Raw genomic sequence first — 288358 nt, 5'->3', positions numbered from 1 at the left:
CTCTTGCTAACCTTATAAGCCACATGAAGCAGTGGTTTTCAAACATTAGAGGATATCGGAATCACGTGGAGCATTGTTAAAATTCAGTTTATTGGGAACACCATCCCAGAATTTTGGATTCACTAGGCCTAGAACGGGGCTAAAGAATTTGATCTCTAACAAGTTCCAAGTGATGTTGATATTGCTAGTTGAGAGACCACACTTTGAGAATCATATTCAGTGTGTGCGACATGAGTCTCAAAACCAAGCATTAACCATTTTGATTTGCATATGGTTTTTATGACTTTGAATGTTCTCTTGGAGCTAATTTTATTATTTAATATTTTATAGTTAGTTGTGTGTGTGTGTTTGTGTGTATACACATATATTTAAATTTCATAACTCCCTTTTTTCAAAGATGATTGCCCTAAATATCCTTCTCTTCTGGGTACTTAGACCCTAAGTACCCAGAAATTTTAAATTTTAAAAATGTAAAATTTTGTGAAGGGATATATTCATGTATATAAATCTTCTTTCCTATATTACCAACCAATTTTAGGTGGCAGTTTTGCATAAATGAAAGGATTTTTTAGATCAAGAAAATGGTAATATGCTTCAAGTTGATCTTTCTAAATGGACAATATTACAAAGAATTATTGTCTGCAGCTTTCCAGAGTATATACAGACCATATAAAGTAAACGAGGCCTTGTGTTAGATAGGTTCCATTATTTTCTCTTTAACAGAGAAAATCACTTCTTTTAACAGGCTTAGAATAGTATATATAAAGTTTTGCATAGCACAATTCCTATCAGGTTTGGAGAACAAATTTTTGGTACTACTTAGACATGCCTTCCCTTTTCAATAAGTTTACTCTACAAACCTAATTTTGAAATTAAAAATTGACTAATATTATAAAAGGAAAACACATTAAAAGTTGGTCAGAAATGTAAGTAACTTATTAAATTCTAGTTTCCAGTCACTCACATTTGTGGCCTAATATGGAATTCAATTTACAGATTGTTGACATGTTTTTAATGGAACAAATGCAATATTCCCTTTATCTGATACTCTACACACAACTATGTTATTAAGATGTGGTATTTAAAGAAATGCTTACAAACTTAAAAAAAAAAGCTAACATCTGTTTGCAAAGTAATCTTGCAGTCACTAAGAGTAAAACTATATTACTATCAGGAGACACAAAAGAAGACCAGAGGAGTTGTATTTTCTCCGCTTGTTTGTATTGTGAAGCACAGTTAAACAAATAGTGTCTCCCTTTCATGGCTCAGAACCCCAGCCAATAATACAGCTGAAGGCTGAAACTATTTGAAAGGGCGATGTGGCTTTTGTTGGGATCTGGCTGGATGACATTGCTTAGTGGAAGGCAAAAGCGCTGTTTCTCTACCACAAATACTTTACAAGGCAAGGAACTTTAGAGAGGGACGACAGCAGAAACTATTAGAAGATTAATGAGGATCCCCACAGCCTGTTCTTTTATGGATTGCCAGGAACTCTTTCATCAACTATATTTACTGAGCAAGTGAATCTACTGGAAAAAATATATATACATAAATATATTTATATATAAAAGGGGTTCCTATGAGCTTGCTTTAAGGTAAGAGACCCTAAACAAAAGAGTTAACAACATTTTATTAACAATGCAAGACTCGAGGTAAAAAAAAAAAAATACAGAAAAGAAAAAAAAAGAGGGGGAAGCTAAGAAAACTTTCATTGTGCATGACAATTAGACATTTTGCTCTTCAATGCCAACGAGCTGCTTTTGGGTTTTCTCACAAATGTAAAGAAGGTAATGTAGGATGAAAGTAAAATATATCACACTAACAGGTATTAATGTACATGATTAATCATTTTAAAACTGCTTTACCAATAGCATTTGGTATCTCAACAATAAAATAAATATTTATGAGTTCATTACATAAAATTAACAAGAAAAATGACTATTTTTTATTTTTATTTTATTTTATTTTTTTTTTTTTTAACGTTTATTTTATTTTTGAGACAGAGAGAGACAGAGCATGAACGGGGGAGGGGCAGAGAGAGAGGGAGACACAGAATCGGAAACAGGCTCCAGGCTCTGAGCCATCAGCCCAGAGCCCGACGCGGGGCTCGAACTCAAGGACCGCGAGATCGTGACCTGAGCCGAAGTCGGACGCCCAACCGACTGAGCCACCCAGGCGCCCCGAAAAATGACTATTTTTTAAATTGCAACAGGTTTGATATCAAGTTTATATACCACCTATATAAAACATATATTTTTTATTTTTATTTTTTTCATGTTTTTGTTTAAATTCCAGCTGGCTGACATAGTGTATTTTTTTTTAAATACAGAGTGAACACGTTTTAATCTATTAATGGTTCAGACGAGCAGAAGAAGTTTAAACTTCAGATTCCAAGTAAAATGTCAAAATAATTCGTGCAATTCTGTATTAGTTTTAAAATAAATGCATCTCCAGTGAAGAGAGCTCCCTTGTTTTATAGCTTACCCTTTCCCTTCTTTACCTCCTCCCAACAGGGTAAGCACATATAGTTCCAGCAGAAAATATGCAAGTTAATCGAAAAAGCACATATGATAACTCTGCTAAGAAATGGTGCTCTATTCCAGTGACAGGGACAATTGCAACAAAGTTAATTAAGCTTTTTTTATATAACTGTTTTTGGTAACCAGATTTTATAAAATTTAACATAGGTATTATGTGGTCTCCATACAATTTTGGATCACTTTATAACATTCCCAAACAAAACAGTATCCTAAACATAGATGTACATTGATCCAAGTTATAGTTCATTTAAGAAAAGAAACCAGATTAGTGTAATGGAGTCAGAGCACCATCAAAACTCATGATGTCACCCCAGCTACATATCCATAGTAAACAACACCATAGTAAGAAGGATGTACATAAGTAGAAGACAATTACAAATGTCAACTATTAGGGGATTTAGAACAAAATTAAACACTTATATTTAAATATGATCTCAAAATATTATATTTCAGAAATACTATTGCCTCCCCTGTCTTATTATATCCATTTGCTTCTTGTTTGACCAAACCCTAAGGCCTTCTTCCCATTAGGCGAATGAATCTGCCATCATTTACCAGATTAATGAAAAGTATAAACTAGCAGATCGGTCCTCTCCCTTTCTGAACCAATCCTTCTTTAAAACATAGTGATAAATAAAATGCTTAGACTTCAAAGACGTTCCCTGTCAGGCAGCAGGCAAACCACAAAAGTAATTACATTTACAAAGAAGAATTGAAAGTAAGGCATAGTTCTAAAAAATAAGAATAAAGATAAATTCATTTATTGAATTAGAGCTACTTTAAGGACACTATTTCTACTACTGTTTGGCATTCTATGTGTTTTGGAAAAAAAGATTTAACCCCAAAGAGTATATATTAAATTGTATTGTGCTGAATTCATGACAAGATATTTCAACAATATGAAAAAGTATAAAAAAAAAAGCCCAGGAACCTACCACCTAGATTTAAGTTATCAGTTTGCTGTACTATTTGCCTCAGATAGTTTTCCTTCCTTCTTCCCTCTATTCTCTTCTTAATTAGACATTATAATTTAATCTCAAGGCTATTTACCACATTGGCTAATCTCATTTCCTTCTCTCCTTCCCAGTAGTAGCCTCTATCCAGAACTCAGTGTGTATTAATTAGCCTTATTCATGTTTTAATTATTTTATTACACATGTATGTATTCACAAACAAGATGCAGCATTATTCTATATTGTTCCATGTATTTGTACACTTGACATAAATGACATCATACATTTGGTATTATTCTTCAACTTGAACATTTTTGCCAGATGTTATATTTTTGAAATTTAGTCACTTTGGTACATATCTATTGAACTCATTTGTTTTAGCTCTGAATAATGTTTTATTATATATATGTAATATCATTTATTTCCTCATTTCTCCCATTGATTAGAGTTTGGGTTGCTTTCACTTTCTTTTTCAATTTCTACCCTATGAATAATAGTAAAATTTGTGTTTATTTTCTGATGTAGTTTATGACACTGGCTCAAATTTCAGACTTCTTTCTCCTCCTATAACTTTTTCCCTCACCTCTTCTCCTCTTTCTCTCCTTTTCTCTTCTTCTCCCTGTCCCCTTTTATCTTTCTTCACCTCTTTCTCCTCCTCCTCTTCATTCTTCCTCTTCTTTCTTTCTCTATTTTAACTTTATTTATATTCTGATAATAGATAAACCTTCTATATTCAGAATAGTCAAATTTATCCTTCCATGAGAAGATAACCATTTTTGAAGAAGAATTTGGAACATATGCCATATGAAGAAGAGGTAAAAGTTTCAAAGATAAATAGATAGATTATTTATTTTGAGAGAAAGAAAGAGAGAGAGAGAGAGTGAGCCAGGGAGGAGTAGAGAGAGAGGGAAAGAGAATCCCAAGCAAGAGAATCCCTGATGCGGGGCTTGAACCCACGAACCATGAGATCGTGATCTGAGCTAAACCCAACAGTTGGACACTTAACCAACTGAGCCACTCAGGTGCTCCCAAAGAGATTTATATTTGAGAGGAGACTATAAGGAGACATAAAAACACATTTTTATAGTGTTTTCCTGTTTCTATGCTTTATTTCACTGACACTTAGAAATATCATAGGTTAAGTGTTGTTACCCCTTTCCTAGAAATGAGGAAATTGATGTTCCTTGGTCTGTATCACTTGATCAAGATCACAGAACCAATAAAAAAATGAAGCCAGGTTTAGAACTTAAATCCTTCCAACCTTGAACTGCTGCTTGGTCACTCTACTGTAAAATTTTCTGAGACTGCCATAACAAATAACACCAGATGGGTGGATTAAACGCAGAAATTTATTCACTCACAGTTCAGAAGGCCAGGAGTCAAAAATCAAAGCGTCACACTCCCATAGAAGGCTCTCAGGCAGAATCAATTCTTCCTTCCAGCTTCTGGAAGAAGCTCCAAACATTTGTGGCTCCAAACATTCTTCAGCCTATGGCTGCATCTTATCTCTGTCTCTGTCTTCACATAACCTTCTCTTCTTTCCTTATGTCTGCTCCTGTGTGTGTTTTTAAATTTTGTATTTATTTTTGGGGGGGGGGCAAAGAGGGAGGGAGACACAGAATCCAAAGCAGGCTCCAGGCTCTGAGCTGTCAGCACAGAGTCTGATGCAGGGCTCGAACTCACAAACCATGAGATCATGACATGAGCCGAAGTCAGACGCGCAACCAATTAAGCCACCCAGGCACCCCTCCTTTTCGTTTGTTATAAGGACACTTGTCATGGGATTTATGCCTACTTGGATAATCCAGATGACTTTTATCTTGATCCTTAGCTTAATTACATCTACAAACACTATTTTTCCAAATCAGTTCACACTCAAAGGTTCCTAGGATTAGGAAATGGACAGGTCTTTGGGAGGCCCACAACAGTCCCTTGTACAAGGCATTAATTATTTAAAGGATAAAGTATGGAAGATGGGTCATTAAGTAAAGGGCAGACAGAATCAATTTAATTATTTTTATTATTTTATTACTTTATTAACTTAGCAAGTACTTATTGATAATCTACAAAATGCCAAGAACTCTGCTAGCGTAAGAAAGACTGTCATAAGAAACACAAACTCACCCCCAAAACAAAACAATGTCCTGGTGTTCATACATGAAGTTTCTAGATTAATAATAAAGATATGTATTAAATATATCATTAATCAATTAAAATTTTAATTTTGGCCATGATGAAGCCCATTCTAAAAAAAATTTTCTACCTAATGATTAGGCAAATAACATTAAAGATTAAAAAATCTTACAAATATGTAGTCCAACGTCCTAATTTTTAGCTGTTTCCCTTTACTTATTAAAAATACCACAGAATAAACTCCTTTTTTAGTTAAAATGTATTTGATATATAGAATTGTGAAAATCTAAGTTGAACAACACGTTAAGTAGATACATTTATATATTGTAATATGATGCTATTGCAGTGACAGTTAACATCTCTATCACATCACACAATGATCCTTTCTTTTCAGTGGCTGGAATCATTAGTTCTAGTATCTCAGCAAGTTTAATAATTATAATACAATATTGTTGCCTACATTCATTTTATGGTGCACTAGATCTCCAGGGCTTATATACTACTCATGCAAGTTTGTACTCTTAAACAACATCCATCCTATCCCTTTAACCCCATCCCCTGGTAAGTACCATTTTACTTTCTATTATTATGAGTTTGGCTTTTGTTTAGGTTCCACATACAGTGATATCATACAGTCCTTTCTCTGACTCATCTCATTTAGCATATGTTCAAGGTCCATCCGTATTGTCACACATGGCAGAATGTCCTTGTATCTCATGTCTGAATAATGCCACAGAACAAATTCTAAAACACGTGAAGGGAAAAACAAATGCTGTCTTCTTTTTTTAAGTTTATTTATTTATTTTGAGAGAGACAGAGACAGCGTGAGTGGGGGAGGGGCAGAGAGAGAGGGAGACAGAGAATCCCAAGCAAGTTCCATGCTGTCATTGTGAAGCCCAACGCAGGACTCGAACTCATGAACCATGAGATCATGACCTGAGCCAAAACTAAGAGTCAGACACTTAACTGAGTGAGACACCAAGGCACCCCAAAACAAATACCTTCTAAGATTCCTTTCAACATTATATTCTATACTTCAAACTTAAACTTAAGCGTTCATAAGTTAGCTATATTTTTCATGAAACAAGCCATACTAGTTACCATGTGACATAATTGATGTTGAAACACAAAACTAGAGAACATGTAAGGAAACTTAAAAATATTCTATTAATTGATTTGTGGAAAGGGTAGCAGGAGTAGATTTATCATGGTATAGTAGATCCACCATGCAAAAAACCCAACTGGTTTTATTTAATATTTTCAATTTTTGTTAAATAGATGGTAAGAATATAAATGACAATAATACTAATACCTGGAAGTCAGTGGGTTTACCGGAAAGAGCAAGAAATTGAAATTCTGATATACCAGAATTTAAATCTTTATGCTTTATCACTACGTAAGTTAGCTAAGAGACAGTCTTCTCTCACTTTAAATTTTTGAGAAATAATGAGCACTTGACAGTATTGTTGTGAAGATTTTCTGAGTTATTATACCTAAGATCTTAGTCTATAACAGTTGCTCAGAAATGTTAAATCTCTTCCTAATGATTAACTGGTTAAACTTAATGGTCTCTTCCATTAAGATGAATAATCCATATTCTAGAAAGATATACCTAAGTGGCTACTCAGTATTTCTATTTGGGTACCCAATGGGCATCTCAAAATTAGCAAGTGCAAAACAAAACTCTTGACTCCACTTTAGCCCCAAGTACCCTACCCCAAATCTGCTTCTCCTTTTAGATCTCTTCATTCATAGTCAATGGTACCTAGATGATTGCACTGCAAATACAAAAGGTAAAATTGATTCCTTTCTTTCATCACCTTCCATGTACAAACCACCAGAGAGATCCAGTTACTATACTTCTTACATATATCCCAAATCCGACCATTTCCATTGAACATTGACCACTTTGTTCGTTACCATCTTCTCTAACCTGGAAAAAAAATGTAACAGCATCCTAACCTGTTTCCCAGTTTCCATCACTGGCTTTCACATGGCTCATTTTCCACTTGTTAATCAGGGCAAACTTTTAAAACTGTAAATCAAATCACTCCTCTGATGAAATCTCTCCAGTGGCTTCTCATTGAAATTAGAATAAAATCTAACCCCATTGTCTTCACCTACAATATACTGTTTGATTTAGTCTCTGCCTACCTTTTTAACCAACCACCACTCTGAACAAACAGACATGCTTTCAAAAGCTGATTCTCTCATCAGGGCCTTTTCATATTCTACTCAAAACGTCCTTGCCTTTAAAACATTGGCCCATTCAGGTCTCAGCTCAAATGTTACCTCCTGAAAGAGATCTTCCTTGGTCATCCCATTTAAAGTAGCCCTCTCTTCCTTATCTACCTCAGCCACCCCTGATCCCATATTCTAGTTTTATTATTTTAGCACTTACTACCATGTAAAAGTGTCTTGTTTAACTATTTGGGGATATGTTTATATCTGCTCTATTGAAAGGTAATCCCCAAAAGAGAAATCATCTCTTTTGACTTCCCACAGTACCTGGCATCAACTATCAGATAAGTACTCAATAAATGCCATTAAATACTTCAGAAAAGCAGATGGCAGCAATAAAACAATAACAATTTGTAAAGATTGTGGGAAAATGCTCAAATGATCACAAATATACTTAAGTGTTCTGACAGAAATAGAGAAAACAAAGTGAAATAATTACTTTAAAATTCTAAAACAGTGGAAGAAATGTTAACGTTCTGAAGTATTGATTTAATATCCTTATCTTCTTAAAATCCTCTTTGCTGCACATTGAAAAATAGTGTGGAATCTAATTACTAATAATAAAGATATAATATTAAGCAATAATAATGCAATTATTATGATTTGGTTTATAAAAGAAGAAATATAAGGAAAATAACATCTCCTAATAAAATTTTAACTCACATAAACATTTAAAAAATCCAAACAACCATGCAGTAGGCTGATTCATGTGAACAGTATACAGTAATTCTAGCATTAATAAATTAATAATAGTCATTGCCTTTAATGAAGGTCAATTTCCTTCAAGTTAATATAATAATTTTGAGGTTTTGTAACTCAAGGAAAAACTATATGGAGGCTTGAAAACTATTCAAGTAAGCCATGAATAGCAAAGGTACTCTTTACTCTTGGAAATTTTATTAGTGTAAAATGAACATGATTATGATTTGATTTGTGCAGTCTTGTATCTGTGATTACTCTAAATGTTGCCTATTAATTCTTAGAATTATATTAAATACACTGAAGGAAGATTGGTTAATATCCCTTGAGATTTCCATGAGAAATACATGTCTTTTTCATTTGGCTAGTCAGGTGGGAAATATGAACACAAAGTCAATACTAATTTACATAACATACTGTTACTGTGTCTAAAGGCTTAAGAATATGCATTTTCCAGATAATAATAATCCCTTCCACTTTACAGTTTACAAGTCACATCAAATACATTAATTCATCTGAGCTGTATCATCAATCATGTAAGGTAAGTATAACAGTGTATTATTTCATCTTTACAAATAAGATAAAAGAAAGATGAGGATCAGAAATTTAAGTAATTTTTCCAAATTGCATGGCTAGAAAATGGACAACTTAAACCAAATATAGCCCAAGGTTGAAATTTCTATCCCAGCACGCTTTTCATCATACCATCCACCTCTGCTAATTTCCTGACAGATAGGACATGAAGTAATTAAAGAATGGTGCCTTGAGCTATTGCTACCCAAGGAAGTGTCATGACATCCATGTTTCCTTGCAACAGCAGATCTAGTTCTGATTCCAAGCAAGAAGTGAGCCTTAAAAACAAGGAACTAAAAACCCCTCTTGCATCACCAAAGTAAAGAAAAGAATACTAATTCTACAAAGAGAAAACAGCTGCCAGTAGACACAGTGCTCTCAAAATAGAAGGGCAGAGAGCAGCTGGAAACTACTCCCAGACAGTAGTTTCCAGAACATACTGAAGTGAAGCACAGCTTTCTGCAGAAATCAACTGGTAAAGATCCAATGATAAAGATTATACTTTGATGAAGAAAAATAGAAAAAGACACAATCTTGTATTAAGGATGCAGGAGCTAGGTCAGACAGATTTGGGCAAGAGAAAGTTGAGAGACAGAGATCAGAACCGAGATTGGATCATATCATGTTGTTAAATGAGCATTACAAGTCTTGTGTGAGGGTACTTTGGAAATACCAGAGATTACATTATGCCCATTATAAATCTTACCTGATTATACTGTCAATTGTGTAAAGCCTTCCTTTGGTTTATCGACTCAGTTACTCTAGATGAATAAAGTTACTATCTTCATTAAGTTCCAGTATGAAGAGACTTCTCTGAGTATCTGTTTATATGAAGAAACCTAAACAAAACTGTTCTTATTAGAGTTGAAATTCTGGAACCAAGATTTGATTAGATTAGTCAGTTAACCAAGTTTATACCTTTCTGAATGAAGTTTATTTCTGTCTTAGGCTGACTGTATCCCTCCACCAAGGGTCATTGCTTCTCACAAGGACATGATTGTACATGACTGTGTCCCTCCAGTCCCCCAAAACTTCTTCCTCCACTATTCCCCCTGGATCTAAGTGTGGTAATACTTTGCTGATATGATCCAGATTATTGTAATATACTTTGTGGTGACTACACACCTACTGATTCATAATTAGTATCTCTAGAAACAAATTATTCTAGAATTAACCTAGTGCAAGTGTGACATCTGTTTCCTATTGGTACCTTAACTGATATAGACCCAAATGGCCCAAGACTGTTACCTAGTTTTTATCACAAACATTACAGTTGAATTTTAGTATTTCCTATTGACACAAATGCAACTTGGGCTTGTAGAGTTTAAACAAGTTACCTAACATCACACAGATACTGAGGGAGCACCAAAATTTTGATATAGACTAATCTAAGCCAAAGCCTCTGATATTTCAACTATACTGCATTGACTCTTGAGTTTTTTTTTATTATATAGATTTCCACATTTGTATGCCTTATTTCTAACAGAGATTGTTGTAAAGTGACAGAATGTGTGAATGAAAAAGACAGTAGAGATAATCTATCTTAAACCCGTTATGAATAAATGAGGTAACAAAACTGGGGGAAATGAACTAATTTGCTCAAATTCACAAAGGTATTGATTGCCAGCTAAGAATCCCACATGCACTTTAAATAAAGAGATATGTGATATTCAAAGACCCACTGATGCAGAGAGGTAAAGTGAGTTACCAAACATGAAATGCTTAAATATTGAGATTTTCTTTTCATTCTCTAATATATGTTCTAAGAATTGTAAAGCAGAGTAGGTCTCAAAATCCTGCCTACTAGAGAGGAAATTGAAAAATTTGTGTTAACTGAATATATCCATCTATTGATTTTTCTGATCATATTATAGTCTTGATTAGAAATAAAAAATTATTTTCTGAAGGTAATGGTAATATGGCAAACAGATTTGATATTTTGAAATGCTGTAATTCTTATTCTTATCCTCACAGTATTTAGAAAATCACTATCTGATCAAATGAATAATTCTGATATTTGAGGCAATTTTGAGTAAACCTTATTACTGCCTTTAAAATATAAAATAAAGGAGTAATCTGGTTGGTTAAGTTGGTTAAGCATCCAACTCTTGATTTTGGCTCAGGTCATGATCTCATGGTTCATGGGATTGAGCCCTGTGTTGGGCTCAAGCACGGAGCCTGCTTGGGATTCTCTGTCCCCCCTTTTCTCTTCCCCTCCACTGCTTGCATACTCTCTCTCTCTCTCTCTCTCTCTCAAAATAAATAAAAAAACTTTAAAAAATATATAAAATAAAAAAGGTAGCTAAAGCAAGCATAGCTAACTTCATACTAAATATAAAACGCTAATAAACAATAACGATAAGCTCGAATAAAACTGCTATAATGTTTAATGCCTTTGGAAGTTCTAACCAATACAACTAACCAAAAATAGTAGTTAAAATTCAGTCAGAAAAAGACAAATACCATTTGATTTCATTCACATGTGGAGTTTAATAAACAAAACAAACAAGCAAAGGGAAAAAGAGAGAGAGAGACATACCAAGAAACAGACTCAACTATAGAGAACACACTAGTGGTTAACAGAGGGGAGGTATGAGTGGGGATGAGTGTAACAGGTGATGGGGATTAAGAAGTACACTGCTGTGATGAGCACTGGGTGATATGTGGAATTTTTGAATCACTATATCATGCACCTGAAATTAATATAACACCGCATGTTAACTAACTGGAATTAAAATTAAAACTTAAATTTTTTTTAAATAGTAAAGAATAAAAGTGAAAAAACAGGGAAAGAAACAAAATTATTATTTTTATGGATAATATGATTTACCAGGAAATTAAAAAGAATGAAGAGAAACACTATAAAATTAACAAGAAAATTCAATAAAGTAGCTGGAAACAATACAAACAAAATGACATAGCTTTTCTGTGTATCTGTATTAAATAATTGAAAGTATAATTACAAAAACATATATTAGCACTAAATATCAGGTACTCAGTAAGAAAACAAAAGAGATATATGAGATTTATATGAAATAAACTAAAAATTTCCTGAAAGCCATAAAGTAATATTTGAATAAATTAAAAACCATGAGTTATCTGTGGATATGAATGCAAAATATATAAATCTCTAATTGTTTCCAAACTACTTTAAACATGTAAGACTATTTTTTAAAATTGTTTTAATGTTTATTTATTTTGAGAGAGAAAGCATGCATGTGTGCACAGAAGGGGGAGGGGCAGAGAGAGAGAGAGAGAGAGAGAGAGAAAATGCCTAGCAGGCTCCACACTGACCCTAGATCATGACCTGAGCTAAAATCAAGAATCGGATGCTTAATCAGCCACCCAGGTGCCCCTAAAATTGTAATCCTATTTTAATCAAAACTCTAGAGATCTTACCTTAATTTAAAAAAATTCAACATCCATGAACAGAGAAGCAGAAATCAAACAATTTTTGTTTGGAAATTTACATGAAGAATTCGTTTGCATAAAGGAATACATGATAAAGAAAATATGGAAAACAATTAGGGAGGAATAGATTGATCAACCAATTGTCTTGAACAAATGGTCAGGTAATAGAAAAATATCAATTAAAATCTTTTACACAACATGTGAAAATATATTATAGATTAATTAAAGATTTTAAATATAAGATATCAACACATATAAAACAAAAAAACATGATTAAAACTTGTTTAGTCATTGGAAGAAACCAAGGAGGATACAATTAATATATTGGCAACATGAAAATATAAAACTGAAGGGGGCACTTGGGTGGCTCAGTAGGTTGAGCATCCAATTCTCGATTTTGGCTCAGGCCATGATCTCACTGTCAGTGAACTGGAGCCCCACGTTGGGCTCTGCACTGACAGCGCTAAGTCTGCTGGGGATTGTCCCTCTCCCTGTTTCTCTGCCCCTCCCCTATGCGCTCTTTCTCTCTCTCAAAATAAATGAATAAACTTAAAAAATAAACAAATAAAAGAAACTATAAAATTGAATGATGAGAGTATCATAAACATTATTAAAATATAAACCAAAGTTTGAGGCAATATTGAGAAAATAGATAAATGAAGAAAGAATAAAAGAGACAATCAATTGAAAAGGAATTTCATGTAAATGTATAAAATGTATAACTGTATAAAAGACATTGAACATCAAGAGTAATGAAAGACATTTTAATTAAGAAAAAAATAGATTCAAGGGGCACCTGGGTGGCTCAATTGGTTAAGCAACTGGCTCTCGATTTTAGCTCAAGTCATGATCTCATGATTCTCAAGTTAGAGCCCCATGTGGGGCTCTGCACTGACAACATGGAACCTACTTGGGATTCTCTCTCTCCCTCTCTCTCAGCCCATCCCCCCCACTCTCTCTCTCTCAAAATAAATAAATAAATTTTAAAAAGATAAGAATCAATTCTTTAATAAATAGCTTTTCAAAGATTTTTTAACAGTTAATAATTTCACAAATTTGTGAAGAGAAGAAAAATCTCATCCATTGATAGAAGTTGCATCTATAGTACAATGTTTATGAGAAATAATATGAAAATATGTATTGATATACCCAATAATTTCATTCTTGGTCATCCAAAGCCTAACAAGGGCATAATGTAAAACATAATAGTTATGCACTAATTTCTTCTACACTGCATTAGAGTAAACACAGGATTACATTGCATAGTAATATGATAAAAACTATGTTCAACCAGATAGGAAAATAGTAGTAAGTTTTGTAAATTGTAGTTCATGTTAATTGATTCTTATATGAATCAAAATACCCATAATAATTTGCAATTCCCTAATGACAAATGATGTTGAGCATATCATTTCATGTGCTTATTTGCCATCAGTATCTCTTCTTTAGTGAAGGGTCTATTCAAACTCTTTCCACATTTTTATTGGGTTGTCTTTTTATTAGCAAAGTTTGAATGTTTTATATATATATATATAATATTTTTATGATATATTTTATTTATATTTATATATAATTATATATAATATATATTATATACCTATATTTATCTATATTATATAATATATAATTTATATATAATTTATAATGTAGATAAATATATAATTTATAAATATTATATTTATATATTTATAATATATTTTATTTATATTTTAATATATTTTATTATATATTATATATATATTTTTTAAATAATAGTTACACAGTGTGGTACTACTCTTTGTCTATTAGAAGAACTAACTATACCAAGTATTGGAAGGTTATGAAGAAACTGGAGCTCTCATACGCTGCTGCTGGTAAAATGGTACAACCATTTTGGAAAACCAGTTTGGGAATTTCTGAAAATACTTACCATATGATCCAGCCATACCACTCCTAGTATTTACCCAAAATAAGCAAAAGAATATGTCTGAACAAAGACTTGAATACAAATGTTCATAGAAGCTTTACTTATAAAAGCCCAAAACTGGAGAGAAAAAAACAAAAATGTCTTCAATAGATCAATAGATAAACAAATAGTGATACTTTTATATAACAGAATACTACTCTTCAACAGGCAGGAATGAAGTACTTACTGATACATGCAACAATATGAATAAATTAAAAATAGTATGCTGGGTGAAAAAAAAAGACAAAAAGCTTGTATATTCTATGATTCCATTTGAACAGAATTACAGAAAATGCAAGATAATCCAGAGAAAACAGATTAGTGGACTAGGGACTGGGAGGGAGAGAGTGTGAGGTGTGTGGGGAAGGTGGAAAACAGGAATTATAAAGGGTTTTGAGATTAGTTTAGGGAATGAAAGATGCATTCATATCTTATTCCTATTGGTGGATTCACAGGTGTAGAATACTTATCAAAATGTACACCAAACTTATCAAAATGTACACCAAAACTTATCAAAATATACATTTTATATATGTAAAATTTAGTGCATGTCATTTATACCACAATAAAGCTATTAAAAACTCACAATGACCATGCCCTTTTATATTTAAATTGTTTTCTTTATTCTGTGATTACATCATTTTGTGGCCAGATTCTTGACCGTGTGCCACTAACATAGTGGGTGAAGAATATCCCTCAAGTGAAAGGTTTATGGAGGGAAGTCACATGGGACTTTTAGGTAGGGAATATTACCCAGAAGCCTCTCCATAGAATCTTCACGTAGGAGGGAAGACAGAGAAACAATAGGAATGAAAGACCAGAGAAATAAGAAAGGTGAACATGGGTTAGGGAGAGGAAATAGGTTTAGAAGGGTCCAGGAGCACATGAAGGCCAAGGTCAGTAGTTGAAGATATGAGACATTTGCCCAGGCTACTCACCTAACGGGTATAGTCTAAAGTGTCTAATTTAGACTTGGAGAGTCTAGCATATTTCATTCGATGAGATATAGTTATTCTAAGGTAGGTAATGAGTTTACTGATTAAATAAAGAAGAGATCTCTCAGTGATGCCCCTTCAAAGGAAGAGAAGTCCCCATACTTGAGTAGGAGAAGCATTATGAACATTATGTAAAAAAACTCTATTGATGAAGTTGAGTTGTAGCTGGAAAGAAAGGTATGTGAACACTTTCTTTTCCTGCTGTGTATATAAAATAATTGCTCTTTGAAAAAGTAAAATCTCAATTTAGTGATAATGCTTAGGGATTAAGATGTTCTTGTTAATTGAATTTTTTATTTATACAATCATCGATGACAATCATAGAATTTCACAGCTGGAAAGAACCTTAGGGATCATTTAGTCCAACCTCATTTTATAGATTAGGCAACAGAGGACCAAGAGGTTAAGTAAATGGCCCAAGGTGGCAGTCAATTAGTGACAGAACTGGGATTATAACAGAGATTTAACTAGAACACGCTTTTTGTTTCAGTCTTTGTGATTGAAAAATTTTCTACTCCAGAATGTGTTCATGTACTTGTTTTAATATGAAATTACAGTAACTCTGAACCAACAGAGAGGTTGTGCCCACAATGTCTTCCTTTATTAATTTATTTAAATAATGTTTATTGAATGCCTACTATGTTCTGGGTACTGACTAAGTTCTGGGAATTAAAAAAAACAATGTGCGAAGGGCTTATAGTCTAAGGACTGACAGAAAATAAATGTGATAAATGCTATGACAGATGAAAGCACAGAGCTCTGAAACCACAGCAGAGGGGTATCTGCTGGATGGACAGAGTGGTGATGAATATTCCATTAATACACAAAATGTATTAATCAGGGATATACACACACCCATAAAACCATAAAGAAAGATAAATACTTGGTTATCACAAAATTTAAGAAAGCAATTACCTCTAAGATGGAATGAAAGTAGGCAATGACCAGAAGCCTATTCAATTGTATTAGTAATGATCTATTCCCTTTTTTAAAAAAGTTTATTTATTTATTTTAAGAGAGAGAGAGACAGAGCAAGCAAGGGAGGGGCAGAGAGAGAGGGAGAGAGAGAATCCCAAGCAGGCTTAGTGCTGTCAGCATGGAGCCAGACATGGGGCTCCAACTCAGGAACTGTGAAATTATGACCTAAACCGAAACCAAGAGTTGGTTGCTTAACCGACTGAGCCACCCAGGCGCCCCAGTAATGATCTATTTCTTAACTGGATGGGTACATGTGTACTCACTGTATTATCTTTTAAATAATTATATATACCTGTTTGTGAATAAAAAGTAAAATATTTTAAGCAACTGAGAGGTACACAGAATGAGAATGAGTGAAAATTACAATCCCTCTCACAGTAAAACAAAGAAAGGAGATTCCACAAAAGTTCAAGAAGTACGAGGGGCGAAGAAAGGAAGGAATACTTTGGTTTTCCTGGTGTCCAAGATGAAATAGATTGAACATGAAAAGGAGAGGACTATGTTAATAAATGGAATTGTGGAATTGTGGAGAATGTTAAAGAAGCTGTGTTAAAGAATGGTGACAGGCACATCCTTTTGTCAGACAACAGAAAAGTGGAAAAGAGTTAATGGTGAGAAATATTAGAAGCAAATGAAGACATTGTTGGGAGCATCCCTAGAGTGTCCATGGTTCTCTTCACAGAGATAAGAGGGTTGTTCTTTATTTTCTCAGAGTAAGTGTAAGAGGTGGTAAGGGAGGGGTGGGGTAGGGAAGGGATGGAGATGGGAGAAGTGTTCTTAGAAGCTGGAAGGGAATGATTGCATGGAAAACAGCTTCTAATGGATACAGAAATTACCATTAAAGTTTATCTGAGGAGTAACAATGAATCTGTAGTTGATTATATTGGCAGTCTTAGGGCTTTTTTCTCTTTTTAAACAATGATAAACAAGCTGGCTGAAGAAGTAGAGAGCTCAGAAAGCTCAGAATAACATAGAATGTGCTGTGGAATTTATTGAGGGAACGAGGAAGCATAGGGTGTTGGGACACGTCATACACTGCTCTGGGGTATGAGATGTGGAGCTCCAATCAGGCAAACGAGAGTGGAAAGGCTGAAGCCATTTGGACCTTAATCTAAATCCACTGGGACAGAACAGGTGTGGAGATTATGTTTAGGATTCAATAGTTAGATTTATTGTGAGACTAACTACAAAGTGCAGTTGAAAGGGGAAGGGGTGTAGGAGGTAGTATGAGCCACGAACAATGTACAAAGAATGTAATAAACTCAATTTGGATTCAGACAAAAGTCAAAAAGAGGTTTGCAAGAGCAGGTGTTAGATCCCAGCAGGAAGGCAGAGCACAGCTATAATCTGGTTGATGGCCCACAAATTTAGTGAGGAAAAAAAAAAAAAGGTCACTATTCAGAAACAGGTCTGTAGGTGGAAAATAAGGGCCCAATTAGTAGGTGGGTGTTTATAAGCAACACTTTTGTACATCTAGAAGGGAGCAGAAAAGGAGACTGGCTAAAAGGAACTGAATTATCAATTAGTCCTTTTCTGGGAACTGGATCCCCTAGGGCGAAGAGTGAGAGTGACTCTGAAGTCTACATTCCAGAGCCTTTGGCGAAAAGAGTCACTAAGTCACTAAATATCTTCAGATTGGTGTGTTATGCTGTTCACCAGTTCAATAGTTCTTTCCTAAGTCAGATGGTCTAGGAACTGGAGAATACAAAGGTGTACTAGACGTACAGAAGTGGGTTCAGTCCAGGGTGCCTGGGTGGCTCAGTCAGTTAAGCGTCAGACTTCGGCTCAGGTCATGATCTCATGGTTAGTGACTTCGAGCTCTACATAGGGCTCTGTGCTGACAGCTCAGAGCCTGGAGGCTGCTTTGGGTTCTGTGTCTCCCTCTCTCTCTGCCCCTCCCCTGCTCATGCTCTGTCTCTCTCTCTCTCTCTCTGTCAAAAATAAATAGCCATTAAAAAAATGGTTCTTTTTAAGAAGTGGATTTTTAAGAAGTGGATTCGGTCCTATTTGTGGAGTCAAGAGAGTCCACTGGAACAATAGAGTCAAGAGAACAGAGGTGGGCACTGTCAACGAGAGCATGGTAAAAAGTGGTTTAGGTAAAAAAAAAAAAAAAAAATAACATCAAGTCTAGGAGACTGGCAGAATTTGGGGCCAGCAGCCAAAGAGATTCTCTAGTTGTGACTAACTCAATATGTTGGTTGTCTTCAGGTTTTCTACTTGTTCATATCCCTTCCCAGACTGTACCAAATGATTTATAGTCACCTGTGTTTCCCCTTATAGATGAACTTCAAGATCACATTCATCAGGATGTCAGATCATGGGTTAGTGTTTCTTCAATGACTTGTGTTATTCTTAGGAAGTCTGAAGTATTGCCCAAAACAGATGAGCATCAGGACTGTCAGAACTTCTGTAGTATATGAAAGTGCCACACACACACATACAAGAGCAAAAACAAAACAAAACAGTGCACACCTGACTTCATGAACAGTTCAATCAATTTCACCTATAGGCCATACTTTGAAAAATGAGAAGCCAGGGTCGCCAACCTTGATTATGGAATGTGGTCTCTCATTTGGGAAAGTTAAAAAAAGAGGGGAAGGGGGAGGACAATTTGTGGAAAAAAAAAAAAAAAAAAAGACATGACGTGAAAAATAATAGGAATAAGGCTATAGAAACATAGGAACAAATATTCTTACAAAATAGAGAGGTTAAAGGTGTATTTTGAAGTTAGAAAATTTTTCTTATTGAAATGTATTTTAAAGGTGTCTTTAAATATGAAGGATTGACTCTTAAATAGCCCTATGTGCAGGCTATGTTGTAGAAGCAATGTTCTTCACTATACGACACATTGTAAAAGAAACAAGTCTATTTGGGCATCATCTGGAGGAGAGGTATTTATTAAAATACCAGGAGGATCTTTAAATGATTTCACTAAAGGCAGTCTCACAACAGGAACTGTGAGTACAGTGTTTTAGCAAAGTTTTGTATATGTTTGTATTTTAACACTTTGGAATAAGAACTACAATTTGCTTAGAAATTAAAACATAGTGTACCAAGAATCTATGACAAGAATGCTAAAAACTTCCCTATTTCATATCTTAAAAATTAATTTACTAAAACCTTATAATTATGTCACTTTTGGTGATATCTTTAATTTTCACCTTTAAAAATATATGTAAAATGTTAGAAAAATATTTAAGTTATTAATGTCTTCTTTATTGTTTGTTGATTTTAATTATTATCCACAGAAAGTATTAAATTGGGTTTTATTTGTTCTGAGCACAAAACTTTCATGAAAGCTTTTCTTAACCTTATTTACCCTGAGAAATACTCTAAAGTATTTTAATTTGATTTATGCTCTTAAATAAATAATTACACTTAATGGGAAAGTTTCTTAAAATGCACATGCTATTCAGCTTCAATCTACATAATTTTGAATTATTGTTCTGTAATAAAGATACATTTTGCTAAAACATGCCACTGTTCATTTTTAAGTTAGTCTTGCACACACACAGCTGCCTAAGGGTGAACAAAATTTATGGCTGTATAAAGTAGTAAAAAAATAAAACAAAGAAACACAAAACAGAAAAAGCCATCCTCATTGACTCTGAATTTTGTCTATGGAATAAGCAATTATGGAAATAGAAGAGAATTCTATCAGTCAGGTTCCCAACAAGAAACAAATGTCACACTCAAATCAGGATGACTTAACAAACCATCTAAATATGGGGCTATTTGCAGAGATGGGGGTGCGGGCCAGCCAAAAGTACAGGGGCAGCAACGCGGGCTTAGCAGTAACAGTAGCTGCTGAAGCTTGACCCAAGGATCAAGAGAGGAAGTGGGTACTGAACCACTGCAGAAAGAGAGCCATGAGAATAATTTCTGAATTCATTCTCTGCCCTCCTTCAGGTCTTTCACAGGCTTCCCAAAGGCTGAACCCAACTAGAAGCTTCTTAGCACAAGATACCTATGACTGTAGTCCAAATTGTTCAGTTTCTTCAGACAGAGAACAGGGTGGAGAAAAGAGAACAGAGAATCTGGAGGAGCAAACCAACAATATTAAAGCCCAAAATACATAGCCTTAGCAAAAATTTTTCTCCTAAACTAACATGTAAGGTGTTTAAATTATAATAATCATTGAACAATATTAGTAATTACAACCAAGGTTGAATTCCTTCTGAATTCTATTACTGTTATTGATAGAGTTCCAAATCTGCCTCACACAAATCTCATTACTAAATGAAAGAGGAAATACTTTCTGGGATTTTGTTCACACACACACACACACACACACACACACACACACGCACACTCTTAATATTTTCAATAGCTACATTCATCATCCATTCTTTCAATATTATCATACACTCTGCTAGGCACTGGGGCTTAAAAAGAGATCTTTGCTTTCCAGAAATTTACAGTTCAGTGAGACAAATTTAGTAATAATTAGAAGACAATAAGTGGAAAGTGGTTAAAGACCTCAGAACAGGGAAACCTTCATAAAAAGCTAACTTTTGACCTGGAACATGAAGAAAGCATTACTCTAGACAGAGAGTTTAGGGTTTAGGGAGTCTTAAACTTGTGCAAAAGCATGAAGTGAGAGGGTCTGGTATGTTTGGGAAACCACAAAATTTCAGAATGATGTGGACAAAGTGTGAGTGAGGGTGAAAGATACAGATGAGATGAATTCGAAAAGATGAATCAAATTATTAAGGGCTCATATGCCATGAAAAATCTTAAATTTTGTCCTTAAGATATGCTTTTCAAACTTTTTGCCATAATAATAATACAGAGAGAAGACAGTGAACTTATACACCCACAGGTCTGTTGGCAACATCTGCAACAGTATTCTGCTGCAGGCAAAAATAAATTTAAGTCTCATACTTTATTGGGAAAAGAATGAGAATTTTGCATTTTACTCCTTTGTTTGCAATAACATGAAAGTGATATTCTGACCTGCTTACAAATGAATAAAATGGATACTACAGTAGGCATAACCATGGTTAGTTGAGGCTTCTAAAACTCCCATTAATAATCTAAGAAAGTATCTTCTCCAGGAATTTAAAAAGCAGATTTGAAAAATCCATGAGGTAGTGGAGAGGCAATAGAGGTTTATATATATATATATATATATATATATATATATATATATATATATATGTGTGTGTGTGTGTGTGTGTGTGTGTGTGTGTGTGTGTATGCATATAAATTTATACATAATTTTTATATTTACATACCTGTATATTTATATAAAATATATAAATTTTATAGGCATATATAATAATAAGTCACCAGAAGAGGAAATACTTTGGTGTTAGGATGGATCTGTAAATGATGTTGAAAAAGTACAGAGTCATAACACAGTGATAATGGAGAAAAGAGAATTGATTCAAGAAATGCAGGATCTCATGTCTGGGAAAATTGAGAGACAAAGAATGAGGCAAAGTTTCTATCTTGGGTAGTTGCTCTTAACCGTGATGATATTTTTAAAAAATCACAAATAAAGTGAGGAACGTTTGTGAATAAACATAGTTGACCACAGCTTAGGAACATATTGAGGGAATTTCAAGAAGAAGCCACACAGTTAAGTAAAGCTTTCCAGAGGAATGACATGAAATCAGGTCTAGAGTTCTAAAAATAAAGGCTGGGACTAAACATCAAAAATTGGTCACTCTGAAATCAAATCTAGTCTATAACAGGAGTTTGTCTGAATTACACAATGTTGAAATATGTTTCTGAACTAACATGTAAACATTTGGAGGCTAATTTCAACTGTTCTTGAAATAATACAAGTTCAGGGAGTCCTAGGCTACATTACCACATGACCCACTTACTAAAGGCTCCCCCCTTAGAAGAGGTATGTAATTTCCTTTACTCCACTATGCATGAAGGAAGCACATGCACTTACCTCCATCTGCTTCACTCATTTGTATTACTTGTGAGACCCTGATGAGGTTTACATTTGCAGTCTCTGGTCTAGGTCAAAGCTAAAGCTTTACCATTAGTGAAATCACTCATAGGAGAAAGGAGGAGAGTAAAAATAGATGATAAGAGAGAGGCAATGAAAGGAGAGGAGAAGGGGAAGGAAGAAAGGAGAAGAATGTTTTCCTTGAGAAAAGTTGAAATTTTGGAGAAAGTCATGCCCAAAAGACAACTATAAGAATGGTCCAGCAAATAAGAATACTGACAGTGTGCTGTCATGAAAGCCAAGGGAGGAATGATTTCCAATAAAGAAATGAGAAATGCCATGCAGTCAAGAGGTTCAATGAATTTTTATTTTTGGAGATCATTATTGCTTCAATAGGGGTCAGATTGCAGTATATTTTAGGGGAATAGAAAGTGAGAGAAGAGATACAAATAGTCTAAAACAGTCTGTTAGTAAGTGATTTTTGTGTGTGTGTTCTATGAAAAGTTTCATATATATGATAGAGCATGGATGCATTCTAAAACAATTTTTGAATTATTTTATATTTAAAAGTTTGTGAGACAGATTAAAAATGATAAATCCTTTCTTAAACTGGAATTTAAATAAATTTATCTTCAGGATATACATATCACAAATGGGATTGGTAAAGAACAACTACTCCCACCCTGTTCTAGAACATTGCTGGATTATAAGGATAGATGAGGACTTGAAGTAATTCGACTTCAAGACAAGGCTGTGGTGAATTTTTTGAATTGAAGTTGATACCGATTCATCTTTATTTTAGAGGAATGAAAGAAATATTAGCAAAAGTATGATTATGCCCAAGATTTATACAGATTATCCTCTCACCACAATACTAACAAATACATTTTCAAAACAGAGTAAGTCCACTCACAGCCAATGACCTGTCCCATAAGCCACCTTTATCAACCGGGTTATGACAGGAAACAAGACATACTCAAAAGGAGTGCGTTATTAAAGAGAATTCACAGAAGGGACTATTTTATAAAGGCTTAAACACAATGAAAGACAAACAATAAAGAATGGTATAGCATCTTTAGATGTTCATGAAAGTGAGAAGAAGGCTCAGCCCTAGGCCTGAATAAGAAGATAATATTTACTAGAAACCAGGTAAACAGGAAACTGCAGGAAGAGGACAGGAGTTGTGGCCTTCAACAGAGCAATAGCACAGCTAACCTGAATGCAGCCTCGGGAAATGAATATCTCAAACTCATTGTCCTCCTGATTTCCAATGTTCAGCTTTGTCTCCCATTCTAAACCCAATCAAAAGATAAGGGAGACCAGTTGACGTGGTCATAAAAGTCAGCCTTTCCTAGCACAAAGCAGAATATAGAGAGAAGTGGGAAAAAAAAAAATCTCTAGCACATCCTCCAGAAAGAAAATAAATGAGTTTTTCTTCAGCAAGTTGCCAAGACCCTGTATTATATCATTTTTTTTCAAGCAAAAATGAAGTGGAACCCCCATTTTAACAGTAGTGATGTTTCATTTTACTTTCACTGGAAGACTCTCGCATAAGGCAGGTACTGTAATGTGCTTTTTTTTTTCTTTGTTTGTTTGCTTGGAACAACATCCAATCCCCTTTCTTATTTTGAAGGAATTTGCCACTGTTTCTTGCCTCTGTGGGCAAGTGGAGAAAAGAGCTTCTGCCTTAGACTATGAAAGCTAGAGACAGACCTTTCCTCTTGCTGCTCTCTGCTCACTAAGGCTAGTCTCTGGAGCTAACACCATTGAATGAGATGCATCCTCCCAAGATTCTAAATTTGGAGGAAGTGAAAAATATTACCTAAGGAATTAGGATTTATCCCAGGCAGCGGAAGCTCTGCTCATTTCCTTAGTAGCACCAGTAGCAGCCTAGCCAGGTCATTCTTCCTGAAAACACTTGTAATACCTTCTGTACTTTTACTACTGGGAAGCACTTAGTTCAATTATATCATCTTCTCTGCAATTATATCATCTCCAAAAATTTTCCCAATAAATGCTCTTGTCGGCTTCTGTTATGAGTACTCAAGAGCATCTTAACGTGTATGATTCCTGTTTGCGGGGTTGAATTAATTGCCAGTTGGATTGACAACAGGTTTCCCCATGGGAATGAGTCTTTCCTTTGCATCTGTAACCTGCACCTATCCTTATTTGTCCTGTCCTCCTTCTCCAGCCACTCAGTCCTCTTCTTAGTGTCTTACCTAGTCCTCTCTTTGTGCTGACTCTGTCCTCATCTGGGGGCTTTCTCTTCCATTCTTTACCCATCTTTTTAAATTTGCCCTGTTTTTAATCTCAATATAATCTTTGGGCATGTTGTAAGCCCAATATTTGAATTCACTTAGGTGTGTATAACTGACAGAAGTTTGATAAGATAAACAACATATTTTCAGATGTGAGAGGCCAGCTGTTAGTTGAGATATTTGGAAAACAGGAGGATCATCCTGGGAGTATCAAAAAATGTTGGCAGTTAGAATGTGATTATTCTGCTTAAAAATACATTGGATGCAAGGAAAAGAGGGAAAATAACATTTTGTACCTGTCTCTTGTAAGTCAACCCCACTGTACTATTTAAAAATATTACCTTCTTTCATTCTTACCGTAAGAAAGGTAATTTCCCAAGTCACTGCTATTTAGTGGCACACCTAGGCTTGGGACCTGTGACTCCCACCCTCAGCTCTGGTTCCCATACTAGTGCCCTGCCTAAAGATGGCAGTTACCTCTTTCAAGATTCTGATACTGAAATATGAGTGTGAGAAAATCAGTGGCAGCAGTCAGTTTAGTGACACAGGTACAAGAAACTCTATAGCATCTCAAATTTTGAGATGAAATTTTGACAGCACAAGAGGCATTTCATTAAAAAGTCATGAATTTGATTGGGTTATTCTTAAAACATCGACTAGAAAACCATTTCTTAAATTGCCATTTTATTTTTCAGGGTATTGACAGAAAGGAAATTATATAATTTGCTCATGTGTCAGAGATAGTCTGCTTGTTTACTGTTAATGATAATCAAAATATCTGATATGTAATAATATTCTGGTAACACTTAAATCAACCTGATTATCCTGGCACCTAATAAACAGTAACTACAGAGGGCTTTAATATGCTTCTGGCTGTTGAAGTACTGCCAATCTGTAAAATATTTGATTTCCAAACTGCAAATGGATGTGTATTAGATAGCATAATCAAAATAGAGGAAGTAAAAGCACGGTTTTGATTGACTAGCCTTTTAACGTTAAATTAAAAAAATTGAAAATCATAAAAAATGGACTTCAATTTTGAATGTTAATTTTAGGAAATTAATATTATTTTGTGGCCAAGATGAATTCCTCAGTGTGATTGAATTCTCTTTGGTAATCAGGTTTCAAAGGTGTGACCGGAAGCAGCTGCAAGAGCAAATCAAGTTGGCTCAGAAAGAATATTAATGGCACTCTGAAATTCTCTATTCCCAAGAGGAGATTAAAACTTTAAGCTAAATACTTGAAAGAATACACATTTTACATGTTTCTTTTATTGGTGATGAGAGTTGCTTATTAATCAATGTTTAACAATGTAATTACAGCTGTTTTAGTCTCACCAGATAACACAGATTAATAAATGACCTGCAACTAGTGAAGTGTGCAGAAAGGGTAATGAATTCCTTCCATCAGCACACTAATTTATTAGTAATAAACAAAGACCATGATGAATTAGGAGAATTGTAGAGTTTCTGAATATTGAAATCAAATTTCCAGATGAAAGCATTTAATCATTCAGTTTTCCTTCATTTATTTCTCTTCATGTCTGATAATGGTTTGGGATTTGCCTTTCTGGACTGCATTAAATAGTTCATCTAAAGCTCATCTCTTATACTGTTTGCAAGTTTACATTGATCTGACTCTTATTATATGTTAGTTTTACCTAACTCCAAAAGTAGTATAACTTTGATTTCAACTAATTGGATTATTATGTTTAGAGGAGCAACCTGTTCCAGATCAACAAAGCACAATTGGATTAGCCCTCCTTTTCCAAAACCAGCTTTCACTATGTAGAATTCTATCTGAAACTTTCAGGTAACTCAAAGGAGAAAGCTACAAACGCACGTACATTATGCTAAATATCACCAAAACCTGACAGTGAAGGAAAGATCAGTCACAAGCACACCCAAAAGTAACACTGAACAATGTTTAACTCAGACTCATTTTATAAATATTTTTTGTTTTAACTCTACCCTTCTTTGGAACTTCTATGGCATATACAGTTTTTCAAATACGAACTTTACCTAGTGGCACATGTTATACAGTAAGTGCTCCTTCAATTACCACTGATGGGGAGAGAGTGGGGGGAGGGCAGTCTAAATATGCATTAGAAATGCAATGCTGCTCTCAAGAAAAAGGATAAGAAGAATGAGATGTTTAACATTTTCTTAAATTATATGAGAAAATTAAGAAATTATTGTGCTTAAAATCTCTATATATTCTCAGATGGTAGCTACACTTGTCGTGAGCATAGCATAGCATACAGACTTGTCAGATCACTATGTTGTTCACCTGAAACTAATGTAACATTGTGTGTTAACTATATCTCAATTTAAAACTACACACACACACACACACACACACACACACACACACATTCTATTGAACTGTTTTTTAAGATGTGAATTCTGCAAGATATAAATCCCTTTAAGAAATAGGATGAAAGTGAGCTAGAAGTGGGAAGAGTCAAAGAACAAGGATTTGAAGCAAAATAAATTTTTGCAGTAACTTCTTGACCAGAATGAAAATAAGTCTAGCAAGAAAATTACTCTTCTGATGAGAAAGGGTAAATCTTAGAATTTTTCAAAGGCCCTGAGGGGTGGCATTGCCTTCTGTCTGTATCCACATATGGATGGAGGTATCCTCTCTTCTTCTAGTCAAGTCTAGCCTAGTGGAGCAGAAAGCTTTTCCCTTCAGGTGAAAGAGGCAAGTAAGCAGAGGGAGAATTACACATGCAGAAGTGGGAGGTAACTTAGTGCTTTTTCTCCATGTTAATTTATAAGGAGGGTGTTAAAACCTTCAACTTTAAGATTAAGAGAGTGTAGCTTAGAATGTCTGGAGCAACTGGAACCATCATACATCGTTAGTGGGAATGTAAAATGGTTCAGTTGCTATGGAAAACAGTTTAATAATTCCTCAAAAAATTAAATATATAATACCATAGAAGCCAGCAAATTCACTCAGTATACACCCAAAAGAAATGAAAGCAGGTACTCAAAGGAATCCATATTTACACATGTTTATAGCAACACAGTTCACAATTGCTAAAAGGTGAGAACAGCCCATTCAAGGATGAACTCATAGACATATTGCATTGTGTATGCAATGGGATATTACTTAGCTGTAAAAGGAATGAAGTGTTGATATATGCTACAACTTGGATGAACCTTGAAAACATCATGCTAAGTGAAAGAAGGCAGCCAAGAACACCGCATATTATATGGTTCCATTTAACTAAAGCATACAGAATAAGTGACATCCATACAGACAGAGATCAGCTTGGTGGTTGTCAGGTTATGGCAGGAGGAGAGAATGACAGCGGGAAGTAACTGTGTGATGGGGTGGTTTCCTTTTGGGTGCTAAGAATGTTTTAGAACTAAATACAGATGATAGTTGCACAATATTGTAAAAGTATGAAATACCACTGAACTGACTTTAAAATGGTCAATTTTGCATAATATGAATTTTACTTCCATAAAATTAAAAACAAAGAAACGGAAAAAAACATAAGTGACGGCTGAATGGGGTTCATTCAAGAAAGAATGATCAAATCAGAATATCTATGTAAGTAAAAAATTCATAGGATTACATGAAGCCCAATAAAGTTTCACAGCCAATACTAATTAAAACTCTAAACATAACAGAAACAGAAGGAAACAATTTAACTTTGACAAACATCAGTAACAGATGTTTACCAAAAACTGATCATTATACTGAATGCTGACTTGTTTTAATCATAACACAAAAGTCAAGAACAAGACAAGAATGTTTGTGCCAACTACTGTGATTGAAAATTATTTTGGAGGTTTAGTTAATGCAGTTGGAACTAACAGTAGAAAACAATTTTAAATATTGGAGGAATAAAAACATATCTATTCACATAATATATGATATATAGCTGGAAAAATCCAAGAAATTCTAAACACTAGAATTAAAAATAGAATTTAGTAAGTTGGATGGATACCTGAAAAATACACAAAATTCCATAGATAATTTCCAATGACAAGTTCAAAAAAAGACTAAAAAATAGACGTCCCAGCAACCAAAAACATTACAAAATATGAGTAAATTATTTTTAAAAAGTATTAAAGAAACAAGGCAAGACGTGAACAATTGCAGAAATAGATTATTTCTTCGGATAAGAATGCCTTATATTACTTTTATTAATTTAGTGCAAACCCAATCAGAATTCCAACAGTTTTAGTGTGACAAACTTTTAACACTCACATGAGATAATACATAGCCAAGGAAGACACAACAAAATTAAGAAAAAGAATAATGAGTATAAAACTAATTATTTTAAAACACTAGCTTTTCCCAAATACCAAAAATGCTTGCTATAAAACATTTATCATAAAAATGAGATTTTGGTATAGGAAGAAAAAAATAAATCAGTGAACAGACAAGAATTTAAAACTACATCAAGTATAAATGATGACTCACAACACTAGGGGGTTCTTTAGGCAGTTAGACACTCAAGAAAAATAAAGATGGAGCCCAATGTCTCATCATATGTCAACTTGATTTTGAAATGGATATAGTGTTTAAATGGAAAAATAAAATATTATAAGAGATTTTTAGAAGAGTAATTCTTATTTATGGAAATGAAGAGATTCCCTTAATGTATTAAGTGCAAAAAACAAGTTGAAGATTCAGATGTTGTGATTTTTGTTAAAACAATTTTGTAAACCTCAGGAAAGGTGACCATATGATGGTAAAAGGATGGATGAAGCCACGCTGAATACACACCAAAATATTAACATGTTTATATGGGATCACTTTGGAGGGCCAGATACAATGGAGAGAGGGTAATGGGAAATGATCAACTTTTTAAAATAGATCCTGACATTATTTAGCTGGCTGTAAGGAGCTCATGTCATTTTTATCATATTTAGAAAGACATTTACAATAAAATAATACAAGGCAAAACATTCTGAAATAGAAGGTGGCTTAAGAAGTAGGACAGTAGAAGATGGAGACTGAAGAAAAGTCACTAGAAATGTGTACTGGCAAGAAGGAGGGAAGCACTCTTTAAGCCCAGGCCAGGAGGTGGAATGCAAAATATGTTTACCACTCTGGGCACTAACAACATTTAGATAACGTTGTAGTACCAGGTTGCCAGGAATTTGGGACAGAGTGGCACAGATCAACACAGTGTCCATTCTGAAGAAGAATTCAGGGATTGGCCCTCCTCAAACCTACCCCAGATACATGAGGGCCTCAGCATGGCCGAGGTCTATAACTTGTTCCAAGTAAGAGACAGAGAAGACTGGAGAGGATAAAACCCTCAGTAGGAGTGTTGGGATGGAGTCAGAAACTGGGGAAAGGAACCAGGGACCATTTGGCAAATGTTCTCCATTATCAATCAGGCTGCTAAGTAGTCCACAATAAGTGATATACATATAATTTTTCAAAAACTAATGACTTAGTCTTTTTGCTAAAAGAGAACTTTTGTAAAATTTGACTGCATAGTCCTGTGTTAAGTCAGTTATATTCATAAGTTTGAGTTGTTACAATTACTCTGGGAGATATATATTTTCATCTCTATTAGACAGATGAGAAAACTGATACTCAACAGCTAGAGACACTTGCCCTAAATCACAAAGAAAATAAGAATAGGGACTGGGATTTGACCCTAAATGTGCATGTGTGTATCATTATGTATCATTTAACAATGTACCCCAGAGTAAGACTGTAATAACCTTTTTGATAGTGCTCCCTGAATAGTATTTATTTCCAAGATATATGTCTGGAACTAAGAGCTGGACTTATTACAAAAATCACATTCAATTAGTGAATAGGCACCATCAATTCTTTTCCTTTCATACAATTTTTCTAGCAGTGCGGTCTTAGAACTTAGTCAGGTCTGAGTTATTGAAGCTATAGTTACTGAAAACCTTTGAGAAAAATGGATGAAAGCAAATGGTGAGATGGAATAGAGAATTCATTATCAACTTTTGTATGATGGAAACACAGGGAAAAGAGCAGGAGCTCAGAAAATTTAATGAGCAGTATCCGAGCTTATGTGATGCTAGAACTTCTACCTGAAGAAGAGACAAAAAGAGAGCTGTTATATGGAAACCTTCCTTGAATTGAGAAAACCATCACATATTGTACCACGAAATTTACACTGATAACATACTTGTTTCCCCAGTCGGTCCATACATAGCACACATGGTAGATCATGAGTTGCTTTAACAATTTGTTTTCTCTCAAGTATTTTGTCTTTGAAAGACAATGATATATGGATAGCATTTTGCAACTATATTCACTTGCCCTCCTGAGTTCAGACAAGGTTATTATAAATGACTCATAAATGATGGGATCTGCAACATGTAGAGAGAATTTGTTTATGGATAGCCCTCTGGGTATAAAGAACAAGTTAACCTGTTACAGCCATGTGGAATGTGTTTCTCTGTCCAATGCAGATATACATACATACATACTTGTATACATACATACATATATATGACTTCTGTCAAAGCGTTAAGTCTCTGTAGTAAGCTAAAAGGATCTTACTCCATCCAGCTCTGACAGAGAAGTCTGTTGGGAACCTCAGCCTCATATTCTTCCTTTTAAGATGTTTTCCTTACAAGGAGCTTCCTCCTTGTCACAGCAGTTGCAAAGGGAGTGTGTCAGTGACATTTGATCATTTTACTTCTCAAGAAGGGCTTAATTAGGACCTAGAAGTTGGGCTTAAGGCAAGTTAAAGCAAAAATATGTTTTCCCTTTTTAATCTACTTTTCTTTTAGTGGGTTATTTTTTGGCCTCTTTTGTTTTTTAATTTGTTCTACTACTATATGGAAAATAGTGATCAAGTACATGCCATACATAATACAGTCTATTATGGGGAATAGTTTGAGCATTAAAGAGTAAAGATAGATTTATATAACAAAGATACGCACTTTCTTTAAACAGGTCCTGGATTACGGCCTTGAATATGTTCCCGTGATTGCTTTATATTAGAAAAAAATCATTGCCCAGTCCTTTTCAGAGGTTCAGGAACCTACAAGAACAACACTACACTACTACTTGCTTTTCAGAAACACTGTATTTCAATTAAAATCAAACACCCCAAAATGAAAATCCTATTATAAGACATTCATTTGTGTGTGCATGTATATATACACACATGTGCATGCACACACACATGCATATATATACATACATACACATACATATTAATATGTCGCACATAATATGTGAACACACGTATAAACATTTTTAGGTACATGATAAAGATATAGTCAACTCCTCAATAGACTTTTCCCTAGATGGAAGGGGGAACCAGTTGAAAATATGTGTTTGTTGAATTAAGCACAACTCACATGACCCTGGTTATTGTCTTCATCTACTCCTACAGAGCCCCTGCCTCCCTACAAGGTCTTCCCCCTACCTATGTTCTAGACCCTCCAGAGAATGTACCACTCTCAGAAACAAGTTCAGCTAACAAAGCCAGTGTGGAGGCAGGGTTGGAATTAAAGACATAAGCAGAAAGAGAGCCTGGGAAATTATTGATTCCCTGGCTTCGGTTAGTCCTAGAAGCAGTCCGAACTCTTCAACTCCTTATATGAGTCAATAAGTTTTCAGCTAGTTTAAGTAATTTTACTATCACTTTTCAATCTTGTATGTGTCACAATATGGCAAAACTTTTCATGAATTCAACTTCTCAAATTTTGCTTCTCTCATTCCTTCAGCCTATACAACCAGAGAAACAAAATTCTACCATCATATTTCCATCATGATAAAGGGCATGTGCATAAAGTCCATGACTGCTTCTCTATCTTACTCAAATCCTCATTATGCTTGACCTCTTGTCAGCATTTGGCAGAGCTGACCACTCTTTGGAAGACATTTCCATGTTGTGTTCTAGGTTACACACTTTCCTTTACCTTCCCTGAGGAGGGATAGAAACAGAAAAAAGTCCACCTTTAGCTCAGAAGGCTGACCTACAGTCTGCATAGTTTCAATAAGGATCAAACAAATGCTGGTTGCTACGTTCTTAAAGGGTCTCAGGACTGCCTGTAAATGTCACCAATTGTTAACATCGAACTAAATGATAAGCACCAGAGAAATCTTGTGAAAGCAGTTTTACGAGTACAAATTGGAAGAAAACATTTATGATCTAATACTCACTGCATGTCTCCTCCCCCTTGAGCACTAACCACATAGCTACCAGCTTCATACAGCAAAAACATAGGTCTTTCTGCCCATGGGTCCTGCCCCCATGCTACTTAAATAAACCTACTAAGTTGCATGGTAAAACATCTCAAGGGGGCCCCTAAGTGGCTCAGTCAATTAAGCATCCTACTCTTGGTTTTGGCATAGGTCATGATCTCACAGTTTGTGTTTGAACCCCGTTTTGGGCTCTGTGCTAACAGCGTAGAGCCTGCTTGCAATTCTCTCTCTCCTTCTCTATCTGCCCCTCCCCTGATTGCTTTCTCTTTCTCAAAATAAATAAACATTGAAAAAAGAAAGGAATTCTTTCTTGACCATCGTGCTCAACAATCCCTTAACATTCCTCACTTTCTCTTCTACTCCTTGACAACTTCTTCATGTTGGGATGCTTGTATGTCCTCTTCTCTATCTACATTCTCATTCTATGTGATTTCATCAAGATCTGAGGCTTTAATTACCATATGACAAATGTGTGTGTTTGTATCTGACCTTTCACTTGATCTTCAGATTCGAATCTCCATTTGACTACCTAACATCTCAACTTGGATATACTGCAAGCATCTCAAAGTTAACCAAGTACAAAACAGACACTGGATACTTAACGTCTCCCAAATTGATTTTCCCCTAGTTTTACCCATCTCAGTAAATTATAACATTATTAATAAAATGTCTCACATCACTGTATTTATCTTTGATTCTTCCCTTATGCTTACGCCATATATCTACTACATGTACAAATCCTGTTGGCCCGAGAGTCCTCTAACTAGTTGACCTGTTGTTTTTTGTTTTGTTTTTTTTCCCCACATATGACTTTTGCCACATATTAGTCAAATGACCACTTTAAAATGTGGATCACATTATTCCCCTGTTTAGAACCTACCAACATTGTCCCATAGAATGACAGTAAAATAAAAACTTCTCACCTGAGTCTATAAGAATGCATATAATCTGGCCTCTGCCAAAACAGACTCAAACTATCCTCTTCAGCTTGAGCCACAGTGACCTTCTGTGTCTTCTTCAAAAAGGACTGATCTCAGTGACAATTTAAAGCCTTTGTTCCAGCAATTCCTTCAACATGAAACACCTTTCCCCCAGATTTTAGTCCACCTGTATCCTTCCATCTCATTAATTCAGGATTCAGCTTAAATATCACTTCCCGAAAAAAAGATTTTGCTTCTATCTTTATCAACAGTAGCCTTTTCTTCTAATAAACTTCATTATATTACTAATATTTGCTAGTCTCTAAACATTTACTACTCTCTGAACTGGTATTACATTTAGTGGTTCACATTATGTCTCCCTCATGTGGAGTATAAGTTCCATGAAAACAAGTATGATTTTTTCATTGCTACATCCCCAGAACCTGCAACCTAATCTTGCTCTGAGAATGAGCATGAAGAGGAGATATGGAAGGGGAGTAAGAGGAAGGTGAGGAGGAAGAGAAGAATATAAGAGGGAAGGAAGGGAGGTGGAGAAGAAAGTGAAGAAATGTATTTATAAATCTGAACCTCAACTTAGCATACTTGAATTAGCCAAACTCCAGATGTATTAGTAAGTTTGGAATCCAAGGCACTTGAAACATACTTCTAAATAACTTCTAGAATGTACCAAAAGGGTGGGTAAATACAAGGGTATTAATCCGCCAGTTTGCAATGGTTTTCAAACTTTGCTGGGGAAATGATCTCAACTATTGGCACTGGAACAATGAGAGCATAGGCCCCCCAAATGAAGCTTTGCCTAAATCTTATACCTTAGAATCAAGTCGAAAGAATCACAGTTTAAAATGTAATATGTAAAGCTATCAAACTTATAGTAAAAAACACATAGGAGAAAGTCTTAAGTCACTAGAGCAAGAAAAGACATTTGTAGACTTGGCAACAAATACACAATTCGTAAATGAAAAAAATAGATAAATTGTACCTCACCAAAATTAAAGTATTTTTCCTCTTAAAGGGGATAAAAAAACAAGCTACCGACAGAGAGGTAGTATTTATAAACCACTCCATAAAAGGTCCTGCATCTAGAATATAAAAGAAAAAAAAAAACTCTCAAAATCTCAATAGTTCAAAAACAAACAACAACAAAAACAATATAATTGTAAAACAGGCAAAAGATATAAAGATTCATTTCACCAAAGAGGATAAAAAGGATATACAGATGGCAAAAAAAGCACATGGGAAAATGTTCAGTGCCATTAGCCATTAGTGAAATGTAAATTAAACCTTAATGAGCTATCACTACATATCTGAGTAAGTGACTAATTTTTTTTCCAAAAAGTAATAACACCAAATGCTGGCAATGATGCAGAAAAAGTGATCTCTTGTACATGCTGATTGGAATGTAAAATGAGACAGCTACTAAGAAAAAGATTATAGCAGTTTCAGTTTCTTATGAAACTTGTGCTTACCATATGATCCAGGAGTTGTACTTTTGGACATTTATTTAGAGAAATGGAAACTTATGATCTCATACAAAAACCTATACATGAACATTCATGGCCTGAAAGAATACATTAATGATGCCTGAATACGTTCCATGTATTGTACCAGTGTCAACTTCACGGTTTTAATATTGTACAATAGTTGTACAAGACGTTAGTATTAAAGGAAACTGGGTGGATGGTATATAGTTCCGCTCTGGGTCCTTTTTGTAGTATCTGCGAAGCTATAGTTCTTTAAAAATGAAAAGTTTAAAAAAAATCACCTGAGAATCTTTTTAAAACCCAAGCCCAGACCTCATCTCAGATTAATTAGGTCAGAATCGCTAAGTGTGGAATCTAGGTAGTAGTATGATAAAAAACTTCCAAAGGGATTCCAATAAACAGCCAACATTAAAAACCAGTGGCTTTCATGGTGTGATCCCAAAATCAGGAACAAAGTATCACTTGAAAACAAAATTCTCAGATTCCAGACTACACCTACTGGTTCAGAAACCCTGATCAAGCTATTTTAATAAAACTTCTAGCTCATTCTGAGTTATACTATATCCAGTAGGATAGTCACTAGCCACATGTAGCTATTAAGCACTTGAAATGTGGCTAGTGACACATGTTGAAATGATAATATTTTTGATATATTAAATAAAATGTATTAGTAAAATGAATTTTACCACTTATTTAAAATTTTTTTCAGATATATTGAGATATATCTGACATATAACATTGTGTAAGTTTAAAATGTACAGTATGATAAGATACACACAAATATTTATTATAAAATGATTATCATAATATGTTTAATTAACATACCCATCACTTCACAAAATTACAATTCTTTCATTTTGTATTGAGATCACTTAAGGTCTACTCTCTTGATAACTTCCAAGTGCACAATACAGTATTCTTAACATTAGATCCACAGAACATACTCATCTTATAAATGGAAGTTTGTTACCCTTTGGATAACATCTTCCCTGACCCATTTCTTTTTAATATTTTTAATGTGGCTACTACAAAATTTTAAATTACATATTCTATTCAACAGTGCTGCTCTAGAACAGTTACTTCAGCTCTGAGTATACAATAGAACCACCAATCCAAGCAGCTTTAAAAACAAACAAACAAACAAAAACCCCAAAAAATAAAAATTAGTGCCTATACCTTACACCAGATTAAATCAAATTGCTTATAATGGCCCTGGTGTTGATAATTTTAAGAAATCTTCCCGGATGATTTTAATGTGTTGCCAGGTGTGAAAATCACTGATCTAAAGGTGGCTTCGGATTTTTTTCAGCTTGGATTCCTCCAACAATTAGATCTGAGAAACTATCTCTGCCCCTCCCTGCCCCAAGAAAATGCACATTCACACATGATTTGCTTCCATTTCCAAGGTATTTCTAATCATTATATAAAGAACTCCTGCTCTTTGGTTTTATATATTTACTTTTTTTTTTTTTTTTAATTTTTTTTTTTTCAACGTTTATTTATTTTTGGGACAGAGAGAGACAGAGCATGAACGGGGGAGGGGCAGAGAGAGAGGGAGACACAGAATCTGAAACAGGCTCCAGGCTCTGAGCCATCAGCCCAGAGCCTGATGCGGGGCTCGAACTCACGGACCGTGAGATCGTGACCTGGCTGAAGTCGGACGCTTAACCGACTGCGCCACCCAGGCGCCCCTATATATTTACTTTTAAGAAATTTGTGTTTTAGAGAATAATACTTCTTCATGTCCTTTGTTATCACATTTCATTTCTAAGTAGGTAAACTGGAGTTAGGGTGAGCTCTCTGTCTAGATCTTTCTGAACTATCAGAGGTGATTTTTTGTTTTTAATTTTTTTTTCTAACGTTTATTTTTGAGACGGAGAGAGACAGAGCATGAACGGGGGAGGGTCAGAGAGAGGGAGACACAGAATCTGAAAAAGGCTCCAGGCTCCTAGCTGTCAGCACAGAGCCCGACGCGGGGCTTGAACTCACGGACCGTGAGATCATGACCTGAGCCGAAGTCGGCCGCCCAACCGACTGAGCCACCCAGGCGCCCCTCAGAGGTGATTTTTTTATATACTGGACATGTATAAAGAGAACTTATCTTGCTTAATTCTGCATTATTTCCCTAATAATTATTTGCTATTTTTAAATTTTTATTTTAGAGGGAGAGAGAGAGAGAGTGCGTGCACGAGTGGGGGAGAGGGGTAGAGGGAAAGAGAGAACCTCAAGCAGGCTCCAAGCTTAGCATGGAGTCAGACATGGGGCTTCATCTCATGACCCTGGGATCATGACCTGAGCTGAAATCAAGGGTCAGACGCTCAACTAACTGAGCCACCCAGATGTTCCTATATGCTATATTTTAATAGTTACAGCTTTCTTTAAAAATATATATATAATCTCTGGTATGTTGCTCCCTCTCTTGAATTTATTTATTTGCTACTCTAATTTTCTTCAAATATTTGAATTGTTATTATTAATGGCATTGCCAAAAATCTTGCCTCCAAAAATCTTGACTAAACTGCGAGAAATGTCTTCATAAAATATTGCTCTAGAAATAGATTTATAAAACTAACTATAAAACTCATGGTCAAACTAATTGAAAATCATTCATTTATTTAGCAATTAAGTATCTACTACATGTGTGTGGGCCTTGTTCTAGGCATCAGAGAAAGAGAATTTAAAAATTCCTTGTCCTCATGAGTCCCACATTCTAGTTTGGCAAGAAGGGCAATGTACAAGATATGTAGAAATATGATATAGTGTGATGTGATAAAAGCTGTGGAAAAAAAACAGAGAGGATAGAGAAGCCCAAGGGAAACTTTTATGAGAAGAAACAATTGAGTAAAACTGTAGGAGGTGAAGGAATGATTTATGTAAATGTCTAGAGGAATCATATTCCAGGCAGAGGACAGAGGGAATTTTTTAAAAAAATTTTTAATGTGTATTCATTTTTGAGAGACAGAGTGTAAGCAGGGGAGGGGCAGAGAGAGAGGGAGACAGAATCTGAAGCAGGCTCCAGGCTCTGAGCTGTCAGCACAGAGCCTGATGTGGGGCTCAAACTCACGAACCGTGAGATCATGACCTGAGCTGAAGTCAGACACTTAACTGAGCCACCCAGGCACCCCTTGGACACAGGGAATTTGAATGCCCAGATGTTGAAGCTTTCCTGGACTATTAGAAAAGCAAGAAGTCAGTGTGATGGGAAAAGTGAGAAGCGGGGAAAGGGACAAGAGAGGGGGTTGCATAGGTCACAGTTTGGTGGAATTGTTTAGACGATTAATGAGCTTGACTTTCACCACTAAGTGAGATGGGAGCCAGTGGCAAGTTTCCAGTGGAGGACTGGTGTGTTCTAATAAGTGTTCTTAAAAGGATCGCACAGTTTGGGGACAGTGGATGGATTACTTACCCAGCAGAAACAGCTCTGGTCCCACCTCCTTGAGTTTTTCTTGACCTCTCTCTGCCCTCCTAAAATCTGCCTGAAAGGGTGAAATCCCAAGGAGAGTGGCAGGGTTTGGGGGACTGTGCTAGCTCTACCTGTCCCCCCAAATATAAACAGGAGCTTTTCATTCATATCATCAAAGAGATGTGACCCTGCATGAATGAATGAATACATACATACATACATACATACATACATAAATACATACATAAATAGGATCCCTCTGGCAGGCAGTCCTTCAGTGAATGGACTGAGGGTATGAACAATGCCAGAAGCACAGAGCCCAGTTAACAGAATAATGCAAAATTATAGGAGATAGGTCATGTATTTTAAACTTAAATTCTATATTTTATACCTAAATTTCAGAGTTGCTTTAATCACTTCATTTATAATCACCTTCAGCCTGTGCTGTGTTCCAAGTTGGATAAAGCAGGAAGGGGAAGAAGAGGAAGCAGCAGGAATGCATGGCTTCTGGATCCTTTTCTCTTTCTTTTGGAGAGAGTTTAGGGACATGCCTTTAAAAGCCTTTCTCTCCTTGCCATGATTCATGATATCATTCATGGCAGTGCTTGCTACTTCCTATCCAGTGAAACAGAAACAAGAGTTTGGGCAGATGAAACACTTGTGGGCGTGTCTAAAGTAAGCAGTGTATTTTCCAAGGATCAGGGTAAAAAAATGGATAGTGACTAGACATTGTCTCAAAACACAGAGTAAGATTTTCAAAGCCTTATTAACAAAATTGGGATCTTTGTAAAGCTATGTGATGGCATAGGATTTTAAATAGCACTTTCCCATGTTATATAAAAGCAGATAAATATGTCAGATTTCTAATTAGCATGGTTTGTTTGACAATAGAATTCCCTTAAAAACTTAGTAGGATCTTCTATACTTACAGTCACCCACTGGATTTATGACCAAGGATCTATTGCAATGCAGTGCAGAAAAGTGGGTCTTTCCCAAAACAATGCTGGGTTCAGTGGATACTCTATGGTGAAAAATGCATCTTGACCCCTACCTTCTCCCATAAACAAAATCAATTCCAGATGGATTGAAGATCCAAATATAAAAGGTAAAACAATACTTATTTTATTTTATTTTTTTATTTTCTATTTTTTTATAAAAAAATTTTTTTTTTAACGTTTATTCATTTTTGAGACAGAGAGAGACAGAGCATGAATGGGGGAAGGTCAGAGAGCGAGGGAGACACAGAATCTGAAACAGGCTCCAGGCTCTGAGCTGTCAGCACAGAGCCCGACGCGGGGCTCGAACTCACGGACCGCGAGATCATGACCTGAGCCGAAGTCGGACGCCCAACCGACTGAGCCACCCAGGCGCCCCAAAACAATACTTATTTTAAAGGAAAACATAAAGAAATAGCTTTGTGGCCTTGGATTAGGTAAAGATTTCTTGAACAGAATGCTAAAATTACTAATCATAGTAGAAAATAATGATTAACTGGACCATATTAAAATGAAGAACTTTTTGGGGTACCTGGCTGGCTCAGTCAGTAGAGTATGTGACTCTTGTTTTGGGGTCATGAGTTCAAGCCCGCTGTTGGGTATAAAGTTAACATAAAATAAAGTAAAATAAAATAAAATAAAATAAAATAAAATAAAATAATAACAACTTTTTATCAAAAGATGTCATGAACAGTTTGGAAGGCAAACCACAAAGTATGGCAAGACATATATATCTGACAAAGGATGGATATCTATATATATTAAAAACTCCTAAAATCTCTAACAAAAAGACAACTCAGAATAAAAGGACAATTTTAACAGACCCTTCACAAATGATGGTATTCTGATGTCCAGTAAACACATAAATGTATATTCAACTTCACTTGTCATTAGATACATGAATATTAAAACCACAGTACGATACCACCACATAGAGTGGCTAAAATAAAAATATGGGAAATATTAAATGTTGGTTAGTATAAGGAGCAACTGAACCCTCATACCTAGGTGATCTGATAAATACACTGAAGAAAGAAAAACTACCCCAGGCATTTTAAGTTGAAGAGATTTAATTTGGAAATTAGGTGCCCACAACAACTGGTGAAAGTTTTTATGTTAGTTTTATATAATTGGATGCCAAATTAGCCCAAAACTCATCTTCTTAACAAAACCAGGATTTATTATTCCAGTTCCTGTGGGTCAGGAGTCCAGTGTCATTTATTTGGGTCCTCTGGCTCAGGGCCTCCCACGGGCCGCAGTCAAGGTTTCAGTTGGGACTATGGTCATTCAAGGCTCAACTCAGAGAGAATATGCTTCCTAACTCACACATAAGACTGTTTTTAAGCCTCATAAGATCTACTTTCAAGATCATTTAAATTTCTTCAGCTTGAAATGTCTAGGGTAGTTTCTGTTTCCTCAGTAAACTGTAACTTAATACACTCCCTGGTCTTCACATATTATCTCTTCTGTGTGAAATTTCCTTTCCCCTTTCACCTTCGTTTATACGCCCAGGTCTTCTGTGCAACCCCCAAATCAATCTAAATTGCCAACCCTTCTAGAATGCTCTCCCCAGTCTGATTTACTGCTCTGAATATATCTAACAGAGCACTTCTGTCATTTAAAAGGCATTGTGTGTTAATTGTGTATATTTCTGTCATATACCATGAGGAAGACCATTATTTATTTTTGCATACCAGTACCTAGCCTAAGGCTAAATGATAGACTGTGCTTTGTAAAGTGTGATGAATGAAGAGAAGGAAGAAATGAAAGAGGGAGTAAAGGAAGGAGTAAGAAACAACGACAAAAGGAAGAGGTAACTCTAAAACCAGGTCTTACTCTACTAAGTATAGTGATTACAACATGGGGTTTTATAATCTGAGGGATAGCACATTCTATGGTATCTCCTGATGTGGCAAAGACAGTGCAGGCTAAACATAGAAGAAAATAATAGTAGAAGGGGTCAGGGCTGGAATAAAGGTTTGCTAAGGTTTGCTAAGGGAAATACCTAGATCCACAGGGGATGAAAGGGTCTAAGAAGGCAAGTGGTATTTATTGGACAATCAATAAATATTTGATAGGAAAAATGGTACTACATATAAATACTTGGGATCAGACAGATTCAGAAAAGTGTAGTAGGTGACAGGCAAAAAACGGCACTCAAGTGCAGTCAGTAGAGAGGCAGATGGCAGGCAATCCACATCAAGATGCTGTATCAGTAAGTTGAAAAGCCTAAGAGGTTAAGGCAAAGGGCTAGGCTCTAAGACAGGAATCCCATTAAAGGGATGAGGTAGTGGGAAGTTTACTTAAGGGACTCATACTTATGGGCCAAGATAGGGATTTGAATACCAGATTTAGCAAACCAGATATAGACCGTGACTCAAGAATGAAACACTGGTTCTCTGAGTATATAACTCATTCTCCTTGAATTCTGCCTTCCTACGGCTAGTCTTAGTTTGGATAGAGACTAAGGTAAAAGCCGACTTGTTTTTACTGGGTGAAGAGAAATATACAAAGTCTCTGAGTCAAGTAGATCTTAGAAATGATACATTATATGTGGGTCTGAATAGGTGAATATTTCCGGATCTGTGTTTACTATTCCAATCAGATATCTTTAAATAAATAAACGTGGCAAGTAAATGTGACATTTACTTTTAACATTGGTATATATGCCTTACAGTAAGAGGCTTTGAAAACATTTTAATTTTGAATAACATATTGCTGGAGAATATATTTCGTGCTAAACTATAAAATATGAGAAAATCAATTATTTTTCACAATTGTACAAAAATATACACTACCATATTCAAATTTCATATACAACTTTAAAGATCTTTATACACATATCTCTAACACTAAAATTTATATGAATTTGGGGCTCCTGGGAGGCTCAGTTGGTTAAGTGTCAGACTCTTGGTCAGAGTTGAAACTCTGGTCATGACCTAATGGTTCTTGAGTTTGAGCCCTGCATTGGCTCTGTGCTGCCAGTGGGGTGCCTGCTTGAGAGTCTCTCTCTCTCCCACTGTCTCTCTCCCTCCCGCTCACAAACTCTCTCTCTCTCAAAAAAAAATAAAATAAAATAAACTTTAAAATTTATATAAAATTTATACTTTTATTAATGAGTCAAAAATGGATCTTTGTTTTTTAGCCTTAAACTTTATAAAAGACATTTAAATGGGTGAATACAGAGTATATTTTTAAAAATATTCATTATATTTTGAGATATTGGAATACATAGAACTCTAACATCAATCCTAAGCTTGTAACTGCATTTTTTTTTTTTTTTCTTTTTCATTCAGTATCTTTACCATCATGTTGTATAGCCTTGGGAACAAGTACAACCAGTTGAGTCACAGCTGTTATTCTGTAAAATGGATACAATCACTTTTTATTCGAAGTGTGATGGGGCACCTGGGTGGCTCAGTCACTTAAGAGGCTTAAGCATCTGACTCATTTTATTTATTTATTTATTTATTTATTTATTTATTTATTTTCTTATTTACTTATTAATTTACTTAGAGAATGCAGGTGAGCAGGGAAGGGGAAGAGACAGAGAGTGAGAGAATATCTCAAGCAGGCTCTACACTGAGTTAGTGCGATCCCCGATGCAGGGCTCAAACCCACAAATCGTGAGATCATAACTTAAGCTGAAATCAAGAGTTGGAATTTCAACTGACTGAGCTACCCAGGTATCACAAGCATCTGGCTCTTGATCTCGGGTCAGGTCATGATTGCAGGGTTCATGAGATCAAGCCCTGCGTGGGGCTCTGCACTGACAGTGTGGAGCCTGCTTGGGATATTCTCTCTCCCTCTCTTTCTGCCCCTTCCCCACCCATGCTAGTTCTCTCTCTCTCTGTCCCTCTCTCTCAAAATAAATAAATAAAATTTAAAAAAAATTGATAGTCTACTGGGCAGTTTCCCAAAAGTACCTGAGGACATGCCCATTATTATAGTGTCTTTATTCAAATGTAGAAGGTAATTGTTTCCTCAAAAGTTTAGCTCAAAGGTATATGTAGACATAAATTGTTAAAATGAATACAGAGACGTGATAGTATAGAAATACTAGATCCAAGCTGAGATCTCACAAAGGGTACTGTCCTTCTTTACTGGAATGCAGGATACTTTATTCAGTCCCTGTGCTTGTGAGGTAGATAAAGTAGGTCTTTTATGGTTATCATCTATCCTTAAATGAGTCAACCTTCTGCCATGTTTCTTACATATTTAGTTTTACAGACTTTGCTACCAGAGCTTGCTTGTTAAAAGACTTGCAAGAGAGTGACTATCAGATATTAAAATACTTAATTAAACTGAGATTGACCTCAGTCATTTCATCAATCTAAAATCAACTAAAGAGTGTGTCAGGTGAATGCTACAGCTTTAGCTAAAGCAATGCATCTATAAAACCAAACGATGATAATAATAGTCCCATAGAATCTGAGATGGAGTATAAATTGTCATGAAAACTTTCTATCTGATCTAAGTGCAGAGGGGGGAAAATGAAACAACTTCGGATACGTTAGATGTTAAAATCATCATGCACACTGAATCATCTTGCAGTGTATGGTCAATAGTGTGATTATGAAGACGTCATCACTGTTGACATGGTTGAAATCAACACTGAGAATAACTAGCTAGTTACCTATATCTCTAAACATATGATCTCCTTATGTGTAAAAGGAAACTTGAGTCATAAAGGAATCCTGTTGATGATGTTAGGTCTCTTGAGTATTGGGTTATGTTTTATTCACCTGTATATGCCCTCCCTGTGCATTTCTAAATATTTAATATGTACATGAAAATCCTGTTTTTTAAAGTAAGCTGTAGGCCCAATGTGGGGTTAAACTCATAACCCCAAGATCAAGAGTCGCATGCTGTACCGAGGGAGCCAACCAGGCACCCTGAATATCCTATTTTTTAATTGAGGTATCTGTCAGCATTCCCTCTCTGAAATATTATGCTATTTAGATTCTGAATCTGTAATCAATTCAATCCACATAATTAAGGAGTAATATACTCACTTATCTCTTTTAAGTTGGCTTTTCCAACTTGAGAGGAAATCTAGCATCTCCTTCTTGAGGCTTTCTCTTCTCCATAAATAAGAATTCCTAGAAATTCAGTCCAAAGGGATGAGATTTTTTCCAAATGGGTAGTATGTTCAGTCTAATTTATTTTCATTATTGCTATACTATATAACTTTTAAAATCTGGCTTTACAGAGAATAGGTAATGATGCCTTACTTTACAGAACCTTCTCAGTTATGTTATTCCACATTTGAGTTACAATGGTACGATCTTTTTGTCCATACTTACATAATTAGTACAAACACCACATCTGGGATGCTGGGTTCAGAGGGCTTTTGAGAGTCAGGCATGTGTCTTCACCTAGCATATATGAAGACTAGAATTTTCTTTTCCTCACAATGAGCACTTCTTTGGGGTACTCCAGATCATTTCCCCCTTAGTTAGAACCATCCTAACATTAGAGAGCTTCTAATTTTGTTGAAACTCAAATGGGATTGGATTGGAGACTTATGATATCTCTCCTCTCAGGAGGATAGTTGTTTCATACAAATTTGCCCTCTTTCCACACAGAGAACAACACTGCACATCAAGGGGTTAGTATAAGGTGCCCTCTTCATCAGTATACACAATTTCACCCTTAGTCAGTGCAGAGAATACCCACAGTTTTATAATTTTATAGGTTGGGGATACTGTTCATGTATTTTTTTTTCTCTCAACATAGAAACTCTATTTCTAAATTACTTCGATACATAGAAACTTCTACTGTTCAGACCTTTTCTTAGACCTCCTTGAGAGTAGCCAGGCAAATTTTGAGGGAATTTCATTTGTAGTATCAACCATGGCAGAAGGCTAGGGTGAGAAGTGGTCTCTAAAATGCTCCTCGAACTAAAGAGTTCTAAGAACTTCACGGGACCCTTAAAACTCAGAACTATCAAGTCCAAGAAAACACTCAATCCCAGTCTGGCCCTATTTCCCAAGAAAAAGACTTTTTGGGAGCTAAGTGGGTGGAGAATAAGAAAGAGAATAGTGGAGGTCTATCTGGAGACTCAGAATTCCTCAGATGTTAAGTTTTAAAAAACTGGAGCTAGATTTTGTGCAATACAATTCACCTTCTATGGTACTTTTGGAGCCCCTTCCGTTAACTTGGTCTCTATAGACTGAAAGAGGTCACAGAACATCTCACAAATTTTTATGAAGGCTTTCAGTCTGCTGGCATAGGTACAAACAGAATAAGAAACTCAAAAATGCCAATGGGGCAAATATATATTAATTATATCTATATAAAACTATATAGATATAAATACATATAATTATATATTTAATTTCATAATTACCTTGTCCTTATTCAGTGTGGACTTGATTGGCCAGAACACCCAGAGATCCTGGTGCCCCCTGGTGGTCACTGAATTGTGACAGATTTCCTTGACACCTAAAATACACGGGTTTTAAAGAGCTAATAAATTGCAAGATGAGAAACTACGAAAGCATGTAGAAGTAATTTGCATAATTTACGCTAGTTCTATCTATCAGTGCATTTGACTTATGGCAAAATAAAATATAACTAAAAGAAAGGAAGAACCTCTTCAGGCAAAATCAAATTAAAAAAAATAAATTCATCTGAAGAGTAATGGACATGTGTTAAGTGATTGTGAGTATAATGTGACACATTCCTCTGATATATTCACAAGTTCCTTTAATATTGGTCAAATAATAGAAGTTATTTGATTCAACACTTTGAATATTATAAATGGTTAGGAAATTTCCGAGTGACACCTTAGCAGTATTCAACCGGACTCTTATAATTTTGATATAATTTTTTTAATTTGTTAATCTGTCTTAAATTAACTCAGTCTTCGCAGTTAAAGAATTATATTTGTTGTTTTCCATGACAGTATCAATGTATCTGACCTTGCAAAAATGAATGAACTTTTTATAAAGGCTCAAAATGTAGGCTTGACTTGTAATTTGATTCCTGACCTCTGACTTCCTATACTGTTGGCTAAATCTGAGGCTTACAAGAATAGGTGAAACCATGAGTATGTGTTTTATGAGCCTAGTTTATGTACATTTTTTACATTGGACTGCAAGTAAATATTTTATATTCACTACATAAATCATGCTAATGTAAATATGTAAATGATTTTCCTGCACAGTGGAAAGATTGTTTACATTTTGACTGAAATCACAAATAGAGAACCCAATTTTCTGTAATATCTATTAACTGAGACATAATGTTTCTTTTCTGTTTATAATCAGTTTCTTCTGCACAGTACCTTTTCTAATTCAGTTTAAATTACCCCTTTTTCTGTGATGAACTTGCATTTTCACATTTACCAGCTGTGAATGCATTTAGACAGTAAGTGCAAAAGTAGTAGGTTCAGAAACAGCCCTTTGATTTCATTGTTGTTGTTAACTATTTAGTTTGGCAGCCTTGGATTTGTAACATACTGAAGTCTCAGATTATACTTTATCCTCTAAAGGCATGTTTACCAGACGCATGTGAGCATGTGCACGCACACACGCACAAAACGGCTTTTTATTTGAAAATTCATGGAACTTATTCCCTGAAGTCATTATAATTTACTCTTAAGTTACTACTTCTCTCTTAACATCATAGAATACCTCCCAGAGATAAAAAGTGACATGAATATTAGTATTGAAGCATGTTAAAAAAGAGATAAGAGCTGTACCCTCATTTGGAATGTGTATCTTGAATTTGTACATTTATTTTCATATATGTACATTTATGTGTGATTATTAGTAGTTGGATAAAAATATGGTGCATAAAAATTGGGTGTATCTTCTTTGCATCTGAAAAGAGGTATTTTTCACCTTTCTACTATACATTTATAATAGCTGTTTCAAAAGAGGAGATATAAATGGAAATTATTTCCTTTTTTTACCTTTTATTTCAAATTAGCTAAATACATGTAGGCTACTCTATCAACTACATTATACAATGAATACATAAAAATAAAAAAAATAGTTTTCAGAATTTCTGCTTTGGCTCACATGTATTGATTGCATACATCATTTGGTATTGCCCAGAAAAATGATTTGTTTTCTAATTCATTTTACATACACACATCCATATACTTTCCTAAAAAATGCTGTAGAAATAATATGAAAAATCACAGATATGAAGCTAAAATAAACCATTTTTAAAGTGATAGAACGAAATTCACTATTTCGTGTTATTTTAAAATAGGAAAGTTTTGCGAACTGATTATTTTTTATTTCAATGGTTTCATGTACAAATAGGTTTATGTGCTTTGCTGTTAGCCAAATAGAGTCTATTAACAGCTTAAATACTAAAATAAATGCTGTATAATACTGCATAATGAACATTCTTTTGTTGACTAAGTTATTTACTTTTATTTAAATGTTATGACTTCTTTACCAATATACCTAACTACAAAAGAAAGAAGGCTGGTAAACCTAAAAATGAGTATCACTGTGCAATTCTGCGGGGAAAACTGTCAGCAGCCTGGCACATGTGCATTTAATGTGAAGCCTCTTGTCTCTAAAAATAAAAGCAAGGCTGCACATACCCCTATGTCTGACAGACAGAAGGGACACAACAAGGGGACTCCCTCTACCACCTACACTCATCAGAGTGAAGGATGTTACTTCTTTAGTTTCCTGGTTTAATGGAAAGTTATTTGTATTCACATCACTGAGTATTAGTCATTCAATAGATGAAAGGAATATTTTAAACTTTAAAGTCTACCTTGGTGTCACTGTAAGAAGTGGGGATGAGACTTGAGAAAGTGCTGAGATCTTGTAAAATTATTTTAATTATTAGAAGTGGATTAATATTTGTGGCTTTGTGGTTCTGAGATTAATAGTTTTATAGTGTATGTGTACAGATTTATGTTTTTAATTGTTTTACCTTACAATTTTTACTCTAAAGCATATGTTTGTGTAAATACCATTTGATCTTCTCTGTAACAAGTGCACTCTACATTTTTTTTTTTTTTTTATTTTGGTCTCTTTTCAAGGTTAATATATTAAGCAGTTTACATTTTCTATGCATCCTTTAAAGGGCACTTAAGATGCTTTTAGATATAATTTCTAAAATATGTAATAGGCATAATGGCTAGGAACAAGTAACATTTAAGAAATAAACTACAGAAAGAAAGGGAAGTTAGAGAAGGAAATTTCATTTCTTTCTTCTTTGTAATTGCATTAGGCAAGTTAAAAACTACAGGAGACAATTTACCAAAAAATAAAACTTAAAAATCTGGGGATGTGTCATCTCTGAGAAGTCTTTGCTGTAATACCAGAAACAACTCAATTTACTTTATATTTCTGTATAGAAAGAATAGGAAAAGTTTGGAGTCTCAGGCGAGATCAAACTTTGTGCCTATCATAAATAAAGGCAAATCATGAATGACAGATTTTTAAAAAAGGATTAAAAGGACAAGAAGAACACTGAACTCATCTTAAACATGTGATCAGGTTACTCTGTCGTGACATTTGAAATTGATGATTTGGCAATTAAGTTTTTAAAGTTCTTCCTCTTATATCACCCACCCCTTGAATTGCGAAGTGTCTGAGAAACTGCCTAACGGTGAACGGATTTCTCTACGATGTCGTCCTTGCTATTTTAGTTGGATGAATTCAACTGGGGATGTTGGTTGTACTTTTTATTCTCACTTTCCCTTGAAAGCAGTTTCCCTTGAAAGATTGAATAATAATAACCATAAAATTGAATAATTATTGGAAAGTACCAATTTGCGAAAGAGGTCTTGCTTTATTAATTTAATACGTGGTAACATTCTTCAAATTTAAGTGTAATTTATGCAGCGAAATGGGAAACGATCAAAATGGGGCAATCCAAGGAAAACCTCAGAAAATGATAAAACATATAAGAAAAGTGATACGGAACCTTCTAAAGGTTCTTAGTGTCCTACTTCACCAAACAAACTATTGTGAGATGAATGGGCGGGGGTGAGGAGGGCACCTAAAACAAAAGACTTCCTTTCTCCACTCCCTTTTCCTCTGTTTCTTTTGCCAGAGCTTGTTGCAAACTCTTGGAAACATTGTTTGAACATAATACATTTGGATACTTTTATTCTTCCAGGGACTGTGCCGGGTGGTGCCTAGCGCTGACTGCTGTTGAGTAACAGAAAAAGAGACGTATAAACCCTTCAAGAAATGAAAAGAACAAAGTTACCCGACCCGAGGAGGTTTTGAGTAACAAAAAAGTAAAAGGCACTTTACTTAAAGGCACAGCTTATTTCACTTTCCTGGCTCCGTGCTTGGTAGCTGAGAGATGGCTTGCATTGCCTCCGGTTTCTAAAAGACCACAAGGAGTACCGCTATACGTTACAGGGCTCTAAGTTGGGAGCGTTATTCTCGGATTGATTCTGCTCCACGAAAGCAGTGATTGCTAAAAGCCGAGTGCCCACAGCAGCACGCACCTCGGCTGCCTTTCGCGTCCTCCCTTTCAGAGCATCCAGAGAAAGCTGGGAGCTCAGAACCTGGAGGGAATCCTGGACCGGCAACCTGACTCCGCTCGCTGCCGATTGGCCCGCGCCCCGAAGCCCGCCCCCGCGGCCGGGGCGGCCTTTGCACCAGGACCCGCCCCTCGGCCCTGGGAATCGCCGCCTGGCAGGCCGGCTGTGCCTGCCAGTCAGCCCGAGTGGCGGAGGCTCTCTGCTCGGAGCTCCGCCCCCTCCCCCCTAATTGATATTATTGGAGTGTGGAGCAAGCGGCCGGTCTGCAGTCGGAGACTTGCAGGCAGCAAACACGGTGCGAACGAACAGGAGGGCGAAAAAATAAAAAAAAGCTAAACGTGGAGCAGCCGGCCGGAGATCGAGCAGGAGAATCGATGCGAAAAGCGCAATAAAAAATAACCCACTTCGGAGCAAACAGCATTTAAAAAGCTACGACTCAACTGAAACCTAAAATAAAACCTGCTCATGCACCATGGTTTTTCAAACTCGGCACCCTTCATGGATTATTTTATGCTACATCTGGCTGCTCCGCTTTGCACACACCGGGGAAGCGCAGGCTGCAAAGGAAGGTAAGGTGATGGGAAAGCAAAGTTTGTTCTGACTTATTTATTTAGCTGTCTACCTGCATGAGCCGGCTCGTCCGCGGGGCTGCCGGCCGCGCCTCCGGCGCGGGGCGACCCTCCCCCGCCAGCTCCCCGCCCCCTCACCGCTCCCGCTGCTCCCGGCCGGCGAGCGGCAAGCGGGGCCACTCCGAACCGCCTTCAGCCCCTCGCCCGGGGCCGTCCGCCCGACGGGAGTGGGATTTCTGGCGCAGGCAGTCCGGAGGGCGTGAGCAGCAACGCAGAGCGACGGGGTGGAGTGGGGTGGTGGGGGGATGACCAGCGAGCTCATCCTCTAGGATCCCAGGCGGGTCAGATCTCTTCCTCTAGAGCTCTGCTCTTCCTCCTCTCGGTGCTCGCCTCCGGTGGGGTAAGCTGCGGCCGGAGTTAGTCGGGGACTGGGGAGTGCAGCTTCTAGTGTCCTGGACAGCCCGGCGGCGAGCGGCTGGTGTCCCGAGCCTTCCCAGAGGGGCCGTGACTTGTGTGTGCTCCGAACGCTCGGGTTACTAATGAAGTGCTCACTGCGTCGGAGGAGGAGGCGCGGGCCTGCGGTTGGCGCTCGGCCGCCGGCGCGGAACAATAACGCCGCGGAGGTGAAGCGAGAGAGCGGTGCGCGCCCCGCGGCGGGGACGTCTCCATTCAGCGCGCGCGGCGCGCGGATCCTGGCGGCCGCGCGGACAGCCGGAGCCCATCTGGCTCGGCCGGGCCGGGGAGGCAGGGGACGGGCTGGGGCTGTTCAACTAACAAGATGCCGCCTGGGCGACTAGAAGTCCCCAGCATCTGCCCGGCAGTTGAGTCGGAGCGGTCAGACCTTGCGAAGGACCTGGACCCTGAAGGCTAGTTCTGGATGAAGAGACCAGGTTTCATTTGGGCGGCCAGATACGCCTGTATATGGTTATTTATTTATTTATTTATTTATTTTTCTTCTCCTTTGAACCACTGACAAGGTAAAATACCTTTCGGTGCCTGTAGTTGGAGCTGGGGAAAAATAAATCCTCTCAATGGAAATGTCTTGCTTCTTGAGCAATGTCACAATCTCCCTCCCCCGCCCGCCTTCCCTGGTCTTCCAGACTGTAAATCTAAGGTTGATTTCCCGATATTTAAAAGCAGAATACTAATAATTACTTGTCCCCGAAGTATGGAGAATGGAGGAATCCGTTATCAGATTTAGGTCATCGTGGCGATGCGGGGAGGGGGGGGGAGGGGTTTGTGTTAGATACTGGTTCTTGCTTCGTCTATCCCTGAAAACTTAGTGATTTAGTGCTGCCTTTTTTTTCCTTCTTTTCGCTCACCCCTCTTCTTTCACTTAAACCACACCCCCCACCCCAACGCCTTGTCCTACTTCTTGAGACAGCCTGACCTTCTGACCCCAGTTTCCACATCTGCAACCAGTGTTGACGCTGAACCCATTCACAGAAATTTTCAGAAAAAAACCATGACTCTGGCTGTCGGTTACGCGTTAGCCTAGCAAGCGACGTCGGCCAGAAACACCCACCCATACACACACCAAAACGCACGTTTTTATTTGCACGACATTAGCGGTTAGGAACATTCAGTCCTGGAACCTTGTACTGATTGCTCCGGAATAGCGGGACCTGAGGAAAAGTTTGCACCGCCGCGGCGAAGCCGGGCGCGCAAGCTCACGCAGACCCCGCAGGAGTTTGAGCTATAAATAACTGCATCACTAGGGGGAGAGATTCCTGCAGCCAGAATGTCTCGCTCGCTTGCTTTTCTCTTCTGTGTGCAAGATACGTGAAGAGGATTCTGATTCTAGGAGGCTGAATTCTTTAAATGCAGAAGCGAGAGGTTTAAAAGGTGGGCGGGAGGGCGAGTGCGCCCCGCTTCTCAGTGGTGACGCTCCCAGCACGCAGCGGCGATCGAGAGCTGCGGTTGTGGGAGCGAGCAAGCCCCGAGGGGCGCCGCGGCACCCAGGGGCGAGCGCTAGGAGCTGCGTCGCGCAGGTGCCAGGCCTCCCCAGGGGTGCCTGAGGGTGGCTGGAGGAAGATGAGGGACCTCCTTCCTCCACTTTCCTCAAACATACTCTCTGGGGAGGTCGGTTCCCGCTACTGGGAGCGCATGTATAAATCAGAGTCTGACGCTTGGAGGCGAAGTGCAGCTGCTGTTTTTCCTCTTCGTAAATGCCGCCGCCGCCGTCTCTCTCTCAGAGGAGACGCTTCCCGAAAGCCTCTCTCCTCCTCCCGGCTCCTTCTGGAGCTAGGGCGCCACCGGCTCCCTAGAGTGTCCAGGTCTGGCGGAGACGTAATGGATGCTCCGCGCGGCGGGCGCGCCGGTCTGGCAGCCCCTGCCCCGCCCCACTCCGCCGGGGGCCCCGCCCCGGCCGCCGCCGCTGCCCGCGCGGCCGGTGGCTGGCTTGGCCCGGGCGCGCCCTGCGTCTTGCCCCTTGCTTTTACCCCCCGCGCGGCAGGGCGCGGAGTCCCCGAGCCTGGGCCTGGGCGCCCCACGTCCGGGTCAGCAGCCCGGCTACGCCTCCGTGGGCGTGAGGGGAGGATGGCTCTCTGTGCTCTGAGCTGGAAGGCAAAAGCGCGCACTTGCGAGTTTGTCCAGAGAGCGGACGACACCGAGACACACTGATCACTTTAGAGCTGCTTCTGATTAGGCGCTCAGGGGCTGGATTCGGTTTTGTTTTTATTTGTTAGTTTGTTTCCCTCTTAACTTGTTTGCGGCCACCACCCCTCCGTGGTCCCCGGTCCCCACCGCAGGCTGTGCTGAGGGGTAACAGAACCGCAGTAAACAATCATCACATTGCTTGTTTCACTCTCCAGAATGACTCTCGAAGGTCACCTGGGTTTAAAATCCACTTGTCTCTTGTTAGTGCAGAAGACAAAAATAATAGTGATAATAAATCATCTCAAAAGGAACCCGGAGCCCATGTTTGGTTGTGCTTCGTCTCTGTTGCTGAGGATAAAAACAAAATAAACTTTAAAAAATACTTTATATAAATTTACTAGTCCAACGATTTATTGATGTTCCAAGTGCGAAATACAACTGGGTATTTTGAAAGTGTGTTTCTTTCCCCCCCTTATCTAAAAGAGAGTCAAGTGTTTGTGACCGACGTTTGTGCTTTCATGGTCTTCCCAAGAGTCTTAAGTGTAAAACATTTTTGCAAAAAAGTATCTCTGTATCTTTCGGTTTTCAGTTGCAGAGAATAACCTTGACTAGAGTGAAGGAGTTGAGCACATAGTCAATGTGTTCCTTTGTTTTCTTAGCGCAGCAAATTTCCATTACCTTTGAAATATACTTTTTTCCCCCTCTAGTGATTATTTAAAAGTTCATATAAGCATGTATTTTATTTAATTCTAAGTTTTAACATTTTGCTGAGGTTGATGTTAAGCACATTTACAAACCTGGAAATATATTCAGTATTATTTCTGAACAAATTGATACATTTGTTAAAATGCTGTAGTCAGGAATATTTTTAAACAGTAAAAACTCATAACTCTGAATCAGTTTGAGCAAAGAGTGAATGCGTTAGGAGGGTAATTGTCTTAAAAAGCAATAAACCATATTGAATTGGAAGTATGATATATATATATTAATATATAACATTTTAATACATTACTTTATGTTGATACTACCAGGAGCATTTGTTTCACATATATATACATCTAAATGAATTGTTTATGCTTTTTGATAATATGAAAGTGGAATACAACTGTTTTTAAAAGTGAAGTCAGGAATAAAGTCAAGTCAGAGTTTAAATATACCATTTTGAGAATTAGCTAATGCTTTGAAATATTTGGAAATTAAAAAAAAAAATAGAAATATTGAAAACAGATGTTTGACTAACCCAGAAATATATCTTGTGAATAATGGGCGATTTATTTTCCTCATGATGACATTGCTTGATACAGTTTCCTGTTATATTAATTTTGGCTTAAGAGAAGACACTGTGTGTGGAAAAGTTTTTGAAAAACAAACTCCAATTCTCCAAGGCACGAGGAAAAACTTTGGGCAAATATCACAAATTAGTGACTGACTGAGGGCTAATAAGGAATTACATTTTATTATGTCCATGTCAATATACTTGACAAAATATGGAGTGCTCAGTGGTTTATAAAATTCTTTATAATATGTAATTACTATGAAATCAATATACCTCATATCATTTTTTTATCCTTACTTTCATGCTGCTTTTCAGTTTTTAGATTTGTTTTAATATTTTAATTGAAAAACCCCAAACGTAAAATGGTGTTGTAACATCTTTTCTCCCTAAGAAAGGGGGATATACTGGTATCAGGTGGGTATTCAGGTCATCATTCATTCACATAGATAACATTATAAATAATGTTATTTAGATAACATTATAGATAGATAACATTATAAATAGATAACATTATAAATCTTAGATCATAAGTGATAATTATATAAACATTAGATTCACTTTAATAACTTTTACAAATTTGTTTAAATTTTTCATGTAACATTTGGAAATGAAACTTTCTTTTTCAGTACTACTGCTGGATTCTAAAGCACAACAAACAGAGTTGGAATGGATTTCTTCTCCACCCAATGGGGTAAGTGCATCTCCTTATAGAATACATATCACCATTTATTTTATCAAGAAACACAACCTTCCCCTTCTCCCCCTGAATGGAATTATTCATGTTCTTCATATTTACACTGTTTTAATTCCAAGTATCTTGTTCAAAATTTTGTGGTGTTACAATGAGACATTGAGTTCTTTCAGTAGGGAAGGTCTACTTAGTACTTGGGGAAATGGATTAAAAAAAATCTTATACCCATAATCTTTTGAGTTCTTATTGTGAGAGGAATTATATCTCAGTTTCCATGCTATAAATGCTAACTAATTACAGGGAACGTTTCTTTCACAAACTCACTTAAATCTCTTTAGTTGCTTTATACTTCTTAGTATAATCACTAGGTAGGTTGTATGTAGTCCTTTAAAACAGTATGTGATCTGTTTCTTCTTTTAAAAAGTTTTAGCATCTTTCAAAATATACCTTAAAAGATAACTAAAACTGTTATGTGCTCAATATTTTATGTTGGAATTTGGTGTAAAAATCCAAATTTTTATCATGTGCTCTCTGCTGTTATTAATCTGAAGTGATGGCAAAGCGTGTACATATTGTAGTAAAAATCTGCTATAACAAATATGAGGAAAAGGTGTACAATAAAAATCTATGAAAATATTAGTAAACCCTAAAAATATTCTGACCGTTGCATTTCACATATCTGGAAAGGTATATTACTTACTTAAATTTAGCTCAATGTCTTTGTCTTTAGGTCTTATTTTAATTGTGAGAGAGAACACATACTTCATCCCTTATTGAAGGAAGAGGCTCTGAGAAATGAGAGTATGTAGCTCGTTGTTACTTAAGTTGGTCTTTGGTACAGTAAGAAATCTGGAGTCAAAGAGCATGAAGTATAAGTGAGGATATAAAAAGTGTAACAAATTTTGCAAAGAGAAGAATGAAAGTCTAAAAGGGATTTTTGAGTATAAGAAGAACATAAAATCAACATGTCATGAACTGGAAGTCAGTTTAAGAATGCAAAATGTGAACAATGCCATTCTTAAATTATTCAGATTTTTCAGCAATTAATATTTGAGAGATTGTTTAAGATCATATTGCAGTTATCTGTATTGGTCAGATTAAAGAATGAAAAGTGACACATATTTTACAGATTAAATATAAAAAGTGCACTGACTTTAAGGTAGGAATGTCATACTTTTCTTGTAACTGGAATAGTTTCCATGAGTAAAATAATACACATTATAGGAAGACATTCACAATAAAAAAGAAACACCTTTCTTACCAATGACAGATGTAGCACATTTTCTACCATCCATCAATTAAAACAAATAGAGATAGAAGATGGTTTTTATCTCTAAGGAGAAGTAAACTGATGTAGGATTGTAGTGATTATAGTATTTCATCAATGTAATATACAAAATGAAAAATTATGACTGTGTTCTCTTTGACTCAAATGGGCATTTTATCTGTCCAAAGTATCTTAACAGTTAACCCTACATATCTGTAGGAATCAATAGATAATATTAGGGAATGATGATTGACGATATGTTTTATGTATGAAATGGATTGGCTTGCATATGATTAAATATCTAACAGGAAATAAAGTGTTATTAAAGTATGTTTCTAGAAAATACTTTCATGAGTATACCATACAATCACAGTATCTGAATTAAGACTTCTTTCCCAGTGGTGTCATTTGTAGAAATGATTGTAGTCTCTTAGAAAAGTGAAAGAATAAAACAGGAGTTGTGTTAAATGCATTTGTGTAGTCTCACTATTTGCTATATATATACAATAGTTGTCCTGAAATTTTCCCCTCTGGAATACATTTTTAAATAAAAATAAAAATTAACTTGGTTTCATAAGTCGTGAAATTGATTTTTCGTACATACAACAAAGTAATATGATTGTTCTTGAAGTTAGAAACAAGAAACGTTGAGACATATACTTTTATAGTAATTAGCCTTGGTTTCTTCAAGCCGGGGAATTGTTAAAAAGAGCACATTTATCTTTGGAGCTTTTGATTTCTTGGTAGATATCATTATTAGCGTGACTTCTTTTAATAATTTCGATCTAACCAAGAGACTAAAATCTACCCACCCAAATGGATGAATTTAGGTATATTTGGCTAAGTGCCATTTAGACAGATTATAAGCAGCTAACTGAAACAAAGGGAAACATGCAATCATTAATAGTCAGAAACTCAAGTTGTGTTGAGTAAAACCTGCACGTGATAGTGGGTTCTTTGCTGCATTTGAGGAGCTTTGATATGTATAATAAGAATGTAGCAAATATATAATGTCATATAAGAAATTTCTGAATTACAGTATTTTGTTGTCAGTCATAGTTTTCTGAAAAACAGTTTCAAAAGTAGATATTAATATTTTAGAGTATTTTAATAAATTGATTCTCTGATCAAGTTTTACAAATAAAATTCATTGCCGCATGCTTATTAGTTTGTTTTCCTATCTGCTTTACTTGAAACGATGGGTTAAAAAGTGTATTGCTGTGTGACTTTGGATTTGAATACTAACATATTTTCATATTTAGCATTTTATAGTGGGGAAATGATAACAGGTAGATGATGATTTCACTCTTATGGTAGCCTAAATATAAAGTGGTAAGTTTTGTAATAATGGTAAGAAAGGACATAGTAAAACGGTCATTTTAGACTATTAAGACTGTTTTAAGTGCAATGAATTTATTTGCTAACCAGCAAATAGGTAGTATCATACATGGCTTACTAATCTTTAAATTGTTGCAAACTCTTCTAAACTCATTATTTTCCCTTTTCATGAAAATATATATTTTCTGTAGTATATATTACATCAGCAGATGAATGGACATTTTTAAATGTGCTATTTTTCCTGTCATAAAGCCTATTACTGAAGTATGATCCAGCATGCTGATTTGCCATGTACATTTGATTGTCTATTGAAAGCAATTTATTTATAAAGATGAATCATGCTTTTTTAACTACTTATTTATAGTTGGGTGGCATATGTACAATATTATATATAACGCTGCAATAAATAAATAGCTATGTAAATGTTACTGCCTTATATCTCATTTTGAAAAGATTGTAGAAGATTTCACATTATGAATATCAACATGTTGTGGAATGCTTTTACATTTCAGAGCACTCTTGGCATTTTCTTCCCTGTGTTTTTAGGTACTCTAAGTTTAACATCAACACTTAAAATGTCAACTGAGTTCTCAAAAATTCTGCCATGTATCCATATGCATATGCATTAAATGGTAATTTAAGTAATTGTGTTGTGCGCTTAGTCTATAAAAATTATAATCTCAATGGAGACTATAGACATAAGCAAACACGTGAAAAAGAAACACTAATGCACCAGCAAGCAGATATTAAACAAAATGAAATATTTATTGTATGTGCAAACAACGCAAGCACCCTGAACGATGTTCAGCCACCGGATGAAGCTGAGCGGAGAGTCCTGTATTCTCAGGTTACAGTGTTTGCCAGGGCCAGAATCTACCTAACTCTTTCAAAGACCACCATTTGTGTTGTGCTAAAGGTTCCTGGTTTACTGTCAAAATAAAAATGCTATTTTTATTATTATTATTATTTGCTGAATGACTGATCACCTTTTAAATGCATTTTACAGTGGGAGGAAATCAGCGGTTTGGACGAGAACTATACCCCGATCCGAACGTACCAGGTGTGCCAGGTCATGGAGCCCAACCAAAACAACTGGCTGCGGACTAACTGGATTTCGAAAGGCAATGCACAAAGGATTTTTGTAGAATTGAAATTTACCCTGAGGGATTGTAACAGTCTTCCTGGAGTACTGGGAACTTGCAAGGAAACCTTTAATTTGTACTATTATGAAACAGACTACGACACTGGCAGGAATATAAGAGAAAACCTCTATGTAAAAATAGACACCATTGCTGCAGATGAAAGTTTTACCCAGGGTGACCTTGGTGAAAGAAAGATGAAGCTTAACACTGAGGTGAGAGAGATTGGACCTTTGTCCAAAAAGGGATTCTATCTTGCCTTTCAGGATGTAGGGGCTTGCATAGCTTTGGTTTCTGTCAAAGTATACTACAAGAAGTGCTGGTCCATTATTGAGAATTTAGCTATCTTTCCAGATACAGTGACTGGTTCAGAATTTTCCTCTTTAGTCGAGGTTCGAGGGACATGTGTCAGCAGTGCAGAGGAAGAGGCGGAAAACTCCCCCAGGATGCACTGCAGTGCAGAAGGAGAATGGTTAGTGCCCATTGGAAAGTGTATCTGCAAAGCAGGCTACCAGCAGAAAGGGGACACTTGTGAACGTAAGTAATATGTGTTATTAAAATTCCACTTTGCCTTTTGTTCTATTTCAATATCAGAGCTTGTGAGTGATAATAGTTATTTAAACAAGTGAGTTTGCGCCACACCAGCCTTCCGATTCAGCAGATCTTAAGCAAAGTCACTACTGAACTATCAGTGATTCCCCACAGTGATAGTTGCACTAATGGTATGCAATAAATATTGGCAATAATAGCATTTGTTGCTAAGATTTAATTTGCCCTATGCTTGACCTAGAAGTCAACAGTTGCACGTTGCTATATGAGATTTAAGAGAGGAGACTGAGCAGAATGAGGTGTGATATTAATCAGGATTCAGTGATAGGGTATTGCTCCTGTTCTGAAATCTGTATTGTCCGAACTTGTGAGTAGCAGAAGAAAGGACGTTAAGGGGGCTGCTAACAAGACCTCTACTGGCAGGGCACCTACAAATACATTTCTAAACTTTCAGAATATTTTTTTTATAAATACTAAAATTTTGATACAAAAATCCTCAAATTTCACTTGATAAATCTCTGAGGTTACTTCTGCCAAAGCCGTGTTTCTTTTTTGGACTAAATATTAAAGCGAGTACTTTCCTGATAAGTCATGTTATAGTGGACCACATTTTTGTGGAAGTGGGCCAAAGTAAAGCTGTAGTTATTGTAATACCTCAGTTGGACGTTTTCTATGTTTTGAAACGATAACAGCATACAAATTAGTGAACCTTTTCCTTTGTTTTGTAAAACTGGATTTTCTCTTCTTTAGTATTTTGTAGTCATCATAATTGGCCAGTATTTTTCTACTTAAAACTATGTCACATGGACCTTCAAAATTGACAGATACTTTTCCGTTTGTGGATATCCTAAGTATATTCTATAGTTATGTTATATTATTTATGTATCTTTTAATTTATAAATTAGAAAACATAGTGCATACCCAGAAATAACTTTCTATATATTCTTTGTACTTCAAAGCCAACAACATAATTTTAATAATTGAAAATCCTAGTTTATTTAGAGGGGACTGGATCTAACAGTAGTAACTTGCTATGTGCAGGCACTCTTCCATGTGCTTTGTATACACTAGTTCATTTAATGAGGTAGATTTCATTATCATGTCTGTTTTACAGAAAAACAAAATGGCACTATCAAGGGTAAATTGCTTGTTTGTTAGATACTTTAGGAGGTTCTATCTGTCTTAGCTTAGAATCAAATTCAAGGCATTCTGATTCCAGAGCCTAAGCTTTTAGCAACAATATTGACCTGGCTTCTAACACAATCCAAGGAGAATCCTCGCAAATATTCTGTTTCATTGCTGAACTCAGATGTCTTGCTCTTAATAATTTGGTATATAAATTATATTATTTCCCCATAAAATTCTCATGCTAATAGAATATTTAAAGCAATATAGTTTAAAAAATATTTAGATCTGTGTTGTCCAGTACAGCCACACATGACTTTCAGGGTCTAAAAAATGGCTATTCTAAATTGAAATGTGCTATAAGTGTAAAGTGCACCCTGGCTTTCACAGGCTTAGTATAAAAAAAATAAAAAGAATGTAACATATCATTAGTAATTTTTTATGTTGCTTACATATTGAAAGAATCATACTTTAGATATACTGGGTTAAATAAAGTGCAATATTAAAATTAATTTTAATTGTTTCTCTTTTACTTTTTTTAATGTGACTGCTAGAAATTAAAAAATTTCACACATGCGAGCTACAATGTAGCTCGCATTATATTTCCTTTGGACACAATATTTAGATGGAGTAACTGAGCAAATATATTTTTCTATCCTGATTGAAGAGTTAAATACTTAATCGCTAGCATGTAAAACACCAAGGTCCCAAGCACTCAATTATCATCCATGATCTAGCTGATATTGTGAGGTGAACTCAAGGCAAAACAAACAGATGCTATAGGTTCAGGTCCTATAGACCAGTTTAGTAACTTCCTTTGATACCCTCCTGAAGGAGTCAAAAGTGTCTTATGATCTGTCCTCTTTCCCTATCCCTTACACTGGTAGAATTTCTTATTGAGGAGATCATTCTACAGGTTCCATGCATGTGGAAATCAAAAACTGATGAGGATTCGTCAGTACTAGTAGGTGGAATGCTAACCACTGGGAAATTATAGAAATATTCCTAGTAAACTGATCAATTCAGTGAAAGGCAGTGTTCTTATCGACTGGAAGTTAACAACAATTACTTAAAAATAACTTCAATAAGAAAATTTAAGATTATTGTAGTTTAGCTGTAAAAGCAGCCACTTTGAGTAGTTCTACAGATTATGATGGATGTGAAAGTGGAATATAAACTTTTGTGCAATTAAAAATGGGAAACATAATAGAACAGGAATATACATATATAAATGCCCAATTAAATTTGTCTAGGAAAAATCTAGGAAACAACATTATAGTTCTGCTCTTTTAAGGCTTAAAGATTTTTGGAGAAAATTATTGTATTTTTTGAATCATTTTGTGTAATTTAACTCAAATGATTTCTGCATGCATTTATTTGTGAAAAACAAACAGGAACTCTTTGATTTCTATACTTAAGAATATAGGATTTAGTAAGAAAAGAAGTCTTTAATTCCAATAAAGACATTTACCATGACGAAAACACTTCCAATTTCTTCCAAATCGGCAAAATAATATCATTAAATGTGGTACTATTAAAATTATTCATATTTATTTATTTTGGTTTCAAGAATTGGAGCCACATTTGAGTAACAAAATCATTGTCACCTGCAAACCACACGAAGGTGATTGAAATAAAGTAAAATTACTTCACTGTCATCTACATTAATCGTGCATTGGAATAGGTGGAATTAGGTATTAAAATGAAGAGTTCATTAAAAAAAATGTGATTAGTTAAGATGCCTCCTTATGGTTCAGTTGAAAGTGTATGTGCGCACCGTTGTGAGTCAAGTAAATTGTTTATCACATAGCTTTCTTAATTTTTAACCTTGGTGATGTTGACAAAGGAATTAAAGACCTTATACTTAACTATGCCACTATGTTCATTTGCAAAAACACTTCCCTTCTTGGCATAATTCCAGTGCATTGCTGTGAGAGTACTTGCCGCTGGACTCAATCCAGGCCTGCCTTTATAGTATTTCTCCTGTTTCCTTTCAGTGATCCTGTTAAGAGTTTGGAAACAAATTCCAGTTCCATATTGAGAAAAACTGAAGTGTTTGGGAGAGGATGCTAGTGGGTCCCTAGCCAAATGAGGGTAGTTAGCCACTTAAAGGCAAGTTTATCAAGGCACTTGGTAGAGTGGAAGTCCATGGTGATATTTGTTAGAGTAAAATTTGCAGTACGAACAACTGTGAAAACTGATCACAGTTTGGATCTGTTGATGTAGAGCTTTTTTTTCTTCTTCATGATTTTGAAAAAAAGAACTCTATTTTGGGAACCACTTGTTTCTCAATATACTAATATATGGAAAACTTCTAATTCTTCGTGATAATGTTATTATGAAGGCATCTCTTCAGTTGGTCAGCAAGCTTTTATTGTCAAAAAATCATTTAAAAGAAATTTACCATGACTTGTCACAACCTCTATGCAAACTAGAGGATTATATTATATTTTACATATACAAATATATTCAGAAGACTAATAAATTATATTCTGAAACATATTTTGAAATTTTTGGAACTTTTGTATAATTTGATTTCATTTAAAAAGTAGAACAGTATTTGTCAAAGTGTGGAGTGTAGTATTATAACTTGGATTTGTATGCGTGATGGGCAGTTTACAATGAACAATCATGTTCATTTTACTGTTTAGGTCTTATCACGTTACTGAGTGCTGGAAAGTATTATTTTTTCTCTCTTTTAACATATGAAGGAACTGAAATTCAGGGATATTACTATGTGAGAAAATTGGGTAACAATCCAGTACCTGTTTATCAGTTCAAGGCTTTTTTTTTTCCACTATACCATGCTGCATACTAAAAATTTGTCCTGGGATTCAGCCAGTGGATTTTAGTTACTAAAGAAATGGTAGAACTATTCTAAGTAAGGTGACCATATGTCTAGTTTGCCCGGGATGATTGTTCTATTAACACCGCTTCTCTTTTGCTTTCAAAAATGTGATGAAATGATAAACTATGATCAACTACACGGTCACCCTAATTGTAAAAAATCAATGGATGTAATGCAGTTTACAGGCACCTATATCAGATCATAGAGATGTAATCTACTTGCATTATTTTTATATTGCTTAATTTTGATTTTCTAAATTAACCCAAAAATTTAAGCACTGCCTTTAATGATTCTAATGGAAAGGGGAATTCAAATAATTGTAGATTTCTAATTTTTTATTATAAGGAATTTCCCTCATAGTTACTTCTTGGTATTTTATATTAATACATTGACAGGTGTGTCATTATTTTATGAATGTATAATTTATGGGCATATAACATATATCATTGAATAAATTAAAACATTTATTCAATTTGAAAGCATTGGTAATATTAAAATCTGTGTGTGTTGATTATATTTTTGAAATCCATGTGTTTTTTCCACAGAAAAGTAGCATGTAATTTGTGCCATCCCTTTTCATGATAACAAATGAGACTTTATAATATATCGTGTTTATCATCAAATATATACAGAAAAGTGAGATACACTACAGGGTTAATAGCTCAGATGTAGAGTCACAGAGTTTTCAAATTCTGGCTCTACAACATACCAGGTGTGTAAACTAGGACAACCTCTGTAAGCCTTAATTTCCTTAAGTATAAAATGGGGCTAATAAAAATAGTTCCTCCTGCATAGAGTTCTTGTTAGAATTGAATGAAATAATGCACGTAAAAACCCTAAGAATAGTATCTGGGACACAGCAAATAATCAATGAATGCTTGCTATTATCTTGTTATTAATAATGCAGCAAGGTGTTTGCTAAGTAAAGAAATCTCATGGCAATGAGTGAATGAGAATAGATCTCACAGGCCACAAGTAGTTAAATATCCTTTAAGCCAGTAATCTCATGCCTGGTAATTTACTGAAGGAGATATTTCAGTGAAAGAAAAGAATCTTTTACATAACCTCTTCTTCCTCCAGCCATGTATGTGATTTGAAATTAGAAATAACCTAAATGTCCAAAGTTAAGTGCATCACCTTGATTGAACTTAGTTCTTAAAATATCAGCAATGTGATGTAGGAATTTTAAATTACTCTCTATTAATAATTTTCAATGAAAAATAAAGAGTAAAATTTTGTAGACACTGACATTTAGAATATGCAAGATATGCATAGGGTAAAAAATAGATACAAGCATAAATAGCATAATCAATGTGTCAGATTGGTGGGTTCCTGGGTGATCTTTTGTTTTCTGCATTTTTAAATTATTTGGCACATTAACTTTTTTTTTTAGCAGTTTTAAGTTATGTGTAACCTGGTATTTCATACAACAATACTTTGAATTGTGTCTTGAATATATGGGTTTTTTTTTTTTTAACGTTTATTTATTTTTGAGACAGAGAGAGACAGAGCATGAACAGGGGAGGGGCAGAGAGAGAGGGAGACACAGAATTGGAAGCAGGCTCCAGGCTCTGAGCCATCAGCCCAGAGCCCGACGTGGGGCTCGAACTCACGGACCGTGAGATCGTGACCTGAGCTGAAGTCAGACACTTAACCGACTGAGCCACCCAGGCGCCCCGAATATATGGGTTTTTAAATTAAATTAGCATCTGTGTAAAATACAGGGCTCAGGTGATAGAGCAGTAGTAAATAGAAGACATAGTTTAAATAATTTAAAGGGTATATTCAAGGCATTCAACAAAAACAGGTAATAGATTTTGTTTGCTTTCTAGTTAATAGATGGCAAGAGCTTGTTTCAAGTGTTTCACATGTATTAATCCATTTAGTTTCAGAGAAAGATTTACTAACTTATTTAGTCCAGTAGGTAGGCACTGTTATCACCCTGTTTAAAGGACAAAAAATACTCCTACTGAAGTATTACATTATATACCTACGCTAAATTATATATATAAGATGCACATATATGCAAGATACATATATGTATGGTTACATATACATGTGATATATACATGCAAACACACACACACATTTTTATGTAAGGAAACCAAAGCACAGTGAGAAGTGGTTTAAGTATCCATAACCTCGGAGTGGTAGCCTGCTGTTGACCAAGGTGGTCTGGTTCTGGAATCCTTGCCTCTCACCAATATAGTCCCTACCTCTTTACAGATGGGCAGTTAAACTATCACAAAGTCTTTTTATAAAAATAAACATTCTTCCAGGATATTGAAAGGTGCTACAAATCTGAACATTTTCTTTTGTTTATAATTTCAAAATATTTAATATCTCTGTCTTTCCCAGTACACTAAATATATCATCTGCTTTGCCAATATCTTTTGTATCCCGGTTCTTTTTTTTTTTTTTTTTTATGTGGCAGACAGGATGCACGTTTGTCAAGCACAACATAGACAGTATTACTTTATTAATCAGAAAATTTCAGGCTTCTTATTACCAATAAAAAATTCCCTGTTTCCTATCCTGGCATTTAAGTCCTCCAACTTGACCCTAATATTCTTTTTTAACATTTGCTCTCATATTTATTGTACTTAAAGCCCCTGTTCCCCTGCCTGGAACTGGTCTGTCATTCTACAGATATTTTTATGATGCCCTATTATTTTAACATTTGGCCCCAAATAAACAGGAAAAAACGTAAACTATCATGGCCTCTCACAATTACCTATTGTATCTCAATCCTGCACATTCCCAACTTCTTCAATGACCTCTGTCTCCCAAATTCTGATGGAGTTACTGGTAGTGACACTCTCCTGGGACTTACCTTGACTTCCTTCTTCTACCTGCAGTGCCACCTTCTTGTCTCAGCTCCTTGAAATTTTGCCTTTCCTTACAATTGCAAATTAAATGACTTATTCCCTGTTTGATCATCTCTTCTTGTGGATACTTATAAGTACTTTGCCCTTTCCCTATGGGAATCATCATATGCAATCTGATTTTAATCCTTATTTGAAATTCCTTTTACAGCTTCTGAGCTTCATAACAACCAAAACTTACTTAGCGTTTTCTACTACTGACCATAGTACCCAACTAGCTCAGTTCTTGTATCACCTTAGTCTTCCAATAAATGTCTGTCACCTTTCTTAAAGACTTAATCATACACTGCCCACTGCCAAGGCGTGTAGTTGTTGTTGTTGTTGTTTATTTCATATTCATGTCACTATTTAATTTCTTGTTGTATATGGCTAGCCCCTATGATTAGCCTTAAATCATATGAGTATGGAGGACTCTTTGTTATATTTTGTTCTCATAGCATATAGCAAGATGATATGCTAATAATTAGAAAACCTGGACAGAAGTCTGCTCCAGATATAGAATTTATTTCTCTGAAAATAATATATAACTATTTACATTTATTCATTGTCATATTCCCATTCTCTCTTTGTCACTTTGTGTGTCTTTCTTTCAGTTTCTCTGTTTCCCTCCTCTAATGAAATGAAAGCCATTTCACCCTTGTTACTAATATCTATGTCTTGAGAAAGAGAGAATTCTATGAGCCTGGTAACATTTTCTAAAGTAAGAAGGTCTTGTGGTGCCTGGCTGGCTCAGTGGAAGAGTGTGCAACTCATGATCTTGGAGTTGTGAGTTCAAGCCCCACATTTGCTGTAGAGATTACCAAAAAATAAATAAATAGTTTTTAAAAAAATAAAATAAGAAGGTCTTTTTTTTTTTTTAATGTTTTTACTTATTTTTGAAGGAGAGAGAGACAGAGTATGAATGGGGGAGAGGCAGAGAGAGAGGGAGACACAGAATGGGAAGCAGGCTCCGGGCTCTGACTGTCAGCACAGAGCCGGACGCGGGGCTCAAACCCATGGACTGAGATCATGACCTGAGCCGAAGTTGGATGCTCAACCGACTGAGCCACCCAGGTACCCCTAAAATTAGAAGGTCTTGAAGTATATTTATGTTTATCTTATATGGGAAAGTGACTTTTGTTATAAGATTATTTTTCTTCCAAATTATATATTTAAATATTATCTTACATTACAAAACCAAACCAAATAATAAAAACCTGAGACATCCATCCTTAAGCTAGTATTATACTGTATTCTATAAATCAGAAATTACATAAATTCAGTGTCATATCCAAATATATTTCTATTTGAGTTATAACTACATTACAATTTTTTTATACTGTTCAATTATTCACTGTCAGAAGCTTGTACTGCTTGTTTAAGGCATTTTTTGAATAGGTTAACGTGCATAGATCTGGAATGAATGCCATCTCTTTGCTCCTCTCCCACAGGGCCTTTTTATAGAGTAGCTACTGTTACTAGTTTCTTCCGTCCTTTACAGAGATATTTGCTCATAATTCTTTAAAGATATGGAAAAATATCATTATCGTAGTTAAATTAGAGTCATATTGCAATTTCTTGCTAGGACTTTGTAGACTTCACTTAAAATTATACCGCTTTTTACTCGTCTTCAGTCATCTTTGTATGTGCCCACTGTGCATTGAACATGATAAGTATTCAATAAATAAAGGACAGGCAGAAGGAAGATGTGAAGTGAGGAAAAAATAAGGAAGGAAGGAAATCTGAAATTAATGTACAGGATTTATCTTGTTATGATTGATATGACTTCAGAACATTTCTAATTGTCCTAACTTTGGCAAGTATATGGTTAATCTTTTATATTTCCAGTGGAAGCTTAAATAATTGGCATTAATTTCTGGCAGGCAGTATCATAATACAAATCAATGATACCTGAAAGTTTTGAATTTGATTTTATTTATGTATCCAATTTCTAGCCATTTCCTCTAAGATTATTGTCACTATAATTATAATCTACGAGCTGTCTTATTTATGATGATATTGTGCATATTCACAATATTATTTTGTGCAACTAACAATATTATTTTCATGGGAGAAATTTGACCAAGCTGTATATTTGATGTTTTCCTCTATGTGTATAAAAATCTGATGCATGGATCAGAGAGGAAAATCTTAGAAAGCCTCTTTATTCTAATTTTCCTCACATTCAAGAGAATTTAAACTATCCCATCCTCTGCAAAACATGCTACAAATTTAGTTTATGGAAGCATGTCTTTATTAGGGTATTCATGCAATGTTATGTGAAAATAGAAGGTTACATGCATATATAATTTGAGGTTTTAAAAAATTTGGTAGCAAAAGCAAAGCTTTTAGTTTAGGTCAAGTTAATTAATTATGCACATTACTTTTTGCTTTCTATCTGTGATGTCAACTTTGTTAAAAGCTATAGAATCTGTGCTATAGAATATATACGTCATGGTATTTTTTCCATATAACAACATTTCATGAGAACACAGAATAATGCATACCTCAGTTGAAATAAATGTGTATTATTTCTCTCAAATTCTGTGGTCTTACAGAAGGTTTATTATTTAGTTTACTTTGTTTAGTCTGGGGTCAATGAATAACATAGAAAACCAGAGAAAATGCATTCTGGAATATAGGAGGTTAGAATTTTTTTTCATGGTTACATTTTTTTTTGTGCTGTGGGTTTTGAGCATTTACATTTCAAATGAAAAAATTACTTTTGATGATGATATTATCTCCTGCTTCTAATAGAAAATCAGGAGGCTTTGAAAGGACACATACTGTGTTTTATATTTTGTTTCATGTTTTTCCCAACTAATACCTAGTTTAGCTTCTCACCTGTGGTGATATTAGCCTCTGACCTTCACTGAGGCCATTAACACTAAATTACAGCCTTTTATAGAAAACCGAGATTTGGAGAAGGGAGCTCCATGATACTTTTATTAATAAAATAGAATATCAATCAGATATAATAATTACCTACATATCTTGCATTTATCATTTATCAAAATTGTTTAACAATCTGTTGTTAGTGTTACCCACTCTACTTTTTAAGAATATTCTTTCTGCAAAAAAGGGATTAAGGGTGGGGATGCCTTAGGTGTGGAGGGGTAGGATATATCTAAATCACCAGATATAATAAAAGTTTATTCTGAGAAAAATAAACTGAATATTAGTGACTTTACTATACTACTCTGTATTTTCCAGTGGATTTATATGTTCTATGTGTATTTAGTAGTTTGTTTTTATTAGCTAAACTAGTTCCCATGTAGACAATGACATCTAATGGCATTAACTTACCTAATGACGTTAATTAATGACATTAATTTAAATGAGTGGATGGCTTAAATAAATAAACTTGATTGATTTTAAAAGAATTTATTCATATCTACAACTTTTAACAGACAAAATAGCTTACACTACGTAGTGTTTCTATTTCAGTTGACCTTTTCCTGTGAAGTGGTTTTATACTTGAAAAGAGGTGTGAGATAGGACAGGTACCTTACTGAGTCAAATATATACATTTCTTATAACACAATTGTTCTGTCGACATTCTTAAACTCCTTGAGGGTATAATCCCTTCCAAGACAATTAGAATCATAAATTCTTGGAGTTTGAGTGTACCTTAAAGATTATAAAAAATAAATGAGAGGTTTTTTTTTTTTTTTAGCTTGCTCTCTTTTTTTAAAAAAATGGGACAACTAAAGACCCAATTTATAGTTGTAACAGTTCATTCATGACATATCCCAAAGTTAAATCAGAACTTACTCTTTCCGTTTTTTTTTTTTCCATTTTGACATTACACACACACAATACATACATATGCACATATGTGTTTATACATATATATCCACATGCATATATATGCATGCATGCATGCACAATTACCTGACCCCCATACATACATTCACTGCCCACTCCTACCTGCCCCAGGGGTAAAAAAAACATAGTCAACATAATGGAACAAAAAATTAAGTTTATTTTTTCCTTGACCCATTTTTAGATTTCTAAATTGCTCTGCACTAATATTTTAATTTGTAAGTGCTGAATAATTAAGATTTCTCTCTCTGTGGAAATCTCAATTGACTTTTACAAGGAGGTGGAAAACTCTTACAGGATATTCTTGGATGATTGCATATTTAAAAAGGAAAAAAAAAAAAACAAATAAAGCTACCTTAGCAATGTCATTAAATTTTCCTTCACAAAGAAAAACATTATAAACTAACTTTTACTCCTTTATTTTCAAGTAGATTGTTTAGTTTTCCTATGCCATATGACAAAGTCAAAATTTTTTTTCTTTTTTTAAGTAGAATTTCAATTCTTGTAGTATTTTAGCAGATCGTAGGATGGTGAATTTTAGCAATTGCATGTTATGAGTATTGTTGACAATTGTATATAAATGTGCTTTAAAATGAGAATAGGTGAAAGGTGAACACCTCCTACATTATCAGAAATCTAGAATTCGGGAGAGGGCAGAAACTCTGACATATAACCTTGTGGTTTCTAACTGGATCTCCTCTGAGAAACCTTCAGACCTTAGCCCCTCGGTCCTTGCAAGGGCAGAGGGACAGTCAGGCTTCTGCAAAGTCTATTTCTCAGACTGACCTTTAAACACATGCTAAGCTTAGACATTCGGGTTGTGAGCTGGAGCTGGGAAAACATGTGGTTCCAAGTTTAATACGTTGAGACAGTATTTTAGTTTGCAAAGGAAACCTGATAGGAACTGCTAAAAGTTTGCTATTTCAGCCATGCTTCTTGCTGTTTCTGATGTTTATTCTGCACAAACATGATGTACGAGAGTACTGTTTTTCAAAGTTGAAACTAATGGTTTGATGATTTTACCACTTTTTAACTTTTTCCAATGTAACAACATTGCTACTCACTTCAAATTTCAAATGGCTCTCTCGCTGATTTTCAGGATTATTTTCCAGCCCATCACTCTATGTGTAATCACCCTTCTTTCTAACATCCTTTATCCTTCAATGTGGGAAAGTGGATGTTCTTTCCATCCCTGCTCCCTCTGATTTCTCCTTTATCCTCCTGCATCTCTTTCTATAGTGTCATAGACTTTGGCAATAGGTTTTCATTTGCTTTTCAGAAAATTTCATGCTGTTCCCTGATTTGAAACTTATCAGAACATACCTTCCCGTCTACTAACTGGATTCAAATATTGAAAGTACATCTTCCTTACCCACTCTGGGTTTTTATTTATTGAAATCTAGGCATATAGTTGGCAACATTTTGTCTTTCGCCTTCCTTACCTGACAGTAATTTTATGTATTATAATTCAGTGCTGTGCATATCAATTAAAAAAGATTGAACCTTATTAATAGCTATTGCTCATTATTATTGCAAAATTTTGATCTAATGATGGCGTATCTTTCTGTTTTGAACTACTCTCCATCCTTAGCAGAAGTTTTAATTAGGTATAACAACAAAACAATTTTTACCTCTTCAGATCATTGATCATGTTCATTACTTATACACATTTATAAAACTAAACTTCTAATATTAAATTTAGAAGAAAGTTTCATAATGGGAAGGTAAATTTATAAATAAAAATCACAACTCATAATATGTAGCAAGACTTTCATAATTTGAATTCTAACTTGTTTTTATTGAGCTAAGAAAATAAGCCATACTTGGATCCATGCTGACAGTTAACAGTTCCAATTGTAATGTCTGGACTGTGACTATACAATTCTAGAATTACCACTGTCCGTCAGTATCATAAAGGAACTTAGTCAAGATGCATATATGAATACCTAATTAGTTAAAGTTCTTAATGCTTGTTTTTTGAAAAAGCTGTAATAGTTTTGTTTGGTATGTTTAAATCTGAGAAAGAGAGATGGGACTTAACAACAAAGGGGAGTATAGTTATAATTTAAATAGGTTTGGGTCTTTTTTTTTCCACCAGGAAGGAAGACTTAGGGAAAATACAAAAAGGAACAAGGTTAGGAAACTGCCACAACTTCTTCTGATCTTTAGTTTTTTAAGGATTTTCTGTCATTATGTACTCTATTGAGGAGACAACAAACTACGTGTTAGGTCTGTAAAAGACAGCATAAATATTCAGGGGCCTGTGAATACAGCTCATTTAAGCTTATATGATACAAGCTGAGACAAGGTTGACTTGTTGAAAAGCAGAACACTAATGTATACTAGAGTTCGCATTAAGCACATCTTTCATTGCAGCCACTTGGTTTTGTTTTTGCTTTTGTATTTTTTTTTTTTAACCATTTCCTAACGTATGAGATGAAAAACAAACAAACAAAACCTCCCCTGAAACAAATCTGCTTTTGCATATAGGCTAATCTATACTGACAATAATATACGTTGTAGTATTATAAACCTAAAGGGCATGCTTATTTATTATTCATTAATGTCAATGGATAACTGACTGTCACTTGCAGTCAGAGTGGAATCTGACAGAATGCTGACATTGATTGACGGACATGCTCCTGAGAATCTGCATATGCGGACTGCTTAGGTCAGTTGAACACATAAAACCATCCCAGACCCAGATTGCGCATGAGGGATCTTATTGGTATTTTTATTTAAAAAAAAAATGCATAGACATAAGAACTCATTTAATCTTAAGATTAATTTTAGATCTTTAGTGCCATAATTATTAAATAAAAGTAGTAACTGACTTGATTTAAAACAAAAAATTAGGTTCCTGATGTTTCTGGCTCACTTCCTAGAGACAATTTTGATTTTGTTCACTCTGTCTTCTAGAAAGAGAAATAAATAAAAAAGTAAAGGTTGAGAGTTGCTTTGTATACAGATACCTGAAATTATTGGCATTGTATTGAAGGAAATACTATTTAATTTAGAGCCTAAAAGTTAAAGGCATTGATACACAGTCTATATGATATTAAAAGAAAAGTGAACTTGTTCTTGAATTTTTTCCTTGAATTGTCTCACTGTATTTTTAAATGGATTCCTTAGCCCTAATAATTGTACATATTTTAATGAGAGTTGTTACTACTGTATCTAGAACAAAATGTTTGGCTACAGAGATTTTAATTAATAGTTATTTTCAACTATAATTTGCTAGTTTTCTCAACATGGATGAAAACATTAACACTAAAAAGTAATATACAGAATTTCAGAACCTTTTAATAGAGGCAATTGTACAGGAAATTTATCACATTATATTTTGTCTGCAATTTAACAAAAGGGTTAACCTGAGTTAGAAATGGCATATCCTTATATCTTCAGTTTTATGAAATTTATTTTTATTTTTAGTTCTTTTAGTGCTGAGATAACTATATTTTACATACATATATATTTATTAACTAACTCTGCCATTCCAGATATGCCAGTATGTTAAATTATATTTTGCATGGAATAATGTTGACAGTTACATATTATAATATTTTAGAGCTTCTGAGTTAGAATCCATACATACTCAAAATAGTAATTTTTCATAAAATGTGTTACATGTAAATCTGTAAGAACTTTTCATCATTTTAGTGTATGCGTTTTTGAACATTTGAATTTGAGGTTATGTAATTTCTTTCGGATTTTTCAAATATCAATAACAAATCTCCAACATATTAAAATAGCTCGCAGCCAGGATCGTAAAGCAACATGTAATTTATTACATTGTTACAACATCTTTGTTATTAAATATTTTTATGTGTGTTTTTTTTTACATAGAAAGCACCATATTTCAGTGCCAGCCACTAGTAGAAAGCAAAATGGAGTTCTGAAAATTATATAGAATATTTTCATGTATATTTGTTTTAAAACATGATTATTGGTAACTGCTTATATAAAATGACCGAGAAGTTCTTTCTTCTGCATGACATATTTTACGTATGTTAGCCATCAAATAGATAGGAGGTTTTGATTTTCCGTTTAGAAGAATACTTTGAGATTATCTAAGGGTTAATTTTTACAGACAAATGACATATCACTTTCAATGAAATGACATTGGGAAACTGAGATAAATAGTTCAACATTTTCTATACTGACATGATGTTTGCCTGTCTGACTGCATCCTTTCCAATAGACAGCAGAGATGCAATTACAAAAAAAGACATCTGTGCCAAGGTTTAGCTAGCCAAAAAGGGCAAGCTCTTGTGTTTAAAAGGTAGAGAATCCAATCGATGAAAATGTCTGGACCTGTTAGCACCAATAAAGCTGAAGGCCACTGGGAGGCTCAGAGAGGGTCTTTTGTTGTGGAGATAGAAAGAGACCCAAACTATGACACTTTAGGGGAGCAGGGTCAGCAAAGAAGATCATCTGTCTTCTTCAGTGGCAGCTTTCTGTCAGATTCTAACCCTGCTCAGTCGAGGAACTAAGCCTCTACTGTTGACACCAACTGATTCTCAGCCAAGTGTAAATGAAGCTAATATTCACTGACCTTATGCATAGCAAATGAAGCCCTGTGTGTCATTTGAGAAATAATGTTTTCTGACACTTCAAAAAGTGAATGATGGACAGAATGTGTGTGTGTGTGTGTGTGTGTGTGTGTGTGTGTGTGTGTGAAGTAAGCAAATATACATCCTTTAGCCACTCCATGTTTTTGGTTGATTTTCACAATAGCCACGGACCTACCATTTAGACACCAATTTAACTTCATATTATTTTCATTTACATGGCATGGCATTTTACATGCAGAGCCTGACTGTGCTGTAAAACAAGCTCTTATTTGGCTTCTGTTAATCTTTATAACAGTGCCTCGTCACAGGAAGGGGAGATTAAATTTTCACTAATAAAAGATGTAAATTTCAAGAAAATTCTGAGTTACTAGTTTACATTCAAAACATAATGAAACAATATATTTCTTTATGATTATAAAAAGTGGAATGGTCTCATTAAACACAAAGTTAGAAAGGCTACATTTTACTTGCCATTTTTACAGCATTGCCTAAAAAGCACCTTTTCTTTCCAGTTAGTAATGTATGTTACAACTTGATAACCTTTCCTCATCTGTAAATCAAGATTTTCATATATTTTGCTTACTGAGGATTACATTTTAAATTGTATTACAGTCTGCATTTTTCACTCTAAAGGATTTTTCATACTACTTAAAATTCTCGCAAAACTGAGGGTTAACATGTACATGTGATCGTAAATGGCCATGACATCAACAATATTAAGTAGCCTCTGTACTGTGTAATGTGTAAGTAAAACATTACCACTGGAAAAAAATTGGAAAAGCAGCTTGCTAAAAATACAAAACAATAATTTTAAAGAATGTGTGGAATTTAAAGATTTAGGGAAAAGATAAGTTAAAGCACAGCACTGAATTTTCAAAGAGTTCCATTGAAGGTGATTGTCTGACATGGTGGGTTCATGAGAATCACCAGGACAGATCTGCATCTAATTGACATCAATCATGTTTGAACTGAAAATAAACAGTTGTAAAATTTTTGGAATCTGTGTATTGATTTTTGTTCACCTCATCAGTCTTGTTTATTTGTACTTATTAAAGGAATGAGCATGTTTTTTGTTCCACCAAACTTAGAAAGACAGCGTCTGATGAGTAAGATATTTTCTTCTTCTTCTTTTTTTTTTTTTTTTTTTTTTTTTTTTGACAAGAAACTAAGATCAGATGAGATCATACACAAAGTTTTCTCCTGGCAGTGTTCCTGAACCTAATCATACAAAGACACTAAACATGTGTTTTGTCAATTCTTATTTGGCCTCACATTTATCTGAAGCTAAGCACCCTTCTAAGTAATGTGAAGCTCAAAGACCAAAGAGAAGTTATTGTGTTGATAGTGTCTTCACTGAGTTCTGACTGCTCTCTCTCCTTAGTTATCTTTTGCAAGATGTAATAATGAACTACATATAAAATGCAAGCATTAAGTTTGTAGCTTTGTTTATGAATTATATGCTATATCTGCACACATAGATGTTAAATTCAGTGACCCAATTATTTCCCAAGCAGTACTCTGACAAAGAGTAACTTCCTAAGTTATGTAATTGTGGTTGTTGGTGGCAGTGAGGGTGGTGGGCTAAACTGAGCTGATTTTCACATATTTTGAATTACATGAGTTTGTATGAATGGTCTTTGAGATAAACCCAGTGACACAAGAACATACAAACACCCTCCAGAAATGACAGGAGCCTCTTATTCTGGATATAAGTTTGTTCCTAACGACCTATGTAATCTGTTCTCAACTCTTCCATAAAAATTTGTGAAAACTCTCTGAAGTACCGATATAATTGTGATTAATTTTTTATGTTTGTTGTATATTTTCTTGATTTTTTCAGATATGTCATTCAATGAGTTTCCAAAATAGACACAAATAAGGAAGAACTGGTTAAAAGGCAGTAGATTTTGCTTCATGGAATCCCTGCCTAATGGATTTAGCCAGGTGTTTGAATCTAAATTGAAAAGGCCAATTGTACTTTATGATCTGCAGAAGTCAGTTTAGATTAGTAACACTGAAGCCTGGAAACCAGTGTCATTTTGTGCTGCTGTTAAGTATCAGCCCCTTTGCCCTGAGAGCTTACAGAGTGCAGCCCAGTTCAGGTCTGCTAGCTCAGCAGAGAGTGTTTTATATGTGAATCTGTGTATTAGGGTGTCATAAAGGTTTCTGGTAACTTTCCAAAATCATTCCTTTTTGAATGATTTGAACCAGGGGTGTCATGTCACAGGACTTCTTGGCTTTTTCTTAGAGGCATTGTTTGGATTAGAAATTTTCAGACTAGGAAGGTACTGAACATTTTTCATGGATTAATTTAATAATCACTCATTAAGCTACCTCACTCAACATTTTACCAGGTACTATATTCACATACAAGATTGATTTATGTTTCAGATTTTTAGGTGCCAACCAATGCCAGAAATAATTGGGGTTCCTAGATTTTGGTCAGGAAGACATAATAGCTGAGGGCTATGGTTTGAGAAAAGATACCAGTAGATGGCTATTAGCGATGCCTAAACAAATCGTGGCACTTCCGAATGAATTGCGATTTGCTATAACAGGTCATAGAGTGAGTTTCTGAGATGTGTACATTCAATCAGTCTGTAGGATCAAAGCATCCTTTTTCAGAGTTTATTGTAATTATTGCTATATATTATTGTTAAATGAAATGAGATGTTTTGTCCTAACTAGTGATATTCTCTAAAGTAAGAAATTGCTACAATTTATTTAATAAGTTCACATAAATGTTAAACACTTATTCCCAACAAAAATTTGTTTCTATTTATTTAAAACAATCAAAACATTTCAGGTAAAATTCTTTTTTTTTTTTTAATGTTTATTTATTTTTGAGAGAGAGAGAGCGTGTGCACGAGAGCAGGGGAAGGGCAGAGAGAGAGGGGGACATAGGATCCGAAGCAGGCTCTGCACTGACAGCAGCGATCCCAAAGTGGGGCTGGAACCCATGAACAGAACCCCGAGATCATGACTTGAGCCGAAGTTGAACACTCAACCAACTGAGCCACCCAGATGCCCCTGAAGTCAAATTCCTAATTTTGTATTTTATGCTTCATTTTTAAGATCTTGCCTGGGAAATAAATGATATCGAAATAAGCATTATGCTTATTGCTTTTAAGATAATAAATGGTATTTTATTGTGTATAGGATAGGTTCACATGCTTATATATATATTATATATATATATATATATATATACATATATATATAATATATATATAATTTTAAAGCTTATTTATTTATTTTGAGAGAGACAGTACGAGCGGGAGAGGGGTAGAGAAAAAGGGAGAATCCTAAGCAGACTCCGCACTGACAGTGGGACTTGAACTCACAAAACTGTGGGATCATGACCTGAGTCGAAATCAATACCCGAACACTTTGAGCCACCCATGTGCCCCTCTTGCTTACATTTTTAAATATGAAGGAAATTATTATGCATCTACGCCCCTCCCTTAAAAGTCAGACTTTTCCTTGGTAATAACTTTACATACTGAGTTAAAATACACTAAATGTTATTTTTATATCTTCAAGGAGCAATTTATGGAAGAATCAGGTAAATGGAGAATCATATTTAGTTTTAAATGCTCTTTTTTTTTGCTTTTCCTGTTTGAAAGTGTAAAGAAAAAAACAGGACAGGTTATTTGCAATCTAATCAGTGGAGGAGAATCATCAGGTGAATAGTGACATCTCTGAGAGCCATGAAAGTTGTTTATTCCTCTGTGTCAGTCTGGAAGGAAAAATAAACTGGCCGTTCCAATACCTGGTCTGACATTTGCCATCTTTTCCTATTGAGGCAGCCAGGCAAAGGTACACACGGCTGCTGAAAAGGTAACCATCCCTCTGAGGGCATGGTGGATTTCACTTCTGATTCTTACTGTGCTATAGGGGTCAAGGATTTCTAGAGAAACATGACCTATGTTTGCTGTCAGGAAAGTGGGTGATTTTCACTTTCTATACCTGCAGGTCTCTGAAGTTATGTGCAGATTGGAGTTTACTCCACATTGCTTTGTCAGCATAGCTGTGGCTTTTTTTTTTTTTTTTGACAGTTGTAAAAGAATTTGAAGATGGAAGGAATCGAACATAAAAATTACTTTCTTCTGTAAAGCAGGAGACTACTATATATATAAGTTTTCAAATTTTAGATTTTACCATGTATTTTTTAAATTGTTGGTTGTGCCATTTCATATTTAAGGAAATGATGCCTAGTGCTGACTGATAGACTACTCCAAAGGATACACATTATGAGATGACATCCAACTATAATTCAGGTATTAAGTTTTCAGTTTTAGATTTTCTTTCTCCTACACAGTGAAAACATTAACTTTTATTCTAATTTTAAATAGCTAGAAGTTAAATGAAGAAGTAATAGGTTAGAAAGTGAATTATTTTGTTCTGTTCCCTTTATCTGTTAGCTAGTTAACTGAATAGCCAGCATCCCCTTCCTCCATTTCTGCCTCCCATCCGTCCTCCTTTCCTTCTGTTATTATTTATATTCATAAATATAATATAGATAGTTCAGAACAATATATAGATAGAAAACTTATAAGTTTTCTGAGGTCTACAGGCTTTTGCAGCAATATCCTTTCTTGTCTGCATCTTTTCCTTTGTGATGAGGAAATCGTTCCTTGAGTTTTGCCCTATTCATGTAACTTCCCTTAGGCCCTTCTGTGTCCTGTTTCACCAGGGCATACACATCGACCTTAGGAGGTCAAGGCACTCTATTTTGTTCTTGGTAAAACCATATAATTATGCTTCATCATTTGTATACTATGAAGTGTTTTCTAGTTTTCTTTTCCTCTATTGCCAGTTGTCTGTCTCTGTTTTTCTTGAATAGTGGTATCAGTAGTTTTACCAGTGAACGTGACACTAAAGTTTCCATTTACACTTTTAGACCGGTAATGACCTTTTTTGCCCTCGAGGCAGAGATGTGTGTTTTGGAATCTGTATGAACCTCTGGAGGGTTCGTATCTGGTATAAAATTCTGGAGGGATTTCTCTCATTAGAGTACACTTATGGCAAGGCTACATATTAAGCTAGATTTAAATATTTGTTGACAATTTTAATTATTGCCAAAATTTAATGCATTTTACTGAGAGAAAATTATGAAACTGACAGGAATATAATATACAGGGGGATTAAGGATTCTTCAGTGCTGCGTGGAGAGCAAAAGATCAAACAAGACAAAAATATTGGAGTTAACAAGAATTCAGTACTAAAAAGACTTACGGAAAAAGATGTTTGGGATATAAAACCAATTTAGTTCAACAAACATTTCTTGAGTGCTTTTTGTTTATAGATAACTATGATAAATTTGTCAGGGAGAGATAAAATTATATGAGTTTGTAGATTGTCAAAAACACTTAAATTGATAACGTTAACAATCCAATCCAGTGATGAGTTTTTAAATCCATTTGAGAAATTTTTACCTAGTATTTTTTTTTTCCTTTTAAAATGTTTAACCAACAGAAAAGTACAAAAAAAATAGCACAATAAACACCCTAGTGGTCTTCAGACTCTCTGATTTTTTAAATATTGCCACATTTGTGTTTGTTTACCTGTCCCCACCCTTTTACCTTTGTGTGTGTGTGTGTGTGTGTGTGTGTGTGTGTGTGTGTGTGTCTGTGTGTGTGTGTTTGTATAATTTTTTTTTTTTTTTTCCTGGCTGAGCCATTTGGAAATAAATTGCTGACATCATTACACTTAACTCCTACTAAATTACTCTAGAATATTTCCCCCAAACAAAGACATTTTGCTACATGCACATAATACCCAAGAAATTTAATGTTCATTAATAAGCTTATCTAATAAGTAATACATATGTCAGTTTTTCAGTTGTCTCTAACTGTTCTTTATGGTTGATATTTTTTAAACATTTTTTAATGTTTATTTATTTTTAAGACAGAGAGAGACAGAACATGAACGGGGGAGGGTCAGAGCGAAAGGGAGACATAGAATCCGAAACAGGCTCCAGGCTCTGAGCTGTCAGCACAGAGCCCGACACGGGACTTGAACTCACAAACCGCGAGATCATGACCTGAGCCAAAGTCAGATGCTTAACCGACTGATCCATCCAGGCTCCCTTATCATTGATATTTTTAAATTCATGATCTAATTAGGATCATATATTTGTTTGGTTGTCATATTTCTTCTTTTTTAATCTAGAACTTCCTTTTAACTATTAGTTTTGTTTTACTGTTTTCTTTTTTTAAGGAATCTAGACCAGACCTCTTAGAATAATGCCACATTTTGTATTTGCCTGGCTATTTCCTTATTATTGGATTCAAGTTAAATTTTTGGCGGTGATACAACATAGTTAATGTGATTTACTTTCTATTGCATCCTATCATGTCACTTTGATGCCAGGTTTGATGACTTGGTTAAGGTTATGTATACCAGATTCTTCTATTGTAAATTTACAATATTGTAAATCCTTGTAATTAATTAGTATATTTGTCATGATACTTGGAGACACTGTAATTTTCCAATTCCCTGACAGTCTTTCCCCCAGTGTTTTATCATCCATTGATGATGTCAAGTGGAATCATTTATCACCTTTGGTAGTTGCAAAGTGTTGATTTTTAAATTTCTTACTCCTACATTTATTAGTTTTATTCTGTAAGAAAGAGTTTTCTTTCACTAGTCCCAAGTTTTTTGAATAGTGCTATAAGCTAAGATTCTAATAAAACAGTATTTAAAAAAAAAAAAAAAAAACAACCTCATATCTACTGAATTTTTACTTAAAGAGTAATTTCTGCTTAAAAAAGAATGAAATTGAATATTAATTATATTTACTTTGATGTCAGGTTATAATTTTTAGGAATGAGATTCTAGCCCACATCTTCTAGCCTTTGTTTTACTATTTTTTGCTTTTTTAAAAATCTGTGAAGAGAAGTTTAATACATCTTAGTTGTTACGTATCCTTTGTAATGAGTGAATAAGTATTTTATTTTCAGGAGACTTTTTGAGACATATTTCAGGTTGGAAGCATCACCATGTTAAAGCAATTAAATAATGATTAAAAATATCTCTTCTGACGAGATATACATACCATCAATTAGCTGTGTGCACAGACAAGCTACTTAATCTTTCTAGGCCGTGGTCTCTTACATTCAAAGTGGGAGATATTAACAGTATCTAATTCCAGAGGTTGTGTATGGACCAAATGATCTAATATACAGAAAGCACTTGCACATGGAGTGGATAGTATGCATAAAAATGAGATGGTGCTTGTAAAGCATTTAGCATATCGTCTAACACATGGTAAGTAATCAATAAATGTTAGCTACAATTGTTATTCTAAGAATTGCTCTCTGTGTTTCTATTTTGGTAAATGTGGCTGGAAAAGATCCAAAAATCTTATTGATTGTACTTCCATCAAATCTCTCCAACATATCTGATTCATTTTCCCCATTCTACTGACACTATCTTGGTTTAAGTCATTGTCCTATCTGTCTTAGAGAACATCAGCAGCCTTCCAATTTATTTTTTATTTTATTTTTGTTTTTTAGGGGTGAGGTGGCAGAGGGAGAGAGAATCTTATGCAAGCTCCATGCTCAGCACAGAGCCCAACATGGGGCTCGATCCCACAATTGTGAGATCATGACATGAGCTGAAACCAAGAGTTGGCTGCTCAACAGACAGACCTCTCAATTTTTTTTTTTTTTTTCATTTGGTATTATTCCCTTTCAGTATTTTTTTTTTTATCACCCTCTAGAGTCATTTTTTAAAATGTAAATTTGGTTATGCTATGACTTTCTTTAAAATATATCATTTCTTGGGGCATCTGGGTGGCTCAGTCGGTTGAGCGTCCAACTTCGTCTCAGGTCATGATCTCGCGGTCTGTGAGTTCGAGCCCTGCGTCGGGCTCTGTGCTGATGGCTCAGAGCCTGGAGCCTGCTTCGGATTCTGTGTCTCCCTCTCTCTCTGACCCTCCCCCGCTCATGCTCTGTCTCTCTCTCTCTGTCAAAAATAAATAAAACATTAAAAAATTTATATATCATTTCTTCATCTAGCTTCCAAGGTAATTTTTTAACATCTTATTTAAAATCCTTTCTAACTTGCCTCTCCTTATCTTTTGCCCGTTACTCAACCATACTGAATAATTTGAAGTATCCTCACTGCTTAATTTCCCCTTATGATTTTCATATATTATAATTTTCTGTCTAAATTTCCATCTCTTTTTGGAAGACTTTTCTAATCTCATCATTCTCCCCTCCCATGCCCTCCCTGCCCCTTTTCCCACAAGGCCACAGCCATGCTGGTCAGGCAGATTTCCAATGTGCATCAGCTTTATTATAATAAGCTCCATTAGATTATAGGTTACTACAGAGTAATGGCATTTCTTTATATCCTTCTCAACTAGCACCCTACATACCTTACCCTCCCTATTCAATAAACAGAAGAATGATTAATCATGTAGATGAAATTATTTTGTTAACTCCTATAAAGCAGGACACAAAGATTATAAATTGCCAATGTTCAGTTAAGTGCCAACAAATCATTCTGATGATGATAATTATGATGATAATTGGGATTCTCTTCTAGAGCAAGCAAAAAGACCTTTGACTCTTGAAAGGGGGGTAGCACCCTCGATGTCCAAGAAAAGGAGATTAAGACTATTGTGAATATCCATGAGATGTCATATAGACTTTCAAATCATGCCATTAAATTATATATGTTTACATGGAAAAATGTTCATAATATTAGGCCAAATGAGAAAGCAGTTCACAAAGTAGTGTCATATAATTTTTAGAAGAGTGGAAAAACATATGAAACTGTTGTTGTGAGTCATCTGTGGTCAGTGGCATACAGATTTATATTTAGTTTTCTTTGGGTTATTCCCGAATCTTTATGTTTTCTGCATTGATCATGTATTACTCTATGTGTGTATATGCATTCATACACACACACACACACACACACACACACACGTCTGTCTATCATCTATCTATCTATCTATCATCTATCTATCTCATCTATCCCTAATTTTATGAAGAAAAAAAGGAACATAGAAATAGAACATGACAATATTAACCCACCCCTGCCTTGTTTTTCATTTTCATTAACATGCGGGGTGCAAGTACTTTTTTTGGTTATTTAAAAATATTGGCTACCATTCTAGTTAACTGATAAACTTATTTTCAGGAATATTTTATCATTGATTTAAAATACAATCTCGACCAATTTAATGACTGCATCATTATAAACATGGCAAGAAAACACGGACTTTGTAGAGTTTAAAAAGTTATGAAGTGTTTTGATTTTTATGATTCCTTTCTGATTGCTGGATGACACAGACTAGATTATTTAAACACATTGTAATATATAAAATATATCAAAATGTCTCTGTCATGACATGTGTACATACACACATACTTTAAAACTCTTATAGATTGCTATTCCTCGAGCTCTTGTTCTTACTAATAAGCCATTATACATATGCAGTCAATTGCATTGTTTTGTGGCAATGAATATCACTTATAGTATAAGCTGCAAATGGGTAGTGTAAGTTCTAATGGCTTTTATATATTAATTCCCCAAAGGTAAATGTGTCTTTTTTGTAGGGAAGAAATTGGTATATAATTGCATATTAACTCTAAAAATGAAACCAAATTAATACAAACTACTAAAAGGAAGTGAATGTATTGTAACAATTTTCTTTGACACATATTGAGTCTTGCTATATTCTATATGTTACATATACATTTGTATTTTTAGCACAAGTAATTTTTTTTTGTCTGATATAGCATATCCAAATTCTTTGGGCTTCTTGGTTCTATCAAAAATATAGTTTTTAACTTTCATGCCATTCAGTAGGTTTCTTTTAAAGAATTAACACCCACTTTCATATTAGACTACAGAAAATATTTTAGGGAGCTACATTATCTGTGAATCATGTGATAGAGTATACATTAATAAGATTTTTTAAAAGATATATAGACTTATGGCCTCTAGCCCTGCTTCGTCTTATATAATTTTTGGTAGATCAGCTTTCTCTACTCAGTTGTTCAGAAGATAGATAACAATTTAGTATCTCAATCACAGAAGTTTCTTCATCACCAGGGAACTTGTGATTAGTAAAGTGGATGGAAAGGCTGCCCACGCTCATGTTTTCCCTGTGCAACAGCTGTTGCCCAGTTTAAAACAAGCATCAGGAAAACTTGGTCCTGCTGCTACTTTCTTCCTGAGTTTATCTTCCCATCCATTAGTTGAAAAACAAACAAACTAGAAGAATGAAACACAACTGTATTGTGCATCTATTCTGTGTACCTTAAGTAGACTTTGTATTTTCATCAAAGAGTAAATGTTTAAATAACTAGTTACAACATAAGCCAGAGAATGGTAAATTGCATATGAGTTCTGATTAAGTGAGGAAATAAATTTCAACTGCAGAGAAATAAAGGCTTGCAGGAGATGGCACACACATTGAGTTTTAATAGACAGATGTGAGATTATACAAAGGTACTTCTGGGCCCAGTGAATATTATGAGCAAAGATGAGGGATGTATGAAATTGTAGGTCACATTTGGTGATCAGATAGCTGGGGTTCATGTGAAGAGGATTATAGTGGTAAAGCTAGAAAAATAGAAGATAAATTGGATTTAATCCTGGGGGTAGGTGGCTGTCTATGTTGTATTATGGAATTTGTAGTACCTTTTGTAGTTATGAGGAAATCATCAAGAACTCTTAACAAGGGCATATGATCAAAGTTGTGCTGTGGGGATAACTGAAAAGGAAGTTGGAGACTGGATTAGAGGTGGGAGAAGCTGAAAGCAGCAACTCCTTTTGAAGGGACTCTAGGCAAAGACCATGAACTAAGACCCTATTATGGAGAATGGGAAGGGAGGGATGTGTTAAGCACACATTATGAAGGTAGAACTAATGCTTAGCAAAACAAGATATAAAGGGTGACACGTGACATGAGAATTTTGAGCTTCTCTTTTACTACTGTCCTTTTTCAGCCTATTTCACTTCAGTCAGACTAATTTGGTTTGCCAGTATTTCTAAATGTAGCCCTAACTTTTTGGTTTGAGTATTTTCTATTGTGCTTGTTTCACTTTCCTGACATGGCTTTTCTTCCATATTCTCATGAAATATTTGTATATTGTGTGTTCTTCAAAAGCTCCCTCTGATAAGGTCAAAATTGATCTTTCTTGTAGAAGTCCAAGGATATTGGATTTGTATATTTCTTATGAAAAATAAGTTATTTCCTAAGATACTACGTTTTCATTGTGAAGAACAATAACTTTGGAGTCAAATTTGTATTCTGTTTACTGTGACCTTAGGCAAATTACCTAATCTAATATAATCTCAGATTCTGCATTTTAAACTGAGTATCATGATAGAATCTATGTAGTGATATCTGATACTATTATTAACATTAAATTATATAATGCATATGTATTACTAAGTGACATCCCAAGAACAAGATAAGTGCTTGGTAAATATTAGTTTAACTCTTTAGGTAGTGTGTGAGAGAATGTATGTTACCTAGAAGATTTAAGGCAATGGGGAATGAGACCCTCCTATCAAATGATGATGGGTCAGTCAAACTGAACTCTTAATGCCCGACTCTTAAAATACAATAAAGACTTTGATTAGGTACATTGGACCGAGAAGGGAAGAGTAGTTTCAAATACCCGCATTTGTTAGTCTCACCTTCTGTTGGAAAACCCGGCAGGGTTAGCTTCTCCCTTTAAAACCAATGTGGTGTGGGGTGCCTGGGTAGCTCAGTTGGATAAGCCTCTGACTTCTGCGTAGGTCATGATTTTGCCATTTCTGATTTCGAGCCCTGCATTGGGCTCTGTGCTGACAGCTCAGAGCCTGGAGCCTGTTTCAGATTCTGTGTCTACCTCTCTCACTCCACCCCTCCCCTACTTGTGCCCTGTCTCTCTCAAAAACAAACATTTAAAAAATTTAAAAATGAATGTGGCTGTAGATGGTGGTTGTGTATAGATGGTGGCTTGTCAGAGATACCTGTGAAAATAGTAGTAGTAAAAATACTGGGGAAAGCTGGGAAGACAAGTTAGATTAAATCTTGGTGGGAGAGTTTTTCAGGGAGAACTATATGGGCTCAAGTAGGGTCTTATTCCATCATGTGAGGACAGTGGTGAGGGCAGAAACCAAATTCACCTGAACCAAGAGTGAATAGTAAAGTGAGAAAATGGCTGGGATGAAAATAAATAGTTGTTATGAAGAAAGGAGGGCAATAGCAGTAAACTTGTTAGCAGAGTGGTTAAGAGCTTAATTCTTTGAATGGTCCACATACAATGGGATCTGTTCCCTTTTGGAGAGTTCATAATATGAGAAGAAAGCATTCAAAGACTGTATTAAAGACTTTTTCTGTCCAGAGTTTGCTGAACTTATTTGAGTGATAGAATGTGCATAGTCGACTTTAAGATAAATCCTTTTTATGTAATTCTTAGTAATATTTGGAGCAGTGTTTGCGAACATAATTGGTCTAGGGTCCTTGAAGGAGAAGGGCAGAGAAAGTATTACAGTGGAAAAGGAACAAGATTCAAGAATGAGATCAAAGTGAGGAATTTCAGTTTGTGACTGGAAAATGAAAAAAAATTCTGATTGATGATGATGGCTTAAGTATGGCTGGGCTTGTTGACAGATGGAGATGTTATCAATTTATCTCTGCAAAAGATGAAGCTAAAGAATTGGGATGAGAGGATCACAGGGTATAAGAAAAAGGGGGCTGGGGGAAGAGAGGACTCTCCTAGAATTCCAGACTATAATGATCTTTTCTCCTAACTTATTAGCTCATTGGTTCCAACAACCTTTGATACAGCTTTTAAGCTTTTCAATTTGTGAAATAATTTGTGATTAATTTAACTTAATTTGTGATTAATTTGCTAATGTTTATTAATTATCCAGTTGTTAGAATTGCTAACTACATGTGTTAGTAATCACAGTATCAAAAGAAGCAGCTTCTTTGCCCTACAGAATAAATCAGACAGAAAGCTTCTGTTTTTTAAGGACATGTTTTGAAATAAAAAGGATTTCTGTGTTAAATAGAAATCTTTACTTTGTTTCAGGGAAGGTAGTAAAACACAGTATGATCTTTTAAAGGCATATCACATTAGACCTTAACTTGTGTTCCCCACCATTTCTCTTCAGTTCTCAATTTATGAAAATGAGATATGTATCACTTACCTAGCCAATAACTTAAAATAATGACTTGCTTTTATTGCTTATTTTCCTTTTAACTTAAAATTTATCACCTTTGGATTTTCTCTGTTTGTAATTGTGTTTTCAAGGACATATGTGCAGGGAGCACTGAAAGTAGATGAATTTGTAAATAGCAAATGCGATCCTTTGAAATGAACATACCGGATTCTAGAACAGTAAAAATTTTCAGAAGAGTCTGCTCTGTATTTTTTTCTAAAGACTTCATTATTTTTAAAGAAGATGCTCTTTGAAAATGTGCAGGAGGCACTTTTTTTAATGGTTAAGTGAAGCAAATGAAAAGCGAATGGAAGCAAGGCAGTCACCTTCTACAGAGCTTTTAATAGTTACAGTGAAAAATTAAGGACCACCTGCCATGTTGAGTTTTATAAGTATGAATGATGTAGAGGAACTTGCCAATACACTCATGAATATGTGAAAAAGAGGGGTTTTATATAGTAACACAAACCTTCAAATGGAGTTAATAAAAGACAAGGCTTTTCTTTACTGGGTGGAAAGTTATCTGCTATATAGAAAGGCCTACTGAATGAAACATTTGTCCTCAAATTCCTTTTAATCTGCTGTGAGGTTCTGCCTGTTACCTCACTTGGAATAATGTGCCAATTTTGTAAGGATAAAGAGAATTTTATCCTTTTTTCATTCCTTTTGCTACTTGATGCAGCATTTCCTTGAATTTCACAGTACCTGCCTGTTTTTAGCAGCTCTCATTTCAGACTATTACTTTCCCGGAGTCACGTGTAAAAACTGATATTCTCATCTCCTTGATGGAGAATATTCAAGAAATGCAATCCCAGTGAGAATGCCACTTACTAATGGATGTTTCTTTCTCCAGGCATCTTAAAAAGTTCCGTTTCTGTTTCAACTCTTCAGTTCCTCCTATTCTTACATTACAAAAATGGATTAAAATGTCTGGGCTCTGTGGACGAATGCTTTCTGTGGCAGCATATTGCTTTCGTGTTACATATTGTCAGTGGTTATTGTCATAGCTCACACTGTAATAGTTTTGAGTTAAAAGTATTTTTCCTGGCCCCTTAGAAAAATATTGACTTTGTCCTGTGACAGTTTAGAACTGATATGCAAGAATTATGAGAGCAATAATAGGATTTGATTTGTTTGGTGCTTATGCTTTACTTTTCAAAGATAATTGGATATTGTTCTTATGGATCTAATAGAGTTACATGGAAATAATTACAGAATTTTAAAATGCTATTGGAGGTTGACATTTGGTTTGTAACTGCGGCAAGGAATGCAGGTTCTAGGACTAAGCAGTGTACTTTAGTGTCGAGGAAGGTTAAAAGCAAACAACAACAAAAGCTTCCCACAGTGTTAAACTCAGTTTTAATCTAGCTGTTATTGTGAAGTGTATTGATTTTAACTCACTTCTAAAAACATTGGTAGAGGAGCTGGTAGGCAAAATTTCCAAAATCTTCAAATTTCAAAATTTTTGTGTATGTCCAGGTTATTTAGTTATTTAAGTTGTGTACCAAAGTGAGTTTTATTTAGGGGGCTCATCATCGGCATTTCAGGAGCTCTTAGAAGAAGCTATTTCCCTTTGTTGTGATCTCGTTCTAGTGATTAAGGTGACACTCATTCTGTTGTTATTAATGGCCCTCCTCTCACTCTTGAAAGGGTCCAGCCTGGGATGATGAATTATATAGTTACCTTCCATGTAAAGCATTTGGTCTCCTCTTACCACACATTTTATACATTTCCAAAGTAATCAGTTTTTAAATTGTACTCTAGTGTGTTTTAGCTTTTTTAAATATAAAGTTGTTAACATTATCCGAAATAAAATTTATGTATGTGTAACTGGTAGTTGTATATACTAACAAAAGTAATTATTATACCCTAAAGTTAAGTTATTAAACTGTGACTCAGCTATTCATATTTCATGATGGCAAACTAATTATAGGGTTTTGTTTTTTTTTTTTTTTGGAGTCAAATTTAGAGCTGAAAGGTAAAGCACCTTATAGGATTATGTGTCAAATGAAATTAGATGGAAAGAAAAATTATGTTTTGGAAGAAGAGGCAATTCAACGTTTTTGCTTCTCTGGAATTAATGTGCATTTAGAGTGAACTTGCATGAAGGCAAATTTGATTTTCATAATTCATTAAATATTTATATTCTGATCATATTGCCAACTAATCCGTGTGAAAAAGAATTTTAGCCTGGACAATGCTAATAGATCTTTTCTTCCTGTATTACTTATATTAATATAAATGTCTATTTAGGATTTTATTCATTCAGTTATATTCAGTATAATCAGAGTTTATGTTTTTTTTTTTTCATTTCTTTGTGGAATGGTTACTGAATGTATATACACATTCATGAAATGATTAGAAAATTATACATCACAGTATTCAGGTACAAGAGTATATAGTATACACCAAACGGCACAGGACTGTGGCAGAGGTCTGGATCCAGAAGAAACACACCACTGGAAACTGGACTGGAGTCAGAAACTGATGGCTGGGTTCTAAGCCCATTTTCACTACCCTGTAACATTAACATTAAAATTAGTGTCACTAATGTCTCTGAGCCTCCACTCTGATTATCTATTGAATGAGGGTATATGCTTGCCTGCCTAACTCATATGCTGCTGAAAGGACACTCTTAAAAATCAACCTGCATTTTAATTTTTAATATTTTGAAACCAAAACTTCTGGCACGATCTGGATAATTGGAAAATGTAAGAGTAGAGTCTAGGAAATATCTAACGACGACAAAAATCTCTTAACTCTACCCCCCAGAGATGTCCTGAATGTCCAGTTCTCTACAAACAACCACGTGTGTCCTGTTCCAGTCCACCATCATCTTCCACCTGTATCACTGCCCCACTTTTTCTCTGTTTTCCTTTTCTGCCTTGTGCTTATCCAATGCATCTACAGTGATTTTTTTTTAAGTTTACTTATTTATTTTTGAGAGAGAGAGAGTGAGCAGGGGAGGGACAGAGAGAGAGACAGAGATAGAGAGAGAGACAATTCCAGGCAGGCTCTGGACTGTCAGCATAGAGGCATAGAACCCAACATGGGGCTCGATCTCACGAACACTGAGATCATGACCTAAGCCAAAATCAAGTGGTGGATGCTCAACCAACTGAGCCACAGCAGCACCCCTACAGTGATGCTTCTAAATGTGAGTCATATCTTACCATTGTCTTCTAAAAATCCTTCACTGGCTTACTATTCCTCTTAGAAGGAAATAAAAACTTAACTCTTGCCTCTGCCTTGTTCTAGAGTCATCACTTGCTCCTCTGTCATTTGTATCCTACATTCCATCACAGTAACATCCTGCATTGCCTCAAATTGCCATGATCTTTTTCCTCTCTGCTCTTTCTTTGTCTGTGAATAATCTTCTTTCCACTCTCTTTTGAGTACTTCTTACTTATTCTGCAGGTTTCACGTATACCAGAAGAGATGCCACTGAATCCGTGTTCCTGCACTGATTCCCATTCATGACATATCATGCTTTTTAGAATTGCTTGTTTAATTATCGGCCTTCTACTAGACAGAGCTCTGTGAGGACAAGGACTGTGTCTGTCTTTCTTCCCACAACGTCTATAGGTCTTTGCATAGTGAGTACATAAGACGCATTCATAATATTTGTTGGATGATAAATAAGTGAATAACTGTACAGGAAGACCGCACAGTACATAAGATGAGCTGTGATAAACATTTGTCAGAAGGTTACTGTATTGTGAGTGTCCAAAGAATAATGGACAAGAATTAACTTGATATGAGAGGTAGAGGGAAGTAGAAATTTCAAGTTTCCTACTAGTGAAGGAATAACAACTTTAGTTTTTGTTTTTTTGTTTTTTAATTCTAGGTTAAGACTTCTCTTATAAGTGGAGACATACCTTTTATGTAGATAGAAGTTTGAAATAGTGACTCTGATCTGAGAGAAGAGAGGGTGGTAATAAGAACAGTCCTATCGACTTCAACGTATATAGCACTTTTTCCATTTTTCAAACCTTTTTTTTTAACAAAAATTTCAAGTGAGGTTAATTTCTTTTTTCAATGTTTATTTATTTATTTTGAGGAAGAGATGAAGTGAGTAGGGGAAAGTGCAGAGAGAGAGAGAGAGAGAGAATCCCAAGTGGGCTCTCCACTGTCAGCACAGAGCCCGACACAGGGCTCAATCCCACAAACCTGAGAGATCATGACCCGATCTGAAATCCAGAGTGGAGTCGAATGCTTAACCCACTGAGCCACTTAGGCACCCCAAAGAGGTTAATTTCTAAGCAAACATCTAGAACTTTAGCTGGAGAAACTTGAAGAAAAAGTAAGTTTATGGAAGCTAAAACTAAACTTGGTAACAAAGTTATGTTCTGTTTTGTATGACTATGAAAAAAAAAAAAAAACTAGCCGTAATCTTTCTTTTTTTTTTTCCCCCCCCTGCTAGTTAGGACAGGGCTTCATTAAAGGAGATACCTAGGACTCAGAAGTAAAATTGACAGCCTGTTTGTAGTATAGCAGGGTTTCTCAACACTAGCCCTACTGACATTCATGCCATGTAATTTCTGTTGTGGTGAGTCCTGTAGGTTGTGCAGCAGCATCTCTGATGTTCACCTACCAGATGCCAGTAACATCACCCCAGTTCAAATAACCAAAAATGTCCGCAGGTATGGCAAGATGTTCCCTGCGGGCAAAGTCGCCCCCACTTGAGAAATATTGCACTGGAAAATTAAAAGTTATATCCTCATGCTGTATGGATAGGAAAACTTTATAATATTTTGGAGACTTTGTAATTCCCATGTAAATTGTTTCTAGCCCTGTATTTGGTGATTATTAGCAAAATGTGACCAGTTTCAGATTTTGTGTGTAATGTGAAAGTGATGAGGACTCTGGACTACTTGTCACAAAAGCAAAGACATCAAAGGAATAGAATGGGTGGTAGAAATATAAGATAAGAAAGGAGAGTTAATTTGTGTCTTGAGGATCTGCCTCAAAGGTGTAAAAAGAGAATACATGAGTCTGCTTGAACCTTTGACTTGCTTGGGACCCAGGGTTGAAGAATTGAAGAAGCCTTACATTTCCCCCAAAGATGGGCTTCAGTTATGGGGTATGCACTTCTGTATATAGTCTTTATTTTTGTTCAAATGCACTTGAATGGAAGACAGTGAGTGTTTCTTATAACGGGTGGCTACAATTTTCCAGAAAATGAGCTGCATATATTCCTGTAGGTAGGAGACATGTCTTTGGCCTTCTGTTCTCATACGTTACAGTCAGCTGTTATCATGTCAGTTGTTTGGCTGTGGACTACCAGTGTTGTATTAGTAGGTGAAAATGAAACCACAGTTTGTCACTTGGTCACTGCTGGTGACAGTATGGCATACTTTCTGGAGTGTGATCCCTCTCCTTCTTGTTTATGATCCTCAGAGTTATTAATTATGAGAAGGCCCCACCTTCTTCTGCCTAACTTCTCCTATATCTATAGACCATAAATCTCTTATAATGGAGGTTTTGTGGGCATACTTGCTAAGAGAAATAATGACAGAAGTCCTAAAATACTGTGATTTTTCTCCTTTAGTTGTCATGAAGAAAGAATGGTAGCGTTCACTTTTCTTAGTTGTCTTTAAAAAAAAAATGTCATACTTTGCAGATATGGATAGAAAGCAGATTGATATAAAATTGTGTATGGATGCTTACATCACTGTTAAGGGCAGCAAAGGAAGAGCATGAACTGACTTGAAAATAAGTTGTATTATTGTAGAATTCTGTTCTTTTTTCATTACTTTTCCTTTTTTCGCTCTTTCTCGCTCTCCCTCTTTTCAGTGAACGTTTTATCTGTAATAGCTGCCTGCAGTGTACTGGAGCTTTTCTTGACTCTTTCAAATCCTTGAGTTTTTATCAGTCTGTCTTATGTTGTTTTATTTTGGTATTACATGGCAAGTTACACAGTTTGAAACGTGTGTTTGGCATATTTTCTTTCATTGGAGATTATAGGGCAAAGTTGTACCTTTATCTAAATACCCTACTAAACAAAGTAAATTTGTACAGACCAAAGCGACAGAAGGAAAACTAGGTTAAATTTCAAATGGATTTTTAAATGACGTTATTTTAAAGAATCCTTTATACATGATTTCTTCAGCTGTCGAAACTATTAAATGAATTCCTAAATTGAAACTTATAGACATTTAGCTACATAATTTATATAATTATGCAGTTAAAAAGACTGCTTACAAAAATGTTGGAGAACACTCCAGAAGCTGTTTTTACATTTTGGTGAAGCAAAATTTTCTTAATTAAAAAAAAAACAAAAAACAAAAAACAAAAACAAACCTGTTCTTTACAATATAACATAATAAAGAATTATAATATTAATTGACATGTATAAAGTACTTAGTATGTGCTAGGGATTGTTATAAGTTATTTTGTCCACATAACAGTCCTATTAAGAAAAAAAAATTACTTTTCCTAGGCCGTTTCCTATCCAGTGGTCTAGTAGCAGGTCAAGCATTTAAACCTAGGGTTTGAATTCAAAGTGTTTGGCTCTGTAGCTTGCATTTTTACAGACTGTCCTCTACTGATCTATAAACTTTTTCTTACCCATCAATATGTATCCAATATGCAAGTTTCTTCTATTTTGACAAATAAAATTTCAGTCTATGTAACTATATATAAAACATTAACATCTTGGGCAGTATTAAAGGCTTGATTAGTGAGGCATTAACAATAGAATGAAGACTTCAAAGGACCAAACTCTTGTGAAATATAAAGGAAATATGACTAACATCTTTACATTTAATTGGAGGAATATGAGAACTGTCTTGCAAGACTGTAGTGAGAGTATAATGACCCTGCATGAGATGATAGATAGATAGATAGATAGATAGATAGATAGATAGATAGATGATAGATAGGTGATAGATAGCTGGAAATAGAAATGTAAATCTGAGCTAAAGTGAGTAATTTTAGGAACGGGAAGAGAGAGGAGGGACTCAGTTGGCTTTACCAGAGGTCAGATATGGCTTTACAAGGAGATGCGATTTAGAATTGTAGCAGATGCATTTGTAATGAATCTTCTTCCAAAAGTTTAGTGCCACATAGTTTACTTCTTGATATAAATAGCTCTAAATTCGAACCTGACTCTAAAAAAAAGAAAATGCTCTGGTTATATACCTTTTGTGAGACTCTATGTCATTTTAGTGCTTTCTGTTGGTTGGAAAGTCAATATTCTACTACCTTCTTATTATTTCTTCTGACATTTGATAAAATCTTCTTTATCTAATGTTATGCCATTTCTCTCTGAAAGTTAATAATAGGAATATTTATGAAACACTGAGGTGTAGTATGAAAGGATTTATTCCTTCATATGTTAATCAAATATGTAAAATGGGATTTGGAGTACATTTTTTGTTTGTTTGTTTTGCAAGAAAGCATGCAATATATTTATCCATTAGTAAATGGCATGCTCATGTTATGCTCGTGATTATTCAGAAGGAATTGCATTCAAGGAAATGTAGAGTAACAAAGATAGCATAAACCTTTGCCATTCTAGAGATATAACTGTGGAGATGTTGATGAATCCTGAATGTGAAAAATACCTCTAATTTTGATACTATCCTCAAACTCACTAATTAAATTATCTGCATAACACTGTTGATAATCCTATGTGGTAAGCAGCTGGCAAGTCAGTGATGTATCAAATTCCAGAGAATCAAGAATATATACTGATAGCAAGATTGAAAAACTGTTCCATAGTATTTCCAGAAATCATAGTGAACAAAGGAAATATGATTCTAAAGTACTTTTCTGGGTTTCCTGCACAAAGTATTGGTTGAAAAAATTTAACTATAGCATTCTCTATTTCTAAAAAGTCAGGGCTTATGCTTTATACTTGATACAAATCTGTTTTTCACTTGACCAAATTCTTTTTTTAATGTTTATTTGTTTTTGAGAGTGGAGGTGGAGAGGCAGAGGGAGAGGGAGACACAGAATTGGAAACAGGCTCCAGGTTCTGAGTTGTCAGCATAGAGCCTGACGCTGGGCTTGAACTCATGAACCATGAGATCATGACCTGAGCTGAAGTCAGATGCTTAACTGACTGAGCTACCCAGGTGCCCCTCAATTGACCAAATTCTTTAATAACTAGTTATATGGTACATCTGGATTTTAAGAAAAGATGAGAATTTTTGCTCGTATAGTTTTCTGTTAATTTTATTTTTGACTTTGATATTAAAGCAACAAAGTAGAATTATAGGGTATGTTGATAAAATTTAATGTAATATAAACTGCAGAGAAAATGTGGTATCTATTGGTTCATTCCAAATATAAATTATTGTAAGCTTTGATTAGGTCAAAATACACACATATATTTATTGTATTATTATGTATCACAAATATTTGAATAGAAAAATATATAAACAGCCATTGTGACAATTCTTTTAAGAAATATACACTCTAAATCATAAGTCTGTATATAAAAACTTGGCAGAGAGTAGTTTATTTTGAGAATTCTCTATTCCCTTGCAATGTAACCTTTTTTAAAGAGTAATAGAAGAATTAATTTAATAAAAAAATTAATGAATTTGTGAAATAGACATTAAGGCAATAACAATATATAAACCTACTCAACTATCATATTTTCCATGTGAAAAGTAGAATGTTTAACTAACCATATTAAATGGCACTTAGGTTGTTAGAGCTACACACATTGCACTTTGCAATGAGGTATTCAAACATTTCATGAGCAGAAAATTAACTATTTAAAGGTTTGGACAAACTGCATACCATTTGGTGATGCAACATAGATGGAAAATATAATAAAGCAAAGTTATAATGAGGATAACAGGTAAAGAGCAGTGCACCTTATCTTGATAAAAGATGGTTTCCTCCAAATTCTAATTTTGCAAAATATTTTATAGCATTCAACGTTTGTCTATTTGTATGATAAAAGAAGGATTTCATTTTGGGAAAATCTAAGAACTGCAAAATCTTTACTGACACTGACTAGTCATACTCTTTTAACATCTGTAGCTTGCAAAGATTCACCTTTTAGCCTTTACTGATTATTTAATTATTATATGTATTTATTTTTAATTTTTTAAATGTTTATTTTTGAGAGACAAGAGTATGAGCGGGGGAGGGGCAGAGAGAGAGAGAGGACAGAATTCGAAGCAGGCTGCAGGCTCCGAGCTGTTCCAAGCTGTCAGCACAGAGCCCACTGTGGGGCCTGAACTCACGAACTGAGAGATCATGACCTGAGCCCAAGTCATATGCTTAACCAACTGAGCCACCCAGGCACCCCAGGGACTGCTGATTTAAACTACAAAATAATGTTACTGAAAAATGGCAGATGGAAAGGAATGGCAAAAGTCATATTCTTGCAAGGTTGGGACTCTTTCCTCTTATCGTTGTTGACATTTGGTAAGGATCACCATTGGTCTTGTCATGCCTTAGGTACAGTTTACTGTTTCATTATGGTGAAATAAAATAAAAGCATTTGAAAATTTTCAAGCATCAGATGCAGATGCCTCAGTTTTTCATTGGTATATATCCAGTCACAAAGGTGTTACACAAATTCTTATACAATGCTTGATTATTCCTTGATTGATCACACCTTGGCTTTTAGACATTATGTTTATTTAGGCATATAGACAGCTAGTATTCTTATCTGTCTTTTGTTGAACACTTACAAAAAAGTAATTCAACTTAAATGTTGAAAATAATTACTCTAAAAGTATTGTCTGACCCGTTCCACCTGGTTTCCATCTGTGACAATATGTCTTCACAATCTGTCCTCTGCTTTTCTTCTGTATGTTCTTTACCATTAGTTTTGGGTGCAATCTTTGAACTGCTTTTTTTCCTTCTTTATTATCTGTATTCTGGTTAGTATAAATTAAAATTTCCAAACCTTTATGTAGGCTTTGAGACGACTTGATTCTAATTAACTAGGAATATTTAATTCCCTATCAGCTCTCTGTACATAATACCGTACTGTATGGCACCATTAGTGTAGAAATAGAATGGATCATTATATTCTAGTTTAGCCTTTTCTTTGTAAGAAATTTCAACACATTTTTCATTTGGAAATGTACACATTTACATTATTATCCTTTACCATAAGAAAACAGTATTTCACTTGTACAGTTTTCATTTATTTCAGATTTAAATATACTTTGTAGTACTTACATTACTTTTTCTGAGCTAATTCTTTATGATAAAGTACTCTATGTTCTTATCCAGTTTTCCTGTCTTAAGGTTTCAGTTTTAACTTGAAAAAAGTAAAATATTACATGTACATATAAATAGGCTTTAACCCTTGGTTTTGTCATGCCCCTGCATAGGCCATATGCAAAATGAATTAATTTATTTTAGAGACATATGAAATTGAATGCAAAACACAAAGGTACAGAAGGGTATGTGGATATATATGTGTTTATCCTTATAATAAGAGAAAAGATGTAATGGCCCATTGTATTTAAATTACTTTTTTTTGTTTACAATAATTGTTTTTAAAATTTAAAAGAAAGCCAGTAAGAAATAAATTGAAATCATTTTTCATAATGTAAGGCATCAGTGATATTTCTGTGTTTTCCAATAGAAATGTTAATTACAAGAATTTATTTTAATAGTGGCCTGTCTAGTTCCAAATTACTAACAGAAATGAAAGTATATGTGTACTTTCTAGAATATGGCAATTCTGGATTATCTACAACTAGAATATTCTTGTTTTTGAGTTTGGATAAGTCATATATTTAAAGAAGAATGGTCTGTTTTAAGAATGAGGGACTATCACTCTTTATCTTTTTGTCTTAGAAAAGAGCCCTACACTGACAGTTTTATTATGATTTATAGTTCACAACTAGTAGTTTCCCTCTCTTGGAACTTTTCTTTCCCTTGTTCAAAGAAAAATGCTCTAATTATATGGTTATAAAATATTTCACATCTCATTCATATACTTATTCATATTACTGTGTTAAAGATGCTCATAGAATTGTGTTGCAAATTATCTAAAGCACTAATCTAAACATGGCTATGCAGTTTTCTCCCTGGACAGCTTAAAGGGAACTCCTTAAGAGTGAGAGCCCATGAATTGTCTTTCCTTAACTGATATAGTCAGGACTCTACTGCATTCTACTTAGGTATATGCTATGCTCTTCCCATTGATCTGATTACAATAAAAAGTTTACTTAGTTGTGTTGGTGAATTAGTCTTTGGTAAGTGGGATAGTTATTGCCTGGTGCTTAATATTGCAGGATGAATTCAATAAATGCATTCAGTAAATGCGGGTTAACTTCCTGCTATATGCTAGGCATTGTGCTAGGCTCTGGAATCCACAGATACATAATTTCTGCCCTTGAGGGTCTCACAGTGAGCTAGAAGAGACACACCTGGGGAAATAATTACGACAGTGTTAATGCTATAATTGTGGTATGTCATACAGATCAGTTTGGATTGTCTTCAGTAGTTTTAGGAGAAGGGAAATTTTTAACTGATTCGTGAAGGATGAATTAGTTATTCCTTAAAAGCAGGAGCTAAACTAGATGTTTTTTTTTTTTTTAAATATCGAACATAGCTACTCTTTTTAAAAAGTTTTTATTACAAACTATTAAACAATATTCTAGTAGTACCTACAGTATCTTTCTGCAAAATGCTGTGAATGCGAAGTGGATAGGATACTGATAGAGTTCTGTTGGATTATTTACTTCGTGTGGAGATAAAAATTAAAAATTAACTTGTTTTCTATTTTTAAGGAGTAGAAAGTATGGGGATGCAGTTACAAAATCTTACTGTTTAATTTCTAGAAATTCAGTTTGTCTTACCACTATATATACACATATGTGTATATGTATGTATAAATGTGTGTGTGTGTGTGCGCGTGTGTGTGTGTGTGTGGTGAGCTCCCTTTTTTGAAAAAAGGAATGAGCTCAACAATATCATTTGCTGCGAGGATTTATTCTGCCTGTTACTTTCTTTTATTTCTAAGAATTAAGGATTGAGTGAATATCCTCATTGTCCTGATGCATCTTTTTAAAATGTCATGCTTCAGGGCAAACTGATTTCTTTATGATCTTCAAAAAATTTTCCACTGACATAACAGAAATGATTATTTATCTTCCCACATGTTCAAACTGCCTTAAACTGCTCTAGGGTTATTTGCTTCACAAGACTTAGTATTGATCCACATTTTATAACTGACTAAATAAGGAAAAAAGTAGTCTTCACAAAATAGCTAGAAAGATTGTTTTAACTGATGATTGTGTTTTAATCATTTTTGAAAGTTTTGCTGAAAACATGGTCAAAAGCCCACACTTCAGACTGCTTGAAATGGAAGGACTGCCCTTTGCTTTAAGAAATTAAGATGGGGGGCGCCTGGGTGGCTCAGTCGGTTAAGCGGCCAACTTTGGCTCAGGTCATGATTTCACGGTCTGTGAGTTCGAGCCCCGCGTCGGGCTCTATGCTGACAGCTTAGAGCCTGGAGCCTGTTTCAGATTCTGTGTCTCCTTCTCTCTGACCCTCCCCTGTTCATGCTCTGTCTCTATCTGTCTCAAAAATAAAGAAACATTACAAAAAAAAAAGAAAAAAAAAAGAAATTAAGATGGAATTATTTCTTTTCATTATGGTTATGGATGTCGCAAACTTTTTCTACAGATAGGTAGATTTAAGTGTTTTGTAGGAGAAAAAACAAATATTGATGAATCACTCATAAAATAGTTTAATTGTAATTCTTTGAATTGTACTAAAAATGTTCACTTTATTAAATATGATTACATTTCAAATATGTGTATTGATATACATATTTCTTGCCCCACTAAAGTTTTTTGAACTTGAAGTAACCTGATTTTATGAACCATTTTGATGTTGCCAGATCCACACTCTTAGCATCGCTGAAAGACAAACCAATAACTGCCACAAATAACTCTCCAGTTTAAATATAATTGGTCAATAATAAGTCTCTACCCACATTTCCTGCATGTCTACCTGTGCTGAGTAGTTTTCTCTCTTCACGTTGATGAAGTGCTACAGCTCTGGCAGGAAAGGTGACTTTAGAGTCTGTATTCACCACTGAAATAGGAGATAATTAAGCACATTGTAAAAGATACAGATTAAGGCACAATATTTATAGCTTATAGAACATTTTATTATGAAATATCAGAATTTTAATTGGCTTAAGCACATAAGCAACTGATTATTCACACCATTGGATACCAGGACAAAAGTAATATGTATTTAGAGATCATCATATTTGTTTTTTTAGTGGACAGAACTTTGGTCCGTTGCCTAGGATAATGCAAAGAGTAGACAAACAATAATTATTTAGTCGGGGAAATAATGAGTAATTTGACTGTATTTGCCTAATAATTAATTTGTTTTTCTTGTTTGTTTACACATCTGATAATGGAGAAGTGGCTCATTGTTTATTAGAGGTAGAAACTAGAGTGAAATAAAAACTCAGCATGGAAACTGACATCGTGAAATAATCATATAGTTATTTATTGAGTGCTTATTCTCCACCAGGCACTGTGCTAGACTTTTCACAGGAATTATACACTTTAATTCACAATAGTCTGATGATATAGTCTTATTATTAGGCCTCGCTGTTTTAGATATGGACAAACTGGGCTCAGAGAACTTAAGCAGATTTGCAAAGGTTACACAGCTAGTACACGCTAGAGGGGAAGCCAGTGTCGTCATTTATATAAAGGCCAAGTTGTATTGCTTTTACAGGCTTGTTGAAGTGAGACTTTTGTGTGGTGAAATTAACAATGTCATTCGGAACATGAATTTCGTCTTTTAAGAAGTGTTGTTTTAAAAATGATTAGTTTGGGGCGCCTGGGTGGCTCAGTTGGTTGAATGGCCGGCTTCGGCTCAGGTCATGATCTCGCGGTCTGTGGGTTCGAGCCCTGCGTCGGGCTCTGCTGACAGCTCGGAGCCTGGAGCCTGTTTCGGATTCTGTGTCTCCCTCTCTCTCTGCCCCTCCCATAATCACGCTCTGTCTCTCTGTCTCTCAGAAATAAATAAATGTTAAAAAAAAATTAAAAATGATTATGTTCAAGCTAGAGTTTTGGTCTTTCAAAAGAGGAACCCTCATTCATACATTTTACTTTTTTTGTATGTAAAACCTACATTGTCTAAATTTTCTTGGTATGTTTTCAAAACTATGAGGAATAGTTTAGTATAATGAGAATGAATAATAACATTGAAATTATAAAACCTATGGTATTATAATAAATATAAGAGAAATATTTAAAAATGGACTTGACATACAAGAATTTAAATAAAAACTTGAAATTAAAAAGTAAAAGAAAAAAAGAAACTTGACAGTGGCCTAGATGCTATGGTAAATTGTGTCCCTGCCTGAAATCTTTCTAACACCAATTGCTATTTAAGAGCTCTCCCCATTACAGCCTCTTGTTGATAATGACAATGCCCTCAAGGAGATCTGTTAGTAAAATAAAATAATACTGTATCATAAGCAAGGCATTTTTTAAAGTCACTACAGGTAAGTAATGTTTGAGTTTGGTTAGCTAGCTTCCCCTAGCAGAAGTGTTTTTAGACCATGGGAACCCAATAATTATACCATTTTGCTATAGGCTTGTATTAGGGTTAAAATTATTCTGTGTTAGTGCTTTTCCCATGGGGTTATTGCTAGAACATAGGTAACATACTGGAACATACTGAATTGCGTAAGTAATTCAGTTTTTTTATCTGTAGGTTGATCCCTCAGAATGGACCTATGAGGACAATCTTGAGTGAGATCCAGAAGGGTCTGATTTCATTTTTCATCCTTTCTTTTATGACAGTTGATGTTTAAGTTATTTACCTAATTTAAAAATTCCACTGCTGGATTCTTATCTGCATGAACCAAAACGAATGTGCCCGTCTCTGGCAACACAGATAGGGTTTGACAACAATGGCACAGTGAGAGCTAGAGGTGAACTGTTAGGCAGATGCATCGCTGACACTGTGCCCGCCACTGCCTATCAAGGATGGCGTGCAGAGGCAGGACAGTCCTTTAGAGCTGGTCTTTCACACTCTGGCTGAGGCACCACTGACAGACTAAGTGGGTGTGAGTTTGTATGTGGGGTTTTGGAGGTATGGTGACGGTGGTTGACATACACATTTTTTAAAGGTAGCTGTTCGATGAAAACAATTGTATGGGAGTTTAACAGTTAGAGAACTGATTAACTGATTGCTGTATTATTGTTAAGACAAGTTTTTGTAAATGCAAATACACACACACGCACACACACACACACACACACACACAAACATGCATGTGTCTATAGCACTTAATAATTGATAACAAGGAAAACAAAGACATTGAAGCCCAGGAATGTGAAGTGGCTTTGTCCAAATTACATGCCAGTAAATCATGGAGTAGATTTGAACAGATTTTTTTAGTTAAAATCCAGTTCTTGTTTGCCGTATCACATTACTTCTTTAGCATGGCCTAATTTTTATAAAGTAGAATAAGAAGACAAAAAAGATATGAATGTTCTAACTTGACATTTTTCCTCTTTTTTTTTTTTTTTAACCATTTTGGTAATGACATCAGAATTACAGTGATATTTTGGTAAAATGAAGAGTACCTTAATGCCAGACCCCAGAAAAATTCCTGGCATATTCCAAACCTATAATTTAATAAAGGACAAAAAAACTGTGTTTATATAATGCTTTGTTTTCTTTTACAGTCTTTTTTTTTTTTTTTTTTTTAATTTTTTTTTTTCAACGTTTTTTATTTATTTTTGGGACAGAGAGAGACAGAGCATGAACGGGGGAGGGTCAGAGAGAGAGGGAGACACAGAATCGGAAACAGGCTCCAGGCTCCGAGCCATCAGCCCAGAGCCTGACGCGGGGCTCGAACTCACGGACCGCGAGATCGTGACCTGGCTGAAGTCGGACGCTTAACCGACTGCGCCACCCAGGCGCCCCTCTTTTACAGTCTTTTAAAAAGTTTTAAAATAAAACTTTAAAAAGGTTCTCATTTTACATGTTTCTTTTTCACTATATGGTATTAGTAAACATTAAGTACTCAATTAAATAACACAACTAAATCATATATATACTTATAATGCCCTGAAATTAATTTTTCTTTTTTTCTTTTTAAAAACCCCCAAATATTTTCAGCACGTGATACCTGTTATCACATGCTTTATATTCTGCACCACTTCTTTTCTAAACTCTTACAAGTTAGTTCTAGGGTGATGTGGATGGTGCCTCACAAACTGTAAGATGCTCGTTACATCATGTTGTTTTTATCCTCTCTGCCCGCTGTTCATTCTCAATGTGAAAAATCATAGCATATCAGTGACAGGAGGTCTGGCGTTCAGGCGGACTTTTGTAATTATTCCCACTGAGGCACTGTCAATAGGATTAAAAAACAGATTCTGGATCTGTCCACCCCAGATGAGGTCAGCACTTTGAGCAGTGGGAGTACTATTTCTACAAGCTGTGCTTTCCCCTTTGCATTGTAGAGCATAGACATTAATATGACACAAATATTTGAGAGCTCCTATGGAAACGGACTGGCTTTGCTCTGAATTAGGCTCTGAATTAAGCAAAATGTCCATCTGCAATAAATAAAATAACATTCATTAGGATCCCTAACTATGTATTTATGTAGATTCTACAATAATATTAAAGCCCAGAAAGTTTCAATTACAGAACAATCCACTTATAGTTCATAATTAATAAACTCTTTGCAGCTGCATAACTGTGGCCGGAAACATCTGCAAAACCTCATATTTTACACACAGACACATACACATAATTCCTTCAGAAAAAGTTCAATTGTGCTTAAAATCACAGGTCTGGAAACAGAGTAAGACCTGAGGAAGCTTAATCTAGCTGTATTCAGTTCGCTTATGGTAGGAGAAGGAGGGGACTGGGGCTTCCCTTGTTTGGGAAAGAGATATGGTTAAAATAAAATAATGTTTAAGGTCTATTCAGATATTCACCCAAAACTAACTTTGTATCATTAAAAACCTCCCCTGACTATAAGCTGGTTTTGATAAGAATCTATTTCTTTTGTTATAAAATTATTCAGATAAAATTGCTACTCCTGAGATTAAAGATAAATTATTATTTATGAAACTCTAAAATTAACAAATGGGTAAAAGGAATATATTGATGATGGGTTATAATCTAGATCATAGATTTAAAAATTTCCAATTCTTTAAATAATTCATAGCTAATTTTTATACCTAAATACAGCTTTATAACAATAGATGAATATAGAGTATATGTATTAGAAAGGCAAACTAATATATTATTGAAAGCTTAATTTGACATTTTTCTTAATATTTGCTTACTTCTATGTTCAATTTGAAGTTGTATTATTAATGGGTTTCATTATATATACCAGCTTTACTGAAATATAATTCACATACCATACAATTCACCCATTAAAGTGAACAATTCAATGGTTTTTCAGTATAGTCATACGAGTTGTACAACAACCATCACTATAAATCAAATTTATAACAGTTTAATCACCCCAAAAAGAAACCCTGCACCCAATAATAGTCACTCACCATTTCTTCTCCCCGCTCCAGCCCTTAGCAACCAGTAATTTATTTTTGTGTCTAATGGTGTCAGTATTCTGGACATTTTGCATAATGGAAATATATTTTTGTGACTGGATCTTTTCATATAGCCTGATATTTTCAGAGTTCATCCATATTTGATTGCTGAATAATATTCCTTTGTGTTTATTTGTTTGCTAGTTGATGGACATTTGGGTTGTCTCTACCTTTATGGCTATTATGAATAATTTAGTTGTGAACATTTATGTGCAAGTTTTGTATCAATAGACATTTTTATTTCTCTCGGGTATACACCTAGGAGTGGAGTTGTGAGGTGTTGTGAGGTAATCTGGTAATTATGTTTAACTTTTTGAGAAATTGCTAGTCTTTTTTTTCAAAGTGGCTACACCATTTTACATTCCTAACACAGCAAGGCATGAGACTTCTAATTTCACCATATTCTTACCAACACTTGTTTTATCTGTCTTTTTTTCTTATACCTATCCTACTGGGGATAAGTAGTATCTCATTGTGGTTTTGATGTGCACTTCTCTGATGGCTAATGGTGTTGATCATTTTTATATGTGTTCATTGGCCGTTTGTGTGTCCTCCATATAGAAATATCTGTTCAGATTCTCTGCCTATTTTTGATTAGCTTATTAGTGAATTTTCATTTTTTAATTTTCATTAGTTTTAAGAACTAATTTTTCATTTCCATTTTTCATTTCATTAGTTTTAAGAAAACTAAAAGTTTTCTTAAATTTCTAATTTATTAGATTTCTTAATAATATCTCATTTTACCTGCTTCATTGATTTTATGGTGGATATATCTTGTGATGTATTCTTTAGAAACTTTGATAGTCTGAGACAAGACCCAGAACCTGCAGGATGATGGTTCTAAACAACTGGAAAACCTTTAGAATATAGAAATGTCCAGACCGTAATGATGATTCAGTGGTTTTGATAAGGTCAAGTCATTAGTGTTTTTTCAAAGTGTCCCTAATGTGCAGTCATAGTGGACAGCTGACTAAGATATAGATTATCAGTGCTTTAAGGTCCAGGGTGGTGTCAAGTGTGTCTGATATTAAAAGTGGAGCTTAAGATTTCCAGAAAATGAGTCCATGAAGGACCAGGAAATCTTTCCCGTCTGTAGAAGAACTCTAGAAGTATGTGGGTTTTCTGGGATAACCAGTTTGCGGGAAAGGGTCAATCGAAATAGAGTCAGGTAGGATATCCCCCAACCTTACCCTTATAGGTCATAAACCTAAAGAACCAGAGCAAGTCTGAGTATCTGCATCCTCATTCAGAAGGAAGAGATATTCCATTTCAACTAATTTTCCAGGCTACACAGAAATTTGTCTGTGGCTTTTAGGATGACCTTTAAGATTGTTCACTGTTGGGACACCTGGGTGGCTCTGTCTGTTAAGCGTCTGACTTCGGCTCAGTTCATGATCTCATGGTCCATGATTTAGAGCCCCGTGTTGGGCTCTGTGCTGACAGCTCGGAGCTTGGAGCCTGCTTCGGATTCTGTGTCTGCCCCCCCACCCCCCAATCACTGTCTGTCTTGCTATGTCTCTCAAAAAAATAAATAAATAAATATGAAAAAAAAATTAAGATTGTTCACTGAGAACACGGATTTGTTATACCAGTACCCTGATTGTTCCATAAACTGCAACATGTGAATAGATATTCAAAGCCCTGGCACCCTGTCGACATCCATTGAAGACAACTATGGAATCTGATTGTTAGAGTTTAACAGAAATCAGAATACAAGGCTTTAGTATCCACTCTCATATATTTAAATGTCTTCATGTTCAGGATTTGTTGTAGTATTAGTACTTTTAAGTAAGTCATTTATAAATAGGAAACCCTGTTGCCTTTTTTGTTCTTTTTTAAAAGAATTAAAATCTCAAATATTATTTAAGCCACTTTAGTTTCATAGGGACACTATTCTTGTTTAAAGATAGTTGAAGTTAAACATAATAAATTTCATTTATTTCATCACAGTAGATATTATAACAGATCTTGTAATATACTATATTGTACCATGGTTTAGTGGATGTATTATAGTATATTGTTACTGCCTGGGAAACAGAAGTTTCATGTGCTTCCTAGATTCCGTTTTTCTTTGACGGTTTTTCATTGAAGAACGGACTAAGTGAAAACATGTTGGTGTATGAAATCTGACAAGATTATGGTTCTCGGCGCTAGGATAATGAACTTATGTTATTTTATTCATTAGGGCCCCAAAGGACTTGATAAAACAGCCGAAAGAATCAATCCCAGGCCTTTGTGATAACACTGAAAAAATAAACTATTGCTAAAATAATAGGATAGATTATTTTTACAAAATTAATTAAATATTGAAAACAAATTTTGTACATATTCCCAATCTTCATCAATATAGTGAATATTACCTTCAAATAATGTTCAATTAAAAAAGCAAAAACATCAAAAGGTAGGAAATTAAAATTGTATGTTTCTTTTTGTAACTAACTTTACCATAGTGCACATACTATATTTTTAAAAAAAAAATTTTAATGTTAATTTTGAGAGAGAGAGAGAGAGAGAGAGAAAGAGCGTGATGGGGTGAGGGGCAGAGAGAGAGGGAAACACAGAATCCGAAGCAGGCTCCAGACTCTGAGCCGTCAGCACAGAGCCCGACACGGGGCTCGAACTCATGAACTTTGAGATCATGACCTGAGCCGAAGTCAGACACTTAACCACCTGAGCCACCCAGACACCCTACACATACTATATTAATTAAAGTTTGCTTTGAGTTCAAATACCATTGAACAAATTGAGAACTAAAGCAAAGAAAGAAAAGTTTTAAAGCTGCGTTTGCACAATTCCTAGAAAGTTATTCCTAGATACTTTACAATTACGTATAAAGGGAATTTATCTTTGAGGTTTCAGAAGGCATTTACCTCTAAAAACTTTCTTACTGGTACCTTTTAGAAAACCAGTTGCATTCCTGTAGGGGAGAAATGGCCTTGTTTCCAGATAGCCTTTTTGGGGGCAATTGGAGAGCTCATGTAGATCTTATGTGGCTCTCAGATATGCTACTTCGCCCCAGTTTCTTTCCCTGAGTATTTTACTCAGGTTATTTCTTATAGATATCTCATCTAAATTTTTAATTTTACGAGCATCTGCTACTTCCTACCCAAACTTTTTACCACCCAGTTGCTCACTATTATCCTGAGAGATACAGCTTATGTCTCTGCATGTTCTTGGCTTTACTCTTAACACCATAGCTCCAAAGATTTTGTACTTATTTTTAATAACTCTAAATTAATAGTCTTCCTAGAGATTAAGTGCAAACTGTCTTGTTACCACTTATTATTTTCAATATTAACTGAACTGAAACAGAATATTACTTCAAAGAAAAAATGTTAAGACTTTGATGACCACATTTTTCCGGCATTGCCTCTATCATTATCTATTTAATGATAGCCATACATGTACTCCTCAATTTTGCTGGCATCTTTGGTGCCAAAATTCACAGTGAAATTGAGAATACCTATTTAGTATCTCTTCTGGAAGGTGTGCTAGGCTATTATTTCATAGTTTTCTGAATTAAAATAATAGCTTTAAATTAGTGAAAAGATATCTTAAGAGACAACAGGGACCCAGAGAAAATTAATTTTTAGGGTTGCTTTAGCAACCCTAAAATTAGCCCTGGGGACCCATTGAATGAGTGCCAGACTTTGGCTCATTGAGCAGTCAAGGCTGGTGGAATAGCATATGGTTGAGTATCAGTAGTCCTGTGTTCTAAATCCAGTTTTAACCTAGACAAACAGAATTATTTGAAGAACTCAGGTTACTTTTGCTTCAAATCTGCTTTCCCATCTGTTAAAGTGGTAACAGAATTTAATGTAATTTGAAAGTTGAGTGATAAGGGTTTTGCATTTCTCTACATTAGGTACCATATATATTCTACAAACTATGTGAGTTGAGCAAGAAATGTCCTTCCTTATTCGTAAGAAAAATAGGAATAAGCCTTTATTACAAGCTTTTATTTGCAATGGGAGCATGAGGATTCTCCTGGATTCCACCAGGCAGTGTGCTGGTGGAATCTTCTAATTCTGGAAGCCTTTCCTAGTGGATGGTAAATTATGTTGCCATTGTGTTTCCCATCTCCGGGCTCCCTAACCTCTCCTCCTTGTAATAACTAATACACACATGTCCTTAAAGACTGTCAGCACATACCTCTTCTTTCTCCTTCTTTTTCTGTTTTTAATTCTCTGGACCTTGATGTTATCAAGCTGCAGGTTGTAAGTAAAGCATTGTCTTCTCTATTTTATGGATGTCATATGTGATCATTGAATTATAGATGGAACATAAAGCAAGATAGGGTGAATACTTAAAGAGAGGAATTTCTATCCTGAGAAACGCAGGCCAAATCCTTCATCCTACCAGTTAACCATTTTTTGTGTGGCAGGATCATGTTTTCAGAAACATTTCAAGGTGTTATATTTTAGTTGTATTGTTTTATAGTCAATCTCATTGCTCTCTCTGTGCCTTAGACTTGTATAATTGCTACTGAGAACATGTGAAGAAGTGTCTTTGCCTAAGATGTTTGTGAATGCTTTCCTTTTGTATGAATTAAGGAAGCCAACCAAAAGCAGATTGGCTTCTGAGGGCAGTAGTGCATCATCTATTTGTAAGGAGATGCTTGTAGTTCTGTGTATATATCTATCACTTATCGATTGCTATATAACACATATTTAAATGAAGTTTCTAAGTTATCTGGAGTACCTATCTTGCTTGTGTAATATAGCCTTATCTTCTTGAAGCTCAAAAGATGATTTTGAGCTCTCCATTGTTTCAGAATTATGCATTAAGTATTGAGCATGTGAGCAAAAGTAGAGAATGACTCAGTACACCATCTTGATAAGATAGGATTGTTTAACTTACCTAAGAGTGAAAATGTAGATTATGTTCCTGAGGGATGCTCAAGTTGAGGACATTAAATAAATGTGAATATAATAAGTTAAAAGCTATACTTAAATTTATGTTAAATATTCACTAATCTTTCTTTATAGATATGATTAATTTTTATTCAATTTGAAGGTCACTAAAACTTAAACATATATTCATTTGATAAATATGAAGGGTAAATTAAACTTACTTAATATAGTCAATGTATCATGCCATCAATTAATAAAAAAAATTTGAAATAATGAAAATTTAATTTGCTAAATTTTACAGACAAATATATAAAATAATCAGTGATAGAAAACGGTTCAAGGTTTCCTGACTTAATAGCAAATAGGGTCTAAGTGAGTAAGAGCAACTTTACTGAGAGGTGCTAGGGACCTTCTTTGTACTTGTCTATTCATTGCTGAGAGCAGTTGCTGTGTTAGTGTGACGGTATTGTTAACTTCTCTCAGGAGAGGATAAACAGTCATCATCTGTTTACAGTTGAAGGCTTTCTCCTTATTTGTGGTGGAATAGGTTTCTCCTATTTATAGGCTTTTGTTATTTTTAGTAACAAGAAAGTTCACTTAGTGCAAGGTACCCTGCCTTATAACTTAAATTGGTTGAAATTGTATCTTGAAGTTTTCTGAAAACTTGAGGGAATACATTTCTATCATTTTCAGATGAAATTTTTTATGTCATTATTCTTCCTCATCAGATAATTAAAATTATTTTAGTATTTTTCAGTATCAACCAAATTAACACATAAAAAGTTAATTTACAGCTATTTTATATTAAGAAAACATAGCTTTGAAGTATTTTCGTATGTTTCAACAAGTAAGTTAATTATATTGTAAGTGAAGTTACCCTGAATTAAATATCCTAAGATTTTGTCATATTAAATTATGCTTTTGTTCAGTTTTGGGCTCTAGGTTTCAGACCAATGCCACCTATTGGTGCAAGTTTACTGTATTATTTGGTTTTTATTGTTTTACTTTAAAATGTAGTATTCTACATTATACATTCTACAAGTTGATTTACACTGAATACACTTTATTTTATCAGAAAGAGCTTGTTTTTCACAAATTAAATTTCATATTTTATTCTTTGCTATTACTAAAATTAAAAAAAAAAATCTATCTGCTCTCATGTTTCTATTTTCACTTTCTTTTGCATCCCCAGCCTGTGGCCGTGGGTTCTACAAATCTTCCTCTCAAGATCTCCAGTGCTCTCGTTGTCCCACTCACAGTTTTTCCGATAAAGAAGGCTCCTCCAGATGTGAATGTGAGGATGGGTATTACAGGGCTCCATCTGATCCACCGTATGTGGCCTGCACAAGTAAGTTCAGAATCGTAACATAGGAAAGGACTTTCAGATTCCTTACACTGGTTGTACTATTGTGACATCATTGAGATGGGCTTTGGATTTGTGAATGAATTCTTAATTGTTATTAAATATTGAAATTTTTTTTCATGAACTGATAAGGCCATTTTTTTTATTTTTAAAAGAGAGAGAGACAGAGAGAGAGAAAGAGAGAGACAGAGTGTGAATGTGAATGGGGCAGAGAGGGAGAGAGACACAGAATCCGAAGCAGGCTCCAGGCTCTGAACTGTCAGCACAGAGCCCGACACGGGGCTCGGGCTCATACGCCGTGAGATCATGACCTGAGCGGAATTTGGACGCTTAAACATCTGAGCTACCCAGACGCCCCAATTTTTCATGAACTGATAAGATGCATTTTAAGAATATTTTTCTCATGTATCTAATAAAAATCATAAATAAAATGCAAAAGTTATTTGAGTCTTATGTGGTTATGAAATGTGATTAAAAAGTAATGGTTTCTGACTTAAAATTCCATCACTAAATAGAGCAAATCTCACATCTTGGTGCTTCAATTAATGAATGTTCGAGAGACCCAAATCCAAAGCCAATCCCAGACTTACTGTAAATCATTCTTGAGCACATTAGGAATGAATAGATGTATTCTCTGTTATATGGTTAAAAGGAAAACTATTTTTAAACAACTGCACAACTGTTTTTTTTAGGTGCATTAACTGTTCTTTGTAATTGCTTAGAAGAAAAATAGCTAAAGACTGTGGCAAAAGCACAAAGACAGTTGTTATCCTGTTTTCATTTTGACATATTAAATGGAAAATAAATAGAGCCTCTTGCCAAGTGAATTCAAGGAGGCTTTTATACAGCTTCTTTAGGAAAGGTAATGAAATGTTTATGTAAAAGAAAGCATTTCGACTAGTTTTCTGTATGGTAATTGAGCCACTAGCTTCGTGGCCCACACAGATCCTTTCCTTCATTTTTTGTTTTTTGGGGTTGTTTTTTTTTTCTTTTTTTGTTTATTTGTTTATTCATTTTTGGTTTCCAAAGGGCCTCCATCTGCACCACAGAACCTCATTTTCAACATCAACCAAACCACAGTAAGTTTGGAATGGAGTCCTCCAGCCGACAATGGGGGAAGAAATGATGTGACCTACAGAGTATTGTGTAAGCGGTGCAGTTGGGAGCAGGGCGAGTGCGTTCCCTGTGGGAGTAACATTGGCTACATGCCCCAGCAGACCGGATTAGAGGATAACTATGTCACTGTCATGGACCTGCTAGCCCACGCTAATTATACTTTTGAAGTTGAAGCTGTAAATGGAGTTTCTGACTTAAGCAGATCCCAGAGGCTCTTTGCGGCTGTCAGTATCACCACTGGTCAAGCAGGTATGTTTTTCTGTTTGTCTTCACTGAGTGAATAATGCGACTACATAAGTGAGGTCTCTCGCGCGTGAATATTTAGTTAACTTGGCTACACAGAACTAGATTATTCCAGCTCGTTGATGATTCACACCTCTAACTTTTCTTTGTTATTCCTCCTGTTGACTATTAACCATTGCTAGACTCATTAGCATCTCCTCCAGAGATTCTGGCAGGAGAACTAAAAAGGGATAAATTGTCAACCAGTTAAGACTGTTCTAAGACAAGAAGCTCCACTGAAAGATCTAGAAGAGAGTGAAAACATTGGACAAAATGAGATGGTGGATAGTTCTTACAGTTGTACTCTTTTGTGTGGTATATGCGCATGATCAAAGACTGCATGATAATCAGGGTGATGAAAGAGTGGAGTGCACTGTCTCACAAAGTGTTAGCCAGTGTTTTACCACATACGATGTGACATTTGTCATATATGGCAAGTCTGCGTTAAAATGGGCATGAGGGAATTTTAAGTTCATCAGTAGGTTTGTGATCATATTACCATTTGTCATATTAAAGCAAGTACTTGGGAGATCTCGTGAGAATTTCAAAAGAAGTGAATTAGGAAGTAATGACCATGAAGACCGTGAACTTGTAGCTTAGCCTAGGAGCAATTTTCACTTTTCTTCATGGCATTTGAGGTGCCCTACTCAGTCATGCTTTGTTGTGGTATGTTTTGGAAAATATAAGTTAGAAAGGAAGTTTCAGAAATTGGAGACTTTCTAAACCTTCAGGAAAATCTTATTACTGAAAGAAGTTTCAGAAATTGAGGGCTTTCTCAACCTTTTAAAAATTCTTGCGGTGAAAGAAGATCTTGTGTGGTAGATGTAGCCAAGTACTATGTCATTGTTATTAATAAAATGGGACCTGCACTGGAGTACTGAGTTGTGAGAGCATCATAATAAGCTTATAACGGAGTCTTCCTGATCTTTGGCTGGCTGTCAAAACCAGTATTATCCCAAATTCCTGGACATAGATTAATCTATTCTTCACTTCTATGCCAATTTTAACAAAATGTTACCTATTTAAATTATATCTGCAGAATGAAAACTAGGCATCTGGTTTTATGCTTACCATTTTGAACAGATTAATGAGTTCTTATTCTAAAAGTTTCATTTTGATGTTTATTTAAAAGGCTATTGCAAATCTGATCTCCTGTGTAAAAGCAGCAATCTGGAGGAAAAACGACCTAGAAAATTTGAAATTTCCAAAAACTAGACAAAAGAAATAACTAATTTAACTGATTTTGTTTGATTCATTTTTATTTACCCTGACTCTATTTGCTATTCTTTCAAAATCCTTTTGTCAGATATTTTTGCTTGTGTTGCTTTATATTGAAATTTGTCATCATAGCTTTACAGTGAGTGGGTTTGAAACATTTTAGGTTCATGATTGTGACACTAGAGCTATCTTTGGAACCACTAAGAGCAACTCTTGGGCCTGCTGAACTAGAATAGTTCTTTTATTCCTGCTGATATCAAGTATAGAAGGGACATTTTTATTTATTTTTGAATATTACCCAAAGTTGTTGAGCTTATCCCACAAATAGAGTTCGCCAAATAGTCTGTTTTTGGGGTCTGTATTTTTGCTCTTTAAATACCTGCTGTTTAATTTTTCAGGTTAATACTGCATGGGCTAAATCGGTCATAGATTTTCCCATAAATTCTTGAATCAAATATCTCACAGTTGTTAGGTAAAATGACTTTGGGTGTTGATTCTCTTCTGGCTAAGGGCAAACTAGGTTTGTTTGTTTGATGGGGGAAGGTAATTTAGATTAGACTAGATTGCAAAATTTAGATTGTGATGATTGCAGAGCTCTGTACAAATGCTAAAAAAATACTGAATTGTACACTTAAAATGAGTAAACCTTCTGGTACGTAAATTATATCTCAATAAAGCTATTCAATTTTTTTTAAAGAAATAAATATAAAAAGTTAAAAAGCAAACTATGGTCATACTTTTATATTAACATATTCATTCATAATTGCCTAGTCTCTCCTACATCTGAAATGCTAAAACCTCATGAATTTAAAGTTAGCTTTTTTTTAAAAAAGCTATGCTATTTTTTTTTATTAAAAAGTTATTCTTTTTCAAAAAGAAATGCATCTAAACAAGATGATCTGTGGTAATTGTAGAAGGTTTCCTGTATTTTTTAACAGAGGAAATTTAGAATATATTAGTGACTATTGCTCTACTGAATTTGCACACCCACTTCCTGCTGTTCCCCATCGCTAATATTTTTGTTCTTTCTAAGGGGAGAATGATTTGAAATTTTTCCCCTGTTCATTACTACACATGGAAACCTGCAGTGATCCTTGAAATTCTCATTCTCTATTAACTAAACAGCACCACCTCCCACCTGGTTTATGCTGCAGTCATTTCAATAATGAATTTAAATCTAGATCTCTGGTCAGTCATCCCCGTCATCAGCAACCACTGCTACCAAGTATAAAAAGATGTAGTAGGAGAATCTGCTTGTGTCTGGGAAAGAATAGAGTGAAAATGGAAAATTATTAGCCAGTGTGTGAAAGGTAGTGTATATACTTTGTAGTTTCTTTTCTGTTAAGTTTGGAGTCTGGAGCATAAGTTTCCCCCACACCCCCTATCAGTGTTTGTGGAAATGAGAGTACATTGAAGTCCCCTTATGCTTTGTTCAGGGTGGGAGTTGGAGGTTTGGTGTTAAAAGATCTGTGCTCCAGCCCCTCCCCTGCCACTTAGGAGTTACATGTTCTTGGGTAGATCACTAAAGTTCCACATGACTGAAATGGGGATAAAAGAATACCTACCCCCCTGTCTTATCCTGTTAGATAATATTAGAGAAAACTTAAAAACTCTTCAGTGTCATAAAAATATTACTTTAGCGCATTGTAGTAGGGGTTTTTTTTTGTAGTACTTTTTATTGTAGCATAGTGTATTGTAGCAAAATGGATGCTGAATTAACCCTCTTTTTATACAAATCTTTGTGAACCTGTCAAGGCAAAGCACAGTAAACTCTGTATCTATTGCAGTATGGGGGGAATTATTGGAGGCTCAGAATTGGCATTTATGTTTTATAACATTGGAGGAGGAAGAGATTAATTTTGTTTTGTCTGTGTAAAATGTGACTATTATCTAGTCATAAGTTATCTTAAGACTGAGATTCTACTTTAAACCGATAATTAGCTTTAAGATGAGAAATGCATAGAGAATAATATATGATATTTATATAGAGATAATTTTTGTATTTATCAGGAACATATGACCTCCAGAAACTGGCTGATATATATATAATTTTCTGTTTTTGTTTTACATTTATTTTAAGAGAGAAAGAGGGAGAGAATGAGAGAAAGAGAGAGAGAGCAAGAGCATGGGTGAGCAGGGGAGGAGCAGAGACAGAGGGAGAGAGAGAATCCCAAGCAAGCTCTGTGCTGTCAGTCTGGAGCCCAATGGCGGGCTCCAACTCATGAATCTTGAGATGATGACCTGAGCCAAAATCAAGAATAGGACACTTAACCGATTGAGCCACCCTCCAGGAGCCTTTCATTGTTGTTTTATTTTGTAGGAATGGTATTACTTATTAAGGGTGAAGTCTCACATGTCAGGCTTATGTATGTCAGAGATATGTTAAAAGTCTCTAAGTGAGGGGGAAAGCACATGCATTTCATCTATGGTCTTATGATCCTTATTCTTCCTTACATTGGAAGGTTCTCTTAAACAAAAATGGTCTTAATAATTACATCAGTGTTCTTAAGAGCTGACTATTTAAATGCTACTTTTTAAATATTAACTCAGCCAACTCTACTAAGTAGTGTGTATCAAACAGTAGGTAAAGATTGGTCCTGTCCTTATGAGGAGCCCATATTGTAGCGGATATATTTAGTTACATACCTAATATGACAGAACACTTGAATATAATGTGATGCCTGCTGTAGAATATTAGGAACAAAACACTGAAACCTCAATGAAGGAATGATCCATTCTATCTGCAGAGAGGGGGAGTCCTCACAGAAAATAAGTTAGTCAGTCTAGAACTTTGGGGCGGATATGATTTTACCAGGAGGACAAGTGAATCATTTTCTAAGCCCTCAAGAGGGCCTCCCCGATTAAAACATAATCAGTGCCACTACATTTCTTCTACAGACCAAGTACATTAATACAAAAATGGTCTGCAAAAGTATGAAAGTTCATAAAAATAGGTCACCCTAAAATTATTTTCTCTTTTTATAATACCTCAGTTCACTGTGGGAGCACTTAAACAATTAGACCATTTTCAAAGCAATACAAAATTATAATATATGTGATCTTACCCCCCAAAGAGATTTAAGGAACTCTGCAATTATTCTTCAAGCAAGTGATTATGCTGTGTTCATCTGTACCTTTACCATGTAACACAATTCTTTCTGTATGCCAGCTGTACAACGGATGTTGTGCACTTAATTCTGATGAGGAAACCAGTCGTACATAAGAAAAGTTAAATGATTTTACAAGAATGAAAGCATCGAGACATGAATGGAAAAGGAATAGGATTTGATATTCAATGACATAATTACTGAATTTTAGATGAGTTACTTCAGCTCTTTGAAATTGAATTTTCTCCTGAAACAGTATCATGCTATTTGACTCCTCATGCGATAAAAATTGAGCCTTTAGTTTATTATCAGTTATATTTTTAAAATAAAAACGTGTGTTATGGTACTATAACGATTATAATCATAGAACTAATATTAAGAGTGACTCATTACTGAACACTTATTATGTTTATGGCACTTTTCACATATAAAATGCACATGAAAAGAGTGTTAAAACTGAATCACTTCTTTGAACTCATGGAATTGTACTAAGTAAAGAGAGGTTTGGGACATAAGGCCTCTAACAGCCCATCTTATGCCCATCACTAAATGGACTGTCTAAATTCAATACATACTATACATTGTGCAGTACGTTGTTGATTGAAATTATGGAGTAATTCATAGCTGAGTATTACGTATAAAGGTACTGTAATTTTAACGGGATTGATAATTGTTAGAATGCTGTCGAAAACACTGGGTAGGAATTAAAGATGCAAACTGTCACCTCTTGAAAGAGGATATAATTTCCCATGTTGGGCTCACCAGGAAGCATACACTTAGACAGGGACTACTGTGCAGGAATTGTATGTATGAGGGCATGCAATTGGGATCACTGCCTTAGGAAGAGACAGGAAGGGAGCAAGACTGGAGCAAAGGGGAAGCTGAGCTTTGATGCAGTCTCAGTGGAACTCCTCAGCCAACTCCATGGGGAGCTCTCCACCCGTAAGGGACCTTCATATATTGTCCAGAGCTGAAGAAAGAGTGGCAGGCCTTTATACCTCGTTGTCGTCCAAACATGACTATGGGAAGGAGCCTACAAAGGAGCAAGGTGTCGTTTTTCAGACAAGGCAATTGTAAAGTAGAGCAGGGAACTGAGGTCTGCTTTTTAGCAGCCATCTCAGCATCTGAGCAAATAAATTCTTCAGTCCTTCACTGAGGAGAATGTAGGCAGCCCATCAGAGCATCCCAGATTATTGCAGTCAAATACACTGCTTACCGAGAATTATTAAGTGTTATGTAATCTTATCATGGACTACTACAATCCTTTACATGGGAATTTGCATATTATTTTAATGGTGTGGTGATAAATTACTCTTCAATGAAAAAGGAACCTACTAGGAAGTGTTATTTCCTGAGGATATTATTAACAAATATAGTCTCTTAGTAACAAATACAACATTGGTTACTGTAACACTTGCCTTCTGGCTATGATTTTATTTCCCTTCTTTAAGAAACTTAAAAAATATCCCTGCATATCTTAATGTGACTAATTTCTCTTATGTTTTCAAATGCCCAGATCTTTTATCTCTGTCAAAATTAACATTGGCTTTGGTATTCTCTTTATTTAGATTTGTAATGTTTATATAATGTCCAAAATGAAATATAACCATAGAGTTATATGATATAACATTATAATAAGCAAAATTATACAAAAAAGAGACAGTATCAAAAGTCATTTCCTGTATTTGTCAGAAATATCTTCACTTACATTTATTAATGTGACTCAACTATGACTATTTTCCTCATACATTAACTCAGATCATCTATTCTCAATGATTTAAAATGGTAAGCCATCAAGTTATGTGTCCTTTAAGCAAAAATAAATTTCTCCTATTAAGTTTATACACTCTGATATTTCTTTGGAATTCATAAGCTAAGTTTGTATTTTAAGGGAAAAAGATGTTAAGAGAATATATTTCCTTGTTTGAGAGAATATACTGATTATAATATTGAGTAATATGAAATGCAGCAGTCTCCATCCAGTGAGATGAGATAAAACACAGACAAAGAAACACTGCCACTACCCACAAAACATTTTGTCGAAATAGTGTTAATTTTGTTAAAACATACATACACATGCTTATGTACACTGTAGGAGAAAAATCAACTGAATAAGATTTAATAGTAAATCACTCAAAATACACATTTCTGTAATGTTTCCAGTTATTTAAAAAATTTTTTTAAGTTTTTTTTTTTTAATTTATTTCTGAGAGAGAGAGAGAGAGAGAGAGAGAGAGAGAGAGAGAGAGAGAGATTTGGGGAGGGGCAGACACAGAGGGACACAGAATCAGAAGCAAACTCTGAGCAGTCAGCACACAGATCAATATGGGGCTTGAACTCACAAACCATGAAATCATGACCTGAGCCAAACTGAGCCACCCAGGGATCCTTGACTTAACCAACTGAGCCACCCAGGGACCCTTGTTTCTAGTTATTTTATAAACTCGATGTGTCCAAAAACCAGAAAACAATTCAGTCATGCTAATTCATACCTTAGGCCATGATATTTTAGAATCATGCAGGTAGGAATCTTAGACTATATTGAAATTTAATTCTTTAAAGTTTAAATATTTTTGACACCATTAACTTAAAAATATACATGTAGATACATTTACAGTCTTTCTTAGTGGCTATCAATAATTAAAACATATAAATAAAGAAATATTTTTTTGGATACTATTTTAATAAAATTGGCAACCATATTGGCATTGATACTGAACTAGGACTTCTTGAGTACTTAGTATATGGTGACCACTTTACATGTAAAGACTCATATGCCTACCCAGGATCTTCACATCCCAAACTTACAATGAAAATTTAGGTGAGAATTACATCTTTCTGTGATATGGTCTTACAGTGACTATTTCATGCATTTTTTTCATCATATTTTTCACATATTATCCATGAAATGTTTGTCTTTCCCGTTAGACTTCACAGTGTAAGAAAATAGTAACATCTTTGGTCTTATTCTCTAGCTCCTGTAACCAGTTGTGCCCAGGATACATGCTTAGTAAATATGTTGAATTAAATACTTAAATTCTTTGCATATCATAATGTGAAAAGATACTTTCTAAGATTATCAAGATTAATATCTAAAGAGTTAGTTAAATTGAAATTCAATGTAATTTTATTTAAATTATCCACTGAATATATAAGGTCATGATTTCAAATACAAAATTTTTGTGATTTGGTCTTAAAACTCTAGATTTATTTAAAATCTTAAAATAAGGGTGGCTTAGCTGGCTAAACGTCTGACTTCAGCTTGGGTCATGATCTTGCAGTTCATGGGTTCAAGCCCTGAGTCAGGCTCTGTGCTGACAGCTCAGAGCCTGGAGACTGCTTCAGATTCTATGTCTCCCTCTCTCTCTGCCCCTTTCCCACTCTCACTCCATCTTTCTCTCTCTCTCAAAAATAAATAAACATTGGGGCACCTAGGTGGCTCAGTCAGTTAAGCGTCCGACTTAAGGTCAGGTCATGATATCACAGTCCATGAGTTCGAGCCCCACATCAGGCTCTGTGCTGACATCCTAGAGCCTGAAGCCTGCTTCAGATTTTGTGTCTCCCTCTCTCTCTGACCCTCCCCCGTTCATGCTCTGTCTTATTCTGTCTCAAAAATAACTAGACATTAAAAAATTTTTTTAAATAAATAAACATTAAGCATTTTTTAAAATAAAATAAAATCTTAAAATGACTTCACAGCCACAAACTTGATATTTAAGTAGAGATTTAGAACAAAAGCTTAAAGTAGTCTTATTTTAAAATATTAAGCTATAATTAACCTTTATATTTGAAAACTTTTGTAATTCTTCATGTTTAGAAAATCTCCTGAAAATATAATTATTTTTTTTTTCTTTCAACATAACCTCGAAGCACAGGCAGAGACCAAGATTTGAGATCTTTTTTGTTAGTGCTTAGGACTGCTTAGTATACAACACAAGCTTTTCAGAACTTATTTTAATATCTTCTCCTTTTTGTAGTTTTGTGACATTTTGAGACTATGTGACATAGCTATTCTATGAATTTTCTCAGTTAAAATATATGTAAGGAAATGTCCCTAAACAACCTGTATTCTCAATCCCACATCTTTACCTTCTCACCACCCCCATGCTTTCTGTCCCAGTGTCTGTAGGAGTTATCGAATCCACCCTTTTCTGATTTTATAAATATTTGTAATGAACTATTTTGCTTACGTTGATGTTAGGTTGAGGTTAACAAGTTTGATCTGCAGGCTCTTGAATGGAAGGATTCTTTGTAAACATATGAAAGAAACCTAATACAAAGTTTAAGTAGCCTTTCATATTTTCAGTTTAATATAGCTTAATCATTTCTTAAATTCTTTGATCTCAGTTTTGCTGTTGTGGATAATGATATTTAAGCATCTGAGAAGAATGAGTTAATTTGTGTGATAACTCGGTTATAACACTGTCATGGATTGAATTGTGTCCACCTCTAAATGCATGTGTGGAAGCTCTGACCCCTAGTATAACTGTATTTGAAGACAGGGACTATAGGAAGTGAATTAAGGGTACATGAAGTCCTATGGTTGGGGCCCTGATCCTGATAGGGTTAGTGTCCTTATAAGAAGAGACACCAGTGAGCTTGCTCTCTCCCCATTGACATTCACTGAGGAAAGACCACGTGAGGACCTAGTGAGAAGGTGGCCATCTGCAAGTGAGGAGGAGAGGTCTCATCAGAATCTGAATCTTGCTGGACTTTGATCTGGGGCTCCCCACCTCCAGAATTATGAGATAATAAATTTATTTTTGTTATGTTTGTTTTATAAATTTCTGTTTTTGTTTTGTTTTGTTTTCTTTTAAGACACCCAGTCTTTGGTGTTACAGCAGTCTGAACAGGCTAACACAAATATCCATCCCTGACATAATTTAGTTCTATCCTATTATGTTGAAGGAAAGTATTTATTTTCCATGTGCATGAGGACGGGCATGCATACTTTTGTGGTTGGGGAAAGGAATGGGAGTTGTAGGAATTTTATTCATTTCTGTGATTCCCCGTCCCCCTCAAATAGGCACTAAAACTTATTTAGTGCAGTGCATTGGTAAGTGCCAGAAAGACCAATAGTAATATTTTGCTCCTGACATCTTGGACGGTTTGTTTTTTTTTTTTTTAAACAGAGCCAATTCATTATCTTACAAATTATAGAAGGTGCTACTTTCATGGTAGCAGAACATTCTATATAAAGTAAGTCATGTGGTTTGTCCCTGGATTTTCAAGCTTGAACAAGTTTGCCAAATTCTTGGCAATTTTAAACTAGCAATTTCTACATGATTAAGAAGTGAGTGCTGTTTCAAGATTTTCTAGTGAAAAGGTTTTTATCACCATATTTTGGAGATTAAAATTTGTAACTTGTTAAATTTAAGCTTCTCTAAATAGACTCTTCAACAAAATATATGACTGCCCATTAGGATCATTGTCCTGGAATAGTAGATAATGATGGAATTATGTAAAGTAATTCTTATTATATGTCTTGCCCTTAAAAGGAGGTCCTTTATTTTGCTACTGTTAGTTTATTGAGTGGAGATTGTAGAGAATTGAAAATGCATTCACTAGACTATATTTATAAAGAAATAGTACTTTACTTTTAAAGTTAAGAAGTTTGTTCAAGTGAGATATAGAAAATCTGTTTTGACTGAAATGTGACTAACCAGACCACCTACTCTTTAATTTTAACAGGAAAAAAATACAAAAAAATAAGTTAACACCAGAGACTGAAGTAAAACATGCAAAATTTTTTACAAAGTACAACCCCAGGTCAATATATATTGAATTCAATCTCTTTTTCTGGAAGTATTATACAATTATAAATAATAAAACAGCAAAACATATGTATATAGGAGGATTACTATGCTAAGAACACAAATCAACACATTTGTAAAGGATTTTTTACATGTATTGAATCAGGAAGTGATTTTTAATTAATTCTCAGAACTGGTTACCTTATTTACCTGGTATTGTTCCACCGTACAAAAAGGTTTTGATCTGTGAGTTGTTTGCTTAGTTCTTATGGAGCATACTATCTCAATCATTTCCCCGAAGTGTTATTAAAGGAATAGCACTGTGAAGACAGTTTCAAAAAAAAAAAAAAAAAAATATATATATATATATGTACACACATGAGCAAGAAATCAATAAGCTGCATTTCAGAGAATGAAAAGCCAGTGGCTGGTAATTTTATACATTATTCATATATAGGTGAATACACATAATGTGCATTGGTGATGATGAGGAAGAGGATTATGATGATGATGATACAAATTTGGTGATCAAACTAATATAATGTTGTATGTCAATTGACCTCAATTAAAAAAATAAACCTGGGCTCATTAATTTGAAGTACAGGTTTTGGTTCCCTGCACTTCCATTTCCTACACTCTGCCACCCCCAACCATATATACCATTTTATGCCCTGGATAAGCTAAGGGACATAGCTTTGTAAAAGGTAAGAGATAGTCTTTAAATTGACAAGCGTTTAGTTGTTCTATTTTTGGTACCAGTGTTAAGAGAAAGTAAATGTTGATTATTTTATTCCTTGCTTCATTGGTGATGAATTGAAGCAAATTTGATTCAGACAAGCAATCTGGTGGAATGATGCAGAGCCATCCACAAAAACATCTGTACTAATCATCCGATGCAGTAAATTAGAGCTACAAGCAAAAGACATTGATCCAAGAGGATCATTAACGGTTTTAACCAAGTGATCTAAGTAATAGGGTAAAAGAAAGAACACCACCAAGGTCTTGTTTTCAGATGTGTTGATTACCACTGCAGAAGCCCAATTGGTACTTTTTTTCGTTCCAACTGCTTTATGACTTCAGTTCCCTTTATACATTGTAAGCAAGAAACAAGGATCAATCAAGGGGTAAAAACCAGGAAAAAATTATCCAAATTTCTTACATTTCATTTACAAAGAGGTCTGTCACACAGGAGAGATAATTGCTACAACCCCACGAAATTAATCAGGGAGAAGGCAGAGTAGATGATGTCTGTCCTATGACAAAGTACGGGCAGGAGATGTACTTGCAGTCCTGTAGCTGCTTGGCTTGTTTAAAACACAGGGGCTAGAAAAGAGCCGTGAAAAACAATTATCATAGCTTAAATGCACACAGTTCTTAATTATCCATAGCATGTTGACATCAGATAATTAGTGTACCAATTTTAAATAATATTTGATCATTAACTTCAGCATATAGAAAGATGTGGAACATTGTCTGAGCATAGCATTCATGATGGCAATCATATATAGTAATAAAATTCAGAGATACTGGTTAAACCATATCACTAATGATGAGTTTATTCAAATGTTACTAATACACTTAAACCTAACACCTTTAGCTCCTGTTACATCAAGCTGTATCATGTAATGTGACGTATTTATGGGTATAGACATGTATATAGACGGTTTTAACTGTATGCACTTTTTAACTTTGTACACTTTATGAACACATATATATTCCTAAGAGTGTTGAAATGGTAGGGGAGCCTAAATGTTACAAATTTGGCAATCATAAACCTATAGAGGGCAAGTTAATGAATGGCCTATTTCGGGGCAGAGGAGGTAGAGCTATAATATATAAAGTTTGAGAGAGAAGTTTTGAGAATATCAACAGGAGCTGGCAGAATATCAAAACAATGGGATGAAGACCAAAAACCTTTTTACCCAGGCCAGTTGGATAGGAGGGCTGTCACAGTAACCAAAGGAAGGGATATTTTCCAAGTCAGTTAATCATAGAATCAAATGTCACAGGAGGTCAATGCAATGAAGACAGAAGAAAGTCCATTGGATTTGACAATTTTGAGCCATGAGAAACAATTTTGATAGACAACTTGGAGTAGAAAATGTCATAATCATATTTGTCATGGTTGAAAACAAAGCGTAACATTATGGCATATGTGCTGTAAGTGCTCAATGTTGGCTGAATTGAATTGTAATAGATACTTTTTATGCTGATTTCATACAACATTTATCAGACTGGTAAAGAGTCTAAGATAGATCATGAGTCTGAATTTTGTTTGGAAAAAAATTACCGCCTTTGTTCTGTTCTAATACATTATCATAACCTTGTTTTCTCCTTGTTCTGACATCTCATCCTATTTTCGCACATCTCTGACATCACTAAGAACCCAAATTTAGCCTCACATAAATGTCATTGTTGAGAACCTGATAATCTCAGTAGAGGTCATAAAAGGAAAGATGTTAATTCTGTAAACTATGTGTTTATAACACTGCCTCTTGTAATATCTTTATTGTCATTCTTAATATGAAATATTGTTATAAAGTCAAATGACTACACACATCTCATAAAGACTGTGTCTCTTACTGTGTATATGTATATAGTATATGTAGTTTTATATATGTGTATATATATATGTGTGTGTGTGTATATATATATATATATATATATATATAGTTATATTTTATGTTATGCTTTTGTTTTCACATTTCTTTCTCTTCCTAGTTTCCTCCTCCCAGACATTTTAAATTATGCCCCCTATCATGAACTCAGCTATAGAAAAGTAGAAGATCCACCTAAAAGTTTGGAAACATTACTCTTGCTATCTTCAGTATATTAATACTAAGACTTTACCTTTTATTTTTAATCATATATCCTTTATATTTAAGAATGACGTAAACAAAGAACAGGAAGCCATAATGCTATTTCAGCCAACCTTGGATATTATTATGATTTGCAAGTTACTTCTAGCACACCTGGTGCATTAAATCCTGGTGTTATGTTTGAAAAGATACTAACTGACCTTCTTTAGATTGCTGTCTGATGACTTTGATGTTTTGTTATTTTCTTCAATTCCAGGATGAAATGGATGAATGGATCTTAATTATAGTGTCCTGGTGACTCTTTTTTCAGGCTATTTTTCTGGACAAGCATCAGATAATCTGACAAATCATGAACAGTTTACTTTATAGTTGGGTTGGGATTAAGTTACTTACTGGCATCTGCAGGGAATGTAAAAAGCAGTGTCTTCTGATAAAATGTTTGGGTATTTGCCATGCCTATTTTCAATTTTAATCAGTAACCTTTAGGAATGGAGGACTACAAACAGATAATTCTTTGACAGATGTATTTTTTTATACATTAACCTATGGCACTTCAAACACAAGCAGGTCCTGTGTATCAAATTTACATATCTAAAATTTTATTGTGTGTTTGCCCATGAATTTTCCTACTTCTGAATTTTAGACATGTGGAGAGACCTGCTATATAAAATTTATTTTTATTGAAAACAAGTTTAGAAATAAATACTTTATTATAATTAGGTTAGAGTATTTGTGATGAGCCTCTTAATTGCCTATAGGTAATAGTGCACAATAGTTTTTCATTATTTTTGGTTGTCTTTTAATTTGAAGGATATTTATGTGCTATTGAGATGGATAGATTATTGAGGGGAATTTCAACTCAAATTTTGTCTTTTTTCAAGTTAAAAAAATATATACAGTGGGAATTTTTGGAAAAGTTACATAGTTATTTGAAGGTGTGTAGTAATAGATCAATATCTACATTGTTATTAAAGATTTCCATAGGCAAAGGTTGTTCAAGTTTTTTGATTGTATTTTTTTTCTGACATTGATTGTCTTTTTTTTGTGAATTTCATAAGCCATCTACTAGACGACATAGTATTCCTGTTCAGCATTAAGTTTATTCTTGCATGCAAGAACACTTTTGTGCATTTTCTTTAAACAGGTCAATAAAAGCAAGGTATGTTCATTAGTTTCAGCAAGCAAATGAGTAACATATAAAGCCATATTTTCCAATAACTAACATTTAATTGGACATTTTGTTTCACCTATCTTCTCTTAGGTGTATAATAAACACATCTAAAAGAACTCAACAGAGAAATTAGATTTAGTATCCCTCTGGGTAACTGAAATTACCCTGCCGTTGTTATAAAACACTGTTTTTTATTGTTCTTAGACTGTAAATAAATGTATTGACAGTAAAGAATTAACAACACATCCAGGAAGACTTTATTTAATAATGATGATGTAAAATACTTCTTATGCCATTCGATTTATCTAATTTATAACTCTGTTTGATTACCCCAGCATGCCTTTCATCTGTAAGAATTGCGCCCTGGGGACTAGTCAACTTATTAATTCATCACTTGTTCTTTTATGGTTGCAATCCCCATTATAGTATGAACATAGAGTGATACTCTCTTCTGAAATCTGCCAGCCAACTGGTTCCAGTCTAGCTGACCTTTTGTTTGTAACTGCGATCCTAATGGTTTTTCTATTGGCTTCTGTTTCTAATAGGTTGCATTACAATATGCTTTTTTGTCTTATGGTATCATGGTGAGGATAAGACAGCAAGAGTGAATTCCACACCTGCAATTGCAGAGTTTCATAAAGAGGAAAGACCTGCTTCAAGTTAACCTGTAGTCTTTTTTAAAATGCCTTTTGATTTATCTGTCACCTGATCCATCAGCAATGAATAATTTTCATGGAAGGTGCACTTTAATTACATTCCCATTTGACTTGCATTATCAAGCCCTATCTAGGTAATTAATCTCACCAAGTATCCAATTTCGGCCTTTATTGCTGGCAGGCAGGCCTCCTGAATTATGTGTGCTTGAATGGGTCTTGGGTCTTTTTAACCAGGCAGACCCTGAAGAAGGTCTGGGGCCTTCCAAATCCTAGAACCGTGTCTCAGAAGCTTTTTTCTTAGATACTGTGATTAAATTATATTTGGCATCACAAGTACACTTCCATAGTCAATGAAGCCTATAGATTGTTGTAATCATGAAAGCCTTCCCTTCAAGGTATAGCCAATCTGCCTGTCATTTTGTTTGTGGGATGTATATATTAAATTGTTAACTGTAGCTAACATCTGTATCAATCTGCTAATATCAATTTGCCACAGTTATCACCTAAACTTAAGCAAAAAATAAATAAATAAATAAATAAATAAATAAATAAATAAAAATAAAAAATAAAGGATTTGAAGGATTTGTATCAATTTAGGTGAATATTTGGGTTAAAAGATGGTTACAAAATTAGAATCAAAATTATCCTGCTTTATATTCAATCATATACTCTATTTTCTACAATTTTATTTATTCTGAGTTAATAGACAGCTTGCCTTTTATGTTTTACCTGTGTTTTGATTTTGATGATTCTCATTCCTTCCATTATACCGATTAATGCCAAAGTTCAATGATCTTACCAACTTAGTTTATACACATACACAGCCAATTATTCTGACATACATAATTTGTCCTTTTGTTACAGTCTTGTTTAATAATCTAGTGCAAAAACACATTAAGTGTTTTATGATTTTCTAATTTGGAAAATATGTTAATTATATATACTATACATACAATTAACTATATATAATTATAGCTATATATTTATAATGTATTATAATATAACTATGTATTTATAACTAATTATAAAACTACTACTATATATGTATGTATATGTAGTTTTATTTCTCTACTCTGAAGGCATTTTAAAAAAACTCTGGCAGCTCCTTGAAAATCAAGTTGAAATACAGTGTAAATCGATTAGCTGTCTGTTTGAAAGTGATCTAAATATCTGACAATATTTTAAACCAGAGATTGCCTGAGTAACAGAACAGAAGGTGTCCAATCTTTAGTAGTCTGAATAGGTTAAAACATTTACAAGGTAAGATATTTTGGAAAATTTGGACTGATGATACTGAGGATACTTCTCCAGCTTCTGCTATCACCTCTATACAGTTAACTCCATAAGTCTCTGCTAGCCCTGACCTCACTCCCAAATTCCTGACCTGTATTTTTACAAGATTGTAGGCTATGATTGATTTTATAAGTATTTAATTATCAACTAAACTCTACACAAATAAAATCTAGCTTTACTTTAGCAAAATTTCTCAACATGTAACTTTAATTTGACTCTTTGTTTTAAGGCAAATAATTGAACACATATTAATGTAATATGTATAAAAAATGGATCCCTAATACGTTTGACATCACTTTGTAAAAATTGCCTTGTATTTATTTATCTGAGTATTGGTTTCTCTTTTCATATTTATTTTTCCACAGTAGTTTCATTGCAAGATATACAGAAATGTTTTACCATCCAAGGATGTTTGGGTGGCTCAATCAGTTAAGGGTCTGACTCTTCATCTCAGCTCAGGTCTTGATCTCAGGGTCATGAGTTCAAGCCCCAGAATGGGCTCCACACTGGGATGAAGCCTACTTAAAAAATAATTTACCATCCATAATATTTCTCAAATGAAGATGCAATAATTTAATCTAATACTTTTTGATTAAATATGTTCATAATAATTGCTTATAAGCTATCATATAGCTTCACTCACAATTTAAATTGGCCAGAAATATTCATTACTAAATGGTTTACTGTTGTGAATTCCTCAGTAAATTGTTCATGCTAACACATATGTATGGGTGCATGCACACCCAGATATGTATATATTATGTTGTATGAATAAATTCAAATCAGACATTTTTAAAGGAGTTATTTGATTTGTGACTATATTATTAACATATACTGTCTGTAATAATTAGGTATATTTATTTCTTACATAGATATATTTCCTCTTAAATATTAATAAACAAACAGTTTATGGCTTTTTAATATCTGTTTCTACATTTAGTTTCTTTTTGGCATTTCTGAATCATGAGAGTTTATATTTTTCAGTAATTGTTATTGTTTCCTGTAACATCATTTTGAATTATGAGTGTAAGAAATATAATTAATTTAATGTTTACAGATCAAGAAATTGAAACTTAAACAAAAGAAACTGTTTAGCATCATGTAGTGAACCAATAGAGGCAACTGGTTTGCTAACCAGAAACATTCCATTTGAGTTATTTTGCTTTTCTCTGATATATTCTTAGATGTAGATTTTATTCAGTGTATTGACTTGCCAAAAATATGTATTGCTTAAGCTCTTTGCATAATCAATAAACATACTGAGCTGAGCAGATTATTTACCTATATCAAAATGAAATCAGTGTCTATATAATAATGCATGTGTAGAAAGATAGACTTAAATATATCAGACAAGTTGGACCTAGAACACTGGATTTATAATAAGAATGTTTGAGTCCAAGTTGAAACAACTTGCTTTTTGACCTTGGGCAATTAATACAGTCTTTATATCTTACTAGTTAATCTTAGTATCACATGAAGCAATACACAAAAAAGCGTTTTATAAAATAAAAACACTTTGTGGTTGACTGTTGGTGGTGTTGATATACTGGAATGCAATTTTGAACAGCTGTGCTATAAATTTAGCTGTGGCAAAGCACAGTCTTGGCAAAATTAACAAAATCCTGCTGATGATAATACAAATTAATGTTGACTTCATTTTCACAATATGTAGCCCTCTCAATAGACAAGACTACAAAAGTGAAGACATTTCTAAAAACATTTCTGGGAAAAACATCACAATTCAGAGAATTCCAGGAAGTCATAAGAGGTGTATTAGGTATAATCAATTTTTTAAAATGAACCTTGAATTCTTAAGAAAGTCACACGAAATTTAGAAACTATTTCTATTGCCAGCCTTCATATTGTTATACTTTTAGAAAATGATGCTAAGTATTAATGTTATATTTTATCCCTATTTTTTAAATTTAGGGTTGTCAGATATTTGGCACCTTGTGGTACTATGTGTGCAAGTATATGTATTATATAAAGACTAATATTTACTTAATTTTAATTTAACATAAATTCTCTAGGCATATAGATAGGTCTCATAACTATATATATTTTTCTTTACTGATCTATCAGAATACAGAACCTCTTCTATTGGACTTGATTTATATTGTATTTTGAAGGGTAAATTAGTATAAAGTTGGAAGAGAATGATTTTATAGCAACAAATTGAAAAAATTCTGAAGATCAATAATTTTCAGTTAAATTTTTAAAAGATAATTTGCTATCTGTCTCTGTTACCTCATAAGAAAAACTTTTAAATGACTTTCTTTTGATTATTATTTAATATTCAGATGTATAACTTTGATTAAATCTTAAATGTTTGGGAACATCTATATTTGAAACATAAGCCTACTTTTGGCAAACTGAGAGCAGGAGAAATGTGATTTATTGAAATACCAATGGAGAGAGAAAGTTGAGTTTTTATGTTTCAGATGTGGTATAGGGTCACTCTTTTGTAACTCTGTAAGGGCTTACCGATACCTGACAAGTGTTCTCTCGTTTAATATGTTTGATTGCTTTCTACTTTTCCGTTGGTTCTTTCTCTGTTGGCTAGAAAATGAGCCCTTGAATACACATTCTTGCACACATATCCCATATAGATTACTTCAAACTATTGGTGGGGTAGGGAGGAGGGGGGCGCCCAAGAATTAAGAAGCCAAAAGATGTGAAGGAGACCTTAAAAATAAGAGCAAGAGGGGAGAACATGATTTTGCACATTCATTCTAATTTTGGATGGAATAATATTGGCAACAGTTCCATACCGACCTTTACCTCGGAGAGTTGTTTTCTTCTCCTCTACATTTCTATCCCCAGGGACTGTCGATGGGCATTTTTGGAAACATGACAATATTGGATTTCCTTTTCTAGACCTTTATACTGTTTGATATGTCATCTCTAGCTCTTTCTTTTTCTCTTTCTTCTTTCTTTCTTCTTCCCCCCAGTCCTGCTCCTTTCTTTCCTTCCTTCCTTCCTTCCTTCCTTCCATTTTTTTCTTTTTTTTTTTTTTTAGATTTATCCCCTGCTCCCCTCACTCCTTCATCTCTGTTTTTCTCTTCTTCCTGCCTTACTTTCTCTCCTATGTGTTTTGGTGGTGAGCACCTAGGTACAGGAAAAAGCATGCAACGATATGAAACCACTGTTCCAATGTCACAGGAGTCATATAAGTGGCGAACAAAGAACAAGTTGTTCCCTAAGAATTCATTTCTTTGCCGCCAGGATGCTGCTGCTTTTTACATCCTGTGATATTTACTTCTCTTTCTGAGGTACGTTGAACTTGAGAGCTGCAGGTTTGAGATCAGTAGTGAGAGTAACAACAGACTTGTCTGTGACATTGTACTGTTTGATATGGAAAAATATTGGAATATTTTCTTTTTCTGCTAGCTTTCTATGAGATAAATCTCTCAATTTCTACTGAATGCATTTATACAAATCGGAATGAGTTTTTTTTTTTTTTACAGTAGTTGTTTGAGGCCCTTTGAAACAGATTTTCTTTCCCTCAGATACTTAAAAACTCCACTGAATAAAAAGCAGCATTATGACCAAACTGATTTTATAATTGTAAGAGTAGCTTTTTCTAAAGGGTAGAATTTGTCAAAGAACTTCCCACAGAAAAGTAGGTCTCACTTCTAATCTGTATTCCAAAGAATAAAAATGGAATTTTTACAAAGAATAAAAATGGAATTGTTACAGTCTTACTCGACCAGTGTGTAAATACATTCACTTACTACAAGATCTTGTGATTCTGACCTTTTGGAAGTGTTGTGCGGTCACTGGAACCTTGCTTTTGATCACTGGTAATCTTTGACATTATTGAGCAACCTTATCCATAAGGATCTCTCTCTAGTGTTCTGGGTCAGTCTCCCATGGGAGAAAAGTGAGCTTTTGAATTGTGGATATGAAAACAAAGCAGCAATACACTCTTCTGTTGTTTAACGTTCTTTCTGTAAAGATTCTCACTGTAGTGAATGTGCCTTTGCCAAATACCCTAAAACACCATCAATCACTTTTAATTACCCATTTATACTTCACTTTGCCTTTTTTTCCTAACGACTCCCAACCCCCATTCCTATAGATGCCAAACAAAGGAACAAGTTGGCCGCTATAAGCCTCTTTGTGTTTTCTTTCTCTCTCTTCTATAGTGCTTTATGAAGGGTATCCAATTTATATCACTCCAAACATTCTTCCAATGTATGGCATAATTGTTAAATTGGAAGGAAGATGCCATTGGAAGCAAAGAGGTTACTCTTGGCTGCTTGAGTACTAGCTGCAATTGGAGTTGGTGTTGGGGAAGAACAGTTTCTGTTCTTGTAAGTTGCATAAAAGGCTATGTACAGTGGCACGTGTGACTGCCCACTAGCCTTTCAAAGTGATGGGCACACTGTATCAAAGTAGTCTGTAACATATCACAACATATGAATAGAATCTGAAATTCACTTTCATGTATGCCATGCATTTGCATAGTTTTATGATGGTAAACTCACTTAAGAGAGTACAAAAATATCCCTCTGGGTAATCTTAAAAATCAACAGCAATGTTATAGATAAAGTTATGCAATGCTTGTATATTATTTTTCTCTTTTGTATCAAAAAGCCATAGTAGTTGAAAGGCTCGAAAGTCTTTAGTACTCAATATACTACATGAACTATTCAGCTTTTTCCCTTTTATGATACCACTTTACGTGCGCTTTTTAAAATTTATAAATTATAGTTAAACATTACCCAATTTGTATTGGATAACAAGGATAATAATATCTGTGCCTCTTTTCTAGGTTATAGAGAGAAAGTTGCATTATCCATCTCTCATATCCTGGATAGGTCTTCAGATCTCTATCCCATTGTTTCTGTTGAGTATCAAGAGAAGAGTTTCCCCATGAGTGATTTGAATCTTGTTTTTAAATGTTTATTTATTTATTTTGGGAGAGAGAGAGAGAGGGAGAGGGAGAATGTGAGTGGGGGAGGGGTGGGGCGGACAGAGAGGGAGAGAGAAAATCCCAAGCAGGCTCCACACTGTCAGTGCAAAGTCCAACATGGGGCTCGATTTCATGAACCATGAGATTATGACCCGAGCTGATATCCAGAGTTTGCCAACTGAGCCACCCAGGCACACCATGATTTGAATCTTAATAATCCTTTTTTCATTATTATATTGCTAAATTGTTCCTATCTCTCTGTTTAAGTTTTCACCAAATGCAAAGGAAAATGATGCAATTTACAGTTATTCATAAGAGAATTCAGAAACTATACCTAGATTCCAGGTCTCCATTTTAATCGGTATAGATAGAGTGGGATTTAAAAACTAAAAACAAAACTATAGATTATTATTGCAGTGTTACCAAATTACAGGTTAACTTAGGGGTCCGATTGGTTTTTCCCTCTTGTCTCTTTCGTTTTTTTTTTTTTTTACACTCTACATCTTTTTTGGTGGTCTTACTCACAAAATGCAGGTGCTTTTTTAAAATATAATTATTTCACTGCTTTTTTTTTTAAGTAATTCCTTATGTCTGTAATGACACCCAGAACTTTAACTAATCCTTTGGAATTATAATGTAAATACCAATGAAGTTGTAAAATTTCAAATAGAATTCATGTCCCAGGTTTCATCAGGGCAAAAAGCTTATATTACAACCCTAGACAGATAATATAACACATATGTAGATGATTATGCCTTACATTGGATGAAAAGTCTCATTTCATTCTAATACTAAAAACAGAAGTCTGGAGAATTTTCATAATATTTCTTGAGCTTCCCCCCTCCCCCGCCATACTATTTGGAAGCAGAAAAAGTAAGACTGAAGTTACATAAAAGATGTTTAGGGATTCAGTCCTGTCTGTTAACACTTTATTGCCTCCCTAGGTATCAAATTCTCAACCATTTTATGAAGAATGTGTTATTATTCAGAATGCAGGAAGAAGTTCACAAATTGCCCAAGGTGATAAGGCTGTAAAGTGGCTGAGTGAAATGACCAGTGACGTCAGACAGGCCCTGTGGCCAATGGTCTTATTCCCTAGGTTATATTATCTCTTTCTGCTCTTGAGTTTTTAGTTGTGTTGTCCTATTTCTGGAGAAAATGTCAATTCTAATAAACATGTGATGCATACTCATACTCATACTGGAAAATTTCTAAATACAGTTTACACATCACAACCTATACTACTTTTGGATTAAGTGTAAAAGTGAAATATGCAAATATATTCACGGTTATCAGGGAATTAAATGGACTTGCATCACACATTTAACCTTGATATTTGTGGATTTGATTCAGAATACATCCTAGTTATAAATGCATGGAAAAACCCATAAGGACATAGATTTCCAGAGTAGCAGCCATGGTAACATCTAACATGCTTCTTCGGACATTTTTTTTTAACAATATAGGTTAAATTTTCTCTCTAGTAATTGGAAAGTATTTCAAATTGCAGGCATTGTATATGCAGGTTAAAAAGCTATCTCTAGAAATATAAAATTAGTTTCTATTATTTTGATGATTTTGAACCAGGATTTTTCACATTTAAATTAACACTTTGCACAGTTTAATTGCTTTAAATCTTGCCAGATCACATTGTTGATCATATTAGTTTATTTGAAAATTTTAAGTTCAGGGGCGCCTGGGTGGCGCAGTCGGTTGAGCATCCGACTTCAGCCAGGTCACTATCTCGTGGTCTGTGAGTTCGAGCCCCGCATCAGGCTCTGGGCTGATGGCTCGGAGCCTGGAGCCTGTTTCCGATTCTGTGTCTCCCTCTCTCTGCCCCTCCCCCGTTCATGCTCTGTCTCTCTCTGTCCCAAAAATAAATAAAAAAAAAAGAAAAAAGAAAAAAGAAAATTTTAAGTTCAAAAATATTCTAAATATTTTTTGCTTAATTTTGTAGAAAATTTAAGGCATTTTTCTAACACATCTCTTACTTTTGCCTTCAGAATTTAAGGTGTACCAATAAGCTGTGCCCAAAATCAATACTAATGTTCACACAAACTTACTTTTGCCATGGACAAATATATTACAGTGTAGCACAAAAATTAAACTTTATTAAATTATGATTGAGTTCCTATGTAGCAACTGCACGTAAAAATATTACAAGTCACTTAGCAGAGAGAAATGGAATTTGTAATTTTTGTAAAAGTTTGCATCAGATCAAAGATGCCAAATATACAAAGCCCACATTCTGTAAGTAACTATTTCTTGTTTATCGTGTATTCTCTTTAGAGTCATAGATAGCAGAAGTGTAACTTGCCAAAATGAGGGTAAGAGGAATTATAACTTCCGTTCGTGTATTGATTTTATTTTATTAATATTATTATTCATTTATTAATTTTCCAAGAAGACTATTTATTTATTTTAATTTTTTGCTTGATTCAGTCCCACTTCTCAACTCCCACTAGGTTTGCTGAGCTCTACTGTAAACATACTTTGAATCCAATTCTCTGAGAATATTCTTAAATAAGTGCTTTTATTAAACAGGTTTTCTAAAGCAAAACACCTAAAAATGTCAGGTACATAGCAGGTGCATAATACATATTTTTGAGAAAATAGGTTAATACATTATTTCCACTGAAATGAATATGTGATTAAATGTGACTTATAGATGTCTGTCTGTGTTCCCCTTAGGGCAGAGTTGATACAATGAAAGCCTATGCATTAAAAATTGACTTGTGGATACTATAGAACAGATAAAATGACATAATGGTTTACACTAGCAGCTGAAAAGTGAAAAATACATACCTTTAAAGAAATCATTGCTAAATCAAACAACATATAATGTAGTTGTTGCTGTTTGCCATACACACAGATTGCACTGGAGACTCATTGGGTGAGAAAGCATCATTATGTCAATTGCTTGCGTATTTCAAGTGAAAAAAAATTTTGTCCTCAGTTATGCAGATTATTTCTTCAACTCTCCATGATAATGTCTTTGAAAAATTTTATGTGTTTTCACAAATAAATCTAGTATACATCCTAGAAGGAATCTCTTTTTCTGGGTTGTAAAAGAAAAAAAAATAACTATGTCTATGTTTGATTTGAGGGAGCTCCAGAACATGCTTTTTATATTTGTTTTCTGCTAAAGATGTAATCTGCATATTTCAGGAAGGCATGTGTGTATTAAAGAATTAGAGGTTTGGAAAGGGGTTATGGGTGAAGAAAATGAGAGAATACATTTGGAATTAGCTAGAAGAATATCAATGGAGACTTTGGAAAATGGTTTCATTATAGTAATGTGGCCATATTATGTGCAATATAATAAAACTAGAGAAAAACTAGTAGCCATATCTTCTTTACTCCTTTTCCTAAAGTACAATGATACACCTTATTTGTAGTATTCTGACATATATTCTTTGCCAAAAGTTATACCTAAACTCATAGTTTTACTGCATTTCTGTGTTGCTCATTTATATTCCAACATTTGCAATACTTTTCCTTCAAATAGCCATTGCTTTATTAAAATGTTTGATCTATATGCCCACTCTCAAATGTGAACTTGATCAGCAGATCTTCTGATGTAAAGCCACTTAAGAAATGTTAAGATTCAAGATTGTTGTTAACCGTGTGTGTTCTTTAGGAAACAAAGTCCTAAGCTCAGTTCCAGAGTAAGGATTCAGACAAATGCTTAGCACTTTTTGAGATGTCTTCTTGGCTAGCAATGAAGAGAGAGAACAACACGTTTTTTGTTCTCAGAGAAAATGCTGTCGATTTCCTCAGAGCCACCTTCAGCCTATGGCTACCACTTTGTGCAATGTTTGAAAAAGAATTTAGTTACTATGTTTAACATTGTATAATACGGATTATTCCAATTTCCTGTAGCCATGTTCTCCCCTCACCCCACCGACTATGATTGTTTTCTTCATTCCCCCCAAAATGTAGTTTATCTTAACCAGTGTAAAATAATAGATCTGGTTATACTTTAGGTGAGAGTTTACATTGCTAACAATTTCATTGTCAATATCCTTGTTCAGTATCTTCTGTTCAAGCCTGGGTCTTTCTTTGTTTCTCGTTTCACTTTAACTGTTTAGTATAGTGGAAAGACGATGGGCCCTTGAGCAAGAAAGATGTGGTTTTACTTCCTACTTCTGGTGCATTATTATTGTTTGAAGTAGACTATGCATAGAAAAACATTATTTTGTACATAACATTATCAAAAATATTCTAGAATATGGAAAGAATATTTGAGAAGATTCAGGATGTCCTAAATTTATTGATCTCAACCATACTTTCTAATGGATGTCCCCTTATTTTCAAAAGTATACAAAGAACAGCTGTGTTGGAAACGTACTTAAAAAATCAAATATATCAGGATTAATAGTTCATGGTAATGCACTTACATTTTTATTAATGTGGGGCAAAATTCTTAGAAGAGCTCTTGGACCACATACTGTTGCTATGTTGTATGTCTAAAATTTACAATTTTATTTCCATATTTGTAGTAATATTGCTTAGATATTGGTCTGGCTTAGATATTAATTGACCAAAGCTTTCAAACTTTTATGTTTACCATAAGAACTGCAGATGATTAGCAATTAAAATTTTAGTTATTTCTGCTTAAAAGATAGATAAATGTTTGGTGGCCAGTATCTCATTCAGAGCTTGAGGGCCATGCTCTGAAGTCATTTATGTTAGGCATATTTACTTACATCATTACAATACAGATCTGAAGAAAAAAGATTCATTCAGTTTAACTGATGCTAAAATATAAAATTTCTAAAGGAGACAATAGTTAAAAGTTAATGGTAATAAAAAAAAACTGCATTACTTCATTAATGGCAGTTCCACGAAGAGTTAGTTAATTGTGTGTGTTAAAATGATGAGACTTTCACAATTATAGTGTCATCATCGCAAGTTGGTTTTGATCATGAAAGACGGCCACGGATTTTTATAATACAGTTTTGGTTAATTTATTCTACAAATTGTGCCCTTTCTTTTCTTTCTTTCTTAAGTTTGTTATCTTGAAATTAGGAACTCAGTACTTTGCCTATTTTGTTTATTTTATTCTTCAGTCAAAGTATTATTTTGACCATGGTTGTATGGAGTTTGCTTAAGGAAACTGTGCCATTCTTCCCCTATGTTTTCCCCATTAAATCTTTCTCCTATTATTTAAGTTGTGTTCTTTGAAGGGTCATGTTGATAATGTAGAGCTTCCATGGGAATTCTTTAATGAGAATGTATAATTTCCCAGAGTGAATAGTAATCATATTATTCTTCAAAATTGCTGTAATCAGGAACCAATGTCCTAAGAGAAACCTTGGTATCCAAGGATAATAAAGTGGTATAAGACCAGCTTACCTCTATTTTGAGTGGGAAAGAAAATTCAATAGTGTGACATATGGTGCACTTCCTGGTTCCATCACACCAAAACCCTTCCTAGCAGGCTGATACTTGAAAATTCACTAGTGAAATGTTTTTCCTTAAAACTACCATTCATTCTTTTATCATTCAAAAATCTTTATTCAGTGCATGGTAACTTTCACACATTGTTCTAGATACTGGGAAAAAACAGTAGACACCCACAAACAAATCTACCCTTAAGAACCTTCTAGTAGGAGTGAGGTGTGGGGTGCAACAGATGAAAGTATATTAAATGTGGGAGATATTTAAACATTAGATGATGTCCATGTAAATAGAATAGAAAGGCATGAACAGAGTTGCAGAAGGGTTGGGGATTTTAAAAGGCTGTTAGGAAAGACTTCATAGAGAAGAGGACATTTGAATAAGAGCCTGAGTAAGGTAGGAAAGCAAAACCAAAAGAAAGAAAAATGTTCCAGTCCGAGAGAACAGTCTGTGCACAGTCCTGAGCAAAAGCATGCTTGGCATGTTCAACATGGATGTGGGTGTAGCTGGTGTGGAAAGATAGAGGAGAGCAGGAGTGAATGTCAGAACATTAATGGGGTTGGAGGATATTGTGTTGGTCCTTGCAGGTCATAAACAGTTCCCCCACCCCCCTTATCCATGGTTTCAGTTCAGCTGTGGTCTGAAAGTAGGTGATTTTCCTTTGACATATCAACAGAAGGTCAATAGTAGCCTAATGCTCCATCACAGTGCCTATGTCATTCATCTCACATCCTCTCATCACACAGGCATTGTATCATCTCATATCATCATAAGAAGAATGGGTGAATACAGTACATCAAGATATTTTGAGAGAGAGATCACATTCATGTAACTCTTATTACAGTATATTATATTTTTCTATTTTATTATTATTCTTGTTAACCTCTTACTATATTTAATTTATAAATTAACCTTTATTATAGGTATGAATATAAAAAATATAGTATATATAGATTTTGGTACTGTTTGAAGTTTCAGACATCCACTGGGAGTCTTACAGTGTTACCCCCACAGATAAGAGGGACTGCTGTGTAACCACCGGCTTTAGATGGAAATAGAAAACCATTGAGGGGTTTGAACAGAAGAGAGACATCAACTTACGCCCATCTTAACAATTTTATTTGGCTGCTCTGTTAAAAATAGACAAGAGGGGCTCAAGGGTAGAAGCAGGAGATTAGTTTGGGAGGCTGTTGCAATAATCTAGAAGAAAAATGAAGTTGGCTTGGCCTAGACATTTAGCAATGGAATGGTAAAGAGTGGTAGTCAGTCTGGATACATTTTGAACATAGAGTCAACAAGATTAACTGGCCATTAGAATGTGGGGTATGAGAGAGTGAAAGAGAACAAGGGTGACTGCATATTTTAGAGTAACTGATTAGATGATGCTGTCAGTATCTCAGATGCAGGAGATTATGAAAGGGACAGCTTTGAAGTTTTGGACATGCCAAATTTAAGATACCTATAGTTGACTTCTAGTTGGATATACAAATCTGGAGTTTATGTATGGGGTTTTGGTGTGTGATATAAATCTGGAGTTAATCAGCATAGATACAGAATTTAAAGTGGTGAAACTAAACATGATAATCTAGACAGTGCATATCAATCACATTTTAAAAAAGACAGCTCAGATCTGCATGCCAGGGCAGTGGATGATGAAGAACAACTGGAAAAAAAGTGACAGAGAATGAATGGCCCATGAGATAGGAGGAAAATGCAGAGTTTAATGCCCTGAAGTGCAAAGAACGTATTTCAAGGAGGAGGCAGTGATCTGTGTCAAATGTTAATAGCCCTGCAAAGTAAGGAGTAAAAAGTGAACTTTGGATGAAACAACTCCATATGAGTCTAATGGCCATCAGAACATCTTACATATCTTAGATTGCACTAATCTACAGACTAAGGGTGGCTGACATTCCGCTCTCCTGTACACTTGTCACCTCCAACTGGGAGTATTGTGTCCAATTATGAAGTGACTCACAATCATGTAATATAAGTCACAGTTGAAAGAATGGTTTTGGCTAACTTGGGGAAAACTGGGGAAGATATGACAGTAATCTTCAAAAAACTATGAAGCTTTATGTCTTAGAAAGTTCTTTGTTACCTTTATTTACGATTTGTCTAAGTTGTTTCTGCCCATTCACTCATTTATTCAATAAATATTAAATGTCTAGGATTTGTCAAACACTCTGCTAGCCACTGGAGATCAAGTAGTATGCAAGGAAGACAAGATTTCTGTTTACGGAGTACATTGTCTGAAGAATTTTAGTCCAAAACCGTGATATGCCATGATGAGATCCCAGGTATCTGGATATTCCCACATTAGCAGGAAACTCACTCACTATAAGTGATGAAGAGGAAAGCAGGAGTATAATTTTACCTTAAAGATTCGAGGGACAAATAATTTCTGTTTTAAAAATTGCTTTCTATGCTTGTTTCTGCTTCTAATTTTCAGTGAATTATTGGAAATCATCACATAGAAAGGATTTTAAATTATAGGCGTGCCAGCCTTTCTTCTAAGTAAGTTCTAGTTATACTATTCAGTAGATATTTAACACTCATAATTTTGCTGAGGGCTGAGGGATTCAGTGGTGAAATGGTCATAGTGCCTCATGGAACCTAGATTATTGGGGAACATCAGTGTCAATCTCTTTTCTTTTTGCTTCCACTATCACTATGGTCTTAATTCTTGAGCATTCTTATGAGATTTTCATGAAAGAACATTAGCTTATGGATGAAATCATCTGTTATATGGCTAATGTTTGTTGAAGACATCAGACAGTGTATAAATACATAATTATTGTTCTTGAATCTTTGATGGATCTCATTGATGGCAAAGACAGGATGTTATGTCATTTTTTTTTTCAGTAAGCATAGGCATCAGCACTACATCTATCTTGAGCCAGCAAAGAAAACAGATAATTATTTAATCTCGTGTTTGATGATAACCATTTTTTCTTGGCAAATGCTTGAATTAAGCAAGTTTTCTTCATTGATATTTCTATGATTCAAAGTCCTTTTTTTTCAGCCAATTAAATATATTCAGTTTCTGCATAGCGTGTCTGAGTAAATATAAAATATTAAGCATACCACTGTGTTCAGAACAATTTTTTTTACTGCAATCACTGTTGGTTAAGTGTACACCTGTTTTCAATATTAAGAAAAGTGGTAGTTATTTTGTTGGAATAGTTTTTAAATCCTCTTTCTTATTTTATTTCTTATTTTTTACCTAGGTGCCCAAGGTAGATATATTTTGGCAAGATCAGGAGTAGGTGTGGAGGGTGGGAAGCAGTATAGTATAGTAAGATGTTATATCCTAACTTTTACCATTTTAAACAAAGACTGCAATTATGGGAAATTTTAGACAATTGATCCTAGCAGACGTTTGTTTTGAGTCAGTTACCCATCTCTGTTTTGACCTGTGTTCTGATGCAGCTAAAAAGGCCTGACATTGGTTTTGATAAAGGGCCATTTATCTTTTTCAGAAGGGTAAGGTGAAAAGTGTTTTTCAAGAGTTTTGATTATTAAAAGAATATAGAAGTGAGGTAATGTTGAGATTTCCATGAAATGAAAACCGTTTAGAACTAAATCTAAATTCCATTGGTCTCTTGCTTTGAATTTAGCACTAGAATTGAGCTATATTTTTGCAAGTATTTCTCTATGTACATATGTTATTATTGGCATTTATAATTTTTTCTGCTGGTAGACTCTTAAAAGAAATTTTGGTCTCCACCATAGGTGTTTTTGTGCATTGTGATTTGGATCTTTTCTTTGTCCCCCTAGGGTAAGTACAGAATTGGAGTCTAAAAGTTTTTTTCTTGTAAGATATTTACATGAACAAAACCTCTCTCTACATGTATTCACTTCCTCTCAAACCACTCTTCTCCCATCCACACCCATTTTTATCCTATATAACCTTCATCCTGGAAAAGGTATTTTTACCTGAAATAATGCTTTTTTTCTGGATTGTTATTAAAAAGTAGAGAATAGGGGTGCCTGGATGGCTCAGTTGGTTAAGCGTCCACCTTCAGCTTGGATCATTGATCTTGTGGTTCCTGAGGTTGAGCCCACATCCGGCTCTGTGCTGACAACTCAGGGCCTGGAGTCTGCTTGGGATTCTGTCTCTCCTTCTCTTTCTTTGATCCTCCCCCACTTGTGCTCTATGTCTCTTCCAAAAATAAATAAATAGACTTTAAAAAAAAGTAGAGAATAGTATAGTGAATGGAAAACCTGTGGATAAGGGACATGCACACACCCTTTCTCCCTCTGAGAGCTTGCACACACCCCTTCTCCCTCTTAGAAAACGAACCTTTCCTTCTGCTCTTGCTATGAACACACAAACATTTTCCTCCGCTTCCTGGACAAGGACTTGATTTGTAATGAATTGCAAAGTTCCGAATGCTTCATGTTTCCTTGCCAAGGTGCTAAGAAATGCAGATTTGTGTTTCTCTATATAAATCTTGAAATCATCATTAATACTTTGTTTTCTTGACTATGTTCTTTTAATCTGAAACAATGGACTTCTCTTAGTTGTCCCAACATACTTGCATATTTTTTAAAGCATGACCATCATTATCTAAAGACAATGTACACAGTTCTGAGAGTATATAGTTTCCTGTTTCCAAACTTTTCCTATTATTCAGTAATATGTTGTATGAGTTCTGTGACCCCATTTTTGCCTCAATGGCAATATTGCTGTATTTTTGTACTTTATGCTTTTCATCTGCTCTTGGGGTTCCTGAAATCTAATAATGCTTTATAGATGATTCCTCCCCAACCTAGAAAATCGAATTGCTACTGGGATTTATGGAGTATTGTTTAGAACCATCTTGATCTAGTTTGGTGATTTTCAGGTAGAAACTTTAAAAATTACCTGAGATTTTATTGGCCACTTTGTATAATTGCGATTTTATTGGCCACTGGGTATAATTAAAAAGGCACTGAGAACCATTATAAGGAATTAATTATAAACATATTTATTGGTAACAAATTCATATGTAGGCCAAGAAAGTTATCTTAAGGCAAACTTAATGCATATTTCTATAAAATCATCCTGTTCATTGACATTAATTTAGCAGGTTTTTTTTTTTCTAAGCAAACACATCAAAAGATGCTAGCAAATACTTTTTGAAAAAAATCTCAAAAAAATTTCTTTTGCTCAAAAAAAGTCTGTCTGCCCCTTCGTGGATAGGTTAAGACAACTTTTGACAACAGAGAGCAAGCACACCACCGATAATACTTGAAAGTAGTTTGTATTCGTGCTTAAATGCATGTGAAATATGTAAGTGGAAGGACTCCTGGAGTTAAGATTTTAATATTTCAGTTGTAGATAACTGTCTTTGAAAACATAGCTTTTTATACAGATTTGGTGTGAAAATGTTTAGTTGAGCAGAAGGAGATCCAGCTGGTAGAGTGTATGTTTGTCGGGGTATCTGGCATTTAGCTACATCCAAAAATGATATCAAGCTGAAAGACGTTAAGGAGCAGCACGGTGTGAAAGCCAGTAGGATCAGTTAGGGGTAGCGTTCTTGCATTTCTGATTTTCTAACCTTGTAGGAATATGTTTTAATCCAGACGGAATTTTCAATTTCAAAAATAAAATCTTAGAAAATGTAAATAAAATTGTCAAACAGCTGCCTTTCCAAAATCTTGATTACAGTAGGCCAGGAAACAACTGCTACTTTGTGTATTGAATCTAGTACCTGATGAATAGTATATATCTGTAAGGCCACAAAATCATGCACATTTCCCAGAACTTTATACTCTGTATACTTTAAATCATTAGTTTGGTTTCATGAGCTGAAGTGTAAGAAATGGCAGGGGATAATGAGTGGAGTTGTGAGAGAAAGGAGTGCTTTTTGGGGAAGAATGACAGGAGTCCCAAATATATGTGAAGACATTTTAGCTTATTGGATGCTAGTATTTAAAGCCCACACCGTGGTGGGTAAAAGGCCCACTTAGGAAGAAAGAATAATATGTTTAGCTCCACGTTTTAAAGTACATAAATTTGACTGATTAATATAGTCTGCTCACTCACTCATTTCTTTACTAAAGAGATGGATATTCAGAAATAAACTGTTAAAATACTAAATACATATATTCAAAAAGTTCTGTATTACACATTTATTTGAATTGTTTGGATTGACAGCAATGAGCAAAAGCTATGATTGCAGTTCATAAAATTTTTCACATTATAGTTTTTTGTTTGGCTTCCCCTTTAGATACTGTGTTCGTAAAGCCTGAATTCAAACTTATAAATTAATTTCACTGAAAATAACCAATTTTACCGATGTTTTATATGAACCCCAAAGAGAATTAGTTGATATATTTATTCATGTAGCTGTTAAAACGCTCCCCCCTCACTCTCCCTCCCTCTCTCTCTCTCTCTCTCTCTCTCTCTCTCTCTCTCCACACACACACACACACACACAGTGGAGGATGGAATATTCTCCAAGTATTTGCAATTGTTTATTATAGTGAGAAAAAGTATCTTTAGGTGACTTTAGGAATACTTGTCTTAGAGATTTATGTGAATCACTGAAACCAAAGATAATTTTTTTATTCTGATTTGAGCCAATGACCTCATGAATTTGGGACCTAATGTTTACAGGTATAAAGTTAGGATAAGATAGTCACTAATATGCCTCCCTGATTTAGCCATTGGTATAATCAGAACTAACTGCACTGATTTATCCCTTTACCAAAAATTTGGGCTGGAAAAAGCATGTTTCTTAGTGAGCATGAACTAGTGAGTTCAAATTTAGAAACTGTGTAAGGAAGAGGGTCTATCTACAAAACTCCATTTGTCGGAAAAGCACACCTCTATGAAATAAAAATCATTTTCCTTCTCCATAGAGCTTCATGTTTTATAAAACAATGCAAAAAATAATTGTTATGAAAAGACTATAAATAATACTTGCTTTTGGTATCCATGTAATTTTTTATTAAAATGTTTTTCCTCAATTTTAAAAACAATGCTAATAAATATTTTCTTTCTTCAAATATCCATCTAAATTTACTTATTTCACCTCCCTATAGTATAAAATTATATCCAGTGTATCATAGATATATAAATTACATGATGTGTAAATTATATACATATATGTGTGTATATATGTCATATATATATATATAAATGTGTGAGTATATTCATCTGTGTGGTGTGAAAAACTGCTTAATTTACTTTATACTGAGTTCTGTATCAGGTTCTTTGCATTCATTATTTTAGTGAATCCTCACAATACTCTCTAATGTAAGTGATGTTAATTTCCCCATTTTACAGATGAAATAACGGTGTAGAGAGTTTGAGTAACCCAAGGCTGTTCAGAGGCAGAAATCAAACCCAAAATCATGCTCTTAATCACTATGCCTAATGACTTTTCCTAATTCTCTAGTGCTTTTAAAAGCTAAGCTTAAGTCTTAAAGGGTGCAGTTTAGATATGTACCTGAGTAACTGACCAATTCATTTAAATAAATTCCTAAGCAGTTGACCTATTGATGTTGGAGTCAAGGTGGAGTTGTGTGGACTAAGGGGACATGGAGTGTGAATGACTCTTGCCAAGGGAACAGTGGCCTGGTTTTTGCTGAGGATGCATGCATGCATATACAGTGGGGCCAGACATGTCAGTTCCAGAAGGCAAGCCAGAAATCTAGATTTTTCAGTAAAATCTTCAGATTGTCCAATTTTTGTCTAATAATTCAATTTTAAAGCAAACAATACCCTCATTGCGTCAAACAAAACAGATATATAGAAAGGAACTAGAAGAGCCTTAATTTGTAAGCTCAGCTATAACCAGACTGTGTGTTGAATTCCAAGGTTAAACGGACCCTGGGACAGATGTATACAGGAAGTTTATGAGAGACTGCTCACAGGTGCAAAAGGAGCAGGATTGAGCAGAGGAAATCATGGAGCTAAGATGCATCCACAACAATGGCCTGAGTCAATCCCATCGAGTGCTTTGGAGCTGGAAGGGCACTCTACAGTTGTCCTGATTGGGGTAAGGAGCCAGGACTTTATGCCATCCCAACTTCTGCCATTAAGTAGTCCTTGGCTGTGCCACTACCTGAGGATGTGAACTTGGGCCAGGTTGTTCTTATCAGCCTAGAACAGTTGTCAAAGGAATATTCAACCATAAGCTGTCAACCTCCAAAAAACTTAATACCAAAGAGGTGCTAGGAGATTTGGGTGGTACATTGGCCTGCTATCCACACTTTAGCCTAAATCGCTTTTACCACCTAAGTCATACTGCCTACTAACTGTTTTCTAAAACTTCTTTAATAATCCAGTCCCCTCATCAGAAACGCCTTCTTCCTACCTCCGTGCATTCAAATTCTGTCCATCCTTAAATATCTGCTTCGGTATCCCTTTTTCTACTGATCCTTATATACTGTACTCTTAGCCACTGTGATTGATATATACGCCACCAATTAATAATGTATTACTGTTGCCTATTCTTTGATTCTCAAAATTTTATGCCCCCAGAATACATGTTAGATGCATGTTACAAATGAAGATACAAATGCAGGACCCACATTCAGGAAGTCCTGAGTCTGTATGTAACTGGGGTGGAGTCTAGTCCTGTGCATTGCTTATATATATGCAGGTGATTCTTATGATTTTAAAATTCCAGGTGTTTATGGATCAGTTTGAAATATACCGTTTTAAAAGAGATACATAAAAATACAATTTCATATCTTCTTCAGCTTATGGATTGTGTATTGCAGTTTTTTTTAAGCCTTCCTCATAGTACTTATAATAAGTAAAACCTACTGCTATTTTTTTTAGCTGTTGTATATGAGAACAAAATATATAAAAGTACACAAAATCTTGAGTAAACCATGGGACATCTTATATAAGTGAAATTATATTTTTTTTATTTTTTTTTAAATTTTTTTTAACTTTTATTTATTTTTGAGACTGAGAGACAGAGCATGAACAGGGGAGGGGCAGAGAGAGAGGGAGACACAGAATCTGAAACGGACTCCAGGCTCCGAGCTGTCAGCACAGAGCCCGACGTGGGGCTCGAACTCACGGACCGTGAGATCATGACCTGAGCCGAAGTCAGACGCTTAACCGGCTGAGCCACCCAGGCGCCCCGTGAAATTATATTTTAACTAATCAAAATGATTATAGAAAACTTCTGACTTAAGAAGCTCCTACAATCTCATATTTCAGCATTTTAATGCTGCCTCAGGATTTGGCTAATTGTGTTGGGCCATCTTGTCTCTAAAGCATTAAATACTTGTAAAGCTGTGTAAGCTTTAAATATAATTTTCCAAATTATATTTTCTGACTAATGAGTATGAAATTTCATACATTGTCAAAACTCCAGTACATTTCTCTATTATAAACTATATCTATTTTCCTCAGTTTTAATTGTACGTCTGACCTGTGTCTAATGGCATCTTTTTAAAATGGAAGAGAGATGTAAGCATTATACTTCTACAGAACCTGTTTTTTCTAGCTACATTCTTTTTCTTGTTTTTAGAGTTACATTCTTAAATATATTTACTAAATATGAAAGGGAATTGTTTTCCTCTCAAGTGAAGTAAAATTGCACTGCAAATCATTTTGTGCTAATGATTGTATTCTTTTAAAATAGCCAAGCATATTCAGTGTCTAATCACTCTGCCTATCACTGGAATATAATGTTAATTTTAAAGAATTCTCTTTTGGCATGAAAGAACTAATATACTGAATCTTTATTTGAATTTTACTTATATATCAAAATGCTTTGCTAAGCTTTTGTTAAACCTGCAGAATATTCCAACATGCTGAAGCTTCTTAGTATTAAAATACGGCATTTATTAAAGCACTTCTGAGTAAAATAAAACCAGGCATGAAAATATAGTATTGGGTAAAATGTCTACAGTTTCCGAAGGAGGTTAATTAATCAATGAAATGGATCAGTGATTTCTTTCCTTAAAGGAGTAACCCATTAATACTAGTACACAATAATTGCTACACATTCTGCCACTGAGTCACAGCCTTCATTATCTACCATACTTTCTTATAGCAACATTTTACCCAACCTAATATACAGCCTATATATCTAGTAAATATATCCTAGTAAGAGGGATCTTCAGCATAGAAAATTTATTTTACAGCTTTCCACAGAAATGAAAAAAAATCACTTATAAAATTAACTTTGTCATTGATTGACAGATATTATTTTCCATGTGAGTTTATAATTATCAGTTGTTGGTTACTAAATAAAGATTACTATAATACTTGATTGTTAATATACGCAGTCTCTCAGGAAATTCCGTTGACTCCACCTTCAACATATTTATATATTTATAAAATATATATGGAGAGAATCTGACTCCACTTCCATGGCTGTCTGACTGTTCCAGGCTACCAGCATTTTTTTACCTTGAAGACTGTGAAACTTTTGTGTAGGTCTCAGTTGTCCTACACTTGGGCCGTTATAGTCTGTTCTCATCACAGCAATTAGATCCTTTTTAAAGTATAGGCCATTTTATTCCTTTACTCAGAAAGCTGCAATGGCTCCCCCTTGTCATTCAGAGCAGAGGAAAAGTCCACTAGGCCTTAAGTGCTCTGTTTCTTGCCTCACCTTCTTAACCCCTCTGGCCTCCTCTCCTGCCGTTGCCCCCTGCACTCATTTATTCTAACCACATCAGTCTCTTCCTTGGTCCTGAAACACACTGGAATTGTGCCTATCTTTGGGCTTTTGCTCTGGCTAATGTTGCTACCTTAGAATTGTCTTCATCTAGATATCTCTTTGGCTAACTTGTCTCCTTCAAATCATCATTCAGAACCACTGTTCTCAATTAGGTCTCTTCCTGACAGCCTACTTAGTATGGCAGCTTGTAACTTAACATTTTGACACCCTGACCCTGCTCTACTGTTTCTTTTTTTTCCAGAGCACTTTTTACTTTTCGTACCTACAGTTTTCTTAGTTGTTAGGTTTATTGTCTATCTTCCTTCCAGAGAATGTAAGCTTCATTAAAATAGAGAGCTTTCTATTCCTTGATTTTATTCTAGCACTTTGCAAGAGAAATGTGAACATAATAAACCCTTAAGAAATACTTGTAAAATTGAGTTGAATGGTGACATTAGGAAAATGAACTATTATATACATACTACGTATAATTAAGAATTTAAATTAAATTTAAATAACAACAAAGATTGGAAAGTTGAAACACCTGAAAAATTGGTTATATTTATCAGAAAAGACCACCATTTATTTCCACAGCAATAGTTTTCTGGTTCTAGAATATTAGGCAATTTTAAATTAAAATTCAAAAAAAGAAAGAAAGCCTAAAAAATGAGGAAAACTACATGAAGTTTTAACAACTAATCCCATTATGATATCCCCAAAAGGGTATTAATGTTGCCAGCAAAGCAAAAAATCAAAAATACCCCAAAATTATGGCAAACTTTTATCTCCGCTGTTTCATAAGAGCAATTGTTTGAAACCTGTATGAGCAGAAAATAAAATTGCATGATTAAGGATATCTACCAAATTAAATACATTTTCTTTTATTAAATATGCACTAAGTTATAGCATTATCTTTTTCTCTTCTCTAGTGAAAACTGCAGTAAGGAATTGCACCAATCCACAAACCTGAACTTAGATACCATGAATTAGTGAACTCATTGGCTTCAAAATGCCGGATTCCAAGTAGTTTCTTTCCATGCATTTCTTTTACTTTCTCACCAAGCAGATGGCAGCATCGTGGCAAGCTATGGAGGCATGCAGGCCAATTTATTCTGCCATGCACTGAAAACTGTGCTAGAATTTGTAGGCAAAATAAAAGCAAGAGAAAGAAACTCACACTTTTGAGAGCCATATTATATACCAAGCACTGTGTTAGTGTTTTTGTATATATTATTTCATTTAAGAAACCCATGAATTAGCAAGAGAGAGATGTTAACACATAGGAATACAGAATGTCTCGTAAGTACAACATTTTTCTTCTGAGGATAATGCCATAGTTGGATTAGCTCTTCAAGCTTCATGCAGTGTAGTGTTTTGATCACAAAGAAATGATAGAGCCTTCCAGATACAGAAAATGATTATGAGGAAGGTATGGAGGTGGGAATGAATGCTCTGATTATTGGATGGCTGACTTGAAGAGAGCTGAAGAGTTCCAACTCCTATTGTAACCTCATTAGATAAGCTATTTCACCTCTCTCTGTAGCTAATGAATCTCCAAGGGATTCTTAAGCCAGCTGTGATGGCAGCAGGAACCAGTTTCACATATTGTAGGTGCTAGACGAGGTCAAGGATTTCTGCTTTTATAACAGCTGAAGGGATTGGGGATGGGTAGGATTTATGTGGGGGGAGTACACAACTGAGCTAGATTTTTATTCTGGTAAAATTGGTTCTGCCCAAGCAGTTAATATTTAAACTTGTCATTATGTATAACTCTGGGGTCAAGTATAAATGCTGCTTAAGACTAAATCTTCATTTGGCAAGGCCTTATTAAAAGAAAGTTCATAGTTGGATAAATGACTTTGCTAGTATTAAAATGGAATACCCTGAAAAATGTCTGAGAATCAATCATGGCCCATAATTCACATATAAAGGATCAAAAGCAGCACAAAACTGGGTCTTCTATAAATGTGTCTCCCAAATTAGTACCTTTCCTTTCTGAACTTTGTTTCCAGCCCTCGCTTCTATTGTGGTTCATACTGTGCATTCCTAGGACACAACTCCACCTATCATGCAGGAACACGTGAATTAATTTTCACATTAGTTTATTTGAAACATAATTAAAATAGTAAATCTTTAAAATTCCTCTGATAAATTCTAAAGCCGGAAGGTTACAGGGTTTTCTGCAACATTGTTTTATATCTACCCAGGCAAACCATACAACACGCACAGAGTAAAGCCCTCAAGAGCATCTGCCCTTAAGCTTGCTTTCATCCTAGCGGAGAGGAGGGAGGAAATCCAAAGTGTCCAGCGTGTTATTATTTGTCTGGCAAAGAGCAGCTGGGGAGGAATGACCCTGGTAAACACAGCAGGTAGCTTTACTAAATGTGCAATATGAAATTACTACATTCCATCTTCAGGCTTTGGTTCAGTTTTCTCTTGTCAAGGCTAATTGTTATTTTCCATCCAACTTCTAAGTGTTTTTAATATTTGTTTTTATAGCTCCATCACTTATACATTTAGGAGCCATACATTTGGGAAATACATCCAGAGAATCTTGAAATGGACACCATTAATTTATGTAATACAGCAACTCAATAATCAACAGGAACTTCTTGAAAATATATCATTCTTCTCTAATCTAATCAGATATAATAAAAATGCATGCGATAGGTTTACTTAGTCGTTTTTACCAACTGGTATAGAAAGTAAATACTTATTCCATTGATATTTATGTGTAAATGATTAATTGCATATCAAATAAGCAATGTGATACCTGGTAGGTAGTAATTTAAAAGGACAGAAATTGCTTAAAAACTGTGTGTAGATGTTTTCAATGAAGTTGTATTGTACACAACCTAGAAATTTTATAAGTGTGGTATGTAATCAAATACGAACTATATCCAAACAATAGCTTTCAAGGTCTCAAAACATATCTGTAGCTCCAGAGGAAGAAACCTTAAGTATTTTCAGGTTGATTCTGTAAGAGTAAATCTTAATGTTATAGGCTGCTTGATATGTTCAGTTCGGCAAATGAAACACTTTTTAAGGATTTAGTTTTCAAACATTCAATTATTTAGAAGGTGGAAAGGGAAAGTTATGCTCTCATTCTTAAACATAGATAATCTGCTACCTATTCATTGTTAAATAGAACACAATTTTAGAAATCAATTCCTGCCTGCCTTACCAGTTGTGGTTTGAGAGAGTAAGTAGACCCATCTAATTATCTGTTGGCTTTACTCTAGTATTACCATAACTATGGCAGTGCAGAACCTTCCTATGAGAGCATAAATAAACCACATGCTTCCTTTTAAATCTTGTGCTCTCATTGTGCCCTCTAACCATTTTCAAAGAAGATAGGAACTTGGTTTAGCCATTTCTTCTTCGACTCTGACAAACTTTAAGTTCTACCACAGCACCAAGGAAATTGACTTTTTCATAAACCACTAAAGATATATTTTAGGGTACCCATTGCAGGAGGCCTAGTCCTGCGGTAGGTTTCTTGTAAAACATAAACTGTTTCTCTAAGGAGAGGATCAAAAACTGAGATTGGATTATTAGCACTGGAATCATAAGTAAACGAACAAATTGTGAAAAGCTTAAACAGCTTCACAGGCCATGAAATTGGTAAGGCAAAAGCATGGTACACCATAAGTGAAAACCTACACGAGGAAAGGTCAACAGATAGCAGGGGTGTTTATGTTAGAGTTCGAAGATTGGCATGTGTGTTCTTCAGAACAGTGCCCATTAACACGGTTTTCAGGCTGTGTCTCTGATGGTTGTCATGGTTTGGGGTCACGTACATAAGGCGTAAGGTGGACTTGCTACTCTGTTGGTGGAACTAAGGTCTTTGCCAATGCTCAGTAGATGAATATTCTGATTAATGGTGGTGAGGCAGGTTAGGAGATATGTGGGGACTTGAGCAAGTCTGAGAATATCCTTCTGCTACATTGTTAAATGCTTATCCAAGTCTAAAATTCTTTATCTCCGAAGTTGGAATCACAATAATAGTTATTAGGATGATTACTGTGCCAGTTAAATAGGTAATTCATATTAGAAAATGTGAGTGGTGGTAATGGGTATATTACGTAGGGTTTGTTGTTTGTTGTTTTCTTTTCTTTTCATGTAACACTTCTTTTAAAAAGAGCAATTTAGCCAAAATGAAACTGCTCAGAATTTATTTTCTGATGTAATTTATTTTGACATATTGTATTTTATAAAACAAATTACTTTAGATATTTTCCTGAATGAAAAGAAATATTTCCTATGGAATTTGCTTGTTTAGCCACAAGGGGAAAAATGTGAACACAATATGATTGTTTCAATATGACTATTTTTCAAAACATTCTAAATAGCTGGTACCATGCATGCTGAGACCACCATTGCTAAATGGAACTAGCATCTTATAGAAACCAGACAGTGAAATAAATGGATAAATCGAGGGATAAGGCAGTTGAAGCAATAGAAAAATAATAGAGAACAAAGTATAAACCATAAGACAGAAGCAGAAGAATTGAAAAGAGACAAAAGAGATGATGGGAGTGAGAATATGAAATAAGAATATTTTACTGTGTGAGGGCCTTTTACAACATTTATTGTTTTCAGCTATAAAATAAATAACATGTTAGAGAAAATAGGAAATGCAGATATGCACAATGTACAGAATAAGGAAGAAGATAATCAGCTGTTAAAATCTTCCCAAATTTTTATTAATAACATATATTTGATTCTACCTTTTCCTCAATATCATGTAGTATCATTTTCTTATGAGTGATGTATTTCTTGAGAATGTTACTGACATCACTTTCAGTGGTTTTATATATTTGGATTGTTTTCAACTCTCTACCATTATTGCTAATCCCTTCCTATTCCTCTAATAATACATCTTGTTGAATCTATTTGGGATACATTTACAGAAATAGAATTACCCAGAGACTTGGTGGTTATCGTTAAATTGCTTTACAAAGGGGTTATTTCAGTGTATTCTGTATCTAACACTTTAGGAGAAAACTTGCTGTGAGTTTTGTTGTGTTTTGAACTTTTAGAATACTATGAAGTGAAATACTGAAAAAAATTGATGTCGTCTATTTAGGGTATTTTCCATTGCTGATTTTCATTCAGTTTTCAATGTCTCCCCATGATGAAACTGAAAAATTACGTGGGGGTTGAGGGTTACAACTTTCTCCACTGAGGCTGTAACCAAAATTTATACGAACTTGACTCATGTCATAGGCCAAGTAATCTATTCCAAAACTCAGCACCATGAAAATGTAAATGAATTATAATTCATCTTTATTGAAACATACCCCCTTTTAGTCTTTTTAAATGCACTTGTTAGATGCCTGATACAGCAATAAAGCTGTCAAGGAATTCAGGACTGTGAGCCAAACAGAAAGTGACTGAAGTGGTTATAGTCCACCTCTTAAAGATTTGTTCTCCACACCCCTGATCTCACTTTTCTGGTTTGCCTTTTAAAAAGTAAAAACAGGAAAGTGTTATTTTCTTACATAAGTTAACAGAGCATTTATCTACATTGTTCATTTAATTGGGCAAGTACTCACATCCACTAATATGAGAAGCTATGTTAATTGCTAGTCTCCACATGAACATTTATTTTGTTCATTACTTACATTGGACTGAAGAATAAAGTGTCTTATGATAAAATATTTTAGTAATTTTATAATATTTGTGTAGGTATGTATTTATTTTTCATATACTTATGTTCAATTATATAAATTATATGAGATTAGGATTTAAGAAATTTATGAAAATTATTAGAAATCTATGAAATTTATGAAATTTGAAAAATAGATTTCATTTTGATATCTTTGATTAGCTATATTGGGCACCAAGGATTTTTTGCATTGTTTCAATACAGGTGATAACTTCTTTATAAGCCATTGAGATCAAGATTGGCTTTTCAATTGAAGTGTTATTGTGAGAGATGCTGAAAATGTTGGAAAAAAGTTGTGACTTGAAAAAAATGTAGAACTTTGGTAACTATAATGATTTTTTACTATCAGCATTTTATGTGGCGAAGTATTTAATACAGAACATTTTTAAAATAGCTATCATATCATGAAGAATTTCAAAAAAAAAGCAAGGTTATTTTGTATATACCCTTTCAAGGGGAAAAGATCTCTGCAATTTATTTATTGAAAGGTATTTGAATTACTTATAAAAATTGTCATATTAAATCTATGTACAAATATTCAACCATAAAATTTTAGCTATTATCAGAATTCATAGTGCATTGATTCTACTAATTATAACAGCTACAATAATAGAATATTCTTTCCTTTTGTGTAGTAATCTGTTGCATGGCAGCCAGAGCAGGTGTTGAAGGGCCTGTGTGCTCAGCTCAGTGGGCCACAGAGAAAAGGTTCTAGTATCCCAAGCAAGGAGGAAAGGAGATGGTTAGAGCCTGAGACAGAGTTTGAGTTATCATATAGCATATCACTCAATAGTGATTAAACCTCGAAAGATTAAAAACAGCCAGCATTTAATGAGATAACAAAGAATATGCTTTCTGTTTGGATAGTGTCAGATTTCTGTGACTCTGATACTGTTAGTCTGCTACTGCTGGCTTCGTCTGCTCACCCACATCTCTCCCACGCTGCACCTTTCACCAGGAACGCTGCAAACAGAAGTCAGGATAACGTTCTTCCTTCATGCTGACAGTGGTGACATCTGAACAAAAATGCCTACATTCATATTCATTGTAAAGTATTGATAGATGAGAACTAAGTAAAGACTGTTTACTACAAACACTGGTTTCAGGTAACCATACAAGGTACTTTTGTTATTAGTAAATCTTCCTGGTTTCATCCAGGTTCAAAGCATGGATGAGTGCATTCCCCAGAATAAAAAGGACAGAATATGATCACACAGTTGTCAGGGGATAAAGAACACAGTCATGACAATTGATCTATATTACTATATGTCATAAGTGTGTACATATTTTAACAGAATTGTTATTTATCCGCTGTCTGCTAATGGCTTCACCTGAATGCCATGAAATTCAGACTAAGGGGAATATAAACTTGCCTTGAAAATTGTATACTCTATAGTACAAAATTTAAAATACGATAAAAATGTGTTTTATTGAATAGATACTGAATTGAATGTATAGCTTTAATGAAATACATTCAGCTCTCTGGAAGTTTTCTGTTAGGAGGAAAAAAGGGGTGAAGTTAAATAATCTTCTTTCCATGATACCTATTGCTGAGGTATTGTGGGTGTAATTTAATCCAGAGAAATCTGAATATTATAGCAAAAAAACGTCATTCAAATTGTGTTATCAGAGTCAAAACAACTCAGTTCATGGGCTGAAAAAATTTAAAGGTTTGCTATGTTTGATTTATTTCTGCTATATGGTATATATAATATCTTCTCAATTAGAATTTTATGCTTGTCATCATAGTGAAATTATTTGTGCCACATACTGTCACACAGGCTTTCTGTCTTTTCTGTGTCAGGAAACCAACCAAACATTGATACAATATTGATACAGTGATGACAACATTAAGCATTTCCTTTGTAAACAGATGCAATTTAGATAAGCTTGATAATTTACAGTCTGATTTCATTTTATTTGCAGTTATGTCTTCAAATAGAATATTCATAATCATACTTCTTTAATACAATAGTATTCTATTAAGATTAAATCAAGATATGAATAATTCTAAGTGTGTTTAGCCCTATGATATTTTCTGTTAAAATAAATAATTTCCACTAAACAACTATGTTACTTGGTTTATCTTCACAGAGAGATTTCTCTCTTTCAAGAAGCAGTTGATTTCTCTCACCTGATAAACCAAAAGCTAGTGTTTCCACCGTGGGTTACAGGATTCAGTTCAAATTGTAGCCTAGTTGGAAATAAACTGAGGACTGGTGGTGTCGTGCCTTAGAAAATTGAGATGGGTTATCTGTTAAGGGTCTATATTATTTACATATTTTATAAATACATAAATTAATTTGTGTTGCATATGGAATTTAGCTTCGAGGTTAGGGAAAGAAAAAACAACCTATTAACATGAGTTTTGTTCAACATGGGAACTCATTTCACATTTCTAAAAAAGCCTGTATTTAGTTCAGTGTAACAGGCCACGTGAAATACTATCTGGCTTTAGGTCTTTACTTTCCCTTAATTCTTCAGATTTTAGATTTTTTTTAAATTTTAATGTTTATTTATTTTTGAGAGAGAGACAGAGTGTGAACAGGTGAGGAGCAGAGAGAGAGGGAGACACAGAATCCGAAGCAGGCTAGAGGCTCCGAGCTGTCAGCACAGAGCCCGATGCTGGGCTCGAACCTGCGAACCACAAGATCATGACCTGAGCCGAAGTTGGATGCTTAACTGACTGAGCCACCCAGGAGCCCCCAAATTTTAGAATGTTCAAGTCCATAGTACTGTGTCATGGGTGCATTTAGGGGGTTGGTTATATCAGTAGAAATTACTATTTAATCAAACCCATTTGAGTAGTTGAGAAATAAATTCCTAAAACTTTTTGGTACTTTGTAGGAACCTGGTACTTGGCAAACTCCCTGAGGGTGTTCTTTATATTTTCATTCCCACAGAAGCTAACATTATGGTTCTCTTATCCCATTAAATGAGATAAAGTGGAAAGTTCTCAATATAATCTCTGGCACATCAGCCAAATAAAGAGTCAATCAACTGGGATTCCTGGGAAGCTTTATGAGAGAAGTCAGAAGAAATTGTAGGCTGCTTCCCCAATTCTCCAGTCAAATCATATTTTTTAAATAGTTCTTTTAAAGTTAGAGACATGGTTGGACTTATTTATTTCAAGTAAGTATGATTCTAGCATAAATAGTGACTTTCACACTAGTTTTTCTTTAATGTAAAAGTATTAGCAAGTACTTCCACTTCTTAGACTAAAATAGATTTTATTCTGATATATTATTGTGGCGCTCATTATGCAGATTGATTTGTTTCAAAGAAAAAAGGTCTGGGTAGTAACTGAATATCTGTAAATAAGTACTGATGACTGTATTAAATACCATTATATCTGTGTGAGCATTCAGAGTATATTGGAACAAATTTTTTTTTTAAATCTTTCTACAAGTTTGCAAATGTGGCACTAAGGGAGGGATTGACAGCAGAAAAACAGTCCCTCGTGTCTGTTTCCATAGGTTATTGAATACATTAATGACTGTGATTTTCATGTGCTTGGCAGTATACAGCCTACATTATTTTTCACAGTAACCTAAATATGTCTAACAAGTATAAATTAGCATTAATATGTATAAAGAATTAGCAGGACAGCCACTTTCAGAATCACTATTTATTGGTCACTGAATTGTTTAATTATATGTATTGTGGTTTTTTTGTTACCAGAGAAGTATTTCTCTCTTACGTGGTCATTTTAGGTTGGAATTGCCCATGTGGCTTTTAAAGGTTATAATGAAAATGTAGGAGGAAAGATTCCTTAAAAAACTGAATTTGTCCACAGCATAGGGCATCTAGGGATTATTTGGAAATTTTAATCCACTGCATTCTGTATAGCAGAACTGCTTCAGCCTTTCATATGATTCTGCAAGCTTTTATTTGCCTAATTGCTTTTCACTATCATCACCTTGCACTTTGCCTTTTCCCTGGTTAACCAAAATTTCCCCCCTTATTTCAGGTTCAACTCATGTTTTTCTTCTGTGAACTCGCTGAGTTGTTCATTGATTCTATATACATGTATTTTGTACCAGGAGGTAATAGAGAAGCCATCAAAAGTTTTGTGAGGAAACACACACACACTCACACACACACACACACACACACACACACACACATCAAAAAATGCAACCCTCATTAGAGATGCAACTTATTCTTTTAAATAAATGTTAGGGGTGCCTGGGTGGCTCAGTCAGTTAAGCATCTGACTTCAGCTCAGGTCATGATCTCACAGTTTGTCAGTTCGAGCCCTGCGTCAGGCTCTGTGCTGACAGCTCAGAGGCTGGAGCCTGCTTTGGATTCTGTGTCTCCCTCTCTCTGTCCCTCTACTGCTCATGGTCTGTCTCTCTCTGTCTCTCAAAAATGAATAAATGTTAAAAAAATAAATAAACAAATAAATAAATTTTAAAATAAATTTTAAAATGAAATTTTAGAATTTATTTTTAAAATAAACTTTAGAGAGATAAAGGAGATAAGCAACAAGATTAATAAACTATGGGTTATTTTAGAAGGCAATAAACAGAAATTGGTAGTAGGAATGGAGTAGCAAGGTAGGGACTGATTGGCAATTTTAAATAACAGTAAAAGGGTGACATTAGTATCATGAAGAGAGTAACCATGTGCATGTCTAAGGGAAGAATGTTCCAGACAGATGAAATACCGTATGTGAAGCCATTAGGCTGGACTGCCTGGTGAATTGTGGTAATAAGGCAAGACTTTCACTAAAATGGAGTAAGGTAGTCACCCTGAGGGCTTGGACTTTTTAACTGAGGTACTTGGGAAGGCAGTAGAGAATTTCAGCAGAAGAGCAACATAATCTGACTCAGGGTTTTAAAGACTCCTCCTGTAAATCGAAATCCACAGCATTCTTTAAAGCATATGTCTTATTTTCTGCACTTGGATCTTACTTTCTTAACCTGATTACATCCTCCTTTAAGTCAAGGACATAAGGTATAATCAATCATTTTATATTCCCTGGAGCATCGAAAATAAAGTAGGTGGTGTAGTGGCATTCAGTAAATAATCATTGATTTGGTTTGGGAGGCTGGAGCTGAACAGATAAAGTAAGCATTGCTACCAGCATTAGCAATCCCAGAAATCTTTTCTACACAGATTCATTAGTTTACCTTGTAAATACAAGCAGGCCAATGGAAACTGCTTTTCTGTTTTCAATCTAGAACCAAGAATAAATCACAAACCTTCAGGATGCCTTTTTATTGCCTTTCAAAACATGTAGCTTGAGCAAGTATCCAAAATTTAGAACTTAAACATTAAAGTTCCCTGTGTCCCAGAATGCCTAGGTCCTTTATACTTTAACCAGGAAATTTTCCAATGTTCTCTCCGTTAGAGTGCAGTGACGGCTGTCTTTAACAGATGTAAAATCATCTTTCTCCTATTCATTTCTCAGACATTTATGTCTTGCAGCATGTGAGAAGCATATTAAGAGGCAGTTAGGTAATAGTAGAAAGGTTTCCACAGATAATGCTCGACAATTCAATCAAAGAAAATCAGGAGGAACACTTCATGGAAAACGGGGACTGAGAGAAGAGAGGTGAGGTTCCTGTGGACATTTAGAATACAAAGAGTGGTCCTTTGCCTTGCTTTTTCATACTTCAGAAACACAACTGCACCTCCATTTTTACAGAATCGTAAATCACCTGTCTACTGATGAAATTACAAAATTAAAAATCTCCTGTAAAAGCCTATTTAATTTAATTTAAAAATGCAGAGTAGCTACTATGCTGATCATGTGCATTGCTTTTGTCTCCATTTATTTCCATTTTATGTCTCAGAAAGGAATATATGGTAATGTTGTACTACTGAAAGTAATCTGTGCGGTCGATCTAAAATTGCAGCCATCAACAATATTTCCCATCTCTCTCTTCTGCCGTTTTTCCTCATTAGTTCTTCTCACTGTTAGCATAGTATATATTCTACTTATTCATGTTACTTCCTAGATATCTCTTTCCTACCCCTATTTACAGGAAGGTTCCTAAGAATCAGATGTATATTTTTAAATCTATCTTATGCATTATTCAGTACTCAGAACTTAAAATAATGACATGTTAGGCCCTAAATAAATATTTGTTAATCAAATGAATGAAACAAACATGATATATTTCAGATATATATATATATATATATATATATATATATATACAGATGTTTCTAGTTTGTTGTGTTTTAATTGTATATATGCTACCCCATGACCCAGAGAACTTTAAATTTTTTGCCTATCATTTGCTTAATGGTTTATGAGAATAGTATCATGATTTGAAAAAAACATTATCCATAACAAAGTTATAAAAATACCTATTCATATGTTCTTCTATTAAATGGCTTAGATCTTATGTTAAATTTTTGAATTATCAGGAATATATTTCGTATACAGTGTGAAGGTGTTTCTGCCTTTCACTAATCTTTTCAGTTGCTTTGGTATTACTTACTGTAAAGCTATCCTTCTCACACTATTTTAAAATGCTTAAATTGTCTACCAAGGCCATATAGAGACTGGAGCCTGTTTCTGAACTTTCTAATCTTCATTATTCATTCTTTATTTTTTGCCTAATATGATATTTTTAACTTATTATAGATTTATATTTTATAATTTGCACCACTTAATTGTAATTATTCTTAATTTTATTAATTCTTCTATTTACTTCTCCAGCTAAATTATAGTATCTTTTTGATTAAAAAAAGTCTCTTGAAGTTCTCAATGAATTGTAATATTTTTTAATTTATATAATATTTGAATACAGTAGTTATCTGTTCAGCATTGAGTCTTCCTATCTCAGAAAACATTCTATACCCTTTTTAAATTACATATGTCTCTCTGTAGCTGAATAAAATTATTATTTTCTTTATAGAAGTCCTGTTGATTTCTTAGGTTTATTCCTAGGTGATCATTCTTAAAGAGTTTTTACATCTAAGGAAAATAAAATAGCTGTTGACTTGCAGAGCTGTAAATCTATATAGTAAGAAAACCTTTTTAATTCATAAAATTTACAGATATGTGCTATATTTTAAAGGCCATAAAATAGCACACTATAAATAATTGATCATGTACTCTTTCTCAGCCAATTTACTCAACTGAGAATTTCTTGAAAGTGCTTCACACCATGCTCTGTGGTCCAACCCTTTAAACTCTGTAACAAAAAGACATTTATAAATGGAAATGTTTTTTGTTTCTGTCTTTGTACTTCTACTGTATGGATCAGAAAAGTATTGCCATGTGGCTGTCCAGTTAGGGGCAATTTGAAATACCAGAAAACCCACTGACCATAAAACAAGTAAAACTGAATTCTAATCCAATCTCCTAGTAAGTAAACATTTACCTCACTTCACTTTTTGGAGTCTCAGTGTCCTAGCTCTAAAATTCAAGATACTGAATTGGAAAGATATTTTAGTTTATTCACTGTGTTCTCCCTGCGTTCCTAATATATGGCAGTGAATAAGGCAAAGTCCCTGTCGTCATGGGAATCAGATTCCAGTGCACCAAGAACTATTCTGGGTCTAACATTCTCTGTGTCTATTGCAAATTGTGATGAAGTGTGGGGGAGAACTAAACCTTAAGTTATAATCAAGAAAGTTATTAAAGTCACTGGAATCCAAATACAGTAAATTGGTGACTATGACCAAAATCAAAAGCTCAGATTAAAGTATCATGTAGTATTCAGTTCGGCCAGTGTCTGCATGTCTGTGGACATGCTTCTTTCCCTTTCCCTTTCTGAACTTCAAAATGCTCATGTGTACAAAGACTATAATAATATAATCTCTTAAAAAAGACTGTGCTCAATAAATGTTAATTTTATCCCTGTTCAACATCCCCTGTGATATATTCCTAAAATTGGAACTTTTCTTCACTCATAAATTACATTAGGCTGAGGTCAACCTAAAGATCACAACAGGTAAAAAATAGAGGAGGGATAAGAAGGAGCTTCTCTGTTGAACAGGATCTACCAAACACCTCCTGGAAAGGTAATCTCTGAAATGTCATGTATTTAAGGTAGACCTTGTTTAGTTGAAGGCTAATTTTGTTCCCATCCAAACTAAGGATAATTCCAACTCTAATCAATGGAGAATTACATATGAAATATCATAATGGAAATAGTGGTGACCTGGGTATTTTGGGCAGAGACATATGCTGAAGTAGAAACTTCAGTGGCTTAAAATGCATTTAGCTCAAGCCTTTGTAGTATGTTTTGGTGCAAGCTTGCAGATACAGTATATAGGAACCTCAATTACCGAGTTCCTGTTTTGAGTAAATAGCTGCCCTGTAGGTCACTAAGTGCTATTGCTGACAAGGTTGTATATGAGAAAGCTTTTATTTTAATAACTAGTGGCAACTTGCACTTATAAAGAACCTTGCATTTCTCAAAATCCTTCTTTAGTTCAGAATGGCTACACAGAATTGCAGCCACCCCTGGAATAGTCATCCTAAACCAATTATTAACACAGGACTAAACGGAAGACAAAGAAAAGGAGACTTTTTGAGTAGAGACAGCACCAAAATTTATTCTTACGAAATGTGGTCTGGGGCCTTTATGGACACATTGAACAAAGAGAACTTTGGTTAAAAAAAAAAAAAACAACGTTTTTCTTAAGATTCATATGCAATAACCTGCAAATAATTAAGCTTATTTTCCTCAAAAGTAAACTGGGCCTACTACAGAATCTACCTTGTGGTTGTCACCACTTGGTGCTATAGGTTTAGTGACCTTGGGAAAATTATAGTTCTTGTAATCTGTTTCCTGTCAGTAAAATTATGAAAATGTATCCTCCAAAGACTGTTTTGATGATTAAATTAGGTGCTTATATAGGGCACCTTCCACAGTGTTGCAAAATGAATGGCGTCCATAGAGAAGAGATAATTTTTTTAAATGCTATTGACAATTGTAAAAGTAAACAGACAAAAGTCTATAAGGGGCAATGTTATACACATGGTTTTATATAGAAAACTACAAACATTCTCAGATGACATAAAGAAGACCTCAAAATATAGAAAGCTCGACAATATTTATTCTTGGAAATCTTCATACCCTAAATATATCAAATTTTTTCAAATGGGTTTATATATTCAATGTGATTAAAATCAGGTTTCTAATACAGTGTTTGCATATGTGTAAAACTTCATTCCTAAATTGACTGAAAAGGGAAAATGTCTAGGAATGGCTACAACAATTTTGAAGAAAAAGGCAGGAAGATGTAGTATAAATCTATGTGATTAAGAATACGGTAATAGCAAAAGACAGTAAGTACCCTAATGCAAAAAGACAAATATCTCAATCATATTTGGAAATAGGATCTATGATGGAAGTGGCATAATTAAATAAATAGTAATACAATACTATTTACTGTACTGCACATAATAAATCACTATCCATAGAATGAGACATTGTGAAGAGAGAAACATAACTTCAACAATTTTAAAGAAAATATAGACGGCTTTCTTTATGGCATTTTATAAGAGAAGAAATTTCCTGGAAACACAGTCTGTAAAGAAAAGATTGATAAAATTGACGCAGAAGTGAAAATATAAGCTACACAATGAGCAGGAAATGTCATATGTTATATGTATGTGTGTATATATATATATATATATATATATATATATATAATGTTAATCTGCATGTATAATATGTATATAAGTACATATGAGTATAACATATGTAATATATACATATTATGTTATATAGATGAGAAATGAATAGAATCCAGTATTTATACTAAAATAATACAAAATACTAAGAAAAAGAAAACCTGATATATGAAACTAAAGAAACGGGAATGAATGGGTAATAAATCAATAAACAGGGAAATTCAAAAATGAACAGCAATGAAAAACCACTTAATATATGAAAGTAAAATGTTAATTAAAAATTTAACAATATCAAGTGCTGTCTAGAATGCATAAAAATGGAAAATTTCATAAATTTCTAATCAACAAAGAATTTATAAAACTGCTTAGAGTAATGTAGCAATATCTATTAAACTGAAAAGAATATTACTAATGAAATCATAGTAGACACACAGTCACAGTGGTTCACTGTATTTTCTGTAATCACTTAATTACAAATAAAAATAGACATTAACTTAAATGTCTATTAAGACAATGCTGGATAACAATTATCTTTCTATTTATATAATATGTAGGATTTAAAAAAAATTCTTTACCTAATTTTGTCCAAAGTTCCCTCCGTAGCCTCCCTTCTCCTTTTTCTCTTCTTCTCTCACTCTCCCTTTCTTTCGATTTCAAAAAGTAATCACTTTGGAGGATTTGGAAGATCTTTTCAGAAAAAAATTAATTCAGAACTGTTACATATGAAGCTTTGAGAAGATGACTACCAAACAAGTCAATCTATTTTAAAATAGAAATGTCACATGTTTCAGGTGAACTCAGTAAAATGTGTGTAAACAAAACAAAATTATTAATTCTACTTTCTGTAGACTTCCAAGCCTATGACTTATTGTCACTGCCTTATGTGAATCCTTACCTATTAACAGATACATTGAAAAAGTTGGATTTAAATTAATCATGAAAAAATAATAATTAAAAGAGGTATAGAAGTTTTTGAGAGCTGGTAAACTGCAATTAATGTAACTATAGTTTCCTATGATGATATATATTATATTTATATGTTCTTTGATACAAAACAACACTTGACAAATGTTTTTTAACACATGTTAAAACAATGCTTAATGAATTTGTAACGCTGTAATCTTATTTTTGTGTATATTGGGGAATATTCACATTAACAAGGGTCAAACTAGTCACCCATCAAAAAATGTGCATTTCTCCAACACATATTCTTCCATTTTAGTATGTTAGTAGTTACATATAAATCAACTTTTGATACATCAGAATGGAGTTTATGTTCTTAACCATGTTTGCCATTGGCGTTATTTAAAGTTAGACTACTTTGACACATTGTCCCCAATGCACTGCTTGTTTAAAGGGTAAGGAAAATCCTTATTATTACAGGGGAAAAAAGTGCTTTGGTATATTCTATTCAGAGTCCAGGGTTAGAACCTAGGCTATGTTGTCATCTCCACATTCAAAATCATAGTGTATTAAGACTTTTTCCACAGCTAACATCCTTGAGGTTGACATCTTCTTGTGACTGAGTAGATAGCAGCAAGAAATTCAATTACAGCAAGCCGGCTCTGTCATTGCACCTGTCTGCTTGTGGAGGAAATGATTTGTAAATTGGGCTTTATCTTTCCCATCCCATAAATCTCCTGTCCATAATTGACACTTGTCACCATAGATGAATAGGGGGAGAAAGAAAACAGAAAGTAAATGAGCAGCCCACCTGGGAAAATGATGTCTTGTTGCCTTTGGGAGTCATTTACAAACAGCAGTACCTACAGGCCAGAGTTTTTATCCACAAGCAGGTGGCAAACATTTTGCTATTGAAAAATACAGTGCCTGAGTTGAATCACAACAAACACCAGACAATCTAGTGATAATTAATGTATAATATTTTCTGGAGAATATAAACATGTCTTCCAAAGAAATAGAAGCTTTCCTTTGCTATTTTTGAAGCTTTCTTATTGCTGCTGCACATTTGTAAGTATCAGGTTGGTGTCTGACCTGTCAAATGCATTCATGAAGCAAGCATTTTGGCTGTCTTGGGAGTTGATATTGTCACTTGTTACACAACTCAACATCAGTTCAAAGTTGTTTAATACCAGTGTCGACAGATTGGTTTTAAAAAGACATAAGAATGACGATGTTTTCTTTCAAATGTCAAAGAAAGGAACAAGGGATTTCATAAAGATGATCTTGGGAGCAAGCACTAACCATAAACACATGACAGATAAACCTTCATATCTAATTTCCCTAAATGACTCATTTAATTTTATATTTCTTTCTGAAGCTTATCTCACATTGTGAGACATGCGTACTTTAAAACAAGAAAAATGTTTCAGAATTTAATAATCTCTTGATACTGAAATGCCTGAGAATTCTAAAAAAAAAATCATTCTTAAAATATCTCCAAAATTTTCATTGTTTTAAATACAAAATATAACCATATGTGCAAATAAATAAATTCAAATGACAGAACAAATTCTTTACAAGCTACATTATGAATAACAAAAATCATTGTGTATGCATCATGTATGGCTTTGAATAGTGTTTTCTTCATATTACTTGTTTTTTTCGATAATTTAATTCTCAAGTGCATATCTTTTATCAATATTTTAATCATCTTCAACTTATTAGGAAATAAGAACTTAGCATTCCTTTTCATTTTTGCAAGATCGAGAATTATTTCTTTCATCCATATGACTTACAAATAGTTCTAACCAATAGGGTAACATCTTCAACACTCTCTTTGCTCCCACAGATGAGCAAATTATAAAGAGTTTATATTTTTCCTAGAATGGGAGCAGACTATTAGAAATGGAGCTTTGGCAAGAGTGTAGATTTAACTTAAATACCTCTATATGCCTGTCACCTGGGATTCCACGGGTTGTTTGCCTACCGTTTACAGAAGTTGTAAGCATTCTGTTATTTTTATGCTACAAAATGAAAGTTTGTCCAAGGAAGTTAACTTGCTCCTCTGTAGGTTATTGTTAGCGTAAAACAAATGATTTATTTATGCCCACTTTAGTATGCTGGGCTTGTAAACACAGCAGGGAATTTCTTGGATATTGATCTAAAGCAATAGGCATTTATAGCATAATATGGTGGTATTCCATAACCCTTTATCAAGGTCAGCTTTGTCATCTGGCAACTTAACTGAAGAACAAAGAAAAATCTTTCAATACAAGTAAGAGTGTTACATTTTTACCTGCTTTTGCTTAAATCAGCAGTTTTTAATAACAAATATATCGGCTCTTGTTATCTAAGGAGTATCATCAGTCTGGACACATATATTTAAAATACTCAGGGGATATGAGCAATATCAGCCAGCATTGGAAGTAGACATGTGAATATTGTATTCACATGACAAATTGTTTTAAAGCTTCTGTAAGCAGATGCATTATTTGTCCAAATGTCAAAAAACCTTTCAGTTTTGTCCCACAACCATGTATGGAGTGCTCCCTTTGTGTCTGGTACGGTACAGTATCTGGATATAACCATGAGGAAATATATAGTCCTTACCCCAGTGGAGCTCATCATATTCTGTAAGGGAGGAACTCTGCATGAAGTATACACCAAGTAAGGACAAGCTGCGCTTTTGGTTGTCTTGAAGTTATAAGCAGGTTGCCAGCAGGCTGGGGTATAAGGATTTCCAAATAGAGGAAATCGAGCAGCCATAACCATGGAGTAATGAAATAGCATGAACTGTTCAAAAAAAGAGAGATTTTCCTGTTAAAGAATCTTGACGGCATTTTGCAACCCTGACATAAAGATATGAGAAGGAAATGATGGGTAATTGGTACTGGAGGAGTAAACAGAGGCCAGTCACAACAGACCTTGTATGCTGTGCTAATATCATGACACTTCCTCTCCATTCTGTACTTAGTATGCTAAGAACTTCCCGTCTTTTCTCATTTTATACTTTCAACAGCTCAGTATTATCTTAAAACTCGATATTATCTTCATTTGAGAGGTGAGAAAACTGAGGCAGAATGAAAGGAAGTGTGTCCACAGTAACACCCCTTAAGGTACCCAACACTCTGACTCTTAATTGGGATTTATTAAAAACACTTTAAAGTATCAGAATAACATGATTAAAATGTGTTTTGAAAGGTTATAATAACATTGTTGGGGTGCCTGGGTAGCTCAGTCGGATAAGTGTCAGACTTTGGCTCAGGTCATGATCTCATGGTTCATGAGTTTGAGCATTGGATCAGGCTCACTGTTACCGGCACAGAGCCTACTTTGGATCCTCTGTCCCCCCCCCCCCCCCCATCTCTCTCTTTCCCTTTCCTGCTTGCACACACACACTCTCTCTCTCAAAAATAGATTTAAAAAAGGATTAAAAAATAATAATAGTAAGTAAATAAAATTTTACAATAGCATTATAAAGAAGTGTTAAGGTCATAAATCAATTAAGTTAACAAACCAACATATTAGCAAAGAAAATTCCCTATAATCAGAAAATATTAGTTTATAATTAATATCAGGAGGTTTAACATATAATGCTTTATATAGTAAATGCCATCCTTACATTAGAATTTGTATGGATGATTTCAAATTTTGTAGAGCATTTACCAAGTAATGTTCAAAATAAAAATAAATTATGTAGGACATAATAATTGAATAAGACAGTTCCTCTGCACCTCAGCAAGCGCCTAAGTATAGGATATCCCCATGGACTTAAAATGTTTAGGGTTCCAAATATATCGTATTTAAAATATTTGTTAAATTTTAAAATGCCAGTTTACATTTAAAAATGCAAATAAATGTAAATGAACTGAATAGAAATATTTCTTGATGTATTGCTTTGTAAAGTCGTTTGGCACGTTTAGTTCTTTAATTTCTTTCTTAATAATGCTGACATGTATTGAAAGATTGCTAATTGCTAAGTATTGTGCTAAGTGATTTACATTCATTGTCTTTCTAAATCCTTGCAACACTCCTTTTATTCCCATTTTATTCCCATTTTATTCTCATTTTATTCCCATTTTGCAGATGACTCAGAGCAGTTTAGCAACTTGAGCAAGATGACAAAACTAATCAGTGGCAGAGCTGGGATGGAAGCTTTTCTGTGACTTCAAATCTTGTGAAGTTGGGGGTGGCGTCGTTGGCAATGCACTGTCTTTCTGTTTACTATAATTACCCATGTATGCATTTAAAACGATAACCAATCATATGTTGTGGTGGTGGTAGTTAATTTCAAGCATTTAACCTAGAATTGTAAGTAGTTTTTCTTCTAACTCTGGGCCATAATGGAGTTACAGTTTTTGCATGCATGGGCGTGTGTGTGTGTATGTGTGTGTGTGTGTGTGTGTGTGTGTGTTCTCACACCAAGTGTCTCACAGTCAAATGACTTTTTGCACCTTATCAAAGGAATAATGTACAGTTTTCCAAATGGATAGAGGTCAGCCGCTAACTAACGGTTCTTGTTTCTTGAACATGTAATCCTGGTAATCTGCTACCAGAAAATTATCCCTTGTCTATTATTTAATGATAGAATATTAATCTATTTTGCAACCTTTTTTTTTAAATTTTTTTTTAACGTTTATTTATTTTTGAGACAGAGAGAGACAGAGCATGAATGGGGGAGGGTCAGAGAGAGGGAGACACAGAATCCGAAACAGGCTCCAGGCTCTGAGCTGTCAGCACAGAGCCCGATGCGGGGCTCGAACTCACAGACCATGAGATCATGACCTGAGCCGAAGTCGGCCGCTTAACCGACTGAGCCACCCAGGCGCCCCATATTTTGCAACCTTTATCAAATATTTTATTTGGTTTGTATGGCTAGATGCTTAATGATAATTCTTTCTTTTGTATTTGACTAAAAAATCTCAAAACCATAAAAACACTGGACTTCTGTTAAATTCACAAATTCTTATTTTATTTTTTTTAAGTTTTACTTAAAATCCAATTAGTCAGTATACAGTGTAATGTTAGTTTCACATTTACAATATAGTGTTTCAACACTTCATACAACACCAGTGATCATCACAGCAGTGTCTCTCCCATTCCTCCACCCACCTCTCCTCTGGTAACCATCAGTTTGTTCTTAGGAGTCTGTTTCTTAAAGAGAGAGTCAACCAAAAGTTCTTATTTTAAAATACTTTGGAAGAAAACTTCTATTCAAAGTAAATTCTTCATAAGTACAAACCATATAGAATCTGCCTTCCACTTTTCATTGATATGTAGCACAAAATATGTTACACAATTGTTTGTTTACTATCCCAAGCAATTTAGAACAAAAATAAGTAATGTGTCTAGAAATATGATGGAGTTTTCCAGAGAAGCTCTTCTTTCCAGAAGAACTTCCAGAGAAGTTTTCCAGAGAAGTATTCCAGGGAAATATTAAGTGAACATCAGCAGGGTACTGTTTGCAACACAGACAATTGGGATATATTTCATTGTTGTGTTCGTTACCTGCAGTTGCATATTTTGTTTTGTTTTGTTTTATGGTGATGATGAATGATATTTGTATTAACCAGGAAGTAGAATTGCCTGTAATGAATCATTCCTGTGACTTCCTGCCAGGACCCTAATCTTAAAATTCCTGGACAGTGGGGATCCTGAGGAGCCTGGGGATCACTGAACTAAAATTGTTATATAATGGAAGGTGCGCATAACCCCTCATCTCTTCACTTCTCAAGAAATAAAAGTTGCTGAGTCTTGGTAGTAGTTTGTGGAGAGTTTGCTGATTTAAGGTGAAAGACCTCTACACTGAATAAGTAATGTAAAACTAAAAAAAAAAAAAACTAAGAGAGGAGAGAGAGAGAGAAGGAGAAGAAGGAGAAGGAGAAGACGAAGAAGAGGAGGAGGGGGAAAGAAATCCTTTCTATTCCAGAGGAAAATTTTCAATCAGAATTTTGTAACAAAAACAAACTATAGTGACAATAGTCCCTTAAAATTAAACCTGGCAAGTTGACCCACAGAGTTGAGCAAACATCTAATGCTATTTCTCATGTATGGGTTGTTGTTTGAACAGGGTGTTGAAGTGTTATCAATGCCATACCTTTATTAAATACTGAATTTATTTTTAGAAGTTATCAGCCAATAAAATTTCTGAGACTGCCTTCCACAAATGAGAAATATCTTTGAAAATATATAAATATTTTATTTCACAAAACCTTTCTGTAGTCACCACATGAGGGAAATTACTAGCCATAGAATTAGCAAAATATGTTGATCTTAAATTGCTAGCTACGAATATGAAGATGTTTTTATATAAATATCATATGTGTATGTATATATATGTGTACGTAGTCTTATATATGACATGTTTAAAAGTCATTTTTGTGACTTTACATTTTAGATGCTATGAATAAAAGACTGTAAGTATTTTATTACATGGATAGTTACTTAGAATAAATATTTAAAAGGTAACTTTTACCACTGTAAGTATATACATCATTTCAGAAATAATAAGAAAATAGGTATAAACTAAAATCCACCAGTATAATAACCATTTAAATACAAATTCAGGGAATTGAGACCAACTTTTTTCCCTTATTACTAATTTTTTTAATTGACATAGTTAAAATACAATGTCGCATTAGTTTCATTTTGATAGACTTTATTTTACTAACAAGTGTATATAACCAATGATTTTACATGTCCTACTTGATCTCCAAAGTCCTGTGCAGGCACATGGAATAATATATAAGATGAAAGAACTTGATTGTGTATGGAAATTATTTTTAATAAAATAAAGCCCCAGAATACTATAACCTATATTATTCTAGGTACTTTTAAAAGCTGTTAGTTTAAAAAAAAAGCTGTTAGTTTAAAAACCATTTGAATTAATAGTTTGAATTCATTGGTATCAAAATTTATCTAAGTGATGACTGAAAATTACCAAAATTTCATTGCTGACTTTTGCATTATCCTAATTAACAGATTGGTATCCCTACGTTGTTTCTTATTTTAAATCATTTGGAGATTTATGATTTCTCCCTCGAAGAACTGCAATATACATTGCAAGCAGTAGTAAAAAAAAAAAATGAAGTGTCATCTTAAGGTATATAAACTACATTACAAAGTTCTATGAGATATTTTAGCACTTAATTTGAGAGAACTAAACTAGAAGTAAAGAAGCAAAGTTGCTTCCTAGAGGAAATTTTTAGATAATTGAGGGTTGTTATATTTGTTTATTAATCCAGAATTTAATGGATACCTAGAGACTGGGAAAAATAGTGGGGACATATTGGTTAGCAAAACCAAACATGACCTCCCAACCTTATAGAACTTACAGTCTAGTGGGGGAAATAGACATTCATCAAATAATTTTATAAACACATGTCAATTTCCAGCTCTGAAGTGCTGTCAAGAGGGATTTCCTAAATCCAGGAGAACACTTAATAGGTTGGATTGTATCAGAGAGGAGAAGAGAAGTTGGAAAAGATACACTAAGAGAAACAGTCACAATGATGTTTTCACTCAGTGCGAAAGTTTAACACAACTGAGGAATAAAATGGAGTACCAGATACACAGAGTAATGGAGATTGAATGTGGTGAGACTGGAAAGATAGATGGAGGTCAGACAGTAAGTCATGTTAAGAATTTTGGTTCTTATTCTAAGAGTCATCAAAAGCCTATTTTAAACAGCTTTCATTAGATATAATTTGCATACAATAAAATTCACATATTTCAAGTGTATAATTCAGTGATTTTTAGTAAATTTACAGAGTTTTGTAACCATCACCATAATTCAGTATTAAAACATTTTCTTACCCCAATGAGATCCGCCATGCCCAGTTACAGTCACTCTCCATTCCTACCCCTACACCTAGCCAAATACTAAGCTATTTTGTGTCTATATAGGATCATATAGGATTGTCTTTCTAAATATTTTATATAAATAGATTCATACAATGTGGGTCCTATGCACCTGGAATTTTTCACTTAGCATAATGTTTTGGGTTTTTTTTTTTTAATGTTTATGTCTGAGAGAGTGTGAGCGGTGGAGGGGCTGAGGCGGGGGTGGGCAGAGGATTCCAACTGGGCTCTGTGCTGACAGCAGCAGGACTTATGTGGGGCTCAAACTCATAAACCATGAGATCATGACCTGAGCCAAAGTCAACTGACTGAGCCACCCAGGTGCCCCTATCATAAGGTTTTTTGAGGTTCATACTTGTTGGCCCATCCATTTTTACAGGTTAATACTGTCCCCTTGTAAGTATTCCATTTTATGTGTTCATCAGTTGATGGACCTTTAGGTGTTTCTTTTTTTTTTTTTCTTTTTTTTCTGCATGAATAATGCTATTCTGAACATTCAGGCTTGAGAATTCATGTAGACCTATGTTTTCTCCTGGTGAGACAACTAAGAGTGGAGCTATTGGGTCATACGGTAACTTTATATTTAACTCGTTAAAAACTGCCAAACTGCTTTTCCAAAGTAGCTATTCCATTTTACATTTCTACCAACAATGTATAAGAGTTCATTTTTCCACATCCTTGACAACGCTTGATATCACCTGTCTTTTTGATTATAGCCATTCTGACAGGTGTCATGTGTTATCATAATGTGGCTTTAATTTGCATTTCCTTAATGACTAATGAAAATGAACATCCTTTTATGCCACCTTGAGGAAATTTCACTTTTTGTTGAGGAGAAGGGGCTTGCAAAGGACAAATAAAAGAATTAGCCACACAGAAAGCCAGGAGAGTGTGTCATGGAAGCTAAGGAGAAAAGGAGAGAAAGATTAACAATGTTACCGAGAATCCAAGAAAGATGAGGACTGCGAACAGTACTTTCATGTGTCTAGGCGAGGGCATTGGTGGCTGTATCCATAACTCACTGGATAGAATGAGGTGGACTGAAACCAGACTGGGGAAGGTTGGAGCATGAGTGGAAGTTGAGGAAATGGACTAAAAGAATCTAGACAACTTTGTTTTGACATATTTGTCAAATATTTGAACATATTCTTCCCTTTGACAAAGGGAAGAAGAGAGATTCCTCACCAGGGGGAAAAGAATATAGGCTTGACATATAATTTTATTTTCATGGGAGAAAGTTGAGTTATGTAAAATCTGTTAGGAAAAATCTAATAGAGAGGAAGACACTGGTTATATAAAAAAGAATGCATGGGGTGCTCAGTCGGTTAAGCATCTGACTCTTGATTTCAGCTCAGGTCATGATCTCATGGTTTGTGAGTTCAAGCCCCATGTCAGGCTCTGCCCCGCTCTCATCCCCTCTCTTTCTCTCAAAAATAAATAAATGAACCTAAAAAGAGAAAGAATGGGTAATTCGTAGTATAATGAATTTATCCATTTATTTAGCACATACGAGATGCCTAAAATACCCATAGTAGAATATTTCTTGTTAGAACTGTGAATCAGTTTGAGACCCTCTTTTTCACATAGGAATTTCTTGAGTATAAAATGATTAAATGAAATAATGTCATTGAAAAGTGTTCTTATAAAAAGTTCTGTATTTATGTTGGTTGACATATTGTTCATGCTGTCTAGTAAATGTCTTCTCTAACCAAAATATGTTTAAATCACTTGCTCTAACCTTTTCAGGCCTGCTGTTGCTCTGCTCATGTCCTACAGCTTTCTGGTCCTACAGGGAAAAGCCTTATCTGAAATAACTCCCCGATATAGCCAAACAAAAAAATGTTTTTTCCACCTTACTCTTGAAAGTGACAGAAAAGGACTTAGTGGTGCCATTAATATCTCTTCAAGTCCTAACTTACATAAAAGTACTTTTGTTCATGATCTAATGCCTTCATTTAGGAATCTGAATCACTTCCCTTGGTCCTTACTCTTCTATATTCAGAAAAGAAATTGAGCAGGTTGGGGATGGGGTGGGAATCAAGTTAAGTGAATGGTCGCCGTCTCCACTGCTGTTGGGAAGATGAGGGTGGCAGACAGTGCTCGTTTCCTCTTTAATAACAAGTTCTTTCTTCTTTTTTTATTATCATTTTTTAGGACAGCGGTACACCCCGCTTAAAATTTAAAACTCCATTTCCAGTGTAGGGAATGAGATGAATGAGATGTAAACAGAAGATTGCTAGAGCTTGCTGTAAGAGTTGGCTTTCCTTATTTAGATCGTGAGCATTCCACATTGCCTTTTTATTGCATGCCAGCAACGTGGATGTGAGGGCTGTAGTAGCAGCAACAGCAGCATCTTGCAACCACGAGGGAAAGGCCGGGGGCATCATCTGTAAATCCTGGAGCCAATGAACAAAGTATAGCAACTGCCCATCTGCAGAGTACTTTTTTTTTCTTTTCTTTTTTCTTTCCTTGTTCTTTTTTTTTTTTTTTTCATGAGGAAAGCAAAAACAAAAACCTTAAACCACTGTTTATTTGTTTTTTGTTGTTTTTTTTTTCCTACTTGCAGCCAAACAGACTCCAACTCAGGGGGACACAAACTTTTTCTGAAAAGTACTAGATAATAAGTATTTCACACATTACAGGCCATATTTTCTCTGTTGCAATTCCTCACCTTTGATATTTAGCACAATAGCAGCCATAGACCATCTGTAATCATATGCAGCTATGTTCTATTTAAAGTTTATTCATAAAAACAGTTGACTAGCCAGATTTGGCCCATGACCATTGACCCCTACTCTAACTGATAAAAGGTAAAATGTTATCCTAATTGTATTTATGTTCTAGTTAGTTACTGACATGGTTATTTCTAGGTGGCTGAATACTATGGAATAAAGTAAAAACTTCATATATGGCAAGAGGAGGAGAGAAGCAGAAGGCAAGCAAAAGCTGATCAGTTTCTGTCTCTGGCTGGGAGACAACAGAATTTTAGGAGTATTTGGGAATATCTTAAATTTTTTATTGAGCACCATATTCAGTAGTAATTACAAATACATTGTACGCATTGTGTTGGTTTTTCTGTTTCGCCTAGTTGCTAGTATTAAAACAGGATTATTTAACTCCTTCTCTGTACCCATGTACAATATTTTGGGTCAATTACATGTTTGTGTGCTAACCTGGCAATCACAGTGCTATTTGTGATATTGTTTCTATGAGAAATGAAGCCCAAATTACAAACAACTAAACCTCAAATTAACTTTTGGAACCAAATATTCATGAATTGATAACTCCCCCTGCCTATAACTATTCATTATAAGCTAGATTTTCCCAGCGCATAAAAGTGACTCCTTGGGTATTAATTGGCCACTGTAGTAAACTGCATTAATTTTCTCTTGGAACTAAAATATTATTTGGTGAATTAATGCCACATTGCACCATTGGCATCATACAGGTTTAGGGAATTCAATGTGGTTTTCATTTGTGCCTAACTTCCTAGGCAGTAGCTTATATGTTGTGAAGCAGCAACTTTAAAATACAAGCTGCAATGTTAGCTGAAATTATTTAGCAGATTGCATTAAACTAAGTGCTTAGTTTGTAGTAAGATCTTGATTGAAGTAAACTAATAACTGATGACTGATATTGAGAACTTATTATTAAGCAATACGAATTTGTTAAGTTTATGCACTGTGAGAGAAAATATATTCAGAATACCTGGAGCAGATATATTTTCTCCACAGTGAGGTAACATTTTACACTTAAACATTTTAAATGAACAGGTTTAGTGAGATACTTCAGGTCTTATTTTTCTTCTCCACTTCTTTATCCCATTCTTCCTTCCTTCCCCTTCCCTTCTTTCTTTTTCCCCTTCTGGAATAGTTCAACTTATAATAGAATGGGATTAAAATCAAAATTAATTGTGAGGAACACTACCAGAATGATGATTTGGGGGAAAAAAAGTAAAAAATAAAATGGACAAAACCACAAATGGGGAACACTTTTTGGAAAAAATAATAATTTTAGATAACATTTTAGAAAGTAGGATGGTTTGAATACATGAGAGCTTAGGCCTGGAGAAAAATAGAGTCAAAAACAATTCATACCAGAGTAGAAGATGCAAAGAGGAGGGGGCTCCTGGGTGGTTCAGTCGGTTGAGCATCCAACTTCAGCTCAGGTCATGATCTCACGGCTCATGGGTTTGAGCCCCATGTCGGGCTCTGTGCTGACAGCTCAGAGCCTGGAGCCTGCTTTGGATTCTGTATCTCCTCTCTCTGTTCCACCCCTGCTCGTGCTCTCTCTCTCAAAAATAAATAATGATTTTTAAAAAATTCTTTTAAAAAGATACAAAGAAGAGAGAGAATAAAAAGAAGTTGTAAAGTAGGAAAGCATGAAGTTGATAGCAGTCAGAATATAATGGACTTGGCTATTCTCTTCAATCATTATCGAGAACTTTGAGATAGAATAAAAGAATGATGCCCTATGAAATTATCAATCTTATAGTTGCTGCATTGGGTTTTGTGTTGTATGACTTTAAGCATATGTATATATCATTCTATAAATGGATATACCCTCAATTATATATCGTATAATGAAGTGGCTTTCAAAAAAATTTCAATTTATTTATTAATACTAATCCACAGAAGCGTATTGTATATCTTTACTTTGGTACATTCATACACGAACACTCACATGTGAAACATTTTATGAAACTATATCATCACATGCAAAGAACACTCAATTTTTATTCTCTTTCATTAATTTTAAGAAACTTTGGTAGCAATACATTATATTGATTTTACAATGATGAAAAATGGCAATATACTGGAAAAAGATTTGGAAGCTCTAAATGCAGTGAGGTCTCACAGTAAGCACACAGCGGCAGTCAGTAATGCAAGTTTTATTCTAATGGAAAATAGGATTTATTTTGAATGTGTATAACTAACACACTGCTATCAGGCAAAACTGATGTCACTTCTTTCTTTAATATGCTTCTTATCGACAATGTTCCTCTTAGTAAACAACCAACATGTTTAAATACATGCTCTACTGCTCCTGAAGAGTAAACCAAGTGTGGACTTCCAGAATATTGTTATAATATACTGAATAATTTAAATATTGTGTAGATACTTAGGAGAGGAACTAATGAGCTTGCTTTGCACATAATCATATATGTGAATTTATATAAATATTAGTATATTTTATTATATAATTTAAGAACAGTCACATGATGTCATGATATTATGCAATAGTATATAAACTAAACTTATTTATCTAAATAAGAGATTATACTCATACACATATTGTAAGAAAATATAGTTACAGTAATCAAACATAAATATCAAACAAAATAATTTAGACAGTCTTTATTTAAAATAAATTAATAGAAATAGTATTCATGTTGTAAAGAAGTTAGATAGCTATGAAAATTATAATTAAACATATTTATAACATAAGCATTTGGACTCAGTTAACATTTCAAAAATTGTCAACTGGTATTATAGTATTGTTCTGATTGAAATACAACACAATTCTCTATTTATAATAAAACATATTCCAATACCAAAGAAAATATACACAACTGAAATGTTGCTATGATGACATGTATGGGAGGTTTTTGTCATTAGCCAATGTGTGTATATAAATATGTAAATATAGATATTCTATATGAATTCTATTTAAAGGTTCATTTTCATTCTTAAAAAGATCTAGTTGTGGGCCATAGTCACATTGTTGGCCTTGTAAATAAGCTAGTCTTTTGCTATGGATTCATGAAAAATTAGTGATAGAACCAGATTACCTGATAGACCATGTGTGATGATGGCTTTAAAAAATATCATTCAAAATATTTGTTTTTTTACCACCCAAAATAGAGACATTGCTTCATCTGTATTTTGCTCTCAATTCAATATATATTATGATATTTTGAAAAAGAAATGTATTGTTGGTCCCCTTCCCGTTTGGGTAGTTTTTTTTTCAGTTTTTACAGTAGTATGTTCCTTCTAAATGGCTTAAATTAATGTGTTTCTGTCTAGCTGGTACATATAAAATGATATAAATTATAGAAATTGGTCATTTCTAAATTATAGAAATTGAATAAAAACTCTCAATATAATATATATCAGCATTTATTATGGAGAGCACTGGAATTTCACCTTGAAATGGCAATTTATGTTCCCCCCAAAGCTGCAAAGAAATTGTTCTCAAACTCAGCTGTATGTTAGCTTCATCTGAGAAGCATTTGAAACATACTGATGCCTGACTCTGACGTTAGAGTATTCTTAAGTGAGTCCCAGGCATCAGTAAATCTAATACAGACAAAAAATTATAGGATAATAATACATAATATATTGTTTTGAGATCTTACCATGTACCAGGAATGGTTTTCAGTATTTAATATGTATTTATATATAAAATTTCTAGAACAATTCTATTTATAAAGTATCCAATCTGATTATAGCTATTTTATTTTATTTTTTAATGTTTATTTATTTTTGAGAGAGAGAGAGAGAGAAAGTGGGACAGAGAATCTGAAGTGGGCTCTGTGCTGACAGCAGCAAGCCCGATGCAGTGCTCGAACTCAAAAACCGTGAGATCATGGCCTGAGCCGTAGTCAGATGCTCAACAGACTGAGCCACCCAGGTGCCCCAAGATTATAGTTATTTTAAAGTTGAGAAAGCTGAGGCACAGGGAAGTTCAGTTCCTTGCTCAAGGTTGCACAGTTTTCAAATAAACAATGAAACTCATGAGCAAATCCAGTAGACGAGTTCACTGGGACTGTGCCCTTCACTCCTACACTGCCACTTCTCTAAATTTCCTGCCTTCAAGGAGCATCAGAGTACCAGAGGAGACGTTTAAAAAACTATGAAATAACTAAATGTTATATCGTGTAGTACTGTCAACAAGGGAAATAGTATTTTAGGGAAAAAAGTAATAATTCTGTATTAGCTGAAACAGAGGAAGAATGATTCAGTAAGTTGTCACTTACTGGTGGAGGCCATTAGAGAGAAGTCATGGGCCCAGTCTTGAACCTGGCTCTGTTGTTATTTAGTTGACATAAAGTTCTCTCTTGCAGATTATAGACTTGATGACAATATTCCTGATAATTAGTTTAAATATGTAGTTATACCAGTCAAACACTGAATTAGAATTGATTTTTTTTTTAAGCAGTGATAGTTTTTGTATGGTTTGCTCTTTACTGCCTCCCAAGAACTTACTAGCACATGCTTCGTATCTTATGTAGGCTATTGTACTTACTTGTGTATTCAGAATGTGCATATTCACATTTTAACTCATTTTCTACATTAAAATCTCCTTGAAAGTGAGAACTTGAGCCTCATAATCTTTGCAATCTGAACAATTCTTTGTTTATACTCTATTCAGTCATGAAAATTTTTATGTTGAATTTATAAATGAATGAAACTCTCATCAGAAATCAATGACAATGTTGTTAGAGTGATCTTACCTTCTGGACATTTTAGTATAACAGTGAAGGGTACTTAAGACTAATCCTAGAATAGTTTTAAAAGACATTGCTACTCAGAATGCTAATATATGATAAGTAGCTTGTCCCAGAAAGAAAACCATCAAGGAGACTGCAAAGAAAAAGAAATGCTTCTTTCATCAAGAAAGTTTTGCTCAGAAAAAAGATGTCAGCTGAGCAACAACAACAAAGAGTCCTGGCTGTCGTAGTTGTACATCTGACACAAACTCCTCCGCTCCTCATAGGCCACTGACTTGTGGCTGCACTTGGCCTTGCAATAGCCAGTCTGCACTTAGCGTGTCACTATCTTAAATATTTAAGTTATAATAAATTTATTTAGTACTCATTTCCTTTTATGAAGCAATGACTCCAAATGAGTTTTAACAATGAAGACATTTAGCCTATTCAGCCCATGTAACCTCACCTACCTGTTTTTCACCTGCAGGCTAGTCTGCTCTGAAATATTTTATTCTCCTCAGAGGATTCATATTAAATACTGGCTTACCAGCAGTTTCATTGCAGCATAATTTATAAGAGAAACAGATGGTAAAGGCCCATGCTTATTGACAAGGGTCTGGTCAGATACATCCTAGCACATCTGTATAATGGAACACGACACAGTTGAAAGAGCTGTGCAGAGCTGCATGTGTTCAATAATACAATTTTTAAAATGAAGTATAAATGAAAACATCAAGGTTTTGAACTGTGCCATCAGAATGCCATTCATGTAAAAAAATGCATATACTTGTACATACCTAGGCTGCTTCTGGAAGGGTATCAAAGACTGCTAAGCATGGTTGCTTTAGGGAAGGGTAACTGTGTCACGGGATCAGATTGGGAAGAGTCTTTCTTTTTGCTATACACTATTATACTTTTTTAATTTTGTAGGATATACATGAATTCGCTCTTTTTTACAAAAATAGTAATTAAACAAACCTCTACTCAGTTTGATCGCTTCTGGTATCTGCAGGTTCTAGGACTATTGCCTGTGGAGCAGGTCCCTAAGGGCCTCTTCATCATTATGTCACATCGTGGAATCTTAGCAAATTTAAATGAATGAATGCTCAGCTTTCCTCCTTCTAGCATCTACTCGCTCCCACCTGGAATGATTATTCTGTAGTTGAAAACAGATGAGAATTACAACTTAAAAGCATGAGATTCAATCTAAAATCTGCCCCTTCCTGATTGCATTCTACTTAATTTCTGAAACCCAGCTTCTTCACGAATAAAATAGAACCTACCTAGTTCACAGAGTTTTGGTAGGGAAGAAAGAAGGCTATACACATAAATTATTATATAAGGAAGATTATTTATGTGACCACTGCAAACCGTAAGGATTTGTAGAAATGCCACAATGCCCTGCAGATAGTAAATGGCAAACAAATATGTGTTGAATAGAACTGAACTACAGGCGGTCCCCATTTAAAATGGTTTGACTTACAATTTTTTGACTTCCCTTTTTTTTAACTTTACAGAGGTACAAAAGTGAGACATACTTACTAGAAACTGTACTCCAATTTTTGAATTTTGATCTTTTCCTCTCTCGTGATACTGGTCAGCGGCCCCCCGCTGCAGTTCCCATTCAGTCATGCGACCACAAGGGTGAACAACTACTATGCTTACAACCATTCTGTTTTTCACTTTCAGTATAGTGTTAACTAAATTATTTGAGATACTCAGTAGTTGATTATAGGCTAGGCTTTGTGTTAGATGATTTTGCTCAAGTGTAGGCTAATACAAGTGTTCTGAGCACATTTAAGGTAGGCTGAGCTAAACTATGATGTTTGGTAGGTTACGTGTATTTAGTGCATTTTCAACTTACAATATTTTCAAGTTAGATGGATAAAATGTCTGACTCAATATCAAGGACTCTTTAACCTTTCTGAATTGTTATATTAGGTCATCATTTACTTACTCTTTTGTAGGTGTGACTGGTCTGAATGATACAGCTAGTTCTGGGAAGCTGCCTAATGTATACCTACCGTTTATATAATATTTTATTTTATTTATATGAAGAATTACAATTCCACTGTAATTATATGAAAATTCAAATGCACCAGGAATTACAAATTAACCCTTCATCAATTAACATTTTAGAGGTTTGCAGGAGTCCCAATATGTGTTTAGGACCAATAGCCACAGTAGCTTTCTACACAGCCGTTTCCCTTAAAGCATTTTACATAGAGATTTTGCCAAGAAGTGCTAATTCCCATGGTAATTAATTAAACATGCAAACAATTGGTTGTTAATCATCTGATGATAACAGAGAAAAAATTTTATTCTCAGCAAGATTTTTTGTCAGATCATTTTTACAAAGATGCTGTGACTCTTGCTTTAAAAAACAAGGCCATTCTTAGTTGTTCAAATAGTGGAGTAGTGACTTTTGTTGTTCCTGTTATGCGTTTTATCATCCTACTGAAAATGTATTGACTTGACTTACAGATCTACTTGACTTGGATGCCAATCCAGATGCTTTCTTTTCCTATGCTGTCAATTCAACATCAAATTCACTTATTCACAGAACTTTTAGAGCTTATTTTTAGCTCTTAGTCAAGTTGTCTTTTTAATAATTGTTTTGAAATATGTTTAGAAATCCATTCTATGATGTAACTTATTTGTGATATTGTATATTTTACATTTCAAAGAAAACATCACCATCCTAATTGGTGTGTTGAATAAGATAGCAATGCAATTTATGTAATTTAATTTTGAAAAAGATTAACTTATTTTTTTCAACTACTTATAGACTTTATGTTTGTTTTAGTCATAGATCATGCTTCTATCCAACCAAAAGTAATTTGACAGACATCTATTGCAAATGGATTGTTTGTAATTGCTGCAGACTCAATTGCCCTTAGTCCCTGTGCTTTTTCTTTCATATAAAATTTTATATTTATTGCTCACAATATTATTAGTGACTCTATTTTTTTCTGAGCCAGGAAGAAAATGAAGTTTAGTGAAATCACATGTTAGAATTTTTTATGTATTCTAACATACCCTAAAAGTGGAATTGATATGTTACATGATATTCCACAGAATCATATATACTTGTGGCCTAGTGTTTGTTATTGAAATAAATTTCTCTATATTTTTATATGTTTGTCCTGCAGTGTAAAAATGAAACATCTGTGAGGAAGAGTGAAAAAGCTAAAAGTTGTGTTATAAAATACTAAGCTCCTAATAATACACATATTTGTTATTTCAAGGGATTGTTAAAAATGAATTCCATACTGGATAGCAACAAAGCATTAAGTAAAGACTATTATTCTATTGTCAGATATGCATTTGACTGTGTTCTAAAAATATCTTCATTTTCACTTTTTGTATTTACCTAATGTAAATCTAACAAAAGTCAGTAGATTTAACAACTTGAGATGAATGGTAAAAGGTCATTTCGTGCTTATTGACCCATCCTACCTCATTGTATTGTTTAGAAATACAAATATTATTTTTTCACCTACCCTTCTTAAAGTTTTTCTTTTTCTTTTTTGTAATGTTTATTTATTTCTGAGAGAGAGATTGAGAGCGTGAGTGGGAGAGGGGCAGAGAAAGAGGGAGACACAGAATCCGAAGCAGACTCCAGACTCTGAACTGTCAGCACAGAGCCCGATACAGGGATCGAACCCACAAACTGCAGGCTCATGACCTGAGCCGACATCGGATACTCAACCGACTGAGCCACCCAGGCGCCCCAATTTCACCCACCATTCTTTATTGAAATTCATTGAGAACATTTAACTATAGTAAAAATAATTTTTAGTACAAATAAATTACTTTTTAAATTCAAAATCAAATTCACTAGCTTCATTGAAGTTCTACCACACACACACACACACACACACACACACACACACACGTTTCTTCCAAATGTGTATTGGAGATTTTTTTTTTCTGTAAGACATTGCATTTTGAGTCCTAATTAAGATAAAAATTCCTTGACTCTATGCTATTTCAACATAAAGTCTGATAGATCACATTATTAAACTATCCTACCACTAACCTTTATTCATAGACTTCATTAAAATTCCAGTAAGTCTATTTATATATTTTTAATATGTGTATTAGTTTTCTATGGCTACTATAAAAACTACCACAAAAAACCTTAAAGCAACACCCATTCATTATTTTCCAGTTCTGTGGGTCAGAAGTCTGGGTACAATGGGGCTCAGCTGGGTTCTCGATTGCCAGTTTCACTGGCTGAAATCAGGTCATTAGCTGGGCTGTACTCTTATCTGGAGTTCCGGGGAAGATCCACTTCCAAGTTCATCCATGTTGTTATCAGAATTCAGAGCTTTTGAACTGGTGGAATTGTGGCCTCCATTTCCCTTCCTATGTGAACCAGGGTCAGTCTTTGATCCATAAGTCTGCCTCCATATTTTCTCATATTTCTCCTGTGGCTCCTCCAGCAATGGGAAGTTGATTTTCTTTCATGTTTCAAATCTCTCTGACTCCTCCTTCTGCGGCATCTCTCTGACCCTGGCTGGAGAAATTCCTCTGCTCCTAAGGGCTGATGTGATTAGATTAGGCCCCCTGGCAAGGATCCAGAATAATATCTTTATCGTGAGGTCTGTAACCTTAATTACATCTGCAGTGTCCCTTTTGCCATGTAATTGCATATTCACATGTTCCAGAAATTAGAATATGGACATCTTTAGAGTGCCATTTGCCTATTATACAATGTTTTTAAATTGTCTTTTCCCCCCTTTCATGCTGGAAAATTTTTCCATGCATATACGTAAATTTAATATTTTAGTGGGAAAAAATGGAGACCTTTTGAATATTTTTCCCCGTGTAATTTAACTATGTTTGTTGTACTTGAATTTTAATTAGAAATTGATTAAGATCAAAAATCATGCACAAGGGCATGAAGCTCAAAATCTGTAAAATGTTGGTTGGTTCAGGTCTGTACATAAACCTACCATTCTTACTGATTATTTTTAAATTCAAAGCCTTTGGGCACCTGGGTGGCTCAGTCGGTTGGACGTCCAACTTCGGCTCAGGTCATGATCTCACAGTTTGTGATTTCGAGCCCTGCATCAGGCTCTATGCTGACAGCTCAGAACCTGGAGCCTGCTTCAGATTTGGTGTCTCCCTCTCTCTCTGCCCCTCTCTCATTCACTCTGTGTCTCTGTCTCTCTCTCTCTCTCTTCCTCAAAAATAAATAAACATTAAAAAATAAGTAAATAAAAAATAAATTCAAAGCCTTACACTAATAACTGCAGCCCACAGATTTTACCTTTTGGCCTGTTATTAGAGTTTTGATTTCCTTTTGCATCAACTTTATCAACTTTGTTCTTATGTTGTTGAGATTTTCCATTTGAACCTCAGAAAGCATTTTCTGAATTTCCTAAGATTGTCTTTCACTGTCAATTGTACGGGCTCCATATGTGTCCCCCGTAAGTCCTGAGACTTTTTAGGGGCAAAGAAAAGTTTCTTCAGTTGAAATTAATTTTTATATTTTAGAATTGCTAGAAACTTAGGTGAGATATGAATCTGTTAATCATTTGTTAGAAACCCTATTAAAAATTCATATGTAGAAGCTCCCTTCTTTGTAGTATTTGTTTGCCCACATTTTCCAATTTAATAAATTTACTATTGTTGGTTACTACTTATTAGCTTCTCATCAATTCCAATTATAATAGATTTTGTTTCACTTTGCTAATTACAAAAATATAATTTAAATGTCATCACACCTAATTGGGTCTTAAGTATGTATATAATTTAGTTGCATACATTTCTTTCCAAAATGAACTTCAGACTGTAGTTAATTAGATATTTTGGTGTAAGAGTGAGTGTATTAGTGAAATTGTTACAATGTGATTAATTTAGATCAAACATAGCAATCCTAGTAATCATTGTGTCTTAAGATTAAAGAGCCTGATGTCATTTCAATTTTACTTTTACATATAACTTTGTCTGAAAATAGTGATCCTGTTAGAATCTGACTAGCTTAGAGATGGTTTTGTTTATGAGCTGTAGATCTTCATTCCTAAAATATTGAAACTCAAGGGAAAATATTATCAATTCTCCTGTACCAAAGTGTTGTACTTGAAGGACGTAAGACAGACAAAGATATTTCCTATCATGCAATTTATCTATTCTCAAGGGCCATGTGCTAATACTTCTAGCTCTGACCCTCTTAAATGTGTGACTCGATATAGTATTGGCAAGGGACACATTTTTAAAAAGGAAATGTACAGAAAATCAGGAGTATAGTCATTCACAGATGACTCCATGCACAAAAGAGGGAAAATACACTGTAGTACAGTTACTTTTAATGGTGTGATAAAAATACTATATATTACAAATGTATTTTTGACATCTCCCCCCCCCCCCCATCCTCAGTTACCATAAATTTATTGGTAAAAATTCTTTTCCAGGATGAAATAATGAATATAATTTTAATGTGTAACCTGCAGAAATCAAATCTCATTCTATACTTAGATATTGCTGTGACATGTCAGAAACTATATGAGGCACATCTATATCCCCCACGTCTCCTCCATTCCTTGAGGAATTCGGTGTCTCTTCCCCTTACTATTTAGGATACAAACTAACCAAAATGTGCTACAGTTTGCTTGACATTGAAAATCACATTCAGCTATCTGTGTTGTTTGAAAAGGACCTAGATGGCATCTCCTAGCTCTGTACCTGTTTTCCAGTACATGTATTTCCAAATGGCACACGTCATATCCTAAACCCTGATCAGAGGCTGGCAGCCTTACTGACTAATTCCGTGTTACTGACTATTGTAGTATTCTTACCTGTACTGCATTCTATTTTTTACTAAAGTTTACATACAGATTTTTCGGGATGATCTTAAGTAAATTAGGTTATTGGAAATTTTTTGCTAAGTAGAATTGCACCTCAAAATTCGTTGGGGTTTGTGTTTCCCCGGGCTATATCTTGCGGAAGCAGCCTCTCGAACATCCCAGGCGGCTGAAAATATGCTAACCATGTTCTGGATGGATAGACAAATCACTTTAGAAACAAATTCTTCTTTACTGCATATATTCAGGTTTTAAAAGTCATGGCAAAAATAAGAGTTCTTATTAGAAATTTGTTTCATTGGAAACATATCAGAAACGCATTTAGTCTGTAAACACAGTCTGTTGAGTACTTCAGCTGCATCGCCCTAAAGGGAGAGTTGTTCCACTTAATCTGCCCTAGTTATGCTTCTGTTAGTAATCTGAGAGGAAATGGGAATCATGCATCATCCATGTGCTTCCCTCAAAATCGCCAAGCCGGAAAGAAGTGAAAAATGTGTTTCCTAGACATTGATACAAGAAAATATTAAGAAGTAGAAGAAACAAAATGAAGTCAAAGGGATAAACATCAGAAGCCTGCTTAAACAGCCCTGGCCCCGTATAATTGCTTTTCTGTCAGCAAGATTATTAACAATTTTAGACATCTGAAAATTAAATTAACAGCCTGAAAATATTTTACAGAATGAGATAGAGCATGATACATGAAACATAATGACCCCACTGAAATTCAGCCAAGCCAGTGCAGCTACTCATTTAGACAGAGGAGACAACTAGTTAATCATCACCGAGCAAATTAGACAGAGCAAATTAGTTTGCTACATTCCACAGTGTTAGCTACCAAAAAGAGTATATGCCACTAATTAGAATGAAAGGGCTCTAAGCATATTATTATCTATATAGAAAGAGAGAGCAAAACCACGGTTTGAATTACTTCTATCAAAGCTTGAAACCTAGGTTACGTACGTAGAAATTACATGTGCAAGAGTCTGCATGTGTGTATGTTCACCCACGTATTGAAGTGGCAGCAGCTTTAGCGTTCTCCTGCATCTTGACCTAATGAAGTGTAAAAAATTTTTCCCAAGGTTAATTGGAATTCTTTGGGAATATACACACACACACACACGCACACGCACACACACACACACACACACACACACACACACACAGTTAAAACATAAAAACATTTCTAAAAGCTGCTGTCCCTTTAATTGAACACTGAAGTAGCCATTTGTATTACACAATATTCAAGTACTTTTTTCTTTTAAAAAGTGTATTGCCATTGCATGTGAAGTAAATATTTGGACTTAGTTTATCACTGGAGATTAATCTGAAATCATATTTTGTAGCCTTAATTAGCATTCATTTGCTTAATTGTCATTCTCAGCCCCATCATTTCCATTTTTCACTAACTTGAACAATGCTATCTTCTGCTGTTTGCACTTTAATTTAAATTTCTATTAAGGTTTATGAACAGTAATAAGGTCCTATTTGAATATTCATTAGCTTCTGAATTGTGAGCTATGAAAAGGTGCTTTCTTTTACCTTAATGAAACTGGCACAGCATGGGACTGATCGGTTGTGACATTTGATTTGAGGCATCCAGTGAATTTTCTCATTGTTTATTGACATGTCTTGTCCAAACAGCTCCCTCGCAAGTGAGCGGAGTGATGAAGGAAAGGGTGCTGCAGCGGAGTGTGGAACTTTCCTGGCAGGAGCCCGAGCATCCCAATGGAGTCATCACAGAATATGAAATCAAGTATTACGAGAAAGTAAGTGCTAAGAGCAGCTGAAATGTGCAGCCAATGTGTCTCGTGTCGTCCTACTGCAGTGTAGACTAAACTTGGTCATTATGCCAACTGTTTGGAGCTATTTTGAAAGTCGGAGTGAATTTTAGCCATTTTTAATGACCATCTTCCTGCATCTAGGGTTCATCATTATAATGACGATTTCTGTGTATTAAGTACCTGTGTTACACAAAGGAAAATATTCCACTGGCAGTATATTTGTTCAATTTTTGATACATAATTAGCTGCAGGATGTTTCAGTACCACAGAAACCACACAGCCCAATGCATTTTTTTTTTTTCAAAAAACAGTTCTTTTAGGATCTCTAGGCCCTTAATGATTTCTTATGTCTATGGATTTCTTAAGTACATGGTTTCAGTGATAATGATGGTGGCCTCAAGTAATTTAGTAATTTGAAAACATACAAATATTTTCTGTAATAAATAATGTAGTTTCTCTAAACTGCAGAAGCAAATGATGATATTCCACTCCCTTTAATTCCTCCTGGAATTTATTCCACATATGTTATACTAATCATATCAACCACTTCTTCGCACTCCCTTCTCCATGAAAAATAGGATGGCTGAAACCCAAGCACTGCCCTTTAATCTCTCCAAAATGGCTGAATTTTAGTAGAGATCTAACTGAGTGGTATGAGTGGATTTATTTCTGACCCATTCGAAGGGGGCTGGGCACCCTTTTCACAAATTATTACCTAGGCTCCACCTCATAGAAAGACCTGGTTCAAGGTTTGAAGCACAGAAACTATTATTATTACTAATATTACTATTAGTAATTAATAATTGTTAATATTAGCAATTATTAGTAATATCAATATATTATTAATATAGTGTTACTTATTGACTTAAATAAGTTAGCTAAAATGCCATAGTACGCATAACCTTTTTAACCATTTAGACAGAATTCCGAAATAGGATCCTAAAGGCTTTGGAAAAACTTGGAGGCTGAATTGACTTTATTGAATAATTTAAATGCATACAGTGCATTGGCAATAGATATATTTTTTCCCTTTGGAGAAAATATAGCTTAAGATTAGTTTCAATGTTCAGATTAAGTTTACAGTATTTTTGCTTATTATTTTCATTATGCATTCATGACTTCCATGGCCAAACTGACATTTTAAGTACCTTATTTTTGTACCAGGGAATACATTTTTTACCCCATCAAATGTGTTTCTGAGGGAATCATTGTTCTTAACGTTCGTTTTGTTATATCTGTTTTCCGGTAAACACTAACAGTTGTATACTCTTCTGAAATTTCATCAGATTTCAAAAGCAGTGAAGTACATTTTAAAAATATGTTAGGTGGTAAATGAAAGTAAACTTTCTTACAATGTGACAAAATATTTTGCAAATCCTTGCTTGGGAGTAAATTTGTTCAAATAGTTTCTCTTCTATTTTTCATGACAAAAACGGACTGTATCTACGTTTGCTGAACTTACATATTAGACAATTATTACAACAGAATAATAGTATTGCATTGTAACGTATGTAAGCATGTGATCTCTACATGTCATTATGTCATCTAATATCGGTTATGCCTAGTTCTTCTATTTGAGATAAATATATATTTATAATACCAACAGTCATTTTTATAAATGATTATAATGAAGACAGTCACAAATCGGCCTCACTGAATATAGTGTACATTTATTTATACTTTTGCAAATATCAGTGTAAAGGCAAATCAAACAACCAGACTGACATTTTCAGATTTCAATGAATAGATTTATTGTAAACAACTATTTATCATAGAACAAATGAGAAACTCTCTAAAATTGTATATTTTGATGGCTAGTTTTTATAGCTTTTTAAATAAAAAGCCCATTAGAGTCATATCAATTAAGCTTTAATTTTTTTTCATTTGATGAAAGTTTTGATGGAGTTTTTTATATTCTTGAATTTTTATACTTCTTTCATTCTTAACTTATCATATGTAATATGTAAAGACATTTTTAAACTCTGCAAGCCTCAGTTTTCATATCTGGAAAATGAGGAACTTGAACTGAGAGATGTTTAAAATATTATCAAACCATAAATTTTATAATACTTTAACTTTTATACTGATAGTCTTAATTTAAAATATTCCATTAAGTACTATTTTGTAAAAGTTTTATTCGGTGAGAAATGTAGTTTTTAATGAAAGCAATTGATATGTCAGTATGGTGGTGGTATGCATTAAATTTCTTCAGTTAATAGCTTTCTTCATTTTTCACACATGGCCTTTTGCTTGCTAAATAACATTCAGGAAAAATATTAAAAGAACTACATTATGAAGGGAAGACCTCTACTAACCCATAGATTTTATAAGTGTACCCAGGTTTTGGTCAATAGGACTTTTGATTATATTTATGGCTAAATAGTTCTTGCCACTGTGCCCTCTACCAACAAAGCAAAAGCTCAAAAACATATAAATGGTCTAACAAAATTATTTCTCTTTGAAACTTATAGAACAAAGGCATGTGTTCACATTTACATTTTATATTATCTCAGAAACAACTCAATGTTACAATATTCCACAGGGCACAATGTAGCCTTTATAAAAACAATGCAGTAAATTGAAATAAATTGCAAGAATTGCCTGTCAAATTGCCTGGTTGCAATTACAATTAAATATTCCCTGAATATATTGTTTCTAGGATCAAAGGGAACGGACCTATTCGACAGTAAAAACCAAGTCCACTTCAGCTTCCATTAATAACCTGAAGCCAGGAACAGTGTATGTTTTCCAGATTCGGGCTTTTACTGCTGCTGGTTATGGAAATTACAGCCCCAGACTTGATGTTGCTACACTAGAGGAAGCTACAGGTAAAATGTTTGAAGGTAATTACCACCTTTGGTTTGGATTCTTACTCTCTATACCTCTGTCATATTTTTTCCAATATTGAGGGTGATGATTTGGTTCAAGATTATTTTTATATTTAAAGGTGAATATATGTGCATAAATATGTCCTTTGTAAAGGTTAGACAGAATAACGATTGAAAATTCAATGTTTTGTTTCTCAGTGTTAGAATTTTGTAATTTATATTAGTCTCTTTAATACATACTGGGTTTATTTGGAAAAGATGACGTTAGAAATAGAAACAGCACTTGTTCAATTGGGTATTGACACAAGCTGTTTTTGTAGAATCCAAAGCAGTATTATTCTGGTTGTGTCAGTCAAAGGTGCTCCTTCACAGAAACCCCCAAATGAAGCCAGGATATACACAGGATGGGCCAGAGAAAGATGCATCTATAAAAATCCGTGTTAATTTAAGCTCCTTGCCTGTTAGCAATGATTTCAAAAATTGCAGTTGAGAAAGAAGATCTTAGAAACTGTATTTATTGTTATTTTTATCATCTCTTATAAATACTTCAAGCATACTAAAGAGTACATTCAAAGTATATGCAAAATATTAATAATTGAAATGAATATCTCTGTATCAACCACTGATCTTAAAAACACAACATCACCAGTATCTTGAATTATCATTTTTTTGCTTTATAATTCAGCAGAAGATAACAAAAATGCATGTGTCTATAGTGTATCACAAATAGGCAGATGTATGTTGGAATGCATGTCCAGAGTGCAAGTTCAGAACAGCTCGAGTACTGCTCTGGTTGTTTCTCACTTAGCTGAGATCTTGGGGTGTGTTTCTGTCTTTTGGAGTTCTTGATTTCTCCTGATGTTACTGTTCAGGCACAGGGTTCCCCCAACTGTTACCTTCTCATCTCCTTGCCCGTGTAGTGTTCCCACAAGGATCTCTCTCTCTATTTTTTAAATGTCTACTTATTTATTTTGAGAGAGAGACAGAGAGAATACATGTGCACTTGTAGGAGGGCCAGAGAGAGAGGGAAAGAATCCCAAACAGGCTCCGCACTATCAGCACAGAGCCCAACACAGGGCACGAATCAACCGTGAGGTCATGACCTGAGCCAAAATCAAGAGTCAGATGCTTGACTGGATGAGCTGCCCAGGTGCCCCTCTCACAATATTCTAAACAACGATGAGCTAAAAAACATTATGTGATTTTTCTCTCCTCAATTTCTAATAAAAAGTTTTTAAGTAAATTAAATCAGTACAATTTCGATCAATTATTTTGACTTCAGGAAAATATTTTTATACAGCTTTTAAAAGGCAAATTGACAGATATTCTTTGATTAATGAATGTTTGTTAGGTTTGCTAATGGTATTCTTTTTCCAAAATATTTTGTTATATTTTTAAATTAACCAGTAACTCTCAGAACCTCAAATAATGAAACATACATTATAATAAATTTGAAATACAAATCATTTATATAGAATTATAGATACAAAAGTATCAGTTGGGAAAATGTCACATAATTTTGTGTGACAAGCTTAATGCCATTATTCTTTATTACCTTTTTAAAATGAAGTATCTAAGATTAAAAATGAGAATATCTAAATTCAATGGCCACAAAACCTCAAAGCATTTTAAGATTTCAACATTTAAACATATAAGTGGTCTTGTACTAAATGTTCTAGTAGTTTTCAACTTAGACTGATTTCATGATATTACTTTGTAATTTCTAATATAATAAAACACTATTTATGAATAGTTTAATCTTAAATTAGAAATATTAATTTGTTATCTCACATCCACCTAATCATTCTTTATCAGTTAAACCTCTCGTTTTGAAAGCTCAAAATGAATACGTGCATTGTGCTGACTTCATAATAGGAAAATCTTGGGACAAACTATTTTATATTGAGTGCTGAGATTCATAGATATTATTTTCATTATTTAAAAAATGAAGTAAATAAGATGAAGTAGTAGAACCTGAATGATCATATAAAATGAATGTTAAAACTGGATTTTTGTGTTTGAAAGAATTTGCAATTTTTATCATCAGAATATTTTCTCCCACTAGAATGCAAAGTTGATGAAAGAGTTATCCATATCTCTTTTCCTTACTATTGTCTTGCCAGTGTCTATTATTAGTGCTTGACACATAGAAGGCACTCAGCAAATAAGCAAGGAATGAATACCTTGTGGTCATCAGCATAGAACAGATTATCACTATCCGTCAGTGCTCGTAGACACATTCCTGGTTTCTCATCTTAGTTCTTCCATGGCCAGTTGTGAGACTTTGCATGAGCACCTTCCCAGACCCTAATTCTGGGATAGTAGCACCTAACTCATAGGGTTTTATGAATATTACCCAAGTTAATGTACACAGAGTACACACAGAAAGTCTCAAGTCAGTTTTTATTTATTTAGCACAGCCATTCTCCAGCTTTTGTTCTATAAAAAAACATATTGAAGGGTGCATGGATGGCTCAGATGGGTAAGCATCCAACTCGATCTTGGCTCAGGTCTTGATCTCAGGTTCGTGAGTTCAAGCCATGCGTTGGGCTCCCTCCACTCTGGGCATGAAGCCTACTTAAAAAAAAAAAAAAATACACACACACACACACACACACACACACACACACACACACACACACAGATATATATTGAGGATCTCCAAAGACATTTTGATTATTTGGATTATATCTATCGATATTCACCATTAGAAATTAAAACAGAAATTTTTAATAAAACACACAAACACACATTTCATTAGCCATCAGAGTAATGTTTTTGTCACATGTCATGTAACTTCTGGAAAACTCAGCTGTGTACCTGTGAGCACATGAGAGTGAAAAAGGCAAATAACATCGTATCATATAAAATAGTTTTGACAATGCAGATCAAACTCTTGAGGCACTCTTAGGTGTACAGACCATCCTTTGAGAACTGCTGATTTGGCACAAGGTGCTGAGGTATGAATTAGGGATGCACAGAGACATATGACACAGTAATGCTCTGTTTAAAATTTAGTGAAAGAGAGAAACTTATATACAAATTCTGCCATTCAGTTCAGCACTGGTGGAATGCATGGTCCAATCCTATCAGAGTGCTAGGAAACAGTGATTCACTATGCTTGGACGGAGGGCAAAAGAGATGCCGTCAAAGAGGTCACTGGAGCAGTGTTTGAATAGAGAAATTAAAGAGATTATTCTATTGCATATATATCCTAAAATCCCTGTCTATTCAGAGTCAATACTGATGTTTTTACAATTTTGAAACCATGGTGTGGTGATTGTGACACTTACAAATTACTTTAAAATTTTATTACCCATGAAATAGATGAAAATATTAACCATAAATGTTGACTGTGGAAAGATTAAAGTGTCACCCTGACTATCTAGAAAAACGTATAAATATTCACAAATTCTAATCATCATTCAGTTTTCTCATTGGAGTTTTCTTTCTGAAGCTAAGGCAGAGCTGAGCCTAAGATAAGCAAAGAATTAGACCCAGGGGCACATGGATTGGATGGAAACAATTTCTACACATACGTGTATAATTTTTTCCTCCCTCATGAACAGAACTACTATATATATATATATATATAGAGAGAGAGAGAGAGAGAGAGAGAGAGAGGAGAGAGAAAGATAAAATTGTTTTTTTTAGACCCAAATGAAAAAAAAATACTTCAAATCTTTTCTTTTTTGAATAATAATAGGCTGCAATTCAGAAATCAAAGTCTAAAAGTTGTTTTCTTTTTCTTCTTCCTCCCGCCCCCACTTTGTTTAATTCCCTCAGGGAGTAAATCAGCAGGTGCTGAGTTAGGAAGTCTGTATACACCTTTGTTCGGAAACCATTACACCAGAGCTACCTCGCTGCTTTTCAATCTAAGATCTATGTATAGTTAGCATAGGTATACAAAATTAAGAAATGAGTTGTCAAAAGGAAAATATAGATAAAACAGAGAAAAGCCAATCAGAAAAAACTTTTCGCAGCCTATTGTGGCAAAACCTACTCTGCCTACATATGATTTACCACTCTGGAGACTCAGTCCCTTGCCACCACCAAGAAAGAGGAGTATTTTCCATCCTACCCCATATTAAAGATTGCAGCTGTTGACTGTTTCAGCAATAAGCAAACTATATTATCCTGACATTATATGTTAAATGGCATTTTGCAACTGGATCATTCATTGGAATATACATTTTGTTGTTTTTGTATTCCTTTGTTTGTTTTATCAAGTCTGTAATAGTATTAGAAATATAATACTCTGGGGAAAATATGACAATTACGAATTCTCGTATAAGTAAAACTTTACTAATTTGGAAAAATGGAAGTGAGAAGGCCTTGTGACTTGAAGAATCGGAATCAGGCTGTTTTGAAGGACATGGAAACACACACTGTTCCCAAAGAGACTCTCAGAAAGGTCCGGCTGGGCTTGCCTTAAGAGGCATACAAGAATCACAGCATTGCACAGGAGGTTTTTGCAATTAGATAATACTAAACTGTTTTTTAAAGTACCCGTGCAGTGTTTGCTCTTTCATAAATAGCCTACCTCCTCTGTAATCTTAAATTCTCAAATGTGTATATTGCATACTTTGTCAAATTAGAACAAATGATTCTGCTCATCTTTTTCCTAAATTATGATAGATTATAAATCCGTGATGATTTACTATGATTCCATGATGATTTTTATTTTATATTGATGATATGAGAGACAAAGCGCTTTTCTGCTTTGGAAAATGCAGAGTATATGTTCTGTTTCCTTTTTACATATCAGAAAAAGACACACAGAGATCAAATACTTTGCTGGGGAAAAAATGGAGATTTAATACAACTGTACATCAAAGATCTTTCTCTGTTGAGTTATAACTAAGTTTTCAACAACTAAGCAGGGGATAGCCATTGAATAAGGCATTTTGTGGGTGTCTTTTATAACTGAGGAATATAAAACAGATGAAAGTTTGTCCTTACCATGCCCTTAAAATGCAAAAAATAAACATTTATTTAAATCTATATCATTACAATGTAATGCATTTATTTAAGATTAGAGGTAAATTAAATAGCATAGATACCTCTTATTCATAAGATTTTGTTTACCCTCTCAAGTTCTTACATGGTATTGAGTGTTTCTGAGCCTCTTTTTCTCCGTTTACAGCAACAGCGGTCTCCAGTGAACAGAATCCTGTTATTATCATTGCTGTGGTTGCAGTGGCAGGGACCATCATTCTGGTGTTCATGGTCTTTGGCTTCATCATTGGGAGAAGGTAGAACACAGATTTGTTCTAATCTGTAACACAGAATGTATTGATTTTTTAGAATTATGTCAGCCTATTACTTACTATTTAGTGTATTAGAATGTTAGATACTAAATGCAAACGTTCTTTGGGATGAGATACTAAAGGTTAATAAATTTCCATTCTCCCAAGGTCAAATACAGTGTGAGCTTAATCATTCATTGCCTTTAGTTTAAGAGCAATGAGTACTGTAAGTGCTATTGGGTGTATTTTTATTGGTTACATTCAGCTAGGTTTTCATTATAAATACAGTAGATACCTAGGGAGAAATTCACTCTTTTAGTTAATGGTTTGTGGAAACCATTTAAAATCTGCTGTTGTCGTTGTTTTTCAGAAGAAAGTACAATTATTCACTCATTGATAAATCTAAATCTGTGAAGTATGTTCCTTCTACATTGTCTCACACCAAGACTTTATATTCTGTATGTTTTTAATCATATTAGTTACTATATTATTATTAATGAGTTCATAACTATGGGCAAGAAGTTTCTGCATGTTGTTTATTGCTCTAACTAGCAAGTAGTTAAAGAATTAAGGTATATTGTACTGAATTTTAAATATATAAAGTAAGATCATTGTTTGAGATCATCACAAATTTGATGTTTTTTCCTAGGCACTGTGGTTATAGCAAAGCTGACCAAGAAGGGGATGAAGAACTTTACTTTCATTGTAAGTGTTTGGCTTTTTTTTTATTATTTGTACCCCAGTTAATACAGAGACCTGGTTGTTAGTATTGGCATGAATAAATTCCTAATGTATCATGCTTGAAAGTACCTAATGAACTCAAAATGTTGCTTTAAAGCATTTGAACGAGATATTTAGAATGAAAATCATATGATGTGAATTTTAAAAACAAAACATATTCAGAAATTTAATCTCTCGTAAGAAATTTTAGTATAACTGCAGGGTATTTAGCTGCTTTTATGTCACAGTTTTTCCTTTTGCAAACTTTGCCCAAGCGTTTCATACCATTCTAACAACAATCCATTAAATGTTGCATGGCCCATATTCTAGTGAAGGAATTCATTTAGAAGGATAGACCCTTTGTCCCACCCAATGAGTGATGCTACCATGACAGCCTAAGCTAAGGAGCCTTCTTCTCTTCAGCCACTATCTATACATTGTCTGATAGATGTTTCCCCAGATATAAATTGAATAATAGGATTGGATCCTCCAATTTTTTCTGTGGATTTTGGTTCCCTGATTCTTAAACATTCATTTTGGAAATCATATTCAGAAGAGGCCTTGGGAAACCAAAGAAAATAGATGCCCATCTGCATTAATTTTATTCCTATTGCAATGTGGATGGCAAGTGAAAAAATGAGAGCTATGCAAATAAATGTTATTCCTTCCTGTAGCCAAAGAAAAAACCTCACAATCATATGGTTTTAGTTCTAATGATTAATGATGTTCATATCCAAATGCATCATTTTTATTTTTAATCCTTGGAAATATTAAAAAACAATTTCACTTATTATTTTTCTTGGTAGCATAATCTTTACTAAGATTGCTCTTGGAGAAAAAAATTTTCTAATTTTCCCATGAGTTACATCTATTATTATGTTATTTATCAAATTATTATGCTAGTATCTAAGAAGATATTGTCATGTACCCATCCTAACGTCACAAAAAATGTATAAACATCAATCAAGAAAATGCATGGTTTAAAGACACAAATTGTGAGCACTATTATTATCGTTACTGTGATTCTCAGTGATGAGAGTGCCACAGGCAGTTTATAGAGATACACAGAAAAAAACGGAGGGTACATTTTTTTCTCTTTTACAACATGAGAGAATATTTTTAACACTTCCCCAACAGAAAGGAGCGAGTTGAAACTTGAATGCCTAAACTTTTACATCTAGTTTTAAATGTATGTAGAAGAGTAACATATAGTTCCTAAAATCCCCTATTCTACCCATTTGTGAACAATTTGATGACAGAATCATTTAATTTTACCTTCAACAGTTTGTCACTTTTCTTTCCTTTACTGAATACGTCTGAGACATCCCCAAATTATCAAATACGTTTTAGTTTCTTTGCCTTTAACTTTCAGGTGATGCAGAAGGTAAACTGAAATGTGACTTACCTGAAACATGTTGTATAGCCGTATGCTAAATTGTCATCACTCAGTTTTAATATTTTGATGCCATTTGCTTTTTTTACATTTGAGATCGAGTTTGTAATTAGAAAAAATAGAGCTGCATGTTTACTTGCTGACATAGACAAGATAAGCCTGATATATATATATATAAACCGTTTTCACCTCTAGAGCAAAATATCAATGGTGGTTTTAAGTTATTTAACACTCATGAGAAATGTAAATGAGATATTAAAACACAAAAAAGCTCATTCTCTTAAATTGAGAGAAACAAGAAACCAGAATATTCAGAAATATGTCAACGTTTTCCTTATTTTAAAACATCCGTTTTTAGATGAATAATGAAAAAGTGCATTTAGCAATATCCTACCCTAGTAAATCCTTGATATTTTTGAATCACCTTCTTTACAAAGGTATCTTTTCTTGTCATCTGATGAGAACCAGGCACTTTATTTGATTTTATAGCTGTATCTAAAATACGTAAAGTACAACTCTATGGTCACCAGCTGTTTACAAGTTGGTGTCCTTTTATTTCTTTAGTATACAGACAATTTTCTTAGGTGCTAAGACACCAGATTGAATTTTTACAGAAACATGAAAGCAACCATTTAACTAGCTTTTAGAGCACTGAATTTAATAGAATGTCCAGTCATTTGTATCAGGCGCCCTCAACTCTCCATGGCCCCGAGTGCTACATTTAAAGATATAAACACAATGGAGAAGTTTAGTGAAGCAATTCCAATTTACATTTTGTTTCCTCCTACCGTTTCTTCTAACAATGTCTTTGAATCCAAGCTGGGCAGTATTTCATGTTTTTATGCCAAAATTGCTCTGGCCTGTCAAAATGTTTTATGACAGCTTGAATAAAGAACCATCAGAGACCCATTTGAGATGCAGAAGGTTACCTCCAATCTAGCTCCCTTATCACAAACAAAAACAAAACAAAACAAAACAAAACAAAGAAAGAAAGAAAAAAGAAAGAAAGAGAATGGAAAGGGAGAAGATGGCTCATTCTCCATCTGCCTGCCAATCTAGGAGGTTAACCTATTGTTTTCTTCCCTTCTCTCTTTTTCTCTTCCCCCCCTCTTCCCTGTACTCCTTCTTCTCTCTTTTCTCTTTCTATCCCCTCTCTCTTTTCTTCTTGTGTTTTTTTTTTCATGTTCAGCTTTAGTAACAAATGAGCATCTGTCAGTTTTATAAACTGCAACAATAATTGTTTAAGACAATCAATTTTGGATAAACAATCAACTACAGCAGAATAAATCAAGATTTTTAAATCCCATTTTCCTTTATACATTCTGCTTCTTTTTGTTTGTTATGTGTTTATTTTTTAAATATAGTTTTAATATAATGTGATGACATAAGCACAGTTAGGCTGCAGTGTAATACATAAATATATTGTTCTCAAAATAGTAAGATTTAATGAAAAGATTGTTCAGTGGCTTTGTTAAAACAATAAAGTTTTTTTGAGGATATAGTGTAATTCTTTTTATTGCATTAATATAACCAAATATATGCCTATCTATCTTATCTTTGTCTTTAACCAAATGATTAGATTTGGAATACATTATTGTAACTGAATTTGATTTAAAGTTGACATAGCATTATCTGTTACCTGCATGCTTCTGGGTGCATTTTAAGAAGATTTTAACTTTTAAGATGATTCTATGTTGTTTGAACTTTGACTACCTTTTCTGAGGCATATTGGCTACCTCCTTCCAGAGCCTTATATTTGAAAGTTCATAGAAACCATTCCTCTTTCAAATTGCTGTCATCCACGGTTAGCAGATCCCAGGAATATTGTAAATTTTCTAACTTTACTCTGCATTTTGTACATCTGGCCTCTATTGCCCTTCAAGATGAAGATGAAACTGTGTCTTTAGTAGATTTCTCTCTGATTCTGTGATAGTGGTCCCTCACATCTTGTACTAATTTTATGTATATGTCAACGGTGGTTGGTCTTTACAAAAATAAATCAAAAGAATAAGTAAGATGTCTAAATGTTTTTTAATATTGCTGTCAGTGTAGTAGGCTACCTGTAAATGAAATGTCTTCTTTTCCCAGTGTATTAATTTGATTGATTGACTGACTGATAGATTTACAAATGTGTTTCCAAGTCCATTACAAACCTCAATATGGCTTGAACTATGCCATGATAGCAGTGAATTTAATTAAACCTCCAGTCTGATAAGAGTCATGTCAGAGAATTTTGGTGATGTCTTTTGTTGATTTACTGGAAAAGCAATTCAGTTAGTAACCTATGAGCTGGATCCTATGTTACCTATAGAAGCTTGCAGATAATACCTATACGCCAACAGACCGAAGTAGTCTGTTAAAACTGCTGTGAATCAGGTGATGTGGAAGCAAGTTCACTGTTCCAAGGAGCACTCTGCATAATGAAATTCCTGGGCTGACTGCACAATAAGTGCTTTGCTTCATCACAGTCATGCTTTCTTACATCATTACAGTTAAATTTCCAGGCACCAAAACCTACATTGACCCTGAAACCTATGAGGACCCAAATAGAGCTGTCCATCAATTCGCCAAGGAGCTAGATGCCTCCTGTATTAAAATTGAGCGTGTGATTGGTGCAGGTAAGGCTGTTGTAGCTTCCTTGTTCAGCTGTTCCATTTAGCCAGGATCGAAAGTCATACATCATAATGACAGGCAAATAATTATACCTCAAGTATAGAACTTTTGCATTCACCTGAACTGTTGGAAGCAATGAGGCTGTACTTGTTTATGAGATCTCAAGAAAAAAAAATGAAAAAGAAGCATGTGGCACAGAAAATCTGTATATCTTTTGTCTTCTGTTGGATTTTTAAGATATTGCTCTACAATAAGCTACTTCACGATAGTTCTGGCCTGCTGTTTAAGAAATGACTTAGTATTTTTTTTTTTTAAATGAGAATGTTCCTGAATTTTGTTGAAATCTACATTTCCTCTTACTTGATTTGCCATCTTCCTGCCAGGCTTTCATCTTTTTTGATGCTTTTTTTTTTAACCTTTTTTTTTTTTCATGCATTTGTAGGTATTAGTCAGCCATTTAATTCCATGCAGAAAATTAAGATGTGTGACTTATATAAAAAGAATATTATTTTCTACATATACAATATATATTTTTTACATGTGAATTTATTTATTTTTGAGAGAGACAGAGCATGAGTGGGGGAGGGGCAGAGAGGGAGGGAGAGAGAGAGAATCCCAAACAGGCTCCATACTGTCAGCTCAGAGCCCTATACTGGGCTTGAACTCATGAACTGTGAAATCATGACCTGGGCCGAGATCAAGAGTCGGATGCTTAACCAACTGAGCCACCCAGGGACCCCTGTATACAATATATTTTCATAGTAATTATACACTTCGGATTCAACTCTCTTAGATTTAGCAGTCCTAGTGCATACAAATTTCAGACTTTGAAATCTAAAAAATACTTGCTTCTCAAACCGTAAAAGCAATAGCAATGTTTAGAATTTGCAAATGCATCCTCATGCTTTAGCCGCCAGTGTACATTGTATCCTGTATTCAAATCTAAAGGTTGTTCCTAAAAACGTTTTTGTTAATCCAGTTAAAAAATTGTAGTTTCTGTAACAGATAGTTTAGCAAAGCTTAAAAGTGTTTTTAGTATTACGCATTTACTATGAATGAAGAACTATTTTTGAGATTAACATACACCTCCCTGTTCTATTACTTCAGGAGAATTTGGAGAAGTCTGCAGTGGTCGTCTGAAACTTCCAGGGAAAAGAGATGTTGCGGTAGCCATAAAAACCCTCAAAGTTGGTTACACAGAAAAACAGAGGAGAGACTTTTTATGTGAAGCAAGCATCATGGGGCAGTTTGACCACCCAAATGTCGTCCATTTGGAAGGGGTGGTTACACGAGGTAGATATTGATACCTTTCATTTATCAAGTGGACTGTCAGAAATTAGTGTTATTTTGTACCTAATTAAAAACTCAAATTATGAACATGTTGCATATTCTAAATGAAGGGTTTTTTTCTTGGTATATAATGGACTAAATTTTTCGTTTATGTTACTACCTCTGAAGAAATCAGGATAATTGAAGGCAGGATTAGAGTTAAAGAATAAATCTGATAAACAGACGGATTGACTGATATTTTCATTTAGCTTCAATGGCCATAAACGTGATGCACTCTAAGTTTGTACAATTTATATAAAGTGTCATTTTCTCTGAGTTTTGTTCACAAAGTAGGGGTCAGAAGAACACACTGACTTTGTTCTTTAATTTCGTGAATCATAACCATCTTCCAAACAGATATTTAATAACTCTGAGCTTAGCAGCAGCACTGGGACATTAGAAACACTCACAGCTCACCCATTCAGCCTTTCAGAAGAGCACCATGTATTTTATTGAGGGTGAGAATGGGAATAAGCCTGAAGTTTAGGTTATGGCTCCTTAAGATACACTTTTTTTTGATACATATATATATATATGTATATTTTTTTAATTTTAGGGAAACCAGTCATGATAGTAATAGAATTCATGGAAAATGGAGCCCTAGATGCATTTCTCAGGGTAAGTAACAAAAAAATTATCCTACCATTAAATGCATTATCCATGTTACAACTATCATGTTGACTATTGTGCACAGCATAAACCATAAACATTGTAAACTTTAACAGATCAGAAAATTGCCTTTAAAAAAGCAGATTAAATTAAAGATCAGAATCCTGGTCTGGATTGAACTAGAACTTTTTGAGCATGTAAGTGATAAAGTGTAGTTTGAACCTGAAGCCCTTTACTCTGAACATGGTGTAGAGTAACATTTTACTTTTCAGTACAATTATAAATTAAATACAAAAGTAATACAGAGAAGACTAAAAAGTGAGATAACCATTCAGTAATTGGCATGATGATCCCAATTCTGCCCTGTGGAACCATTTCTGTTATATCGCTGTGTGAACACTGAGTATAAAAGAATTACTAACAGGGGCGCCTGGGTGGCGCAGTCGGTTAAGCGTCCGACTTCAGCCAGGTCACGATCTCGCGGTCTGTGAGTTCGAGCCCCGCGTCAGGCTCTGGGCTGATGGCTCGGAGCCTGGAGCCTGTTTCCGATTCTGTGTCTCCCTCTCTCTCTGCCCCTCCCCCGTTCATGCTCTGTCTCTCTCTGTCCCAAAAATAAATAAAAAACGTTGAAAAAAAAAAATTTAAAAAAAAAAAAAAAAAAAAAAAAGAATTACTAACATTTTTAAAATTAATAATGTGTGATTGTTTTTGTGGTAATTCTAAATACATAAGCATACATATTTTTTGCTCTGAGACTTTTCACCTAAGGATATAAACACGTTAACAGTTTTCCAAATGACAAGGAGAAAGCAATCTAAAGAATAAGAGGACATGGAATGTGATCATACATAATCTGCAGTGATACACTCAACTCAAATTTATAAGCAATCAGAAGATTTAGAGAAATTCTTATTTATGTATAACTATCAACTCTTGGGAATAAAGCATCACCTGGAAAGGTTATCAACTCAAATCAATATCCTCATGCACTGTATTTATAATTCAGTTGGAGAAATCTGTGAGTTAAAAATGGGTTAGAAATATATGGTTGCCAGTCTGGTTGCAAAGAGCTCTCGATCCCATTTGCTGGCACATCTGTTTTAGAGAATCTTTGTTGCAAGTAATGTTCCTACCGATAACAAAACAGGGAAAAATATAAAAAGCAAACGAAGTCAGCCAGCATCATCATTTCCCACTTCTTAGTTTCTCTTCACCTTTAATAAAAAAATGTCTCCTTTCTCTTTTTTATCATTTGGAGAAAATAAATCTTAATACATACGTTCATCCCCTTATACATTTCTAGATTACTTATATAATATTTTAGCAAGTGGAAAAACACTTAGTTGTCAAAGACGGTATTTTTGGATATCCCATTCTCTACCTTCGCCTCAAAAATCAGTGCATACTTTTGGATCTGCATAACCTGATGCTATTTTCAATCAATAAAAATAACATATCAATGTAAATAACTAAACAATTATCAAAAGTCTATTTTGTATTATTTGGCTGTCCGTTGAATCAACACTTGTTTTTCTTTTTTTTACAAATGTCTATATTCTATAGATAATATAATAATTCTTATTATACTATAGTAAATCACCAGCGTGCAGACATTTTTAATGGTAATTTTTCCCTTTGAAAGTAGAGTTAAAGGATGTTTATTCTTGTCTTCCTGTAGAAACACGACGGGCAATTTACAGTCATTCAGTTAGTAGGAATGCTGAGAGGAATTGCTGCTGGAATGAGATATTTGGCCGATATGGGATATGTTCACAGAGACCTTGCAGCTCGCAATATTCTTGTCAACAGCAATCTTGTTTGCAAAGTGTCAGATTTCGGCCTGTCCCGGGTTATAGAGGATGATCCAGAAGCTGTCTATACAACGACTGTAAGGAAAAGTCCCTTACTGCACCTCTTCATATTCCCGAGATTTTCCTACCAAGAAAGCAGGACTTAATAATACAAAGCTACACAGTAGAAAAGAGGCAAATAGATCTCAGCTTTTTGTTGTTGCTGGTTTTCTTTTTTCCTTTTGGAGGAACTGTCGTTATGTTTCCACTCTACATACAGACTGAGAAGAAGTGAGATAAGAATGGCAACATGCTTCTCTTATAGCAGGGTGTTCATATACGTAACATTCGGTTTTATACAATAACATCTAGTTGCTAGCTCTCATAATTGTAGCAGAGAAATATAGTCCCATTTTAAATAAATAGATTTTAACAGAATATTAACTATGCTAATTCTTACAACTTTTGTGAAATTAGCAAAAAGGAAAATACATGAGGATTTAGTTGAAGTACCCATATTTCATTCCATTTTAATAGTTATGTTGCCTAATTTGTCATTGTCTTTTGACTAGACTCATGGCCTAAGACCACCTAAGGGCCCATTAAATTGAGTCGCCTTAAAAATGAAAACTTGTAATGACATTTTAAAAACAGATTAGTAACTTTAAATACACTTAGAGAGATTCAAGATGGATAGATGTGATACTGCTGAATTGCTAACCAAATATACAAATGTTTAACTGTAGCTTTATAGCTCTGCTATAAATGATTTATAAGTTATTATGCATATTTAAAATTTCAATTTCTTTTTATAACAGGGTGGAAAAATTCCAGTAAGGTGGACAGCACCTGAAGCCATCCAGTACCGGAAATTCACATCAGCCAGTGATGTATGGAGCTATGGAATAGTTATGTGGGAAGTTATGTCTTATGGAGAGAGACCTTATTGGGACATGTCAAATCAAGATGTAGGTGTTACACTATTTAAACAAAAAGGATTTTATACATTAATATCCATTGTTATTGGAACATGTTGGTAATGAATGGCTCATAAGAAGAAAGTTTTATAGAATTATAAAAATATGACTGCTGAGTTTTCACAATTATTCCCACAAAAATTACCATAAATTAGTGGTTCAATTAACTTCACTTTGAAGATCGTCTTTCCTTTTTTTGAAAATATCCTGTCAGTAGATACAAAGGATATGTCCACTATCTTTTTCCTGAATAATGATAATGATGCTGTACTTGTAGAACTGTAGTGGGAAAGTCACCTGAGTAAAGGAGTCATTTGCAGAGGGGAGGAAGGAAGCCTGTGTTTTATTTTGTCTTTGAAGCTTATCTTTCTTTTTCTTTTAATGTTCTCAGGAAATCTGTTTAATATGTCTACTGTTGGTTGATTTGATTAAATTTTAATTTCATGAGACAAACTAAATCTTATGCTCAACGCTGGTAGGTGTTCCATGGTGATATTTTAGAATCTAATCACAATGGGAGTGCTTTTGGAAATTCCTAAAAACTTCGTACTTGTTAAATATGTATCCTGTTGCATACTAAGGCATAAAACATGCTGTGATGCATTGAGAAAAAAAGGAGATAGCAGTTCTTGGGGGTATACATGTCACACCAAGAGACCACTTACAAAACAATACAGCATAAATGCAAGTGAATATTGGCTTCTATTAGGTTGAATTTGATGAAACAGGCATTTTTGCATGTCAGAAACTTTTAAATACTGGCAGATTCATATGGTCCAACCTACTGAAAATGTGAGTGAAATCTAGATGAAAGTAGAGCAAGTCTAAAATCTAGGAAGGTACCCTGGATTTGAGCTAGCAATCTGGAGAAGACTTTGGCCATAGCTAGTGAGAGAATTTTCCAAAGAGGCATATTGGACGGTCCAGAAGCTAAAACTTAGCCAAGTGTGTGGAGACCAACCAAATAGATTCCCGGTCCTGGAACAGAGCTGTGCACACTGGTAGTGATTTGATATGCAGGTTAAGTTGGGGCAAATTGATGAAAGGCTTTTATGAAGGAGTTTAGAAATGGTACAAATGCATGTTCATGAAGAGTAAAGAAATAAGTGGTGCTTGAGGAAAGTCTATATCGCCATTAAAAGACGGATGTGACCAGCAAACTGGAATAGTCAGTTCTCGAAGTACTATAAACATGGATACCAATAGAAGGTGACTAAAATTAAAATCGAGTTATTTTTCAAAAATAGGTCATGAACATTGTTACATAAAATCAGCATTTTGGATTTAGATTTTAGAATTTACCATATCAAACTCCTATGGTCTTAAAACTTGTAGATAGTTATCTTTTGACACCTGAAATCAGATTGTTTGTTGGTGAGGTTGTTTTCAGTAAATCTTCCCACAAATTTCTGAATGAACTGCAAACTTCACAGCCTGACGAGGTGACGTTTTTAAGTCATTTAAATCTTTTGGTGTTTTGAACTGAGGGATGACATGAAACTTTTTTGTTTTTTTGGTTTTGGTTTTGGTTTTCCAAAGATAAAAGTCTAAATGATGAGTCTGTTTGGCAGAGGCAAAGTTGTTAATATTTGACAGGACTCAGTGTCAAAGATTTCATGGACTGTCAAAATGTGGGCAAACAAATCCTTGGGGCAGAGAAAGAGAAATATTTACATTCCCCAGACACTCAGTGGAGTTTCATTTCTTTTGACACCTTCCTTCTGTACTAGATTCAAACATAAAGGGAATGACAGGAATATAAGATGACTTAAATTCAAAGTTCACTTAACTTCTGAAAACAAGTAATAGAAAGGGTGAAGAAGAAAAGAAAATCTTCAATGTTAATTTTTAGAATTCCTTAAATATTGTTTGTCTTTCCTGAAAATGAAATGTGAAAATATATAATTAGCATAACAAGAAATAATAAATATTTGTACTGATCAAATTAAATTATTATGTCTACAGTGACATTTACTTCCAACCTAGAACATTTAACACCAAGTTTCTTCTTTTTTGTAATTTTGAAGGTCTGAATTATAAATCATACATCAGTTTGTATAATAGTAAGGGATTACCTATACATCTCAGTTTTATAGTGAAATTTATATTACTATTCCTCTTTTAGGGTAGTATTCGTTATTTTATACTTAATGTTGTTAAAGTGCTATTTGAGCAATTATATGTATACATTTCAAAATGCAAATGTTGAAAAAAATGAATAATTCAAAATAATGAATTTCATTCTGGCAAAAAATTCCCTAGATAAAAGCTTTTTTACCTGAAATCTCTGGTAGGAGTTCATGGAAAGACTGAGGAGTTCTGAGAATCCCCTGACACATATGAAAATCCTGTAAATGTGTGAATAGATAGTGGGAAGTTTGCTTTCAACAGATCTTCCTAGATATTAATTTTTTAATTAGTTTAGATTCATTTATTAAGTGAATTAATTAACTTTACATTGTTCAAACTTAGTTCCTAGTAATTTGTCAGGGATTTTAGAGAGCCTTCGAATTTCAAATGCCTTGGATTTTAGAAGACTTTTCATAAGACATCACGAGAACAAGATGTAAATTGATGGTTACATTTGTAAACAAATCCCCCAAATTCCAGGCTGAATGCTGAATAAAGGGAAGTGTCTGTGATCACTCTGAACAGACAAGGGTATTATAGAAGTCAGTGAGGTAGATAGTTTCCAGAAGGCTTTATCTGCATGCTAGACAGGGCAATGAGCAAGAAAAACTTGGGAAAAGAGAGTATGTATGTGTATGATGATACCCATATCCAAACAGGGTATCACTTAACACTTGAATGGATTCTTAACTGTATTTTGACATACTTACAGCTTTCTTGAATTTTCACTGCAGTGGAAGCAGAATTTAGTTATTTGCTATTACAATTGAGAGTGAATGTCCCAAAGAAATTTCTAATTTTCATTCTTAAAAATCTGCAGATGTTTAGCCCTTTCCATAATGGCTTTTCAAAGAAAGTTCTTTATATATGTACATTCAGTCAAACATAATAAATATTACAGAAATTGAAAATATTCTTCTTTGGCATTCACAGCAGCTGTGTTTTAATGAAATGTATGTCTCAATTAGTTCAAATAGTTACCCTCAAATTTTGATGTTCTTTAGGTAGATTGCATTTTTTCTGTTTATAGTACTCAACAAAGTCATTTCTTTTCACTTTAAGCTAAGCTAATGCATTGTTAGTTTAACTAGTAGGTAGTCATAAAGATGGTAAAAAAAAAAAAGGTTCCATAAAGATATTGGACATAAAGATAAATTCTTAAAGTGGGTCATTAAAAGACATTTAAGAGCTTCAAAAAAAATAATAATACACTTTAACTAAATTTGCTCTCAGTTAAATTGTGAGCCTTCAACTTTCCCTTTTGAAAGTCACAACTAATTTATGACTTTGTATTTTTTATGTTACAGTAGAAACAAAATTGTGATTGTTTTGGTAAAACTTTGCCATAATCCCATACTTGGGGTCCAAAATATTTAATTGCATGAACTGTGGGTCATACATTATTTTGAGGTTAATGGAATGGAGATGAGCATGAGCAAAGAGCAGAAGTCCTTCATGTTAGATCCCATTTTGAGTTATTACCAGCCCATTATCATGGGGTCATTCTGTGTTCTTTTTCCTCTAATTACAATGGTCATACCCTAATAATACTGAAACACTTCGCAGCAAGCAACTTTTGTTTTTATTTCCAAGTATTTCTTTACAGCATATACTAAAGCCATGCTTCCTATTATATCCCAGTGGTCTTTTATAAATGTCATTTACCCATCACTTCCTATGAATCCAGGACCTATCTAGAATTAGAAATTGCTTAATGTTTTTCGTTTTTCTTTTAGTAGCATATTAAGGCTAGATCTGGACAGGTAAATCCCTGTCCAACGGGTTTCTAGAAATTTCACAAAAAGATCTTCTAAATGAATTCTGTGAATAATAACATAATGCTCTAAGAAGTGTAAGTTTAACCATTTTACCCATGTGCCTTGTTGTTTCCAAAAATGAATAACTATTTGCAGAAAGTACTTCTTGGTTTCCCAATTGGAAGTAAAATGCAGCTAACCAAATAAAAACTGCAGAATTTCTAGATTCAGTGTGTGCCTGAATCACCCCTCATCAGCAGGTTTACCCTCAAAGGGTATGTATGCTTGGATTATGCCAGACTATGCTCTGTAGAAGGTTCCCAGCAATTATCACTAGTGCTCCCATAGGTAGGTGCATGATTGTTAATGGGAACGTTAGGTTCCCAAAGTCCATTCCCAATCGAGAACATCTCTTATTTTAAATTCTATCCTTAGCTGCTATTCCTTTAAAAATGTATCCACCACTGTATCTATCTTTGAAAGCCAGATGTTTCATTTTATGCTGAAATAAATGTTTTCCTGCCATAATAATAGAGTATGAAATTCCTATAATGCAAAAGGACAACTGCAGAGGTTCATTAACTCATTCCTGTAAGAGTCATTTAATGGTATTATGTTCATTGGCACAAAGACTTAAATACATATTGTGCTCAAAGATGAAGAATTCTAAATGTTTTTATGAAGGCTTGGAGAGCTGCTGAGGAATATTAATGTCAGGAGGATTGTGATCAGATTTACATTTATACTTTATTTTATGTTTTAATTTTGTTTTTAAGTAACCTCTACCTCCAATCTGGGGCTCGAACTTACAACCCCAAGATCAAGAGTTGCATGCTCCATGGCTGCCAGCCAGGTGCCCCTAGATTTGCATCTTAAAAGAGTATTTAGAGGGAAAGAACAAAGGAAAGATCACTCTATGTGCATTGTTACTTTCTAGACATCTGAAGACAAATTACAAGCAGGGATATTGTTAGAAGGTGATGGAAAATAATAAGGATTGCACTAATGTTATGAGCATGGGAACTTGTCCTGCCAATCAGAAAGATACTGCTTCTGTTCAAATATAAGCAACCTCAAATATGAGTAAAGCCACTCTTTTCCCAATTAAAAAAAATGCCTCTCAATTGTATTATTTAGTCATTTTGAATACACTAAATTTTAGAAGTTGTTTATTTACTTATTCACAATTTAAGTCACTATTTAAATAACTTAACGGAGCTTTCCACAGTACATTATTTTTACTTGCATTTAAGTTTTGTAACATAGAGCCCCATTGAATCCAAGTATAGGGCTGTCGCTGGAATGTTATACAAAGCCATGGAAAATTCTTTGCATTTAATAGTTTTTTTTTAATTTAATTTCTCCTATAATTATATATTTATGATCTTTACAGAGTTACCATTGTGTTTGTTTGTGTGATGTAAAGCTTTCTGAAGTTTGGGGTATTTTAGAGGACTGTTTACAAGATACACAACCTTTGTAGCAATGGGATCATAAACAAGGACACTTTTAAAATTCTGTCCTTTGTCCTTCATTGGCATTCAATACCAACACTGATTAAGGTCACTTAAGTATAAGGATTTTTTCTCCATCATTGTTATTCAAACTAAAGTACTTCTCTTATTTAAACATGTATGCATTTAAGAAGGAGCATCATCAGAAAGTGGTGACTAATTTGCTGTACATAGAAGGAATCTACAACTGTTCTCACGTCAGCTTTCTAGGTGTGATGACTGGAAAGGCCATTAATTGATTAGTAAAAGGTTTTAGGGAAGGTGAGAAATTCAATTATAAATAGAGTATGAGATGCTTATAGAAAATTCAGTTGAAGACATCTAGTAAACTGATGTATAGGATATATAACATAGTATTCAGGGGAGAATTTCAACTAAGAATTGTATCTTATAATATTTTTCAAAAATTGCTATTATTAGGTTAATCTATTTACCTTTTAAATTTGATCAATTTGCATATAGAGATTTTTCTTAAAGTGTACTTTTTTTTCCTATACAAAGGATTTTCTGTAGAAATTGTTGATGCCAGCTACTTTATTCATTCCATCTGCAACCTTTTACATTTTAATGTGTTATTCTGGAATGTCAACAAGCATCTTAGGGATATGTTTCCCTACAAATATTGTTAATCAATATTTCTTTTTTTTTTTAAGTTTATTTACTTATTTTGAGAGAGAGAGAGAGAGTGTGTGAGCATGGGAGGGGCAGAGAGAGGTAAACAGAGAATCTCAAGCAGGCTCTACAGTGTCATCGTGGAGCCCTGTGCAGGGCTCGAACCCACCAACCTCTGGATCATGACCTGAGCTGAAACCAAGAGTCGGAAGCCTAACCGACTGAGCCCCTCAGGCACCCATGTTAATCAACATTTCTTAAAGCCAGCTTTTGTCTGCCTACTTTTGCCTTTATTTTCTTCAGAAACCCAAGGTTTCCTCTTTGTTTTTTCCAGAGTCACTTTTTTCTTACATTTGTACTGCTATTATATCAGTCAGTATCAAAAATGATTTGTTAATTCCCCTTGATATTATTCTAATGTTTTACAAGTCCCTCTTATTTGTGTTGTTTGCCTTGGTAATTATTTTCCTGTGCTGCTGAGATTTGTAACAGTTTCTGGCTTTTAGCGTCAAATTTTGCTTTCCATATAAACAAACAAACAATAAGTCTGAATAATAAACTTTTAGACTTTTTGATTGCCATGTACCAATGTTTATGGAGACTTATTTTTCATGAACATTCAAAGCTTGTTATAGTGTTTAGGCTGTTATTAGATAGCGTATTAGCACTATCACATACAGTGATGTGCTAATAAAAGTTTAACAACCAGCACTCTGGGAAAGCACTAACTTGTAGCCTTCCCCGATTTCCTGGTGTAACCCTTCTCCCATCCTCTTCCCCAAAGCTGATTTCAGTCTTCCAGTGTGAGGTCACTAAACTTGGAGTTGGAAAGTGATGCAGTCACCTTTATGAACCACTGTATGCTATTCGCTCCAGCACACCACTATATAACACTATATATTTCATAAGTATATAGGCTCCATGATATTTAAAGTGATAGTGTGCTTGGTAATATTTTCTATCATAGTACATTCTGCATTTTGATATCTTGTTTGAAAGTGTCATTTGAACTCTGCAAAAAGTGACCCTTTTGGGAGGTTAAATTCGGGGTAACTGAGACCTTCCTCTTACAACTTGAAGAATTCATAGATTTATAGACAAATATGTACATGTACAGCTGTATACAAGTAAAATGGTTTCATAACATATTCCGCTTTCAAAACCTCTGGGATGACATTAGTAGTTTTCCATCTATTGCACCCTGAGTGACTTTAATTATTACTCCCTATTGCAGAATTAACTAGGAAGTGTCATGATATCGTGCTCTTCATGCACCCCTTGATAACATATTTAAGGTTCATAGATGTTTGGGGAAAAATATGTCTTTTGCAATGCTTCAAGATGTGCTTCAATCTTATCTGGATAAATCACTTTGCCTACTGAACAATTCATTTTATTATCATTGAGCCTCAATTAGTAATATTTTTAATGTCCCTTTGGCTATTAGGTTATAAAAGCAATAGAAGAAGGTTATCGTTTACCAGCACCCATGGACTGCCCGGCTGGCCTTCACCAGTTGATGCTGGATTGTTGGCAAAAGGAACGTGCTGAAAGGCCAAAATTTGAACAGATAGTTGGAATTCTAGATAAAATGATTCGAAACCCAAATAGTCTGAAAACACCCCTGGGAACTTGTAGTAGGTAAGAAATACCTAAGGGAATGGACTCTGGGAGACATTCAAATACTCACTTAAACCTTCTGTCTCCTCAGTCCTAACCCAATGGCAAATTGACATTTGTGTTAAACTATATATCCATGTTAAATTTATTGTGTTTACCAAAGTCTTTATTTTTTCTTTTCAGATATCTGGCTTACCTTAATTAGCTAGTGTTTAAAGGGACCTATTGTTATTGCCTTTTGTTTTTCTTAAAAGTTATGGTAGATATCGTTGGCCATCATTTTAGAAGACTTTCTAAACTGGAAATTATGATCAGGTGGTGTTCCACATTTTCAAATCATCGTTAGTATTATGTGGGATTTTATTACTAGTGCTTTACTTTTTTGCATAATATATTTTCTTGTTTTGCTTTAAGCTATTTAGTAAAATGATTCTATGAAGTTAAGGTTTATGAAAGTAATTCAATACATGATTAAAGAGGTGTACTCATTAAAAAGAGTCCGAAGCACTCCATGCATTCTTTGTGCTTGGCTTACTCCATTGAAGGTGTATTAGAAATTAATAAGCTTTAGCTTCTGAGTCATGCTGATGCTCTTGTCTGTACTGGTCATTAAGCCCTTGTGGAGGTATATGAGCTCACTAGGCACTACAAGGGTGCCATTAGTACGGAGAACACATAATGTTCTCAGTAGCACCACGTGGTCTGAACAAGTTAGTCCACAACCAGATGTGCTTCCTTTACTCCCAGTTACTTTTGGAGAAACAAATGAATAAAGAAATGTGTACTGATTACAAATACTGTTAGCTGTACTTTTAGAAATACATGGAAGATGCAACCTGGTGGTCGTCAAATCCAACCAAAATGTAAATTTTGGATTTTGTAGTTATTGGGCAACCTTTACACATTAGATTTTTTTTATTTTTTTTAATGTTGATTTCTTTATTTTGAGAAAGAGAGGGATAGGGAACGAACTGGGGAGGGGCAGAGAGAGAGAATCCCAAGCAGGCATCACGCTGTCAGTGCAGAACCTGACATGGGGCTCGATCCCACAAACCACGAGATCGTGGCCTGAGCCGAAACCAGGAGTCACACACTCGACTGACTGAGCCACCCACATGCCCCTACACATTAGATTTTCGTTAACATATCTGTTTATTTTTTACTACAACATCAATTAGAATATGTAATTTTATTATTTTACCCTTATTTTTTTATGAGCCAAGACATTCTTCCTTTAGTAGTTCATGAAAAAATTTGCTTTTCTGTTTCATTCTCATCTAGGCCAATAAGCCCTCTTTTGGATCAAAACACTCCTGACTTTACTACCTTTTGTTCAGTTGGAGAATGGCTACAGGCTATTAAGATGGAAAGATATAAAGATAACTTCACGGCAGCTGGCTACAACTCCCTTGAATCTGTGGCCAGGATGACTATTGAGTAAGTTGAAACTCTCAAAATTCTATTTAATCATTTATTAAGTACATTCCAAGCTTTATACATCAGGTCATTGTCCATAAATTACAGAGGTTGTGAACCCCAAAATCAGAGAGAAAATCATCTCTTTAATAAGTGTCCACTATGTGCCAGGTATTATGCTAAATAGACCTTTGAACTTACAGTGTATTTTTAAACTCTCACAGCAATAATTTTATTATGTCAATAGCTTTATACACAGCAAGGTGCAGGCTCAGAGAATTTAAATATTATCCCTAAACTGAGTCAAGTAGTGAGTGGTAGCTAATTTGTCTCCATAGCCAGTATTCTAAGCCCCACAGAGTGAGCCTCTTTCCTTAACCATGTATCATTTAAGTGCCTGTTCACTGAGGAAACTTCCTCCATTGCAAAAGAGGATTTCTTTCACCATGTTTGCATGACATGAAAAACTCAAAGCTTCATACCCAATACCACATCCACTTTGACATCCAATATGATCACTTTCTGAAGAGGTCAAAGGAGGCTTAATTCAGTTAACTGTAACTAAAAATTTAACCTATGTTTTGGAAGGTGTGTGATTGATTCATTTTTTTTAAGTTCATTTATTTTTTTGAAAGAGACAGCACAAGTGGGAGGGGGGCAGAGGGAGAGAGAGAGAATTCCAAGCAGGCTCCACACTGCCAGCACCGAGCCCGACATAGAGCTCAAACTCATGAAACCGTAAGATCATGACCTGAGCTGAAACCAAGAGTTGGATGCTTAACCAACTGAGCCACCCAGGTGCCCCCATTTTTTTTAACCCAAAGAATGACAATAAGCAATTTTTAAAATTGCTATGAACTGAAAGTAAAAAGAACAAATTTTCCTTTCTGGCTCCCACACTGATTATGTGGTCTTAGGAAATCCACTTACGTAATACCTCTGAACTTCAGCTTCATGTGCTGCAGCGTAAGTCTTATGGGCAATGAGGTTCCTCTCAGCCAACGTGTTTGAAAATGGGAAGCAATTATCAAGGATCTGTTAGTGGATCCAGTTTGTGAACTGCTATGCAAAGGGTTTCACGTTTTTCAGATGAGAAGGCCAGCAGTCAGCTACTCTTTTCTGGCGTGCCGGGAGGTGGCACCCACGTGAATTTAAGCATGTGTGTGCTGTCTTGTTGGGTTTACTCGTAGTCACCATGTGGGTAGAGCTGGCATAATTACACCTTCTCTCTCCAAAGAAATCTACTTCCCTGAAAAATGATGTTTCTCAAAGTTTTCTTGGACCCCTACTATGAAATACTGGAGTATTGTACTGTTGCTATATTTTAGCTGCTTGCAAATACCTAACTAAGCTCAGTCCTTCTGGCTATTAGGAAAGGTAAAAGTACATACACAGACACAGTATATGTCAAATTTAAACTATTTAACATATTGCACATTTTAGAAAATAATTTTTTTTTCTAAAATGTAGGCAAATGATTAAACTGAAATGGAGTTGAGTATACAATCAATAATATGCACAGAATCGCCACGTGATAATTAAACTCAGGATAAATCTTTTGTGATCATTGACGATTCTTGATTTACTAGACCCCAAAATGTTTACATTCATCCTCCATCCCACTGTAACAATTAAAAATTCTGAACTTCGTGGGGCGCCTGGGTGGCGCAGTCGGTTAAGCCTCCGACTTCAGCCAGGTCACGATCTCGCGGTCCGTGAGTTCGAGCCCCGCGTCAGGCTCTGGGCCGATGGCTCGGAGCCTGGAGCCTGTTTCCGATTCTGTGTCTCCCTCTCTCTCTGCCCCTCCCCCGTTCATGCTCTGTCTCTCTCTGTCCCAAAAATAAATAAAAAACGTTGAAAAAAAAAATTAAAAAAAAAAAATTCTGAACTTCGCTCAGGTTCAAGAATACAGCATTTCAAATAACATTTCCTAATCTTAAGTTAATAATAATTTTAAGACTGTGATAATTTCTGGTACAAAGTTGCAAATCAGTTTAAAGACAACCTGTGGCAAATCAAGAGCCGGAGAAGTTAAGTTCTTAGGAAGGAACATGCCGATGAAGTTTGCCAGTCAGACCCGCTGCGGGGATATGATCATAATACCCAAGACCACTAAGATAAGATCTGTTTGCCTACGATAAACAGATGTTTTAATTAAAGAGCTGATGACAGTTTAGTACCAAATCCACTCTTCGAAAGGTAACTAATAAAAAAATGCATTTGTCTTTTTCAGGGATGTGATGAGTTTAGGGATCACACTGGTTGGCCATCAAAAGAAAATCATGAGCAGCATTCAGACTATGAGAGCACAAATGCTCCATTTACATGGAACTGGCATCCAAGTGTGATTAGCGTTTCTCCCTTACGAGGGAGATCACGGACTGCGAGAGAACAGTACTGGCCTTCGGGATATGCATAAGAAATGCTGCTAGAAGACAGTTGATGTCCTGGGTCCTTCCTACAGTGAAGAGAAGATTTAAGAAGCACCTACAGACTTGAACTCCTAAGTGCCACCAGAACACATAAAAAGGGAATTTAGGATCCACCCCTGGTGGCCAGGAAAACAGCAGTGACAATAAACAAAGTACTACCTGAAAACATCCAAACACCTTGAGCTCTCTAACCTCCTTTTTATCTTATAGACTTTTTAAAATGTACATAAAGAATTTAAGAAAGAATATATTTGTCAAATAAATTCATGATCTTATTGTTAAAATCAATGAAATATTTTCCTTAAATATGTGATTTCAGACGATTCCTTTTTAAAATCATTTGTGTTTATTCTTCATAAGGACTTTGTTTTAGAAAGTTGTTTATAGCTTTGGACCTTTTTAGTGTTAATCTATGACACATTACTACACTGGGTACCTTTGAAAGAATCCAAAATTAAAAACAAAAACAAAACAAAACCATAGCATGATTGAAGATATATCTCCATCAGAACATTGGTATCCTTTTTTGTGCCATTTTATTTTGTTTAATTAGTGCTGTTTTGATATCGTTTGCTAATTGGCAGGTAGTCAAGAAAACGCAAGTTGCCAAGAGCTCTGGTATTTTTTAAAAAGAAATTTTTTTGTAAAGATCAGAAAACACACTATCTTTTCAATGAAAAAAGCAATAATGATCCATAAATACTATAAGGCACTTTTAACAGATTGTTTATAGAGTGATTTTACTAGACAGAATTTAATTAAAAAATTCAAATTGTAGGTTTATGACTATAAAAAAAAACGAGGCGCTTCATCTAAAGAGTGTGGGTGAAGGCAAGTCTCTGAGAGCAAGAACTATCCAGTGTTATCTAAAATTTAATCTGAGCACATCGAGATTTTTTTCAATGTTGAGACATTAGGAAATTTAGGAGAAATAGTTGACATATATTTTATATCCTATTCTGTTTAATGCAGTCCAAACACAAAAAGAAAGGAGTAAGTTTTATATTAGAACTCGGAAGCATGAGAAAAGGGGCAGTTCACATTTTCACCTTTTAAAAACAGATTTGCTGCACAGAATATCATCACTGCAGTTTTTAAAAAAGTCTTTTATTTGTGAACGCTGATGTAAGAAACTTATTAAATGAAAGAACTCTTTTTACCGTGTAAGGAAGAGGTGAAGGATCTGGCTTTTTTTTTTTTTTAAGCTTTATTTATTAAACCATATTATTTGATTACTGTGTTAGAATTTCATAAGCAATAATTAAATGTGTCTTTATAGATATTTCAGGAATGTATACATATTGTGAGTAATGCTTTCAAAGTTATGAAAATCATGAACTACCCCAGAATTGAACTGTTGTACTTCCAAAGAGAATTGGGCTGTTTATAATGATTTTAATAGAGAAAGATCCCAGGGATCGGTCATAATTGGTCTTGTTTGATAATGTGGGCATCCACAAACAAACAAATAACAGAAACAAAAACCTGTAAATGTTCCTTTGTAAAACTTGTAAATTTTATTTATACTGTCTTGTTTTGTACACACATTTCTCTGTAGTGGGCTCTGAATACATTGAAAATGCACTATATTTTTCTATTTTACTTGCAGAGCATCACAAAAGAACAGGTATTTTCAGTGCTACATAATGTGTTTTCCCACATTTAGGACCAAAGATGGCTATAGAAAAACTCAAATGGATTGCTTCCCAAACCCCTCCCCACCCTTTTTTTTTCTTTTAAATCACTGTACAGTGTTATTTGATATTTTAATTTATTTTTCAATTGACGAGAAAAATCATTTTAATTTCACTAAAATGTTTTTTGTCCCTAAGGAACAAAATAATCTGTAAAATAATTTTAATTAGCATAATACAGTCACCTAGACACTTCCATTTGTAATCTTTGTAATAGACTGTAAATATATTTTTGGAACTATAACACAATGTGCTTGAGGGTTATTTTTCAGTGTCTGCAGTGTATACAAGTGTTTATACTGAGTACAGCACTTTACAATTCTAATCAGTAGCATTGGCCTTTGAGAGAATGAGTGAAAGAGGTTGAGTGAGTGTTCCTAATTCCGTTTGGATTCTAAACTCACTAATAATGAAGTTCTTTTCCTGTTCATAGCTTAAGGTGCTTATTTTTTCTATTAAAATTAAATTAACAAAAAGCCATTCTAGAAATAGAAGACATAGTATGGTACATGCAAACGGTGTCTTTCCTGCTTTTTTCTAGCACTAGATTTATAGTTGAGTAGTCTTTCTTGCGTAGAAGGGCAGAATAAAAGTTTTTTTGAGTTTTTTTTTCAAAAATAACTTTTTTCTTCAGCAATATACCTCATCTGCCTTAAATTTTTTACAGCTCTTTACAGGGAAAGGGGAGAAGGGATGGGAAAGACACACAGCACAATAGGAAGTGTATGAATACATCACTCTCTCGTTTGTAGGTTTCTTTTCCGGACCAACATTATGATTTAGAAATACATGTATGTGAAACGAATATTCAGAGAAAAAGAATTAACATTGTAATGCTGATTGTAATACTCTCTTCCAGAAAGAGATGAAATGGTATAACGGTAAGAATGTACAACTTGCACCTTGAAATCTTTTTTTTTTTTTTTTGATAAATTAGTGCTCAGGGGAGGAAAGGTAGAGAAAGCAAACGTCAAAAATTGAATTCAAAACTTATAAAAATGCAAAAGGAAATGGCCTCCTTGCTTTAATAGAGCCACCTTTTTTAGAACGCTGTCTTCACACTTGACTTGTGTTTTGCATTCAGTACTGAAATAAAAGTAACTTTTATTACATCCGAATCTAACATTTTCTCAGCAATTGATCGGCCTTGTTTACTGGGACTGGTGGTTTATGCTTGTCAGAGCACTATTAGTTGAATCACATTGTATACTTATGTAATCTACATTAGCTAGTACTATTTAGGACTATATTTTAATTGCTCCTCTTATCCGTGTTTTTAAGACAATTAAAATGGTGTATTTCACCTCTTTTTTTTTTTTTTTTAATTTAGGTAATGCTGATATTCTCCCTTTTGTTTCCTGAGTAGCCACAACCGTGCTGCTCACTGATGTGCATGTTCAAATAAATTACTGATGTGTATTTTTTTGCTCTATGTGGAGAAATCATGGGGAACTTGGGGCGAGATGTGCTTTTTGTTGGTTGAATTTGTCCCTCCTTGCCTAAGAATTACTACAGGGGTCATCCTTTTATAAGGACAAACTGCTTTTGAACAGTGTCTTTAATGTATCAAGCACAAATAACTCTTTCTTCAACACGAATCATAAGTCTCTTTTTACCAGCTTAAAATAATAAACGAGTCTATTAGACAATGTAAAGAAAATCCTGTCTCCAATCATTGGCGGGTTCCTTTATGTCCCTTACTCATTTATTTTCTTACACGATATCATGAAAGGAGATGTCTTGAGTAAAGGTTTCATTGAAATATTTCAGTGGACCAATAAGAATAGGAAGAAACTTAATACCCACTGCTTCCCTTCATTCTTTTTCACAGTGACTTACTTCCACTCTAATTATTACAGAATAACAAGTTAAGACTATGTCTTCAAAGAACCATACTATCAAACATTTTAGTTAAGACCTTTTTTCTTCTTTTTTCGAAACTACAACTACATGGGACTAACAAGAATATTTGCCTGAGAAAGGAAATATTTTGTCAGTAGATCCCGACACATATTTTAGAAATTTGATATGCAATGGCAGCTTGGGGAGTTTTTGCATTTAAGATGCTGCAGGATGCAAACATAGGATCCAGAGCAAACGGAAAAGGTGATAAATCTGGCTGTCTGACCGGGATGTTTGCCATTGAGCATTGACACCGACTCGGTGATCATTCCAGCTTGCCCCTGAAATGAAGAAAACTAAGCACTCTTTATGCTCCAGTATCACCACTTTAAGCTTAACAAATTCATAACAACTATCTAAAAATGTTTTCAACAATGAGAATAGACTAACACCCGATGAGGTGCTATCACTGCTTACCATTTGTGCTGCTGAGGCTCAGGCTAGTTTGGACTGAAATGCAGAGTTTCATCTTGAAGTCTTAGCTATCCCTCACTATTCTATAGGCAAGGCACTCATTAACTTCACAGAATAATAATTATACAGCCTGAAACACTGATGGGCAGTCATACGATCCCTTAAAGCCTGGACTCACAAGTAGTACCAAGATATGTTATCCTACCAGCTCTCATTTCCCTACAGAATTATAAAACCATCAAGGATATACAAGTTCTCTCACTAGGGAAAAGATAGATTTTTTAAACTCATGGTGATCATCAGTAACAACTTTTATTAAAGCACTTTTATTTTTTAAATGTCTATTTATTTTGAGAGAGAGAGAGAGCATGCGCATGAGTGGAGGAAGGGGTAGAGAGAGAGGGAGGGCGAATCTCAAGCAGGCTCTGCACTGTCAGCACAGAGCCGGGTGTGCGGCTCAATCCCGCACATGGGGATCATGACCTGAACCCCAATCAAGAATGGCTCGCTCAATGGACCCAGCCACCCAGGTGCCCCTGTTGAAGCACTTTTAACTCCTATGTTTACCTTTTGTTTTACATTACTAGCTGCAATGAAAATTCAGTATCAATTTTGAGCAAAGCTGCTGAAAAGGAAGACACATGAAGCCAAAAGGTAATCTAATTCCTGAATGCAAAAGATCGTAACTACTGATACTAACAGATGATAAGAGACAGTGCATGGGGACTAGCAAAGGGTCCAGCTGCTCTGAAAGAAACACCATCCTCTTGCCTTAGTGTCAGTGTCCCCTCAGTACCCGTTACCTCGCTGCTCATCCTGTTCTGTCTAGTACGTCTCAGCTTGAAAAATATGGGCAGGAGAATATAATATTTCAACAGGACTGCTTCTGTGAGCCTCATTAGAGTTAAGTGCTGTAAGGGGATATTTTTTTCAAGTTCAATGATTGAATGTAATTAAATCTATAATTAAACAATAAAAGACCTCTTCTGATTGACCTTGAGGTTAAAATAAATTTAATTAATTGATCTAATTTAATTGGACCAATTGCACAAAGTTTGGTAAGTAGCAATAAGTAGCTCAAGTGTTCTGTAGGTATGCAACAGCACTAGGAATTCTTTAAGTACGTGACAATAGTAGGGATTTCTAAATTCCCAGCATCTGATGCTTTGGGGATGGTAACAAGTGAGGTGTCGTCTATTCCAAACTTCCAGAAGTAGCAAATAGAGCTCAATCAGATATAACCTGCAATAGGTACATCATTATTTCAAATATCCCAGGTTGCTACTGCTGAAAACTATTCTTGTTTTCCTTTGGAAATTTGCAGCCTTTAATTAAGTATACTGGTGGATTTTATACACAATTAAAGAATGCACCATATATTTTTAAATGAGTGGTTAATCTTAGATCTTAATAAAAGATGTTCATGAACACATTTGTTTTAAGTAATGTTGGGTCTAATTTAGTAAAGAATAAACCTATGCTGTTCAAATCTCGCCATTTCGCTGTGTAACCAAAACTAATTAAAGACAATGACTGGACAACAAACTCTAGTAAAACAGGTAGAGAAAAGGAAACGATATATGTAGAACGAGTGTTCATATAAATCACATGCTTTTAAAGATATTTTGCAATGCATACAAATGAGGCAGACAACTCAAGAATGCTTTGAAAAAATGATGTAAATTTGCAGACACTTTCTACACTAGGATAGACTGATAGGATAGACTCTACAGCAAATTAAAAGAGAAATTTGTAAGTTTAACCTGATATCCCTCTGTCAATTTGCTAGAGATACATACACTGTTAACATAAAAAAACTGAACAGAATATGAGGCTAAAATGTGCTTTTTCCAGAGGGAAGAGACCCACACATTTCTTCAGCTCTGACATTTGCAAAGTATTTTCAAGGATCTACTGGGGGATGAGGGGGTGGGATCTATTGGCCATGCATCATGGTAAATTTAGGTTTTCACTAGATCTTCGCCATTTGCACACCACGCTCCGTCTGTATTCACCAGAACCCAACTTAATTGGGAAAGAACAGGAACCTGATGCCACAAATAGGCCTGCCTAGCTTGACCTGAAAAATGGAGGAAAGTGAAAGCATGGGTTGTTGCTGCTAGTTCAATGGCTGCACTCATCACAAAGAAGAGCTACCTGGGACGCCTAGGTGGCTCAGTCTGTTAAGCATCTGACTTCTGCTCAGGTCATGATCTCGTGGTTCCTGTGTTTGAGTCCCATGTTGGGCTCTGTGCTGACAGCTAGAGCCTAGAGCCTGCTTCTGATTCTGTGTCTCCCTCTCTCTCTCTCTGCCTCTCCCTGACTCACGCTCTGTCTCTGTCTCAAAAAATAAACATTAAAAAAAAAAAAAGAAAGAAGTGTTACCTGTTAGGTCAGGTGTGGTGGAGAGCCAGCAAAACAAGGAGCCACCAAATCTCCTCTGATCTACTTAAACAACAAAGCCAGAAAACACCAAATAATACCATCTTTCAGATTTTGAAGTGTATATAAAAGGCAGGGATAAATTACAGGAAATCTAGAGAGCCGGAAGGGAGAAGCCAACTTTAAAGAGAGAGGCAATGAAGAGCTATTGGCTATTCTGACCAGGAAAAGGATGTGGTGGGAAAGAAGTTTCAAGGACTGCGGTCCGGCAATGTTGCCTGGATTATGAATTAATTACTCTTCATTTTTGGACCAGAGCCATAGAATGTACTCTGTGCTTCCATACCTTCGCTCTCCATTTTCGCATTCCCTCTCACTTTTCTAAATGGGGGAAATCACTCTCTTCAAGACACATCTCAGAAGTTACCTCCTCCAAGTGTTCACTTCCTGCCACCCTGCAGCCAGAATTTTCTTTCCTGGGCTTTGCTTAAGCTGCTTCACTGTGTCAGATTATTTGTATGTGTGTCTCTTGCACTGGATCAAGAACTCTTGGAGGGCAGAAGCCAAATGGAAATCTTTGTTTTACGTCCTTTGGGACTTAGCAGTTTCTGGCACTCAGTAGACACTCTATAAATATTTTAGAATCCTTGAAGTGCAAATTAATTCAAATTGTTTTCTTCTTAAAAGGTAGTGAGGATCAGGTGCTCTGAAGGATGAACGGGGTTCAGTGAAGGTGGTAGTGAACCGGGTGTTGAGGGAGAAAACTAATTTCAGAGCACGGTTGGCTGCTCCTGTGATAGGTTGGGGCAGCAGGGACACCCCAAGGGACCCAGAAGAGGAGCACAGAGACGTGGACCGTGTGAGAGAGGGAGGCAGAAAGAGCTGATTAGTAAGCAAGACCAGGACGCCACAAATGCAGTATCTTGCAGATGTTGGAAGGGAGGAGACATCACTGGTTGTAAATAACAGAGCAAGATGAAACAGGAACTTGAAATCAAGCAGAAGAAATTGGACTTGATGAGAGAGACAATGAAGGGCTATCTACCAATATCTGGTGTGATGAGGCAAAGGTAGCGCAAAAATGTTTTCTAAGGAAGAGTAATCTGCAAAAATAAATGAGATGTGATTGTGACTAATTTAAAATCAGGCTTAGACAAGGGAGAAGAGTGGCTTTCTTCTTCTACAATGAAAACACCCTTCACTCCAGCTCTCAAGCTCAAGACAGTGTCGGGTACTCTATAGTTAAGTAAATTTACAATAATAAAGTTGACTTTCTCATGGGCCAGCCTGTAAGTCTACTTACCATTTATTTCCATTTGAAGAGACAGTGGTAGGTCATGGCAGAGGGTTTGAAGACCGACCATGTGAGACTAATGCCTATCACTACATGGGTAACGTGGGGCAAATGACTTAATTTCTGTTTCCGTCTTCCTATCTTACCTGAAAAATAAACATAAATAGTACCCACTCTAAGAGTTGTTGAATTTGTCAATTGATACTTGGAAAGTACTTTTAACAATAAGTACTCGGTACATGCTAGCTCTTATTTCTTTGGGAAATATTTTTGTTTACATTTCTAATTATCTATTTAACAAACATTCATAAACACACTGCTGTGAATTCTGACCCAACACGCAAATGAATTTTAGACTCTAAATTATATTTTTGTCCCTATTTCGCCCTTATTCTTTTCTCAGTTTTGTTTTTGTTCTTGTTTTTTTAATCAACATTAATCATATCTCTCAAGTCAGGACCCAAAGAGTCAAACTCCACTCATCCGGCCATAAACAATCATTCACTATGTCCAACTGATTTTACCTCTTTGATACCTCTGGAATCTACCACCATTCTCTGTGCCACTGCCCTGAATTAGGTTTTCATCACCTCTCACCTAGATGAATGTCACATCCTCCAATCTGTTTCTCTTTCTCTAATCCTTTTTAATTACAACTTTCAGAGTTATTTCTGTAACACATGTCTGACTGATCATGTTTTCCCTCAGTTTAAAAAACTCTAATGGGCCCTCGCTAATCAGAGAATTACATCCAATTATGTAACATAGCATTATCAATTGGGATGCTGCCCGTGTGATCTTCACCATTATCACCTCCTGCTGGACTGAACAATTTGTGTCTTTGGCGTACAAAATTTTTTCACAGACCCTTGTCATTATGAGTTTCCTGAGGGGGGCAAAGGAATGTATTTTACTCCTATTGAGCCCAACACAGATTTAAACGTTGGAAATAGTTTCTATACCTCAAAGCAAGAATATGTAATTAACTTTAAGACAAATCTTAAGTTTGAGGAAAAACACATAATCTCCCTCAATTAATAATTGATATTACAATGTCATTTTTTCCACTTTTTATGCATCTCCTTCAACGACGACTTGAATCCACTTCTGGCAATTAAGAGACAAAACAGATCATTTGGTTAATAAACATTGCATTCTGAGTTATAGTACAGAATTATATCTCTATGTGTACATGCTAATTTAAATTTTCTTTCATCTAAACATATATTTTAAATTTTGTGTTTGATTGCTTTTTATTGGAGAAGCGGTGTGGAGATTTCTGCATGGCTTTATTCTACCGTCTTGTCAGGAAGTGGGAAAACATTCTCTAACTTTTCTTTACCCAGTTATATTATATAGCATTGTACATTGTTTCTTTATCTGTCAATTATGTTGCCTCACAGACAGGAAGTGGAAGTCTTGTGTCCGGCTCACATTTCTATTTCAAAGACTGGTACAGTGCCCGACACCTTGCAGATTCTTAAGAGGTGTGTTTTGAGTGATTGAGAGTCACGTAACCCTCAAGCCAGGGACTCTGACACTTTAGCGGTAGGTCCCAACCTAAAGCATGAAGATCATTCTCCAGAACTGAGCGTCTTAATCACTCTCATCCTGCTAAAGAGTGTCTTTCTTCAATGTCACAGAAGTTCCCCAAATGCCACTCTGACTACTAAGTTTTAACTACCATCATGTGTAACTCCATATAAATTTAATATCAGTGGAGAATCTTCACACTTAGGGAGGTTAAACAAGAACCAAGTTAGAGGGAACATTTAGAAGGTCTCAGTTGTAGAAGTATTAGTCCTGATTTCACCGTTTACTGATTCCTTGACCTTGGCAGAACAATTCATATCTATGAAGCTCAGTTTTCTTCTTTATTGGATTGGATGTGTCTGCCTTCCTTTGTTTTTAAAGAGCAATTTTATGAAGAACATATAAAATAAAGCAGACAAATGAACTTTAAATAACACGGAGCAAGTTTTAAATTAAAATCACAATGATTTTATTTTCTGAATTGAATCTGAGATGCTACCTTCTTGCCAATTGCTTTTGTGTAGTTTCCAGTTAGCCTGAAAAATTCTAAATGTATGTGTGTAGGAAAAGACACTGATGGTTTCTTATTTATTAATGATTTGGGTATATTTTCTTCTGATCTGGGTTGGTATTTCCTAATTCCACTGTGGCTTTTCAAGCTTCCTGACTTGGATGTTATATAATCTAAGAATTCCTCTGCTTTGCTTTCATTTCAATGGCTTCCAGTCAAGCAAAGGCTCAAATTCAAGGGTTTTGGAGGTTTTTTTTTTTCCCTTGCGGGGGGGGGCGGGAGGGGGAGGGGTTAGCTTCTGAAGCTTCCTGCAATCTTGCAGCCTGTGACCTGCAAGGTCTCTTAATCCCATAAACTCTAAATCGCATCCCCTACTCTCCAAACTACATACCATTTATCTGTTCTTACAGCCCACCTGGAGTTTCTTGGTCATCGTGAATACTGTGTGTTGGCCCCTAGGTTATGGGAGACGGGTGTTACTCAGCAAACATATAAACTGCCTAAATTTAACAACTGTAACTTCTGCACGAATAAATGATATTTGCTTGTTCAGTAGTGCTCCGGGGTATAGTAAATTTTGACTTCTCTATTTTAGTCTTGTTGGGACGCATGTCTAATTATGCTTGTTGGTTTAGCCCTGTGTGGAGAATGTTAGGTAATGTTATTATCGAGAGTTTGCTCATCTTGAAATGTCAGTCACAGGACCAGCGCGGAACATCGAAAGTTGAAACAACATGACTAAGGTTGGGTCAACATCGCTTCCAGGCTCTGTATAATTTTAGAGATTTATAAGTTGGATGTAAATACCCACATTGGGCTCAACCGTGTCAGGCCTTTTCTGACCCTTCTCACCGTGTTTCAGATGATTTCCAACTCAGGTGAGGAGGTTGACTGGCATTTGGGGGATCATTTTTTGTTGTGTTTTGTTTCTGGTTACTCTGGGTTTTCAAATGGCTCATTCCATTTAAAATAAAGTAGACTGCATTACTGTTTTCTTTGTTGTTGTTGTTTTAATATATTGCAGACAGGTAGAAATGTGTATGCATTATGTATAAATAACAAGGTTTTCAAGCTCACCATTTCAAAACTATCGTGACCAGATAAGTTAATCCATAAGTGCTACAGAAATACATTTCAAAGAGCCACTGAAATAAACTCTGATTTAGTCGGTAGTTTCTCCATCTTTGGCTATAAAATTATAATTACTATCATGTGCAGATCTGTATAATTTTTTACAATATAGGGCATATTATGTCTTGATCTGCATTTTGCAGTTTCCTAAAAATCACCTGCAATTCTTTCTCAAAACTCACCCCTTTGCTGATCAACTTGGCAGCATTTTTCTCAAGTTAACTTTTCAAACTCTGATGGCAAAAGGTGCTAGTAGTGCCTGTTTTCATTTCAGAAGTAGATGTGTGAAGTTGTTACCTCCGTGGGATTCCAAGATATGACGATTAAGTCTCTCCTGTTCTCAGGCAAACTTAACAAGTTTGAGCAAGTTAGGCATATGCACATACATGCATTTGGCTGGAGGAAGAGGGTAGTGCTGTTTGCAGCTGAAGAAGGTAAGAACCTCTTTTCTTCCTTCTTTCAAATCCAGGGTCTATCTAGTACTAGTGATGTGACCTTGGGCGAGTTACATAACCGCTATTTGGCTCCTTGTCTATTTTGTTAAAATGAAAATGATAAATAGTACCCGTTTCATAAAGTTACTTTTAAAATTAAAGAAGTTAATGTAGGTAAAGATCTTAGAAGCATGCCTGGCTGTTACTATTTTAATGATTAAGCTTCGTGGCTACAGACCCTTCAGTATTTTTAAGTTAAGAGACAGGAACCCATCAGAGTTTGCCTCATTTTAAATAGTAGAAAGATTCTCTGAAAGCAACATAAATATCAAGCCTGTTGTTAGGCCTCAGACCCTATGATCATGGAAGAATTCATGATAAAAGACATAGAGAACCCAGAAAATGGCAGCAGAGAACTTTTGAAAGAAGGATCTTTACCTGAATATGCAGGTTTCTGGAGTAAAGCATAAACTTTTGGGAGAAAACCCGCTTAGGCTCTGCCTTGGGGTACAAATGTGAACTGTGGCTTTCTGAAACTCCTTCCTCATCAGTTGCAGATGAGATAATTGCACCGATATTGGAGCAAGACACACGGCTTATGGCACAGACTTGGCCACTCATTGTGATTTTGAGAAATCCTCTCAAATTATTTGAACCTGTTTCATCACCGAGTAAGTGAGGCTAAAGATAGCTGCTTCGGGGCGCCTGGGTGGCTCAGTCGGTTAATCGTCCGACTTCAGCTCGGGTCATGATCTCGAGGTCCGTGAGTTCGAGCCCCGCGTGGGGCTCTGTGCTGCCAGCTCAGAGCCTGGAGCCTGCTTCCGATTCTGTGTCTCCCTCTCTCTCTGCCCCTCCCCTCCTCATGCTCGTTCTCTGTCTCAAAGATAAATAAAAACATTAAAAAAAAATTTAAAGTATCTGCTTCAAAGTGTGGCTTTCAGGAAAGAGAGAGAGAACATAGCATACCGTACACTAATATAATGTTTACTTTTCTCCCCTTGACTCCACCAAGGACTCAACAGGCCACACTGAGGTAGCGTGTGCCTTTTCCCTGGTCTATCAGGCTCTGTCCACAGAGATAGAAATGCTGTACCCGAACAGGTGTAGCAGTGACCGTGTATCCTCAATATACCCTGGCTAGGGGTGCCTGGGTGGCTCAGTTGGTCAAGCCTCTGACTCTTAATTTCAGCTTAGGTCATGATCTCACGGTTCTTGAGATTGAGCTTCAAGTCAGACTCAGTGCTGACAGTAGGGAGCCTCCTTGGGATTCTCTTTCCTCCTCTCTCTCTCTCTCAAAATAAATAAACTTAAAAAAAAAAAAGTCTACCCTGGCTAATCTCTTTTTCCCAAGGAAGCTGAGGAAGCATATTTTTCTGGTTTATCTCCACCCAAAATTATCCTCCTAGTAAGGAGCAATCAAGATGTGACACAACCTAATCCCTTATTATCACCACACCTAGTTTTTGTTACGATTAGCAAAAGTATTTCTGGAGGGAAGCAAAAATGAAACGTCCAGTCTGCACCGGTAACTCCCATATCCAAATATAATCAGGATGCCAAATTTTGAAAGATGTAGCAAGAATATTTGAATTACTCTGAATTAGCGCTTAGTATATTCTAAAATTCAGCTGACATCACAAACGCACAGAATCGTAGTAGAAAAAAAGGGAAAAGAAGTCAAGGTGAAAGAGATTAAAAGCCAATTATTTGTTGAGGCAGAGGTATATTGATGGAGTACGCGTGCGTGCACGCACACACACACAAACACACACACACACACACACACACGAAATGAGCTCATTGAACGGGGTAAGTACATATGATAAACTGGTGTGTATAATTCATTCTAATACCACTAGTATTGTGGATAATAGTGTAACTCTCTACCAGAACTAGGTGATGCTAATAGTGATGAATTGTAAGGCAAAGAAAGAGAAATGCCTAATTATTATTTTTATAATTTAATTTCCCCTTTTGCTCAAATTCCCTTTCCTTTTACTACCATTACCTATAGAAAGTTAATTTTCAAGAAAGTATAGCAATAGCCTGCCTTTCTAAAACTGCATAGGTTTACAAAACCCATTTCTTTCCTATTTCCTAAATAGCTGTAGGCAGAATCATGAAAATTATAGAAAAACACAATCTTCCTCTACTTTATCTTGATATGTGTTCTATATTGTGTCACCGGTAGGAAAAATAATATCTTGCCTTCATGCACAGTTCAGCATAGAAAAGGTAATCTATTTGAATAACTATGCAAAGAGCTTCAGCTAAGCAATAAAATGCAAGTCAAGAAAGTATCTACACCTCACCCTTCAATGAATGTTTTAAAACGGGAGCATGTCAACTTCTGGTTGAATAGCAGGTGGTCATCAGACTTAAAATTCTGGCCAGGCTAATGTTGTGCTGCACAAAATCCACATTTGAAATATTGGGAAAAGCTTAAAAAAAAAAAAGCTTCCAGTAGTTGGACATCTCTGCTTTTCCTAAAAAATATAAAACAAAGTATTGTCATGACTTCTATATTATATAATTCTGAAGGTGAGTTCTTGTGTTTTTATAACTTTGTGTAATGTTCATTTATTTTGAGAGAGAGAGAGAGAGACAGAGACAGAGCACAAGTGGGGGAGGGGTAGAGAGAGAGGGAGACACAGAATCTGAAGCAGGCTCCAGGCTCTGTGCTGACAGCTCAGAGCCCCACGCAGGGCTCAAAGTCACCAACCGTGAGATCATGACCTGAGCTGAAGTTGGACACGTAACTGACTGAGCCACCCAGGCGCCCCCCGCTGTGTCTTTTGAAGCATTTCCTCTTATTTATCAAGCTTTCAGTGTTGAATGTTTTCTAATTCCTTTGTTCCATTCGGAGGGAAGTAGTTGGGGCTTACTTGGGTTTATTTTTTTTTTAACTTTGAGTATCTTAACTATTTTTAAGAGCAAAGCCATGTGAATTTATTTCTAGGGATCTTAAGAAAAAGAAAGAAGAGTTGGCCTTATTTTTAGATAAATAAAAATAATCTCATAAGCAAATACATTACATAGTATTAGGTCACCCAAGATCATCTTGACAGAAGTACAGTTTCCATGTTTACCTCATGTGATTTTCATAGCAGGATCAGGAATCATTTGCAAATTGCTTAACTCTCTTTAGAAATGAGGAGAGGCCACAACTGGTCAAAACTCCTCTGACAACTAGCACTACTGACACTGTCACCAGATTGGGAGTCATCTGTCAAAAACCTTGAGGGACCGGGAATTAAAAAACAAATAATAATTTTACTTCCAAAAAGTGAAGGAGAATAGCCTTCTTGTTTATTTCAGGAATCAGAGTTCCCGTTGCTGAATAAGCTCTACATTAAATGCCTTAAGTGATTGCCTAAGCGCAGTGCCAGGACCGCTAACACCGCATACACCCTCTGCAAGCAGCCCTGATTTTGTTGCTCACGAAGTTTGAAATCTTGCCAGAGAGAAATACCTCAATTTCTTTTAAACCCGCTGGGATATAACTTCATACAAAAGCTACAATTCATAGAAAGGAACCGACCCCACATAATTTTGCCTACACGTTTGCTGAAGTGTGAAAAACTTTAGTTTGTGAACTGATGTTACGTATAAGAAAACAGAGCAGAGCCTAGGACTGAGATCTCCAAGCTCATATTGAAACCAGTGATTCCCAAACTTGGACACACAGACGAGTCCCCTGGGGGTCTTTTAAAAATACGGACGCCTTGCTCCCACCCGCAGCATTTTGAGATAATGTGTCGGGTTTGCAATCTGCAAGTAGAGACTTTTTTTTGAAATGCAGGTGACTTTTTTATGCAGCAGTTTGGGAGCCACTGATGTGGAATGTGGATTTACAGGCTTTGGGATGGACCAGAATAACGTTCTCCCAGCTCTTTCCTCACTTAAAAGAAGTTTTATAAATGATGATTGTTTGCAAGTTTCCTTTCCACTCCCACCCCTCATAACCTCAGGGAAAATGAAACAGTTGCCTGTGTCTCATGATTTTTCATAAAGCTTTAGACGTGTCTACAATGGGGGAATGTACCAGGAAGGATATTCATCTTAATTATGTTAATCCTCCTTAGCCAAGAAATGGGAAGTGGAGATCATCCCTCTGGATCAACAGAAATATGTTTATCACTGCCACAAAACTGTTTGGGGGCAATTTGAATACAATCCTTCAGATTCATGAAATAGCACTATATTTCCCTGTGGGTCACTCTAAACCATGTAGAATACCAAAGGCTATGACTTTTTAAAAAAAGATTTCCCAATGTTATTATTTCAGAATTCTAAGTGATTCTGTATGTGTACATCAAGTTAACTCTATAGTAGTCACCATGATTTTGTCTCGTCATCGAAAGTATTTTCGACCCTCTCTTCAGCAGGATTTTCAAATAAATGGTAATTTTCAGACACGCAACAGTAAGGCTTTGTAACATCTTTATGAGACGAAATGCAGAAACGCTTCTCAAGTTTGACTGATTTTTATTACACACTTGTGAGGTAAATTGCCTTTGAAACAATTTGACATGGGTTAAAAATGAGACAAGAGGTATTTCCAGAGATTTCACAGTACTGAAATTGGCTTGTGATTTCTGATATTTTAAATATTAGAAATCTTCTTAGATATATATGTATATAATCATATAGTGCAGATTTTTTGTCACAGTCTCTGAAACTTTTATTTTCTTTGTTTATCTCAGTGTAGACGCACGATGTTACATTAGTTTCAGGTGTACAATATAGGGATCCAACATCTCTCTGTATTACTCTAGGCTCACGACGAGTGTAACTACCATGTGTCCCCATACAACATTATTATAACATCATTGACTACTCCTTATGCTGTGCCTTTTATTCCTGTCTTATTCATTCCTGAACTGGAAGCCTCCCCCTTCACCCATTCTGCCCACCCCTCACTCTCCTTCCCTCTGGTGAATTTACTGTATTGACTACCTCAGGAACTCTAGAGCTCATCTGCTTTCCTTCTTTTCTTAATTAGTATTAACTAAGTATACTTAAATATATTTAAATATTCAATGATAAAAATAATAATGGCTAAAGTTCTGTTGATAATAACGGTAGTTTACATTTTGTCAGAAACATGGTACGTGAATTACTTCAATAATGTCTTCTAAAATTCAGTAAGGCAAAAATTTTTGTCATCCCCATTTCCTAGATGTGGAAATAGGATTGGAGAGATTAAGTGATTTTCCCTAATTACACACAGAGTGAACCAAAACCGATCTCCTGAATCCATGCTCACTGTAGCATAATAAAATTGACCCAAGAGCTTAACTAAATGTGTAACATCTAAACATCCCGAAAGAAAGCTTAAAGGCCAGTCACTATTTATTGGCCAATATGATGTGTTGTTCCGATATTTACAAACATGAGTGCGTATGGATTTTATTTTATTTCATTCGTAACCAAATACTCGGTAGCACGTATGTGCAGTTTTTGTTTCTACATAAAGGGATTAATCATTAACAAAATCCAAAAGGTTTTTTTTTCAGAATACATACAAACACATATTTTAAATGCTATTTAAATTATTACCATCTGTTTATGCATTTAGTGAGGCTCTTAAGAAATACGAGCTAATATATTAAATAGAAGAATATTTATTGCCCATTTAGAGTGTAAACCTCACATCCCTCCCTTACCCTTCTGTTAGCTGACAATCACATGAGCCTTAGGGACCAGGATCTTTAGAACATCAAACTCAAACAGCTTAACCCATAACTGGTTCCTTTCAAGGACTTGCAACACAAAACCCAAGCAAATTCGGTTTTTCTTGTAGCTATATTCACAAGATGATATGTATTCTGACATACTAAGACAATGCCTAGAATTCAACCATTCCTCTTGTAAATTATTATCATTCCATAATTACAGATAGCAATTGGCATACTTTCTAGATAGAATGTCTAATAAGCTAATTGTCTATAAATTCTAAAAAGAAGAGTTAACATTTAAAAAGGAATTCACTACATTTTGGATACAGATTGAAAAATCATATCAGAAGTAGTGATAAACATAACAGAAGTACAAGAATAGAAAATGTCCTTAATTCAGAGAGGATTCTGGGATAGTTGAGGCCACTGAAGATAAACACACACACACACACACACACACACACACACATTCAGACATGTTAGAAACATGAGGAACATGTAGGATGATATAGTCTTTTCATGAGACAATAAAGAAGCATGGAAATCTAATAATTAAAGGTTGATGGATATTTATGGCTGACATCATTACATCATAACCATCTATAGGGGAGCACACTGCTAGACTCAGTACGTTGGTCTCTTTTTATCTATCATAATTCTGTGAGACAGATACTATCATCATTCGCAGTCCACAAGTGGGAAAGCCAAGTTCTAGAGCAGTTAACTAACATACCCAGGATCTTATAGACTTGATAGCTATATTTGATCTGAAACACCATGCTCTTCCCTGTGTACCACAGTAACTTATTTGTTTTTGTCTGCTTTCCTGATTCTAAATGGGCTTTTGCCTGAGCGGAGAGAAACACAGGTGTCTATCTCTGGAATTTTGTCATAAAAGATTCCAGAACCGTAAAGTATGAATATCTTACATTCCCCCATTAAATGATCAAAAATGTAAATTAAGAAGTACTCTCACTGAGAATGATCTTTATTTCAGGCATGTCAGCGACAGTTTTAGTCTTTCAACTAAGTTCTAATGAGAAACCTAAATAAAGTTTGATAACTTGCAGTTCCCAAATTAGAAGTATGATTTTAAAATATTGAAAGCAATACTTTAATAAACTTCAATAGGCAACATGAAAACATTTTGAAAAGTGAATAATCAATACAAATGACTCCATCTTCCCAGTACTTGCTGTAAAAACTTAGATCTAGTCTCTCAGGTGCTAGAAGGCATGATGATTTATGCTATTTGGGGGGGGGGAAAAGAGCATAAATGGCATAAAATATGAGAAAAATTCCAGGCAACTTAAAACTTTAAACAGCAGCAAACACTATAGCAATTTTTATAGTCATTAATTACAAACACCTAAAATTAATTTTATTAGTGCCCTAAAGTTGTAGCAGAATGTTGGGACTCTGATAATAATTCAAGACTGAAATCCTCAAGAAACATATGATCTTACAACTGTGGTTCTGCCTCTTTGCTTCTACCCTGCAGACATATAGCTCTAAGTTCTCACTGACATTCTTTAAAGAAATGTATTACTTAATTCATAACTCATGTTCAAAATTAAAGCAAATACTTAGGTGTGAAAAGAATAAATAGCACCAGCAAAGGAAGCTTGGTTTCTAATCTCACTTTGCTCCAAATAATGAATCTGGTGAGCCTTAGTTTCCTCATGTGTCAAGTGGACTTTGAATTGGATCAGTCGCTCTCAAACTCCAATGGGCATCATAATCGCCAGGAGGGCTAGTTAGCAGACCACTGGACTCTACCAGAGTTTCAGATTCTTTGACCTTTTTGAGGTCAGGTGGGGAATTTACATATCTAACAAGTTCCTAAATGATACTGATGCTGCTGGCCTAAGGAACACACTTTGAGAACCACTGAATTATATGACATCTAAGGTGTCTATTATGTCTATCATTCTGATATTTCCATGTGAAGGTTTCAAATTATTTCCCCAAGTTTTCCTCCAACAATACAGTAATACCTGCCTTTTCACATCTTTATTACACAAATAATAGAATAACCATATCCTTATATTGGACACTCATAGACAGGCATCAGTATTTTCTGGCACCTTTTTAGAAGAAGGATGCCTATACTCTACCTAACCAATTGTCTTTTTTCTGTTCTTATTATTAACATTAACAGACATGAGGACAGAAAGATTAACTCCCTCAGAAGCTTGCTAGTGTGTGTGTTAGTGTGTGTGTGTGTGTGTGTGTGTGTATATATATATATATACACATATTGCTCTTGTACTGAATATTATATATATATATATATATATATATATATATATATATATATATAGCCAAGTTTAACTCAAGTTTTGTGGGGGTTTTTTGTTTGGTTTGGGTTTGATTTTTTCTGCTGGGTCACTAAATTATACTTTGGTTCAATCTTACTTTAGAGATGTGTCTGATATTGTATCTTCCACTGAAGAAAGATTTTGAAATTATTTTGGTATCTCTATATGCTCTAGACATGAATAGATTCAAATCTGAATCAACACAACAATCTCAAGGTGCAATTTTTCTGGGTAATAGTGTGAACACAATGATACCAACAGTCAGAATAATTATTATCACAGCCAAGCATAGTAGTTTGAATGTGTATCTGATGTGTCAGCTTTGATATGAGTTCTGGGTATAAATATCAGTTCCATAATGCTTTTTTTCCCTTTCTTTCAAAGAGACAAATTCAACAGGAGCTCACTAGCAGTCATGAGGCTGGGACAAGGTTATATAGTTGTCTGGTATCTCAGGCACTTTCCTGCCACCCAGCTCTTACTGCAATACTTAGCAAATAATTGTCTGCAAAAAAGCGCAAGGAAGAATGCCACAGCAGACTTAGATACCAATGGCGTTATTCTCTCACAACAGCTCTGGCGCTCATGATCCTTTGGTCAGTTTCCTTACAGCAGATCCAGATTAGTTTTTCTATGCATAGAAGCTGATATGAAACGACTGCATTGCCTTTCACCCCTTTTATACTCAAGCCACACAAATGATTGGTGTCTGGATTTAGACCATGTCTTCTCTACATGGAAATCACAGGTATAATTTAAGATACCTACTTATCAGGGCAAGAGACTTTTTTTTTTATCTCCTAACATCCTGAGGTAGCTGTGAGACCTTCACTCGTCTGGTCTTGAACCCTGGGCTAGCCAAGCCAGTGGGGCTGAGCGGTGAAGTGTGCCAACCACTCAGAAAGTCAGAGAGTAAGAAAGCTTTGTTCAGCCAACCAGTCTTCATGTTGCTCTTGTACTGGACTTGACATTCCTGAACTCTATCCTGGCTCCTGAGTAATGACTGTTTGGTATCCGAGGTTTTTCATCTGGACTTTGCCATGAATTGTCTGCTCTGGGGTATTTGGTATAATTCCCAATTATAATAATGCTATACAAATAATGAAACATGAAAGTAAGAATTGTATGATTTCTGGTCATTTCAGACACTGAGGTAAAGTCTGAAAGAGCAGGCATGTAGGTCTCTAAATATTCCTCAATTACCAATAGGTTCTGATCTGAGTATGGAGGCAGAAATAGCAAAGAGCCAAGACTAATGGTGGTTCTACTCATGTTGCTGAGCGTCAGATTATACTCCCATTAGATTATCATCACATGAGTAAAAACACTAATTGCCTGCCATAGAGCAAATGTTCAATAAGTTACCATGATTATCAAATTAGGTATATAAACTTGTTTGTGATGAAAAACCTCTATAATCACTTTTATGCACAGCCCATGCTTTAGCCAACCATGTTTTCTGGCAAAGGGTCCTTGGACTAGAATGCTCCCTTTCCCTCAGTGTTTGTCACAGACATCCTACACACTCTGGTCCTGCAAAAGTGCTTCCTGCCTCTTAACTGGACATCCCTCTTCCTCCTGTGGATACCCTGTTCCATTTTGTTCTTCTCTTACAAGCATTTAAATAATGTTTTTGTAGCTGGACAGTTCAAATATCAACTCTGCCACGAATCAGCTATGACTTTGGGAAATTATTTAGTACCCCAAGTCAAAGTTTTCTCATCTAAAACATGAAATAATACTAATTGCTTCACAAAGTTGTTGAGAGAGATAACAATTGAAATTAAGGTTTATAAAGTATCTGCACAGTGCACAATAGGTTTTTGTTGTTGTTGTTTTTTAAAAACACTGTAGGGGTGCCTGAGTGACTCAGTCAGTTGGGCGTCAGACTCTTGATTTTGGCTCAGGTCATGATCTCACGGTTTGTGAGATGGAGCCCTGAGACGGGCTCCACACTGAAGGCACGCTGAAGGTTGTCAGAGTAGTTTATCTATTCCCTATCTATCTATCTATCATCTGTCTACTATCTATTGTTTTAGAGAGAGGCATGTGAGTGGGGGAGAAAGGCAGAGGAAGAGAGAGAGAGAGAGAGAGAGAGAGAGAGAGAGAGAGAGAGAGAATCTTAAGCAGGCTCCACCCTCAGGGGGAACCCAACGCAACACCCCATCCCATGACCCTGGGATCATCACCTGCACTGAAATCAGGAGTCGGTTGTTCAACCGACCAAGCCAACTGGGTACCTCTATAAAGGTTGTCATAGAAAATGTTAGTTGTAAATGGAGTGAATCTTCTAATTTAAAACTTTTTTTCAGATTCCTCTTCATGTCTAGACTGGACTAGAGAATTGCCATATGTTTTAGTCAACAATATATATCAAAAGAAAAGGAGTACATACGTACATGTTTGTGCACATACATTTTTTTTTGGTAATTTTTACTGTGCTGAGAAAAAAATCCATACCTAAAAAACTCCCCCTCTCATACTTTCGTGAACATTCTTACATTTAATGTAAGAGAGTATAGACACTCAATCTATGACTTTAAATAAGGTTATGATTCTAAGCACTTTGGGGAAGGTAAAACATTGAGTTAATAAGCACAACACATTATGCTCAGTATGAGAGCCTTCTCCTGAACAGCTTTTCACAGAGAGATGGCACAGGGTGAAAGCATGGTGACAGAGTATAGGCACCTTTGAAAGAAGGAGCTGCAAATGTCCAATACCAACACGCTTCAGGTTTTGGCCATAAATGCCTTCACTTGTGAGGAATCCTGCCATGGTGAGTATTCCTCAGTTCTCTTCCCATCATTCATTGCTTCATTCTCTTGCCACTCTGTATCCAAGAGTAAGGCCCTATTTAATTAAACTTTTTAATTTAATTTGGCTATTTGAACTTTAGGTATTCAGTTCAGATTAATGATCCTTGGATTTTGATGCACTGTGGATTTTGATTCCACTGGCCCAAACCTGGCCCACTTCTATGTATTTATTTAGTTAGTTGAATAGTGAGTTTAACATTATAACAAGAACCCATGGGCCCAACATCTCAAAGGTCTAACTATGAGATTGTGAGAATATTGATCATTATTACTTGTACTGATTTTGTTAAAGGTGAAATAAATATAGGCCTTGCACTCTGACCATATGAAAATATAGGTGAGAGTGGACAAACAGCTTTTCTTTTCTCGCTGCCCACACCCCTTCTTTGGGGAGTTACCTTGGCCTGCTTCATATGATTCTGGTGGTCTGCCAGTCCAAAGACCCAAACTAGCCACAGGATGGGTATGTTGTCCAAGCCCAATTAATCCGGGCAAACCACCACCTGGCTTCTGTGAGTGGACCAAGGATGGACATCTCACCAAAAAAGACAATCAGAATGTTGCACACTAATGCTGAGAGATGGTGACCTTCTCCTTCCTCAGGATTTGCAAACCTAGGATTTTAGGACCCATGAACTGTTACCAATCTCCTTGTACCTGCTGTCTTATGAAGAAAAGCTATCTGGAAAAAAAAGGAAAGGAAACATGTTCAGAAGAGCAGAGATTACATTGGGAGAAGGAAAATCCTAAAGATAAAATTTGAGTCCCATGAGTCACTGAGACCAATTCTATTCTGGTAAAATATGACAAGAAAATCTTCTTGATTTATAAACTAATTTGGCTTAGATTTCTGTTACTAGAAAGTGAAGTTCTCAGTCTTCAACCTCAGGCTTAATCTCCTACTGTGGAATGGTAATATGTCCTGGTGTTTAAGAGTATAAACCCTAAAACTAGATTATTTGGATATCCTATATATGTCATTTACTAGTTCTGAAATTTTGCACACTCAATTTATGTTTCTTTGTCTCCTTCTCGTTTCTAAAATGGGATAATAATGGTACCTGTCTCCATGGGCTTTTGCAAGAATGAAATAAGTTAATTTATATAAATAACTTAGAATGTGCTTAGAACATATATAGTGATCAATACGTCTAAAATTTAATTCTTTCCTTCAAACGATTATTATAAAAGGTTTCTGGTATAATCCATGTTTCCATCTGTAGAATTGATTACAATAATAGTTATAGTCACTGTTTGCATTTATTCAAAAACTACTTTCTGAAAGCCTACTTTATACAAGAAAGTACCATTCTAGGCTGGGTCACAGCAGTGAATGAAAGTCCACAGAAACTTAAATGCTTCACATTCTAGTTTCTAAAAAGATAACAAAAAATGATGAGGAAAAATATACTATTTGTTAGATATTGATAATGGTATGAAGAAAAATATACTCAAAATGGGCAAAGGGCCATAGGCTCTGTTGAAGGCATAGGTCTGTGTGTGCACCTTAAAGAGAATGGCTGGGTAAGACCTCAGGAAGACGGCATTATTTAAGCAAACTGTTAATGTGGGTGAAGAGGCCAGAACATTCAAGGCAGAGAAATTCCAGGAAGAGCAAGTACAAAGCTATGGGCTGAGAGCAAGTTGGAGAAGTTTGAGGAACAGTAAAAAACAAGTAAGGGGAGACTAATAGCAAATCCAAAAGGTAATAGGGGGTAGAGATTATGTAGAAACTTCCGGACCATTGGACCAGTTTCAGCTTTTATTTTGAGGACATAAGGAGGCACTGCGGTGGCTGGAGGGGGGGAGGGCAATGTTGAATAGAGAAGTGCTATGCTCTGATATAGTTTTAGGATTATTCCAGTTACTTTGTGTAGAATGAGATTGGGGGAGGAGCCCACCAAGAATCTTGTGAGGGAAGGATCCCAGCACAGCTGATGCTTTCCTTGGGTTTCCAAGAAGAACCTTGTGCTCCATACAAGGTTAAGCTGGCAAGCTCACAATTACTCTGTATGCACAGAGCTCAGAGCACAGTCAAGACGTCCCTATTCCCACAAATCAGACACATATAAACTTTCCCTGGGACTGTTTGGCTCTGCCTGTGTCAGTGGCCCTCAGACATGCCCCCAGATTTCTGTTTCAGACCTCACTGGTTCAGGGTTGAGGTTCTACTCTAAAGTGAAGAGCACGCCCACCCCGGCTGGGAATGGATCCATTGACCATGGGGGACTGACACATTGCAAGTGACTGGATCTTGTGTACTATCTCTCTTTCCTCTTGCTGTACCACTTGAGCCTGGGGTGCATGCTATTTGTTCTCTATGACCTTAAGCTATTCTCTGGTCTCCTCCCTGTATGATACTTCTCTGCCTTTTGACCTTGATTTCATCCGTGTTATATTCTATCCTGTGACACAGCCTGACCACCTAATGAAGCAATATTCTGGAAAGAGATGACAGTAGCTTGGAGCTGGTGACAGTGGGGGAGGTGGTAAGAAAAATTAGCTTGTGGATCTATTGTGAGGGTAGAGGCAAATTGATTGGAGGTAGGGTGTGGGCTAAAGAAGCAGAGCAGTGAAGGGTGACTTGAAAGACTAAACAAAGGAAAAAGAGAAAGGTCCTATTGTTAGCAGGTGGAGGTCCTAGAAGAAAAGTCTGTGTGAAGCTAGGCAGAAGTTGTTTTGTTTTCAGAGATGCTGATTTGAAACAGGGGCTATTGAATAAAGAAGTGGAGGTGATGAGCATTAGTGTGACAAGTGGGTCTGAGTTTAGGGTAGACACTGAAGCTGAGATGTACCTTCAAAAGGCATTAGCATGTAGATGGCAAGTTAAACCATGAATCTGGATGAGATCATCAGGAAAGAGTATAGATAGAGAAGTGGGCCAAGGACAAACCTGGGGCACTCCCGAGGCCAGAGAGGGAAAGAGGAGGCACCAACGGAGGGGAAGGAGAAAGGAAGAAGACCCAGAAAAGAGTGTTATCCTAGGAGAGAGGAGTAAGAGGGCTTCATGCAGGAAGGAGTGATCAACTCTGTCAAATGTCACAGATGAGTCAAATAAAATGAGGACTGGATACTGACCAAGGGTGACCTTTACAACAGCCATGTTTGCAGAGTGGTGAGGTGAAATATTTACTGGAGTCGTTTCAAGGGAGAATTGAGAGAAGAGAAATTGAAGACAGAGAGTATTGATGTTAGGCTTTCCCCTTGGAGTTTATATCTTAATCTTGTGGAAAGATTTACTTGCTATTAGACATTTTACTAAATGTAAAACTTACATGGCAATTAATTTAATAAATTCCTTCTTAACGTCTAATAAAACATCTGTTCCTTTTGTCCACTGTGATGATTGAGATGTATGGCATGCAATAAAATTATTAATAATGTTATCATTTTGAATGAGAATCTACTCTTTGATTCACACCATTAAATAACCTTCTATTCTGTGAGCCAAAATGTCAACCAGAACCTTGGCCTGGATCCTAGAGATATTAGTGGGTAAAGAAGAACATTCCTTAGCTGGTTTATTTTTCTTTAGTATTAGTACAGTTTGGCTCATCTCAACATCTGTAGTGAATTGCTTTTTACCCAAGAATTTGCAAATAATTTAGTTGGATATGTATATATGTATTTCTTATTAAATCCTGGCTAGATTCCATCAGTTCTGGAGTTGTATTGTTTTACAGATTTTGCGACTGGTTTGTCACAGAAAGTAGAACAAAACTCAATCTTTTTCTTTGTTTCTGGGATATCAGTTTCTTTTGGCAATGCTAGTATTTCAACAGCACCTTTAAGATGCCTGATGTTGGGTCATGGCTGAGGTTGAGACATTGTGGGACATTTTTGATAATACACGTTCCTAATCCTGAGCTCAGTGTATCATCAGACAGACCAGAAGAGGTAGGCTCTCTTTATCAACGTGTTCCTAGCAATCTACAGTACAAACAGATGTATTCAGCTTCAGTACAAACAGATGTATTTCAATAACATACACAAATCCCCTGCAATTTGGGTAAGAATATTTTTTTCCTAAACTGCTTCATTTGAGCATTATTTTTCCATTTATAGTAATTAGTAAGAATAGACAAACTTGTAATTACATAAATTACAAGAATTTTAACACAGATTTTAAATATATATAGATGTATATGTGTATATGTGTGTGTGTGTGTGTGTGTGTGTGTGTGTGTGTGTGTATGTGTGTGTGTATAGTGATCTCAACCTATATGATAACTCTGTTACTTTGTTATTTATTTCTGGGGATTTTTAGGTGCAGGCATAGGCAATTTAAATGGATGCATCATTCATATGGTATGAAAATTTGAAAATATCAGACTTTAAATATCTATAACAAGTATATATATATAAAAGAAATCACTGATTGGAAAGAGTAAGGACAAATTTATGTAGACTTACGAAATCTGTATCATCTCTTGTATTAGTTTTCTAGGGCTGCTATAACCAATACCACAGTGGTGGCTTACATGACAGAAATTGATTTCCTCACAGTCCTGGAAGCTAGAAGTCCAAGATCGAGGTGTTGGCAGTGTTGGTTTCTTCAGTCTCTCTCTTTGGCTTATCGATGGCCATATATCCTGTGTCTTCAGATGGTTTTTTCTCTGTGTCCAAGTTTCTTTCTTTTTATAAGGGCACCAGTCATAGTGGATTGGGTCCACATTAATGACCTGATATTAACTTAATTGCCTCTTTATTTTTTGATGTTTATTTATTTTCATTTATTTTTGCAAGAGTGACAGAGAGACAGAAACAGAGTACAAGCAGGGGAGGGGCAGAGAGAGAGGGAGACAAAGAATCCGCAGCAGGCTCCATGCTCTGAGCTGTCAGCACAGAGTCCAACACAGGGCGTGGAGCTCAAACCCACGAATGGTGAGATCATGACCTGAGTTGAAGTCAGATGCCTAACTGACTGAACCATGTACGTGCCCCCAGCTTAATTGCCTCCTTAAAGACTGCATATATTCTCCAAATATAGTCACATTCTTAAGTATTGGGGTCAAGAATTCAGCATAGGAATTTGAGAGGATGGGTCACAAGTTAGCTATAACATTTTCTATCATATTGAACAATTTAAAACTCATGGAGGAGGGGAAGGAAAAAAAAAAAAAAAGAAGTTAGAGTGGGAGAGAGCCAAAGCATAAGAGACTGTTAAAAACTGAGAACAAACTGAGGGTTGATGGGGGGTGGGAGGGAGGGCAGGGTGGGTGATGGGTATTGAGGAGGGCACCTTTTGGGATGAGCACTGGGTGTTGTATGGAAACCAATTTGACAATAAATTTCATATATTGAAAAAAATAAAAAATAAAAAATAAAAACCATAAAAAAGTATAAAAAAATAAAAAAATAAAACTCATGCATAGAGCAGTGGTTATCAACTATATTTGAGTGTGTATCCTATTTACAAATATTTTTAGTGCTTGCCCACAATATTTATACCTTTATTTATAAATTGGGACATCTAAACATACACAAATATGGACAATCTAAAGAATTACCTGAAGATGAAATATATTAAACGTTTCCTTTTTGCCATAGCTTCATACTATTATCTCATTTCTCAAGGAGCAATATGCATTGAAGAGGTCTGTCATATCTACAATGAACATAATTTTACAATTCAAATAATTTTCCTTGTTTATTCCATTTTAAGGGGAACAACTTTCAGTTGAATTGTCATTGTTTTTGCCTCTTAGTGTAGTTGGAGAAGGGAGGTCTGATAATTGGAGATCGGGTCAAAGTCCCCGGGTTCATGGGGTTTCCCTGGCTTCAAGAGGCTTACCCTTCTAGGGAGGAATATAGATAAAGCAATGAACAAATAAATGTAGTCTCTAAAGTAATAAGGGCAAGGAAGAAATAGCAAGATAAAGGGAAAATGCTGTTTGAGTTGAAATGTCCATAGAAAGCTTCTATAGACAGTCTTCTTTTGCTTCATTAGAGCAGAGACCAGAATAGTGAGGGACAAAACCTTGGGTAGATTTGAGCAGTGCTGCAGACAGGAGATTGGATTTTTTGTTGCCTGTCTCTTTCCCTCAGGACAATATAAATGCCACAAATGCAGAAAACCTTGGCTGTCAGACTGGCTGCAGATACCTCACTACTTCAGCAGTGCCTGGTACAGAGCAAAAATTCAATAAATCTTTTTATTAATTTATGTTTAAATTACTTACCTTTGAAAAATTAGTTTGGCGGTAAGCTAGGGAAGCATTGTAAAAATGCAGCGGACAAATGTGTTTTCACAACAAATCTGCCAAGATTCCACGTGAACAATGATGTGAAAGCACATCCAATATAAGCAATGAGAAACATCCTGAAAACTAGGAGTGAAATGTTGATTATAAAAGGTACAAGGAAACAAAGTGGACGACTTAATAAGCGAAAGTAAAGGGAAATGATACCATATTAATTCACTTTCTGTGGGAACCCACTTCCCAGGTCCCAAGTTTCAGTTATTAAACACTTTCTGATTAGGTTTTCTGGGAATTGAGGCTGAGATGCTAGCCCAAGAGTTTTGTTGGGTAGAATAAGAATGAAGCAAGAGGGCAAAGAAAGCCTTATACTGCAAGGCAGCAGGGCTGACATGTATGAAAGGAGGGCAGAGCGAGGAGGGCAGAAGTGAGGAGAGGCAGGACTTGACAGGGAAAGCCTCTGACCTAAAATGTCTCCATCATCCCAACTGGGAGCTGTAGAGCAAACATGGCCCCAGGAGGTGTCCTACATTGGGCAGAAATGGCCAGGCTCTCCCCTCCCCCAAGGCGCAGTCATTACTGGGGGTGCCAGGGTGCAGCAGAGGCAGATTATGCAGCATGAATGCCCAGAGGCGGTCAACTAGCTGTCAGCATCACCCCCAGCAAGGTTTTCCTCAAAGGGAGATGGGAGAGGGGCACCCCGTGCCTGCCACTCTCACAGAAGAAGCCACAATGTGGATGCCTGGTTGGGGAACAAATATTAGAGGTTTCATCCTCATTATACCTGTTCTCTTGGGCTGGCATTATTAGTTTTATCGTCACACTTACTTGGTAGAAATCTTTTTTTTTTCCTTTTAGGCCCCTGTCTATTTTGTGAGTGTTGATTTTGTTAAATTAAAAAATCTGTGCGCTTAGCGACAGTAAACTGCAAATACTACAAATTGTTAAAAGCTAATGGAACCGTTAGGGTCCCATCACACCTTACCCCTTTCTCAAAGAATCTCCATCTCATGTGGTGGTCCCACACTAACTAGTGGAGTGGTGATGCCAGTTCAGGTCTCTATTGATATTAGTGGAAACTCATTTCTTTATCTTTGTCTTATTTATGAAGACACACAGACAGACAGCTGGCAATTCCGTTTCCTCCTGGTGCCCTTTTGGAGAGTGAAAATAATCTATGACATCCATGACATCTATGAACATCCAGGAGATGCATAAGGGCATGAACAGGTCTACAGGGCTTCTGGAAGAAAGATTCTGTGAGGAGGTTTGCTTACTGCACCTGCTGAGTGCTGGAATCAGGGGCAATCCACACAGGCCAGTCTGCATAGCTACTTTTAACACTAGCCCAGGTAGCTCTTCATATGGCACTGTAACTACCATTTTTTGAGGGCTTAATATGTGTCAAGAGACTTATCTTTTTTTTTTTTTTTTGCCTGAAGAGTAATAAGGTTATTTCCTCTATTTTGCAGATGGTAAAATTGAGACATAATAAGTGATTAAATATTTCACTCAAAATCACACAGCTGGAATGTGGCAGAGCTGAGATTCAAATCAAGGTCTGATTCCAAATTTCAAATTCTAAACAGTAATTACTTCTCAGAATGAGAACTTAACCTGGTTCATTAAAATACTGTTTAAAAAATTAGAAAGAAGAGTATCACTTTTGCTCCATATATAAGATGTGAGGATATACATGTTTATTTTTCTTTGCTTTGTGATACTTTTTCTACCCCATTACTTTAGATCTTGCTTCTTATGGGCAGCTACCCTTTCTATGCCCTATTTATATTTCAAAACCTCTCTTTTGCTGTGATATTGAGAACAGGTTTCTCATTAGTATTCCAGTGACAATGAAAGGAAGCACCAAACAATGCGCATGAAGGAGGCAAGACTGTCATTATAAATTGAGCTTATGAGAAATGCCAGTCAATGCTGGTTGCTCATAGGCTTTTCTTTCTTTTCTTTCATTGTCTTTTTTTTTTAAACAAGGGAATCATTTAGAAGCAGCCTCTGCCTGCATGGTAACATGCCGAGAGCAATGGTAGTGTCTGGGTGGGTTGGAACCAGAGCGGAGAGCTTAAAAGAGATTTAGGAAGCATGCCAGGTCCACAGAATGAGCCTCTGAATCAGGTGGGGGCATAGTTGACCTTTCACAGAGGGCAACAAGCTTTGCTCTCTTTGTTCTTGACAAAATTACTCAGCATTGCCATGTTCATGTTCCTGCTCCATGTTCAAAAATTCCTGGGGCAGGTTCTGCTTTGACACCCTAATAAGAACAGCCATCTACAACCAATTCAGCATTCATTAGTTGGCAGAACCCAGGGCAGCCGTCACTCCCCACCAGGTGTTGAGGACCCTATTGTGCTGAGACATATGTGACTTCCCAATGCTAGTCAGTGAGAGCTCTCGTGAACAACGTTCCTTGGTTGGAATACACTGGCTCCTCAGTTTATCCCTGCCACGGTGAGGATTTCAGTGCCACCCATTTGGAAACTGCTGGGTGATCATCTCCGGACAGGACAAAGTCAGGTGGGATGGCCCCTTGAACCGGGGGGGGGGGGGGGGGGAGGGGGGCGGGGAGGGTGGAATACTTCCCTGCCTCAGAAGAACATGCTCACCCTCAAGGATCTGTGTGGCCCATATATGGCTGGTGATATGCATTTAGTTCAGTACTTCTGCTCTAGATTTAAGTGCTCTGAAAGGAACAACTGGGTCTGTCTCAATATGTCCCCAGCACCCTGGCATGGAGTTCATCATAGGCAGTTGCTAAGTACTGATTTTATGAAAAGATAGGATGAAAGCAAAAATTTCTCTTTGCATTGGCTACTTGATTGGTGCTGCCCACCTGATAAACTATCTCCAGACATACCAAGAAACTCCTGTGGATCCACTTAGGATCTTTACCACTGACCTGGCTTTCATGGCCCACCTGGCTGGTTCCCTGCTGGTTTCTCCTTGTTTACCCACTGTCACTATCTGTGTGTCTTCTAGATATGGCTGACTCTCTGGGCTCTGGCATCTTGCTTTTGCTAACCTCTCAATCCAGCCTGTTCCTCAACAATCCAACTTCTGTTCCCATTATCTTCACTTTCCAGAGCCTCCCAGGCCTTTTCATGACAAGTTGTGTCTTTAAAGCTCAGTGATGAAACCAATCTTTCAAATAATCACCTTCCTGTCACCTCTCCTTCACTAACCTTCATTTATGCTCTTTAGGTGGGACTATGTCATGAACACTGGGGATTTTCTTTGAAAGTAATGATGCTTGCTAATGTGAAATGCTTCTCTGGGAACAGAGAATCTGGTAAGGACAGCTAAAGAACCCTTGCCCAAGGTAGAAATGAAATGCAGTGTGGCTTTCCATTCCCTGTACTTTGAAGATATGCTCTCATTCAGCAGCTCTCTGAGCAGCTATTTTGAGCATATCACCAGGCCAGGTTCTGGTAGGAATACAAAAAAGCAGATTCCTCACCATTCAATGGCCTACAGGAAGAACGTTGTAGTTGGGCCTATAAGACTAATACAGAGAACGATAATGGGATGCAAGGTGCATATGAGCACTGCTGATATAGCAGGAGTTTTAGGAGCAAGAGGATTGCTAAGAACCCCAAAGACCAAAAATAAATGCTTTAACTCAGGCTGGTTTGGTTCACTCCTAAAGAAGTGCAATCATCGTGGGAGAGTTTTCATATCCTGGAAACATCCAGTGGGACAGATTCTAAAACCTTTTATCTATCATATTTCAAAAAGAGATAATGGAAAGTGTTTCTTTTAAAATGTGTGCATTAAAATATTTGCCCTTCCAAAAATTATACTAAAAACGTTTTCCCCATGTGTTTTCCATACATATCTCACTTTAAAATAAAGCCAGGGAAGGTGACCTTAAAATATATTATTGTTATGTTTAGAAGTATTGAGTGTACAAATATTTGCACAACCCAGACCACAAGTCATGTGAATAATTTAAAATTTTTCTTTTTTTTCTTTTTTGGCTACTGGAGAGAGTGTGATCTTCCACACTGCAAAGGAATTGGCTCCTTAATCAACGATGTTTAGCAAAGGGAGTAGAGGAATGAAGGGTGGTCTCTAGGGTCTGTTACAATTTGACATATGCACATGCTTCAACTGAAGTAATATCTTTAAAATATTTTTAATGTTTTTTACTGTTATTTATTTATTTATTTATTTATTTATTTATTTTTTGAGAGAGAGAGAGAGAGAGGGAGAGAGCGAGCAGGGGAGGGGCAGAGAGAGGAGACACAGATTCCGAAGCAGTCTCCAGGCTCTGAGCTGTTACCACAGAGCTCTGTGTGGGGTTTGAACTCACGAACCATGAGATCATGACCTGAGCCAAAGTCGGACCCCCAACCAACTGCACCACCCAGGCACTCCTTAAGTAACATCTCTAAAGTAACAATTTCTTTCTTCTGACTAAATACAGGTCTTTTGTATAGGTTATCTACTTTTGTGGAACAAACTATCCCAAACAATAATTTAGAACAATAATTTATTCTCATCTGTCACTCAACATCTTTCATGTTGGAGGCAGATGGTGACTGAAGCTGGAACCAGGTGAAGTTCAGATTGGGCTGAATATCCAAGATGACTCATTCACATGACTGGCTGTTGGCTGAGATCTCCTCTATGGTTGTTGACTAGAACATACACAGGTAGACTTTGGATGTGGCTGTTGGGCTTTCAATAGCATGGCTTCTAGGTTTTGACCATAATAATCATTATATGTCATATATATAAAATATATGATACATAATATATTACATCAATATAATTAAATATGTAGTATACATACATTATAATTACATCTTATTAATACATTATATATTATATTATTATATATTTTATATATTATACAATATGTTAAAACAACCATATTACTTTGCTCACAACTTTGTATGTGGGGAATTTGGAAAGAACTCAGTTGGGAGGTTTGTGTCTAATCCATGTGATGTCACATGGGGTGTATTCCAAGAGACTCCAGCTAGAACTGAAGAAGCTTCTTATGATTCAGCCTCAGGAGTCCCAGACTGCCATTTCCACTATATTCTATGAGTCAGTTAAGCCACTGGGATCCCTCTATCATGTTCAAAATGAAGAGCATTAGATTCCACTTCTTAGTATGAGAAGCTGAATGTGTTTAGAGAGCAAGACTATTTGCCAGTCTGCCTCTGGCCATTACAATTGACAACTCTCCCTCATGCAACATACACTCATCGCCATGCAAGGCCCGCATGTTCTCATCTCAGTATGACATTAGCTCAAAGTCCAGAAGCTCATTATCTAAACAAGGTCCAGGTGTGGCGGAGGTTTCTCAAGTAGAGTTGCTCTCAATCTGAGACCTGTGAATGAAGGAGACAAATTGTCTGTCTCCCAGACATCCAGCATACAATGCTGATGCAAGCCTTGGGTAATGTAATAAATTGTCCAGTGCCAGGAGCAGGGAGAGTGAATTGGGATATATGTAACAGTCACTGATCTAAAGCATTTCTGAAATGTGGCCAGGCACATGTTGCCTTTTCCTTGAAACAGGCGCTGGTTCTGCTCCCTTGGGTGTGATTGTCCATGATTCTAGGCTCTGCTTTCTGGGCTTTGACTTCTGATCTATGTACATGGTTGTGGAGCTTTCCCAGCCTGCCTCCAGCCCCTGAAGATTGAGGACCCAGAGGACTTTTTTTTTTTTTTTCATTTTGAGCTCTGTCTTTTTCAATCCAAGCTAGCAAGTAAAATTTTCTTACAAACTTTATGAGTTTCTTATAAATCACACTGGGGTTCACTCTATTAGGCAAAAGCCAGAAATGCCCATCTCTTAGGTCCAGGTTTTCTACCCTGCGAGTCAAGGTGCTGTGGGACAACACCCTTAGGATCCATACAAATTCTTTCATCTAGCCAAGTATCTAAATGTCATACGTTCAAGGTTCTTGGAAGTCTATTCTTTTTTTCTTAGAGAATCTTTGATCATACCCTTAAATCTTTCTGAGTTGTCAACAAAGGATCTCAGCATTGTATCCTTGACTTGATCTTTACCCTGAGACCATTTATTACTTTAAGAAACTTTTCCCTGGCTGGAAAGATTGTCTCAGACCCTCTATAATTCCATTTTAAACTTATTTCTCTCTCTTTTTACCATAATACTAAAGACAGTTGTCACTTTCATCATTCTGCCTGGAAATCTGGAAGTCTCCATAGTGAAATGTACCAGGTAGGTACATTCTTTTTTCCATGTTATCATAGGTGACAGTGTTGACAAACTTTCCTTTGTAATGTAACAGAAGGTATTTTTTTATCCCTGATAACAATATCCTCAATCTTCACTAATGGTCTTCCCAAGGCTCTTGCATGTTCTTTCTAGCTCCAAAGCAAATGCTTTTTGATTCAGGTTTTTGTTACAGCAGAGTCTAATCTCAAGATATAATTTCTCTCCCAGTTATTTAATGTTGGGAAACAAACAAACAAACACTGCTACAAGGTTTAGTGACTTATAGAAACCTTGTTACTTTGCACAATTTTGTGTGTCAGGAACTTAGGAAGAATTTGGTTCAGAGGTTTGTCTCTGACCCGTGTGATATCATCTGGAGCAGCTGGGATTAAAGATGCACTTCCAAAATGGCTTCTTCACTCACATGTCTGGCATCTCAATGGTCATTGGATTCTTTCTCCCTCTCCATATGGTTTCTCATCCTTCAGGGCCTTTACCACTTGACTTGGGCTTTTGATAGCATGGTGATCTTTGGTAGAGCCACTTATTACATAGCATCTGGCTTCCAAGAGGAAGAAAGCCCAAGCTCTCAAACCAGATAAAATCAGCACCTGGAACTAGCACAGTATTATTTCTGCAGTTATTTCTATTTGCCAAAGCAGTCACGGGGGCCACCAAGTTCCATGAAGTGGAGAAATAAATTCTAGTTTTTGATGGGGAATGTCAGTGTCATTGCAGAAACGCATGTGGGTCAGGCATTGGAGTTGCGAGCATCTGTGAACCTATAGTCTGCCACTCTTTGGTGTTTTAGCCAAAACTTTCACTCCATAGACCTCATGTCCATATCCTCCCACCTGTCTGCCATACTGAAAAATTGATGCTATCTTACCTCAATGAACATGAAAATTGGTTTCTAATGTCAAATTGACATTTTATTGTACTTAGAACTTTAAGAATGAATTTAGATGTTAAAAGGAGGCTCTGTGCTCCATCAATTACTTGATTATCTGTAATTCCTCCCAAATGTGATGAAACGTTAGGAAAGTACAAGAATTGTTCAGGTAAAATGAGATGAATTCAGGTCTTCCCTAGGCCTCAGATGTATACAGTGTTATTGTGAAATTTAAAACAATATTTACAAACTTCTGCATGAAAAGAGAAATGCACAAATTCTTTGATAAAATTTGGCCATCTGCATTTATTTCTGAAGAAACTTTAACAACCAGAAGATTGCCAAGTAATCTGTGAAATGCACAGTGTTCAGCATACATCTACATATTTTATTGTAACTTCACATCATGGTTTTTAATTTTTTCTCAACTTGAGATTTTAAAAATAATTTCTTTAAACAATGATGTAAACTTGACATAGAAATAAAACACAACTTTGAGTTTAAAGAAGATGTTACTATGAAATGGACACAAATAAACTAACACTTCCTTCTGTTTAAATTATAATATTTTGATAACATTTTATAGAACCAAAGAATTAAACGAAATGTGTTTAAGCATTTGTCTTTTGTCCATTGATTAAGATTCATTTATACTTGCCCCAGTGTTAAATTCTGTTTTCCACTGTGGTTAGAAAAGATGTTTGATATTATTTCAATCCTCTTAAATTTATTGACTTGCTTTGTAGCCTAAAATATGATCTACCTTGGAAAATATTCCATGTACACTTGAGAAGAATGTGTATTCTGTTGCTTTTGAATGAAATGTTCTATAAATATCTGTTCAGTCCATTAGTCTAATGTGTCATTTAAGGACAATAATTTCTTATTAATTTTCTGTCTGTCTGTCCTACCCATTGATGTCCACTGCTAATATTATTATATTGCTGTCTATTTCTACCTTCAGGGCTGTTAATACTTGCTATATTTGTTTACACGATCCTGTGTTTGGTTCATAAATATTTACAAATGTTGTATCTTCTTGTTGGATTGATTCCTTTATTATTGTGTAACAATATTCTTTGCCTTTTATTACAGTCTTTGTTGTAAGTCTGTTTTGTCTCCAAATTTCTTTTGGTTTCCATTTGCATGAAACATCATTTTCCATCATCTTCACTGCACTCATGTGTATTTCATTACAACTAAAGTGAGTCTTTTGAGGGCAGCATATACATGAGTCTTGGGTTGTTTTTGTTTGTTTTTTATCCATTCAGCCACGCTGTGTCTTTTGATTAGGGAATTTAGTCCATTTACATTTAAAGTAATTCTTGATAGGTATGTGCATATTGCCATTTTGTTGATTATTTTCTGTTATTGTGCTTCCCCTCAGTTCCTTTCTTCTCTTGCTCTCTTCCTTTGTGATTTCATGACTTTCTTTCACAGTGTACTTATATTCCTTTCTCTTCATAGGTTTTTGCTTTGGTTACCATGAGGTTTACATACAACAACTTATATTGCTAACAGTCTATCTTAGATTGATATCAGGTGAGGTGTCCCAAGTGGCTCTAGGGTGAGCTTCCTGATGGAGTCTACAGAGCAGACAGTCGAATCTGGGTCCCTCTGATACTTTTGATAGCTCTGGCTACTGTTTTCCCAACCCTTCCATATCCCAAGTTCAGCAGTACGCCTCAATATTCTGGATGAGATGAGATAAAAGTGGGCCTCTTTGGCAGCATCTCTCAAAGCTGGGGAAGTCAAGCACGCACTCATGTAATCTCACCTACCCTGTGGGAGAGATCACACGCTGAGACAGTCTCTCTGGGTACTGACGTGTGCTGCTGCCTTGGGGAAGAGGTGAGGTCGGTGAAATGAAACTTTTTTACTGTCTTCATTGCATCCAATCTCCTATTTTTTCAAAGTAGTTGGAACTACTTTTCTGCTCTCCTGGACAAGATATTCTTGTCTGTGAGTGTTAGCAAAATCTGTTTTTTGAGAAGAAGTTGTAGAAAACTCCTATTCTACCATTTTGTTGATATTATTTGTAATTTAATATTTTTGTATTTTTGTAAATATTTTTGAGCTTTCTTCTGGGACACAATAAGTTACTTGGAAATAGTCCGTTTCTTTCAGACACTGTTTTTAAGTTTTGACAAGAGGGACTGAGTCTGCATTTGATCTAGGTCTAAATTTTTCCTATTAATGAAGAATAACTTTTTTGAACACTGTACCCAATGCCCTATGAATTATGAAGATTTCCAGTCTGATTGATACGGGCAGACATTTTTCCTGTATGCATAACAACTGGTTACAATTCTCTGTAACCTTTTTGATTGTTTTTATTTTCCTCTGGTATTGGACAGTTTCCATCTTCAGATATGCTAAGCAACACTATGCTGAATAATCAAGACTACTCTCTTTAGATTGTCAGAATTCTCTCCCTGTGCAGCATTCATTTATTTAGTACTCTGTTCTACTAAGTCTAGCACCTTGATCTCCCCAGACTCTCAGCTTTGTCTCTTCAACTCAGAGAGTCTACAATACTCTGTCTGGGTCCTCCTTCCTGAACTGCAACCTGGAAACTTTTTAAAGAGGAGAGCTGGAGTAATTATAGTTTCACCTGATAGGCTTCCCGTCTTCGCATTGCTCAGAAATTACTGTTCTTTATGGCCTGACGTCTAGAGTCTTGAAGTCTATTGCTTCATATATATTTCTTCATTTATTTTGTTTGCTTCAATAGAAATGTAAATTTGTTCTCTGTTGTTCCATTTTTGTTGGAAGTGGAAACTTTAGCTTTTTCTTTTGTATTTAGAATACAACACCCACCTCTATCCAATTTAGGGAAAGTGTCATTTATCTGTTTTAGATTAAGAAAGCAAACAAATATAAACCTAAATATTATCCAGTGTTTATAAAACAATTTAAAACCATTCTGAGCATTCTACAGAGATTCTTGGGAGGTACCAGACAAAAAATCCATTCATTCTATTCTCCCAGAATCCCCCTTCTTCAGCTCAGCCAGACCCCAGCCGTTCAGCACTAGTTCTGCGCAGGAACCCTTCCCAGACCAAGCCTGCGTAGGAGTTTCTCTTTTTCCTGCCCACTTACATTGTTTCTTGTACCTGCCTTTCTAATTTAAATGAATACAGACTATCCAGTCTTGTTTCAAATTCTCTACCCACGTTATAGATTAAAAAGACTTGACTTCAAAAGAGGTAAAAGCAGAAATATCCCGACAAAGTGGTCTGTGTTTGGGTCTTTGTGTGTGAAAGAAGGGTTATGAACATACATCGTCTAATTTTTCTTTTGTATTTGTCACATACCTTAAGCTTAGAAAAGTAATAGGCTTAATTAATCACTCTTGTAATTAGACAAATAACATTTCTGTCTGTTCCTCATTTCCTGATTGTTAGGATCTTTTCCAGCTTTAAAAAATTTATGACTCCTCCTGGATTGGATGACTTCCAATCCTTCTGTGTGGTTCTGAAGGCATTTTTAGGTGACTGAAGTCCTGGAGTGACAGAAAGTATCTATGTGTGGCATGACAGGAAGTCAGGGATCCTGAAGAACCACTGAATATTTGTCCCTAGGATCAGCTTACCTGGGAAAGGTGCACCTGTGTTTATGGACACCATAGTCCTCTGGGTTAAAGGTAAGGCCAAGAGTCAGCAAGGGAAATTTAACTTTGCACTTTCCTGACAGTCCATGAAATAAATGGCCCTGACCTGGTCTCTGACACTGACCTTAGAAGGCATAAAAGCCTACTTCAAATGAGCAATCACATGTGGCTGTGGAGCTGAGAACCTTTCCTGAGAGGAACACTTGGGAAGGCAAACAGGGTTGTCGTCCTGAAAGCGCTCTCGCATGGTTTCATTTTGTCTTAATATATGTGTCAAGTCTTTTCTACAAAAGAGAATCACCAAACTGGAAACAGTAAAACAGACAGTGCTAGGAGTAAATTTAAATTCAGAACAGGAAAAAGAGAATATTATGCATGATGGTAAGATGGCACTTAAATCTTTTAAATTCACGTCTTTAGGCAGAAACAAATGAAAACCCAGTTCAGTGTAACAATTCATTCATTGATTCAGTAAATATTTATTGAGTGCCTACCAAGTGCCAGTACTGTTCTAAGTCTATGCTCATACAGCAGGGAATAAAGCAGATACAGATCTTGTCCTCGAAGTGCTTTTATTTGTAATTGTGACTGTAAAGGTGTTACCTCCACTCTTTGAAATGTCATAGGGAATGGGAAACTGCCAGATGTCAGGGGATGCCTAATTCCTTCTTAATATTCAAAAGAAATGGCAGAAGCAGAATTCAGAAACTCTATGCCAGTGACAACCTTGGGTAAAATTACAGCATGGACTTGAATCCCTAACACAAGAAAAAGGAACTACCACATGCCCGATTATGCTAAGTCATGTAAACAGCCTTGCTTTGCTTTGTGATTGTTATTAGACAGGTGAGGCAGAGCTCTACGTGCACAGCACAACTTGATTGCAGCAGAACATTTCATAGCAGCTCTATATCACTTAGGGGATTGGTTAGAAAGGTATGGACTGACTGAATAAACACTCTCTGAGAGAATCTAGATTCAATGGATTGATACCAAGTTGGAAGGAGATTTAAAATTTCAGCCGATATACATATGCTCTCCTCTAATATAACAGAGACTGTTGACCTAAAAAATACAAAGAATAATTGTCAACCATAGGCACAGGTAAAAAGTGAAATAAAAACATCTACCTCATAAAATTTGTATGACGATTATGACTTCATGTGGTTGCCACATAATAGGAACTCTAAATATCACTCTGACCCCTTGCTCCTTGGCTCAAAACATAAAATTTACTTTTCATCCTGTTCTGAAGATATGCTTAAATGTCACCATTACTAAAATAAAATATGTGCATACTGTGATTCAAACAAGTGTTTACATTTAAATGTTTGCTATAAACTTAAATAACTTACTAATATTTAATAATTAATTCTGCTTTTTAATAAGAGCTAAAATGTATAAAAATTCATCCTTTTAAATACCTACATTTTCTCATAAAGCAAAAATGGAAAGCATACTTAACCATGTTCACATCATAATATACGTCCTTGGTTTGTTTTTACTGTGAATGTTAGCAGCTGAATGATAGCCTCATAAAGATAAAAGCATGCTCTTTGCAGCATTACTCGAAATTGGGAAAATAAAATTGTGCCTTTAGGAGAGTGGTCATGTAAGTCATAGTACAACTATACAATGGAATTATATGCAACAGTAAATGATAAGGAGGTGGACCTATAAATAATGACATGGCAAGTCCTTAAGAAAACTAAGGAAAAAATGAAGTCTTAGAACAGCACGTTATGCAGTAAAACCTTGGTTTGTGAGCGTAATTCATTCTGGAAACATGTTTGTAATCCAAAGCACTTGTATATCAAAGACAATTTCCTCATAAGAAATAATGGAAATTCAGGTGATTTGTTCCACAACCCCAAAATATTCATATAAATATAATACAAAATAATAAAGAAAATACAAAATATAAAGAAAAGTAAACAAAATAACCTCCACTTACCTTTGAAAACTTTCATGGCTGGTGTGAGGAAGAGAAGAGAGGGGAAGGTTATTGTGTAGGACGACTTTCACTATCACTAATGGAATCAAGGCTATCTATGGATTCAATGGGAATCCTTTTCTTTTCGTGCAAATTTAACAAGAAATCTATCCAATGAGACTTGCTTTTGCCTCCTTTTGAGGATTCTGTGGAAATGTGACATTGCATTGAGGATCACCCACAATCTTGTAGCAGGAGAGAGAGAGAGAGAAGAACCATTGTCCCAGGTATGATCATGTGACATTTGGCGTCACGTACTACTCATATTGCAAGATATCGCTCATTTATCAAGTTAAAATTTATTAGAAATGTTTGCTTGTCTTGTGGAACATTCGCAGAACAAGTTACTTGCAATCCAAGGTGTTACTGTATTTCCAATAATATAACTAGTAAAAGGACAACGGATGTGTGTGTGTGTGTGTGTGTGTGTGTGTGTGTGTGTGGTTTGAATGCATAGGAATATGGCCTAAAAGATGACACTTAGCCTTTGATAATGGTTACCTCCGATGAAGGAAAAGGGAATCAGTACAGGAAAAATGGAAAAGTGAATGGAATATTTATATTTTGTTCTTGTTAATTCTATATTGGTCAAGTCTTTTATTTTTATTTTTTGATTTTTTTAATGTTCATTTATTCTGAGGAGAAAGAGAGAGAGAAAAAGAGAGAGAAAGGCACAGAGAGAATCCCAAGTGCGCTCCAGCACCGTCAGTGCAGAACCTGAGGTGGGACCTGATCTCATGAACCATGAGATCATGACCTCAGCCAAAATCAAGAGTTGGATGATTAATCGACTGAACCATCCAGGTGCCCTTATTCTTTAAATTTTTTAAAAGATTTTATTTTTAAGCACTCTTTATACCTGATGTGGGTTTTGAACTCACAACCCTGAGATCAAGACTTACATGTTTCTCCAACTGACCTCACCAGACACCCCTTGATCAGGTCTTTTAAACAAAATCCACGTGTGCGTATTTTTTTTTTATTTAAAAAAAATTTTTAATGTTTATTTTTGAGACAGAGAGAGACAGAGCATGAACGGGGGAGGAGCAGAGAGAGAGGGAGACACAGAATCGGAAACAGGCTCCAGGCTCTGAGCCGTCAGCCCAGAGCCTGACCCGGGGCTCGAACTCACGGACCGCGAGATCGTGACCTGAGCTGAAGTCGGACGCTTAACCGACTGAGTCACCCAGGCGCCCCGACGTGTGCGTATTTTTTAATTTCAAGCAAAATATTGACAAACATTCAGAATTATTGGTCATGAAAAGAATTCTTTAAGCTATGCTCTCAAAGAGCACAGTGGTAACTAGGAGAAACATTAAGGACTAAAATCCAAACTGTGATTTATTTGTTTAAATAGAAAAATGAAATAATATCCTCATGATTAAATTTTTCGTTAGAAGTCTAATTTGCCCATACAAAGAAGCAATTTTACCATTTGCAATTAGTCTTCTTTAAACAATAAGAACAAATATAATTACCATACTTTCTTTTTTCCAATCATTACATGAAAAGATCTAAACCAACAGCATAAGAGGGAGCTTCATTAACTAGATTTTATTTTATATTTTCATTTTAATTAATTTGTCTACATTGACCCCCAAATGGAGTAAGAGCTCATTTTCCACTTTTGATGTTCACAAAAGGGATTCAAGCTCAAACACTGATTGTGATCATGGTGTTTTTGTTTTTCTCCTCTACTTCCTGTTTCCTTTCTTGTTTCCTTTCTTCTCCTCCCTCTCTTTCTCTTCCTCCACTTCCTCCAGTTTCTCTTTCTATCCTTTCTTCTTCAAATGGCACCTCTTTGTTCATTTAGCTGCCAGATCAGAACACAACAAGTGGAATTTCCTGTTACCTATATTAACTGAATCAACATCAATGAAACCATTTCTAAACATCTTTCTCAAGGAATCTTTGGAGAGACCATCTTCAAGCTCAGTGTCCCCAGCAGTACCTCAACCACATATTCTGACCTTTCCTTTTTCCATTTTTGACCCATACAACTTCAGAGACTGCTGGGTATAAAATAAAAGTTCCAACGCCAATCAATCATCCCACTTGAATTTAGATATGTTCCAGAGAACTAATTGGTCTTTTCGTAGGGCAATGCCTTTGATATTGCTGGTGTCAAAAATGTCATCCCCTCCTGCTAGAGACCTGTATCCTTCTGAACAGGTCATAACTTTTCTGTCTCTCTTGGCAAGTTATATCTGCTTTTAAAGAGGCTGTCAGTTTGGTCATAGGTCACTTAAAGCACTTATTTTGTAAATTGCGGGTGTTTTATTCTCTCAGAGGTGTCAGAGCACTTTGTTCTTATTCCTTTCTAAATTTTGCCATGAAGAAAAAGAGCTGTCATAAATCACCTTCTTTGACATTCTCTGGGTCGGGACTGTATCCTTTTGCTTCAGGAAAGAGTTACTACCACACAGAGTTCTTTGCCTGGCCTATTATAAAGAAATAGACAAATTAAAAACGAACAAACAAACATATGTAACTATTTGTGTGGTGAGTACACTCCTGGTACAATAACCGTGTAGCATCCACGCCGAGCTCCACGCCGAGCTGCAGGGAGATGGCTTCTGTGTCCCATTCCATGGGGATGGGAGCAAGACTTCTCTGTTTTCAACACCCCCTTCATGCAGTCTCCACCAATGTTCTTTTTTTTTTTTTAATTTTTTTTAACGTTTTTTATTTATTTTTGAGACAGAGAGAGACAGAGCATGAACGGGAGAGGAGCAGAGAGAGAGGGAGACACAGAATCGGAAGCAGGCTCCAGGCTCTGAGCCGTCAGCCCAGAGCCCGATGCGGGGCTCGAACTCACGGACCGCGAGATCGTGACCTGAGCTGAAGTTGGCCGCTTAACCGACTGAGCCACCCAGGTGCCCCCCCCACCAATGTTCTTAATCTGTTTGCAGCACTCTTTCCATGAACACAAAAGTAGAGAGGAAGGACAGATCTGGTTTTGAGCTTGCCGAGTATGCATCTTTAATTGAGTTTCATTGTGAACATGTGCATGCCTAAATCATTTTCTTATATTCGTTCAGCAAAACAAACAAACAAACAAATAACATTCCTTGGCTCAGCATAGATCTGCCTTAAACCTGCCTGGATTCCAGCCCTCTGACACAAATTCGGGGAACAAGAAGTTCTAAGCATGGCTGAGTCTACATTTTCAGGCATGTCATTTGAAATCAGAATTTAGGTGGAGTCACAGAAGCTAAAGTGATGCTTTATTCCCTCAACAAGTACTGTATTCACTCAAGCACTGTCCTCGTGGCTGGGAACAGAGATGAAGGAAGAACAGGCCTGTCTTTGGCCTGATGGAGTATACACTCGAGTGCACACCTATGAATGTGGATTGAGGATCAACCTGCTACATGTTGGAACTGCTTGGGGTTTGCTAACAATCCTCCTTGACTGCATATTTTTGCTAATGTCCAATTATTATCTCTGGACAGTGGCCCTGCTTGTCCTAAGACTCACAGGGCCAAGATAACTGTGGATTGTCAGAACTAATTACAGATTTTAGAAATATAGTGATTCTAATGAGTAGAGACAGGAAATGAAAGGGCACAAAATGCCTTAAAACACTTGAGCATATACCGTGAGGTAAGTATATGACTGAATAGAGACTCTTTATAATTATCAACAACCTCTCTTTGTTCCTGAAACACAACCAAAAAGGAATGGCATGGAAAGCCATGTAAGGCCTGTAGTTCAGAATCAAAATTCCTATTAAAGTTTTTTTTCTTAATGTGTATTTATTTATTTTGAGAGAGAGAGAGAGAGTCCGCAAAGAAGGAGGGGCAGAGAGAGAGGGAGAGAGAGAATCCCAAACAGGCTCCTCACTGTCAGTGCAGAGCCCGACATGGGGCTCCATCACACGAACTGTGAGATTATGACCTGAACCGAAATCGAGAGTTGGATGCTTAAGCGACGGAACCACCTGGGCACCCCTTAAAATTCCTCTTAAGGGGCGCCTGGGTGGCTCAGTCGGTTAAGCGTCCGACTTCAGCTCAGGTCACGATCTCACGGTCCGTGAGTTCGAGCCCCGCGTCGGGCTCTGGGCTGATGATGGCCCAGAGGCTGGAGCCTGCTTCCGATTCTGTGTCTCCCTCTCTCTCTGACCCTCCCCCGTTCATGCTCTGCCTCTCTCTGTCTCAAAAATAAATAAACGTTAAAAAAATATTAAAAAAAAAAAAAAAAAAAATTCCTCTTAAAAGATATACTGGAACTCCGGAGTGTTACATGATAATGTTGCCAGAGTTCTATGAAACACAAACATCCCTATTGCCTGGACACAGACTCTGAGGCTTCCCTCTGAGCTAAGTGGTTCAGATAGGCTAATATTATAATGGAAATGATTAACTTTTGGAAACATATATATATATATATATATATATATATATATAATTTGGAAATAGAGTCTGTATTCTGAAAGTGAAACTCTTGCCATAAGAAAGAGATATCTGGGAGTTAGTAAGCATTTTAGAGATGCTGCAGCAAAGCAAATATGCAAATTCGTCCCATGTATTGGAATATGACCTGAGTGCTACAGACTTAGTGAATGGACTCATAAAATAGGTAACAAGTTAGTGCCTATGGATGAATAGCTTACCAACTTAAGATGATTTTGAGCATATCAGAAACAAAATCACTGTTGAGAAAAAAGGTAAAAAAATGTACCAGAACTCTGGTTAAAGACAAAAATGAATACGGTGCCTACATTCTTATGGGCTAGAAACTGTGGTCCAGAGGCCATATGCCTATACCAGATAATCTGGTTCTCTTGATTTCTAACAGTTTTGACATTCTGTTCCCAAGTTTTCCCTGATGACATACAAGGACTTCCATCCCCAACTTCTTCTCACTCCTGTAGCTATTAAAGGAGGGAGGGGAAACATAACAGCTCGTGTCTACAAGTTGATGACTCCAAGCTAAGGTTATTTGATAAGCAGCACCCCAGTGCATGCAGGATAGGGCAGAATGGCATCTTAAGTCAAGTTCCTGCCTGGTACTCTAGAGGCATGTAAGAAACCAGATAATAGCACTTTTTGCAGGGTTCCTTAAAAACTATCTGTCAGAGCTAAGGAACTCTAGGAGCCTAGAAAATGGGTATGCCATTTATGTGTTGGCCAAAGGCCAGGATAAGATAATGCTGTTGCAGAACATTAGCCCATAACCAAGAATCATCACCCTCACAAAGAAGGTCAATATCATGAAAAAGACATTAAAAATCCCATGGAATGCCCCATGAAGCAGAGTTAATATGCTAAGCACCTCATAAAACAGACTTAATAGACCAAATATTGAATAAAAGGGAGAAATAACCTTAAGTAAAATAGATACACAAAATAAAGAATGTTGTGTACAGTTACATGTCAATAAACTTGAAAATACAGGTAAATTTTTGGGAAACAAAAAAAATGCCCAAATTGGTGGGAGAAAAGATGACAAATATGAATAGATCAATAACCAATAGAAATAAGAATGTAATAAACAGATATTCTCTTCAACTAGTCCTAGACCTAGAGAGTATTACAAGTAAATACTATCAGGATGTTAAGTCTGATATTTTGATTTACTTGGTATGGATTTTCAAAACCAAGCCTATAGGTTAGACTTATATAGAGAAATATCATGTGGGATGTGCTATATAATTGCAAATATTCTAAAGGATATCCCATCAAAGATAAAGTTGTCTGATGTGAATCTAATAAGAACAAGTACTAATAAATGGAAGTAGCAGAACAACATTAAAGTAACTTTCAGCAATAGTTTCCAAAGAAAGGAGGGTGTGCTTTGTGAGAAGAAAAGCTGTCTAGCAGTGGGTGTCTTCAAGCACGTGTTGGCATAGATAGTTGGTAGATGGAGGAGATGACCTTAAAATGACCTGGAAATATGTGATACTAGAAAAGCTGGTAATAATCTAACCTGAATCTGTCTTTCCACCTTTTATTTTTTTTTCCTTTTTGCCTCCAAGAATTCCTGACTCAAGCTTTTTTCCCCGGGTTGGTGGGGGGTGGGGGGGGGCGGTGCATAACTCAGAAGATGGCTGTACCCTCAACTCTTGCTCTTATAGGGGTTCTGTTTTTGTTTTTGGCTCTCTTATTAGGGAGTAAGATGGAGAATAGGAATCTCACACCTCTCACAAGGCACTTAACAAATGCATTCCCACCTTGGAAGGGAATGGGGATTTTTCTTCATCTTTGTGGGTTTTAAGGGCTGTTGCTTCAGTGATCAGGTTTGTGGTGATCACTTCGCTGTTCACAGGCTCTGGAACATTGGAGCATGTCCTTATACAGAACCTGAGGTTTAGCAATATGGAGCTAAAAAAGCCCCAATTTCTATGCTGCAATTGCTTACTAAAAACAAAGGTGACTAAATTCTCTGATCCCATATACTGAAACTTTTACTTGGGGTCTGACAAGAATAGAGTTTCCAAGGCAAATAATCATATATTACCATTCAAACAACCTCTTTGTCTGACATATCAATTATTATATAAATAGTGTTTTATTCTTGCTAAGGAGATGAAAAATTCCTTATATTTGGTAAAAAAAAACCAAAAAACAGGTCACACTTAATCCACATTTATGCATGTATATTACCATATGTATAATACACTATACATACACATTTCCTTCTGACAATTTACTCCAGGAGGTTATAAATATAATTATGGGCAGGAGAAAGAAAATAAAGTGTCTGTTACTACCAAATGAAAAGTACTCAAGCTTTTGAAAGAGGGTATTAATCAGTAGAATAGACAGTGAAATTGAGTTGATTTGTTACTTAGATATTGTCTTGACTTCCTTGTCTATTTGATCACTCTTAATATCTAGATTTCCTAAATTTTCTAGTATCCTCATTTCTTATCCTCATTTTTAAACAAATGAGCCTCAAGTGGCTAGATGAAGATAAGGAGCACTAACTGGAGAGTTAGCATTCGGTGTGATTAGGGTGTGGTGGGCTTTGTGCAAAATACTTCACAGGGATTGTTTTACTGGAGCCTCACGTCTCCCTGGGGTGTTACCACACTCTTCCTTTTACAGAGGAATGAAATGAAACTTCAAGGGATTAAATTATTTTCACAGGTCGCACAGCGTGTGGCAGAGCTGTAACTTGAACATGATGCATCTGACTTTGCCGGGGACATATTGGTCCATAGGAACTTGTTAAATATTGGAAGGAGAGGACTTTTTACAAATCCCACATTACATATAGAAATAGGACCCAGTATCCATTAAACCAATTCAGTTTTATGTGAAAATACTTTATAAAGGCGTTTTTATTTAATTTTTATAAAATTCTCATTAATAAAATACTTATAAAATATGTTAGCAGTCACATAAACCTGAAATCAAATGCTGAAAGACATCATCGATTTATAATAGTTTAATTCAGAACTTGTAATTAATTATACCTAAGCTACCTAAAATTTACCTGTGCGTGCTTAAGAAAAGACCATTGTTTACAAAGTTACCATCAGTGATATGTAACAAAGTTAAAGAATAAACTCTCACTGTATGTTTTAACATACTCATTATTTGCGTCCAAACGGCACAGCTAAATTCAGTGCATCTTATTAAATTTAGACCTGACATGATCTCTTTTTAGAAATATATAACAGTTAGCTGAAATTATGTTAAGTACTTTAAAGTAATAAACTATAGTTCATTTAAAATATTTAATAGTTCAGATATTTCTCAACATCAAATGAAACTTCCATCCAGTAATTTCAGATTAATGAAGTTTTATTATGTCTGTTTGAATCAATGCCTATAATTACCATTACCTTTGAAGAGATACGGGAATTTGTTACGATGTTTCAGTTGCAGATGCAATAAATGTTCATTTTCCTTTTAATAAGCATTGCTTTTATTAACTGAAGATAATGCTACAGTATTTCTTCATTTGTAGTTTTATACTCAAATTGGTTTTAAGTCCAAGCACCTGAGACCCAAGCTAGCCAGTATTCTCTTCTTTTAAAAAAAATGTTTAAGCTACCTAGTATTCCTAAACCCTAAATTATACAGACGTTTCTAAATTTGGAACGCACCGTCCTTCCTCCCAATTTGGGGATTCCGTCTTATTGGTAAGTAATAACTTGCCACAGCACTCGAACAAAATTACTAATGGCATCTCCAATGATGTTCTTATTATGCTATACCCCTGACACCAAAAGCATAGTTGGGGCAAAAGCACAGCATAGGTGCTTGTTCTCAGTCTGATCAAACAAGCTTAATTATGACCTCCAGATAAAGGTACTGCCATTAAGCCATTGAATTATCGCAGATAAGGCTGAGTCTCCGTTACTGTCTGATGATAAATCACAGCTAACAACGGCAAAGGAGTCAGAGCTCACAGGGCTAATCCTTCCGAGGTTTTGGATGGGCTGCTTCTCCCACTGTTTTGTATCTATTTATATTGCACTCAGAACCCCCAAATGGCCTCTGCTTATCTCCAGCTTTAGATAATTTATGCTTTTTTGTGTGTCACCTCACCGCTGAAGCTGTTATCAGGAAAGAGGAGGTTTAGGAAATCGGATCCACTGAAATGCTAATCCTCCTGCCAATTACGACACAAAAACAAGTTTTCTTCCCTGATTTGCTTTTGTTTATTTGATACTGCAAATGTGGATTTTATGATTACAGTTTAGGACAATTGTTTAGCTCCAAAAACAAAATAAGCATTTAATTTGACTAGCTTCCTCTTTTCACAAGAGTGGTTGGGCAATTTGCACTGATTCAAATGGCCAGATGGTTTCCTCTCTGTTTGTCACTGACTAAATAGATGTGTAAATATTTTTATTTTCATGGAGGGCTGGTCTTGAGAAGAGAATTTGTTGAAACCCCTCTCGATGGTGGGCTTCTGCTCCAAGATGCACTCACCCTAATTTAGATTCTTTGATGTAAAGTGTCTTCTGTGTGGAACTATTTCACGTAGAAATATGATGCCTGTCTTGGAATTTCATTATGATGAAATTTTTTTCATCCCTTACTGCTGTCCAAGTTTTATGAAATCTTATCTCTGAGAATTTTATGAGGTTGTTTGACTAGTAGTTAAATGTATTACTTTCAGTGATATGAAACATTCCTAAATGAGTAACTACCAAGCCCATAAAATTCTCATGTGCTTATTAGCATAGTATAATGAAAATTTGAAATGCAAGGTTAGACTGTACTTTCAAACAGGCGAATTAAACTCATACCTAACTATAGCTGTGTTTTTCGATTTCCTTTTCCTAAACAAGATCTCGAAGGTTTTAAGGTTTGGGAAGGATGAGGTCACCCAATTGTCATGATTGATCACCAATTATTCAAGTCTTCTTGTGTTGACTGTTGATGCCAGTTATTGAGATAGTAATCTTTGGAGTGATAAGGAAAGCTACAAAATTAATTCAACCTTGAGATTCCATTACACTTAATGTCACCTAATAGAACATTTGATATTTTTAATCCTAGTTAAAGGCTTTCTCCCTAAGCTATTGCTGATGGCAGAAATGATGGAAAAGAAAAATATCTGACTTTATAACTTCTGCAATTCTTTTTCCTCTGGGTATATTTCAGTGTATAGCATTTATGTAGGTGGCTTAGCAAATGGCTCCTTGATTCTTTTATGGAAATGTAAGGTAGGTGTCTGTATTTTAACTTGAAAATGAAATGATCATATTCCCTCATATATAAAAGCTGCTTCCCTTAAAGGATTTGTTTCTTCTAGGTATTCTAAATGTGAATTTAGAAAACTCTCTTAACTTTTTCTTCTAAGTTATTGCATTTTTAAAAAAATTCTGGATTAGTAGATCCGTGCCACTCCAGAAACTACTTAGAGTGGAATTTTAGGTGAGATCTAACTTATTAGCAAATACTTTGAAGATAAGTATTAAGTGACTAGGCAAGTAATACACCTTATTGTTTGTTCTGTGACTATCAGACGCATATTATTTTTGAAATAGTCATTTTTGTTCTACTGTGTTTACTTCCCTCTCATTTCACCATGTGTTTGGATATCAAGTTCAAATTTCTCCAGTACCAACAGACTTTACCATGAACTTTCACACTTGTTTTACTTGTATCCGGGTCTACGCTCATAAAACTCATTGCCTTTTATGAAAACACATAATAATTAAACAAAGCTGCCAAATTGTTTGCTTCTCTTTACCTGGAATGAAGTTTTCAAATAGAAGAGTGAAAGCATTCTTTGTCTTATGGCACAAATAAATCGTGTTGTGAACAGGACATCGGAATTAGTTTGAACTGAAAAGTAACAATGTCTGCTGCCTAATTTGGCTTTTATGAGCAAAAATTAGAAATTAAACAGCATCAAGGAATGTGTGTGTGTCTCTGTGTGTGCGTGTGTTTATTCATCTCAATCTACTCAACTCTTCTCTAATATTACAAAACACAGTTAGCAAGCTCATGTGTCCTGGACCACTGGTGAATAGAATGTCCTTCACTGAATTAAAAAAAAAAAAAAAAACACAAACAAGATACTAAGTAAACAAATGAAAACAGAATAATTTGCCTTCTTGCTGGTGATAATTATTTTTTACAAGAATGGAGAACAAATATAAAATTAATTATGAGGGAGCTATAAAGTCCCATTTGATGCAACTTAGGATGGCCTTAAAATTTATTAGTCTATGTGTATTTTTTTAATTAATTTATTTTTTGAGAGAGAGAGAGAGAGAGAGAGAGAGGAGATACAGAATCTGAAGGAGGCTCCAGGCTCTGAGCTGTCAGCACAGAGCTGGATGTGGGCTCGAACTCATGAACCGTGAGATCATGACCTGAGCTGAAGTCAGACGCTTAAGCGACTGAGCCACCCAGGCGCCTCAGTCTATGTGTTTTGAAATGCTGGTTCTCCTGGACTACCTCTACTCTCAATCACCATCTTTTCTCTCCTCTGCTTCTTCTCTTTTCTCAAAGAGAAGTCTAGCTTCTTTTGGCATAAACTTTCTTACTCTGCTACCAGAGAAGCTCTTTTTTTAGGGGACACATTTTCTTCTATACTAAAATATTTGTTTTCTCTCTGATACCATTCCCCTGCCTTCATATTCTCAGATATTCAGCTTTTTAGATCGCCTTGCTTGGTTAACATTTTACACATGGTCCTCATGGTGGTGACGGCTCAAATGATTTTACTATGAAATTTGTCCTCCCTGTGATAGTAAAGCCTTAAGTAAACGAAAGAAAACTTCTGACCTTAATACGAGAAGTGTTAAACATTTAAGGTTTTAAAATTATTTTTCTGAAAAGATGTGCTATCCTTATGACTCAACCGAGCAAAGTTCAGTGAAATGTGTTTAGGCAAATCTGCGTCAGCTGGGGGAGAATGTGAAAGAGAGAGAGCGATGGAGAGAGAGGGAGAGGAGGAGAGGGAGAGGAGAGGAAACGAGGAGACACTGGTCTGTAAAGGGCAGCATACAATTTGAATATTCTATTTCCCATGACCTACATGAGTAAGTCAGAAAGGAGGTTACCATTAAATAATACACCCAACTACCTACATTGCCATTTTTCTCTACCTCGAACTTGCGTCCCTTAGGATCAGTGAGAAGATTATTAAGGGCTCCGTTGATCTCTCACTTTTCCCAATTCCTAACATATTTATTGTCTGAACTACATGATTTAGGGCTTGGCTATAAATTATCTTGTACCAGCCTTTAGTTTTTCCATATATGCAAATTTTATCTTCCCAAATAGATTCTGATTTCCTTGAGAGTAGAATGCCTCTTTTTCTTCTTTTGTGTCTTCTTAGCATTGAGATAAGTGTTTGGCCCACACTAATTGCTTATCAATATACATTTGGAGACGGATCGAGATGGAGAGGTAATAGTTGGTGGGCAGTGGGCAGCTGCTCAAAGGTGGTGTCTACAAAACCCGCTGAGGGCTTGGGCTCAAAAATGATGCATGTTGGGGCACCTGGGTGGCGCAGTCGGTTAAGCGTCCGACTTCAGCCAGGTCACGATCTCGCGGTCTGTGAGTTCGAGCCCCACGTCAGGCTCTGGGCTGATGGCTCGGAGCCTGTTTCCGATTCTGTGTCTCCCTCTCTTTCTGACCCTCCCCCGTTCATGCTCTGTCTCTTTCTGTCCCAAAAATAAAATAAAAAACGTTGAAAAAAAAATGATGCATGTTTGCAAGAGGTCTTTGATGAACGTGGAAACAAACAGCAAAAGCCGATTTTTCTGAGAGGCCAAGTGACTACACAGCCTGGTAGGAAGCCACTGCACAATCGTCTAGGTTACACAGCTCCTTCTGAAGCCTGCACAATTTAAAGCATCTGTCACAGATACCTGAGATAATGTAAAGAATTCTGCCTAGACACATTTTTAGTATTTCTCCGTAGGTATTTTTGGCAATCGAATACAGTTCTGTTTTGCGTTATGCAAAAATACGTAACTATTAGAATATAGATCTTTAAAACTATATTTAGAGCAAGAAGAATGAGAGCAAGAATTTTGGCACTGGCTACAGAGAGGGAGGATTTTTGTCATAAGTGTTTGTACCTGGTTCTATAGAGTTGCGATAATCATAAAGTCAAACAAAACCAAATGACCACATGTTGTGGTTTGAGTTAAGCAAACAACTAAGGAAAACATGGAAATCACTGGATGTCTATGTAAACTTGGAGTTTGTTCCCTGGTTTATGCACGTGTATTCATGTGAGGTGTTGACTCTGTTTTATGAAAGCTTGCCAAGAAAAAAATATTGGCTTTAGGATTTTATTAGACTCTTTTTTCAGAGTAAAGAAGTCCAAACCTTTTATAAATCTTGCCAGCCTCTCTAAATCTGTGAAAAATATTCGAGTCCTCTAGAGCAAAGGTGAAAGTGCTTGTGTTTATTTTTTTTCTCCTGTTTTTCAACAGGGAAATCTCAAAGGCAAAGACATTTCTTTGTATCTCGCATTAGTGCTTGGTACATTGGTATGGAGACGGGGCTGTTTCTCTGGAGAGTCTGGTTCCCTTTTCCAATCTCTCCCATGTTTATTTGCAGGAGATATCAAGTTAAAGAGCAACCCTGAATGGAAGAAAGGACAAAAAAAGACACCAAAGCTCAAGGGGCAACCTGGGAGAAATGGGGTCAGGAAGATGCCTCCACCTTGATTGAAGGTTGGAGCTGAAAAGGACTTTAGAAACCTGATTCTACAGTTAAAGAAATCGAGGTGCAGAGTCTGTAAGTAACTTAAACATACGCAAGTAATCAATTAGTGGCCAGTACGGAACTGGATCTCCTTTTCCTAGTTCCTACTTCTAAGCCTGTCCCCCAAATCAAATTGTCTTTCTTTCTGCAAGTGAATTGTGAGGGAGAGGAGAAGCCACACAGTTTGAGCATCTTCTCGGTTTTTAAACTGTTTGCTGCCAGTAACCTGAGCTTTGCCTGTCCTTGTCTCTGCTGAAGGCCAACCTCCAGCCCAATGGTCAAGTCCCATAATTCATGAAAACCTGAAGAAACACAGGCTACCAATCTAAGTATGGAATATTGGTAACTGATTGAGTGACAGATTGGCTTGGAAAGTAAACTAATGTTTGTTCATGCCTAATGAAGTAGAAAACAGACTATGTTGTGTTGTGTAAATAGCTCTGTAAAGGGCCTGTGTGTTGTTCCTGACTGGTGAGCAGGTGTTTAGACCTGTTTTTGAGGTAGCCAAGGGAAAGCATTGTGGGGAGGGGAGGATGGTGTTGGCAGCCAAGGCCTGCCTGAGATCAAGACTATAGTGAGTTGAATGAGCTGGATCCACATGCCCTTGTATTCTAAAAGCTGATGGCAATGGACTGAAAAGAAATTTTTTTGAGATAGAAAGCACAGAGAATATGTAAAAAGAAATTGCACTCACAAGGTTTGTGATTGCTTGGAAAGAAGCATATAGTAAAATCTTTGCACAGCATGCCTAGTCAGTTTTGGAAGAGATGGAACATTATAATGAGCATTCATTCCCTTTTCAGAACTGAGTGACGGATAGCTGACCGAGTCACCCATATTTTAAACATTCAATAGCTAAGGTGCCTGGCCTCCAAGGCAAGAGGAAGACAAAAGCTCATAATCACTCATCTTTGTGCCATTAAGGAACAATGTTGCTGCATGTTTCTTTTTGATCTTTAAAGCAAATGGAGGGCAATGTGCAAACCAGAGCCGCCTCTCCTTGCCTCTGCGAGAACTCAGGCAACAGACACCTGGTTCCTCCTGCCCAGCACTGTTAGGTGTGCCTTCAAGTACTGGCGACAACATAACCACATAAACTGACAGACAGCTGGAAGGAAACACCTTCCAGCGCTCTTAACACGCTGGGATTGGTTTTGGTTTCGGTTTTTTTTGTTTTTGTTTTTAATGTTTATTTTTGAGAGAGACAGAGACAGAACATGAGTGGGTTAGGGGCAGAGAGAGGAAGACACAGAATTCAAAGCAGGCTCCAGGCTCCGAGCTGTCAGCACAGAGCCCGAGGCGGGGCTCGAACTCACAAACTGTGAGATCATGACCTGAGCTGAAGTCAGACGCTCAACGACTGAGCCACCCAGGCGCCCCTGGTTTCGGTTTTAAGTTTGCAACAGAATATGGTTAACTGTCAATATGGAGGAAGCCTAAACAGATCTCGAATGAGTGAACATCATGAAAAGGAATTATTTTTTTGTTTTTTTTATTTTTCTTAGCATCTGCCTAACAAAATTTTCAGACTGACAGAAATTAAACATGGAAGCTACATGGGACCAGGAAAGCATTTACTAGGTTGCTCATTCATTCATTCATTCATCTGTTCACTTTATTTGATGGTCCACACATTAGATCTTATTCTAAAATGAAATCTGTTAGGAGTCTAATGGTCTATCATTATTAAAGATGTGTAACATGAGTTTGTATGCTTTCTGTTCCTCGTGAAACAAAAGACTCGTAAAATAATGGGGATAATGTTAGTTTTCATATCAAGAACGTATTTACTCTATCTTTGTAAAAGGAAACCCTAATCACTGTTTTGTGATGTGCCACTGAAAATGGTGATGGGGGAGCATTAAATGAGCAATTACTCCAGTTTTGATGTTTTTTGTTTTATTGTTTCCTTATCTGCCTTCCAGGAAAATCAATGTCTCTTGAGCTCCATGCCTGTGCCAGTGGGAAGGAAATCAAAACCACCAAACTGCCTGCTGGTGCCTGGAGCCCTCATCCCAGACCTGCCCTCAAAATACAATCCCCAAGTCAACTTCCCCTCCTCGCTCTCTCAAGTCATTTTCAAACATGCTTGGGAGCCACCTAGACTCCTCATTGTATGAGTAATAAACTTTTTCATACCCTCTGGTGCATGCATGGTGTCATCTGTTTCAGTATCTGAACAAAATATTGGGTGAAGGGTTGGTCCTGTCACCCCTGTGGGGCGACCACAAGATACTATGTAATATATAGGGATTTGATATAAACTATCAAATGTAATTTTAACAAAAACCAATGAAGTAGAAAAATCACTGATGAAAGAACAGACTTGATGTGATTAAATACATTGCAGAGTTTCCATTTAAGTTTATTTTCATTTTTATTTTTGAGGGAGAGAGAGAGAGAGAGAGAGAGAGGAAGAGAGAGAAGGAGAGAGAGAGTGCAAGTGGGGAAGAGGGGCAGCGGGAGATAGGAAGAATCCCGAGAAGACTGCATGCTGAGCTTGGGCTTGATCCCCTGACCACCCTGGGGATCATGACCTGAACCAAAATCAAGAGGGGAATGCTCAGCTATCTGAGCCACCCAGGCACTGCCCCCATTTGAATTTCGATCTGACTCTAAAGTCAATATACTTTTACAACATCTATTAGAGAGGTTGTTTCTAGCTTGGAATGTCAGAAGATCCATACAAATGTTCAAATAATAAAGAGATAATTCCCCAAAGAAGAATGAAATCAAAATTGCTAAATTCATAAAGTAGTTTCAGGAGGCACAATGATATCTAATGAATAAGAGGGACATTTCCCATCCTGAATCTATTTTGATCAATGAGAAAAACTTCCGGAACCCACCAAACACATTTCCTCCCCTAAGACTAGAGTCACACTTGCAAGCCTCAACCAGACACTGGCAAAGGGATTGATACCCCTTGTCTAGCCTATATTGATTATGCTTCACGCTGGGAGGAGGAAGGGTCCACTATGCTGGGCATATAAGAGGATAATCATCTGAGAAAATTAGGGGCTTTGACCCCAAGAAGGAAAGAGAAATGATGCCTCTTGAGCAACCAATCAATAGGGTCCACTCTTCTGTCTTGTTCTGCCTTATATGTGTCATGATCGCATGAGCCCTAATACTGTAGCTTATTATATATTTAATACATTTTTGGCTTATTTTATATAGTAGTATTTACTGGCTTATATCTCCCCAAGTTAAACAATAACAACAAAGTAGCAACCAAGCTCCCCCCGCACTCCTTTCTCCTCCTGTCAGTTGCAAGCCATTTGTCCCTTCTGAGTCTGGTAGCTACTGAGACTTGTAAGTGACCAAGGGTGGATGGATTCCTGGCTCTATTTAGGTCTCTCTCATGTGGGTCGTTCAGTTGACTAAAGAACACCATCGAAGCCCAGAGTAGTGGGCGAAGTGAGTGGAGGATCTTAGAAGGAACTCAGTGTTTGGGGATATGTGGACTCTATCACCAAAGGAGGTTTACAATCACTTCTTTTAGGTGACCCTGGTCAACTTGACCCCCTAAGGACCAGAACAGGAGTATGGCTGATTCTCTCCTGATCCTGCACTGGTGAGAATGCAAGGGAACCAGAAAACACACCGGCCACGTTGGATGTCTCTGCGAGAGGCTGATAACCTGCCATTAAAGACATGACGAGATAAAAAAGAAAGAGAAAAAGAGAACCCTTGGGCCTTTTATCCTGTGAGGAAGAATCCCTGCCCTAAATAAATTTCAGCCACCAGAACTGAGATCCAGGGAGCTGCTTGAGAGAGTAACTACCCATTTAAGGGGCCACAGCAGCCAGAGAGAATATATGCCCAGGGACATATGAACAAATTAACAGCTGAATCTTAAAAAATAAAGAAAAACAGGAAGGAAGAAAGAAGGAGGAAAAGAAGGAAGCATTGAAACACATACAAATGCAATTTACACACACACACACACACACACACACACACACAATCCCTGATTTGAGAACTAAAAAATTAAAAAATATTAAAGGGAGGAATAGTTACTATTGAGAATAGGCGACTGAAGTACAAGAAATATCTCAAAGTGCAGGGAAAAAAAGAGACAAAGGGAAATCACACGGAAAAGAGAAACTGTAAGACTACCTTAATTTTTGCTTTAATGTTTACTTATTTTTGAGAGAGGTAGAGAGAGAGTCTGAGCTGGGGAGGGGCAGAGAGAGAAGGAGACACAGAATCTGAAGCAGGCTCCAGGTTCTGAGCTGTCAGCACAGGGCCCTACGTGGGACTCAAACTCATGAGCTGTGAGATCATGACCTGAGCCGCAGTCAGCCGTGACTGAGCCACCCATGCGCCCCACTTGAGACTACCTTAAAAAAAACAAAAAATGAAGATGATTTGGAAGGAGGAAAAGGGAGTGGGTGGGAGGGAGGTAATTACTATACAACTTTAAGAAATAAATTTTCCTAAACTGAGAAGATTTGAGTCTAGAAATTGAAAGGGCTGACTGAGTTCCGGGATGATTTACCAAGAAGAAATACACAACCAGGTAAATCCTTGCAACATGTGTGAGCTTCAAGGATAACGAAAAACAGTATCCTTCCAACTTAAGAGACCAGTTTACCAGAAAAGGAAAAACACTCAATAATAAGGCCCAGGCCTTCTTATTTGACCTTGGAAGCTAATAGACAATAGTTTACTTAGTACTCCCAAGGAAAGAAAAAATAGCATGCAAAGAATCCTATACTTCATTTTCCTGTAAATGTAAAAACTCTGTTTTCCATGCAAGTATGCTATCCAAGGAAAATACTTGAGAACAGACCACAAGCACCAAAAGAGAGAACACAGAATACAGGAAGAGGAAGTAGTGGTGAGCAATGAAACTTAAAATATGTGAATTCAATAAATGAAGACATGAGGACTTCTAAGCCATAATGGATTTAATGCAAAAATAGTTTCAGTTATCACGAAATTATTCTGGCAAAACCTAGGGTTTGGGAATGGGTGTGAGTGAAAGATTCTCCCACGGTCTCGCTGGGGGTGGGGGAAAGAATGAGAGAAGAGGAAGAGAAGGAAATGGAGTCTAAGGGTCTTGTCCTACGAGGGTTAATCAAAGGAAGTGAAAAAATTAAAGTATTGTGAGGGGAAGGAAAGAACAGATTTGAAACAACTAGCAGTAAAATCACAGGGTCAGAAACATGAGTTGTAAGATAGAGCACAGGCTCTGGTGAGGGCCTGTGGAAGAACTGTATTCGGCTCTCTCTAGGAGTTGAAATTCCAATGATGTCCATTAAAATTTCATATAGCCCCCAGGGAAACCTGGGTGACCTAAAAAGCTGCTGTTTGGCTCCCATGTACATAGCCTGGTTACAGTAAGTCTCAAGGACAAGTGCAACAAGGTGACCGAGTGGCAAAGCGGCAGAGACTGGGGAAGGAGTCCCAGCAAATGGGCCCTAGGACGATGTGGAGAGTTCCTGAGAATGCTGTGTGTGAGCATAGTGGAAGACAGCACAGTGTGACGGGACGTGTTTCTGCTTCAGCAAAGGCTGTGACAAAGACAGAAAATGACTTCTAAAAGTCTAGTAGGACTCCTGTACCAGACCCGTTACTCACTGATATTTGGTTCTCTTCCCCTTCAGGCCACTGGGAAAGATTACATTTTGAAGTTAAACATGGCAATTGGCCATTGAAATGTGACAATTGGTAATGTGTGTCCCTGTAGAGGAAGCATTTATTGCTAGTGTGTGTGAATCTCTCTCTCTTCCCCGCCTTGGCAACTGTGAAAACATGTTTAAATGTCACCATCATAAGACGATGGAGGCTCCGTCAACCTGGGTCATTAAGGGGCAAAGTTAGTGGTAAGACACTTGGGCAAAGCCATCTGTGGACCCACTGTGATCCCATAACATGAGAAAGCAAGTTCTGTTGCTTTAAGCACTGCGATTTTGGGCCCGTGGTACCATCTCCCCTGTTTTGGTTAATTCAACCAGCCATCGAAGAGGGCAGCCATAGTGTGGCTCTCACACAAGACTGTCATCTCCTGATGCCAGGATAAAAGAAAAGTCCTGCCGAATGAGATCGTTTCAATGAACAAGGGAAGAAAAAGAAGAGAAGGCTCTGAAAGCAGACACATTTTAATTAAAAGACTAAAGACAGAGGGTTAAACTGGTGGCAACTGTGTTCATGAATTAGCAAGATTCAATTTCTCAGAATCAGCAGAAATAAAGACAAAGTTCATTCAATTAGGGGAAAATAAAGGTCATATTCATATACACTATTTTAGGGATTAATGTGGCCATTAAAAGTTATAAGGTACAGAAAATCATAATTTTAATGATACAATCAATTTAATTCAAGAATATATGCTGGTGAATAGGCCCAGTGAACTCTTAAGAACACAGTATTACAGAGTAATATTTGTGATTTCACGAGACCTCAATGTTACTATCTGTCCTTTCATGATTTTATTTTAAATAAAGGAAGTATTTTTCAATTGGGCTCTCTATTCATACTGAGATGATTATGTCCAGGAATATATACCTTAAAACAAAAGAGTATATAGAGCAGCAGAGGAGAAAAATAAAGATACCCAATATTTTTAAATGAATGAATTTAGAGGTCTAAGTGTGTTTGTTTGTTTGTTTTTGAGGGAGAGAAAGAGAGATAGCACATATGAGGGTCAGAGAGAGAGGGAGAGAATCTGATTTTTCTGTTTGTTTGTTTGCTTGTTTTAACTCAGGTTAGTTAACATATGGTGTAGTCTTGGCTTCAGAAGTAAAACCCAGTGATTCATCTCTTCATATGACACCCAGTGTTCATCTAGAAAAGTGCCTGTCTTAATGCCCATCACCCATTTAGCCCATCCCCCGCCCATCTCCCCTCCAACAACCCTCAGTTTGTTCTCTGAATTTAAGAGTCTCTTACGGTTTGCCTCCCTTTCTGTTTTTATCTTATTTTTCTTTCCCTTCCCCTATGTACATCTGTTGAATTTCTCAAATTCCACATATGAATGAAATCATATGATATGTCTTTCTCTGAATGACTTATTTCACTTAGCATAATAACCTCTATTTCCATCCACATTGTTACAAATGGCAAGATTTCATTCTTTTTTCACTGCAGAGTAGTATTCCATTGTGTGTGTGTGTGTGTGTGTGTGTGTGTGTGTGTGTGTATGTGTGTGTGTATATGTGTGTATATATATAATATATATATATAATATATAATATATATATATATATATATATATATATATATATATATAATATATATACCACATCTTCTTTATCCATTCATTGGTAGATGGACATTTGGGCTCTTTCCATAACTTGGCTATCTTAAGCAGGCTCCACACCAAGTGCAGAGCCTAGTCTCACTATTGTGAGATCATAACCGTGAGATCATGACCCAAGCCAAAATTAAGAATCAGATGCTTAACAGACTGAGCCACCCAGGCACCCCTAGAGGTCTAAGTTTTATAGACGTTGTTGGTTTAAAATGTTGGAAAGTGGTGAACACTCAGCAATGGGCTTATAGTAAGGAATGATACCTACAGTGTTTGGCATAAAATTCCAGCGACTGTTCAAAGAATTCTGAATACCTATATTGCTGTGGAAAGGTACTGAGGCCACTAATCACACTCCTCTTATCATCCTTTGCCAAGTAAGTAATGGCCATGTTGCCAGAATCGCTAGCCTCAAAGGATAGACAGAATTTGATCTGTCATTTTAAATTATAAACTCAAGCCATTATTTAATAAAAGTATTTATTATATCAACATATTAATTTATAACATGACAACATCCTTAATAATAAATATCAATAAAATACAACATGCTTTTTATTATGGCTTATAGTTAAGTTATAATTGATAATTATAATTATTATTTTACATTATAAATAAATTGGATACTTTCTCATTTGAAACTGACTTTACCATTTATACATTAGAATTTTCAAGACACATTTAAATGACAAATTAAAAACAAATCTTCTGAAATAATGAACACTTCAAAAAGAAGGAAATCCTGCCATTCATGACAATATGGATAGAATTTGAGGGCATGATGCTAAGTGAAACAAGTCTGACAGGAAAAGAGAAATACTGTATGATCTCACTTTTATATGAAATCTAAAAAACCCGAAGTCATAGAAACAGAGTAGGATGGTGATTACCAGGAACCAGATGTTGGGGAAAAAGGAGAGACATTAGTCAAAGAATATAAACTTCCAGTTATAAGGTAAATGGTAACTATTTAACAATACTGTATCACATCCTTAAAGGTTGCTGAGAGGAGATCTTAAATATTCTCACCACACACACAAAAGGAGAATTATGTGAGGTAATAGAAGTGTTAACCAACCTAACTTTGGTCATCAGCTCACAGTATATATTTCTCAAATCATCACATTGTACACCTTAATCTTACATGATATTATATGTCAATTATATCTAAAAAAACCCTTGCAAACATTTTTGAAGTACACGCGCACACACACACAATGAATACTTCAAAAATGAATTGTGTGGCTTGGTGGCTCAGTCGGTTAAGCATCTGACTTCAGCTCAAGTCATGATCTCACGGCTCATGAGTTTGAGCCCTGCATCGGGCTCTGTGCTGACAGCTCAGAGCCTGGAGCCTGCTTTAGATTCTGTGTCTCATTCTCTCTCTGTTCATTCCCTGCTCGCACTCTGTCTCTCTCTCTCTCAAAAATAAATAAAGATTAAAAAATTTATTTATTTATTTATTTTTATATAATTTATTGTCAAATTGGTTTCCATACAACACCCAGTGCTCATCCCAACAGGTGCCCTCCTCAATGCCCTTCACCCACTTTCTCCTCTCCTGCACCCCTGTCAACCCTCAGTTTGCTCTCAGCATCCAAGAGTCCCTTACGGTTTGCCTCCCTCCCTCTCTGTAACCTTTTTTCCCCCCTTGCCCTCTCCCATGGTCTTCTGTTAAGTTTCTCAAGATCCACATATGAGTGAAAACATATGGTATCTGTCTTTCTCTGACTGACTTTTTTTTTTAAGTTTATTTATTATTGAGAGACAGAGAGAGACAGAGTGTGAGCAGGGGCAAGGCAGAGAGAGAGAGAGGGAAACTCAGAATCCGAAGCAGGCTCTGGGTTCTGAGCTGTCATCCCAGAGCCCGACGTGGGGCTCGAACTCACAAACCGTGAGATCATGACTGAGCTGAAGTTGGATGCTCAATGGACTGAGCCACCCAGGAGCCCCCTTACTGACTTTTTAAATAAAAAAAAAAAGTTTAAAATTTTTTAAATAAAAAAATGACTTGTCAAATCTGTGGGTGGCTAAAACATGAAGATAGTAGAACCTGCTTTTAGTTTAATAAAAATAACTATTGTTCACAGTCCTCAGATATTCACACTGTGTATCACACATTCACACATTGTTGCTTTCGATTGCAAGTGTCCTGAAATTATTTTAATTTTCTAAACCAAGTACTCCATACTACGGTGGTATACTTAATGTTCAGAGTTTGAGAAAGAATTCATTTTAATCGTGAACTACTCATGTGAAGAAGAGTGTAATGTTATCAACTTTAAAAACTTATTCATTTTTACATAATTTTGAATGAAAACTCTCTACATGCAAGTATGTGTTAGTTAACAATATGGAAAAAGAAGAAAACATTTGCTGTCGGAGCTCAGCTATCTTTATTGTCTATTTTACTGCTATTCGAATTGTGGTCTATAAACTGTAGATTCCTAATCACTGGTGAAATAGTCACAAAAATTGAGAGTGAGAATTTATAAAGTTTCATGACAGTTTGGCATTGCTCATGACATACAAACACAAAAATCAGTGGACTCATCTCATTGAAGAAGGTGTAGACCGGTTCCTATTTGGTTTAACTTCTGTCTGTGTGAGTCACTTGTAGTTCAAGCTGCCTAGTTAGACCGGTCTAAGAAAGACTGGAGGGAAAAAAAAGGAATAAAAACTGATTTTTACCATGGCTAATTTGAGAAGCACTGGTCTGCATCACGCATGATGGATGGTAATCTCAGGTCAAGATAGTTTACTTTTTGGCTTTTGTTATTAGCATTTGTTTACATGATTCTCTAAATTAAGCTGCAGCTGATTATCAGAGTAAGTAGCTATACAAAATGCTACTTTCCTTGTAAATAATTTGCATATACTTGAATATAGTTAGAGTGAATTTTTGAAGTTACACATGAATGGATTTAATAACTAATAATAATAAATATAACAAAATAGCTAGAGATTATATAGCACTTGCGACATGCCAGGTTAAACACTTTAAAATCATTATGTCCTTTACTGTTCACAATAACCTTAGAAGTACTGTACTTTCTACTAATTATTTAGGAAGCCAAAGCACAGAACTGTTGAGTAAATTACCCAAGGTCAAATATTTAGGAGGTGGTATTTCAGGGATTTGAATTTTGGATCAATAATACATAGGCTCTGTACCTCATTTCAGTGCTTCCTAAACTTTACAAGAGCTTTTTAAAGAGATTCCCAGTCCAACAAGTCTGAGAATGACTGAAGAATTTGCATTTCTAACAAGCTCCCAGGAGATGCTCCACATTGCTGATAACACACTTTGAGGGGATTCCATCATTCAATCAGAGAGCATTATGGGACCCTCTGCTATGGAGAAACTGGGCAGTCAGGGTGCCTTTCTCTTCTTACTAGGTATGCTACGCATTGTGAAAAGATGATGACACCATTGCCCAATAACTACGATAAAAAGTGCAAGGCTTCACTTATTGTGGGAGAGCTGTTCTGGTCAGGCATGGCCTCTCTGGGCAGAGCAGAGGACTGATCTCATAGGATTTGGGGGAAGGGTCGAGTACGGGCATTGACAAACGTTCATGACATCCTCTGTAGATGCTTAGTTAGTGGCTCCTTGTCACCGGGGCTACAGAACAATCCATCTTTTCTTAAATTTGTGGAAATGTTTTTCTTCTCACCACCAAACCCATATTCACGTATTACAAATATACTGCCACCAAATTCAACCATGATTTTCAGACCACTGTTCTCCCATTTGTACGAACATATTTGATAGCTGAGTCTAGGTGAGCACCTAGCTAATTATGTGACAAAGCCTTGATCCATCAGTGTTTAGAGAGTTCCTCCTGGATTTGTAGTAGATGCTCAATGCACGGTTGCTGAAATTGTAAACTTGGTAGAGGATTTGAAACAAAGTAGGGGAGTACCTGGGTGGCTCAGTCGGTTGAGGGTCTGACTTCAGCTCAGGTCATGATCTCACGGTCTGTGAGTTCGAGCCCCACATCAGGCTCTGTGCTGTCAGTTCAGAGCCTGGAGCCTGCTTCAGATTCTGTGTCTCCCTCTCTCTCTGCCCCTCCCCTGCTCATGCTCTGTCTCTCTCTCTCTGTCAAAAATTAAAAAAAAAAAAAAAAAAAAAAAAATTAAAAAAAAAAGAAACAAAGTGGGAATCTTGAGGATCAAATAATGGGAATAAAGGAAACATCCATGGGCATACCTAGCAGATGTGGGAAAAGAAAGGCTCTTCCAGAAGCTCTCATTAATATATATTCTAATTCTCTATCTGAGATGCATAATTTTAAATATTTTTAGTCTTCTTTCTTTTTTTTTTTTTTTTTTTTTTTCAACGTTTATTTATTTTTGGGACAGAGAGAGACAGAGCATGAACGGGGGAGGGGCAGAGAGAGAGGGAGACACAGAATCTGAAACAGGCTCCAGGCTCTGAGCCATCAGCCCAGAGCCTGATGCGGGGCTCGAACTCACGGACCGTGAGATCGTGACCTGGCTGAAGTCGGACGCTTAACCGACTGCGCCACCCAGGCGCCCCTATTTTTAGTCTTCTATTTATTACCAACATTATCATCAATGTACTCACTCAGGATACTGTGTTTGTATGCACACTGTATGTATGTATATAAATCTATGTATATCCATGCATATGTATGAATATGCATGTATAAAATATATCACATGATAGACAACAATTTCTCTTTTTTCTGGCATATGCTATTTTTATTCTTCTTGAAGTTAGACCCTGAGAATGATGAATGAATTCGCTCATTACTAAATATTTAAAAGTACTAATTGAAATATTAACAACACCACAGAAATTCTGTGTGCCATGTAGTTAAAGTTAGTAAATAACATCACTGATTTGTTCTAGTTTCTCTTATGGGTCTGACTGAGCAATGGGACTTACTTTTAGAAATATAAGATCGATGTTTAAAAGTGACAGATAACTCACAATTTATGCAACTACTTGTTTTGCCCTAGAACTAATACTTTTCTCTATGAAATGTAATTTTGTAATTATTTTCTTATTAAGTGCTCTGTGACTGATTACATGTTTTTATACTTCTTTTCCAGGGATTACCCTGGAAATACATAACCAGAGAAAAAGATTATTCTAAATAATACTAATACTAAGTAGGTAAAATACTCATTTATTAATGACCATTTAGGTAATACCACCATTTCACCCATTCTGAATAGGTAAAGAACAAAGGTTTAATGTAATATGTAGCCATCAATATGTAATTCTTGGATGCAAAGCCCCAGTATTTGTTTAAATTATGCTGCTTCACCAAAGAATTAGCAAGGATGATGCACCAAAATTTTCTGTAGAAATTATGTGCTTCGCTTGCTCAAGGACACGAGGATTGAAGCTCTTGGCTACACTAAAGCAACAGTTTTTTGCATTGAGAAGAGTTTGGTATACAGTAAGTGCCCATATCTTGAGTTAATGAATGCACTTCAGAGTAGTCTTTTATGAGAACTTAAGTCACAGAACCAATAAATTCAAAAGCAGGTCCCTTACGGAGAAACCACCTCGAAGTTGTTTCATCTAGTGTTTCTCCAATGTTAACATGACTTGTAAACAACCTGGTGATCTTGTTATAATGCAAATTTTCATTTATTAGGTCTGGGCCGGGCCGGGCCAGATATTCTGCATAACTAACAAGCTCTCAGGTGTTGGCAATGTAGCTGGAACCTGAGTGATAATTCAAATAGTGAAGGTTTATTCACTTCTGCTTGAAACCAGCCCTGACCCCTTCTTACACAGTAATTGTGGCAACTAATTGCATTATAAAAAATGGCAAGCAAATTCTATACTGGGCATATGAAAGTAAATAAAGTATAATGTCATGTTATTGTTCATGGTTCTCTTTGTAAATTTGCTTTGTAGAACTTTGTAGTCTTAAGTGATTACAAAGCCATGGAGGAAGTGTGCTTTTTCTTCTAACAAAAGGGTCTAAGTCTTAAATGGGAAATAGACTGAAGTTGCTGTCAGTTAAGTTAATTGATAGTTCCTGCTGGAACCTGTGAATTGCCTCAGGTGAGTGCAGTGAAAAAGTCACTTTGTTTGAATAAATCTACTTGGTTGACGCTTTAGGTCCTCATTCACCCTTCCTCTCCACAAGGGAGAAAGTTTGTTTTTATGTGGCTTAGTCCTTTATTTCTTTGAATAGGATTTTCCTATTTAGGAAGTTTTTAGAAAGTGTGGTAAGTTGACCACAATTTCTATTGTATGAATGTAGAGAAAGTAAACGTTTTGTGTTGGCAGGACTGTAGCCCATTCCAAACTTACGGAACAGACGAGAGCTCTAAAATATAGTCAATGGAATAGAGTAATCATACTTGGGGTATAATGTAGCAAAGAAACAAGACTCTCCCAGCCCCTTCTGTGGCATGTTTGATCACCCTAAAAACAGGATATGAAAACAACACTGTAACATCCTGCTGCTTTTAAAGTCTGGGTGGCTTGACAATGCAGAGTGTATTGAGCAATACACCAGATAATCCTCAAGCTACCTCTTTTTCAAGGTCAAGCCCATGCTAGCAATTACACTAATGTTTGTTGAAATTACTTGAATGGCAGGTATAAAGGCTGCCACTTTACCAAACTGGTTGATCCGGTGACCTTGTGAATTTTGCTTCTGACTTTTGCTTTAAAAGAGTCACTTGTGTGGAAAGAGAAAAAGTTACTGGCCTAGCCCAGTTAACTATAGAGCTAACAGTGACTTGCAGATAAACCTATCAAGCATCCCCACATAATTCAACAAAATCCATTCACATTTAATTGAACACAATCCTTAGATTCTCACCATGTGGACAGCCCAAGATTTGGGAATAGAAATAGTCATTGGTGTTCTTCAGTTGTGATTGTATTCACTGAAATAGGAACCAATGAGAACAATCTCAATGCATATGATTAGATTTTTAAATTTGGGGACAGGCAAGGGTTGTGTGTGTGTGTGTGTGTGTGTGTGTGTGTGTGATGATTGGGCCTCTAAGTCCTAATATCTTCTCATTTTTACCCTCTGTCACTTTTGCATACCTGTATATGTGAGATGATTTGGGAACAAAACTCACCCTAACTAGCACCTGGCATAAACCAAAACAAAATATTTTGGCTGGAAACTTTTTCTACACAAAGCAAGTATGCTCGGAAGAATGACATTTTAATGGTGACCTTAAATGCAGAAAACAGATCTTTCAAATAAACTTGAAGTATATTGTGAGTTACCATACTTATTTCAATATAATTTACTATAGAAACTATAAAATAGTCCTTGATTATCAACATTATCACAGGTCATCATTTGATTGAATAGATTGTATAGGTTAGTTGTAAGTATTCAACCATTATGAAAGTAAATATTTGTTCTGAGTGTTGGTTGCTTATTACATGCTTGGTTAATATCAATTTTCCTTGGGATGACCAAAAGATACTGTGCTTGTGAAAACAAGTTCTAAATTAGTATTTATACTATCAAATCAATTTTGAATAAATCAAAGTGAAAGCATTTCCACATACTCTTACTTATCTCTAAATGTATGTTTATTTGCATGGGTGCATTAGCCAGGGTCAGAAGGATTTTTCTGTGGTAAGGTACAGTCTTTAAATCTCAGTGATTTAGAGCAAGAATTTGATGGTTTACTGGCACAGGTTCATTGCGAGTGTGGCAGACTGTATTACCAGGGTAACTGTCCTCTCCAGTGACTCAGTGATCCTGACCCCTTCAGTCATCTTCTCTACTGCCTGGACAGAAGTTTGCTGGTTGACCCAGTAGGA

The 288358-nt window shown here is 35.5% G+C and overlaps 1 protein-coding gene and 1 long non-coding RNA gene across 7 annotated transcripts; one reads left to right on the top strand and one right to left on the bottom strand.

Moving 5' to 3' along the window:
* The first annotated feature begins 50362 nt into the window (after positions 1–50362).
* Positions 50363–222148, top strand: EPHA7 (EPH receptor A7). 6 transcript variants are annotated; one of them, XM_060616202.3, is made up of 17 exons: positions 50363–50678; positions 55179–55243; positions 58855–59524; positions 111555–111710; positions 112755–113090; positions 190007–190131; positions 192806–192974; positions 198121–198229; positions 198873–198928; positions 202841–202954; positions 204057–204242; positions 204835–204896; positions 206566–206775; positions 207496–207645; positions 215115–215308; positions 216569–216724; positions 218937–222148. In XM_060616202.3, the coding sequence occupies exons 1-17, from the start codon at positions 50582–50584 to the stop codon at positions 219049–219051; spliced, it is 2970 nt and encodes a 989-aa protein (XP_060472185.1). In that variant the 5' UTR covers positions 50363–50581; the 3' UTR covers positions 219052–222148. The 6 variants fall into 6 exon arrangements, with proteins under 6 accessions (XP_060472185.1, XP_060472184.1, XP_060472183.1 ...); XM_060616201.3 differs by having other exon boundaries at positions 202829–202954; XM_060616200.3 differs by having other exon boundaries at positions 192806–192989.
* Positions 90296–111709, bottom strand: LOC132667391 (uncharacterized). Its single transcript, XR_009605121.2, has 3 exons — positions 111620–111709; positions 100906–100989; positions 90296–90475 (listed from the first exon to the last, which is right to left on the bottom strand). It is a non-coding gene; the product is annotated as an uncharacterized LOC132667391 (long non-coding RNA).
* Positions 222149–288358: the final 66210 nt, after the last annotated feature.

The sequence above is a fragment of the Panthera onca genome, chromosome B2 (genome assembly GCF_046562875.1).
Source record: "Panthera onca isolate mPanOnc1 chromosome B2, mPanOnc1 haplotype 2, whole genome shotgun sequence".
Classification (NCBI taxonomy): Eukaryota; Metazoa; Chordata; class Mammalia; order Carnivora; family Felidae; genus Panthera; species Panthera onca.
The sequence above is the reverse complement of the archived record's forward strand: the minus strand, read 5'-3'. Positions and strand labels throughout refer to the sequence as shown.

Bases quoted from the DNA above. Each gene is read 5' to 3' on its own strand.
- EPHA7 (XM_060616199.3), top strand. From the start codon at position 50,582: ATGGTTTTTCAAACTCGGCACCCTTCATGGATTATTTTATGCTACATC. The intron at 50,679-55,178 runs GTAAGGTGATGG...TTTCTTTTTCAG, and splicing joins AGCGCAGGCTGCAAAGGAAG to TACTACTGCTGGATTCTAAA. The intron at 198,929-202,828 runs GTAAGTGTTTGG...ACATCATTACAG, and splicing joins TGAAGAACTTTACTTTCATT to TTAAATTTCCAGGCACCAAA.